At 43.7% G+C, this 245,897-nt stretch overlaps 7 protein-coding genes and 2 long non-coding RNA genes across 10 annotated transcripts; 4 read left to right on the top strand and 5 right to left on the bottom strand.

The window, feature by feature from the left end:
- Positions 1–13,689: 13,689 nt before the first annotated feature.
- LOC134289959 (uncharacterized) lies at positions 13,690–14,757 on the bottom strand. Its single transcript, XM_062856806.1, has one exon. The coding sequence runs from the start codon at positions 14,755–14,757 to the stop codon at positions 13,690–13,692; it is 1,068 nt and encodes a 355-aa protein (XP_062712790.1).
- Positions 14,758–20,870: 6,113 nt separating this feature from the next.
- On the top strand, positions 20,871–22,355 carry LOC134285310 (uncharacterized). The gene has a single exon (XM_062845871.1). It carries the CDS (start codon positions 20,871–20,873, stop codon positions 22,353–22,355), a length of 1,485 nt encoding a protein of 494 aa, XP_062701855.1.
- Positions 22,356–25,433: 3,078 nt separating this feature from the next.
- LOC109426538 (syntaxin-16) lies at positions 25,434–137,614 on the bottom strand. Of its 2 annotated transcripts, none has more exons than XM_062845874.1 (5): positions 137,394–137,572; positions 54,105–54,217; positions 53,943–54,030; positions 53,802–53,883; positions 25,434–26,107 (listed from the first exon to the last, which is right to left on the bottom strand). In XM_062845874.1, exons 1-5 carry the CDS (start codon positions 137,472–137,474, stop codon positions 25,473–25,475), a joined length of 999 nt encoding a protein of 332 aa, XP_062701858.1. In that variant the 5' UTR covers positions 137,475–137,572; the 3' UTR covers positions 25,434–25,472. The 2 variants fall into 2 exon arrangements, with proteins under 2 accessions (XP_062701858.1, XP_062701859.1); XM_062845875.1 differs by lacking the exon at positions 25,434–26,107 and adding an exon at positions 37,025–37,446 and having other exon boundaries at positions 137,394–137,614.
- Positions 26,116–36,882, bottom strand: LOC134285315 (uncharacterized). The gene is made up of 3 exons (XR_009996288.1): positions 36,499–36,882; positions 35,050–36,434; positions 26,116–30,426 (listed from the first exon to the last, which is right to left on the bottom strand). It is a non-coding gene; the product is annotated as an uncharacterized LOC134285315 (long non-coding RNA).
- Positions 130,044–135,907, top strand: LOC134285316 (uncharacterized). The gene is made up of 2 exons (XR_009996289.1): positions 130,044–130,177; positions 130,245–135,907. It is a non-coding gene; the product is annotated as an uncharacterized LOC134285316 (long non-coding RNA).
- Positions 137,615–137,766: 152 nt separating the features above from the next.
- Positions 137,767–159,607, top strand: LOC134285313 (uncharacterized). Its single transcript, XM_062845878.1, has 2 exons — positions 137,767–141,686; positions 141,751–159,607. Exon 2 carries the CDS (start codon positions 150,870–150,872, stop codon positions 151,860–151,862), a length of 993 nt encoding a protein of 330 aa, XP_062701862.1. The 5' UTR covers positions 137,767–141,686; positions 141,751–150,869; the 3' UTR covers positions 151,863–159,607.
- A 33,822-nt stretch (positions 159,608–193,429) lies between these two features.
- On the top strand, positions 193,430–194,128 carry LOC134289940 (uncharacterized). The gene has a single exon (XM_062856780.1). The coding sequence runs from the start codon at positions 193,430–193,432 to the stop codon at positions 194,126–194,128; it is 699 nt and encodes a 232-aa protein (XP_062712764.1).
- Positions 194,129–197,186: 3,058 nt separating this feature from the next.
- On the bottom strand, positions 197,187–205,042 carry LOC134285305 (uncharacterized). The gene is made up of 2 exons (XM_062845864.1): positions 198,747–205,042; positions 197,187–197,454 (listed from the first exon to the last, which is right to left on the bottom strand). Exon 1 carries the CDS (start codon positions 204,470–204,472, stop codon positions 201,302–201,304), a length of 3,171 nt encoding a protein of 1,056 aa, XP_062701848.1. The 5' UTR covers positions 204,473–205,042; the 3' UTR covers positions 197,187–197,454; positions 198,747–201,301.
- LOC134289938 (uncharacterized) lies at positions 199,139–200,122 on the bottom strand. Its single transcript, XM_062856777.1, has one exon. It carries the CDS (start codon positions 200,120–200,122, stop codon positions 199,139–199,141), a length of 984 nt encoding a protein of 327 aa, XP_062712761.1.
- Positions 205,043–245,897: the final 40,855 nt, after the last annotated feature.

Below are 245,897 nucleotides of genomic sequence, written 5' to 3'. Positions count from 1 at the left end.
TAATAATAATAATAATAATAATAATAATAATAATAATAATAATAATAATAATAATAATAATAATAATAATAATAATAATAATAATAATAATAATAATAATAATAATAATAATAATAATAATAATAATAATAATAATAATAATAATAATAATAATAATAATAATAATAATAATAATAATAATAATAATAATAATAATAATAATAATAATAATAATAATAATAATAATAATAATAATAATAATAATAATAATAATAATAATAATAATAATAATAATAATAATAATAATAATAATAATAATAATAATAATAATAATAATAATAATAATAATAATAATAATAATAATAATAATAATAATAATAATAATAATAATAATAATAATAATAATAATAATAATAATAATAATAATAATAATAATAATAATAATAATAATAATAATAATAATAATAATAATAATAATAATAATAATAATAATAATAATAATAATAATAATAATAATAATAATAATAATAATAATAATAATAATAATAATAATAATAATAATAATAATAATAATAATAATAATAATAATAATAATAATAATAATAATAATAATAATAATAATAATAATAATAATAATAATAATAATAATAATAATAATAATAATAATAATAATAATAATAATAATAATAATAATAATAATAATAATAATAATAATAATAATAATAATAATAATAATAATAATAATAATAATAATAATAATAATAATAATAATAATAATAATAATAATAATAATAATAATAATAATAATAATAATAATAATAATAATAATAATAATAATAATAATAATAATAATAATAATAATAATAATAATAATAATAATAATAATAATAATAATAATAATAATAATAATAATAATAATAATAATAATAATAATAATAATAATAATAATAATAATAATAATAATAATAATAATAATAATAATAATAATAATAATAATAATAATAATAATAATAATAATAATAATAATAATAATAATAATAATAATAATAATAATAATAATAATAATAATAATAATAATAATAATAATAATAATAATAATAATAATAATAATAATAATAATAATAATAATAATAATAATAATAATAATAATAATAATAATAATAATAATAATAATAATAATAATAATAATAATAATAATAATAATAATAATAATAATAATAATAATAATAATAATAATAATAATAATAATAATAATAATAATAATAATAATAATAATAATAATAATAATAATAATAATAATAATAATAATAATAATAATAATAATAATAATAATAATAATAATAATAATAATAATAATAATAATAATAATAATAATAATAATAATAATAATAATAATAATAATAATAATAATAATAATAATAATAATAATAATAATAATAATAATAATACAGGCGTACCTCGATAGTACGTACCCTCGATAGTGCGTACCCTCGATAGTACGTACCCTCGATAGTACGTACATTTTGCCTCGATAGTACGTACACCAAAATTTAGTTAAATTTTAATCTACAAAAATGAGTCCGAATTATTAGTAAACGTATAGCAGAGACTCCGGTACTATGAATTTGTGTTATGCAGACTCCTATAACACGGATTTTCATTCATCAGTTTTAAAATATAGCGAAATGGAAGGCATGAACTAATACGTTTCATGTAATGATTGCAGTATTCTTCGCTTTACAGAGATATTTGTGCTCATTCTGCGAATGGAGTGACGTGAGAAAAGTCGGAGTCGTATATCGAGATGAGGAATCCACTCTCGAATGAAGTGACTCGCCGTGTAAATCAAATGGAGAGTCACGTCATTCGAGTCGAGATTTCTCACCTCGATATACGACTCCGACTTTTCTCACGTCACTCCATTCGCAGAATGAGCACAATTTTCTGCCAGTTCTGGCGTTAAATCCCAACAGTTACTGGAGAGGACTGCTTCTCAGCTTAGCAACTCGCACGGTTGGCCACCACCGCCAGCACCACGCTAATGCTGAGTACAAAAAGCGAGATTTTTTCAACGTGTTGTACAAAATACAACAGCGCGACTGCTCCCGGGGGGAAACGTTTTCTTTACCAATAGATTGTTGTAGTAAAATAAAAAAAAGCACATGATAGTTCTAAATATGTTGTGTGGTAATAAACTAAATTTCTCGGCGAAGAATGCTCTCCAAATCCTAAATCAAACCCATCAAGTTACTTATCCAAACTATTGATTTCATTTCACTTACTTGTTATTTTTTTTTTGTTTCCCAACAAATAACGGTTTTTTTTGCTATACGTATAAAATATTTGACAGTTTTCCATGAGTTTTGAAATTTAAACAACTTTGAGTATCGTAGGACACTGCAAGCCGCGGTTGCTAAGGAAAATGTTCTTAGTTTTTGACGTTTCGTGGCTTTGTTGTTTACGATTCGGACTTTAAAAAATCGTCAGCTCTCGGTTTAAAAAAAATCGTCAGCTTATCATGAGAAGTTGGATTTAATTCAAAAAGGGGGGTATGTGTGCTTGTGTTGTTTAATAACTTGATGGTGGCATGGTGGCTCATCTCATGAAGTTCCTTCTGGGATTCCACAAGAATTCCATACGGGACTCCCCTCGTGATTTGTCCACAAATTTGTTCCAGAGCTTTCCTCTGGGATTCCGTAAGCTCTTAATGAGATTCTTCCGGAAGTTTATTTAGGATTCCTTCAGAAGTTCCCTCTGTGGTTTTCGAGAAGTTTTTTTTCTGAGATTCCTTAAGAGATTCCTTAAGAGGTTCCGTCTGGTGTTCCGTCAAAAGCTCTTGCCAGGATTGTTGCAGAAGTTCTCCGAGATTCTTGCAGAGATTCCTAGATTTCTGTAGAAATTAATTCCGAGATTCCTTCAGAATTACTCCTTCTAGAATTACCTTAGTATTTTTCCTGTAACTCTTCCAGGTATTCCTTCCGTGGTTTCTAGACAAACTTATTCTAGAACCCCTCTAGGATTTATGTGATTCTTCAGGGAGCTATAACTAAGTTGCTTTTTCCTGTGTTTATTCGAGGAAATACTACAGGAACTACATTAGGAATTCCATAAAAAAAAAATACTCCAAAAAGTTCATAATAAACTCCAGGAGGATTTCCATTACAAATATCTGAAAGAACTCCAGAAGGGTCTGCAGGAATTCCTGACGGAGCTCTTGGTAGACACCAAAAAAGAGTCCCTAGATGATTCCTGGAAAGAGTTCTCGAAGATATCCCGGAATCAGTTTCTGAAAGAATTCCTAGAAGAAGCTCTGGGCCCATATAGCCGAGGCGGTAAACGCACGGGTATTCAGCATGACCATGCTGAGGGTGACGGGTTCGATTCCCGGTCGGTCCAGGATCTTTTCGTAAAGGACATTTCCTTGACTTCCTTGGGCATAGAGTATCTTCGTGCCTGCCACACGATATACGCATGCAAAATGGTCATTGGCAGAGGAAGCTCTCAGTTAATAACTGTGGAAGTGCTCATAGAACACTAAGCTGAGAAGCAGGCTTTGTCCCAAAGAGGACGTTACGCCAAGAAGAGAGAGAGAGAGAGAGAAGAAGCTCTAAGAAGAATCCTGGAAGAAGTTTCTGAAAAGTAATTCCCCAGAAGAAATTCCCGGAGGAATCCCGGAAGGAATTTTCGAAGGAATCCTGGAAAAATCTCAGAAGGATTACCTGGTGAAATTATTGCAGGAATCTCAGAAGGAATACTTGAATCAGAAGTAACTACCGAAAAAAAACGGAAGAAGTTCCTGGAGAGTTCTCGGAGAAGCATTTAGAGGAACCCTGAATGAAGTTCTTGTCAGGGATCTTGTAGGATTTCTGGAAGGGTTTCAGAAGGAATTCCTGAAGAATTCCCAGAACATACTCCGGGAAGAATCTCGTATGAAATTCCAGGAATAAATCCTTACAGATTGCTGCAAGGAGTTTTTGAAGAAATCTCGGTAAGAATTTCTGATACCATTTCCGAAAGTACTCCTAGAGAAATTCTGAGTGAAGTTGCTAGAATTTCCAGGAATACTATCTGGAAGCCCAAAAAAAATCCAGAGACATCCTAAAATAAACTATTCGGAGAATCCCGGATGAAATTCCTGGAGGATTCCAGTGACTCCTTGAGAAATTCTGGAGGAAAGCTCTTGAAGTCCGAAACGTAAACAAGAAGGTCACAAAACGTCAAAAACTTTAGCAACCGCGGCTTGCATTACCATATAGCTTGTACCAATTCAATTGTTTCGCTTTCTCGCTTGCTTTAGGGATTTCTTCAAGTTTCAAGTTTCTTTCAGTTCCGAAATTCTTCTAGGTGTTGGTTCCGAGATTTCTCCAGGAGTTCTTTCTGGGACTCCTTAGAGATTCTTCCAGGAGTTTCTTCTGCGATTTCTAATGAGATTCCAGGGTCTCTTTCAGAGATTCCTTCCAAAACTTCACCAAGAATTTCTTCTGTAATACTTTCGGGACTTCCAAGATTTCTTCAAAAATTTCTTCCAGAATACCTCCAGGAATTTCGTTCCGGGATTTCTCCATGAATTCATTCCAAGATTCCTACAGGAATTCTTCCCAAGATTCATCAAGTAATTTTTCCTTCAATTCCTCCAAGAGTTCCATGATTCCTCCAAGAGCTCCGGGACACTTCTAGAAATTTTTTCTCGTAAAAAAATAAACTCTTGGAGGTGTCCTAGAAGGAGCATTTTGAAAGGAGAAGAAGAAGATTTTGAAAATATCACGACAATAAATATTGCAGGAGAAAATACATCTATAATGTTTCTATAACAAGATATAATTGATCTAGATCGATTTAATTATATCTAGACCAGTTTGGATGGTTCTAAAAGATAACTCAAATAAAATCAATATAAGTTCTCAGAGACGAGATGCCCATACGAAGCATCCCCAGAGCACATGAAGATTTTTCCAATGAAGATAGCATCCTAAACAAGCAAAATTACGTAATTAATAAACGAACCCTTAGGCCACATGTAATTTTTTGGCAATCCTGACGTTCTAGAGATAACATTCTTTGATTTGAAAATGAAATTTGAAATAAAAATTTGTGCTTCGATAGTACGTACGTTTCGATAGTACGTACACTAAACGAAGCGGTGGTGTACGTACTATCGAGGTATGCCTGTAATAATAATAATAATAATAATAATAATAATAATAATAATAATAATAATAATAATAATAATAATAATAATAATAATAATAATAATAATAATAATAATGTTTTGTTTGTTTGTTTATTATCGACACTTTACACAGTTGTGCATTCGTGTCGCTGATAGATATTTAAAAGTTACAATTCTATGCTTCTCATATTTACAATTCCGTATATAAACCTGTATCCTTCAAAAATTTCAATAGTTTCCTAATACAATCGTCATTATTGCCTAATACTTCTACTAGACTTGTCGTGCTCATATCGTTCTCCTGCCTTTCGTTATCGTATTTCCTACATTGCAGCAACAGATGTCGCACATCCAAAAGTGTTCCGCAACAATCGCAATTTGTTGGTTCTTCCTTCTTCAGCAAAAAAGAGTGTGTTAGCCGCGTGTGGCCAATTCTTAGTCGTGTGAGTACACGTTGATCAGTCGCGTTGTCGCAATCCTTCCATCTGTGCGTGTCCGGTTTCACTTCTCGTAGTTTTGCATCTCTGGTGTTGTACCATTGATACTCCCATCGGTGCCGTAGGGACTTTTTCACCGCTCGTAGAACGTCCTCTCCTGGGGTGGCAACATCAATAACGGGTTGACTTCTGGCCTCATTTGCTAGACGGTCGGCTTCAGTGTTTCCGCCAATGCCGGCATGACCCGGAATCCAGCAGAAGCGGACGGGTTTGTTTCGCGCAATTTTCTCAACCTCCTGGATCCATGGATGTTTGGATGTTCCGGATTCTATCGCCAATAGGCAGCTTGCCGAATCCGTAAGAATAACCATTTCATTTCTTATGTTCGGGATCGAAATCGCCATTTTTAAGGCATAGGCTTCTGCGGAGAAGACACTGTAGTCTTTCGGTAGACTGGCTGTTCCTGTAAGTCCGTTGGTATAGAAGGCAGCCCCAACTGTTTCTTCGCATTTTGAGCCGTCGGTGTATACTACAGTTGATCGATGGAAGCGGGTCGAGAGTAGTTGTTGGATAACAGGGCGGACTTTTTCTGGTGGATCACCGGCTCTTACACTTTTCTTCACATCCCACACTATTGATGGTCTCCGCACGTGCCATTCACGTACGCTCTGTCTTACAAGTGATCCAACCACGGGGAGTGCTGTATTCGTCAGCTCCACCAACCGGTCTGATACTCGGCGTACTAGGGGAAGAGTGTTGTTGTCACGATTTTTCGACAGCATTCGGATGGCCGTCCGTGCCGTTGACTGAACTGCCAGAAGTTCAAAGGGTAAGGTACCTGCCTCCGCCATGACCGCGTTGATTGGGCTGGTCACGAAAGCACCAGAGGCAAACCGAACCATCCTGTTGTACTGTGGGGCGAGAGTCTGCAAGGTTGCTGCTCCTCCTCGACTAACTATTCCTATGCCGTAGAATAACTTCGCAGTAACTAACGCCGATCCAACATGCAGCAAGGTTTTTCTGATACCTCGAGGAAGTCTAGAACCAATCATTTTCAGGATCCGAAGTCGAGGCTCACAGGCTTCTTTTACTGATTTACAGTGAGGCTTGAAGGTCAGCGTTCGATCTAGGGTGACGCCCAAAATCCGCAAGCGGTTGGTCTTCGGAATTGCCATTCGGTCGATTGTGATTTCGTTCGCCGGCTCCCTACGTGCATTTGGACTGCAGTAGAAGATGCACGATTTTGTTGCAGATATTAGAAATCCCACGCTTTTTGCCCACTGGTCGACAGCTTTTACGGCGGTTTGCAATTTGCGGTGCAATCCTTGCGCTTTCGGTCGTCGCACAACAAGGAGAATGTCATCTGCGTACAGTAATATGTCGACTCCCTTCGGTATTACTCTGAATATAGGCTGCATTGCGACAAGGAATAGTGTTACCGAAAGAACGGAGCCTTGTGGTACCCCATTCTCCAACGCATGCTCACGAGACAGCTTTCCTCCTACCGACACCTGGAATGTCCGCTCCGCGAGGAAGCTTTGCAACATATTCATCATTCGACCGCGGATTCGCCATGACTTTAAAGTACGCAAAATTCCGTGTCGCCAGGTGGTATCGTACGCCTTCGATAGATCCAGAGAAGCTATCAAGCAGTGCTCATCGATGCACGGTAGTGACTTCTCCAGCTCGGCAAAATAAGTGTCGGTGCCAAGTCCGGCACGAAAAGCATGCTGTCGGTTGTCTAGTCGTCCACTTTTTTCTAATTCGGTGATAAGACGACGATTGATGATCCTTTCAAGCAGCTTTGCCATACAGCTGGTGAGCGAAATGGGTCGAAAAGCATCGGGTCCAGATTCACGACAGTTTTGTTTAGGAATGGGTACAACAATGGCATTGCGCCAGGTTGCAGGGAACTCACCATTACGCCAGATTTTATTCAGCAGTTCAAGGAGCGTCATCTTCACGGACAGAGGGAGACGTTGCAGCAGAGGGTACCCTATCATATCGGCACCTGTAGAGGCACCTCGCCCTTTGTCGAGAGCCCACAGAAGCTCATTCAGGGTTAAGTCAATGTTATATACATCTCCTGTGTTTTGCGAGAAGATCATGGACTCACGTTCAGCTGCCGCTTTCGCTATCTGAAACGAGGGAGGGTAACTACAAGTCGCTGATCTCTCTCTATAAACTTTCGCTAATTCTTCCGCTGCTTCTTCAGGGTTGTCCGTGAATCCATTCGCTCGTTTGATTACAATCGGCCGCTGTTGTCGGTTCCCACGTAGAGTGTTCACCGTTCGCCAAAGTTCAGTAGTTGTGCTGCTAGGTGAGATTTTTGCTACGAAGTTTTCCCAAGACTGTTCCTTCGCTTGGTTTACTGCCTTTCTTGCTTCCGTTCTAGCTTCTTGGAATCTCGCCAAAGCTACGGGTTGGTCAGGATTGGATCGCTGCAAACGTCGGAGTAATCGAAGACACTTCTTCCTTCGACGAATTGCCGTCTTCACTTCTGGGCACCACCATGGTACCGCTTTGGGTCCAATTCGGCCACTGGTTCTCGGGATTGACTTCTTCGCTGCTTCTATGATTTTTTCAGTAAAACTGACAACGTCCCACTCGACATCTGGTCGGATGGAGTCAACTATAATGCGCTCGTATAATTCCCAATCAGCTTGGTCATAGAGCCATTTCTGTCGTGTCATTTGTTGATTTGACCACCCGGGAACAGAGACCGTTATCGGAAAATGGTCGCTGTTGTACGTGTCAGATAGGATACGCCAGATGAATTTGTGAGCCAGACTTTCGGAACAAATCGTCACATCGATTGCCGAGGTGTTTCCCGTAGCTGGGTCAATTCGGGTAGGTGAGCCGTCGTTCAGGATCACCAACTGCTTGTCCAAGGTTGTTTCAGCGATGAATCTACCGAGCGCGTTTGATTGGTGTGACCCCCATGCGAGGTGGTGTGCGTTGAAATCCCCAAGTAGTAGGACCGGACCTTCCAGTTGATCGAACAGTTCATTCAGTGCAGTTTGACACTGAGCTGAACTCGGCGGAATATAAATAGATACAACAGTTACCTGGAGTGGTGTGTGGATGCGTACAGCTATGAGTTGGAGAGTGGTGTCGACCTGTATACGCTCAAAAGGTATGCCTTCTCGAATAGCAAGGCCTACCCCATGTTGCCAATGGTGTACACTATTTGATTCCAATAGAAGCGTGTAATTCCTACCGACGAAGTCTGTTGAAACAATGTGTCGACCCACTTTGGTCTCCTGGAGTGCTACGACAATAGGTTCGAGGTCAGCGATGAGGAGTTTTAACTCGCTAATGTTAGCCCTAAGGCCACGCAGATTCCATTGGATGGCGAAGCAGCTATCAGAACGACAATCAGTAATTGATCTAGTAGTAGAGGACGACATCGATGCTCTACTTGAGAGTGGGCCAGCTGTGGAAGAAAATAATTCCACGGTAGTCTCTGACGATAGTGGTTGGGGGTTGTAACTTGCCTGTGGGACGTTTTGCCCCACAGTGCCGGCTGCTGTCGAAACCATTACACTAGTATCTCCAATGCCGAAAACAGCCGGCACTGGGGAAACGCTTTGTGTAATGTTCATCCGACTGATTCTTGGAGGAGCTTCTGCTGATGACGGTTCTATCACGGTTTGGTTCAGATCTGTAAAGTTACCGGACGCGGCAGTATCTGTATGTTTCAATAAAGGATGGGAACTGACCTGTGGGACGTCCTGCCCCACAGTGCCAGCCGTTGCCGAAACTACTACACTATTGCTTCTAGATCCACCGGCAACAGCCGGCACTGGGGAAAGACTTTGTGTAGTATCGGCGTTGCTCTCGTTCTCGATTATGGTATTGATGTACGTTGATGTTGCTGACTGATTGATTGTTGTTGTAGGGCGGCGGTCAGGTGATGTTGCTGACTGATTGATTGTTGTTGTAGGGCGGCGGTCAGGGCAAAGAAGGGCTACCCGTTCCCCCTGCCGTCTATCCCAAATTTCCGGAATCGCGGTGTTTTCTGTGGTTCCATCGGTTACGGAGATGAATTCATCATCAACGGGTTGGGGTAAGACTTCCCGGATGACTCCTTCAATCTGCCGTACTTGCGTCGGAAGAGGTACTACACATTCCCAACTTCCGAACCGATTCATCTCATTGTCCGTATACATGCCTTGGTCGTCATAGGTGTCCAAACGTTGTTGGTGAGTTGGGCTATCGAAGACGCTGATTGGAAGGTGCCTGCGATGCTTCCGACTCTTCCTCGGAGTACTCCATTTGGGTAAGGTCGTGTGTGACTACTTTGGTCTTTTTAGTTTTTGGGGGTGGGCTTGGATCTGGTGAGGTATTCGATTTGTTACAGCTTGTGAGGCGTCCACGTTTTACTTCTTGGAAGGCTGGAGAATTGTTTCTTGATCGAGTGACGGGGCCAGTGATCGGTACTACTACTACTTTTGGTTCTCTGCTGTGGTGCGGTTTTCCTTGGCTGAGGGATTGTTCACTCAAATGTTGTTGTTTTTCCTGAGTGGTTTGTTGTAGAGTAGTTTGCGATTGAGTGGTTTGTTGCTTAGCGGTAATTTGTGCAATGTGTGCCATCATCTTCTCGATTTTTTCATCTTTCCGTTTGCTTTCCTCTTGCAGACGGGCAATTTCTTCGTCCTTTTTCATCATGGCCATTTCCAGTTCCTTCAACTTATTCTCTATTGTGCTTTGTTGTGCTACTACCTGCGCGTAGCTACCGCCTGATTGTTGTTCGGCTCGTTTCCTCGCCTCTGGGAAGGATACGTTATCTCGGACTTTGATTTTCATCACCTCCAGTTCTTTTTTATATACCGGACACTGGCGGCTGGTTGGCCGATGATCACCCTTGCAATTCCAGCACAACGGTGATTCTCCGCACTCATCTCCGTGAAAGTTGTTCGAGCAATTGACGCAGCGTTGTGGTCCAGGGCAACGAACGCGGGTATGTCCGTAGCTGAAGCAACCATAGCAGAGCATGGGATTTGGGATGTATGGGCGAGTGGGTACACGTCTCAGGCCAACTTTCATGGTTTCCGGGAATGTCGTTGTACAAAAGGTAAGGATAAGCGCGGGTGTATTCACTTTCCTTCCATCTTGATTTCTGGTGATGCGTTGTACTCGGATGACTTTGTCCTTCTTCATTTCCGCCAAAATATCGTCCTCCTCCATTTGAATTAGGTCAAAGGTAGAGATAATACACCTACTGATATTTAAGTTCGGATGTGGAATAACTTCCACTTCAGTTCCGTCGATCAGCTTCGTCAGTTTCAGTAGTTTGGTGACTTGCGCGGGATTACGAACTTTCAAGGTGTACTTAGTTCCTTTGGCTTCCGTCTTTGCATCTTCGATTTCTCCACCAGCACAAGTCTCAACCGATTTTCCGATGACATATGGATTAGTCGGCAACGTTACACCATCTTTTCCAATCAGCTGGAGATACGTCAGTTCACCAAAACTGTTGGTTGGATCCATAAACGTTGGTAATCTACGTCCAACATATCCTCCTGGGTCGCCGCTGCTAGCGGCCGCCATGTTGTTTTACGTTGGTATTACCAAATCGGCAACGGTCACCCGTTACCAACCCCAAATGAACGAAAGAAAAATAGAGAACAAAAAATTCCTACCTTCTTTGTCCCTTCAACGTGAAAACAACGGTATCGTACAAATATGCTTGCACCTCACTGTGAGTAGCAGCTCGTGGAACTCACTGTACCACTTTTCGGATGTCGGTAGACCACTTCGATTTTTCCTCACTTTGAAACTTTTAGCACTTTTTCTATTCCCGATACGTCTTGCTTCTGGCACGCCGCGTTCTTCGTCGCCGAAACGGTGAATGAAATCGCCCGAGCAGCCGGCAGCCAGCCGCTTGTTTTGTAGTCCACCGTATGTCTCCCACACAAAAAATCACTTTTTTCAGCCGTTTTTTCACCGAATTTCGCCAAACCTTCACTGTACACTGTGCACAAAGCACTTCCCGCACCGACTGGTGTTCGTTACGACCGTTTTGATCGCGAAAACTACGAAAATCACGGTTTTGTTTCGATAGCACACGCTATTGCCACAAATCGCGACGGTGTGTCGGAACGAGGATGAATAATAATAATAATAATAATAATAATAATAATAATAATAATAATAATAATAATAATAATAATAATAATAATAATAATAATAATAATAATAATAATAATAATAATAATAATAATAATAATAATAATAATAATAATAATAATAATAATAATAATAATAATAATAATAATAATAATAATAATAATAATAATAATAATAATAATAATAATAATAATAATAATAATAATAATAATAATAATAATAATAATAATAATAATAATAATAATAATAATAATAATAATAATAATAATAATAATAATAATAATAATAATAATAATAATAATAATAATAATAATAATAATAATAATAATAATAATAATAATAATAATAATAATAATAATAATAATAATAATAATAATAATAATAATAATAATAATAATAATAATAATAATAATAATAATAATAATAATAATAATAATAATAATAATAATAATAATAATAATAATAATAATAATAATAATAATAATAATAATAATAATAATAATAATAATAATAATAATAATAATAATAATAATAATAATAATAATAATAATAATAATAATAATAATAATAATAATAATAATAATAATAATAATAATAATAATAATAATAATAATAATAATAATAATAATAATAATAATAATAATAATAATAATAATAATAATAATAATAATAATAATAATAATAATAATAATAATAATAATAATAATAATAATAATAATAATAATAATAATAATAATAATAATAATAATAATAATAATAATAATAATAATAATAATAATAATAATAATAATAATAATAATAATAATAATAATAATAATAATAATAATAATAATAATAATAATAATAATAATAATAATAATAATAATAATAATAATAATAATAATAATAATAATAATAATAATAATAATAATAATAATAATAATAATAATAATAATAATAATAATAATAATAATAATAATAATAATAATAATAATAATAATAATAATAATAATAATAATAATAATAATAATAATAATAATAATAATAATAATAATAATAATAATAATAATAATAATAATAATAATAATAATAATAATAATAATAATAATAATAATAATAATAATAATAATAATAATAATAATAATAATAATAATAATAATAATAATAATAATAATAATAATAATAATAATAATAATAATAATAATAATAATAATAATAATAATAATAATAATAATAATAATAATAATAATAATAATAATAATAATAATAATAATAATAATAATAATAATAATAATAATAATAATAATAATAATAATAATAATAATAATAATAATAATAATAATAATAATAATAATAATAATAATAATAATAATAATAATAATAATAATAATAATAATAATAATAATAATAATAATAATAATAATAATAATAATAATAATAATAATAATAATAATAATAATAATAATAATAATAATAATAATAATAATAATAATAATAATAATAATAATAATAATAATAATAATAATAATAATAATAATAATAATAATAATAATAATAATAATAATAATAATAATAATAATAATAATAATAATAATAATAATAATAATAATAATAATAATAATAATAATAATAATAATAATAATAATAATAATAATAATAATAATAATAATAATAATAATAATAATAATAATAATAATAATAATAATAATAATAATAATAATAATAATAATAATAATAATAATAATAATAATAATAATAATAATAATAATAATAATAATAATAATAATAATAATAATAATAATAATAATAATAATAATAATAATAATGTTTGTTTGTTTGTTTGTTTATTTCCGACATTTTACACCGGAAGGGTGCATTCATGTCGCACGGTCTAATTCACATTTTGATTACAATTTGTTATTCTATTACAATTGTTCGCAAATCTCGTATCGCAAAAAAAAAATCACTCATTTGCAATTTGTTATTCTAAGTCTACAGTTGCTTGTACAATCCCGAGTCGCGCAAAAATTTCAGAATCCTAGTTGTTTTTTCTTCCTCGTTTGATAAGGCGTCTCGTAAACTCGTCGTTCCAATATTATTCTCCTGTCGCTCCCTTTCATATTTTCTACAATTCAAAATCACGTGTCGCACGTCCAGTGTAGTTCCACAGCACTCGCATGTTGGTGGGGGTTCCTTCTTCAGAAGGAACGTGTGTGTCAGGCGTGTATGGCCTATCCGCAGGCGTGTAAGCACTCGCTGGTCGGCTGCATTGCCGTGATCTGTCCACCGGTACGTATCGTGTTTGATTTCTCTCAGCTTCGCCTCTCGTGTTTCGAACCAGTTGTTCTCCCATCGTTGTCGTATCGCTTGCTTTATCGTCCTTAACGCGTCTTCACCCGGAATCGGCACTTCAACGGCTGGATCTGTTCTTGTCTCATTCGCTAGTCGATCGGCTGCCTCGTTACCAGGAATGCCGGCGTGTCCGGGAATCCAACAGAATCGAACTGACTTATTTTGTGCAATGTTTTCAATCTCTTGGATCCACGGGTGTTTTGATGTTCCTGTCTCGAGAGCGGACAAACAGCTTGCTGAATCCGTGAGGATCACTACTTCTCGATTCACATTCGGTATGGAAACCGCTTTCAGTATAGCGTATGCCTCTGCCGAGAAAACGCTGCATTCCTTCGGAAGACTGAAGGTATTCGTAAACCCATTCGTATAAAAAGCGGCACCAACCATATCCAACAGCTTTGAACCATCAGTGTAGACGACAGTCGAACTATGGAAACGGGTGGACAGCAATTGTTGGACAATTGGACGTACTTTTCCCGGCGGGTCGCCAGCTCTAATGCTCCTTTTAACATCCCACACTATTGACGGTCTTCGTGCGTGCCACACACGGTCGCTCTGCCTCAGGATTTGTCCAACTGAGGGAAGTGTCGTGCCCGTCAGCTCGGTCAATCGGTCTGATGTTCGCTGAATGAGCGGGAGCGAGATGTTGGTTCGATCTATTGCTAGTATTCGAATGGCCGTCCGCGCTGTGGTCTGTACGGCCAACATTTCAAATGGAAGGACCCGGTTCTGGAAAATAGTTGCATAAAGCTGTACTGGGATCGCGAGATCATTACGGACGTCCTCATTCGTGCCAACCGGCCTGACATTGTGGTTTTCGACAAAAGGATGAAACGAGTAACTCTCATCGACATCGCTGTATCGTTAGACCATAATGTCCAATCAACGTTCTCCGGCAAGATAACCAAGTACCACGACCTAGCGGAGGAGTTGAAGCAGATGTGGCACCTGGAGGACGTCCGTATAGTTCCGGTTGTCCTCTCGGCAACCGGAGTTGTCCCTAAATCTCTCCTGAGGTCCCTAGACGAGCTGGAATTGAAGAAGGACCTGCACAGCATCCTGAAAGCGGTGATTCTTGGAACCTGTAGTATAGTTAGGCGGTTCCTGAATCATCACAACTGAAAGTACATCCAAAAGCAGACTCATTAGGATAAGCTAAAAAACCGGCTAATGAGATCCACAGAGCCTAATCCCCTTTGGCATTCCGATTGCCCGGGGTAGGTGAAAGTTTCCAGCAATTTTTGCTGAGAAGTGCCAAAACTCCATAATAATAATAATAATAATAATAATAATAATAATAATAATAATAATAATAATAATAATAATAATAATAATAATAATAATAATAATAATAATAATAATAATAATAATAATGATATTAATAATAATAATGATATTTTGCCACTTGGAAGCCGTACAGCACCTTGAGGATCTGCAGTTTACGGTGTATTCAGCTGCGGTGGCTGTTGTCAAGACGCCGAGACTGCGGACGCGCCCGCAAGGCGACGGTGAAGGTCGCACACGCCCCAGCACACAGAAACCCGCGTGGATGCGACGTTTGGAGAACCGGATCGCCACATTGCGGACCAAGATTGGTCGATTAACACAGTACAAGCAGGGGAATCGATCAACGAGGCTAGTTCGTTATGTTGCTGAAATTGTGAAGCCCGCAGAACTCCGAGATCTCACAGAAGTCAACATTACGGAGATCCTCGACACCCATGTACAGCGGTTGAGTGCTCTTGCGAAACGACTGCGGCGTTATGGAGAATGTTCGAAGCGGAAGGAACAAAACCGGATGTTCAACATTAACGAAAGAGAGTTCTACAACTGCATCCGAAACGACAAGCCTGACTATGGAGAAGGCCTTCCGGAGATTGGCGAAGTCACACAGTTCTGGGCCAATCTATGGGAGAACCCTGTCCAGCACAGCGACGATGGGATGTGGTTGGCAGAAGAAGAGCGACAGTGTAATGGAGTTGGAGACATGACCGCGGTCGTAGTAACCGCTCAGGATGTACGCGAGGCTACCCGGTATATCAGAAATTGGGCTGCACCAGGACCCGATTTCGTGCACAATTTTTGGTATAAAAAGCTCACGACGATCCACGGGCGGATGGCGGAATGCTTCAACATGGTGCTAGAAGACCCCACGCAGCTACCAGAGTTCATTACCAGGGGTATCACTTATCTTCTGCCGAAGGACCAAAACACAGCTGACCCAGCAAAGTACAGACCAATAACGTGTCTTTCGAGTCTGTACAAAGTGCTGTCGTCGGTGATAGCGAGGAAGATACAAACCCACTGCGATGCCAACAACGTGATGACCGAAGAACAAAAAGGGTGTCGCAAAAACACGCAAGGCTGCAAAGATCAGGTCATTATAGATGCAGTCATTGTGGGTCAAGCCACCGATAAGCAGAGGAACCTGAGCATGGCGTACATCGACTACAAGAAGGCGTACGACTCAGTGCCGCACTCGTACCTTCTTAAGGTGCTGCAATTGTACAAGGTAGACGGGAACGTCATCAGGCTGATGCAACTCGCGATGGGGATGTGGAGCACGTCCCTACAAATCACCGACGGAACAGCTGTGTTGCGGTCCAGAACTCTCAGCATCAGGAGGGGTATATTTCAAGGCGATACCTTCAGTCCGCTATGGTTCTGCCTTGCAATGAACCCCCTCAGCAGAGCACTCAACCAATGCAACTATGGCTACCAACTGAAAAGTGGGGGAAGGAGTACAAGAATAACCCACACCTTCTTTATGGACGACCTGAAGCTGTTTGCGGAATCAGTACAGAGGCTGCATCAACTGTTGCAGCTTGTGACGGTGTTCAGCAACGACATCCGGATGGAGTTTGGAATTGACAAATGTCGGTCAGTCCATCTTCGCCGGGGTCAAGTAGTGGACGCCAGCTGTTTCCGCGTCAACGAACAGGAGGAGATTCGGAATATGGTTGAAGGCGAAGTGTACAAGTACCTCGGCTTCCTGCAACTTAGAGGTATTCGCCACACAGCGATCAAGAAGGAAATGCAGGACAAGTTCTTGCATCGTGTCAACTGTGTTCTGAAGAGCTTTCTGTCAGCCGGCAACAAGGTGAAGGCGAGCAACACGTTTGCTGTGCCCCTATTGACCTACAGCTTTGGGGTGGTAAAGTGGACCAAGACTGACCTCGAGGCGTTAGAACGAGCAGTACGAGTGGCGTTCACCAAGCACCGCATGCGCCATCCAAAGTCGTCCATTGAGAGAGTCACCCTGCCACGCGCAGTAGGAGGAAGAGGCGTCACCGATATCCAGGCACTATGTGTCTCCCAGATCCAGCAGCTGCGGGCATATTTCGTAGAAAGCCAGAACCGTCACGAAATGTACCGCACTGTATGTGAACCTGACCACGGTTACAGCGCCCTGCATCTGGCGCAGGAGGATTATCAGCTGAACTGCGACATCAAGACCGTCGACGAGATGATCGTAACGTGGAAGCAAAAGGAGTTGCATGGGACGCACCCCCATCAACTGGAACTCGAGCACATCGATAAGGCGGCGTCAAACGCGTGGCTGGTGCGGGGTGACCTGTTCTCAGAAACAGAAGGTTTCATGGTAGCCATCCAGGACCGGGTAATTGCGACGAAGAACTATCGGCGGTACATATTGCACGAGGACGTGGAGGACCGTTGTAGGAAGTGTAATTCAGTAGGGGAAACGATCGAGCATGTCGTTGCAGGCTGTTCAGTGTTAGTTGGATCAGCTTACCTCGATCGTCACAACGAAGTTGCCAAGATTGTGCACCAACAGCTTGCTTTAAAGCACAACTTGGTCGACAGATTTGTACCCTACTACAAGTACCAGCCGGACCCGGTTCTGGAAAATAGTTGCATAAAGCTGTACTGGGATCGCGAGATCATTACGGACGTCCTCATTCGTGCCAACCGGCCTGACATTGTGGTTTTCGACAAAAGGATGAAGCGAGTAACTCTCATCGACATCGCTGTACCGTTAGACCATAATGTCCAATCAACGTTCTCCGGCAAGATAACCAAGTACCACGACCTAGCGGAGGAGTTGAAGCAGATGTGGCACCTGGAGGACGTCCGTATAGTTCCGGTTGTCCTCTCGGCAACCGGAGTTGTCCCTAAATCTCTCCTGAGGTCCCTAGACGAGCTGGAATTGAAGAAGGACCTGAACAGCATCCTGAAAGCGGTGATTCTTGGAACCTGTAGTATAGTTAGGCGGTTCCTGAATCATCACAACTGAAAATACATCCAAAAGCAGACTCATTAGGATAAGCTAAAAAACCGGCTAATGAGATCCACAGAGCCTAATCCCCTTTGGCATTCCGATTGCCCGGGGTAGGTGAAAGTTTCCAGCAATTTTTGCTGAGAAGTGCCAAAACTCTATAATATTCTGCTATTATCAACGCATCCCCTGGCTTTCGCCCATCTGCGTTGTCTTTTCACTAGGCAATACGTCTACCAATTGATGTTTATGGGCTTGCCGGACCAAGTCATGTAGCTAAGCCAAACACCCCACCTACAACTGTTGGGTAGGCACCATTGTCCCGCCCACTGGTCTTTTACAGCTAGTTGTAGGTGCATGTGTGCGTGTAAGTATTGGAGTGTGTGTGTGTCAGTGTTGGTGTATTGTAGGCGCCAACTCGTTCTAATCCACTCTGATAGCTAACACCCTATTGAACCATTACCCTTAAATTTGGCAATCTATGAAATAGAATGAGTTAAACGCCTGTAAAAAACAGTCAGTTAAATCAAACAAGGAATATTAGTATTAAAGCGAAGATACAACGAAGCATCGCCCCGAACCTCGAGAGCACAAATTCCAAGAACCAAATGACAGGCAGCGCCGATAAGTCGATCGACTGGCCACCATCAGTGAATAACCAATCGAGTAAACCCCCCAGCACAAACTGCCACCAGCTCTCCCGACCTGCGCCCAACAAATCCGAGGAACAGCCCAGCCTTAGCTTCACCTTAAAACCAAAATCTAGATTACAGAGCACAATACTTCCCAAGTAACCACGCAGCTCGAGCCGCAAATCACGCACAACACGGCACAAATAAGACAAACACTACCACACCCGTACAACCGAAACCGACCTAGAGTAGAGAAGGGTCTCTTTCCACTCCAACCCGGACTCAACTGCACCCACAGGGCAGCGCACCTCACCCACACCGCACTCATTCATGCATCACTGTCCGAGCCGCACGGTCACCTGGGTTGAGTCTATCTGCATGACCTCGCCCAACCCGTAACGCAGAGTTTAAATCCCTCTCTTGCATTACAAAGTACTCCCTCTTCCTAAAAATCTGTGCGTGGTATAAATGAGATCTTAAGGCTGAAGAAATCGTCACCAATACAACCGCCAACACTGAGCACTCAATGATGTCGGCCTTATCAACGACGACCCCCTCAGTCCCAAACCCAATTATCCCACACTACCCAACACGCAGAAAAAAGCATGGTAAAATCAAAAATATTCCAGGTAAACTCAAATAAATTGTCAATTTGTTCTGGCAACAAAAATAAAACTGTTTGAAGCAAATAGAACGTCACAATTGAAGCAAATTCAATCCATTTTTGAAACAAACATGTATCTTCTGACTGGTTATGTAAGAAACAAATGTAAATTTTTTTTGTTTTTTTTTTTTTTTGTGGCAGGTCGGCCCTACGGAAATATTTGTTTTCCAATTATATTTACAAAATTATTTCCTTCTCTAGGAAAATCCACTTCCCGCGTCCCGCGTGGCACTTTCAATGCCAACATCATGTAGATAACATACGCTCCCGAAATCAATGGGATTTCGTGGAAACTTTTGGTGAAACTTGCCTTTTTTGCAAGAGGAAAACTTGTTTGGTGATGCAGCTGGAACTTGAGAGTTTTGTTTATGTTCTCGACGGCGGATCGGGGGGCTCTTCAATGGGTATTGTAGAAATCAATATGTAATTGAGTTTGTTTTAAAAATTAATATTTTAGTTTTAAATATTTTATCAGTTTACTGAATAAACATGAATATTTTTGTTTCAAACGAACGAAATTTGTCTCCGTGTAAGTAACCACCCTGCTGAAGCCGTAAGCACCGCACGCACAAAGCACACACACACCGACACGCACCACCCCACACAAACCACCAAGGCCGAACAAAAGCGGAAAGCGGTGCCACCACTGCTGAATCACGACTTTTTCAGTATAATTCAGCAATCGTAGAACCATTCCTCGACCCTACTCAGCCCTAACGGTCCATAGCAATGCCTGTCAATATATGCGCCTCACACATGCAACCCCTACACCCTAACAGTATGGTCACTTGGGTATCCCTGGGTTTTGACATGATGGTCAGGGATCACAGCCATCAAAACGTTCCACACTTTATCAGGTCTTACGACCTGTAGACATGATGATTTCTCAATAGTTTCAAGCTCTTTCGGACCTTCCGGTATTGGAGACCATCATGGCTAGCGGTGTTAAGTGCCAAAACTCTATAATAATAATAATAATAATAATAATAATAATAATAATAATAATAATAATAATAATAATAATAATAATAATAATAATAATAATAATAATAATAATAATAATAATAATAATAATAATAATAATAATAATAACAAATAGGTGGGAGCTCAGGTAAAATAACTCCTGGGCGTCCATGAAAAACCACCATTTGAGGAGTGGGAGCTCAAGGTAAAATATCTCCTGGGCGACCATGAAAAACCACCCTCGGCGAGCCAAGCTATTTAGCACTGTACTTGGAGTAAATGCCAATGCAGAACCCGTAGCTTCCGGGAATGAAAGCACACCCATATGGAGACACGAGCTAGACGAAATAGAAGAATGCGATCGCCCGAGGAGGGAGCCCCTACTGGAGCTGGTCCTGGAACGGGGGACAGAGCGAGCGGCCAGCGGCTGGAAGAGGAAGTGGTGCAAGAGCGGCCTTCCAGTCAACGGGCACAGCCCGTACCACGAACGCAGAGCAGAAACGGCAGCAATAGCAATCACCAAGGCCATGCTGCGCCTGCCAATGTTGCTGTGGCTGATCGACGTCAGTCACTCACGTTAGCAGGCGGCCGACGGCAGCGGATCATGTGGACGAGGGAGATGAATATGTACGTGATTCGCTGCTATTTTGTCTGCACGAGGATGGAGACGGACATGTCCGGCAGATCAGGGATGCTGGAAATGTTCAACGAGAGATTCCCTCGCTTTGCGAACCAGCTTGACTTGAACAAGCTGTACACACGACAGCGAGCAATTATGTCTCATAATATGCTCACAGCTGCAGAAGTGGAGTGCACCAAGCTGGAAGCGCAGAGGGAATTGGGAGAGGAGATGACAAGATCGAGCGATACGTCGAGAAGGAGTTCTGATGGGCTGGATGCATCGAACGCGAGTGAGAGTCGTGATACGACTGCACCCACTGCTCCAGGACCAACAGCGGATATGCAACGACAGCAACTACGAGACGAACTAGCGCTCCACATGGCCACAGCAGTCACGCAGTTCCGTGGGACAGACCCCATGTCCCGGCACCGAATACCAAAGCTGCGGAATTCCTATCGGTTAACAAGTGCAGTAAGCATCCTAAACCAGGATATTTTGACACAGTACTTGGAGGCCGTACAGCACCTTGAGGATCTGCAGTTTACGGTGTATTCAGCTGCGGTGGCTGTTGTCAAGACGCTGGGACTGCGGACGCGCCCGCAAGGCGACGGTGAAGGTCGCACACGCCCCAGCACACAGAAACCCGCGTGGATGCGACGTTTGGAGAACCGGATCGCCACATTGCGGACCAAGATTGGTCGATTAACACAGTACAAGCAGGGGAATCGATCAACGAGGCTAGTTCGTTATGTTGCTGAAATTGTGAAGCCCGCAGAACTCCAAGATCTCACAGAAGTCAACATTACGGAGATCCTCGACACCCATGTACAGCGGTTGAGTGCTCTTGCGAAACGACTGCGGCGTTATGGAGAATGTTCGAAGCGGAAGGAACAAAACCGGATGTTCAACATTAACGAAAGAGAGTTCTACAACTGCATCCGAAACGACAAGCCTGACTATGGAGAAGGCCTTCCGGAGATTGGCGAAGTCACACAGTTCTGGGCCAATCTATGGGAGAACCCTGTCCAGCACAGCGACGATGGGATGTGGTTGGCAGAAGAAGAGCGACAGTGTAATGGAGTTGGAGACATGACCGCGGTCGTAGTAACCGCTCAGGATGTACGCGAGGCTACCCGGTATACCAGAAATTGGGCTGCACCAGGACCCGATTTCGTGCACAATTTTTAGTATAAAAAGCTCACGACGATCCACGGACGGATGGCGGAATGCTTCAACATGGTGCTAGAAGACCCCACGCAGCTACCAGAGTTCATTACCAGGGGTATCACTTATCTTCTGCCGAAGGACCAAAACACAGCTGACCCAGCAAAGTACAGACCAATAACGTGTCTTTCGAGTCTGTACAAAGTGCTGTCGTCAGTGATAGCGAGGAGGATACAAACCCACTGCGATGCCAACAACGTGATGACCGAAGAACAAAAAGGGTGTCGCAAAAACACGCAAGGCTGCAAAGATCAGGTCATTATAGATGCAGTCATTGTGGGTCAAGCCACCGATAAGCAGAGGAACCTGAGCATGGCGTACATCGACTACAAGAAGGCGTACGACTCAGTGCCGCACTCGTACCTTCTTAAGGTGCTGCAATTGTACAAGGTAGACGGGAACGTCATCAGGCTGATGCAACACGCGATGGGGATGTGGAGCACGTCCCTACAAATCACCGACGGAACAGCTGTGTTGCGGTCCAGAACTCTCAGCATCAGGAGGGGTATATTTCAAGGCGATACCTTCAGTCCGCTATGGTTCTGCCTTGCAATGAACCCCCTCAGCAGAGCACTCAACCAATGCAACTATGGCTACCAACTGAAAAGTGGGGGAAGGAGTACAAGAATAACCCACACCTTCTTTATGGACGACCTGAAGCTGTTTGCGGAATCAGTACAGAGGCTGCATCAACTGTTGCAGCTTGTGACGGTGTTCAGCAACGACATCCGGATGGAGTTTGGAATTGACAAATGTCGGTCAGTCCATCTTCGCCGGGGTCAAGTAGTGGACGCCAGCTGTTTCCGCGTCAACGAACAGGAGGAGATTCGGAATATGGTTGAAGGCGAAGTGTACAAGTACCTCGGCTTCCTGCAACTTAGAGGTATTCGCCACACAGCGATCAAGAAGGAAATGCAGGACAAGTTCTTGCATCGTGTCAACTGTGTTCTGAGGAGCTTTCTGTCAACCGGCAACAAGGTGAAGGCGATCAACACGTTTGCTGTGCCCCTGTTGACCTACAGCTTTGGGGTGGTAAAGTGGACCAAGACTGACCTCGAGGCGTTAGAACGAGCAGTACGAGTGGCGTTCACCAAGCACCGCATGCGCCATCCAAAGTCGTCCATTGAGAGAGTCACCCTGCCACGCGCAGTAGGAGGAAGAGGCGTCACCGATATCCAGGCACTATGTGTCTCCCAGATCCAGCAGCTGCGGGCATATTTCGTAGAAAGCCAGAACCGTCACGAAATGTACCGCACTGTATGTGAAGCTGACCACGGTTACAGTGCCCTGCATCTGGCGCAGGAGGATTATCAGCTGAACTGCGACATCAAGACCGTCGACGAGATGATCGTAACGTGGAAGCAAAAGGAGTTGCATGGGACGCACCCCCATCAACTGGAACTCGAGCACATCGATAAGGCGGCGTCAAACGCGTGGCTGGTGCGGGGTGACCTGTTCTCAGAAACAGAAGGTTTCATGGTAGCCATCCAGGACCGGGTAATTGCGACGAAGAACTATCGGCGGTACATATTGCACGAGGACGTGGAGGACCGTTGTAGGAAGTGTAATTCAGTAGGGGAAACGATCGAGCATGTCGTTGCAGGCTGTTCAGTGTTAGTTGGATCAGCTTACCTCGATCGTCACAACGAAGTTGCCAAGATTGTGCACCAACAGCTTGCTTTAAAGCAAAACTTGGTCGACAGATTTGTACCTTACTACAAGTACCAGCCGGACCCGGTTCTGGAAAATAGTTGCATAAAGCTGTACTGGGATCGCGAGATCATTACGGACGTCCTCATTCGTGCCAACCGGCCTGACATTGTGGTTTTCGACAAAAGGATGAAGCGAGTAACTCTCATCGACATCGCTGTACCGTTAGACCATAATGTCCAATCAACGTTCTCCGGCAAGATAACCAAGTACCACGACCTAGCGGAGGAGTTGAAGCAGATGTGGCACCTGGAGGACGTCCGTATAGTTCCGGTTGTCCTCTCGGCAACCGGAGTTGTCCCTAAATCTCTCCTGAGGTCCCTAGACGAGCTGGAATTGAAGAAGGACCTGAACAGCATCCTGAAAGCGGTGATTCTTGGAACCTGTAGTATAGTTAGGCGGTTCCTGAATCATCACAACTGAAAGTACATCCAAAAGCAGACTCATTAGGATAAGCTAAAAAACCGGCTAATGAGATCCACAGAGCCTAATCCCCTTTGGCATTCCGATTGCCCGGGGTAGGTGAAAGTTTCCAGCAATTTTTGCTGAGAAGTGCCAAAACTCTATAATAACAATAATAATAATAAAATAATTATTTTTAAGTTAAGGCCTCCTAAAGTGAGGTTAAGTTTTGTGAAATCCCATTTCGTATTTTTGTGATTGAGTCGTTTCAGATAAAATTTAATGTGGGATCGGGGTAGAAAAATTCATTTTATCGATAAATTTACCAAAAAAATAATGATTAAACTGATGGGTAACTGGTATTTCCCTTTCAAACTTCCAAATTTTCACGAATAACCTCTACTTTTAATCGCCAATTCTTTTTTACAAAACGGCTACTTTATAGGCTAGAGGCAAGACACTGTGCAAACGAGAGCAACTCTTTTATGGATGATCGACGAAATTTGTTGAAAGACTTCCCCAAAACTGCAATTTTCATTCAGCAAACGCAACATTTTGCAGTTTGATTTTGGTGCCGGACCACACTTTAGGTTCATTCAAATATTACATAACGACAAAATTGACCCTCTCCCTCCCCCACGTAATATTGAATGTATGAATTTGTATGAAAAATTTCGAATTTTTGTATGAATCGTAACACAGCGCTAGACCCCCTCCCTCCCTCCTTAGCGTTACGTAATATTTGAACGAACCCTTCGGTATAAATGAGAGAAAATCTGAGGAACTGTGAGGAATCACTGAACAACACTTCGAACACAGATTTTCTCTCGTTCTTCTATAGTTCGGAGGCCATACAGAAGTGACCGGTAGAATACAAGTAGCCGGTAAATCCACAATAGAAGCTTCTGGTAAAAATGACGGTAAAATAAATAAAATTAATTAGGATTTATATTTCAATTTTCATTTTGCTTACAATTTTGTTGATATAGTCAAAAAAAATATAAAAATAATTAAACTCGCTAAAATTAAAATACAATAAATTCGTTTGTTTTTTCTTTGATATTTATCTGCTTTTTGAAGTTGTTTATACCCCTCAAATATTTTGGTTTGAGTGCTTTCAATGTTGTAGTCAATCCTATCTAGGATTGTACCTTGTTCCTGTACTATTTGCGACATATCCTTGAAAACTACATTCAAATCATCTATTGAATTTACAATTTTTGATACTTCTTGCTCTCGATTTTTTATCATTTTAGTGTTTCCAGCTTCAATCAGCATTAACTGTTTTTGATTTATATTGAGCCCAGCGGCGGGGAGTTCAAAATATTCATCCAAATTTCCGGCTTCGTTGAAATGTAGAATGCTTGATGATGTAGACACATTTATATTCAAAAAATTATCGAAAGTTTCAACTGCATTGCAACCGGGCACCTGGGAATGGCTTGAAATACTCTCAAAAAACAGATTGGAATTCTGTTCCACACTATTCTGCTTCTCGGTGAAAGCTGCTTGGCTTTGTTGAAATTGTTCTGTAGTTGATTTCAATGTCATCAGCATTTTTTTCTCCACATTTTGTAGTAAAATAGTTTCTATGCGATTTTTGCCTGAAATGAAATTTAGTGGTATTTTAATTTTAATGTTATCTTAAAATTACAAAGGCTATACAAAGGGAGTAGGCAAGGGAGTAGGACATTTCACATAACGTTACTTGGCATAAATACATTTGACATAACGGTTATTTAACATAAAGGATATTTGCGCACGGAGACAAATTGCATTCGTTTGAAACAAAAATATTAATGTTTATTCGGTAAAATGATAAAATGTTTAAAACAAAAAAATAATTTTTAAAACTTTTACATATTGATTTTGACAATACACATTATAATGTGTATAAAGGCCTATAGGCCGTCCCTTATTTTGCAAAAATCGAATATGTTATAAGATCGTTGTAGGAAAATGATCGTTTTAGCTCGCTTTTTTTTCTTTTTTCTTTGTCTCACTTTTGACAACTTTCTCTCCAGAGACTTGGTACGATATTTCAAAGTTGGCCGTATATCAGCCGAATAATTCGCCAAAAGTGGCTTTTGAGCAGCTTTATAAGAGGATATAGAACCAATTAGCTCTGTTAGATAGGGTCTACATTCGACTATAGAGCCGACGTAATGCCATTTTTACGGCTTAATGGTTGCTTGGGTAAAATGTATTGATCATGACCGACTCTATCACACAGAAAAAAAAGCATGGTAAAATCAAAAATATTCCAGGTAAACTCAAATAAATTGTCAATTTGTTCTGGCAACAAAAATAAAACTGTTTGGAGCAAATCGAACGTCACATTTGAAGCAAATTCAATCCATTTTTGAAACAAACATGTATCTTCTGACTGGTTATGTTAGAAACAAATGTAAAAATTTTTGTTTTTTTTTGTGGCAGGTCGGCCCTACGGAAATATTTTTTTTCCAATTAAATTTACAAAATTATTTCCTTCTCTAGGAAAATCCACTTCCCGCGTGGCACTTTCAATGCCAACATCATGTAGATAACATATGCTCCCGAAATCAATGGGATTTCGTGGAAACTTTTGGTGAAACTTGCCTTTTCTGCAAGAGGAAAACTTGTTTGGTGATGCAGCTGGAACTTGAAAGTTTTGTTTATGTTCTCGACGGCGGAACGGGGGGCTCTTCAATGGGTATTGTAGAAATCAATATGTAATTGAGTTTGTTTTAAAAATTAATATTTTAGTTTTAAATATTTTATCAGTTTACTGAATAAACATGAATATTTTTGTTTCAAACGAACGAAATTTGTCTCCGTGTATGGTTGTCATTTTAGCCACCGGTGCAAAGGTTTCGCCATAATCCAATCCCGGACGCTGCGAACCACCTTTTGCAACAAGGCGAGCTTTGTATCGCGGTGAGTCATCTTCCATTGCCTTCCTCCCGTTAGGTATTTCTTCCACTATGGAAAAATATAACATTGAGTAAAATGTTCTTTATTGTGGAACTGAAGCGGTTTTCGTAAAACACACGGAGACAAATTTCGTTCGTTTGAAACAAAAATATTCATGTTTATTCAGTAAACTGATAAAATATTTAAAACTAAAATATTAATTTTTAAAACAAACTCAATTACATATTGATTTCTACAATACCCATTGAAGAGCCCCCCGATCCGCCGTCGAGAACATAAACAAAACTCTCAAGTTCCAGCTGCATCACCAAACAAGTTTTCCTCTTGCAAAAAAGGCAAGTTTCACCAAAAGTTTCCACGAAATCCCATTGATTTCGGGAGCGTATGTTATCTACATGATGTTGGCATTGAAAGTGCCACGCGGGACGCGGGAAGTGGATTTTCCTAGAGAAGGAAATAATTTTGTAAATATAATTGGAAAACAAATATTTCCGTAGGCCGACCTGCCACAAAAAAAAAACATACATTTGTTTCTAACATAACCAGTCAGAAGATACATGTTTGTTTCAAAAATGGATTGAATTTGCTTCAAATGTGACGTTCTATTTGCTTCAAACAGTTTTATTTTTGTTGCCAGAACAAATTGACAATTTATTTGAGTTTACCTGGAATATTTTTGATTTTACCATGCTTTTTTCTGCGTGCATCAATAAAAACCCATTTCTCAAAATTCGATATAACTTTCCACATATTTAACATGCACATTTTCGTGAAGTTTTCAATGTATTGCAATCTCATACTATTCTTCTTAAGGTAAGGCTCAATAGTTGGTCAGTAATAATGCACAAGGCAGCCTCCAGCTTGATATAGTGAGTTGCCTTGTTTTCATAGTAATTATTGAAAAAATATTTATTCAAGTCCTGTGTTGCAAAAGCACAACGGATTCGGCTGAAAATTTGTCCAGAGTAGTAGAATATTGCTTTCTGAATGATACAGAAGAAAAATTTACTTTAAATTGTATTCTTCACCAAAAATGTAATCCATAAAGATGGTCATAGTAAAAAACTGCATACTTTTTGCTCCATTGATGCAGTTTTTCGACTCTAGCGAATCTTGTTATTATTTATTTTCCATAAAGTTGGTCCTATGCTATTGTATGCCTTGTTTAATAATAATTAGATGTAAAGTTTTCATTTCTAACATCATTGTTATGCTAAATTTTGCATAAGGTTGCATTGTTATTTGGAAGAACCTTCAAAGAACGAAACTTTTTTGATTACTGTACCTGCAATGGCGCACAGTATCCAAACCAGCAATGCTATTAAAAAGCGCATTTGAAACCACATTATTCCTACTTTCGACTGAGTGCATAAAATAATTGTTTAGGGTGCGTGTACCAATTATGGCACTACCTAAGGAAAGCTATTTATATAAAAATAACGAGAAGACCAACGAATGTCATCAATAAGTTGAAAGACAGCTTAGTTTCCATACTTTACAGGAAAAATATAGAAATAGAGCCAAAACTACTTTTAGTATTGATTACAGCGTATGCCAGTGATAGGAACCCTGTACCAGTTATGGTTACATTTTTTAACTTCGGTTCCTTTTCGCACTATTTGCATGCATTCCTTATGGGGTTAGCCATAACTGGTACACTATGACGAAAAAGGATGCAAGGAAGCCGAAATTTTAAGGAAAATGATTTATTTACCACGATTTGAGGAAAATGTGGAAATTAAATGAGTGCGACTATGTTTTGTGAACGTGATCTGTTGTTCACATTTTTTTTCTTGTTGATTTTCATCGCTAAAGGGTGAAAATTAACTTTGGCGAATAATTGGCACAATGGCCATAACTGGTACACTTACCCTATTTAATATTTTCATGCCCTTTTTGCTTAACAATTGAATTTTATTCAAAAAATTGAATCTGACTTGAGACTTTGATATCTCAACAACTAATTTTCCAATTGAGTTTAAATTTCGCCAGAATGTTTATTACTCATGCTGCTGCAGCATGGCACTTAGTTTTCTGATATTAAAAACGATATACCATATGTGAACAGTAATTTTATTTATTTTTCAAATTTTCAGCAATAAAAAATTTCACCTCATTTTACATCTGGCCGATTTTCTATAAAATAAAACGTTTTTTATTCGATTCAAAAATTATTACCATAATGATAGATGATGTACTGAAAAACGAAACAAGGGTGGTTAAATTTGAACTAGGCGTCATTTTTTTATAGACTTGCAAAGTTGTCCGTTTTATAAATTGAACAGTCCTTAGGAACATTTCCTTCATGCATCATGGTTCTCACTTTATCCATTAATGTCCGATTCATCCTCTTATTCACCCCATTCTGCTGGGGAGTGTAGGGTACAGTCGGCAACATTTGGATTCCCTTTTCTTCACAGAAAGCTTTGAATTTTCTACTGAAATACTCTCCTCCATTATCTGATCGTAACCTAGAAATGTTCACAGAAAATTGGGCAGTGGCCAAAGCTTCAAAATGCTTGAATTTATCCAGGACTTCACTCTTGTACCTCATCAAGTACACAATAACAAAATGGGTGTAATCATCTATGAATGTCACGAAATACTCATGCCCATCATAGGTACACTCGGCCATCCGACCGCACACATCCGAGTGGACCGATTCCAGTGGTCTATCGGACCTTACCTTGAACGACTTGTCAAATGCTTCCCGAGTCTGTTTCCCCATGATACACGGCTCGCAAACAATTGGATCTTGGCCCTTAGCTGATGGTTCTAGATCCAACCTCTCAACCATACCCTGTTTAACCATCTTCCACAAACAAGCTTCATTCAAGTGTCCCATCCTACAGTGCCATAACCTTTGCTTTTAAAAAACCTTACCCAAGCACACGCTTTCGCTGTCCGGATACAGGTCCAGGTGATAGAGCCCATTGACTCTCCTCCATGTTACTAATACAAAGCCATCTCTGTCTCTGATCTCGACTCCACCATTGCCAAACAGAATCGACTAAGGCTGTGACCATAGTGGGTAAGGTGAGATGCGATCGGATGCGATAAGTTATGAGATGAGAAGAGGGATGTTTGATAGGCCATAGTGCATGAGGTTTTCAATGAGGGTGCGCATGTTGTTTTCACATCCTTTTTCGCCTATTTCGTGCGCATGAACGACTCGCGTGATTTGATCGATGAAGTCGCTTGTATGTTGAAGCGCTTCTTTGGATGTGGGTAGTGAAATGATCGTTTCATCTATAAGAGCGGAAAGATAAAATGCACTCGCTTTTTTGTTTTGCAGGGGCCGTTTTTTTTTGCTAAGTTTTGAACCTGTTGCAATAGCAAAAACCGACCAGTTCAAAAAATCTGGTGTAACTGTGCAAGATTGAGATTATTGAATTAATTATTTGAGAAAAGAATGTATAACATGTAATTATATCCGCGTGAGCGATGTCTTTATGTATACACATATTTTTACTTTCCGAACTGGGCTATCTGAGTGTTGATTTCAATTTAAATCAATATGAGACTGTTATACTGATTTTCGGCATTAAAACATTACTTGATTGTGCTGACCTCGGCAAAAAGAAACAAAAAATCGGCAAGTATGTACATATAGGTTTTTTTTATTACAAAATTTTCGGCGATACTCCGAGAAAAGATGTTTTCAATAAGTACACAATATTCATCATAAGGACGGTATCGTTAATTATGAGTACACCTTTGAGACTCTGTATTAAACAGACTAAGTCTTGTTTTGACAACTGCTGTGTATTTATGTGTTGCTAGTGTTGTAAACAAAAGATAATCTTCATTAAAAGTTCAGGTTTTTCCTCAAGTGGAGCAACGCAAGTGTTTACGGATGAGAAGCGAAAATCGATTGTGACCAGGTACTGCTATGAAAAATGATTATCGCTAAAAAATTAGCAAAAGTTGGAGGTGTTAGCGTTTTTTCTGTCCAAAATGCTGTCAAACGATTTGGTATGCATAACGCACTGATAGACTCACCCGGACGCGACAGAAAACCAGGTGCGTCCAAGTCAAATTTGGACAGCAAAATTTGCAAAATCTTCAAAAGAAAAAAAGAGGTACACTGAAAGACGGCTTGCGGTAATGACAAGCACACAAATGTTTTCAAATTTACTATGGCAACACATAATCATCAACCCACAAATGCTTCTTGTGTGCATTTTGTTTAATCTGTTGAATTGAAACGAAACGCAGTCTGCACAAATTTAGTGGCGTTGTGTATTTAAATTGACCCTCAGAATAATAATTTCAACCGCAAGCCGTCTATCAGTGTATTCATCATAAAGCCTGCGCACTTTAGAATCGGTACACTTTCAACCGGCTGCCGCTCAAAAACGGAGTAGATTGTAGGAAAAGTATAAAAATTGCTGTTTTTATATTTTTAGATGAACTATTGATCTGGATTCCTAAATAGTGCCAGTTTTTTCTGCATACTTTGAGCAAAACCCAATCATTGTCAGATTCAAGGTTTGTGTAGGAATATATAATTATCAAACCCACCAATTACACAGTATATAATAGTTCCTGGTATTATGATTGTTGATTAAGGGAGGTAAAATATTCCATGAGTGTTTTAAAATTTCCAATATAGCTATGGTAAGCCTTTGAAAGGTTTTATGGAAAATCAAAGACTTGCATAGATATTTAAGGTCAAAAAAGTTGTTTTAGCATAAGCTTTAGTTCGGCAAATACGCATACGGGAAGGATACTATACGATTTGTATTGGTATACAAGAAATCAATTATTTGATGCAGAACAATATAATTAATCGTGGCTCGAAAGCTGTATGGACTATTGCTGACGAAATTCAGTGGATGTGTTTTGATGGCGTGAAATATCTACCAATTTTTTTTAATAAAACTGAATCTACTCAGAAGTTTTTTATTTGTGATCATAGAATCATATCTAGAGTTCCATAATCAATATGGTTTTCAGTGTTTTATCCATGAAAACTATCTTATTTTAGGCTTATTATGAGGAGTTAGCCTTATGACTGTTAATTACCGACTACTGTGAGGGAAAACTGCTAATAATTCCAAAAATAATCCAGGTTTCGATATGAATTAAGTTGGGCCACTTGAATTGGGGAATTGTAGATCCAAAAAACGATCTCAGGAAATATTTTTTCATAAAAAATTAGTGTGAGTAAAATTATGTTTTGAATATAGCGTGAATGGCCAATAAGGCTATAAGTTTATTATGGTCTTGTGAACCATATTTGTCAAAAGTTTAATGTCGTAACTTGTTTTGAGCATATGTTTGATGAGTATAATTTTGTTTCTTGTGGAAATATCAGCCCGTAAGCTGTGAAATTGAAAATATTGACGATCATTGATTTGTGCAGAATAAAATGGCATGAATTTCACAATCAGGTCAAAAATTTATCTTGAACAAATAAAAACGGATTTTTTGATATTTTTCCTACAAAACACAATAAATAAGCTTCATTTGCTTCTTACAACATTTTGTTCTAGGTCAAACCGTTTTTGATCTGCAGCCGGTAGAAAGCGTACCGATTCTAAAGTGCGCAGGCTTTAGATTGCGCAAAAAAGTGTGGAACGACTATTGATATGGTTCAGCGCGCCAAGGAGCGTAATTCCCTGAAGACTTACTCAAAACAGAAATGTCCAAAAAAAACAGTCAAATTCTGGCGGATTATGTGAAAACTCGGGCTCAGAAACTGTACGAGGATGTTTTGAGCAAAAATTACATGTGCATAATCATGAATGATGAAACGTATGTCATATTGGGCAACAAGGCACTTCCAGGGGCACAGTTTTTTACTGTGAAGCGTGGCACTGATGTTCCGAATTCGGAAAAATCGATTTTTTGCGAAAAAGTTGGGAAAATGTATTATTTTGGCAAGCAATTTGTCAAAGTGGTATGAAATCGTCTCCTTTCTTCACTGTGCCAAGTATGAACGTCGAAATATACCGGAAGGAATGCCTCCAGAAACCAATTCTGCCACTCATCTGAAAGCACAAAGGTTCTACATTATTTTGATCAGATTTGGCATCCTGCTACTATGCGCGTCACACCTTTGACGTATGAAGAAAACAATGTCAAATTTGTGGAAAAGGCAATGAACCCTTCAAATTGCCCGCAAATTAGGCACATTAAGAAGTATTTGGCTTTGATGAAAGGGAAACTACGGCAAAAGGATAGAGGGGCAGAGGACGTCATCAAATTCAAGAAAAACTGAGCCAACCCAAGCAAAATCATCGACGGAACGGTTGTCCAAAACCTAAATGAAGAACACCAAGAAGAAGGTGCGAGAGCTGGCAAGATCCACGAAAAATTAAATATAAAATGATACCATGACCATCAGAAAATGGTCAATAAAAAATGTAATTGAATTTAATTTACAAAACAAATAAAACATTTTCAGATACAGCAATTTTCAGGTGTATGTACTCATAATTAACGATACAGTCTTTTTATTGGGTAAAAGAGTGTAGCATCTGCGCTCCACATGTCCCGCATAGCAACCATATTTTCTAGAAGGACCACACCAGTGGTACCTACCGTGAAAGTCTATCCGTTCCCATAGCATCGATCTGCTTAGGCGACAAATGCAATGTTCGCATATGCAGAACGATGACCACCAACCGTTTCGGTAATTCTGACGCAACAAAAATGTGTCATACTCATATTTCATTTTCCCATGCCAAAGGCATAAAGCTATCACCAAGCGCCTTTAGCCTTGAACCCGCCTTCTCCATATCGTAACTCTCTCTGGATCTTCCCTCTCTGTCTTTCGAATATCGATCGTCATCGATCGTTTACACAAATACAAGCAAATGACATCCAGCTACCTCCAGTAGGCTACATGTAACTAAAAATTGAAAAATACATCATTCTGATTTCAACCACCAACCGGACGAGTGATAAATCAATATCACATCCAAAGTTAAAATTAAGAAGTTCCCCTCAAGAGTATCAATCGAAATTGATGTCACTCTTTTCGTTAAGGGACCTGTTTTGCCTGACAACGAAAAAAGCAGAAATTTTCAATCAGAATCCTTTTAGCAATTAAATTGTATACCATTAAACCTTAAATTTTCTAACTTGCACATGAATAACATGCTCTGAACAAACGACCATATCAAACATTGATCACTTGATTCATATCCCAAACAGAGAAAATAAAATGTTTTCTTATGCACATATACTATACATATATGTACTCACAAAATTATGCTGTAAAAAAACTTAAACGATTTGATGGAATACTATCGATAGACAGTATGATAAATTTGTATTATGTCTGGTCCATCAAAATACATGTAATGTGAAAAAGCATTGAGTTATGTTTAAAAACAACAACATATTAACGCATTTTATATTACCTAGCATTCCCAACACATTAAATCCGCATCGCTTTACATACACAACGAGCGCAATCATAAAATCTATACCCGACAAGCATTGTCTTGCGTTCTCTTGCGATCACATGCGTCGAAGCAGCTCCATCGTATCTCCGCACTCATCGCAACTCATCTACTATGTGCGGTTCATGCGTTCTGCATATAGTTTCCACAGAGTGTGCTTCGACGCTTATCCGATCTCTTATCTCTTTGCATCGCACCTCAGCCACTATGTGCTCAACGTAACCTGCTTCTTCAATTTGAGACACAGAAAGGATATTTACATTCAAGTCAGAAATGAAAAGCACATCGTAAACTTCCAAACGCTGGCGTTTATTGTTTCTCAGTATGATATTTTCCATTTTGCAACACTTCAGCACTTCCCCATCTTTGGCTGTTCCTACCTGTAGCTCCGGGGCGTCCCAGAGGCGGTTAAACAGCTCAATGTCATGCGCCATATGACGTGATGCCCCTGAATCAAGTATGATCGGGAACGGAACTGGCATCTTGTCGAGGTCCATCTCGCGCACCCGTCGATCGCGAACGGCGTCAGCTGACTCTTCGGCCACTGCAGCCCCTGCGTCCTGCACAGGCAAAGGGATTTGCACCATAAAGGCCCCCTCTTGCCTTGCGAGCAGTGCTACCGCGTCCCTCTCGTTGGCGTTGTTCCGGTAACGTCCTTCAGCTTGATTACCAGCGCGTGCACCTGCTGCATTTGCGAGCAGAGCCATCCGGCGGTTGTTTCCGTTAGTTCCGTCCTTCGCCGTTGCCACCGCGTCCTCCCGCTCCTGCGGCACGTGGAGCTGGACCGCGGTTGTCCCTCAAGTTCACGGCTCCCATTCTGCGCTCCATCGCCAGGCGACGACGCCGGGCGAAGTAGTTGCGTTGCTTGTGGCCAGGCCGGTTGCATTCAAAGCAGACGGCCATCGTTGCGACTGGATGGCTTCCTCCTCGGTTCACACTTTTGTCCGATCACCTGACGGCTTGATTTGCGTTTTCTTCTGCGTCGAGAAAGATTCTCTGGAGCTGCTCCTTTGTCATCCGGTATACTTATTCTTCTTTCCTAATCACTGACAGTGCTCCCAACACGTGCTTGAACTTGTCTGGAATAGCCTCTAATAATGTGTCAACCACTTCTTTATGTGGTACGGCCTCTTCCATACTGCCCAACTGGCGAATCAGTTCAGAGTGGAGAGCGAACAGTTCCTTTAGTGATGCGGAGTTTTCCATGCGCAAAGTATATAAGCGAGCACGCACGCCCAGCATGGCTGTCGTGCCATGGCTCTGGTACAGCTCGACGAGGCGATCCATTATTTCTTTTGCGTACTGGCATTGGAAGACTTGCCCCATGGCATCATCGTCCAGTGCCATCCAAAATTCGTTCACGGCTGCGTCATCTTCTCTTAGGCGTTTTTCTAACTTAGCTTTGCGAGCAGTTTCTTGATCTGCTGTCTCGTTAGCAGCTGGCTGCGCAAAGTCTTCTTCCGCAGGGACTCTCTCCAGAGTGTGCAATAGTCCTTCGTATTTTAAGTGCTGTTCCATCCGTTTCCTCCAAAACGGAAAAGATTTTTCGTCCCCTTTAAATAGGGGTACAATTACCCCTTCAACCGTCCGTCCATAATATGTTCTGAAAAAAAAAATCAATTATTCAAAAACGGTTTTCCCAGCGAACCGTGTTCTGGGCCCATAACCTGTTGAGTTTTATACTCAGTGGGAACAATCACCACCTGAGGGCGGGTTAAGGATTAGCACTCAGTGGGAATATTCACCACCTGACGTCAAACTCCTTATTAAACTCAGTGGAAACTTTCCAACCTGAGGGCAGGTTCTACTGCATGAATGCAGTGGAAGTCGCTGGGGAAATCTTTCATATTAGGTTTGGTATGCACCTGGAACGGAAAGCAGTCAAGAAAAAAATCTTCATATTACCAAAGTAATTTTGACACTCGAGCTTGAGAGTCGAATTGAAGAAGAAGAAGCAGAAAAGTGTCGACGAAACAGTTTGTTTATAAACAACCATGTTTGTTTACCAACAATTATGCACTTCGGCATCAAACCGGAAACATGGGCCTCCGGCAGATTTAGCAAAATCTAGAAGCGCTCCAGTTCACACTGTTCCGCTATATTTGCGGTGCTGTTTTTATGCTCTCGGCGGTCACAAGCAAAGCGCAAAAGGATGTGAAGTTCCAGCAAACTTAGTCGAAAATCTCCGGCAGCTGTGGGAATCCAGAATGATTTGGAAGAGTGAGTATACATTTTATTACATTCAAATAACGTTTCATCATTGATAAATTTTCTTTATTTTAGGAACATCAATGGGTGCCTCAGTGCTATCGCAAACTATTTAATACGTCGAGGCGGAAGATGGTCATAGCACTTCTATGCCAACCACACTGGAACCATCTGTACAACTATAGTTACGAAACCATCATCCCGGCATCGACCAGTCAGTTGCTTCCGCCAGCAGGAAAAATTTGCTGAAGTACTCGTGCATCCTCACCTGAAACGCAGCTAAACTAGGAGAAGTGTCTAAGGTTTCCAGTTGGTGACCTAAGCCACCGTCCATGGTCGGATTACTTGGTCACACAATAAGCTCCATTTCGCTTCTGGGTCATGGTATGAGATGGTGCTTCTGTGAACTGAAAGGACTCGAGGCAGACTTGCTTAGTATTGGATTTGAGACTGCGGTAGTATTTGGAAGAAGGAAAGTGGATCTGTTTTTTTATCCATGAATAATGAAATACATTTTGTTTTTAATAGTTCTACTGCAATGTATACGAGAATATTTTACATATGAGAATTGATCTGTTTTAACAAAACATTTTTTGGGAGTTAGTAAATTACGAAGTTGGTTAGAACAATTTATTGCTTTTATGAATCATTATCGAAGTAATAATCGTCTTTCCTAAAATATACGTTTAGTTTCCCTGGAATTTCTTGAGCACTTCTTGTACTCCATCAGACATTCATTCTGAGTTCATCCAGAAATTCTGTCTGGTGTTCCTCTAGAAACTTTTTCAGCGATTTTTCCAGGGATCAACTTTGGGATTCCATTCAGGATTGGGTATTTGTTCAGGGAATCCTGCTGAGATTCATCTAGGCTTCCAGGTTTTCCTTTTAGGATTCACATAGGCCATCGGGATTCTTTCAGGATTGCTTCTAAAAGCCTCCAGAAATCGGATTCCTCCGGGAGTTCCTTCCAGGATTCCTCCGGGAGTTTGTTTTAGGATTCCTTCAGGGTTTCCTCCAGGAATAACCTCTGGGTTTCTTCCAGGAATTCGTTCAGAATTCTAGGTTTCATCCAGGGATTCTTTTATGATTTTTTCTTTATAATTCCTTCTAGGATTTCCTTTAGAAATTACCTTTGAGTTTCCTCCAGGGATTCTTCCAGAGATTCCTTCTAGGATTCCTGCAGGGATTCTCTCAAGAATTTCTTCTGAAATTCCTTCTGGGATTCATCCTGGAATTATATCTGAGATTCTTTCTTCTGGGAATTCTTTCGGGTATTTCTTCTGGAAACTTCTGAGATTCCTCCAGGAATTCTTTCTGGGATTCTTCCGGGATTTTTTCCTGGGATTCCTCTGGGAATTTATTCTGAGATTCCTTCGAGAATTCCTCCTGAGATTCCTTCGGAAATTTCTCCTGGAAATTCTTACGGGTATTTCTTCTGGATTTATTTGGGAATTTCTCCTGTGAATTCTTTCGGGTATATTTTCGATGATTTCCTTCTGAGATTCCTTCTGGGATTCCTCCAGGAATTTCTTCTGAGATTCCTTTGGGAAGTTTTTCTGGAATTCCTTTGGGAATTTCTTCTGGGAATTCCTTCTGAGACTCCTTCAGGAATTCTTTCTGGGATTTCCTCCAGGAATTTCTTCTCGGATTCCTCCGAGATTTTTTCCTGGGATTTCTTCGGGAATTTCTTTTGGGATTCCTCCAATTTTTTTTTTGAGATTCATTCAGCAACCTTCTAGGATTCCTCCAGGGAATCTTTCAAGAATTTCTTCTGGTATTCCTGTAGGAATTCCGTCTGGGTTTCCTCCTGGAATTCCTCCTGAGATTCGTTCAGGAATTCCTTTAGGGATTTCTGCAAGAATTACTTCTGGAATTCTTCCATGATTTTTTTTCTGGGATTCCCCCAAGAATTCCTTCTGGGATTCCTCGGTGTTTTTTTTTCTGGGATTTCTCCAGGAATTCCTTACAGGATCCCTGCAGAATTTACTTCTGGGATTCCTTCTAGAATTTCTCCAGGAATTCCTTCTGGGATTACTCCAGGGAAACTTTCAAGAATTTCTTCTGGAATTGCGTCTGGGTTTCCTCCTGGAATTCCTTCTGAGATTCCTTCTGGGATTCCTCCAAGAACTTCTTCTGGGATTCCCTTAGCAATTCCTTCTGGGATTTCTCAGGCATTCATTCTGGGATTACTCCAGGAACATCTTCTGGGATTACTCCAGAAATTCCTTCTGGGGTTCATCCAGGAATTTCATTTGGGATTCCTTCAGTAATATAAAAGGAGTTCCCCGAGATTTCCTGCAGGTGCTCCTCAATAATTTCTCCAGCAGCTTCACGGGAAATATTCAAGGAGTTCTTCGGAAAAAAAACTTCTAGGAGTTCCTCAGAAATTCCTCTAGTAGTTCTCCGGAAATAACTCCATGAGTTCCAGGGGGATTCAATCAGGATTTTTGAACAATTCTTTATGATTTTCTCGAAAAAGCTCTCCCTGGGGAATTCTCTAGGATTTCCTCCGTAATTCCTCCAGGATTTCCTCCGTTATTCCTCCAGGAGTTCCCCGGAAATAGCTCCATGAGTTCCACAGGAATTCAACCAGGATTTCCCCGGGTTCCCTGGGGAATCCTCCAGGATTTCCTCTGTAATCCCTCCAGTAATTCCACGGGAATTCCTTCAGACGTTCTCCGAGAAATCCTCCTGGATCTTAAAAGGAATACCTACATGAGGAATGCCTCAGAAGAAATTCCTGGAGGAATCCCAAAAAAATACCAGAAGGAATTCCAGAAGAAATCCCAGAAGGAATTTCTGAAGGAATTTCAAAAGGAATTCCCACAAGAAATTCCCGAAGAAATCCCAGGAAAAAATCTCAGAGGAATCTCAGAGGGAATCTCAGATGGAATCCCAGGAGAAATTCCTGAAAGAATCCCAGAAGAAATTCCAGGAGGAATTCCTGAAGGAATCTCAAGGAATTCCAGAAAAAAAATCCCAAAGGAATCTTAGAAGAAATTCCTGGTGGAATCCGAGAAGGAATTCTCGAAGGAATTTCAGAAGAAATTCATCGAAAAAAAATCCCGAAAGAATTCCCAGTCGAAACTCCCGAAGAAATCCCAGAAGAAATTTGCAGAAGAATCTCTGAAGGAATCTCAGATATAATTCCTGGAGGAATCCCAGAAGTTCCCCGGGAGCTCCTCCAGGAGTTCCCCGGGAGATCCTCCAGGAGTTCCCCGGGAGATCCTCCAGGAGTTCCCCGGGAGATCCTTCAGGAGTTCCCCGGGAGATCCTCCAGGAGTTCCCCGGGAGATCCTCCAGGAGTTCCCCGGGAGATCCTCCAGGAGTTCCCCGGGAGATCCTCCAGGAGTTCCCCGGGAGATCCTCCAGGAGTTCCCCGGGAGATCCTCCAGGAGTTCCCCGGGAGATCCTCCAGGAGTTCCCCGGGAGATCCTCCAGGAGTTCCCCGGGAGATCCTCCAGGAGTTCCCCGGGAGATCCTCCAGGAGTTCCCCGGGAGATCCTCCAGGAGTTCCCCGGGAGATCCTCCAGGAGTTCCCCGGGAGATCCTCCAGGAGTTCCCCGGGAGATCCTCCAGGAGTTCCCCGGGAGATCCTCCAGGAGTTCCCCGGGAGATCCTCCAGGAGTTCCCCGGGAGATCCTCCAGGAGTTCCCCGGGAGATCCTCCAGGAGTTCCCCGGGAGATCCTCCAGGAGTTCCCCGGGAGATCCTCTAGGAGTTTCCCGGGAGATCCTCTAGGAGTTTCCCGGGAGATCCTCCAGGAGTTCCCCGGGAGATCCTCCAGGAGTTCCCCGGGAGATCCTCCAGGAGTTCCCCGGGAGATCCTCCAGGAGTTCCCCGGGAGATCCTCCAGGAGTTCCCCGGGAGATCCTCCAGGAGTTCCCCGGGAGATCCTCCAGGAGTTCCCCGGGAGATCCTCCAGGAGTTCCCCGGGAGATCCTCCAGGAGTTCCCCGGGAGATCCTCCAGGAGTTCCCCGGGAGATCCTCCAGGAGTTCCCCGGGAGATCCTCCAGGAGTTCCCCGGGAGATCCTCCAGGAGTTCCCCGGGAGATCCTCCAGGAGTTCCCCGGGAGATCCTCCAGGAGTTCCCCGGGAGATCCTCCAGGAGTTCCCCGGGAGATCCTCCAGGAGTTCCCCGGGAGATCCTCCAGGAGTTCCCCGGGAGATCCTCCAGGAGTTCCCCGGGAGATCCTCCAGGAGTTCCCCGGGAGATCCTCCAGGAGTTCCCCGGGAGATCCTCCAGGAGTTCCCCGGGAGATCCTCCAGGAGTTCCCCGGGAGATCCTCCAGGAGTTCCCCGGGAGATCCTCCAGGAGTTCCCCGGGAGATCCTCCAGGAGTTCCCCGGGAGATCCTCCAGGAGTTCCCCGGGAGATCCTCCAGGAGTTCCCCGGGAGATCCTCCAGGAGTTCCCCGGGAGATCCTCCAGGAGTTCCCCGGGGATCCTCCAGGAGTTCCCCGGGAGATCCTCCAGGAGTTCCCCGGGAGATCCTCCAGGAGTTCCCCGGGAGATCCTCCAGGAGTTCCCCGGGAGATCCTCCAGGAGTTCCCCGGGAGATCCTCCAGGAGTTCCCCGGGAGATCCTCCAGGAGTTCCCCGGGAGATCCTCAGGAGTTCCCCGGGAGATCCTCCAGGAGTTCCCCGGGAGATCCTCCAGGAGTTCCCCGGGAGATCCTCCAGGAGTTTCCCGGGAGATCCTCCAGGAGTTCCTCGGGAATTCCTCCAGGAGTTCCTCGGGAATTCCTCCAGGAGTTCCTCGGGAATTCCTCCAGGAGTTCCTCGGGAATTCCTCCAGGAGTTCCTCGGGAATTCCTCCAGGAGTTCCTCGGGAATTCCTCCAGGAGTTCCTCGGGAATTCCTCCAGGAGTTCCTCGGGAATTCCTCCAGGAGTTCCTCGGGAATTCCTCCAGGAGTTCCTCGGGAATTCCTCCAGGAGTTCCTCGGGAATTCCTCCAGGAGTTCCTCGGGAATTCCTCCAGGAGTTCCTCGGGAATTCCTCCAGCAGTTCCTCGGGAATTCCTCCAGGAGTTCCTCGGGAATTCCTCCAGGAGTTCCTCGGGAATTCCTCCAGCAGTTCCTCGGGAATTCCTCCAAAAGTTTCTCGGGAATTCCTCCAGGAGTTCCTCGGGAATTCCTCCAGGAGTTCCTCGGGAATTCCTCCAGGAGTTCCTCGGGAATTCCTCCAGGAGTTCCTCGGGAATTCCTCCAGGAGTTCCTCGGGAATTCCTCCAGGAGTTCCTCGGGAATTCCTCCAGGAGTTCCTCGGGAATTCCTCCAGGAGTTCCTCGGGAATTCCTCCAGGAGTTCCTCGGGAATTCCTCCAGGAGTTCCTCGGGAATTCCTCCAGGAGTTCCTCGGGAATTCCTCCAGGAGTTCCTCGGGAATTCCTCCAGGAGTTCCTCGGGAATTCCTCCAGGAGTTCCTCGCGAATTCCTCCAGGAGTTCCTCGGGAATTCCTCCAGGAGTTCCTCGGGAATTCCTCCAGGAGTTCCTCGGGAATTTCTCCAGGAGTTCCTCGGGAATTCCTCCAGGAGTTCCTCGGGAATTCCTCCAGGAGTTCCTCGGGAATTCCTCCAGGAGTTCCTCGGGAATTCCTCCAGGAGTTCCACAGGAATTCCTCCAGGAGTTCCTCGGGAATTCCTCCAGGAGTTCCTCGGGAATTCCTCCAGGAGTTCCTCGGGAATTCCTCCAGGAGTTCCTCGGGAATTCCTCCAGGAGTTCCTCGGGAATTCCTCCAGGAGTTCCTCGGGAATTCCTCCAGGAGTTCCTCGGGAATTCCTCCAGGAGTTCCTCGGGAATTCCTCCAGGAGTTCCTCGGGAATTCCTCCAGGAGTTCCTCGGGAATTCCTCCAGGAGTTCCTCGGGAATTCCTCCAGGAGTTCCTCGGGAATTCCTCCAGGAGTTCCTCGGGAATTCCTCCAGGAGTTCCTCGGGAATTCCTCCAGGAGTTCCTCGGGAATTCCTCCAGGAGTTCCTCGGGAATTCCTCCAGGAGTTCCTCGGGAATTCCTCCAGGAGTTCCTCGGGAATTCCTCCAGGAGTTCCTCGGGAATTCCTCCAGGAGTTCCTCCTGGAGTTCCTCCTGGAGGAATTCCCGAGGAACTCCTGGAGGAATTCCCGAGGAACTCCTGGAGGAATTCCCGAGGAACTCCTGGAGGAATTCCCGAGGAACTCCTGGAGGAATTCCCGAGGAACTCCTGGAGGAATTCCCGAGGAACTCCTGGAGAAATTCTCGAGGAACTCCTGGAGGAATTCCCGAGGAACTCCTGGAGGAATTCCCGAGGAACTCCTGGAGGAATTCCCGAGGAACTCCTGGAGGAATTCCCGAGGAACTCCTGGAGGAATTCCCGAGGAACTCCTGGAGGAATTCCCGAGGAACTCCTGGAGGAATTCGCGAGGAACTTTTGGAAAAATTCCAGAGGAACTCCTGGAGGAATTCCCGAGGAACTCCTGAAGGAATTCCCGAGGAACTCCTGGAGGAATTCCCGAGGAACTCCTGGAGGAATTCCCGAGGAACTCCTGGAGGAATTCCCGAGGAACTCCTGGAGGAATTCCCGAGGAACTCCTGGAGGAATTCCCGAGGAACTCCTGGAGGAATTCCCGAGGAACTCCTGGAGGAATTCCCGAGGAACTCCTGGAGGAATTCCCGAGGAACTCCTGGAGGAATTCCCGAGGAACTCCTGGAGGAATTCCCGAGGAACTCCTGGGGGAATTCCCGAGGAACTCCTGGAGGAATTCCCGAGGAACTCCTGGAGGAAATTCTGAGGAATTCCTGGAGGAATTTCCGAGGAACTCCTGGAGGAATTTCCCAGGAACTCCTGGAGGAGATTCTGAGGAATTCCTGGAGGAATTTCCGAGGAACTCCTGAAGGAATTCCCGCAAAACTACTGATGGAAATTCTAAGGAACTTCTAGAGGATTTACGAGGAACTCCTGGAGGAATTCCCGAGGAACTCCTGGAGGAATTCCCGAGGAACTCCTGGAGGAATTCCCGAGGAACTCCTGGAGGAATTCCCGAGGAACTCCTGGAGGAATTCCCGAGGAACTCCTGGAGGAATTCCCGAGGAACTCCTGGAGGAATTCCCGAGGAACTCCTGGAGGAATTCCCGAGGAACTCCTGGAGGAATTCCCGAGGAACTCCTGGAGGAATTCCTGAGGAACTCCTGGAGGAATTCCCGAGGAACTCCTGGAGGAATTCCCGAGGAACTCCTGGAGGAATTCCCGAGGAACTCCTGGAGGAATTCCCGAGGAACTCCTGGAGGAATTCCCGAGGAACTCCTGGAGGAATTCCCGAGGAACTCCTGGAGGAATTCCCGAGGAACTCCTGGAGGAATTCCCGAGGAACTCCTGGAGGAATTCCCGAGGAACTCCTGGAGGAATTCCCGAGGAACTCCTGGAGGAATTCCCGAGGAACTCCTGGAGGAATTCCCGAGGAACTCCTGGAGGAATTCCCGAGGAACTCCTGGAGGAATTCCCGAGGAACTCCTGGAGGAATTCCCGAGGAACTCCTGGAGGAATTCCCGAGGAACTCCTGGAGGAATTCCCGAGGAACTCCTGGAGGAATTCCCGAGGAACTCCTGGAGGAATTCCCGAGGAACTGCTGGAGGAATTCCCGAGGAACTCCTGGAGGAATTCCCGAGGAACTGCTGGAGGAATTCCCGAGGAACTCCTGGAGGAATTCCCGAGGAACTCCTGGAGGAATTCCCGAGGAACTCCTGGAAGAATTCCCGAGGGACTCCTGGAGGAATTCCCGAGGAACTCCTGGGGGAATTCCCGAGGAACTCCTGGAGGAAATTCTGAGGAATTCCTGGAGGAATTTCCGAGGAACTCCTGGAGGAGATTCTGAGGAATTCCTGGAGGAATTTCCGAGGAACTCCTGAAGGAATTCCCGCAAAACTACTGATGGAAATTCTGAGGAACTTCTAGAGGATTTACGAGGAACTCCTGGAGAAATTCCCTGGGGAGCAATTCTCAGGGAACTCCTGGAAAAATTCTCGGGGAAGTCCTGAAGGAATTCCCGAGGAACTGTTGGTAGAGTTTCTGATGAACTTGAGAGGTGAACTCCTGGAGGAATTCTCGGGAAACGCCTGGGGAAATTATCGGGGAACTCCTGAAAGAATTCCCTAGGAACTCCCGGAGGAATTCTCGGTGAACTCCTGGATGAATTCCCGAGGAGCTCCTGGTGGTATTCTATGGCAATTCCTGAAGGAATTCACAGGGAAAATTGGCATGAATTTATGAGGAACTCTTGGAGGGATTCCTGGTGAACTCCTGGTGGAGTTTTTGTGAAATTCCCGGGGGAGCAATTCTCAGGGAACTCCTGGAGGAATTCCCGGGAACTCTTGAAGGAATTTCCGAGGAACTCCTGATGGATTTTCTGAGGAAATTCTGGAGAAATCCTCTAGGAGGAATTCCCAGGACCTCCAGAAGGCATTTCCCGGGTAACTTCAGGAAGAATTCCCGGGGCATTTCAGGAAGAATTTCCGGGGAATATTTGGATGAATTGCTGCGGAACTCCTGGAGGAATTCCTTGTGAACTCCTGGTGGAGCTTCTGAGGAATTCCCGGGGAACTCCTGGAGATGTTTCCGGAGAACTCCTTAAGGAATATACGCGGAACTCATGCACGAATTTCCGAAGAACTCCTGAAGGATTCTTGTGTATATCCTGGAAGAGATCCCAGTAATCTCCTGAAATAAATTTTGTGGAATTCCTGGAGGGAATTTCCGGATAAAGTTATTAAGGGATTTCCAAAGGAATTAAGGAGAAATTCCCAGGAAAATCCAGGAGGAATTCCACCATAAACAATGGATTAATTCTTATGGAACTTCTTAAGGAATTCCCGTGGAATTCCTGGTGAAGCCTTGGGGGATTCCCGGAAAATTCCTGGAGGACTTCCCGAGGAACTCCTGAACAAATTTCCGGGAAAGTCCTGGAAGTATTCCCAGGGTACTTCTGGAGAAATATCCAGGGTTATTCTAAACCAAATCCTGAGAAACTCTGGGGAATTCTCGGGGAACTCCCAGAGAAAATTTCACAAACAATTCTCAGAAGTATCCCAGAAGGTATTTTAGAATTCTAGGAGCAAATCCAGATTGAGCTCTTAAAGAAATCCGCCCTCTTTGAAGATCTGTTGTAGAAATCCTTAAAAATCCTTAGATCTGTTGTAGGATTCCTTGAATAATTAAAGAAGTTCCATGAGGAGCTGCCGGAGGAATCCCATAAAGTACTCCATAAGGAATCAAAAGAAAAGTGGAAGAACCACAGAAGTTTTCTAGGATGAATTTCATAAGAATGTCCTGGATAAATCTCAGAAGTAATACCAGAAAAATACTCCAAAAGGAACTCCTATAGGAGTATTAATAGCAATCATAGAAGGTACTCCTGGAAGAGTCCAGAAAAACTACCACCATGCATATTACAGCACCACAAAAAATAAAAACCCACCCCATCCAATGGATAGTTCAAAAGGATTCTCAGAAAGAATTCCTGGAGGAATTCTTGAAATAACACTTGGGAGAATCCCAGGAATAATTTTAGCAGGAATTTAAGAAGTAACTTCTGGAGGAATCCCAGAAGGCATTCCTGGAAGAATTCCCGAAGGAACTACTAGAGGATTTCAGAGAGAACTCCTGGAGAAAACCCCAAAATATTGAAGAAATACTCGAAGCAAATGTTGAGGAGTTCCATTTGCAATCCGTAAATTTTCAAAGGAACTCCTAGATGGATTCTTGCAGGAACTGACGTGACAGAAATCACGGAAGCAGCAGTGGGTGGATGGATTTCCGTAAGAACTTTTTAGCTGTTTCTCTGCTGCCATTGAATTTAGCGGGGATTTCATTTTGCCGTCGCAATCTGCCTTCCAAGCTCGCAATCATTCTCCTCGGTTGTTTATTTCGGAAACGGTTTAACTCGTCGCTTTGTCCAAATCCATGCTCCTCCTATCCGACAAATATCTAAACTGAAACGTTGGGTGTCGATTCCCGTAGGCCACAAAAGCACACTGCGAGTGCCCACTGTGAGTCTTCACGTTCTTCTCGAAAAAACAGACTTCTCGCTCCTTCGATGATCCAATCACCCGGAATCCAAGGCCCGGAAGTCATCCTCTTCGCTATTATTCGGGTGGACCGTCTCTACTGCATCGACGGAGTGGTACTTTTGTCGCCGACGAACTTTTGCTCCGCTAGCAGGACAAATCTGGTGCTGGCACGTCATATTAGATCCGGTCCGGAAAGCAGCCCTCCTGTACACGATGGGCCCCGAAGTAGCTCAAGCAGAAAATGTGTCGGAATCTGGTCAACGAAATGGATGTCTGGTTTCTGAAAATATTTCTGCGCACTACGGATCGGATGCGGCCAGGGTGGCCGTGGAGCCGGAGGCCATGGAAATGTTTCGAGTCGCAATGGTTTCTCTGGTACATCCGCAGCAAAAATCAATCGTGATTTAATGTCCCAGTCACTTCCTAGATTCATAAATAGATATAATTAAAAAGATTGTATTAGAAATTAATATCAAATCAGAAAAACTTACTTGGTGGCAAACGATAATATAAATACGCTGCGCTAAAAAATCTGATCGCACCGCTCTATCCTTCACAACAACAACCTGACAAGCAAAGTCACTTTACTTGCGGAATAATCGGTCAGGCTATTTTTCCGGAAAGTAAAAGTGACAGCTAGTTTGATCGACTCAATCATCACCATCATCAATGATCATCGATTATTCCGTTTCAGCTGCGTACTGCTCAAGTAATTTTGAGAGCGAAATCATTCCGTGACCATTTCTTGGCCTATCTTTTTCCACAGTACTTTTCAGGTCCGTACCGCCCATTAGCGTGATTCCAATGGATAAAGAGAAAGGAAAATGTCCTTCTCTCTTGTCTTCTCGGATACGCTGGTAAACCAAAACCAAAACAAGCAAGTTAATTCTAACACTGCTTTTATTCTGGATCTAAAACCACCTCCAGTATACACCGGAGTATTCCAAAGTGGTACAAGGAAGATCATTGATTACATTCGTGCTTACCACTACCCTACTATCTAACTCGTACATGGTTCATAATAGTGATGGGTACGCTGTCTAGACCTCGCGGCGCGCGTTATGTACTCTGAGGCTATATATATCATAATATGTACGTTCTTCTTTGGCTACCTGTCTCCGTCGGTGATCCCGCGCGCGCGAGTTGGATTTCGATGCTCGTCTGTCAAATGGGGATAGGGGAAGCTAGACCGAAATGCCCTACTGAAAACTTGAAAATTGCACATTCAACATGAACAACTTTAGTTTAATGGAAAAACATTAAATAATAGTATTTTTGATAGCTTTTTTGAGCAATACATAGCATGCGCAAAGTTAGGCACACCAAGCGCAAAGTTGAGTACAATCGAAGATTTTGTGCACAAAGTTAGGAACAAGGCAATGAAATAGTTTTATCTATTTTAAGTATTTTTTGGTTAATATTATGATTTTTTTTATATTGCAGACTCAAAGAAGGATCATTATAGTCTATCGTATGAGCATGTTATTCATGATATATTTTGTTCGCTTGTATTTTTTATAGCGACTTGAAATTTGATTATTCTTAACTGCGCAAAGTTTGGTGCTTACACGGTAGTCGACTATTGTTCACAACCGCTACCAAATATTTTTTCGAATCCAGATTCGACTGTGATAAATTCGCCTTCAGATCAGGTATCAGAATATTGGCTCAGGCGGCACGTTCTCCATCAAATGGGAGATTTGTGCCTCACACGTCATAACCGATCATCACTTACCTGAGGGAAAAGGGATTTTGGAGAAAGGAAGGGGAAGTGGGAAAGGGATGATTAAATTCATACAAGCACCCCCGAAGAGTTACTTGTTAGAATAAACAAGGATTCGAACACAACAATCAAAGTGAAAATCGCGTTTAATCCTTCCAGAAGGATTCACTTCTGCACCCCCGAAGGGATACTGAAAATGATTCATAAACAAATCCCAACACTCTATGATGACATCACATTATCTACCGCAGTAGAAGACGATGCGCCATTTCGAGTATTAGATTCTGTTTTATTCGATAAAACACGAACAAAAGCTTTCTGGAAACCATAGTTTACCAAAAAGTTTTGTTTTTTGAGAAGAACCAACGAATCATCACCAATGTTAAAAAAGAACAGGTGATGTCACTCGGTATGACTTTATTGATCCCCCAGAAGTTCGCCAGAATATTGGGATTCTGAAAAACTAAACGGTTTAATACATCGTTCCGTTTCAAATCTTCGGACGCATTCCAAGGAATGCGCAAGCAAATGCTGTTTCGGTGAAGATTCGTTCAATCGCGAACTTGAAATCAATCGCGAACTTGAAATCATCCACCGCCTTCTCATTGATCAACAACAAGCTCTGTTTCAGCCAGTCATAGCTTTCTTGATTTTCCGGAGAAAACCAGATTTTGCCGTATCTGAGCCCGGAACCGAGGAATGTTGGGATGAATGAATTAGGCGGCGTTTGATATAAAAGAGTGTTCAAACCCTTCATTAGTTCATCCTTCAGCGCATTCGTAAAATAGCCTTTTTCAAGCCTAATTTGCAAACGCAATGAAGGTTTAGAACTGTTTGCTTCCCCAGAGATAGAAGTTTTACCGATCAAAGCAGTTTTTCGGTTTTGCTTCTTTCTCTGGTTTGTCGCATAATTTTTGCCTTTCACTATCGCGGCAAAACCAGGATCACCACTTTTTGCGGTCGATGGCTCCGCACTCGGAAGTTTATGTCCAGCACATAGAGTTTCTTCTTCAGCACGTCCAGTAAATGCATACGAAGAATTCCCCGAATGCTGCACGAAACTACCAGAGGGCTTACCTGAAAGCTCAGCCATGTTTTCAAATAAAATCACCGCTTAGATAGAAATATCGAACCACAACGAATGACGTCCAGGATCAAAAGAATGATCAACTTCAGTCAAACCGCTCTGTAGGGATCCATATCAGTAGTTGGCTCACCAACACACTAACTTTTGGAGAGAATTTGAGCACCAAAAGCGAAAAAAAGGTCCATAAATACACCATTATGAACAATATGCAATACAGGGATATTTTTGGCGTACATATGCCATACGCCCATAAGATACCCCATGCACGCAAATTATCACACATTGTATAGAACCTTTACCCTATCATATTAAAATTGAAATAATTGACAATACAAGCAATCGATCGAACTCTCATATTGCAAACAAATGAGCAAACCTCCATTGTCATATGCTCTCCCATGAACACATGCCAAGACACATGCAATATAGGTTTATATGTATGAAGGAGAAATTCCAAATAGTGAACAATTTGAAAAATACAGGGATATTTCCTGATGCACATATTACATACACCCAGAAAAAAAAACCCATGCAAATCAAAGGTTCACAAAGGTATTTCACTCTTCCAAATAACGTGTCCGTGTTTTTCATATATATATTTAGATATATATAAATACGATAACATGATTTGCGATGCATTCGTATCACAGTTATACGTCATTCATCCACAAATATTAGTCACTATACTATTGGAAATGACCCATAATTGTAGATGACCCATAATTGCAAAACAACTGTACAATTGCTTGCACAGTTGTATTACAACACAATATCACCCTGATACGCGTTCCTCTGTAAGTAGGTACACACAGTAGAGGCGAATTGAAGAGCGCACGCGAAAACAACAGTGTACAGTCTCTCATTGTCTCATCACAGCCACAGACCACTATTGCAATATAATGCTGTAGCTGTTTACCTACAAATGGCTTTAACGGATACCCAAACTCGCAGAACGATAGCTGATATGGATACCACATTAAGTTCTCACCTCCTCTGTAAGCGACAACATTAGGAGAGATGAGACGACCCCACACACAGGAGGATTCTCATGGCTCCATACTACCTACATGCACCAAACAATGGAGTAAGTAATTGCACCACCTATTAAAGTAGCACTTCCCAGTAAAGAAATATTCTTTTCACTATATTTCTTTTTAGACGGGTCAGAAACATTTCACTTTTCTTAACCCGTTAGCACAGTGGTAATACTTTATTTAATTAATTGCCTGAAGGGAAATTAAAACGATAACACCAAACTAAAATTGCTTAAAGCGGGTCACCACAAAGGGCGTCCACTACCCAGCAGCACTACTCACAGATGTCCAATCCATCATTATAGTCTATCGTATGAGCATGTTATTCATGATATATTTTGTTTGCTTGTATTTTTTATAGCGACTAGAAATTTGATTATTCTTAACTGCGCAAAGTTTGGTGCTTACACGGTAGTCGACTATTGTTCACAACCGCTACCAAATATTTTTTCAAATCCAGATTCGACTGTGATAAATTCGCCTTCAGATGCTATCATACATTATTTTTACGATTTACTTTTTAGCTTTTTTCGCGCATAGAAGCTATAGCCAAACTATTTTGTTTTTCATGGTTTGAATACTAGTTTGATTACACCATTCCCATGGTGCATTGGTGGAGCAGATGAGAAAGGCAACGGACTTGGACTTGATCAGGAACCCGGAGGACAACAGCTAGAATCTGGATGAAGTAGCAAAAAAGCAACTTCAATGGAAGCGAAGAAAGTTAGAAAAGAACAAGAAATAAACAAAAAAAAATTTCTTTGTCTCACTTTTGACAACTTTCGCTCCAGAGACTTGATACGATATTTTAAAGTTGGCCGTATATCAGCCGAATAATTCGCCAAAAGTGGTTTTTTGAGCAGCTCTATAAGAGGATATAGAACCAATAAGCTCTGTTAGCCAGGTTCTACATTCGACTATAGAGGCAACTTAATGCCATTTTTACGGCTTAATGGTTACTTGGGTGGCCTTGCCGAGCCTTTCTAGATTGTGGCGCTCAAACGATCTTGCTTTCTACCTCTATGTTCGTAAAGTTAGGGTTTGATGATCTTCCTATAGTGCTACATCTCAGATGTCACATTGCCCGATGCGGAGAGTATAGGAAATCAGTCAACGCATTTAAATAATTCATTGATTAATCATTTAAACCAAAAACTATAAATCCCTTTGGATTATTAAATTATTTTCACCCGGGAGGATTTTCGGCGTGGCAGTCGCAATTGCAATCAAACGATCAGATATTCTCCTTCATCCGACGTTTCGATGTGTATTACATCTTCTTCAGGGAATTCTATGTTTGAGACAAGATAATTATACTATATATACTTAACATTAAACAATGGAAAAAGAGGCTTACAGGGGTGTTAATCGCTTTCGTTTTGAAAGGCTTTGTGGAAGCATAATCCGTCCGAAAAACTATTTAAAAAACGTTGGAATCGACTCTGAAATACACATAGAATCAGTAACATTCTTCAGCATATTTTTGAATTAATTAAGTACTCTTGAACACTAGTTATGTTTTTGCCGAATTCGGTTCGCACTTCTAACAACACTACTAACGGCCAATTTGTTTAAGCTAAGTGGTGAATGTGTGTGGAACCTAAGTGGGGACAACATGGTTGGATTCGTTTTGGTAGCTATTGGGTATTTCTGTTATTGTTGCTGTGTTCGTTACTTCAGATCGCTTTGTGTGGAGTGTATGGAAAATGCCTGCATACATTGAACTAAGACATTCGATGTCTGATCTCTTGTTGATGGTGTTTGGAGTGTTTAGAATATGACAAACCTCGAGAATAGGAAGAGCTGTTTGCCTTCTGTGTTGATCTAAGATCTGTGTTTTTTCTAAATTGAACCGATGTTGTTCGTCAATGCTATGTTGCAGAAGTGCCGTTTTTCTGCAACATAGCATTGACGAACAACATCGGTTCAATTTAGAAAAAACACAGATCTTAGATCAACACAGAAGGCAAACAGCTCTTCCTATTCTCGAGGTTTGTCATATTCTAAACACTCCAAACACCATCAACAAGAGATCAGACATCGAATGTCTTAGTTCAATGTATGCAGGCATTTTCCATACACTCCACACAAAGCGATCTGAAGTAACGAACACAGCAACAATAACAGAAATACCCAATAGCTACCAAAACGAATCCAACCATGTTGTCCCCACTTAGGTTCCACACATATTCACCACTTAGCTTAAACAAATTGGCCGTTAGTAGTGTTGTTAGAAGTGCGAACCGAATTCGGCAAAAACATAACTAGTGTTCAAGAGTACTTAATTAATTCAAAAATATGCTGAAGAATGTTACTGATTCTATGTGTATTTCAGAGTCGATTCCAACGTTTTTTAAATAGTTTTTCGGACGGATTATGCTTCCACAAAGCCTTTCAAAACGAAAGCGATTAACACCCCTGTAAGCCTCTTTTTCCATTGTTTAATGTTAAGTATATATAGTATAATTATCTTGTCTCAAACATAGAATTCCCTGAAGAAGATGTAATACACATCGAAACGTCGGATGAAGGAGAATATCTGATCGTTTGATTGCAATTGCGACTGCCACGCCGAAAATCCTCCCGGGTGTCCAGATACCTCAGTCGAAAGCTGCCTCCAAATAAATTATTTTCTGAATAGGGTCTTGTACCAGTTGGGCAGGTGTACCTATTTTAAGCACTTGCCTCTATGACTTAGTTAATTTTATAACTAATAATTCATTTAATTTTCGGCACACGGTGAGATACGTACAGTATCCAGCTCTATACAAAAAATCAAAACAATTGGTTTAAATTGACTTAGTTATAGAGTGCCCAAAATAGGAACACTTGCCCAAGCGGTACAAGACTCTATAATGCAAAGGTTTAGGTACTATACTTACTTCTGGCAAATGATTTAAGAGCTTTAATATTACTATGAACACTGGATATCATCCTAGAAACATCTCTGGCGTGTAGTTTTGCCTAAAAATCAAATCTAATATTTGAAAAAAAAAATTAACCTATGTCAGTGTTTAACATACTCTTTCCTTGCCATCGACGTTTTCACTGAGCACCAACCGAGAAGTACATCCATGAATTTCTACTAGATCTTCAGTCTTGATTCTAATTCTAAAAAGAGAAAAATGTAAACAACCCACTTTTATGTCCCATACCCACATATTTTTTATATGTATAACACTCACTTGTTGAATAAATATGTAGCGTCTTCATAATATTTCATCCAGGATGGTTGTTCTGAGCAGCTAGCGAGTTCGTCCAATCCTCGGTCAAGTAGCGCAATATTGTCAGAATTGTTCTGAAACATAAAAAAATCAATAATTTTGACCAGGGAGAATATACTTCTATTGCTGTTAACCGAGCAGAGGTTAGACGCGGTTAAAGTCGGATATTGTCGGTTTTCTCCCTTATCGAATGCGAAGATTTGAACCCGTTGTAAGTGAAACCATCGCAAGAGTCGTCGCCAGCCAATCAGCAAGTTGACAGAAAACAGATGACACAGCACTTGGGGCAGCAGGGATGAAAGTCCTGGGGCCTGACGCACCACCTCCCCCCCCCCCTCCGCTTGCGAGTCAGCCGCGTAGTCGCCGGCTAAGAATAGGACAACTAACCCCAATTCAAGGTGTCAAGCGACCCGTGCTGAGGAATGAGTGATCGAGGGGGTGAAAAAGATGCTCGATATTTAACGGAGCCTGTGGGGTACCGGGCACCCCCCACAGTAAGCTGTCCCTTACCGCGTTAATGCAGGGCTCTGGCGTGGTGGACCTTATTTCCCGTGCGACTCGTGGGATGAAAAAATTAGCAAAAATTCAAGAAATCAAAATTTAGGTGGAAGTAGTGATGCGATCAACCCATTCGCAAGAAGCGGGTTGATGAGATCTCCGACAAGGAGAAGTGAGGAGATAGGCGCTGGGAGTACGCAGCTCAAGCGTGGGTGTTCCAGTCCACTTCCCGGCAAGCCAGCCGGTGGAGGTTATGGACGGAGCGTGGTTGTTGAGGGCCGTCAACCGGGAATCCAAAGGACGGTCCACAATAGAGATGGCTGAGCAGCAGCTTGGCAAAATCATCGACTTTGCGTCCACTAAGTCGAACATAAGCAAGGACCTGAAAACGGCCTTGCTTCGACTTAGGGCGTCGATCGACGATGCCAAGCAGGAGCACGCAGCACTCGCGTTGCTGAGTGCTGCAGCAGCGGAGCCTGCAAATGAGAAAGTGCCGAAGTTTACCCAAACGGAGGCCTTCTCCTTCGCAGGAAGTCCGAATAAGGCGGAAGCGATTGCTCGCGACAAACGGGGCAAGCAATCGCAGAAGCGGGCGAGGCAACCGTCAGGCGAGGAGCTGTCTGGTGGTGCCCGCAAGGCCAGGCGAATCATTACCCCGAAAGTCGGTAATAATGCCGGAAGGTCGGACCCCAGCCAGGGTTCCCGGAAAGCTGGGAAGGGTGGGCCTGAAAAGGCTGGACCGTTCCGGAACGATGAGAACAAGGGGTTGCGACCGCTGGTGGGCCCTCAACAGCCACAGAGTAGGGCGACCCCCCTTGGACGAAGGTAGAGCGGAAGAAGAAGAAGGCGAATCCGCAGGTAGTAGCGCAGGACGCCAAGCCAAGGCGTAGGAGGGCAGGTGCCAAACGCGAGAAAGGCGACGCGATCGTCATCAAGACGGAACAGTCCAAGTACTCGGACGTCTTGAAGATGATGCGAAGCGACGCCAAGCTTGAGGGTCTTGGAGCCGACGTACGCACCCAGGTAACCACTAAGCACTGTTCTGAGCATTAAAACGGCCATTAAACAGCTTTTCAATGCTAAATAGCTTTATATAAGCATTCCTAATGCTTATAGGCACTATAACCAGTAAGAACTAAAATAAGCCCTGTAAGCCTATATAAAGCCTACAAGCTGTAAAGAAGTTTATCAGTGCTGTCACAGGGCTTGGAGCACATGACGTTTATATCAATCAAAATAGATTTCGACCAAAACAGAATCGAGTCGGTCATGATCTGTACGAATTTGCCCTGTCTTGCTCACTCCCACAGAACACTTGAAAACAGCGCGCACAGTAAAAGTAAAATTTGACTTTTACTGTGCGCGCTGTTTTCTAATTTTCAGTGGGAGTGAGCAGTAGGCCAGATTCGTGCAAAGGCTCATACATTTTAAACATCCATGTCGGACGGGATTGGCGGAACGGGATTATTTTTGTTGTTGGAATGTTTATCGGAATGGTGTTGTTAAATAGATAATGGAATCTGGTTATGTTGTTTATTCCATTTTTTTTTTCAATCAAGACACTCCAGCTCGTTTCCCTCTTCTTCTGAAACGTTTCCCGACCATTTATATAAACATTGCTTCTCCTGCATCAATTCCTGCGTTCATCAGCACCAAGCTTACCACTGAGGATCTATGACATTTGGTCGAAAGACATTTAGTCGAATGTCGTATGGTCGAATGACATTTGGTCGAAAGTACATTTGGTCGAACGGACATTTGGTCGAATGGACATTTGGTCGAAAGCCATTTTTTGGAAAAAGAAGCATATGACATTTGGTCGAATGGACAATTCGTCGAATGGACATCTTGTCGAAAGGCACTAACTGGTGAAAAGAGATGTGAGTGGAAAATAATATTATGGATTTCGGTATCATAATTATTTATATGTTATTGAACAAGCAAGCCTCGTTGAATAAATGTACGACTCGTGCTGAAAAAAATCATCATTTTGCAACTTGTTGCATAAACAACCATTTTGGCTCGCGTTCAGTTCATATGCAACACTACGTCAAAGAATAGCCTATGTTTAAGGACAAATGTCTTGAATTCCCACTTCAACAGTGCATCAGAACTGCAGATGCACAATTCTCTAGAAGCAAGCTTCAAACAACAGTGCATTTTATAATGCTGTTTTTGCTCACTTATAATAAGCTTGAAACAAGAAGATCATGTGCGCTGGTTTTGTTTACGAAGAGATTTGTACGCTCGAAGTCGCGAGTGAGTGCCAAAGTCGGCCATTGTGGGATCCTAACCAATCTGTCCTTAAAAGAAGGAAAAATATCCGATGAAAAAGTCTGCAGCTATAACATCCAAATATCAAACGGAAGAACTGCTTGTATTCAAAAGGAGAAATTGCTTCTGAAACATTCAGTAGTTGGTACAGGAAAACGCAATGAAATAAATAAACGTGAAAGAATAGCCTACGTTTCAAAGAAGGAAAAATTCATGATAAAAAGACAGCAGCTATAATATTCAAACATAGTACAAATACGAATTTGGAAAGAATTGCCTATGTTCAAAAGAAGGAAAAATCATAGATGAAAAAATCACAACCATAATATCCCCTCTTCACTCTCAGCACAAATAATTCACTTGAAAGAACAGCATATGTTGAAAAGAAGGAAAAATATTTGATGGAAAAGCCAGTATGTTCTACACAAAAACGCAATGAAATGGTGAAACTGGAAAGAAGAGCCGAAACTTACACTGCACTACAATGTTTGCTTTTTTATGTTTGATATAATTAAACACGATTAAATTTTTATATGACTTAACGTCCATTCGACCAAACGTACTTTCAACCGAATGAGTTCAGTAGCATATAAATTATGATACCGAAATCTATAAAATTATTTTCCATTCAAAACTCTTCATCAGTTAGTGCCTTTCGACCAAATGTCAATTCGACGAATTGTCCATTCGACTAAATGTCATATGCTTATTCTTCCAAAAAATGGGTTTCGACCAAATGTACTTTCGACCAAATGTCATTCGACCAAACGTCATTCGACCAAATGTCATTCGACCAAATGTCATTCGACCAAATGCCCTAAAGCCTACCACTGAATCATCCTCATCCCATATCATTTTCAACCTTCGAAATGCCCAAACTATTTTGTTTTTCATGGTTTAAATCCCAAGTAACCATTAAACCGTAAAAATGGCATTAAGTCGGCTCTATAGTCGAATGTAGAACCTGGCTAACAGAGCTAATTGGTTCTATATCCTCTTATAGAGCTGCTCAAAAGCCACTTTTGGCGAATTATTCGGCTGATATACGGCCAACTTTAAAATATCGTACCAAGTCTCTGGAGCGAAAGTTGTCAAAAGTGAGACAAAGAAAAAAGAAAAAAAAACTGTTTAAATTCTGTTCTTTTATAACTTTCTTCGCTTCCATTGAAGTTGCTTTTTCGCTACTTCATCCAGATTCTAGCTGTTGTCCTCCGAGTTCCTGATCAAGTCCAAATCCGTTGCCTTTCTCATCTGCTCCACCAATGCACCATGGGAATGGTGTGATCAAACTAGTATTTAAACCATGAAAAACAAAATAGTTTGGGCATTTCGAGGGTTGAAAATGATATGGGATGAGGATGATTCAGTGGTAAGGTTGGTGGTGACGAACACATGAATTGATGCAGGAGAAGCAATGTTTATATAAATGGTCGGGAAACGTTTCACAAGAAGAGGGAAACGAGCTGGAGTTTGTCTTGATTGAAAAAAAAAATGGAATAATCAAGATTACCAGATTCTATTATCTATTCAACAACGCCATTCCGATAAACATTCCAACAACAAAAATAATCCCGTTACACCAAACCCGTCCGACATGGATGTTTAAAATGTATTGATCATGACCGACTCGGGTCTGTTTTGGTCGAAATCTATTTTGATTGATATAAACGTCATGTGCTCCAAGCCCTGTGACAGCACTGACAAACTTCTTTACAGCTTGTAGGCTTTATATAGGCCTACAGGGCTTATTTTAGTTCTTACTGGTTATAGTGCCCATAAGCATTAGGAATGCTTCTATAGAGCTATTTAGCACTGAAAAGCTGTTTAATGGCTGTTATAATGCTCAGAACAGTGCTTAGTGGTTACCTGGGTAGGTTCGTCCTCAATTTCAGAACGTCAGGGTGACAAATGAATGACACTCCCAACAAACTGTACACACACGTACTTTACACACAACAGATCGAATTGTCGCGGTTCGAGATGCCACCAATAGGCATTCAATCATCGTTGCCGCCATTGTCACCTCTTGGTGGACCGACGGCCGAGCAGATTGCAGCTCGGCACGTTGTGCCAAAGGATTTGCCGGCGTTTTCTGGTGTTCCAACGGAGTGGCCACTCTTCGCCAGCAGTAACTACAACTCCACGATCATGTGTGGCTATTCGGACGGCGAAAATTTGATGAGACTACAGGGCAGCCTTAAAGGGAACGCCAGGGAAGCGGTTCATTGCCATCTCCTGCACCCTGCGTCGGTTCCGCAAGTCATGATGACGCTTCAAACTCTCTCCGGACGTCCGGAGCTCATCGTTGCTTGTTGAACAAGGTTCAGTCAACACCAGCACCGAAGGCAGACAAGCTGGAAACCTTAATTAGTTTCGGACTTGCCGTTCAAAATCTGTGCAGCCACCTGCAGTCAATGGGAATGGAGGCGCACCTGTCGAATCCCACTCTTCTTCAGGAACTGGTAGATAAGCTGCCTACCAACTTGAAACTGGATTGGACCGTCAACTGCCAACCGTAGACCTGAGCTCGTTCGGCAACTACATGTCAACGATCGTCTTTGCTGCTTCAAAGGTTTCTGTTTGATCAGAACCAGTGAAAAGGTTTGAAAAGCAAAAGGGGAAGGAGAAAGACTTTCTGAATGCTCATTCTACTGAAGAAGTGGGCAACAACGACCGAGAAGAGCGAAAGGGAAGCAGCGCAGAGCAGACGAGGACTCCATATACCCCTAAGCCGTGTCCGGTTTGTAAGAAAGAACCGCACAAGGTGAAGGACTGCCGCGGTTTCCTGAAAGCAACTATCGACGTCCGCTGAAAATTAGTTCACCAGGCGAACCTGTGCAGGCGCTGCTTGATTGGTCATGGCAAATGGCCATGTAAAGCAACAGTGTGCGGGATGGACGGATGTGAGCTACGTCATCATAGGCTGTTGCATCCGGGAAGACCAGAATCATCGTCGAGCGCCAAGGATCAGCCCAAAGTAACTGGTACTGTAGGTGTTCACCGTCTTCAGTCTCGTCCCACACTTTTCCGAATCATTCCGGTCACCGTTCATGCGAATGGAACATCCATTCGTACGCTAGCGTTCCTCGACGACGACTCTTCCTACACGTTGCTAGAGCAGGACCTCGCGGATGAACTTCACGCAGAAAAAAAGCATGGTAAAATCAAAAATATTTCAGGTAAACTCAAATAAACTGTCAATTTGTTCTGGCAACAAATATAACACATTTGAAGCAAATTCAATCCATTTTTGAAACAAACATGTATCTTCTGACTGGTTATGTTAGAAACAAATGTAAAAATTTTTGTTTTTTTTGTGGCAGGTCGGCCCTACGGAAATATTTGTTTTCCAATTAAATTTACAAAATTATTTCCTTCTCTAGGAAAATCCACTTCCCGCGTGGCACTTTCAATGCCAACATCATGTAGATAACTACGCTCCCGAAATCAATGGGATTTCGTGGAAACTTTTGGTGAAACTTGCCTTTTTTGCAAGAGGAAAACTTGTTTGGTAATGCAGCTGGAACTTGAGAGTTTTGTTTATGTTTTCGACGGTGGAACGGGGGGCTCTTCAATGGGTATTGTAGAAATCAATATGTAATTGAGTTTGTTTTAAAAATTAATATTTTAGTTTTAAATATTTTATCAGTTTACCGAATATACATGAATATTTTTGTTTCAAACGAACGAAATTTGTCTCCGTGTTGGCGTTACTGGCGAGCTGGAACCATTGTGCCTACAATGGACAAGTGGAATAACAAGGACGGAGGCGAACTCTCGACTGCTGCAGATTGAGGTATCAGGTGTCGACGCCAACCAGAAGCACATCTTGGAGGATGTACGAACAGGGGAGAAACTCGATCTTCCTCCGCAATCGTTGCGATACATGGAGCTAGCGGACAAGTACGAGTACCTGCGGGGTCTCCCGGTGCAAGCTACGACAGCACGGTGCCGCGTATTCTAATTGGAGTAGACAACGCCAATTTACTGGTGACGCTCAAGAAAAGGGAAAGGAAGAAGTTCGAGCCAGTTGCCACCAAAACTAGGCTTCGATGGACGATCTACGGGAACGTGGAAGGGTTTGGCGAGCCATCCCATCGACTTCTACACATTTGCGCCCAGTCAGCTGACGAAGATCTTCACGAAACGGTCAAGGAGTTCTTCTCGATCGAAAGTGTCGGCGTCGCAGTTGCAACGAGAATAGAAGCAGAAGACGACCGACGGGCCCGTGCGATTATGGAGAAAACTACCATTCGCATGCCATCTGGAAGATTCCAGACTGGTCCCCTATGGAGGAATGACTACTTCGAGTTTCCGGACAGCCGGACTATGGCAGAACATCGTCTCAAATGTTTGGAGCGGCGACTTGGTAGGAACCCTGAGCTGTATAACAACGTAAAGCAGCAAATCAAGGATTACCAACGCAAGGGATATGCGCACGAGTTAACCGAAGAGGAGGCGAACAACAGTGATCCTCGGCGGGTGTGGCATTTGCCCTTAGGTGTTGTGACAAACCCGAACAAGCCAGGCAAAGTACGGGTAGTTTGGAATGCCGCAGCTAAAATTGAAGGAATCTCGTTCAACTCCATGTTGATGAAGGGTCCAGACTTGACTGTGTCGCTCACAACAGTGCTATTTCGTTTCCGGCAACGAGAAATCGCCATCGCAGGTGACATCAGGGAAATGTTTCACCAGATCCAAATTCGTCCACAAGATCGTCAATCACAATCGCTGAAGAGTGGAGCGAGCAATACCCGAAGGCAGCGGGAGCCATCATAGAGTGTCATTACGTGGATGACTATCTGGACAGTTTGGATAGTGAGGAAGAAGCTGTTCAATTGGCGTTCGATGTGAAGACCGTTCATGCTAAGGCCGGGTTTGATATCCGGAATTGGCTGTCAAATTCAGAGCTGGTCATTCAACGGGTCGGGGATCCGGGCCAGCAGAATACGAAGAGTTTCATAGTCGGCAAAGTATCGGAGACTGAAAGGGTGCTGGGAATGAGTTGGACACCGAAGGAGGACACTTTCACTTTCGCTGTGAATTTTCGGAGCGACATTCAATCGTTGATCAGTGGAACGTGCGTGCCAACCAAAAGGCAAGTTCTACGGGTCGTCATGAGTGTTTTCGACTCTCTGGGATTAGTCGCGGTATTCGTGATCCACGGAAAGTGCATGGTTCAAGACATTTGGCGGACCAAAATTGGTTGGGATGATCCCATTCCCGAGAAACTCCACGAAACTTGGCGTCGATGGATTCAAGTTCTTCAACAGCTACCTCAACTCGAACTATCACGATGCTACTTCCAAAATACAGTGTCGGTAGTCTTCGGAGTCTACAGCTTCATGTGTTTGTGGATGCCAGCGAGACGGCCTACTCTTGCGTCGTTTACTTCCGGGTTGAAGATCAGGAAAGGGGATTTCGATGCGTGCTTGTTTCGTCGAAGACAAAGGTACCCAGGTAACCACTAAGCACTGTTCTGAGCATTATAACAGCCATTAAACAGCTTTTCAGTGCTAAATAGCTCTATAGAAGCATTCCTAATGCTTATGGGCACTATAACCAGTAAGAACTAAAATAAGCCCTGTAAGCCTATATAAAGCCTACAAGCTGTAAAGAAGTTTGTCAGTGCTGTCACAGGGCTTGGAGCACATGACGTTTATATCAATCAAAATAGATTTCGACCAAAACAGACCCGAGTCGGTCATGATCAATACATTTTAAACATCCATGTCGGACGGGTTTGGTGTAACGGGATTATTTTTGTTGTTGGAATGTTTATCGGAATGGCGTTGTTGAATAGATAATAGAATCTGGTAATCTTGATTATTCCATTTTTTTCCAATCAAGACAAACTCCAGCTCGTTTCCCTCTTCTTGTGAAACGTTTCCTGACCATTTATATAAACATTGCTTCTCCTGCATCAATTCATGTGTTCGTCACCACCAACCTTACCACTGAATCATCCTCATCCCATATCATTTTCAACCCTCGAAATGCCCAAACTATTTTGTTTTTCATGGTTTAAATACTAGTTTGATCACACCATTCCCATGGTGCATTGGTGGAGCAGATGAGAAAGGCAACGGATTTGAACTTGTTCAGGAACTCGGAGGACAACAGCTAGGATCTGGATGAAGTAGCAAAAAAGCAACTTTAATGGAAGCAAAGGAAGTTAGAAAAGAACAGAAGATAAACAATTTTTTTTTCTTTTTTCTTTGTCTCACTTTTGACAACTTTCGCTCCAGAGACTTGGTACGATATTTCAAAGTTGGCCGTATATCAGCCGAATAATTCGCCAAAAGTGGCTTTTGAGCAGCTCTATAAGAGGATATAGAACCAATTAGCTCTGTTAGCCAGGTTCTACATTCGACTATAGAGCCGACTTAATGCCATTTTTACGGCTTAATGGTTACTTGGGCTGTGTTCGTCACCACCAAGCTTACCTCTGAATCATCCTCATCCCTTGTCATTTTCAACCTTCGAGGTTGTTTTTCATGGTTTAAATACTAGTTTGATCACATCATTCCCATGGTGCATTGGTGGAGCAGATGAGAAAGACAACGGACTTGGACTTGATCAGGAACCCGGAGGACAACAGCTAGAATCTGGATGATGTAGCAAAAAAGCAACTTGAATGGAAGCGAAGGAAGTTAGAAAAGAACAGAAGATAAACAAAATAATGTTTTTCTCTTTTCTTTGTCTCACTTTTGACAACTTTCGCTCCAGAGACTTGGTACGATATTTTAAAGTTGGCCGTATATCAGCCGAATAATTCGCCAGAGGTGGCTTTTGAGCAGCTCTATAAGAGGATTTAGAACCAATTAGCTCTGTTAGCCCGGTTCCACATTCGACTATAGAGCCGACGTAATGCCATTTTTACGGCTTAATGGTTACTTGGGTAGCTCCGTTCAAGCCACAGTCAATACCGCGTTTGGAGCTCCAGGCGGCGGTCATCGGTACACGATTGATGAAGTCCACCCAGCAGAGTCACACGCTGCCTGTCTGCCGACGGGTTATTTGGAGCGATTCAAGGACCGTCCTGTCATGGCTCCAATTAGATCAACGCAATTCCCGGCAGTTTGTTGCGTTTCGGATAAGCGAAATCTTAGACGAGACCAAATTGGAAGAATGGAGATGGATTCCATCGCGCCTCAACGTTGCTGACGAAGCGACAAAATGGGGAAACGGGCCAAACCTACGCGAGAACAGCCGATGGTTCTGTGGGCCAGAGTTCCTCTGCAAAGAAGAATCGGAGTGGCCGAAACAGGAGCTCCCGGAAGCCGATACAGCGGAAGAACAACGACCAGTACACGCGCACCACAGAGCGGCAGAGGAACCAATTGTCGACTTCAAACGCTTGGTAAGAACCGTTGCTTAGACCAAGCCCACTCATGGGCTCAATCAAGCGTTTTAACGTTAAGTAGAGCCCCGAACAAAGAAGCGAACCGCACCGGTCGCTGCTAAGTAGCGCTCGAAAGCGTAAAGTTTACGTACGGTTCGTAGCAGGGTTTAGAATATAGAGACACGCAAAGTACGGTCTCTATCCGTAGGCTCGTGCGGTCTCTCGCGTTTAGCTCTCTGGGTAGCGTAAAGAGGAGACGAAAGAATAAGAGTATGGATTTGTTGCCAGGTATATAGTTTCTAGAGAATGATTTTCTTGTTTTGTATAGGTAGGAATTTATTTTAGTTTGCATCAAATATTTAAAATTTTTATATTTTTACTTGCATTGAAATTTTCAACCAAATCATATCATAGATCGTTACACGAATAACACAACAAATTGTCTGACATACAATTTTGATAGAGTGACAATACAAACGAAGAAAAATAATATGTTTAAATTGACAAGCTTTGCTTAAGTATGTTATGAATAAAGTTTTCGCTTCTTCGCCAATTTTAGGATCATGCATATCGAAAATGTATTGATTTTCTCTTAAAAATAGTTACGATTGCTCATAATCGCACCTTTAGTTTTTGATTCGGTCGATCGTTACGAAACTAATATTTGAAGAAATGTATAGTGATTCAGTGAGTTTTGCTGTTTTAACACGTACATGTTTGAGCCGGGTTTTCTAGGCAGCAAGTAAAGCTTAGTTTCGCACATTTACAGTCGAACCTCCATGAGTCGATGTTCCTTGACTCGATATCGACTCATGGAGGTAAATTTTTCCATACTGAAATTTTTTTTCTGGGTTACTATGATGGTCCCCCAAAAAGCTTCCCGAAGGATTTTTGTTCCACTACTCGATATTTCCTTGAGTCGATGGTCCCTTCAATATCGACTCATGGAGGTTTTACTGTAGAAAAATGTCCAAATAAATAACTCGCGAAGTTCGTTCCGACAAATTTCAAAATTATCGTCATCCGACGCAGATTCCGGTGAGAAGATGTGCGTATTTTCTAACCCGAAAAGAAACTATTTGACGGTAATAAGTGACCACAAGGTTTTCTTTCTTCACTTTCCGGGCTGAGATCCTCCGCTTTGAAAGAGCTGTGCCTCGCGTTTCGTTTTGTCGTGTATATTTCAAAAAGGCAAAAGAGTTTTGGTTTGATTGCTGTTTTTGAAAATGGTGGTCGTCAGTGGGTGGTTTATTAAATATAAATATAAAAATATAAATTAAATAAACGAGACATTAGGAAGAAAGCGTGCGAAATGGGTAACTTCACCGTCCACGCATCCTTCACTTCATTCGAGAGGTACCTTGCCGAAATAAAATATTCTGTACTCCAAGTATTTCGAAGAATCATCTTTGCGCGTAAATACAACGCAGTAGACCAGGCCGCTTTGATGCATGTGTCATATCTCTGATATGCTACAAGCATCAGTATTGACAAGAAAAGTAACACGATTGCTTTCCAGGGTGATTCCGCGTATGTATGAGATTAGATAAGAGTAGTTACGATTTTTCAAAGATGCATTTACTGTACCTAACTCAACTCAGATATCATAGAAACACTACAGTTATTTCTTTTTGTAAAAACTAAATCATACCGATAAAAATCTTAAAAAATGTAGTCGAGCTGCCAAGTTTCACCAATTAAAATAGGCGGTGTGCAGGACTGCCATATTGTAGGTTCCTCGTTATAGAAAAAGCAAGGCGTTGGATGTTAAAATACAACAATTGTTGTATGAAGTGCCAAAAAGGAGAGTGGGCTCATTATGTACTTTGACAAATACGCGGTCTACTTCAAGCGCATAAAATCTGCTTCCAACAAAATATTCATATACCAGCATCCAAAAGATCGCAATATATATTAAGATTTGCGAGTGATGCTTTGTAACTAAAAGGTTGTGACTGAGTATAGAATTAGCTGATGTTAAAATACACGTTAATGAAAAAAGGTTGCGCTAACTTATCGCAGACTGTTAGAAGACAGCTTCTACTATGACCAGGATTCAAGAATCTTGACCTACGCGAAGTTGTAAAGGAGACAACTACGTTATAAATGTGTTGGAAATGCAAGGGATGTAATTATTCAATAAACCTAATTATTAAAAAAAGATGCTCATAATCTCAAATTCAGATAAATTTCTTGCGAGAAAGGCAGCATGAATATTGAAGAGATGGATATTATTTTAGATAAAAATTCAACCTACAAGAAGAGATGGATATTATTTTAGATAAAAATTCAACCTACAAGTAAGCAACAAACATATAATTTAAAAAAAGATTGCTTGAATTCCGGGATTAAATACAATCATAAATCATTGAGAAAATGATATCTTTAAACGCACCAAAACTGGTACAAATCTCCAAGGGAATTTTTTATTTGAATTCAATTTTTACTAACAGTTTTCAGTCTTATCCAAAACCCCATCTTTCATAATATGAGCACAAATTATTATACTGAATAAGATTTGCAATAACACCATAGAAATACACAAAATATTGCGATGATTTACAGAAGTGCAAAAAAACCGATGGTACGAAGAGAATAGAGACCACCGGTGCGCAAAGGCGACCGATCATTATTTTACTCACATGGAAACGAACGACCGGTGCGAAAATGGGTTGATAACGAAATTAAGAATCGTTAACGACGTGCTGTTGCGTGTGTAGTATTAAGCCCACGGGTGGGCTTGGTCTTACGTGCGCCGATTGTGCGATATTTGCCAGAAAACCATTTGCCAGAATGCCATTAGCCAGAAAGACATTTGCCAGAAAGTACTATTTCCCAGAAAACCGTTTGCCAGAAAGAACCATTTCCCAGAAAACCATTTGCCAGAATGTACCATTCCCCAGAAAGTACCATTTCCCAGAAATTTCCAAAGTTCTCAATCCAGAAGTGTTCCCAAACTAATGATAATTTAAAACATTCTTATTGAAAAGTAAATCATGTTTTTTTATTTGTTTGGGATCGATTAGCCCACGATAACGATCGTAAAAATGTAAATTTATTTTTGCAATTTCTCATCGTAATAGGCTGTTTTACCTCACGAAAATCTGACAGGAAAAGGCCTACTTTCCCACACCAAGATTTGCGTTGCGTAATGAACCATTACTGCACTATTTTCAGTTTTGGTCAACTTCTTGATGATTTCTAGACGCAGTTTTGAAAAATTGTGACAACTGCACAGTATAATCTGTTATGTTCAGGTTTTCTTAAACATGGCTATGGACATCAGTGTGCAGTTTGATGAAAAAGTTTTGTTAAAAACTATCCTCAAGGGTAATTTATGAAATTGCAAAAAACGTTGTACGCAACTCGGTGCAGAACTCGATTTTTTCAGCACTCGTCGTAATTATCCAACTCGACAAGCCTCGTTGGATAAATGTACGACTCGTGCTGTAAAAATCGTCATTCTGCACCTTGTTGCGTAAACTACTAAGTTTTGTTCAGATTTATATGCGAAAGTTAAATAAATTATTGGAACTGATGTAAGTGCAAACAAGACATGGTTTTAGAGTAACTTTGAAAGAAAAGCCTGTAGTTTGAAGAATAGAAAATCATTCTGAAACAAAAAAATGATGTGAACCACGATGTGAACTCAATCCTTTCAAACTTTACAATACATTAAATCTTTTATGTTATTTTATTATTTTATTGCGCACAACAGCTTATTTTTTTAATTAGAAAAATTCCACAAATTTGTCTTGTGGACAAGTTGATCATGATGTGGATCCAATTGATCAAATATTATTTTGACGGAATTTGATCAATACTCATCAAAGATTTTCCTTTCTTCAACACATAGGATGTGCTTTCCAGCTTTTACTGATATGAAATTTTAGGCTTAACTTATATTTTTCAAAGATTCTTTTCTTCCAATTGAAAGTAATTATTTATATAAGCTTATTTTTGACAATAACATGATCACTTTAAATAATAACTTTTGCGCCAAACAGCAAAATTACCTGGAAAAACTTAAGTGGATCGAATACCATAAACAAAAACCTTTTGGAGCAACGAGTACAATACACAGAAATAATAACTTAAGTGACGGTTTTACCTATACCTACCATTAGGCTGACTGTCACTGCCCGAATATCAGTACCCCCAATATCACAAGCTTGAATGTACCATTAGGCCGAATATCACTTGATCAAATGTTATAAAAAGCTTGTTCTTGAGGAAAATAATTTTAATAATTCCATCAGCGTTTTTTCCTTCTTTTAATCATCTGCTGTTCTTTCTAGATGTTTATTTGCGCCATTTCTAACCAATGTATTCTCTTATCAAGGTGATTATAACATGTGAACTTAACATATTTGGGCTTATGGTATTACAGCTAATGGCACTCCGGCAACTGTTGTAGAATCTTAAGGACAAGGTATGTGAAGTACATTGCTCAAAATTTCTAGAGAACCTTTTTTAGAACCGTTGAACGGATTTGGATTAAAATACATCACGCTGTTGACAACCACTGAACAATAAGCGTGATGCATTTTAATCCAAATCCGTTCAACGGTTCTAAAAAATGGTGCTCTAAATTTTGAGCTATGTACTCCAAATACCTTGTCCTTAATATTAATGGTGTTAGGGCATTCGACTGAAGGCCGTTGGGTCGAATGTCATTAGGTCGAAGTTCATTAGGTCAAAAAGTTATTTTGCCGAATGGGAATATTTTTTTCGTTTTCTCCTTTTATGCTGTTAAAATAATTGTTGAAGTTGGAGCTACTGTATTTTACCCATGAATCTTTCCTTCTTTTAACCTTCCGTAACTCGCGCGGTTTGCTACCTGCGTCAGCACCACGCTTATGCTGAGTACGAGAAGCGAGAATTTTTCAACGTGTTGTACAAAATACAACAGCGCGATCGCTCGAGGGTTAAATATAGGAACAATATACGGGTTTAAGATCTGGTATTTTTTTTTCAATAATTAAACTATTAGTTCCGCTATATCAATATTGTTTCATAGTTCTAACATAATCATCAATTTATGCCAAAAACTAGTCTTGCAATGAAACTAGAAAGAACAGTCTGTGTTTAGAAGAAGGAAAAATTCACTATTTGAACTAGAGAGAATAGCTTTGTTGTATAAAAATAGTTTTTTGCACCGAAACCGATGATCTTCAACTAGTGAATTTTGCCTTCTTTTAATCATTGGCTGTTCTTCTTAATTAGTAAGACTAGATTTTGACATTAATTGTTGTATAACAATAAGGCAATTTTAATATTATAGAAGCATCAGCTAATTTTTGGAGAACCGAACAAACTTAAGAAACCGTTCCGATTCCTGTTCCATAATCACTGAATTGCGATTCGTGGTCATCATTCTACCCATTGAATATTCGGCCTAATGGACTTCAGTCAGCAGTATTTTCACCATACGTAATGCATACCAGATGTTTGTAGACCTATGCACTTCTAGCCTAGTTACATCGAAGTCTCGCGCTTAGTATCATACAGGCGTATCTGCAATGATCGATTTCTCTTCATCGATTTTTCCTTTTCTCAATAACTACCGGTGAATCATTTCCAGTTGTTTTCGTTGTTCTAGCCCTAGTCGTCCTTTATAGAAATAAACCAAGAGATCATCCTAGCAGTGAACATATTGAATTATTGTAAAAGATTGAAACTGACGACATTTTTTATGTTAATGGACTGAAATATATCCACCAAATTCTCAAAACCACATCTTCAGTTTCAATTAATTCTTAGAAAATGGAGAAAATGTCTATTTGCACGAAAGTACCATTTGCCAGAATGTACCAAACCCCAGAATTTAATATTTAATATTAAATTATTTAATATTAAATTCTGGGGATTGGTACATTCTGGCAAATGGTACTTTCGGGCAAATAGTATTCTGGCAAATGGTACATTCTGGCAAATGGTTTTCTAGCGTTTGTCATTCTGGCGAATAGTTTTCTGGCGAACGGTTTTCTGGCAAATATCGCACAATCCGTGCGCCATTTTATCGCTGTTTCTAGAAGTAGATTCGTAGCTGAAGTTCCTGCGTCTGCGATATTGTCTCGTCAAGAGATTCAGGAAGCGGAGTTTACACTATGGCGTTGGGTTCAAGCAGAAGTCTACTCTGATGAACTGCATACACTTCGTGCCAATCAGCAGCTAGAAGCCCATGAACGTAGAAAATTTGGGAAAACCAGTCCACTACGAAAACTATGTTGCTTCATCGACGAGGCTGGAGTTATTCGGTTGGATGGACGATTACGAAACGCTCCACATGCATCGTATGCGGCGAAATTCCCGGTAATTCTGCCTAAAAACCATTCTTTTACCGGATTGCTCGTCTTATCGTTCCATCAGCGATTCGCACACGGAAATGGCCAAGCAGTTCTCAACGAAATACGCCAAAGATTCCACATCTCTAGCCTTCGGATCATGGTTCGACAGGTTGCAAAACAGTGTGCATGGTGCACTGTCTACAAATCCAGCCCACGATTTCTCAAAATGGCTCCACTTCCAGAAGTAACATTTGCAATATTTTTTTTCCTTCTGAGGAATCAGTCTGCGGCGTTTGCCTGATCTTAAAAATCCTGCATCGTTTTGGGGTGACTCAACCTGCACTTCAATAATCTCATTTGTGTTCAAGCTGACTGTATCCAATTGATTCGACCCTCGTTTATTCGAATTTTTCAAGGCGGGCAGTCCGGCAGAAGCACGAGCTACGCAAGCATACGAAACATTTGAAGATTGGACATTTGGTGAACGAGTAGCAGCGGATGTTTTTTCTGCATCAATCACAGCTAACAAACGGGGCAGCAGGCGGTCTTCGATTTTTCGACAGAAATTGTTTTCAAAATTTACGAAAGCAGCTTCATGTTTTGAGACGAGATCAGCAATTGTGTTCATGCGGTATATCAATTCGGTACAATTCTTTTGCACATCATTAATGCTGGTCAGCTGTTTACGACACCCAAAGCACAGATACTTCACGGCGATATTTTCTCTTACAGTGGTGGCAGCTGTGGGTCTGAGCAGCGAACGTGGAGAATTTGCTCACAGCCTCCAAAGCAGTACACTCGATCACTCTCATTAGCAATTATCTGGGCACAAGCGTTGCACGTTACCGACGTCATTATTTAGACGCGGAACCCCCGCCCGGTTCCCTACACCGCACCGTACAGCGAAGCTTTTGTTTATGCAGTTGTTGGTAATATTCAGTGCACGTTGTAACAAATTAATAGTGATATCGTGATATATAACACACTATCAAACAAACTAACTAACAGTTCCGCACGACAATTTGTTCAGTTTAACACTGATGTAACATACACAACAATTAATACAGTTTAACACGTTAAAAATACGAAAAACTAATAACCGGCGTCAAGCTTAACGTATGCGACAACATGCGATTCAAAGTCAAAAGTGAGACAAAGAAAAAAGAAAAAAAATGTTTATCTTCTGTTCTTTTCTAACTTCCTTTGCTTCCTAAAAACTTTAATAAGTTGCTTTTTTGCTACTTCATCCAGATTCTAGCTGTTATCCTCCGAGTTCCTGATCAAGTCCAAATCCGTTGCCTTTCTCATCTGCTCCACCAATGCACCATGGGAATGGTGTGATCAAACTAGTATTTAAACCATGAAAAACAAAATAGTTTGGGCATTTCGAGGGTTGAAAATGATATGGGATGAGGATGATTCAGTGGTAAGGTTGGTGGTGACGAACACAGGAATTGATGCAGGAGAAGCAATGTTTATATAAATGGTCGGGAAACGTTTCACAAGAAGAGGGAAACGAGCTGGAGTTTGTCTTGATTGAAAAAAAATGGAATAATCAAGATAACCAAATTCCATTATCTATTTAACAACACCATTCCGATAAACATGCCAACAACAAAACTAATCCCGTTTCGTCAATCCCGTCCGACATGGATGTTTAAAATGTATTGATCATGACCGACTCGAGTCTGTTTTGGTCGAAATCTATTTTGATTGATATAAACGTCATGTGCTCCAAGCCCTGTGACAGCACTGACAAACTTTTTTACAGCTTTATATAGGCTTACAGGGCTTAATTTAGTTCTTGCTGGTTATAGTGCCTATAAGCATTAGGAATGCTTATATAGAGCTACTTAGCACTGAAAAGCTGTTTAATGGCCGTTATAATGCTCAGAACAGTACTTAGTGGTTACCTGGGATCTATTGTCAACTCCCGCCCGTTAATTGAAGTGCCGTTAGAATACGAAGAACCCGTAGCTTCCGGGAAGGTAAGCCCAGCTCCCTGGGTTAGTGGGTTGGTGTCAGGCCCGGCGAGCTAGCCGTAAAAAAGACTAGCACCGGAAAATCAACAAGAGAAGAATGTGAACCGAAACCAATGGCGACGACCACACCGACGAAAAGGGACTTGCGATTGGAAGCTCGGTACGTGGAACTGCAGATCTCTCAACTTCATCGGGAGCACCCGCATACTCGCCGATATACTGAAGGACCGCGAGTTCGGAATCATAGCGCTGCAGGAGGTGTGTTGGACAGGATCTATGGTGCGAACGTTTAGAGGTAATCATACCATCTACCAGAGTTGCGGCAACACACGTGAGCTGGGAACAGCTTTTATAGTGATGGGCGGCATGCAGAGGCGCGTGATCGGTTGGTGGCCGATCGACGAAAGAATGTGCAGGTTGAGGATCAAGGGCCGATTCTTCAACATTAGCATAATAAACGTGCACAGCCCTCACTCCGGAAGCACTGATGATGGCAAAGACGCATTTTACGCGCAGCTCGAACGCGAGTACGACCGCTGCCCAAACCACGACGTCAAGATCATCATAGGGGACCTAAACGCTCAGGTAGGCCAGGAGGAGGAATTCAGACCGACGATTGGAAAGTTCAGCGCCCACCAGCTGACGAACGAAAATGGCCTACGCCTCATCGATTTCGCCGCCTCCAAGAACATGGCCATTCGTAGCACCTTCTTCCAGCACAGCCTCCCGTATCGTTACACCTGGAGATCACCACAACAAACGGAATCGCAAATCGACCACGTTCTGATTGATGGACGGCACTTCTCCGACATTATCGACGTCAGGACCTATCGTGGCGCTAATATCGACTCTGATCACTACCTGGTGATGGTTAAACTGCGCCCAAAACTCTCCGTTATTAACAACGTACATTACCGGCGGCCGCCCCGGTACGATCTAGAGCGACTGAAGCAACCGGATGTCGCCACCGTATACGCGCAGAATCTCGAGGCAGCGTTGCCGGACGAGGGTGTGCTCGATGTGGCCCCTCTAGAGGACTACTGGAGTACAGTCAAAGCAGCCATCAACAACGCAGCCGAGAGCACTATCGGGTACGTAGAACGGAGTCGACGAAACGATTGGTTCGACGAGGAGTGCAGAGTGGTTCTGGAGGAGAAGGATGCAGCGCGGGCGGTAATGCTGCAGCATGGAACCCGACAGAATGTGGAGCGATATAGACAGAAGCGGAAGCAGCAGACCCGTCTCTTCCGGGAGAAAAAGCGCCGCCTGGAAGAAGCGGAGTGCGAGGAAATGGAACTGCTGTGCCGTTCACAGGAAACACGCAAGTTCTACCAGAAGCTCAACGCATCCCGCAAAGGCTACGTGCCGCAAGCCGAAATCTGCAGGGATAAGGACGGGAGCCTCCTGACGGACAAACGTGAGGTGATCGAAAGGTGGAAGCAGCACTTCGACGAGCACCTGAATGGCGAGGAGAATGTAGGCACGGAGGACCAAGGCAGCGGAGGAAATGACTATGTTGGTGCAGCAGTGGACGGGAACGAACCAACTCCCACGCTGAGGGAAGTAAAGGATGCCATCCACCAGCTCAAAACCAATAAAGCGGCTGGTAAGGACGGTATCGCAGCAGAACTCATCAAGATGGGCCCGGAAAAGTTGGTCACCTGTCTCCACCAGTTAGTAGTCAAGATCTGGGAAACCGAACAGCTACCGGAGGAGTGGAAAGAAGGGATAATCTGTCCCATCCACAAGAAAGGCGACAAGTTAATGTGCGATCACCATTTTTAATGCCGCCTACAAAGTGCTATCCCAGATCATCTTCCGTCGTCTTTCACCTAAAGTAAATGAGTTCGTGGGAAGTTACCAAGCCGGTTTCATCGACTGCCGGTCGACAACGGACCAGATCTTCACCGTAGGGCAAATCCTCCAGAAATGCCGTGAATACCAGGTCCCAACGCATCACCTGTTCATCGACTTCAAAGCGGCATACGACAGTATCGACCGCACAGAGCTATGGAAAATTATGGACGAAAACAGCTTTCCCGGGAAGCTGACTAGACTGATAAGAGCAACGATGGACGGTGTGCAGAACAGCGTAAGGATTTCGGGTGAACTATCCAGTTCATTTGAATCTCGACGGGGACTACGACAAGGTGATGGTCTTTCCTGCCTACTATTCAACATCGCCCTGAAAGGTGTTATGCGACGAGCCGGGCTCAACAGCCGGGGTACGATCTTCACGAAATCCAGCCAATTTGTCTGTTTTGCGCATGACATGGATATTATTGCTAGAGCATTTGGAACGCTGGCAGAACAGTACACCCGCCTGAAACGTGAAGCAGCAAAGGTCGGACTGGTGGTGAGTGCGGCTAAGACAAAGTACATGCTGATAGGTGGGACTGAGCGAGACAGGACAAGCCTTGGCAGCAATGTTACGATAGACGGGGATATTTTCGAGGTGGTAGAAGAATTCGTCTACCTCGGTTCCTTGCTGACGGCTGACAATAACGTGAGCCGTGAAATACGAAGGCGCATCATCAGTGGAAATCGTGCCTACTATGGGCTCCAGAAGAAACAACAGTCAAAAAAGATTCACACCCGCACCAAATGTACCATGTACAAGACGTTAATAAGACCGGTGGTTCTCTACGGACACGAGACATGGACGATGCTCGAGGAGGACCTGCAAGCACTCGGAGTTTTCGAGCGACGGGTGCTAAGGACGATCTTTGGCGGCGTGCAGGAGAACGGTGTGTGGCGGAGAAGGATGAACCACGAGCTCGCTGCACTCTACGGCGAACCCAGCATCCAGAAAGTGGCTAAAGCTGGACGGATACGGTGGGCAGGGCATGTTGCAAGAATGCCGGACAACAACCCTGCACAGTTGGTGTTTGCTAACCATCCGGTTGGTACAAGAAGGCGTGGAGCGCAGAGAGCACGATGGGTGGACCAGGTGGAGCGTGATTTGGCGAGCGTTGGGCGTGACCGACGTTGGAGAGCTGCAGCTGCAAATCGAGTATTATGGCGGCAAATTGTTGATTCAGTATTATCATGAATTTGATGTTAACTAAATAAATGAAATAGAATACGAAGATGCTGATGCGATTACATCAAATCACTTCTTGTTATTGAACTCCAGTGGAGTGGTACAACCGCCTCAGCTTCCAATAGTCAACGGCGCAGCCATAAGGACGAATTGGAATCAAATCCAACACCTTTTGGATCTGTTTTGGGCCAAGTGGATAAAAGAGTATCTGCCTATCATTAACTGTCGGTCGAAGTGTTTGACGAACGCCAAACCTGTACAACCTGGAGATCTGGTTATGGTAGTAGACGCAGGATCACGGAACAGCTGAAAACGCGGTAAAATAGTAAAAATATACAAAGGAGCAGATGGCGTTGCTCGACGGGTTGATGTCCAGACTGTCAACGGATTGCTGCAGAGGTCTGTTACTGGTTTGGTGGTGCTCGAGATGATGAAGGACGTTACAGCTGGAGAACGTTGCCAGCAATACAGGTCGGGAAATGTTACAGAAACCGATCACTCGGCAGCACTGCCACCAGTCGGTAAACTACCCTGATAAAAAATATCATAAAAATATGATAAATTTTACTGTTACAACACCATTTTTTCGAAAATTATTCACCATTAAGCGTATTGTAATTTACACGGCACACTCATCATCACCCCTATTGTTCTATACCATTAGGCGAATGGTAAATGGCACTTTTACAATACAAAATGGTGGTCGTTATGTACAGGGGATGGCCAAAATGTTTGGGATAGGCAACTTTTTTTCTCCCACAAAAAAATTCAACATGCTGTAACTTTTCATAGAGTGCATAAAAAAATCTCAAATTTTGACTGTTTGTCAACCTGTTATATGTGCATCATTGGTACAAATTTGGGCTCGATTGATTATTTTTTGGCGAAGTTAGAACCGTTCAGGTAAAACACTATTATTTAGACAACTAATTTTTGAACTGTCATATCTCGGAAACCAGTGAACCGAATTGAATGAGTTTTTTTAACGTTTATCAACAATATATTGATACTTAATACGACGTTATAAAATGTAATATTTCCTCACGGCCATTGGCGTAGCTAGGGGGGGTTCCAGGGGTGCCTGGCACCCTCTAGAACAAATTTGGCACCCCCTAGAATTTTTCCTTGATAGTTACCTAAAATTTCAAACTTCACACATTAATTCCATTATTTACATTCGAATAAAATATAAGCACACCCGTAATTGCTTATATACCTGTTGTACGTTTTGGCGTTTTGAATATCGGTAAGAAAAATCAACAGACTTCTCCATGGATTCCTCCAGAAATACCTCTATCTATTCATACAGTGATATCTCTTGGCTTCCTTTATGGATTCTTCCCGATATTTCTTCAATAAACTTCCCCTAGGATTTTCCAGGCAGTTCGTCCTGATGGGGTTGTACATACTAGAAATTTCTGCAGAGATTGATCCAACAATTTCTCCTAGGATTTCTTTCGAAATTCTTACTGTGATACTTCTCGGAATTATTCTAGGAATTTCTCTGAAATTTTCTCTTGGGATTCCTTGAGGAATTCCCGGTGGGATTATTCTAGACAATCTGCCTGGGATTCTTCCAGAAGTTCCTCAGGCGATTCCTTTTATTTTATTCATATTTAATTCAGAGATTCTTCCAGAAATTTCTCATGAAATTTCACCAGCTTTCATTAGCCTTCTTCCGGAAATTGTGGCTAGGATTCCTCAAGCAATTCCTGCTGCGAATCTCTTAGAACTCTTCCAAAAACTCTCACTGTGGTACCTTCAGGAATTCTACTAGGGAAGATCTTCCAGCAATTCCGGCAATTCCGGCAACAATTTCTCCTAGGATTTCTTTCGAAATTCTTACTGTGATACTTCTCGGAATTATTCTAGGAATTCCTCTGAAATTTTCTCTTGGGATTCCTTGAGGAATTCCCGGTGGGATTATTCTAGACAATCTTCCTGGGATTCTTCCAGAAGTTCCTCAGGCGATTCCTTTTATTTTATTCATATTTAATTCAGAGATTCTTCCAGAAATTTCTCATGAAATTTCACCAGCTTTCATTGGCCTTCTTCCGGAAATTGTGGCTAGGATTCCTCAAGCAATTCCTGCTGCGAATCTCTTAGAACTCTTCCAAAAACTCTCACTGTGGTACCTTCAGGAATTCTACTAGGGAAGATCTTCCGGCAATTCTTCCGGAAAATCTACCTGGATATTTTTTAAAAAATCCCTTCGGTGATTATTCCAGAGATTTATTAAGGGATTTAACCAGGACTTCCTCCAAAGGTACTTTCAGAATTGCCACAGTGGATATATCCAAGAACTTCTATTGCCCTTCCTTCATGAATTCCAGCTGGAAATCTTCAAGCAATGCCCATTAGGACTCCTTCAGAATTATATTCAGAGTAATTAGGACTCCTGGCATACTGTATACACTTTCGGGATATCTTACTGAGATTCCTCTAAAAATTCCCCCTGCGATTCCATCAGGGATTCCTCCAGTATACTTCTACCGATTCTTTCAAAGAGTACTGTATGTATTCCTCTAGGCATATATTAGAGGAACTTCTCTTAGTATACCCCCGGCATTCCTTATTCTAGGATTCCTCCAGAAATTACTTCTATTTAAACCTCCCTGAATTCTAGGAATTCCTTCAGATATTTCTGCTGGGATTCCTCAAACAATTCCTGCGGTTCTTCCAGCTATTATTCCTCCAGAAATTCTAACTGTGGTACTTTAGAAATTATGCTACGGTTTATTTTAGAGCTCACTCCTGTATATTTGCAGGGATCTTTCCAGGCAGTCTTTCTGGGATTCTTGCAGAAATTGTTCTACAAGGGATTTCTCCAAGGACTCATCCAGAAATTCCTCCATAGATTTTATCCAAAGATTCCTCCACAAATTCTTATGGAATTCCTGCAGAAAATCCATTTGGCCCTCCACCAAGAATACCTCAAACAACTTCTCCTGCGGTTCGTCCAGCAATTCCTTCAGAAATTTTTACTATGATACGTCTAGAAATTCTTCTAGTGATTCCTACACGAATTTGTTCTAGCATAAGGGCTGCTATTCGGCCGGGAAATCGTCCTGGGATTTCTTCAGAAAATCCACCTGCGATTCCTTCAGGGCCTTCCCAATTGATTTTTCCAGAATATATGTACCGGTCCTTCCGGGGAATTCTCTAGGTATTCCATGATTTTTTCTTTTGGATTCCCCCAGGCATTCCTGATGGGGTTCTCTAAAAATTCTTGTATAGTTTCCTCCAGCAATTCCTCCTAAGATTTCTTCAATGATACACCGCAGAATCTTTCTTAGAATACTTCCTGAGAGTTTTCCTATGATTTCTTCAGACGATCTCCGGTGATTCCTCTAGGAATTTTTATCCGATATTGTTTATCCAAGGACTCTCTCATAAAATTCTCATGGGATTCTTCGAGGAACTCCTCTTGTCCTTCCTCCAAAAATTTCCAGCAATTCCTCCTCGCACTCCTCCAGAAATTCTTACTGTTATACCTCCCGAAATTCTTCTAAGAATTTCTCCAGGGATTCTCCAATAAACTTGCTAGAATTATTCAAGGCAATCTTTCTATGAGCCTTGCAGAAGTACCTTCGATGTTTCTCCTGGAAATACTATTTTTTTTTCAGGGATTTCTCCAAATACTTTGATTTTTCTAAGAATCCCGCTTGACTTTCATCCAAGAACTCCTCCTGCGATTACATAAGCGATTCTTGCTACTTCTAATGTTTCAGGAATGCCTCTTAGGTCTCCTCCAGAAATTCTTACTATGATACTTTAGGAATCCCTCTAGGGATTTCTCCTGACATTCTTGCTAGGATTCTTCTAGGCAGTTTTTCTAGGATACTTTCAGAAATTCCTTTGGGGAGGTGGCTCGCTGCGGCCAGTTCCAGTCAAGTTTTGTGTCGTCGTGTCGTCGAGCGGGAAAAACAGTTCGGTTCGGTCGGGTGCCGTAGTGATTAGACGCTGGAGGTGGCTCGCTGCGGCAAGTTCCAGTCAAGTTTTGTGTCGTCGCGTCGTTGAGCGGGAAAAACAGTTCGGTTCGGATGCTGTAGTGTTAGCCGAGGCAGTGTGAATTGCTGTGGCGATGCCAGTCGGTGGCCATATGCTGCTTTTAGCCCCGTCGATTAGCAGCATATAATCGCTGGACACTTGGATTGACAGCTATCGGTGAGCTCGTTCCATATTATTCAAATAACTAACAGTATACGATATAAACATTGAACAAATTTCTCGTTTATCCGCCCAACAAATATTGAAGAGTTCGAGTGTTTGATAGGATTTCGTCCGGTTGCCGGTGTCGCGCGCTTTTGCCTCGGTCGTTCGATTTTTCTTTTTCCCTATTCGGTAGTGAACATTTCGACGGTGGCGGACCCAGCGTGCATCAGTGTGTGATGGGATTTCGTCCGGGTGCCGGTGTCGCGCGCTTTTGCTTCGGTCGTTCGATTTTTCTTTTTCCCTATTCGGAAAAGAGCATTTCGCGCCTTTTGTAGCAACACTAAACGATCACCTGACGTGGGTGATCAGTTGTTTGCTTCTCATATGAAGTGAACAATAGTGCGTCAGCTTGCATCGTGTGCAGTTCGTGTCACTTGCAGTTAAATATTTGGCGACTAGCTTCCGCGGTTCGATTCGAAATATTAAGTGACCACCTGACGTGGGTGATCGATTGTTTGCTTTCCGCGTGAAGCAAACAATAGCGCGGCAACCAGCATGACTCGAAGGTCATATTACTTATCAAAGTGAATCCAGACCCAACGATACCTTTCCTACTAACAAACACTCCTTCCTGCAGCCTTTGGTGGAGTCGCAGCGGTAAACGCGGGCCTTCACTTAACAAAGGTTGTTACTAATATTCCCTCCCTCTTCCAACCTGACTGCAAGGACGTGGCCGGCGCCGTTATTGTACCGTTAAAGAGAGTCTCTGAAGCGTGCACAGTGAGAATATTGACCACTCCCAGTCAATTATTCAGTTGATTCATTGTGCAACTGTCATTGGTTCGGGTCAATCACGGAATAGCAACCATAGATGTGTGCAGTCAGTCTAAGCTAAGCTAAGCTAAGCTAAGATACTTTCAGAAATTCCTTTGATTCTTCCAGGCATTTTTTCAAAGACTCATCCAGGAATATCTCTAGAGTTTTTTTTTTTCATGGATTACTCTAGAAATCCTGGAATTCCTCTTGGCCTTCTTCAAGGAATTTCAGCTGAAGTAATCCTGTTACAAATCTCTAGAGGCATCCCTAAACGAATTTCGGGATTAGTTGAAATTTCCAGAGAAATCTTAAAAGGTATTACTAGGGAAATCTGTAGTGCAATCCTATAGGATTGTACTGAAAAAAAAAAACTGTATACACTTTCGGGATATCTTACTGAGATTCCTCTAAAAATTCCCCCTGCGATTCCATCAGGGATTCCTCCAGTATACTTCTACCGATTCTTTCAAAGAGTACTGTATGTATTCCTCTAGGCATATATTAGAGGAACTTCTCTTAGTATACCCCCGGCATTCCTTATTCTAGGATTCCTCCAGAAATTACTTCTATTTAAACCTCCCTGAATTCTAGGAATTCCTTCAGATATTTCTGCTGGGATTCCTCAAACAATTCCTGCGGTTCTTCCAGCTATTATTCCTCCAGAAATTCTAACTGTGGTACTTTAGAAATTATGCTACGGTTTATTTTAGAGCTCACTCCTGTATATTTGCAGGGATCTTTCCAGGCAGTCTTTCTGGGATTCTTGCAGAAATTGTTCTACAAGGGATTTCTCCAAGGACTCATCCAGAAATTCCTCCATAGATTTTATCCAAAGATTCCTCCACAAATTCTTATGGAATTCCTGCGGAAAATCCATTTGGCCCTCCACCAAGAATACCTCAAACAACTTCTCCTGCGGTTCGTCCAGCAATTCCTTCAGAAATTTTTACTATGATACGTCTAGAAATTCTTCTAGTGATTCCTACACGAATTTGTTCTAGCATAAGGGCTGCTATTCGGCCGGGAAATCGTCCTGGGATTTCTTCAGAAAATCCACCTGCGATTCCTTCAGGGCCTTCCCAATTGATTTTTCCAGAATATATGTACCGGTCCTTCCGGGGAATTCTCTAGGTATTCCATGATTTTTTCTTTTGGATTCCCCCAGGCATTCCTGATGGGGTTCTCTAAAAATTCTTGTATAGTTTCCTCCAGCAATTCCTCCTAAGATTTCTTCAATGATACACCGCAGAATCTTTCTTAGAATACTTCCTGAGAGTTTTCCTATGATTTCTTCAGACGATCTCCGGTGATTCCTCTAGGAATTTTTATCCGATATTGTTTATCCAAGGACTCTCTCATAAAATTCTCATGGGATTCTTCGAGGAACTCCTCTTGTCCTTCCTCCAAAAATTTCCAGCAATTCCTCCTCGCACTCCTCCAGAAATTCTTACTGTTATACCTCCCGAAATTCTTCTAAGAATTTCTCCAGGGATTCTCCAATAAACTTGCTAGAATTATTCAAGGCAATCTTTCTATGAGCCTTGCAGAAGTACCTTCGATGTTTCTCCTGGAAATACTATTTTTTTTCAGGGATTTCTCCAAATACTTTGATTTTTCTAAGAATCCCGCTTGACTTTCATCCAAGAACTCCTCCTGCGATTACATAAGCGATTCTTGCTACTTCTAATGTTTCAGGAATGCCTCTTAGGTCTCCTCCAGAAATTCTTACTATGATACTTTAGGAATCCCTCTAGGGATTTCTCCTGACATTCTTGCTAGGATTCTTCTAGGCAGTTTTTCTAGGATACTTTCAGAAATTCCTTTGGGGAGGTGGCTCGCTGCGGCCAGTTCCAGTCAAGTTTTGTGTCGTCGTGTCGTCGAGCGGGAAAAACAGTTCGGTTCGGTCGGGTGCCGTAGTGATTAGACGCTGGAGGTGGCTCGCTGCGGCAAGTTCCAGTCAAGTTTTGTGTCGTCGCGTCGTTGAGCGGGAAAAACAGTTCGGTTCGGATGCTGTAGTGTTAGCCGAGGCAGTGTGAATTGCTGTGGCGATGCCAGTCGGTGGCCATATGCTGCTTTTAGCCCCGTCGATTAGCAGCATATAATCGCTGGACACTTGGATTGACAGCTATCGGTGAGCTCGTTCCATATTATTCAAATAACTAACAGTATACGATATAAACATTGAACAAATTTCTCGTTTATCCGCCCAACAAATATTGAAGAGTTCGAGTGTTTGATAGGATTTCGTCCGGTTGCCGGTGTCGCGCGCTTTTGCCTCGGTCGTTCGATTTTTCTTTTTCCCTATTCGGTAGTGAACATTTCGACGGTGGCGGACCCAGCGTGCATCAGTGTGTGATGGGATTTCGTCCGGGTGCCGGTGTCGCGCGCTTTTGCTTCGGTCGTTCGATTTTTCTTTTTCCCTATTCGGAAAAGAGCATTTCGCGTCTTTTGTAGCAACACTAAACGATCACCTGACGTGGGTGATCAGTTGTTTGCTTCTCATATGAAGTGAACAATAGTGCGTCAGCTTGCATCGTGTGCAGTTCGTGTCACTTGCAGTTAAATATTTGGCGACTAGCTTCCGCGGTTCGATTCGAAATATTAAGTGACCACCTGACGTGGGTGATCGATTGTTTGCTTTCCGCGTGAAGCAAACAATAGCGCGGCAACCAGCATGACTCGAAGGTCATATTACTTATCAAAGTGAATCCAGACCCAACGATACCTTTCCTACTAACAAACACTCCTTCCTGCAGCCTTTGGTGGAGTCGCAGCGGTAAACGCGGGCCTTCACTTAACAAAGGTTGTTACTAATATTCCCTCCCTCTTCCAACCTGACTGCAAGGACGTGGCCGGCGCCGTTATTGTACCGTTAAAGAGAGTCTCTGAAGCGTGCACAGTGAGAATATTGACCACTCCCAGTCAATTATTCAGTTGATTCATTGTGCAACTGTCATTGGTTCGGGTCAATCACGGAATAGCAACCATAGATGTGTGCAGTCAGTCTAAGCTAAGCTAAGCTAAGCTAAGATACTTTCAGAAATTCCTTTGATTCTTCCAGGCATTTTTTCAAAGACTCATCCAGGAATATCTCTAGAGTTTTTTTTTTCATGGATTACTCTAGAAATCCTGGAATTCCTCTTGGCCTTCTTCAAGGAATTTCAGCTGAAGTAATCCTGTTACAAATCTCTAGAGGCATCCCTAAACGAATTTCGGGATTAGTTGAAATTTCCAGAGAAATCTTAAAAGGTATTACTAGGGAAATCTGTAGTGCAATCCTATAGGATTGTACTGAAAAAAAAAACTTGTAATTAATAAGAAGGCACTGAATTTTGCTAATTGACAAATTGAGAGATGAATTTTCGAAAAAAACGAGTTTTGGTGTGATTCGAACCCACGACTCCGTATTCGCTATACCGTAGTGTGGCTAATTCTTTGAGGATTGCTTCGGCATAGTTGTTTTTTTTTTTAATTTCTTAGATATGTAGTTTCAATGGCATTTAATCAACAAATTCTTTGGATATTTTCTTATAACTGCTATGGCAATTCCTCTGAAATTATTCCAGCAATTTCTTTTTCAGTTATTTTGCAAATTTCTCAGGCAATTTTACTTTAGCATGATTATTTTTATTAATTCTTTATGATTTAGTTGTATTTATATTATTTGCTTCCGGGAACTGCTGAATTGGAAATTCACAAATTCTCAACAGGGCTTGCTCAAAGAAAATCCTATGAAACTTACGAAAAACTTCCTGACAAATTCTCAAAGAAATTGTCGGAAAAAAACATCAAAATTACCTTAAAACTTTCAAAGTATTTGCCAAAAGAATTCATATAAGAATTACCAGAGGAATTCCTGAAGAAAATATTAAGCCTTTTTAAAGAAATTGACCAAATCCAATCTCAAAATAAATTGCCGACATATATTCTACAAAAATTTCCACAAACATTCACAAAAAAACTTTCGAAGAAATTCTCGAAGAATTTTCCGAAGACATCGAAGGAATTTCTGAAGAAAATTTAGAAAGAACTTCAAAAGTAATTTTCGTAGAATCACCGTGACAGAATTAAAAAAAAAATCAAATAAATCCCCGAAGGAAATTTGATTTCCGAAATCAATTTCCAAAGGAATTACCGAACAAGTTTCCAACGTAATAATCGTGCTTCCAAAATTTCCAAAGGAATTGTTGATGAAATTCCCAAATAAATTTTCACTGCAAGTAGGGTAGCGAACCACTTGGGCAGCGGCCGGTATTTTGGGCACTCTTCGCTATAACTTAGTCAATTCCAAACCAATTGACTTGAAATTTTGTACATGGCTAGATACTATACGTATCTCATCGCGTTCCAAAAGTTGTGTCAATTGGTTCAGAATTGGCTGAGCTATAGCAGAAAAGTGCCCAAAATAGGACCCCTGCCGAGATGGTTCCACTTCCCTATTATCGAAATTGCCGAAGGTATTCCGATATCATCTACTGTAGGAATTCCTTACATAATTACTGAAGAAATTTAGAAGAAAGTGTTTGAAGAATTTTCAATAAAATTATAGAAGCGATTTATGGAAAAAATTCCGATGAAGAATACAGAATAGCATAGATAATGAAAGTCTAAAAAAACGACGAAAATCCCAAAAAAAAAAGTAGAATGACTTGCCGAAGAATTTCCAGAAAAATTGTGAGGATGTTCCCAAAGTCATTGTCGAATGGATTACCAAAGGCTTCACTAAAAGAATTCTCAAAGGAATTGCCTGAAAAGTAACTTAGAGAATTTTAAAAATATCAATAGAATTGTTGACATTAACAAAACAATGCTTGAAAGCCTACTAAAAATTGGTGAAGGAACTCCCGAGAAAACATTTCAAAGGATTTGCCGATGAAATAAAAAAAAAACTCCTAATGGAATTGCCGATGAAATTTACAAAGGATGCGTGAAAAGTATTAAGTATCAAATTTCCAAAATACTACCAAATAAATTCTTAAAGAAAGATCCAAAGATATTTCTGAAGAAATTTGTCAAATCCAAAGGAATTACTGAGAGATTTCCAAAAAAAGTATTAATTGAAATAAATTGCAAAACAATTCCCAAATAAATTACCGGGAATATGTCCTGAGGAATTACCGAAATAATGTTTTGCCGAAAACATACATTTCTTGTATACACGTACAAACCAGACTCGAGTATCTTAAATGTAATTTCCCTGTAAAAGTATTCTCATATACACGTGGTAGTGTTCAACTAATAAAACAAAAACACTATCGCCATTAATGATGTGGTCAAACCAAAAATGCAAATATGTATCCTGATTTTGCAATTTTAAGTATTTATAACTTTAACAATTGTTCTTGAAAACTATTTTTATAAGGGTTGTTATCATGCAATAAAAAAGAGGATGTCATGATGAATACAAGTTACACGCAAATTTGTGTATATTTTATAGTTTCCGAGATTTACACTTCTACTAATTGCCCTTGAAAATGTATTGTGTTTAATTCACACAAAAAAGGGGTTGTCGCGATGATTGTTAAGTTCAAAGTGAAAATACAAATTCCATGTATTATACGCAATCAATTTATCAAGTTTTCATACCTCCATGGCAAGTAAAGTGTTAAATCAGTACAACGGATCGAATTTCCCAAAAAAGCTATTCTCTAAAATATAGTGCGTTTAAATTTGTGGGCTCATTTTTCCTGCGACTGAGAATTTTTTTTCTTTATTAAAGTGGTTTTTCGCCCGAAGCGAGTTCGGCACTACTGGCCTGAGAAATTGAGGGTGGATTGGTATTTCCTTTAACAAAAAAAAAACAACAACCTGGAAGCCACTGAAACTGGCACCCCCTAGGCACCCCCTAGGAAAAAATCCTAGATACGCCAATGCTCACGGCGAATTAAGTTATACCGGATTGAAATTTTTACCCATATAGAGGAAAATAAGTCAAATTTGACGAATCTCGCACCAACTCGTCTTCGGGGTTGGCAGCACCCCCTCAGAATGTTATGAAATTTTGTAGGTTTCAAGACTTTACCTTTTCAAGCAACTTTGCGTATTTTGTTTTTTTTCAAAATTAACCTAGACTAACATTTAAAAAGAGTCAAAGTTCTTTAACCGTTTTTTTCACAAAAAATAACTCGAATATGATGAGATGTACAAAAAAGTGATGTATGGGTGACATTTAGAGAATTGTCCAAGCTTTCATGAAAAAATATTTTAAAAATTCTCAATACATTTTTACACGCTAAAAAATATATTTTTAAAATTAAAAGTCAATTTACAGAAAATGCCCACTTTTTTATGTTTTGAAATTTTTTTCCAAGAAAGTCAATATTGTTGCCTAACTTTCCTCCATACATCACAAGATGGGCACTTGTAAGGAAAAAAATTTTTCTAACAAAAACTTTTCCATGATAGTTTTTTTAGCGTGTTGCGCATTAGCCGTTTTTTCACAAAAAATATAACTCGAATATGACAAGTTGTACAAAAAAGTGATGTATGGGGGACTTTTAGGAAATTGTCCAAGCTTTCAAGAAAACATATTTAAAAAATATAAAAAAATGTTTTACACGCTAAAAAATATCTTTTCAAAATTAAAAGTCAATTTACAGAAAAGCCCACTTTTTTATGTTTTGAATTTTTTTTCCCAAGAAATACAATATAGTTGCCTAACTTTCCTCCATACATCACAAGATGGGCAATGTATCAATACACAAGCGTTTTCATTGATATAAAACCCTAATAGCAAATTTGTCGAGCCCTTTCCAATATCAAGCACGTTTTCAATGTCAAGCACGTTAAGATATTAAAAAAGTAGTTGAGCCCATTAAGTTTTAATGGATTGTCATTTGGATTTTGGATACATTACTGTACGAGTTAATGCACAACACGTGTTGGAGCCAATGCCGAAGTGACGCCCAGACTTGGTCCTTTTCAGGACAAATCAAGAGTTATCCGGATCCACAAGACAGCCACCACCCGCTCTCGCGAGAGCAACTAAAGAGTTATCCAAAGCGCACGGTTTCGAGGTTGGACAGTTGTGCGATTCCCCCTGGAGCCGGGCTAGCGCTTTAACAACACGCAAAAAAAATAAAATGAAAAAGTTCTTTTAAGAAATTTTTTTTTCCTCAAAAGTGCCCATCTTGTGATGTATGGAGGAAAGTTAGGCAACTATATTGTTTTTCTTGGGAAAAAAAAATTCAAAACATAAAAAAGTGGGCTTTTTCTGTAAATTGACTTTTAATTTTGAAAAGATATTTTTTAGCGTGTAAAACATTTTTTTATATTGTTTAAATATGTTTTCTTGAAAGCTTGGACAATTCCCTAAAAGTCCCCCATACATCACTTTTTTGTACAACTTATCATATTCGAGTTATATTTTTTGTGAAAAAAACGGCTAATGCGCAACACGCTAAAAAAACTGACATGAAAAAGTTTTTGTTAGAAAAACTTTTTTTCCTTAAAAGTGCCCATCTTGTGATGTATGGAGGAAAGTTAGGCAACAATATTGACATTCTTGGAAAAAAATTTCAAAACATAAAAAAGTGGGCATTTTCTGTAAATTGACTTTTAATTTTAAAAATATATTTTTTAGCGTGTAAAAATGTATTTAGAATTTTAAAAATATTTTTTCATGAAAGCTTGGACAATTCTCTAAAAGTCCCCCATACAACACTTTTCTATAGGTCTTGTCATTTTTGAGTTACATCGATTTTAAAAAATTCTTCGAAAAAAAGTTAGGCCCTCTTCAAATGTTACTCTTGAAAATTTTCGAAAATTTAAGTATGCAAAGTTGCTTATAAAAACCTAGTCTTTATGCCCACCAAGTTTCATTCGATTCTGAGAGGGTGTTGCCAACCACTGGTCGAGTTGGCGCGAAATTCGTCATTTACAATACCACACAAAAATTACTCAATGTGTTCTTCCTTCAATCTAAATAGCCTCTTTTTTTTCTAAACCATAGGGGGATAATCTGCTCAACAGACACCCTAACAGAAGGTAAGGGTAGTGTAGGTCTGACAGGCCGTCTTCTACAACAAAAGTAAAATCCAGGACTACTCTCTCCTCGTACCCACTAAACCATTCCTATGGTCGCCAAACCCTACGTCTCTCCGGAACCACCAAGAAGGTATTGCTTCAGAGAGGGGTTCAGAGTCACGCATTGTGCGAAAACGCGGGCACACGAACAAAACGTGTTCCGCCGTTTCCTCTAAACCATTGCACACTGGGCATTCGGGAGAATCCGCATGCCCGAAACGGTGTAGATACTGTCGGAAGCAACCATGACCTGTAAGGACCTGTGTCAGGTGGAATGTGACTTCCCCATGGCGCCTATTAATCCAACTATCTACCCTCGGTATCAACCTATAGGTCCACCTTCCTTTGGTGGAACTGTCCCACGCGCGCTGCCATTTGACCATAGAGGCCATCCTGACAGTCCTGCGTATGCCTCTTGTGCCGCGCATTTCGAAGCACTCCATGTCCTCACTGATAAGAATGCTGATAGGCACCATACCAGTAATGACGCAGAGAGCGTCGTGTGACACGGTACGGTACGCGCTCGCAACCCTCAGACACATAAGCCTGTAAGTACTTTCCAGCTTCCGTCGGTAGCATTTAGTACTTAGCGCGGTGCCCCACGCCGGGCCGCCATACCTAAGTATGGATGTAGCAACACTAGCCAGAAGCTTGCGCTTACTGGCGTACACCGCAGAGCTATTGGACATCATCCGGGACAGTGCCGCAATAGCTGTGGAGGCTCTTTTACAGGCATAATCGACGTGGCTACCGAAGGTAAGCTTATCGTCGATCATCACGCCCAAGTGTTTGACGGAGCGCTTTGACAGGATAGTACAGTCTCCTACACTGATCTCCGTCTGCTGCTCCGACTTCAGGTTGTTAACAACCGTCACCTCTGTCTTGTGGTGAGCCAGCTCCAGTTTCCTGGACCGCATCCACGCCCCCACAACCTTGATCAAGTGGTTGGTAGTCAACTTTACCTCCTCGATCGTTTCACCGTAGACTTCGAGCGTAATGTCGTCGGCAAATCCGACAATCACCACTCCCACTGGATACTCTAACCTCAACACCTCGTCGTACATGACATTCCATAACACCGGACCCAGGATGGAACCTTGCGGGACTCCTGAGGTTATGTGAAAGCACTTCCGACCCACCTCCGTGTCGTAGACTAGTACACGATTCTGAAAGTAACTTCCGAGAATCTTGTACAGGTACTCCGGTATCCCCAGACGCAAGAGCGCATCGGCAATAGCAGACCAGCTGGCGCTATTAAACGCATTCCTTACATCCAGAGTCACTACCGCGCAAAAGCGAATTCCCCTCCTCTTAGGCTCGAGTGCTTTCTCGGCGGTTTTTGTAACCGACAAGATAGCGTCTACGGTGGACCTCCCCTTCCGGAAGCCGTACTGGTTACTCGAAAGACCATTTTCGCCCTCGGTGAACCGCAACATTCTATTGAGGATGATCTTTTCGAGCACCTTCCCCGCCGTGTCAATCAAGCATATTGGTCGATATGCCGACGGGTCTCCGGGTGGCTTCCCCGCCTTTGGCAATAGTACCAGGCTCTGCCTCTTCCAAGCTTCTGGGAAAACTCCCTCGTCCAGGCATTTCTGCATAGCAGACCTGAACATCTCGGGAGCCTCTGCAATAGCTACTTTTAAGGCCAGGTTCGGGACTCCGTCCGGACCTGGGGCCTTACCTACGCTAAGGGACTTAGCTATCCCCGCAAGTTCCACATCGGTGACCCTCTCCTCATCGCCAGCCCCAGTCCCCGGCTGTCCTACGAAAGGAGGCCAAGGACTAGGATCATGACGCGGAAAAAGTCCTCCAATGATCCCCTCCAACATCTCTGGAGATTGCTCTGTAGGAGCCATCACACCTCTCGTCTTGGCCATAACGATCCTGTAGGCGTCACCCCACGGGTTCGTATTGGCACTCTGACAGAGACCCTCAAAGCAGGCCTTTTTGCTTGCTCTTATCTCGGTCTTGAGCGCGGCTTTTGCATCGGCGAACACCACCCGCCGTTCGTTTCGCTCTTCCTCTGATCGTGCTCGCTGCATCCGCCGCCTAGCCCGTAGGCAGGCGCGGCGCAGGTCCGCAATCGCGTCGGTCCACCAGTAAGCCGGTGGCCTCCCATTTCTAGGGTGGACTCGCCTAGGCATGGTCGCATCACACGCACGTGAGAGCACCGCTACCAGCTCGTCGCCGTCTAAACCGATTAAGTTTCGCTCACGGCGGAGCGCCTCCCTAAATACCCCTTCGTCGAAGTATGATGTCTTCCACCTGCGAGGGCTTGGCCTTGGCCTAGCCGCCTCTTCTTCTATCCACTGTCTGCTGTTATTGTAGTCGATACTGTAGCGAACCGCCAGGTGGTCGCTGTGAGTGTAGCCATCATCTACTCTCCAGTTCGAACTACTTGTTAGGCCAGGACTACAAAAGGTCACGTCAATAATTGACTCCGCTCCGTTTCGACTAAAGGTACTCTTGGTACCGACATTAGCCAAGTCGACATCTAAGATGGCCAGTGTTTCTAGCAGGATCTGACCCCGCTGGTTCGTGAAACGGCTTCCCCATTCCACGGCCCAGGCATTAAAGTCGCCCGCTATTACCACCGGCCTTCGCCCTGTTAGCACGGTCGTTAAGCGGTCCAGCATTTGCGTGAACTGCTCGATCGGCCACCGTGGAGGCGCATAACAGCTACAGAAGAAGACCCCGTTTACTTTGGCGACCACGAAGCCCTCATAGGTAGTAGACACCAACTCCTGAACGGGGTATTTACCCGTCGTCCATATCGCCGCCATTTTTCTGGTCCCATCCACGACCCAGTTGCCGTTGCCGGCGGGTACTCGGTATGGGTCCGTCTCCCACTCAGAAACTGCCTGACAAAGCAGTTGCTGAGCCGCATCACAGTGGTTCAGGTTCAGCTGCGTTACCTGCACTGTGATTTGTTGTTCACTGCGGCTTTCTTGAAGGCCGGGCACCTTGGGCCACCCATCGGATGTCTGTTGTTCGAGGATTTCCCGGTACAGATCATGCAGATGGGCGGACTCGTGCAGCTTTGGGCCTTATGACCTTCAGCGCCGCATCGCCTGCACAGTTTGCGCCTGTCGGGGCCTTTGCAGTCCCACGACTTGTGTCCTGGTTCCAGACACCTGGAGCAAACCTCTGGTGGCTCGTGGAATGTCAGGTGACATACACACCAACCCACCTTTATGCTCCCTACTTTAACGGACTTTTTGACGTCCGCCACAGGTAGCTGAACCAAAGCTATCTGTGTCCCTGCTGGCCCTTTCCGTAGCTTAACGGCTGCGGCGGCCACCTGAACATCGCACTGTTGCCGCAGTGCCGTGACGAGCTCTTCCACTTCGGTGATCTCATCGATGTCCTTGACCTTCAGAGTCGCCTCATGTGTCAGAGCCCTCACCTGCACACCCTCACCAAGGACCTCTTCTGCCAGCCTCTTATAGGCGGCGCCCTTGTGCTCCTTCTGGCGCTTCAGCTCCAGGATCATCTCGCCCGTACGAATACGTCTAATACTGCGTACGTCGGCTCCAAGACCCTCAAGCTTGGCTTCGCTTCGCATCATCTTCAAGACGTCCGAGTACTTGGACTGTTCCGTCTTGATTACGATAGCGTCGCCTTTCTCGCGCTTGGCACCTGCTCTCCTACGCCTTGGCTTGGCGTCCTGCGCTACTACCTGCGGATTCGCCTTCTTCTTCCTCTTCCGCTCTACCTTCGTCCAAGGGGGGTCCTCCCCTTGGATCGCCCTACTCTGTGGCTGTTGAGGGCCCACTAGCGGTCGCAACCCCTTGTTCCCATCGTTCCGGGACGGGCCAGCCTTTTCAGGCCCACCCTTCCCAGCTTTCCGGGAACCCTGGCTGGGGTCCGACCTTCCGGCATTATTACCGACTTTCGGGGTAATGATTCGCCTGGCCTTGCGGGCGCCGCCAGACAGCTCCTCGCCTGACGGTTGCCTCGCCCGCTTCTGCGATTGCTTGCCCCGTTTGTCGCGAGCAGTCGCTTCCGCCTTATTCGGACTTCCTGCGAAGGAGAAGGCCTCCGTTTGGGTAAACTTCGGCACTTTCTCATTTGCAGGCTCCGCTGCTGCAGCAGTCAGCAACGCGAGTGCCGCGTGCTCCTGCTTGGCATCGTCGATCGACGCCCTAAGTCGAAGCAAGGCCGTTTTCAGGTCCTTGCTTCTGTTCGACTTAGTGGACGCAAAGTCGATGATTTTGCCAAGCTGCTGCTCAGCCACCTCTATTGCGGACCGTCCTTTGGATCCTCGGTTGACGGCCCTCAACAACCACGCTCCGTCCATAACCTCCACCGGCTGGCTTGCCGGGAAGTGGACTGGAGCACCCACGCTTGAGCTGCGTACGCAACTCCCAGCGCCTATCTCCTCACTTCTCCTTGTCGGAGATCTCATCAACCCGCTTCTTGCGAAGGGGTTGATCCCACCACTATTTCCACCTAGATTCTGATTTTTATTTGACTTCATGATTAAATCCCACGAGTAGCACGGGAAAGAATGTCCACCACGCCAGAGCCCTGCATTAACGCGGTAAGGGACAGCTTACTGTGGGGGGTGCCCAGGTACCCCACAGGCTCCGTTAAAGATCGAGCATCTTTTTCACCCCCTCGATCACTCATTCCTCAGCACGGGTCGCTTGACACCTTTAATTGGGGTTAGTAGTCCTATTCTTAGCCGGCGACTACGCGGCTGACTCGCAAGCGGGAGGTGCGTCAGGCCCCAGGACTTAAGTCCCTGCTGCCCCAAAAAAGCCTCTAATATATCTGATTAGAGATAACTTGAAAACAGAAGTGAAAAATCTTTGGATATCAACACTAAATTTCATTGACATTTATGTAAAAAATTGCATTTTTTCGAGAAAAATCCAAAAAGTGTCAATCCATGATAACTTTTTTCAACGTTTAAAAAGTACATGTGTTTCAATAATTTGTGAAGCATTTATATATGGTTAGTGTACGTTCAAAATTTCATTTAATTCAGTTCACTGGTTTCCGAGATATGGCACCTCAAAAATGAGTTGTCTGAAAAATAGTGTTTTACCCGATTGGTTCTAACTTTGCGAAACATTAATCAATCGAGCCCAAATTTGTACCAATGATGCACATATAATAGGTTGACAAACAGTCAAAATTTGAGATTTTTTGATGCGCTCTATGAAAAGTTATAGCTTGTTGAACTTTTTTGTGAGAGAAAAAAAAGTTGCCTATCCCAAACATTTTGGCCATCCCCTGTATCTTAACCATAAAATTTTGAGAAAATTTTCATACACTTTTTCGCGAAAAACAATAGAATGTGTTGTGTTTTTATGAGACATTTTTAGGGCAATTTTCAAAAGAAAACAATATATCTTAATGTTTTTAATTGTTCTTACAATACAAATACAATTTAATTGAATGGCGTCAAATGAATCGTTGTTACAATAAAAATACAATAATATTGTTGTTATTTGTAAGCAGTTTTCGCTTTTGAAAATCCATAGAATTTATATTTCCCGCAAACATTTACATACAGCATTTACGGGCACTAACGGCCGCCAGAATGATATGCACATTTTAAGATAAGAATCAAACACTCTGATGTCTGTTTGGTATGCATTGCTTGGCAGCTGTGGATAAAATCTATCATCAATCTTTTCAAATAACTGCCAAATATCACAAGTCAGACCTCAGGTCGTATGATCCATACCATAAATCGTTCACAATTCATGTGGCTATTAGTCTGTAAATGCTGGAGAAAAATGTTACCGAGAAATATGAATATGAAAGAAATATGAATTTTCAAACGCGAAATCTGTTTACATAACAACAAATATTATTGCATATTTATTTTAACATCGGTTCAATTCGCCCCATTAAACTAATTGCATTTGTATTGTTATCAATGGTAGTTTACTATTTACTAGATTCCTTTATTTTTTTGGAAAACATAAGAAAAATCAGTGTTCATATTTTTCTTGTCGTAACGTCCTCACTTGGCTAAAACTTGCTTTTTAGCTAGTTTTCTATAAGTACTTCCTTAGGTATTCATTGAGAGCTTCCTCTGCCAACACAGATTGACGTCTGTCAGTCGTTGAAGTTTTAGCGAATAACATTCGATAACCGAAACATCTACTGTACTCAAATTTAAAACAAAAACTATAAAAAATAAGTCAAGTGATTTTGTATTTAATTATACAAACATGATCCAAGCAGCAATAATATATATTGTTATTTATTTGTTACGAATTGTTTTTAAGTGTAATTGCAAAGCAAAGCAAAGATAACCGTACACATCGTAGTTGCTACTCCGTGATTGACCAGAACAATCGAAGTTGCACAGAGAGCCAATGAATGTGAAAGCTTGGGACTAGCTAACCATTCTCAATGTGCACAATTCGAGAGTTCAGTTATTTAAAGTCAATAACGGCACTGGCCACGTCCTTACGGTCATCAGGAAAGGGAAGGAATGTTAGTTCGACAACCGTTGCTACTAGAAACCGTGGAATCCACAGCATCCCCACAGTTGTCACGGGAAGGAATGGTGGTTAGTAGGGTAGGGTAAGGTGTGGATCTAGGAGCCACCTCTGTTAGGTGATATGATCCACTAGTTATATGGAAATACACGTCGATGAAGACCGCTTCATCACGATTATGATTTATTTGATCACGATGACCACTGATCCCGGATTTCGTGCTCGCGTTTCCATCGCCCTACCGTGGAAACCGACTGATCTACGATTATTGTAGCGCGATTCTGAACTCGGATTTTTCACTCGCACTTCCATCGCCCTACCGAGAAAACCGACTGACCAACGAATATTGTAGCGCGATTCTGAACCCGGATTTTTCACTCGCACTTCCATCGCCCTACCGTGGAAACCGACTGACCAACGAATATTGTATCGCGATTCTGATCCCGGATTTTTCACTCGCACTTCCATCGCCCTATCGAGAAAACCGACTGACCAACGAATATTGTAGCGCGATTCTGAACCCGGATTTTTCACTCACACTTCCATCGCCCTACCGAGAAAACCGACTGACCAACGAATATTGTAGCGCGATTCTGATCCCGGATTTTTCACTCGCACTTCCATCGCCCTATCGAGAAAACCGACTGACCAACGAATATTGTAGCGCGATTCTGAACCCGGATTTTTCACTAGCACTTCCATCGCCCTACCGAGAAAACCGACTGACCAACGAATATTGTAGCGCGATTCTGAACCCGGATTTTTCACTAGCACTTCCATCGCCCTACCGAGAAAACCGACTGACCAACGAATATTGTAGCGCGATTCTGATCCCGGATTTTTCACTCGCACTTCCATCGCCCTACCGAGAAAACCGACTGACCAACGAATATTGTAGCGCGATTCTGATCCCGGATTTTTCACTCGCACTTCCATCGCCCTATCGAGAAAACCGACTGACCAACGAATATTGTAGCGCGATTCTGAACCCGGATTTTTCACTCGCACTTCCATCGCCCTATCGAGAAAACCGACTCCGAATTGTTTTTAAGTGTAATTGAGAAATAAACTCTTATTTAATAAAAAGTCCATGAGAACTTTGCAGGTACTTTTGTAACTATATAAAAACAACTTAAATTAATTTTTACTGATAGTAACTTTAAATTATTATAGGACTATTGAAAAACAATCGAATCAATTAGTCACTAATAAAGCTAATGTTCACTCATTGTACGAACTATATGGGCTTGATTTCTATTGTAAAAAGTAACAATATATCTACTATGTGTTTTATTGTGAACAATAAAACCAGTCATATGTTAATAATATTTACCATGTAATGAATGGTAATTTTTTATCCGGGGAGGTTCGTCCTCAATTTCAGAACGTCAGGGTGACAAATGAATGACACTCCTGACAAACTGTACACACACGTACTTTACACGCAACAGATCGGATTGTCAAACGAAAACACGGACAAATAAATAACGGAAAGGACTAGAACTTGTAAGTAGACATGGACAAACATTAAGACTGTTACATTACATTAATTACACTGAATTACAGCTTAAAGCATACTCCACTGCAATTCCGAGTTTGCTAAATAGAGGGTCCGAAAATCCGTGCCTAGGACTGGCCACAACGCAATTATTGACGTGACCTTTTGTAGTCCTGGCCTAACAAGTAGTTCGAACTGGAGAGTAGATGATGGCTACACTCACAGCGACCACCTGGCGGTTCGCTACAGTATCGACTACAACAACAGCAGACAGCGGATAGAAGAAGAGGCGGCTAGGCCAAGGCCAAGCCCTCGCAGGTGGAAGACATCATACTTCGACGAAGGGGTATTTAGGGAGGCGCTCCGCCGAGAGCGAAACTTAATCGGTTTAGACGGCGACGAGCTGGTAGCGGTGCTCTCACGTGCGTGTGATGCGAGTCTACCCCTGCGAGTGCGTGCCTAGGCGAGTCTACCCTAGAAATGGGAGGCCACCGGCTTACTGGTGGACCGACGCGATTGCGGACCTGCGCCGCGCCTGCCTACGGGCTAGGCGGCAGATGCAGCGAGCACGATCAGAGGAAGAGCGAAACGAACGGTGGGTGGTATTCGCCGCTGCAAAAGCCTCGCTTAAGACCGAGATAAGAGCAAGCAAAAAGGCCTGCTTTGAGGGTCTCTGTCAGAGTGCCAATACGAACGCGTGGGGTGACGCCTACAGGATCGTTATGGCCAAGACGAGAGGTGTGATGGCTCCTACAGAGCAATCTCCAGAGATGTTGGAGGGGATCATTGGAGGACTTTTTCCGCGTCATGATCCCAGTCCTTAGCCTCCTTTCGTAGGACAGCCGGGGACTGAGGCTGGTGATGAGGAGAGGACCACCGATGTGCAACTTGCGGGGATAGCTAAGTCCCTTCGCGTAGGTAAGGCCCCAGGTCCGGACGGAGTTCCGAACCTGGCCTTAAAAGTAGCTATTGCAGAGGCTCCCGAGATGTTCAGGTCTGCTATGCAGAAATGCCTGGACGAGGGAGTTTTCCCAGAAGCTTGGAAGAGGCAGAGCCTGGTACTATTGCCAAAGGCGGGGAAACAACCCGGAGACCCGTCGGCATATAGACCAATACGCTTGATTGACACGGCGGGGAAGGTGCTCGAAAAGATCATCCTCAATAGAATGTTGCAGTTCACCGAGGGCGAAAATGGTCTTTCGAGTAACCAGTACGGCTTCCGGAAAGGGAGGTCCACCGTAGACGCTATCTTGTCGGTTACAAAAACCGCCGAGCCTAAGAGGAGGGGAATTCGCTTTTGCGCGGTAGTGACTCTGGATGTAAGGAATGCGTTTAATAGCGCCAGCTGGTCTGCTATTGCCGATGCGCTCTTGCGTCTGGGGATACCGGAGTACCTGTACAAGATTCTTGGAAGTTACTTTCAGAATCGTGTACTAGTCTACGACACGGAGGTGGGTCGGAAGTGCTACCACATAACATCAGGAGTCCCGCAAGGTTCCATCCTGGGTCCGGTGTTATGGAATGTCATGTACGACGAGGTGTTGAGGTTAGAGTACGCAGTGGGAGTGGTGATTGTCGGATTTGCCGACGACATTACGCTCGAAGTCTACGGTGAAACGATCGAGGAGGTAAAGTTGACTACTCGATCAAGATTGTGGAGGCGTGGATGCGGTTCAGGAAACTGGAGCTGGCTCACCACAAGACAGAGGTGACGGTTGTTAACAACCTGAAGTCGGAGCAGCAGACGGAGATCAATGTAGGAGAGTGCACTATCCTGTCAAAGCGCTCCGTCAAACACTTGGGCATGATGATCGACGATAAGCTTACCTTCGGTAGCCACGTCGATTATGCCTGTAAAAGAGCCTCCACAGCTATTGCGGCACTGTCCTGGATGATGTCCAATAGCTCTGCGGTGTACGCTAGTAAGCGCAAGCTTCTGGCTAGTGTTGCTACGTCCATACTTAGGTATGGCGGCCCGGCGTGGGGCACCGCACTAAGTACTGAATGCTACCGACGGAAGCTGGAAAGTACTTACAGGCTTATGTGCCTGAGGGTTGCGAGCGCGTACCGTGCCGTGTCACACGACGCTCTCTGCGTCATTACTGGTATGGTGCCTATCAGCAATCTTATCAGTGAGGACATGGAGTGCTTCGAAATGCGCGGCACAAGAGGCATACGCAGGACTGCCAGGATGGCTTCTATGGTCAAATGGCAGCGCGCGTGGGACAGTTCCACCAAAGGAAGGTGGACCCATAGGGTGATACCGAGGGTAGATAGTTGGATTATCAGGCGCCATGGGGAAGTTTCAATCCTGGCACAGGTCCTTACAGGTCATGGTTGCTTCCGACAGTATCTACACCGTTTCGGGCATGCGGATTCTCCCGAATGCCCAGTGTGCAATGGTTTAGAGGAAACGGTGGAACACGGTTTGTTCGTGTGCCCGCGTTTTCGCACAATGCGTGACCGCATGCTTGCCACATGCGGGGAGGACACAAACCCGGACAACTTGGTCCAGAGGATGTGTAGGGATGAGTTTGGCTGGGATGCCGTTTCAACGGCTATCACCCATATCGTCTGGGAGCTACAGAGGAGGTGGCACGTGGACTCGGAGAATGGCTAGTCCAGATGCAGTACAAGAGGTGGTCCAGGGGTTCGGAGTCGGATTCGAAGGTCATACCGGTGCCCTGCGGTCGAGATCGACCCTTACAGCGATTAAGTGGCCGCGGAGAGGAAGTCCCGGTAGCGGTACTGTCGTGGCGTCGGTCTACTGGGTTGGATCCGAGCCCGCGGTTGGAAAGAGGTCCCCGGCAAGGGTCGGGGCAGGTGGAGACCCTGCTGTCAGCCACCTTCTGGTGCACCTGATAGGGCCTGAAGGGTAGTGATACCCTTGCCTTCAGCAGGTCAGATCGGGTTGCACGTGGGCATCAGTTCTTGATGTCTGCAAAGCAGTTGGGCGCGGGCGGGGTTGACCCTGCACGTCTTCCGAGGACAAAGGGAGTGACGAGGACCACTCAGGAAACTGGCTAAGCGCCAGCATGCTACCGTGATGGACTCTCCAAAGCGAGTCATCGATGTTCGTTGCTGCAGGCTACGCAGCTAACCTTGAGGGTGCGATGTGCACTAGCCCCTCTCTGAAGCAATGCCTTCTTGGTGGTTCCGAGGAGACGAAGGGTTTGGCGACCATAGGAATGTGTTTTAGTGGGTCGAGGATAGAGTAGTCCTGACTTTTAATATTGTTGTAGAAGACGGCCTAAACCCCACACTACCCTAACCTTCCTGTTAGGGTGTTTGTTGAGCAGATTTTTCCCCCTATGGTTTAGAAGGAAAAAAATCCCTGTAGGGGATGCGAACAAGGCGATTGCAGTCGGCAAGATCAAGGTAGCTTGGTCAGTATGCCCGCTCTGCATATACGAGCCGCCAGTGGCGTGCTTTAAGTGCTTTGAGCAAGGGCATAAGTCTTGGGCATGCAAAGGCCCAGACAGGAGTAAGCTCTGCAGGAAGTGCGGAGTAGAAGGCCATATCGCCAGGGAATGCAACTCTGCGCCAAAATGCCTGGTTTGCACGGCGAACAAGGGCCACACGACGGGCGGGCCTAAATGTCCAGGCACGCGAGGAGGTCGAAGTTCCAAACGATAATGCAGGTTATACAATTAAACCTGAACCACTGTGCAGCCGCACAACAGTTGCTGTGGCATGTGGCAGTCAGTCTCGGAGTCAAGTACAGACATCGCACTACTATCGGACCCATACCGCATCCCTCCCGATAACGGAAACTGGGTAGCGGATAAGGCCAAGCTAGTGGCGATCTGTACAACCGGTCGTTTTCCGGTCCAGGAAATAGTTTCCACGTCGCACGAGGGCTTCGCAATAGCGGGGTATACTACTGCAGTTGTTATGCCCCTCCCAGGTGGACGATAGACCAGTTCTCATCTATGCTGGAATCGTTAACAAGCGCAATAGTGGGATTGAGTCCCGTAGTCATCGATGGAGACTTCAACGCCTGGGCGATTGAGTGGGGTAGCCGCTTGACTAACGCGAGAGGTTGGGCCTTACCCGAAGCTATGGCTAGACTGAACGTGGATGTCGTGAACGTGGGCGACAAAAAAAAACCAATAGTACAGTAGGAATGGTGCAGAGTCCATCATTGATGTGACCTTATGGAGCCCGGGTCTAAACCCTAGCTCGGACTGGAGGGTCGACGATGGATACACGCATAGCGGGTTACGTACAAAAGGCTGAATCACATAAGGCTGAATGATTAAAAGGCTGAAACACATAAGGCTGAATGATCAAAAGGCTGAAAGGTATCAAAAGGCTGAAAGATATCAAAAGGCTGGAAAGTTTTGAAAGCTGTAGGGAATCGAATGAAATGACATTTTAAACATTAATGGTTAATCTATTGATCTTTGAAAAACATTCGACTCGACTTGAATTGATCTTAGGAAATAAAAGAATATTTGGAAATTTGGTCGAACGGACATTTGGTTAAATGAACATTCGGTCAAAACCTATTTTACGGAAGAGGAAGTATATGACATTTAGTCGATTGGACTATTTATCGAATGGACATCTGGTCACGTGAGCTAAGGCTCTAACTGATGAAAAGATATTCAAGTGGATCATAATATTATAGATTTCGTTATCATAATGTTTATGTTAATGTACTTTATTCAGTATCATATCGGCTAATACTCCACAAATACTAAACTCAAATTGACAAAAAAAATTCGCCAACATTTCATTTCCACTCGTTTGAAGTATTTTGTATAACTCGGAAACTTGGTTGAATGAGTCTTAGATGCAAACAATTGTAACTATTGCTAAAAAATGTTTGAACTTTGTTCAGTTCAAAATTACGTACGAGCTCCAAATTGAACGCCAGAAGGGTACCGTGGGATCCGCGAAACTGAAATGGCTATTACTCCACCATGTTCCACAGATTTCAAACATTTGGAGCTCATTAGATTCAGAAACTCTTCCGCTATTGGAATCATTTCTGAGCGTACCAGTCCGGTCAACATGGGTTTTGGAAAATCCAGATTTCCAATCATATAATTTAATACAATACATCAACGGAGATAGCGGCAAGAACCATCGAAAATCATAAAATTGCCTAAACGAATAGAGTCTGGTCGTCAGTCCATCAGTTGGCCATTCCTGATTAAGTTTCTCAAGGAACCATGACAGGAAATAAAAACTTTCTTATACTTCACCCCTCTTCAGCCCAATAATGTATTAACGTAGGAGATTTTCGGGTTTTCCAGAACTCCGGGACTATACCGCTTTATTCGCGTCGACAGAATTCCCATATATGTCAAGCAATGTTATGCGCATAGGAGTTCAGAACTGAATTGCAGCACCACAGTGTGAACGCAATCAATTTGCGTTGAAATTCATACTCGGCACACTGCGATCAAATATATTTGAACATGCAAATTGAACGCGGCATAAACTAATGGAAAGAACTGCACCCTGAACTGCAGTCAGTCAGTCAGAACTGCATGCTGACTAACATCTTCTTCTTCTTCTTGGCGTAACGTCCTCACTGGGACAAAGCCTGCTTCTCAGCTTAGTGTTCTATGAGCACTTCCACAGTTATTAACTGAGAGCTTCCTCTGCCAATGACCATTTTGCATGTGTATATCGTGTGGCAGGCACGAAGATACTCTATGCCCAAGGAAGTCAAGGAAATTTCCTTTACGAAAAGATCCTGGACCGACCGGGAATCGAACCCGTCACCCTCAGCATGGTCATGCTGAATACCCGTGCGTTTACCGCCTCGGCTATATGGGCCCTGCTGACTAACATGTTACCCTGGTATCTGTGAAACTAAAATGGTCATATTTGCGCCATTTTTTTCGTCAATTTTAGCAATCTTTTGAATTAATTCGATTAAGAATCTTCTTCCATTGAGAGAGTGAACAAGCCCGACTATCGTGTCGAAAAATCGAAAAATCCGAATACCTAGAGCTGTATTTCAATATCCAAGACCACAATGTCGTACCAATGTGTCAGCACCCCCAGAACGCTCCCCAGAGATGCTGCAGAAGATCGTGGAATGCTGTTCCTGCGCCACGACACAAGACCATGGGCCCCCGTTCCCTATAGCCAAACCGGCCGTAGCGAGGTAGCCCCGGTGACGAGCGACGAACTCACTGCAAAACTTAAATATTAATTTTTGCTATTGAGACAATAGCAAACGCGATCGATTATGCTGCCATACTCACCCCTACAGGAGCGATGCATGCACAGTAGGGTGGCTCAAGCTTGTATGGCAAAACCACATGTCAAAAAGTTCGATGGGCCCCCTTCTCATTTCGTTCCATATGACGCCACGATGCTCTGGTCAAATTTTCAGCTAAATCCGTTAACATTAGAGCGGTGCTAAACTCGTTTGAAGTTTGTATGGGAGTTTATATGGGAAAACATCGTTTTATGCAATTTTCTTCTGAGGGGTTCTAATTTTCCTTAAAACACGTAATCGATCCTATAGAAATATAGCCTGGGATATGCCGAAAAACTTTGCCGAAGACCGCAACATAATCAGACACTTGCGAAAAATGATATAGCCTAGACAGTACGGGCCCATTCAATGAGATTTTATTGCTATTGTTATTCCTTTGCATGTTAAATGTTAAGCACCATCAGATGGTCTGCGTGTAATATCTTTTCTTACAAGCTTCGGATGACTTTGCGGTCTTCGACAAAGTTTTTCAACACATGTGAGACTATAGTTCTATACAATCGGTTATGTGTTTTAAGTAAATATAGTGCCTCTCATGGGAAAAATGCTAAAAACGATGTTTTCCCATATAAACTCCCATACAAACTTCAAATGAGTTTAGCACCACCCTAATGTTAACGGATTTGGCTGAAAATTTGACCAGAGCATCGTGCCGTCATATAGAATGAAATGAGAAGGGGGCCCATCGAACTTTTTGACATGTGGTATTTTGAGCCACGCTAGTGCACAGCAAAGAACAACACAATACTGAACACTTAACACCCGCGCATCTACTGTTTTGATTTTCACTCGAGACAATAGCAAACGCGATCGATTATGCTGCTATACTCACCCCTTACAGGAGCGATGCATGCACAGCAAAGAACAACACAATACTGAATACTAAACACCCGCGCATCTATTGTTTTGATTTTCACTCGTCTCATCTCGTTTTTGTTACCAGAACAAATTGACAATTTATTTGAGTTTACCTGAAATATTTTTGATTTTACCATGCTTTTTTTTCTGCATGATGGCGCCTAGCTTGTTGAGCAGGGACGCCTGAATACGCAAAGTTTGCGAAGGAACACTCCAAAGTGCAAAAAGATCAAATGGAGAGTCCTCATCTGACACATGCCAATCAGCCAACCAACTGACAAATTCTGCTCATGCAGAGTAGGGTTAGGTGCAATTCTATGTTAAGTTAACCATGAACTGTGGGGGCAGCAGGGACTAAAGTCCTGGGGCCTGACGCACCCCCCCGCTTGCGAGTCAGCCGCGTAGTCGCCGGCTAAGAATAGGACTACTAACCCCAATTCAAGGTGTCAAGCGACCCGTGCTGAGGAATAAGTGATCGAGGGGGTGAAAAAGATGCTCGATCTTTAACGGAGCCTGTGGGGTACCTGGGCACCCCCCACAGTAAGCTGTCCCTTACCGCGTTAATGCAGGGCTCTGGCGTGGTGGACATTCTTTCCCGTGCTACTCGTGGGATTTAATCATGAAGTCAAATAAAAATCAGAATCTAGGTGGAAATAGTGGTGGAATCAACCCCTTCGCAAGAAGCGGGTTGATGAGATCTCCGACAAGGAGAAGTGAGGAGATAGGCGCTGGGAGTTGCGTACGCAGCTCAAGCGTGGGTGCTCCAGTCCACTTCCCGGCAAGCCAGCCGGTGGAGGTTATGGACGGAGCGTGGTTGTTGATGGCCGTCAACCGAGGATCCAAAGGACGGTCCGCAATAGAGGTGGCTGAGCAGCAGCTTGGCAAAATCATCGACTTTGCGTCCACTAAGTCGAACATAAGCAAGGACCTGAAAACGGCCTTGCTTCGACTTAGGGCGTCGATCGACGATGCCAAGCAGGAGCACGCGGCACTCGCGTTGCTGACTGCTGCAGCAGCGGAGCCTGCAAATGAGAAAGTGCCGAAGTTTACCCAAACGGAGGCCTTCTCCTTCGCAGGAAGTCCGAATAAGGCGGAAGCGACTGCTCGCGACAAACGGGGCAAGCAATCGCAGAAGCGGGCGAGGCAACCGTCAGGCGAGGAGCTGTCTGGCGGTGCCCACAAGGCCAGGCGAATCATTACCCCGAAAGTCGGTAATAATGCCGGAAGGTCGGACCCCAGCTAGGGTTCCCGGAAAGCTGGGGAGGGTGGGCCTGAAAAGGCTGGCCCGTCCCGGAACGATGGGAACAAGGGGTTGCGACCGCTAGTGGGCCCTCAACAGCCACAGAGTAGGGCGATCCAAGGGGAGGACCCCCCTTGGACGAAGGTAGAGCGGAAGAGGAAGAAGAAGGCGAATCCGCAGGTAGTAGCGCAGGACGCCAAGCCAAGGCGTAGGAGAGCAGGTGCCAAGCGCGAGAAAGGCGACGCTATCGTCATCAAGACGGAACAGTCCAAGTACTCGGACGTCTTGAAGATGATGCGAAGCGAAGCCAAGCTTGAGGGTCTTGGAGCCGACGTACGCAGTATTAGACGTACTCGTACGGGCGAGATGATCCTGGAGCTGAAGCGCCAGAAGGAGCACAAGGGCGCCGCCTATAAGAGGCTGGCAGAAGAGGTCCTTGGTGAGGGTGTGCGGGTGAGGGCTCTGACACATGAGGCGACTCTGAAGGTCAAGGACATCGATGAGATCACCGAAGTGGAAGAGCTCGTCACGGCACTGCGGCAACAGTGCGATGTGCAGGTGGCCGCCGCAGCCGTTAAGCTACGGAAAGGGCCAGCAGGGACACAGATAGCTTTGGTTCAGCTACCTGTGGCGGACGTCAAAAAGTCCGTTCAAGTAGGAAGCATAAAGGTGGGTTGGTGTGTATGTCACCTGACATTCAACGAGCCACCAGAGGTTTGCTTCAGGTGTCTGGAACCAGGACACAAGTCGTGGGACTGCAAAGGCCCCGACAGGCGCAAACTGTGCAGGCGATGCGGCGCTGAAGGTCATAAGGCCCAAAGCTGCACGAGTCCGCCCATCTGCATGATCTGTACCGGGAAATCCTCGAACAGCAGACATCCGATGGGTGGCCCAAGGTGCCCGGCCTTCAAGAAAGCCGCAGTGAACAACAAATCACAGTGCAGGTAACGCAGCTGAACCTGAACCACTGTGATGCGGCTCAGCAACTGCTTTGTCAGGCAGTTTCTGAGTGGGAGACGGATATCGCCATCATATCGGACCCATACCGAGTACCCGCCGGCAACGGCAACTGGGTCGCGGATGGGACCAGAAAAATGGCGGCGATATGGACGACGGGTAAATACCCCGTGCAGGAGTTGGTGTCTACTACCTATGAGGGCTTCGTGGTCGCCAAAGTAAACGGGGTCTTCTTCTGTAGCTGTTATGCGCCTCCACGGTGGCCGATCGAGCAGTTCACGCAAATGCTGGACCGCTTAACGACCGTGCTAACAGGGCGAAGGCCGGTGGTAATAGCAGGCGACTTTAATGCCTGGGCCGTGGAATGGGGAAGCCGTTTCACGAACCAGCGGGGTCAGATCCTGCTAGAAACACTGGCCATCTTAGATGTCGACTTGGCTAATGTCGGTACCAAGAGTACCTTTAGTCGAAACGGAGCGGAGTCAATTATTGACGTGACCTTTTGTAGTCCTGGCCTAACAAGTAGTTCGAACTGGAGAGTAGATGATGGCTACACTCACAGCGACCACCTGGCGGTTCGCTACAGTATCGACTACAATAACAGCAGACAGCGGATAGAAGAAGAGGCGGCTAGGCCAAGGCCAAGCCCTCGCAGGTGGAAGACATCATACTTCGACGAAGGGGTATTTAGGGAGGCGCTCCGCCGTGAGCGAAACTTAATCGGTTTAGACGGCGACGAGCTGGTAGCGGTGCTCTCACGTGCGTGTGATGCGACCATGCCTAGGCGAGTCCACCCTAGAAATGGGAGGCCACCGGCTTACTGGTGGACCGACGCGATTGCGGACCTGCGCCGCGCCTGTCTACGGGCTAGGCGGCGGATGCAGCGAGCACGATCAGAGGAAGAGCGAAACGAACGGCGGGTGGTGTTCGCCGCTGCAAAAGCCGCGCTTAAGACCGAGATAAGAGCAAGCAAAAAGGCCTGCTTTGAGGGTCTCTGTCAGAGTGCCAATACGAACCCGTGGGGTGACGCCTACAGGATCGTTATGGCCAAGACGAGAGGTGTGATGGCTCCTACAGAGCAATCTCCAGAGACGTTGGAGGGGATCATTGGAGGACTTTTTCCGCGTCATGATCCTAGTCCTTGGCCTCCTTTCGTAGGACAGCCGGGGGCTGGGGCTGGTGATGAGGAGAGGGTCACCGATGTGGAACTTGCGGGGATAGCTAAGTCCCTTAGCGTAGGTAAGGCCCCAGGTCCAGACGGAGTTCCGAACCTAGCCTTAAAAGTAGCTATTGCAGAGGCTCCCGAGATGTTCAGGTCTGCTATGCAGAAATGCCTGGACGAGGGAGTTTTCCCAGAAGCTTGGAAGAGGCAGAGCCTGGTACTATTGCCAAAGGCGGGGAAACCACCCGGAGACCCGTCGGCATATAGACCAATATGCTTGATTGACACGGCGGGGAAGGTGCTCGAAAAGATCATCCTCAATAGAATGTTGCGGTTCACCGAGGGCGAAAATGATCTTTCGAGTAACCAGTACGGCTTCCGGAAGGGGAGGTCCACCGTAGACGCTATCTTGTCGGTTACAAAAACCGCCGAGAAAGCACTCGAGCCTAAGAGGAGGGGAATTCGCTTTTGCGCGGTAGTGACTCTGGATGTAAGGAATGCGTTTAATAGCGCCAGCTGGTCTGCTATTGCCGATGCGCTCTTGCGTCTGGGGATACCGGAGTACCTGTACAAGATTCTCGGAAGTTACTTTCAGAATCGTGTACTAGTCTACGACACGGAGGTGGGTCGGAAGTGCTTTCACATAGCCTCAGGAGTCCCGCAAGGTTCCATCCTGGGTCCGGTGTTATGGAATGTCATGTACGACGAGGTGTTGAGGTTAGAGTATCCAGTGGGAGTGGTGATTGTCGGATTTGCCGACGACATTACGCTCGAAGTCTACGGTGAAACGATCGAGGAGGTAAAGTTGACTACCAACCAGTCGATCAAGGTTGTGGAGGCGTGGATGCGGTCCAGGAAACTGGAGCTGGCTCACCACAAGACAGAGGTGACGGTTGTTAACAACCTGAAGTCGGAGCAGCAGACGGAGATCAGTGTAGGATACTGTACTATCCTGTCAAAGCGCTCCGTCAAACACTTGGGCGTGATGATCGACGATAAGCTTACCTTCGGTAGCCACGTCGATTATGCCTGTAAAAGAGCCTCCACAGCTATTGCGGCACTGTCACGGATGATGTCCAATAGCTCTGCGGTGTACGCCAGTAAGCGCAAGCTTCTGGCTAGTGTTGCTACATCCATACTTAGGTATGGCGGCCCGGCGTGGGGCACCGCGCTAAGTACTAAATGCTACCGACGGAAGCTGGAAAGTACTTACAGGCTTATGTGCCTGAGGGTTGCGAGCGCGTACCCTACCGTGTCACACGACGCTCTCTGCGTCATTACTGGTTTGGTGCCTATCAGCATTCTTATCAGTGAGGACATGGAGTGCTTCGAAATGCGCGGCACAAGAGGCATACGCAGGACTGTCAGGATGGCCTCTATGGTCAAATGGCAGCGCGCGTGGGACAGTTCCACCAAAGGAAGGTGGACCTATAGGTTGATACCGAGGGTAGATAGTTGGATTAATAGGCGCCATGGGGAAGTCACATTCCACCTGACACAGGTCCTTACAGGTCATGGTTGCTTCCGACAGTATCTACACCGTTTCGGGCATGCGGATTCTCCCGAATGCCCAGTGTGCAATGGTTTAGAGGAAACGGCGGAACACGTTTTGTTCGTGTGCCCGCGTTTTCGCACAATGCGTGACCGCATGCTTGCCACATGCGGGGAGGACACAACTCCGGACAACTTGGTCCAGAGGATGTGTAGGGATGAGTTTGGCTGGAACGCCGTTTCAACGGCTATTACCCACATCGTCTGGGAGCTACAGAGGAGGTGGCGCGTGGACTCGGAGAATGGCTAGTCCAGATGCAGTACAAGAGGTGGTCCAGGGGTTCGGAGTCGGCTTCGTAGGTCATACCGGTGCCCTGCGGTCGAGATCGACCCTTACAACGATTAAGTGGCAGCGGAGAGGAATTCCCGGTAGTGGTGCTGTCGTGGCGTCGGTCTACTGGGTTGGATCCGAGCCTGCGGTTGGAAAGGGGCCCCCGGCAAGGGTCGGGGTAGGTGAGATCCTGCTGTCTGCAACCTACGGGTGCATCTGATAGGGCCTGAAGGGTAGTGATACCCTTCCTTACGGGCAGGTCAGATCGGGTTGCACGTGGGCATCAGTTCTTGATGTCCGCTCAGCAGTAGGGCGCGGGCGGGGTTGACCCTGCCCGCCTTCCGAGGACAAAGGGAGTGGCGAGGACCACTCGGGAAACTGGCTAAGCGCCAGCATGCTACCGTGATGGACTCTCCAAAGCGAGTCATCGATGTTCGTTGCTGCAGGCTACGCAGCTAACCATGTGGGTGCGATGTGCACTAGCCCCTCTCTGAAGCAATACCTTCTTGGTGGTTCCGGAGAGACGTAGGGTTTGGCGACCATAGGAATGGTTTAGTGGGTACGAGGAGAGAGTAGTCCTGGATTTTACTTTTGTTGTAGAAGACGGCCTGTCAGACCTACACTACCCTAACCTTCTGTTAGGGTGTCTGTTGAGCAGATTATCCCCCTATGGTTTAGAAGGAAAAAAAAACCATGAACTGTACTACCTAAGTATTCCATCAAAGTGAAGCATCTCAAATCAATGTTTGAGCTACTTCAGATGCCAAATATCAGCGAAAAGATGCTGAAAACAAGAGCTTACTTGAAGGCATCCATAAGGAAAGGTTGAAACATACTGTTAACGTTATTCTAAAATATAGCATGCTCGAGGCACGACAGTTCATCTATAATGAAAAAAGCAAAGCTGGGTTCACAAGGTAACCTATACAGAAGTTACCCTACGAAATTGAACTTTTTGAAGTAGATCCACTTGGGCTACATACGCTTTTTACGCTGAAAATTGATCTGAGGTTTCCTTGTCGTAGCCACTACCCAAACTAGACAGGATTACACTCTTCACAATCACAGCACAAAAAGGAAACATCAACGACCAACCAAATCGGTGTTAATTGAAAAACGCCAATGGCGAAAACGCATTAAGCGAACCCATATAGGTGGTAATGTAAGCTAATTAACAACATTTGAATAACTCCGCCCTTAATTAGCCTCAAATTTGAGACTTAAGAAGGGCAACTGATTATCTCAGAGAAACGCAAGGTCCACTGCACCATTGCTCCGGTTAGCGCAGTAAGGGCGTAATACTGTGGAGGACGCCCTAATTCTCCACAGGCTCCGTTTGTGATTAGGTTTTTATTAGACCCCCCTAACCATTCATTCTTTGGCACGGTAAGCATAAAGCCGCATAACACCATGATTTAGGGGTCACCTGTTTAGTGGACTCTTACCACTGGATCAGGCGGTCCGTAGTGTTATTCTTAGCCGATTGAGATAACCGCTACCGACACTACACAGCTATCTAGGCTGATCGGGAAAAGAAGTTAACATTGATGGTCAACTTCCAAACGAACCCAAACAGCCGGCAAAACGCGGGCACACGAACAAACCGTGTTCCGCCGTATCCTCTAAACCATTGCACACTGGGCATTCGGGAGAATCCGCATGCCCGAAACGGTGTAGATGCTGTCGGAAGCAACCATGACCTGTAAGGACCTGTGTCAGGTGGAATGTAACTTCCCCATGGCGCCTATTAATCCACTCGGTATCAACCAATCCGGTCGTCAAGGATGAAAGAATGCCCCCGTCACGGGCACTCACACAACATACAACCGAAGGAGAACATCAATGGTTAACCTCCTGCAACAGTCGAGGCGCCGTCCAACCGGAAGTCGGAAGGGGACCGGCATGGACGGGCCGACCTCGGCGTTGTAGGGAAGAAACCGGCGATACGGAGCATACCCTCCGGCAGTCGGGGCGCCGTCCAACCGGAAGCCGGCATTGGACCGGCATGGACGGGTCGACCTCGGCGCCGGCAGGACGATGGAAGCAGTAGAAACCGAAATCCAAAAACTACCGGGAACGGTGGGGACCTCGGACCTCTCGGGTTCCCGGGATCCGAGCGGTAAGTCCCATCCCCACTCAACCTCAAGGCCTACCCCAACGAACCTCGAACCAGAACCCCCGGTGGGCCCCCTGGGCCCCTCGGGCTTTCCTGGGACCCAAGTGACAAGTCGTACCACAAAACGATCCTCCAAACCACCACGAACCACCGGCGGGCAGAGCCCCACCACCACGGAACCACCAAACCACAAAACTATCAATACCCCGGACCCCCCGGCCTCGCCGGGACCACATCGGCCCTCAAGGTCGGAAATTGTAGTGGAAGGAGATCGGCAGAAATCAAAGGCCATAACGACCCCCAAGGTCGGGCATCTATAACCGAAGGAGAATATCAATGGTTAACCTCCTGCAACAGTCGGGATGCCGTCCAACCGGAAGCCGGAAGAGGACCGGCATGGACGGGCCGACCTCGGCGTTGTAGGGAAGAAACCGGCGATACGGAGCATACCCTCCGGCAGTCGGGGGCGCCGTCCAACCGGAAGCCGGCAGGGGACCGGCATGGACGGGTCGACCTCGGCGCCGGCAGGACAATGGAAGCAGCAGAAACCGAAACCCGAAAACTACGGAGGGCACCTCGGACCCCTCGGGCCACCGATATCCGAGCGGAAAGCCCCCGCCCCCCACCCCCACACCAAGCAACCACCAAAAACCACGACCAAGCCCGGTCGAACCCCCAAAGAAACCAGCTCTGGACTTTGGATCCCCACGTTCAACCCGGTCGTGGGCACCTCGGGCCTCTCGGAATTCCGGGACCCGAGCAGTAAGACCTACCCCAAGCGACCACCCACCAACATGAGACCCACCAACACCCCTCACAACCTTGACCAGCCCGGTCGAAAGAAGCTCAGCTTCGGACCACCTGACACTGGATCTCTACATTCAACCCGGTCGTGGGCACCTCTGCCCTCTCGGATTCCCCGGGACCCGAGTGGTAAGCCCCACCCCAAGCGACCCTCACCAACACGCCCACAACCACGACCAGCCTGGTCGGAAGAGCCCGATGCAGCCCGACCCCAGGACCCGAGCAGCTAGCCCGTAACCCTCGAAGAGCATCCTCTACCAATCACCAGCCGGCACCTCGGACCCCCGTTTCCGGAAACTGAGCGGTAAGCCGCACCCCCCTCCAAACAAGCGATCACGGAGACAAATTTCGTTCGTTTGAAACAAAAATATTCATGTTTATTCAGTAAACTGATAAAATATTTAAAACTAAAATATTGATTTTTAAAACAAACTCAATTACATATTGATTTCTACAATACCCATTGAAGAGCCCCCCGTTCCGCCGTCGAGAACATAAACAAAACTCTCAAGTTCCAGCTGCATCACCAAACAAAGTTTTCCTCTTGCAAAAAAAAAAAAAGGCAAGTTGCACCAAAAGTTTCCACGAAATCCCATTGATTTCGGGAGCGTATGTTATCTACATGATGTTGGCTAGGGGTCGCAGTACCGACCACTTTTGATGAGTACCGGTATTTCGGTACTGGAACTTACAGTACCGGTAGTACCGGTAAAGTACCGGTACTGGGATTTTTTTTTTCACCTAAATGAAGAATGAGCTATTATTGCACTCCATGGAAATGTACATTTTACAGTTGAATTCCGGTTTTCAGGGATGCCATATAAGCTAACCAGAAAATACTAAATTGAACAAAAATATAGATAGACAAAAAAGATAGAAAGAAATGAGCTATATGAAACTGTTTTAAGAGCTATTCTTAAGCTTCTGCGCAGTTTCACAGGCAGTATCTTGATCAGTCTAAAATGAAACAGGAACAACTTTACATGTACTCAAATCTAGCTGCAAGGTGAAGACAGAAAAAGTTTTAACTGATTTTTCCTTGATGATGCTATCAACGGATTCTAAACAATGAAGGAATATCAAGAACTCCTAATCTAACAAGTTTAATTCTAAGCTAGTTAGTTCATTCCCAAAATTCAAGGATCATTGAACCAATCAATACTAAGATATCCTGGATTTGCAGAAAGGTTGCATATAGGTATGACATGATTGTTTGTCAGTAGTTGGATTTAAATGTTTTCGTATATTTCCATTGCATATTGGCTATAATAATGACCGGGTTTCAGAGATTTGCCGGTACCGAAAGTACCGGTACCAAGGATCAGTCAGTACCGGTATTTCGGTAACAAAAAATTGTCGGTAATACCGATATTTTCGGTACCGGTACTACCGGTACTACATCCCTAATTGAAAGTGCCACGCGGGAAGTGGATTTTCCTAGAGAAGGAAATAATTTTGTAAATATAATTGGAAAACAAATATTTCCGTAGGGCCGACCTGCCACAAAAAAAAAACAAAAAAAATTACATTTGTTTCTAACATAACCAGTCAGAAAATGTTTCAAAAATGGATTGAATTTGCTTCAAATGTGACGTTCGATTTGCTCCAAACAGTTTTATTTTTGTTGCCAGAACAAATTGACAATTTATTTGAGTTTACCTGGAATATTTTTGATTTTACCATGCTTTTTTCTGCGTGATGGAACAGACCCCCTGCGACCAACCCGACCGACAAGACGAGGCACGAAAAGAGCCGCAGGCCCCTGGACCCCGGACCCGAAAATTTAAAACAAATTTCCAAAAAAAAAAAAGAAAATGAAATGTAAAAATTGACAGCCATTGACAGATATTGTATCGTATATTGTATTTTCCCGGGTGAGCCCTTCTGGCTCACCTCTTGTTTAGGATAGAGACGAACCAGCCAAGGGCTGAAAGTCTCTTTAATAAAGACAAATCAATCAAATCAATGAGCATGGATGGCACAAATTTCCCGAATGGAGGAGAACGTGCCTCTAGAGCCGACCTACTGATACCTGATGGTGGTGTAGGGTGACCAGTTTGTCGAATTAAAAGTTTACCCCGGTTATACGACAACAGTCGATGTCGTATTTGCGGGGTAATACGGTAGCACTTGAGTGCCTTTTTAATGCATTGAATAGTCATGTTTGGCAATGATCGGGTTTCTAACTAAAATGTGTTTCAAATAATGGGTTAACAACGAGCTAATGCATCCGGTAAGCGTAAAATTACTTCCATTTCATTTTTCCATTTCAATTTAAGAAAACAATGAAACAACAAAGAAAACTATTAACGGAGAATGGTTACTACTCAGCATAATATTTGAAATTATACCCGACGAAAAAAAATTGCATACGAATTTTTATCGTCTTTAACTTAATTTTACATCAAACAATTTCTTGTATGGAATGTTGAACGCAAGCTTGATACTGAGAGCAAGCTGTAAATTTATAAACTGATGGAAAAATGTGTGCGATACGACGAGGTCCTTTTGTTACAGGTTAAATGATATAATATTTTTAACTGTGTAAGTAACAAAAATGCATAGTTGTGTAGTTTTTGTTTTTATTAGAATTATTTCGCTTCGTTCAGAAATAACGAAAGCATTCTAAAAATTTTCAAAAGACATAGTTAAGGATCCAATATTGACCCATAAAGCTTCGTAAATGGACAGGATGTGAATGAAAATGGGGACGTTAGAGGATGTTTTGAAATTTAACATTTACTTGACATCTTAGAGCATTAAATAATTTTAGACAATATTTTGATCATTCGAACCGTGCACCGATTTATTGGTTGATTTGAATGTATTATGGCGGTGATACCCAAAGTGGGCGAAATCGCCCCCCAGGGGGTGAAAATCAGGCCGAAGGGGGCGAAAATTTGAAAATCCAGAATTGGGGGGCGAAAATACTAAATAGGGGGAAAATAGGGGGCGATTTTTCCAATGATTGAGAAATATCAATTGATTGATTGATTTATCTTTATTATAGAGACTTTCAGCTCTTGGCTGGCAGAAATATCAAAAGTATTGAAATGTATCGTATTAAATGTCAAAAGAACCATTAAAACTCCCTGGCATTTCAAGATTTTTGTTTCTAGGATTATTGAAAAATTGATTGATTGATTGATTTATCTTTATTTGAGAGACTTTCAGCCCTTGGCTGGTTCGTCTCTTTATTGAAAAATGTCTGCTTCCAGATATGTATGTATGTTGCAACAGGTGAACGGCCGCTGTTGTAGATGGCTTCCTATGAAAATATAGCGACTGGCATTTGGTTTTTGGCTATATCTTTGAAACGGTAAAAGATTCCATTTTGGCGCCAAATAACGAAAGGAAAAACATTAGTTTTTGCGCTAGGAAAAAATTTGTTCAAAATAATCTATGATACAGACGGTACTTTTATCAGCATTTTTAGACGCTTTTTCTCTATGGTAAAATTTTTTTCTGAGAAACTTATTTCTCACTGTACTTTTATTGGATTGGATTGGATTGCTGAGGTAATTTGGCGTCGATTTCACTAGAAAAAGTTTGTTCTACGATGCATAGTTTTTGAGATATGATTTTTTAAAGTTTGGGGTATTTTACAAAATTTTGAAAAATCGTGAAATTTCATCTAGCGTTTTACGGAAAAATAGTACACTATGATTTTTTTCAAATTCCAAATATGATCATATATCCACGACCTCTAGCTCTGGTGAAATTTTCATTGAAATCGGAGACCCTTCGGCCCAAACCTGTTCGGTAATAAAAAAAATCCCCCTGCAGACTTTTTAATCAGAGATTTTTCCTTCTTTTAAACATAGGCTGTTCTTCGACGCAGTGTTGCATTTGAACTGAACGCGAGCCAGAAATGATTTAAACGCGTTCAGTTTTTTTTCCAACAAGAACGTAGCCATCGAAGCCATTGAGTGTCAGTGTTTTTGCTGATCAAGAAGGCTCTTCAGATCCCAATGCGACTCTGAACTCTTATGTGCTTTTTCTTTTGATATGTGATGTGAATAACCGGTCCGATCACCCAGTATGCATAAGTAGTGGTGTATAAGCAGTTTTTTTTCTTTATTTCCTCACCTTCCCTGTACAGTTAATTTTGTCCCTTGTTTTTTTTTTTTTATTATTTCGTCCCCGTGATAAGTGTTAGTTTAAGATTTTTGAGTGCCCCGTGGAGGTAGTTAGCTGCCTCAATGGGCGATGATGATGATGGTGGGAGTACGTCGTACCGCATCAGCGAAGCTTTGTTATTGGCACTGGATTGCTAGAGCCAACAAGACGATATAAATGCTAACCCCTTTGTCTTCCTTCACCCTGCTTCTCCAATGGACACCAACAGCAAATCTGTTTCCACGTCCCCCCGCCTCAAGGCCTACCCTCCCGACTTTAGCGGGCCATATGTTGTTTTCTTCCGACACAAAGGCAAACGTTTGAACACCGTTCAAATCAGCAAGGATCTGACTAAGCGGTATTCTTCCGTTATCTCCATTGACATTGTTCGCAATAGCGAAGGTTCGTAGCAGATCACCCGTATCGCCACCGCATAACCGAGTCGCATGTTTTCAACGTGCACGCCAAACACGTCCGATCCCGTCCATCACGAGCTTTGCCAGCCAGCAGAGAAAAACGAAGCCAACCGCCGCCTTGCATCACCGCATCACCGTGTGGATCGACCGACCAATCAGGAGCAAGCTCGAAACGGAGGGGAAATTCAAAATATGTTACTGCTATAAAAGGGATACCAACCCACGCAGTGGGATTCAGTATTGTAACGAATTTCAAACAATAAACATCTAGTTTAAGTGAAGTGAAAGTGTTTTTCGTAATTAGTGAGAACCCAGCCCAGCTAGGAAAGCAGATTACGTAGTGCGACCGATTCAGCCTGTGTCCAGCCAGTTCAGCTTGGTGCCAGCGTGCCGTTCCACTTGAGCCGTGGCTTTCTTTCACCCAGTGCTAGCTCGCTACTTTTCCAGCTCTTTTCAGAGCTACCACTTGAGAGTTATTCAAGTAGTCGATGCTCCCCGCGAGGTGAAATGAAAGCCACATTTTCCTGGACCAAGCGTAGTTTCGTCGGAGGATTGTGCTCGTCCACCATTCGCCGTCGGTCACGGGCCTGCGGCCTAGCCTTTCGTGTGTATGCGTGTGGTAGTAGTGGATTACCACAGCGCCAAGCACAACTGTCGACCATCCAGCGTCGGTAGTCCTCAGCTTCGACAGTGTGTCGAAAGCGTCATCGTGTGTGCACGCGCTGACAGTGTGCCTTCGCGTCGTCATTGTCGTCGGCAGTGAGCCGACTACAGTGGAGTGTGTGTGAGTGGCTAGCAGAGGTCGGCACAGGGCCGATTCTGCCGGCACGAAATCATCGTCATCGCCGTTAGCAATGAGCCAAGCGGCATCGCATCCTCGTCGTAGTCATCGTCGTCGGCAGTGAGCCGACTGTGGTGAAGTGTGTGCAGCTAGCAGGTGTTGGCACAGGGCTGACTCTGCTGGCTTGAATCCTACGTATGCATGTTGGCAATGAGCCAACATATTGTGGTCCATCGGATAAAAATACAGTCCATTGGAAACGTGATTGAACTGAACGTTGAAGAAACAAACGTGAACTAAAAGTGAAGAACTAAAACGAAACCGAACTTTGAGGTGAAAAAGTGAACTCGACAAACCAAGTAAAAAGTGAGTGATTACTCTATCCGTAGAGTATCCAATGTCTCTACAACATTCACCAGTGCGAAGCAACCAGTAGTCAACCATGGAGGAAGCGAAGGCCTAGGTTTTTTTTTTTTTTTGGGATTTGAACCACTGCGACCATTATTGTGATCTATTGTGGTATACCCCTGTCTAATTTTGCATTCATACAGATGACGAGTCACCATTTAGGGTAACCGTCGTTTGCTGAGGATGCAAAGTTGCCCAATCCAGTATAATTCTAAGAATGAACTCTACAACTAAATTGGGATTTTCCAGCCAAATTTCAAAAGGACTTACGACTTCCTTGTTGAAATATTGTCTTCTGCGCACAGTTAATACTGGACAGTCACATAATAAATGTTTTGAGGTCTCAATTTCACAGTTACAAAAACGACAGATATCAGTTTGACACCGGTTAATCTTTTTCAAATGATATCTGGCCGGGCAATGTCCTGTGAAGAGCCCAATGATTATGCTCAGAGATTTTTTATTTAGATTTAGTAATGTTTCTGTAATTTTACTATTTGGCTTTATAAACAGTTTTGACTGCCTTGCATTTTTCGTTGCAATCCAATTCGACTGTATCATTTGATGTTCCCATTTTTTTTATTTCCAACTGTATTTCACATTTAGAAACGCCACATAAAGGTTCAGGCCCCATGAATTGAACACCTGAACCTTCTCTAGCAAGTGAATCAGCTTTTTCATTACCATCTATTCCACAATGACCTGGAACCCAGTACAGATTAACCTGGTTCATAGCGGACAACTTTTTCAACAGTCCTATACATTCCCACACCAGTTTGGACTGGCATATGAATGACTTTAGCGCATTCAAAGCCGCTTGACTATCTGAGAATATGCATATTCGTGTATGCCTGTATCCTCGTTTTAGACATACAGATGCACATTCTAAAATAGCATATATTTCTGCAAGGAAAACAGTTGTCCATTTCCCCATTGGTATTGAAATATTAAGCCCTGGGCCTGTAATTCCAGCTCCAGTGCCTTCATTCATTTTTGATCCATCTGTATAGAATATAACCGATCCTGGTGAGATATTTGGCCCCCCTGATTCCCATACTTGGCGGTCAGTATCAACCACTTCGAACGGTATATCTAAGTTCAGCTTTTTATCCATCCAGTCTTCGTTCATCACTAGTAATGGATTGATTGGAAAATCTTTCAGTATACTCAGATGCCCGAAAAGATTACCTTCTAATAAGATAGTAGTTCTCCTTATCCTAAGTGCACTCTTTCCAGCTTCCATTTTAACATATTGATGCAGTGGAAGCTTATTAAGAGCCGCCTCCAAGGCTTTTGACGGTGTATTATGCATTGCTCCTGTTATAGCTATACAAACCAAACGTTGTAATTTCTCAAGCTTTTTTTGTGCAGTAAGCTGTTTAGTTTTCGGCCACCATACAAATGACGCATAAACTATCCTAGGTCTGACTATAACTGCATAAATCCAATGTATCATTTTTGGTTTAAGTCCCCATTTTCTTCCAAAAGTTTTCTTACTTATCCACAGAGCAGCTGTGGCTTTGTTAATTACCTTCTCTAAGTATAAGTTCCAATTTAGTTTGTCATCTAGAATTACTCCTAGAAATTTTACATTCGACGAATATTGTAAGACAGTTCCGTTTATTGTTAAAGCTTTCATAGTGATTTTTCTTTTGCGAGTGAACGGTATCAAAACTGTTTTTGAAGGGTTGTGATAAGGCCTACGTTCATCAGCGCGGACAGGTAAAGGGTAAGGTCACCGCAATCTTCAATAGTCTGGAGAGAGCGGAGGACGACCCCTCTCAGGTGAGTGTCCCTTTGTTAAAAGTTTATTCGAAAAAGTTGGAAACACATTATGCGGAATACTCCGCTTTGCACAAGGAAGTGTTGAGGCTCGTTCCTCCAAGTAAATTCGACGAACAAGATGAGAAGTTGAACGAGTTTGACCGTCTTCATACAGAAACGATTGTTCGTCCACCTTCCTTTGGTGGAACTGTCCCACGCGCGCTGCCATTTGACCATAGAGGCCATCCTGGCAGTCCTGCGTATGCCTCTTGTGCCGCGCATTTCGAAGCACTCCATGCCCTCACTGATAAGAATGCTGATGGGCACCATACCATTAATGACGGAGAGAGCGTCGTGTGACACGGTACGGTACGCGCTCGCAATCACGGAGACAAATTTCGTTCGTTTGAAACAAAAATATTCATGTTTATTCAGTAAACTGATAAAATATTTAAAACTAAAATATTAATTTTTAAAACAAACTCAATTACATATTGATTTCTACAATACCCATTGAAGAGCCCCCCGATCCGCCGTCGAGAACATAAACAAAACTCTCAAGTTCCAGCTGCATCACCAAACAAGTTTTCCTCTTGCAAAAAAGGCAAGTTTCACCAAAAGTTTCCACGAAATCCCATTGATTTCGGGAGCGTATGTTATCTACATGATGTTGGCATTGAAAGTGCCACGCGGGACGCGGGAAGTGGATTTTCCTAGAGAAGGAAATAATTTTGTAAATATAATTGGAAAACAAATATTTCCGTAGGCCGACCTGCCACAAAAAAAAAAACAAAAAAAAATTACATTTGTTTCTAACATAACCAGTCAGAAGATACATGTTTGTTTCAAAAATGGATTGAATTTGCTTCAAATGTGACGTTCTATTTGCTTCAAACAGTTTTATTTTTGTTGCCAGAACAAATTGACAATTTATTTGAGTTTACCTGGAATATTTTTGATTTTACCATGCTTTTTTCTGCGTGATCCTCAGGCACATAAGCCTGTAAGTACTTTCCAGCTTCCGTCGGTAGCATTTGGTACTTAGCGCGGTGCCCCACGCAAGGCCCAGACGCAAGAGCGCATCGGCAATAGCAGACCAGCTGGCGCTATTAAATGCATTCCTTACATCCAGAGTCACTACCGCGCAAAAGCGAATTCCCCTCCTATTAGGCTCGAGTGCTTTCTCGGTGGTTTTTGTAACCGACAAGATAGCGTCTACGGTGGACCTCCCCTTCCGGAAGCCGTACTGGCTGCTCGAAAGACCATTTTCGCCCTCGGTGAACCTCAACATTCTATTGAGGATGATCTTTTCGAGCACCTTCCCCGCCGTGTCTATCAAGCATATTGGTCTATATGCCGACGGGTCTCCGGGTGGTTTCCCCGCCTTTGGCAATAGTACCAGGCTCTGCCTCTTCCAAGCTTCTGGGAAAACTCCCTCGTCCAGGCATTTCCGCATAGCAGATCTGAACATCTCGGGAGCCTCTGCAATAGCTACTTTTAAGGCCAGGTTCGGAACTCCGTCCGGACCTGGGGCCTTACCTACGCTAAGGGACTTAGCTATCCCCGCCAGCAAGCTTGCTATTTGATGAAAACATTCGCGAAATGATGCGATTTGCTTTCGACAACGAATACGTTTTCACCCATCCTCGCTTTATTCAATCAACCTCCCATACGAGTAGCACACGAACGGACTCAAGACTGACAGCATAGTTGACTCTTCCTTTTCGCCGTTGAGCCGTTGCGTTCTAGCCAAGCATCTCTTTTCCTCGCTTTCGATGCTTTTCGACAGCTTATCGCGAAGCATCGTTGGCTGGAAGCTTTATTAGTATGGTATCGGTACATGCGAATGTTGCTTCTGTGTGCGTGTCGAGCGTTCGTGCCGTAGCTTCGCAAACCAACCTATTCGGTATGGTTCGGCTGTTCGGACGAGCGTGTGACGGCCCAGTCAGATGTGTGCAAAATCGTTTGTGATTTACATCATGTTCGTTTTGCCACCTCTTTGCTGCTGGTCATCGGTGATCAGTGCACAGTTCAATCGCACGCGATAAATATACAGTTGATGAGTTGTGATGAGCACTAGTGTGGTGATCATTTGCATCATTGCCCGCCAGTTCCACATCGGTGACCCTCTCCTCATCGCCAGCCCCAGTCCCCGGCTGTCCTACGAAAGGAGGCCAAGGACTAGGATCATGATGCGGAAAAAGTCTTCCAATGAACCCCTCCAACATCTCTGGAGATTGCTCTGTAGGAGCCATCACACCTCTCGACTTGGCCATAATGATCCTGTAGGCGTCACCTCACGGGTTCGTATTGGCACTCTGACAGAGACCCTCAAAGCAGGCCTTTTTGCTTGCTTTTATCTCGGTCTTAAGCGCGGCTTTTGCAGCGGCGAACACCACCCGCCGTTCGTTTCGCTCTTCCTCTTCCTCGCGGTATGTGTGCTAGCGGACATGATGCCCATAGCTTTAGTGGTGGCAGAAGATGAAGAATGTTACGAGCGACGCGGCATAAGAGGCGCGAGGTGTATCGCCAGAACCTCGTCTATGCTGAAGTGGCAGAGGGAATGGGATTCCTCCAGCAAGGGTAGGTGGACACACAGGCTCATACCGAACGTGTCCAAATGGACGAGCAGGCCCCATGGCGAGATAAATTTTCACTTGACTCAATTTCTGTCAGGCCATGGGTGCTTTAGGTGGTATCTGCACAGATTCGGACATGCAGGCTCCCCCGCATGTTCGGAGTGTGCAGACTGCGACGAGACCGCGGAGCATGTGCTCTTCGAATGTCCACGTTTCGTGGAGCAAAGGTCGGATTCCACCGGAAAAAAGGTATTTTATTACGTCTATTTATAGGACAGATGCCCTGAACGCCCAGCGTCCTATAAATAGGACAGTCCTTTTGATGTGAATATCTCCAGCATTATGCAAAATTTTAGAATGCTGTCTTCAGAGAAGATGTTCTCCACACCCATACCTTGCTCATAGTGGACAATATAGTTTGCGACTGGTTCACTAGGTGGCGTAAACGATGCTGCAAAGAATGCATATTGTCACGATCTGTGAGCTTAATTTCCAATGCGAAAAAAAAATATTTCCCTGAAATCTTGACAATGGTTAATAATTTACAGTTCATTTCTTCGGCAGCAGAGTTGTTAATCAATACATACAAAAGTCGATTTTTGTATGATTGTATGTTTATAAGCTTGTATGTTTATATGTTTGTATGTTTGTCTATTTGTATGTTTATATGTATGTACGTATGTATGCCGGAACATAAACAAAACTCTGAAATGCGTCAAGAAATTTCAATCAAATTGGGTATACACTTTCCTTAGCATGTGGAGGTGGTAATAGGGATATTGAAATTCAAGATGGCGGCTTAGGTTCCAAGATGGCGGTCAAAACTCCAGAATATAAGCTTTTTAACGGCATTGCTGCTTCGGATACTATGCAATATGGGTATCTATGGATCGGGCTTCACAAGTAGAACTCAAAAATGAACATCCGACGCCATTTTGAAATCCAAGATGGCGAACCATATCCAATATGGCGGCCATGGAATGATAGTTTGATCTACAATACCATGCAATATGGGTTTCTATCCATCGGACTTCATGAGTAGAAGTCAAAAATCGACATTTGACCCTATTTCGAAAACCAAGATGGGTTTCTATCGATCGGGCTTTATGAGTAGAAGTCAAAATCGATATTTGACCCTATTTCGAAATCAAAGATGGCGGCCATGGAATGGTAGTTTGATCTATGATACCATGCAATATAGCCCAGGTAACCATTAAGCACTGTTATAAGCATTATATAGGACATTGAGTAGCTTTTCAGTGCCAACAAGCTCTGTAAAAGATGTCTTAATGCTTATAGGCCCTGTCAATCGTAAGCACAAAAATAAGCCGTGTGGTAACGAGTGTCTTATCCGTTCACCTATATACAGTGCGGTGCAATCGTGTACATACATGCAGCTGAGCAGAGCGCACGGTCGGCTCATGCTCGGCTGCGCAGCAGCCGAATAGTTAGTTCGTTATACACTCTTGTGCTTATCACACGCGGCTACCACAAGTGGCGACGAGGATTAAAAAAACAGAAAAGTTGAATGATTTGCGAATAAAGAAGAAAATGTGAAGTGAATTTGATTTCGATCGAAAATAACCAGTCAATGAGTGAAATAAGAATTTAATTGTTTTCTTTATATTGTGTGTTTTATTCAATGGATGCGGCTTAGAAAAAAAATATGCTGATGGGAAGAATACTGAGCCCGTGTTAACGCGTTAGTGTTTTTTCTTGATTATTGATTATATTGAAAAAAAAATGTGAATAGAACAAGAGAGAAAAGTTCGAAGGCACAGAATATTTGATTTAATTAACAGTGAACGGGGGGAAAAATAAAGAAAGCGGTGATGCGACGACGCTCCATAGCGAGCGCTTTGTGCGAAGCCAAGGTCACCGGTTCATTGTTCCGGGTGCGGGGCCGAAAAAAAAGCATCATAGCGATTGTGGGGCGGTGAGCGGAGAAAAGCCGGATGTCTTTTATGTGCGGATTGCAGGTAATTGCAAAGTGATGTAGATATGCTGATGTGGCAATGCGAAAAAAAAGGTGAAAATAGTATCATTACATTGATGTTTCTGTGGTAATTGGCGAAAAGTCGATTGTATTGAAAGCTGTACTAAAAGGTGCGTATGCAAAACCATTTAACCATATTGATTGGTTTAACAACTATAACTGCTGGGTTTCCAGAGTAATCACCAAGATTTGTTTTAAATGCATTCGATATTTTTTTCCGAAAGAAAAATTTTAGAAATAAGAGAAGCTGACATTTATTTAGTTTGGGCAATGATCTTTTGTATTATGAGAGAAATGCAGGGAACTAATCATGGCAATATGATGCATTTTATGCAAAGCTTCGTGATTGAATTCACTTGAAAAAAAAAAACTGTGAAGTATTGTGATTGAATTCACTGATAAAAACAAACTTGTGATTTGATTAGCTGGAGACTAGTCTTACGATAAATGCTACTCGCACTCCCTTCGAATGTTTACAAGGAATTGTATCCTAGCAGTGTCGATATTCATCGGATGCTGTGTCCATCCATACAACTCAGCTTAGCGACAGCGACCGTTGGTCAAGAGCATGGTATTTGGATGCAATATGAACTTAAACCCACTTTTGAATCGCTGTTTCGTCCGAAGGTCATACTTGATTCATACAAACCGCTAAAAATACTGTTACATTGGACAGCTTCCATCGATGTTCGAGATGCCAATCAGTTGGGGTAAACAGTTAAAACTACCCAAACGCTTATCATTTTGTTTAGTTGTGGTAATGTATCCATAGTTGCTCCTTTAAATCTTGTTAGCTGCCTGGGAAAGCCAGTTGCTTCTAGTTTTTTAATAAACCTTCTAGTTCAATATCGAGTAATTCCATTAATAAGAAGGATGCGTTGAGATATGATGTTCAAGGAATTTTGGAATCGTTCTTCTAAGCAGATCTTTTGTGCTGTGCTGTTATTTTATGTACCGATTTTGGGAAAGCCTTAAATTATAGCTCTCATATCTTTACCGGCTCGCTAACCGAAATTATGTTCGCTTTTAAATATTCCCGTGTTGATTGTAAAATTACTCACGACGGGCTACCGAATTCTTGCTGAGCTATATTGGTGGATCTGTCGTGAGGTATAACTGCCAAAACATATATGCTGATGCACTTCTTTCATCTCGCTGCAGGTAAGACATCATTTCTTAAGCAGCACCTCCTGCCAAGTAACTACGCATCCCTTAGCTGGCAACTATTTGTGAAGGCTTGCTCGAAGTAGGGACTAATAAAGACTTATTACTGTCGACTTCCATTTTTCAGAATTGAACTCTATATAGCATTGGTTTAGTTAGTGATTATGATAAACTTCGAAACATCAACGGTGCATAGAATGGGTTTTATTTTAACTGTGATTAAATTCACTACTCGCGAAGACTGTTGTGAGATAGACCGAAAGCACTTGAAGAGGGTTGTGATTACCCAAGCAGCACCTGCAATTCACGCAGAAAAAAGCATGGTAAAATCAAAAATATTCCAGGTAAACTCAAATAAATTGTCAATTTGTTCTGGCAACAAAAATAAAACTGTTTGAAGCAAATAGAACGTCATATTTGAAGCAAATTCAATCCATTTTTGAAACAAACATGTATCTTCTGACTGGTTATGTTAGAAACAAATGTAATTTTTTTTTGTTTTTTTTTTTTGTGGCAGGTCGGCCTACGGAAATATTTGTTTTCCAATTATATTTACAAAATTATTTCCTTCTCTAGGAAAATCCACTTCCCGCGTCCCGCGTGGCACTTTCAATGCCAACATCATGTAGATAACATACGCTCCCGAAATCAATGGGATTTCGTGGAAACTTTTGGTGAAACTTGCCTTTTTTGCAAGAGGAAAACTTGTTTGGTGATGCAGCTGGAACTTGAGAGTTTTGTTTATGTTCTCGACGGCGGATCGGGGGGCTCTTCAATGGGTATTGTAGAAATCAATATGTAATTGAGTTTGTTTTAAAAATTAATATTTTAGTTTTAAATATTTTATCAGTTTACTGAATAAACATGAATATTTTTGTTTCAAACGAACGAAATTTGTCTCCGTGTATATTTTTTTTCTATTCCACAGAGTTTCAAGGCTTGCGTTGATATCAATCACAACTCTTGCGAAATGCACGAAAAAGACTAATCCTGTTAAAATTGGATGAAACATGTGATGCAGGTTTTAATTTAATTAAGTAAAAAAAAAATAAGGTTCAAAGCCTGGTATAACATTCAAAAGCTTGGTATTCAGCAGCTCTTTTATCCGTCACGAGTTCAGAGTAATTCTTTTTCTGAAGGTACATAAGAACTTTGAATATTCTTATGGTATCTCCAGTTAGCCTAGTGGTGGAGCTTTCGGATTTGGAGACGCAGGCATCGATTCCCGATTCAGTTGGGACTCTAAACTTGGACATAGCGTGTTATTGTGCTTACCATACAATATGCACATTCTTGCAATGACAGGCAAAGGTATTCCTTGAATTAATACCTGATTAAGCACTTAAAGAACACAAAGATGATAAGAGTTAAGCCAGGTTCCGGTGAGGGGGTAGAAACTTTCAGAAGAAGGAGATGTATTGATTCGTGCAGTGTATTGATGAGTTGTGATTAAATTCACTGACTGAGTATAAACTATACAGAAAGCATACAGGAGGTGCTGTAATTGATCGACAGCTGAGAACAAAATGAAATTGTCACAAACATTGTATTATTGTTCAAATCAAAACTTGGGTTATGTAGACAATATATAAAGAAATCATCACTGCAGACTGAGTTGTTAGATTGATTGCACTAGAGCGGCTCCAGAATAAACAATATAGGATCGGTTCTTGCAAACAGGATGGTTCTTTGGAGTTGAAAAGGATTACAGTGCTCTCAAACTTCCAGACGATTGAAAATAGTATACAAACATGCGGTTTAAACATGGAAAATTATAACATGTCAAAAATAAGAGTTCGAAAACTGAGATGTGTACGAATAGTAAGTGTGCAATACGTGATCACGTGAATAATCTGTGAATAATAAGCGTGTGTTGACAATACAGGAATGTAAATTTTCCATGACTAGTGGTTCCTAATGATCATGCGTGGAAGAAAGCCAGGTAGATGCCGTATTGAGAAAATGCCTGTTTTAAGTAATCCGATTTGAATTAACTAAAAATCCCTTCATCTATCCGGGAAGTTGTGATCTATCGAATAGTGCACTCCACTTATCGTACCAAACAGTAAGCCTATGAGGAGTTAGCTGACTATGACGATGGAGGAGTGCTTCCATAACTATAACGACTGTTTATAGTTGTAAAATCATATCGTGGCACGGAATGTCAAGTAAGATAGATAATCCCTAAAATGGAAATGCATTTGGGGTAAGAGTCTACCAGAATGTACTATATTTATTACAATAGGTAGAAATATACTGAGATGCAGATCAGTGAAGAGAAGATTAAATGAATACCCATTCCTAACTGTACAAATTCAGTTAACACAACGAGGAAAAGTCAAACGAATTCATTGATGAATAACCTTTCTAACCAGATAGGGTATTGGCTCCCTTATTAAGCAAGTGGCTCCCATTTTCATCCCACGAAAAACAAAGGATTGAAACGCTGTTTGTTTTGTTTCTTATTTTTGTATTTTTTGTTAGAAGTGAGCACCCATGAAAACAAAAAGAACGGAGTCAATCCGTTACGTAATCGCTTGTTTTCGAATAGGATGAAAATGGGAGCATGAGATTACTGATGGCACACGTACCCTAATATGAAGATTTTTTTGGTGAAATATGAAGGAGGAGATGAAGCAGACGAGAAGTAGTAGAAGGGTTGCCTCAGCAACAGCATAAGTGAATGAATGCTCAACAATTCCAGTTAAGTACAATATAATGCGGAATAGTGCAATCATTAGATATTCATACACTGCAAAACATCTATTGTAGCAATACTGCGTTGAATCATTCTATTTAGTTATTGATTAGTCTCCATAACGTATTGTTATTCAGAGACGTGGTCAGATCACTTAACTAGAGTACAGCTTTTAAAATATATTTGCACTTAAATATAGTTTGAACTATAACTGACAAATTTAGAATAAAGAACGTAACGAGTGTCTTATCCGTTCACCTATATACAGTGCGGTGCAATCGTGTACATACATGCAGCTGAGCAGAGCGCACGGTCGGCTCATGCTCGGCTGCGCAGCAGCCGAATAGTTAGTTCGTTATACACTCTTGTGCTTAACACACGCGGCTACCACAAGCCATATATGGGTATATAACGCTAACTTTTAGTGCTTGCTGGCCCTGTGCCTTTAGGCCGAATAAGATGATTGTCGGTGCTGTTGCTCGGCTTGAGTTGTATGACATTCGTGTCAATCAAAATTGAATTCAACCAAAACAATACTGAGACCAATGAAAGTGAATGGAGTTCAGTGGAAAGATTCGCGAGAATGAATAAATTTGATCAGCGTGCAACAGCACATTTAATCGACGTTTAAACACGCAGGCAGCCGTTTCCATAAGGATTATGTTTTAAACTGGAATCGTGATCAATCTCCTACATCTATCTGACAAATTCCACATCAATTACCCCTTATTTCTTGCCTTATCTTTATGCTACCGATTTGCACTTCCCTATATCAAACCCCACTAGAACTCCAACTTTATCATGTTCGTCCTCCGGCATGGTCTCTGGACTAAGTGACGATCGCAACCTCTTAAATACCAACAGCTTCTTACTCGTGTGAGATCTTTCCCTCGACCGCTTCTACTAAATGGAATCAAATTTTTCCAACTTTTATTTACTTTAAATATGGTTCTAAGAAAGCGAACTCCATGGTGCATTGATGGAGCAGATGGGAAGTTTGACGACGAGTGTCGACTCAAGAGGAATCTCGAGGACTACGACTGAACCCTGAAGCGAGCAGCAAAAAAGTTCGATAGAAACACTAGACGCAAGAAAAAGACAAAATATAAACAAGTTATATTTTTCTCTTTTTTCTTTTTCCAATTTTTGACAGCTCTTTTTCCAGAGACTCGGTACGAATGGTTTCAGCAGGCCGTATATCAGCCGAATAATTCGCCAAAAATGGCTTTTGAGCAGCTCTATTAGAGGATATAGAACTTATTAGCTCTGTTAACTATGTTCTATATTCGACTATAGAGCCGAATTAATGCCACTTTTACGGCATAATGGTTACTTGGGTGAGCTAAACTGGAACAGCTCAAAAAATGAGTAAATTGCATTTCCAGCGATAGCGCTGGCCCAAGTACAAAAACCCAAACAGTTTAAGCCGTATAATATTCTTCACATCAGCAAGAATATTATACAACTTAAACAAATGAGATTTTTGCACTTGGGCCAGTGGTATCGCTGGAAATAAAATTTACTCATTTTTGAGTTGTCCCACTTTAGCTCCAAAATGAGTGAATTTTCTGACCGTGTGCACGGAAAAAAAAACACATTACCTAAAAAATACGTTAAAAGAACGCAAAAATAAGTAAACCGCTTGAGCTTTTTACCCAAAAGTGGGTTGTTTTCTCGCTCTCCCGCTCGCAATGTTGTCAAAAACAAAGCGAGAAGCAGTCACCTAGCCGATAATGTCCGTGCGAGAAGCCAAATTTGAGTTTTTTGCCGTTTACCCAAAAGTGGGTTTATTTCAACCCACTACACGGAGAGACGAAACTACCCAAAAGTGAGTTCTTTCCACCCAACTTCGGGGTTGCGTGCGTCAAGCCAATTTTGAGTTGATGGAATCGATGTTTTTGTTGGGTTGTTCCCTCTTGCTTCCATGTGAAAAAAATACCCAATTTTAAGTTTTTTCCACCCAACCGAAATTTTGACTAGGTTGTATTCACTCAAATTTGAGTACTGTGCTAGAAACTCAATTTTGGCTTGACGCACGGAACTGCAAAAGTTGGGCTGTTTCTCTCTTCACTCTCTGACAACAACAGAAAGAGCGCATGAAAAGGGAGATGAAAAAGAACTCAAAATTGAGTTTAAAAGTACCTAATTTTGAGTTTTTCAGTTTCTCCGTGTAGGGTACTTCGAAAGTCAACGCTACACTGCGAAACCGGCATTACCCTTTAAGGAGTTAAAAGTACCCTTTTTTTTGCTTGTATATGGAGCTGTCAAAATAAAGGATACTTCTGGTGTTCGATTTGAATAGGTCGAATCTGCATAGGAATCACAGCAAACATACGACCTATTCAAATCGAACACCAGACTTGTCAATTTCTTGAAATGGGTAAATTTTGCCCTACTCATAGATCCGACCGTGTACTCTTCAATGGGTGAAAAATGTATTGAACAGTTTCATGGCGCATCCAGTCGCACAAGACTGATGTTTGTGATTCTGCTAAGTTTGACGATTTTTTCGGGTAAGTGCAACGAAATTAAATTATGTCTGAAAGTGACGAATTGATTAACGATTTTTCATTTTATTAGGATTTTCGTGGTTCTGGACCGGCTCAGCCTTGGGCTCAGCGATCAAATTTGGAGCCAACATTTTATCGACTGAAGACCAGATGCCGAATGTATGACCATAGTCATTAAGAATTAAAGATTAATTTATTAATGAATAAATATTGCACATTTACAAAATATAATTAGTGTTGTTTTTTATTTCTGGAGCTCGATTTGAATAGGTCGTATGTGATTTCGTCGATATAAAATTCGATCAGTTGGATTCGCTTCTTATGGCGGAAACTGTTAAAATTTAACAAAATTAATACATACAAGCGATTCCTTACAAAACAGGCTTTCGGTTTTATCATTAAAAGCCACTGAAATATCATCCATATTTCTACTATTACTAAAATAAACTGATCGAATTTTATATCTACGAAAGCACATACGACCTATTCAAATCGAGCTCCAGATTTGATTGATAATTTTAAAATTCAAAAATTTCTAAGTCCGCATAAAATGATAAAAAAGGGTAAATTCTGGAGCTCGATTTGAATAGGTCGTATGTGATTTCGTCGATATAAAATTCGATCAGTTGGATTCGCTTCTTATGGCGAAAACTGTTAAAATTTAACAAAATTAATACATACAAGCGATTCCTTACACAACAGGCTTTCGGTTTTATCATTAAAAGCCACTGAAATATCATCCATATTTCTTACTACAATAAACTGATCGAATTTTATATCGACGAAAGCACATACGACCTATTCAAATCGAGCTCCAGAAATGTACTCTTTTCAAATTTCAAATCGTTCTAGAAAAAGGGTAAAATTCACTCGTTGATTTGACGTACAAGCGGTTTACCCTTTTAAGAGTAAATGCCGTTTACTCTTTTTATGAGTTCACCTAGTTACTCTCGAAATGGGTGAAAAAGTACTCTTTAAAGAGTACTTCAGAGTACTTCAGAGTACTTTTATGCCGGGATCAAACGGAAACTACCCACTCAGAGCTTTGACGCGATGTAGCCAAATTTGGGTTCTCGCACGCAAGAGCCGGTATGAGTGAAAAGAACTTATAATTGGGTTGATTTATGGTTCCGTGTGCACGAACAATACACTCTAAAAAATTTACACGTCGGAGTGATGTGTTTTACACATAGATTTGCGCAAATTGTATTGTCGGGCCGCCACCAAACCGGACTTCGCACAATCAAGTCGCGACGCGACCCAACTCGCGACGTTTTTTAGTCCTGTCAAAAGTAGTGCGCATCCTTCCCGTTATTGTCAGCAACACAGCGCACTAGATGCGAAACAGTTGCGACACTTCTGTGGGCCAAGAAATTGGCAATTTTTGATTGAATGTCGGTCTTGATTCCAACCGGATAGATAATAAAACCAGTGAATGTCACGTGTGAATCATACACGCAGAAAAATGGCGCTTGTTTAAAACAATAAAACGCATGGTTGATTTTCAAACACGCAGAAAAATAAATTGTAAACATAATTAAATTCTAGTTCAAATCAACCGACTTTTCAGTTTACTATTTATAGCGACAAACTGATTTCTAGTTTAAACTGAACTGTTGCAACTGTTTGATAATACAAATGTTTTAATTTGACGAAATTTTTGACAGTTTGTCAGAACAAACAGAGATTTGGTAGTTTCAACATAAAATAACATATTGTTTTAAACGACTGCACTTTTGTGACTAACAAAGCCGGAATGTGATTGTGTTGGTGACGGCAGCTCCTGCGGCAGCTCGGAAATCAATTTTTAGACCGTCGGTGAGCGGATTGGGAGGAGAACGACTAAAAAAAGACAAAAAAGGCGAAGCCGATCAACTTTTTGTGGATGCTGTCGAGAGTACCTGCGCGTTATCCATCACGACCAAAGCTGCACTTGGAAGTTGGCGTGATGGATTTGCTGCACCTTCTTCGTTGTGGCGATGTTGGGGTAAGCATTTTATAGGTGTGTGAGTGCTTTCGGACCAAGTTTCGGACCATGTTTATGGTTTTTATTTTGTTGAAACAAATGAAATTTTTGACATTATATGAAATGATGGTAATCGGTTGTTTTTATCGATAAACCCTAAATGAAAACAATTAAATATAACTTTGGAATAAGTAAATTCTCAGTTTGAAAATCAACCATGCGTTTTATTGTTTTAAACAAGCGCCATTTTTCTGCGTGAACTGAGAATTTACTTATTCCAAAGTTATATTTAATTGTTTTCATTTAGGGTTTATCGATAAAAACAACCGATTACCATCATTTCATATAATGTCAAAAATTTCATTTGTTTCAACAAAATAAAAACCATAAACATGGTCCGAAACTTGGTCCGAAAGCACTCACACACCTATAAAATGCTTACCCCAACATCGCCACAACGAAGAAGGTGCAGCAAATCCATCACGCCAACTTCCAAGTGCAGCTTTGGTCGTGATGGATAACGCGCAGGTACTCTCGACAGCATCCACAAAAAGTTGATCGGCTTCGCCTTTTTTGTCTTTTTTAGTCGTTCTCCTCCCCATCCGCTCACCGACGGTCTAAAAATTGATTTCCGAGCTGCCGCAGGAGCTGCCGTCACCAACACAATCACATTCCGGCTTTGTTAGTCACAAAAGTGCAGTCGTTTAAAACAATATGTTATTTTATGTTGAAACTACCAAATCTCTGTTTGTTCTGACAAACTGTCAAAAATTTCGTCAAATGAAAACATTTGTATTATCAAACAGTTGCAACAGTTCAGTTTAAACTAGAAATCAGTTTGTCGCTATAGTAAACTGAAAAATCGGTTGATTTGAACTAGAATTTAATTATGTTTACAATTTATTTTTCTGCGTGTATGGAATCACTAACATTATTTTTTCTCCAATCTTCAAACAATCCACACGACTCTTATGTGTACCTCACATGGAATTCAAATTGAATACATTTGGATTCTGATGGACTTGCCAATGAATGTATATTTTCAATGTAGTTGAATTTGACTTGTAAATACATGCAATCTTATTGGGCGGTTCATACATTGGGCGGTTCATGAATTTCATGTTATGATGCCGTGCCGATGTAGTTCTCCAGGCAAAATGCAATGAGAAAGCTCTTATTTCACACGAGCTCATAGTTTTACAATTACGATTTTAATTTTGAATTTCGAATGTGTTCAAAAAAAATAATAATTTCAGTACACACCTTCTGCTTTTCAAATTAAAATCGTAAATGAAAAACCAAGAGCTCGCATGAAATATGAACACTTTACTTTAAAGACGACTTTGATGCTCTGTATTATTTAAAACTCCAAGTTTGAAATTTTATAATCATTTTATTTAGGTACAATAGTTTAGAAACATTTACAAAGATTTGCCTAAGATATAAAAAACTACATACTTATTCATTTATTTGATCAATAAAACTCACCGTCGATATCCCAAGTAACAACAAGCATTATATCATAACATTAATTCCATCGTATTATAATTTAGCTAATGCAACATAACTTTTATTTTACATCTGTCAAGTAATGAAGCGTTTAATCTACATTATGAAAGCATTGAAGCATTACGAGATTTTGACGGTTCTGTATAGTTCTATAGAGCCGTTGTTAAATGCTTCATTGCATTACCATGTTAAAAGCTTTATAGCAATCAATAATGCAAGCATTTATTACTTTATATGTGCCTTTACTAAAGCTTCCATCGTTGTAAACAGAAAAATATCGCTCAGTTCGAAAAAAAAACTGTGAAACACTTTTAGAAACAGAACCATTTAAAACAAACCAAAATTTTCATGGATTGCTGCGGAGCACTTAGATTATCACGCTCTGATGTGGTCGGCGTTCAGTCAGAGTGGACTACGCGATTTTTCTGGCAGTTAAAGATAAGCTGAGGAATTCGTTAAACCTGTACTTTTCGACGTTATTTTGATGCAGATGTGTCATTACATACAAGAATAATAGTATTTCTAAAAATAATGCCAGAGGTTTGAAATTTCAAGTGCTTGCAGGACATTTTCTCGAAATTATTGAAAAACAGATGGTTAAGTCAGACCTAACGCCGACCATGTTGCTGTGTGAAAATTTATATTATGTATGTTTTTTTGGGTTTCTGGTTGGGACATGAAAATAATCAGATGCTGAGGGAACAAAAATTATGTGGGGTATCGGTTTCCTTGTTTAACCGGATTTCATAAAAGGAAGAATTGAAGCGCTGTTTGTATTGTTTCTTATTTATTGTATTTTAGGTAGAAGTGAGCACATATGAAAACAAAAAAACAGAATCAACACAGACGAATTTATATTCGAGAGTAACATAACTGATGGCATTCAGACCCCGGCACATTTTTTAGAGTTGCTGAAAACACAACTCAATAAGGCACTAGCTAAGTATACTTCACTTTATGTTGCACATTTTTCCAGGTGCAAAATACATGGTCGTAGCACACAGCATTAGCGCGTCCGAGTTTCATCGTGGTCAGTTTCAGCAGTCTAGGTTCAATTCCCGAAATACAATAAAAAACATCAAAGTGAGAGTATCGGAAGATAAAAATAGATAGAAAAATGATAAACATACTTTTTTTCATTTTTGACATGATGCATTAAGTGTGCATTCCATGCGATTTGATTGCATTAGCTATTGTCGGGCCGCCACCAAACCGGACTTCGCACAATCAAGTCGCGACGCGACCCAACTCGCGACGTTTTTTAATCATGTCAAATGTAGTGCGCATCCTTCCCGTTGTTGTCAGCAACACAGCGCACTAGATGCGAAACAGTTGCGACGCTTGTGGACCAAGAAAATGGCAATTTTTGATTGAATGTCGGTCTTGATTCCAACCGGATAGACAATATAAGGTACAAGCATTTTATATGCTTTAGCAATCACCACAGTAAAGCTTGCTGTAAATCAACAATAGTAGCGCCACACACTTAGAAAATAGAACCGAACTCGGTTCAATTTCAACCGAGTTTTTATCTGCTGAACGCTCGGTTCCTCGCTCGGTTCAAAACTTTACAACCGAGTTTTCGGTAGACGTTCTTTGTCATAGAAACGTCAAACTTACCGAAAAAACTCGGTCGAAAAGTCTGATTCAACCGAACATTCAGTACAATTTATTATTACCGAGAGCTGTCAAACCAAACGAATTTCGGTTCTTTTTATTAGTCCTGCATTTCATTCATAGTAATTTCCAAGGTAATTTCAGCATAAAGAATAAAAACAAATTCATAATTGGAGAAAACAATGATTTATTACTTGCTCCCAATGTTTAAAACACACCTATTTTTAAATACAATTTTGCACATATTTTGTTTGTTCGTACATGCCGCAGATTGGATGAGCAACCAACGGGTAAAGCTTCATCTGGTGAAAAAACTTACATGCCATTTCCTATGCGGTTTCTAAAAAAGCTTGGGAATTACGTTGTTGCTGGTTCGTCTGTGGCCTTTTTCTGGAGATTGTTCGTGAGCTGAAAACACACGTCTTCAATCAATATAGATGTTATAAAAATATAATAAAAACAAATTTTCTCACCTATTTCCTCTGCGATTGTAATTTACGATCCGAATGCAAGGACCTTCACTTCAGAAACAAACATGGCCGATTGGTTTGCGTAGTCAAACCAAGTGCGCAACCGACTTTTCGGTTGAAGTATCCGACGTGAAGTTCACCGCATTTGACGTTTGAACAATGCTTGGTGTTTTGTTTTGCCTCGATTTACCGAGTTTTCTCGGTATGTGCTACCGAACTCGTACCTTTTGCTGCTTCACCGATGGTTTCGGTTCAACTGACAATCAAATAGATGAAAGTATACCGAAAATCTGTTGCCTTTCAAAACATCAGGAGCAAAACGACATTTTGAAGCGATCTTTTCGGTTCCCCATTATAAACCGATGCTGGTCGGTAGAAAAATGAACCGAGTTCGGTAATATTTTTTAAGTGTGCACTTTCGACTTTAAACCTACTTTAATGGTGCCTATATGCAGGGCCGGATCTAAGGGGGGGCCGGGGGGGCCCGGGCCCCCACATTTTGGGGGCCCCCACAAACACCTTTTTTCGTTGCTAACATTAGCTTTATTTTTCATATTACTCAAGTACTGTTCGAAAATAAGGAAAAAGATTGTTGGTCATCTCTCCTAGGGGCCTCCACATCCGCTCGGGCCCCGGGCCCCCACAATCCTTAATCCGGGCCTGCCTATATGACAAAACAACTTTATATCGCATGTCATATAATACACTATAAACCGAAAATAATGCTCTATATAAAGCGTCATGGTTACTTGGGATTCCATCATTTGACGACATGTTGTAATGAAGATACGGACTGCACCTGGAGGCCAACCGGAACCGCAGCCGTTTTGTTACCGATGGATGCAGTACGGAACTCTCCATAACGAAAGATGCTCCCAAAGAGCCCTCCGAGCCCTTGTCGGAGCCTTGCTTGGGACATGATTGTGCTACAATCGTTACGGGATCGTCTTCTTGGTGCCAGTGGAACTTTAGATTATGCTACCTAGATTCAAAATTCAGACAAATTAAAATCAAAATCAACACAAAACAAAACACAAAAACTCACCCTTTTTATATTTCTCACGGTTCCAGTCCATATACGCGTTATTTTGCAAAAAAAAAAGAAGCTTATTCCGGAGACAACATGTCACGACCACGTTCCGGCCATGATGGAAAACGTTTGGTTCACGGATGGGTCATGTGTCTCCAGTTATGAAATGCATTTGGAAAAACTAGTAACGCAAATTCGATTGAAAAATTATTTCATTTTCAATTATATTACATACGATATTGTTATGTTTTGGCTACTGGATTCAGTTAAAGATAGATCTATTTGAACAGCAAGTGTAGCACATATTATATTGCAGTGAATTACAGTTGATTCAATGATGTAAGCTTTGCAGCCAAATCAATGTTATGAATCGGATTTATCTAATGTGTAGAAAACATTCAAAACATTGGAAAAACACATCAGACTAGCGTTGACGTTTTTGTATCAGCTCATAAGTCAAAACCAGGGTCAAAACACATGGATCGATCGTGTCAATTTTTTTCAGTGTAGTAAAGAATTGATGCATTTTAGCATTTTCCAATCTCTCCGTGCACAACACAAACTTACTGCATTTCGGATTATCGAGGGTCACCACAAAAAATTATCTATAATCGAGTCTATACTTACCGTATCCGAATACACATTTCTGCTGTACAACAAATTATTTCTCAACATAAAAAACAAATCTGTCATGTTTCGCTGCGCCATTATTACAAGGCAAAGTTTCAAACAGTCCAGCGTGAATGTGTCACTGTGATATCATACACGCTCGTTAAAAACTACTCTATAGTGAGTAGTTTTCGACTCACTTCAATTTGCTAAAACTGTCAAAAGTGAGTAACATTCTGTTTAATTATCTGGAGTAAATATTTAGCTTTCTACGTTTGAAATAAATAAACTTTTACGGACAAACATATTATTATGTCGTTTTCGTTTTTGTGGCGGTGCTACACCGCTTCGTGCTACACTTTTCACTACAAAAACGAACATTTTCGGTGCAGTTGCATTGGTGTGTGTGAATTAAAACCAAAATATTTACAACTTTGCAAACGTTGATTGGTGGACACGGTGTACACCCGCTACACTCTCGAATTTTTGAGTGCTGCACTATCTTGAGCGGTGCAGAAAAAGTGCTACACCGGTGCAGCACGAAAATCAAAAACGAACACTTTCGGTGCAAAAGTGCTACACCGGTGTAGCTCCACCGCAAAAACGAAAACGACATTAAACAAATTTTGTTTTATTTTTGTTAGGAAACATAAATAAAAAGAAAACTAAACAAAATTCAGCCTAGTAGAGATCTACTAGACAGCTACTCGATTTCTAGTACCCTTGTCTAGTAGATTTCTATGAGATATCGACTAGAAAGCGGGCGAAATTGTTTTCGCCCGATTTCCCAGTGCCGAATATATCGACGAAAAATCAAACCGTCAAGCTTCGATCATTTTGACGTTTGCCTTTGCGCCGTGTGAGAGAAAGAGAACTTCATCTCACCTCTCACTCATTCAAAATTCGAACTAGGTTTGACAGTTCGATTTCATTGTTCCTTTTTGTTTGTTTGTCGTGGTCGTCCCGTCGGCTGTGCCCGTCGCTGCTACCAAAGAAGGAAAACAAAAACAAATTTTTTTTTTTTCTTTGAACTTGTCTTGACGACTGGCTAAGACCACTGGTTGGTCCATCTTGCCAACAAAAACAAAATGTTTGGGCCACGCGCAGTGCGTAATTAAATATAAGTGCAATAATTAAAGTGCCTCCGCGAATAAACGGGTGAAAAATAGTGGAAAATAGAAATCCCGTTTGGTTGCAGTGCGTTAGCAGAGAGTGATGAACGTTAAGGGGGGTGTATTGTGGCAAGAATCTGGCCCTCAAGTTGGAAGTGCTGATCACTGGACCGTTCCACGGTGGGACGAATGGCCAAAAACGTGAACTTTTTTCAGTAGCGTCTTTAAACGTGATTTTATCGGCATGGTGTCTTCGGATGAAAACTTTATAAAAATAGGGCGCGTCGAATGGCGTTTAATTTTTGTTCGCAACTTTGCCACAGGCGGCGCTGTAAAATCCAACTTTTTTGTTTGACGTTTTTTCAATATGGTGTCTTCGGCAAAGTTGTAGATATGCTCAATACAAATATCTTTGCCGAAGACACCAACCCTCTATCTCTACATTGCTTCAAGATACAGACGTATGTTATGAATGACCCCCCAAAAATCGTTTTATTCATATATTTCGAAAACGCGCAGTTTTAGAAAGTTGCAATGTTCTACAAAGTTGTGTAAAATGTCAAAAGAAACAGCTTTGTAGAAGTGAATAGGGTTCTAAAATGGCAATAGGGTTAGTTATGGCTTTTTTTAATTAAAAATAGCCGTTTTTCAAGGCTTAATAACTATCTTGGATGCAAATGGATGCAAATCAAACCCCACTAGGTTCAATATGTATTACTATTAGTTGAATATCCTGATGTTTTCGGTTGTATCCTCGAGTATCCTTAGCAGGGGTTCTTAATCTTACTAGAGCCTATTTTTGACGCTAAAACAATAATATCAGTTTTTGTATGTCATTTAGAACCCCATTATTTTCTGTGAAGTGATAAATATTAAGTATTCGCATAATTGTATGCTTTATTGCACCTATAAAAATCAATTATTATCGAATTATTATCATATTATTTTAAAAACACTGCATAGAAGTGAGCTAAACCAGTCGGTCATATGTATCCAAGTAATCTCACCAGCAAGCAAATACACATATTATTTTCAGCACGTATAATAACCGAACAAGCAGAAAGTCAACTCATATTAAATCACTACGTTTCTTATGTCGAATACCCAATTACTAATTTTCTAATTCACTTAAAGGCGTCAACAGGCATGAGATTTTTTCGATCGCTGTGAGAATGATCTAAATAAATCCTGCATGAATGCAAATAAGCTTTTGTATACAAAATGTTTTAATGATTTCTAGTTATCAAAAAAGTTGTGGATATGCACAACATCTTTGATGAAAAGTAAAGGTTCCTCTAATCAAAAATCATAAAAGTTGTTTTGGGTATGTGTTGGAATATTAGAACTAATTTAGAGAAGCTGTTTCACCCTTTTACTGGCTTAATCGAGAGTTACTTGTGCCATGTGTCCATTGACCTTCCAGTATAAATACACACACTCTCCCGCTTGTTCGGCATCTGTCAAATTCATGTTGTTTCCGATAGTTGAAAATGCACCTTTTCATTTCCACAAATCAATTTGTAGCTATGTGTGAAAGTTGGGAAAATAGATACGCAAATGATTTCAGGTTTTCTAGACTTGCTGTTTGTTCGGCTACTATACGTGCTGAAAAAGAATATGTATATTTCTGGCGTTCGTTTTGAATAGGTCGTATGTTGACTGTGGTTCCTACCCTGATTCGACCTATTCAAATTGAAAGCCAGATTTCCATTTATGTTTTGAACACACGAATAAAATTTGCTTGCTGGTGAGATCACTTGGATACATATGACCGTCTGGTTTAGCTCTCTTCTATTCAGTGTTTTATGAATAATATGACAATAACTCGATAATTATTGATTTTTGTAGGCGCAATAAAGCAAACAATTATGCGAATAGTTAATATTTATCACTTCACAGAAGATAATGGGGTTCTAAATGACATACAAAAACTGATATTATTTTTTTAGCGTCAAAAATAGGCTCTAGAAAGATTAAGAACCCCTGCTAAGGATACTCGAGGATACAACCGAAAACATCAGGATATTCAACTAATAGTAATACATATTGAACCTAGTGGGGTTTGATTTGCATCCATTTGCATCCAAGATAGTTATTAAGCCTTGAAAAACGGCTATTTTTAACTAAAAAATAGCCATAACTAACCCTATTGCCATTTTAGAACCCTATTCACTTCTACAAAGTTGTTTCTTTTGACATTTTACACAACTTTGTAGAACATTGCAACTTTCTAAAACTGCGCGTTTTCGAAATATATGAATAAAACGATTTTTGGGGGGTCATTCATAAAATACGTCTGTATCTTGAAGCAATGTAGAGATAGAGGGTTGGTGTCTTCGGCAAAGATATTTGTATTGAGCATATCTACAACTTTGCCGAAGACACCATATTGAAAAAACGTCAAACAAAAAAGTTGGATTTTACAGCGCCGCCTGTGGCAAAGTTGCGAACAAAAATTAAACGCCATTCGACGCGCCCTATTTTTATAAAATTTTCATCCGAAGACACCATGCCGATAAAATCACGTTTAAAGACGCTACTGAAAAAAGTTCACGTTTTGGGTCATTCGTCCCACTGTGCGTTCGCCATGAACAGCTTAGTTTAGTTTTGTTTCCTTGCCCTGATATAAAGTATATGTATACTGACAGGATACCGTATTCAATAAAATTACAATTACAAAAAAAAAACAGCTGCTATATTCATCATTCGTTGCCGAAGGACATCAACAACACATACTTCCGTAGTAGTATGCCCAAGAATGACTCCCGGATTGCTGGAGGCTCGAGGAACTCAACGGTTATCATCGATCTGTTCCCGCTCAGATTCCCGCAAAGAAGAGCGGTCATGATGGAGCGGGTCAAACACTAGAATAACGTGATCTCCGGCAAAGTTTGGTCAATTATGATCACCAGCGGAAGCAGTCTACACTGCAAGCAGTGACAGCGACAGCAATAGCACAACAACACTTCGCAGGAACAACACCAACAGCCTCCAACCAACCAATGATTCTCCGGATGGACGGACTTACAAGATCCGGGAGCAGCTCGGAGAAAAAAATGCAGCAGCAAAAATTGTGCCCGTCGTCTTCGGTCTTGTTTTGCGAGCCTGCTGATGTTGGCTCCGGGGGCTCCGAAGCAAATCCGGAAACACTCTGGAAATACCGAATTCAACAAACAGTTTTCAGCTGTTTTCACTAGAGGTTAGTATTTTATAATCTATACAATTTCCGATCATTACAATTCTTTCCCACAATCTCGCTGCAGGATCGTCCGAATCTGGTGCCACGTGATCGTTCATATTCTCGGCATCAAAAATTATCTCATGGGAATGCAACCACGCCCGAAAGACGATGAAGTTCCACCGCGTCAGCAGCCCGGGTTTTGGCCTGGACTGGCTACCGCCCGTCGGCTATCATGCAACGTGATGTCTCGGTCGGGTTGCAGCCTTACGATCGACCACCATTCTTTGCGATTCATTTGCTGCTGGCGCTGATGTGTAGCAGTTTGATGATAGGTTTGCTTACGACACTGATGGTTCCAGTCCAGTGTGAATTGTCACGGAATGGATCTGTTACCGATGGGCTCGTGGACAACTCCGCCGAATACGACGGTCGAAAACAGGGCGAAAAAGAAATTGGTCGGGAAGCCATCACCAGCGGAAGCAGCAGCAGCGGCAGCAATAGCCCAACAAGAAGCCCTTCAGGAACAACACCTACAGCCTCCGATAAATGATCCTCCGGATGAGCGGGACTTACCAGATCCGGGAGCAGCAGCCGTTGCGATGTGCAAGCCGTTCAGAAGGTAGACCCGATACGACGATCACATGCTGGTTTTGATTGTCTACATTATCCGTATCAGTTTTGACTACTTTTTCTACTTTCTTGTTAGGGTATGTCCATCAATTACGTAGACTCTTAGGTGGGACGGGGGGAGGGGTCTTGCCAAAGTCTACGCTTCATACAAATTTCGAAAATTTTGTACGGAGTCTACGAGGAAGGAGGGGGTTTTCTGAGATGGCCAATAGGAAGTCTAAGTAGTTTATCGACAGCGCCTTAAGCCTGGAACACATAGCGTCCATTCCGTCGAGGTTTGCGTTTTTTTTGACAGTTTTCCCATGGGAAATGTGTCAAACTACTGTCACGCAAACGCAAACGTATGCATTGTGTGGGGCACTTTATACTTTGCCTCCCTCTCTTCAACCATGATCTTTGTGTATATTGTGACGCAAGCACAATATTGCACTGCCCAAGAAGTTGATCAAATTTCCCAACCGAAGCGGGATTCGAACCCGCGGTCTCCGGATAGGCGGTCTACATCCTCATACGCTAGACTTATTGGAGACCCTATTAGTTTTGAATGAGATTCAAAAACTTCAAAATTTTAAGTTCAGGGTAATATTATTAATAAGAAGATTTTTGGCCCGAGACTGGTTCGCCTCCGGTAACTAGTATGAATTGCAACATTGATTTTTAAAAACTTATTCTTCTTTCTGACGTTACAACCTAACTGAGACGGAGTCCGAATCTCACCTTCCTAGTTATTATTAAGTTAGGGATTTGTAGGAATTATTCAAATCTGTTTCGAGATGCTACCGACTTTCACAAACGATTGAGAATATTTTTTTAAGTTAGTAGAATATATCCCAGATGACCTTTGTATTTCTGAGAATCCTTAGGGATTTTTAGGAATTATTCAAATATTTTCCGGGATGCTACTGACATTCACCAATGATTGAGATTATTTTTTTTTAATTCAACGAATATATCCCAGATGGCTGAGAATTTCTGTGAATCCTTAGGGATTATCAGGAATTATTTAAATATTTTCCGGGACGCTTTTAGCTCACACAAACGATTGAGAATATTTTCTTAAATTCGTAGGATACATCCAAGATGACTGTGAATTTCTGAGAATCCTTTGAGATTTTCGGGAATTATTTAAATATTTTCCGGCATGCTTTTGACTGACACAAATGATTGAGAATATTTTCTGAAATTTGTAGAATACATCCCAGATGACTGGGAATTTCTGAGAATCCTTAGGGATTTTCGCGAATTATTTAAATATTTTCCGGGATGCTTTTGACTCACACAAATAATTTAGAATATTTTCTTAAATTTGTAGAATACATCCCAGATGACTGGGAATTTCTGAGAATCCTTAGGGATTTTCGGGAATTATTTAAATATTTTCCGGGATGCTACTGACTTTCACCAATGATTGAGATTATTTTTTTTTAAATTCAACGAATATATCCCAGATGGCTGAGAATTTCTGTGAATCCTTAGGGATTATCAGGAATTATTTAAATATTTTCCGGGACGCTTTTAGCTCACACAAACGATGGAGAATATTTTCTTAAATTCGTAGAATACATCCAAGATGACTGTGAATTTCTGAGAATCCTTAGGGATTTTCGGGAATTGGGTTTTTAAATTAAGAAAAATGTATCGATATTTTGATTTTATACGAAAGAGCACCTTTTTCTGAGCCACTATGATTTTTTTCAGATTTTTAGAACTTTGTTTTGTTACCTAAAATCAATGCCAAAGAGATTTTTTGAAATCACCTTTTGACAGCTGGGTAACTGTTTGACAGCTCCACCCAGTACAAAATGCGACGAGGGGTGATCCGAAAAATCGTTCCCATACAAACTTCAAATTGATTTTTAAATAGGTTCCCGGGCATCAAAATTCATGAAAATTTGGATTTCGACTCAGTTTTGCATGCAGATTCAGAATATGAAATTATCTCAACACCACTAAAGAAGCCAATAATCTAAATATTTTCCGGGATGCTTTTGACTGACACAAATGATTGAGAATATTTTCTGAAATTTGTAGAATACATCCCAGATGACTGGGAATTTCTGAGAATCCTTAGGGATTTTCGGGAATTATTTAAATATTTTCCGGGATGCTTTTGACTGACACAAATGATTGAGAATATTTTCTGAAAATTGTAGAATTCATCCCAGATGACTGAGAACTTCTTAGAGTCCTTAGGGATTATCAGGTATTATTTAAATATTTTACGGGACGCTTTTGACTCGAACAAATGATTGAGAATATTTTCTGAAATTTGTAGAATACATCCCAGATGACTGGGAATTTCTGAGAATCCTTAGGGATTTTCGGGAATTATTTAAATATTTTCCGGGATGCTTTTGACTGACACAAATGATTGAGAATATTTTCTGAAATTTGTAGAATACATCCCAGATGACTGGGAATTTCTGAGAATCCTTAGGGATTTTCGGGAATTATTGAAATATTTTCCGGGATGCTTTTGACTCACACAAATGATTGAGAATATTTTCTGAAATTTGTAGAATACATCCCAGATGACTGGGAATTTCTGAGAATCCTTAGGGATTTTCGGGAATTATCTAAATATTTTCCGGGATGCTTTTGACTGACACAAATGATTGAGAATATTTTCTGAAATTTGTAGAATACATCCCAGATGACTGGGAATTTCTGAGAATCCTTAGGGATTTTCGGGAATTATTTAAATATTTTCCGGGATGCTTTTGACTGACACAAATGATTGAGAATATTTTCTGAAATTTGTAGAATACATCCCAGATAACTGAGAACTTCTGAGAGTCCTTAGGGATTATCAGGTATTATTTAAATATTTTACGGGACGCTTTTGACTCGAACAAATGATTGAGAATATTTTCTGAAATTTGTAGAATACATCCCAGATAACTGGGAATTTCTGAGAATCCTTAGGGATTTTCGGGAATCATCTAAATATTTTCCGGGATGCTTTTGACTGACACAAATGATTGAGAATATTTTCTGAAATTTGTAGAATACACTCCAGATGACTGGGAATTTCTGAGAATCCTTAGGGATTTTCGGGAATTATTTAAATATTTTCCGGGATGCTTTTGACTGACACAAATGATTGAGAATATTTTCTGAAATTTGTAGAATACATCCCAGATGACTGAGAACTTCTGAGAGTCCTTAGGGATTATCAGGTATTATTTAAATATTTTACGGGACGCTTTTGACTCGAACAAATGATTGAGAATATTTTCTGAAATTTGTAGAATACATCCCAGATAACTAGGAATTTCTGAGAATCCTTAGGGATTTTCGGGAATTATCTAAATATTTTCCGGGATGCTTTTGACTGACACAAATGACTGAGAATATTTTCTGAAATTTGTAGAATACACTCCAGATGACTGGGAATTTCTGAGAATCCTTAGGGATTTTCGGGAATTATTTAAATATTTTTCGGGATGCTTTTGACTCACACAAATAATTTAGAATATTTTCTTAAATTCGTAGGATACATCCCAGATGACTGGGAATTTCTGAGAATCCTTAGGGATTTTCGGGAACTATTTAAATATTTTCCGGGATGCTTTTGACTCACACAAATGATTGAGAATATTTTCTGAAATTTGTAGAATACATCCCAGATGACTGGGAATTTCTGAGAATCCTTAGGGATATTCGGGAATTATTTAAATATTTTCCGGGATGCTTTTGACTCACACAAATGATTGAGAATATTTTCTTAAATTCGTAAGATACATCCCAGATGACTGGGATCTTCTGAGAGTCCTTAGGGATTATCAGGTATTATTTAAATATTTTACGGGACGCTTTTGACTCGAACAAATGATTGAGAATATTTTCTTAAATTTGTAGAATACATCGCAGATAACTGGGAAATTCTGAGAGTCCTTAGGGATTATCAGGTATTATTTAAATATTTTCCGGGACGCTTTTAGCTCACACAAACGATTGAGAATATTTTCTTAAATTCGTAGGATACATCCCAGATTACTGGGAATTTCTGAGAATCCTTGGAGATTTCAGGAATTATTTAAATATTTTCCGGGATGCTTTTGACTCACACAAATGATTGAGAATATTTTCTTAAATTCGTAAGATACATCCCAGATGACTGGGAACTTCTGAGAGTCCTTAGGGATTATCAGGAATTATTTAAATATTTTACGGGAAGCTTTGACTCACACAAATGATTGAGAATATTTTCTGAAATTTGTAGAATACATCCCAGATGGCTAGGAATTTCCGAGAATCCTTAGGGATTTTCTAGAATTGTCTCAATATTTTCCGAGAAAAAATACTCGAGGAACTCCTTAAAGAATTTCCGAGGAACTTCTGGAAGAATGCCCGATTAACTTTTGGAGGAATACTCCAGGAGCTTTTGGAAGAATTCCCGAGGAACTTCTAGAAGAATTCCTAAGACACTTCTGGAAGAATCTCCGAGGAACTTCTGGAAGAATTTCCGAGAAACATCTGGAAGAATTCCAGAGGAACTTGTGGAAGAACTCCCGAGGAACTCCTGGAAAAAATCCTGAGCAACTTCTGGAAGAATTACTTAGGAACTTGTGGAAGATTATGTGGAAGAACTTGTGAAGGAATACCCAAGGAACTTCTGGAAGAATTCTCGAGGAGCTTTTGGAAGAATTCCCCGGGAACTCCTGAAAGAATTTATTTATTTATTTATTCAGTTTCGTCAAACAACGTAGACTAGTATATATACATACAGTTTTTGTTTCATTTCTTAAAGCTATAGTACATGTTGTTAAGAAAATACATATAAGAAAATATATAAATAGTGTATGCTGGTGGATGTGTGTATAATTTGTGCTTTTTAAATATTTTAAGTACTACTACTGATGTTATTTCTTATAGTGTTAAAATATTTCTTTAAATTATGCCGCGACATAGTTAAGTCAATAGTTTCACAGTGTTGATTATAAATGTTCATGATTTGATTCAAAGGTTCATTTTTGGCATAGTTTGTGCGACTATGGGTAGTTTTAAACAAGTGTCGATTACGCAATTGCCGTGAGGGTATGTAAAAGTTTAATTTTGATAAGATTTCAGTTGAATCAATTCGCTGCGAAACGATGTCGTTAACAAATAAAACCATTGCAGTTTCACGACGCTGTTTCAGTGTTTGAATATTGATAAGCCTACAGCGCGCTTCATAAGATGGAAGAGGAAATGTGGTCCAACCTAATTTTCGAAGAGCATATAATAGAAATTGCTTTTGTACTGATTCTGGTTAGATTCCTGAGGAATTTCTGGAAGAATTCCCGAGGAACTTCTGGAAGAATTCCCGAGGAACTTCTGGAAGAATTCCCGAGAAACATCTTGAAGAGTTCCTAAGGAGTTTTTGAAATAATTCCCGAGAAACTTCATTAAGAAATCCGGAAGAAAATCTGAAAGAATTTCCGAGGAACTTCTGCAAAAATTCCTGATAAACAACTGGAAGAATTTCCTAGGAACGTCTGAAAGAATTTCCGAGGAACTTCTGGAAGAATTCCCAAGAAACTTCTGGAAAAATTCCCGAGGAACTTCTGGAAGAATTTCTGATGAACTTCTGGAAGGATTCCCGAGGAACTTCTGGAAGAATTCCCGAGGTACTTCTGGAAAAATTCCCGAGAAACTTCTGGGAGGATTCCGGTGGAATATAACGAAGAATTCTGGAGGAACTTCTGGAAGAATTCCCGAGGAACTTCTGGAATAATTGCAGAGGAACTTCTGGAAGAATTCCCAACGAACTTCTGGAAGAATTCCCGAGGAAATTGTGGAAAAATCCTGAGGAACTTCTGGAAGAATTCCCGAGGAACTTCTGGAAGAATTCCCGAGGAACTTCTGGAAGCATTCCCGAGGAACTTCGGGAAGAATTTCCGAGGAACTTCTGGAAGTATTCCCAACAAACATCTGGAAGAATTCCCGATGAACTTCGGGAAGAATACCCGAGGAACTTCTGGAAGAATTCCCGAGGAACTTTTAGAAGAATTCCTGAGGAACTTCTAGAAGAATTCCTTTGGAACTTTTGAAAGAATTCCCGAGAAATTTCTGTAAGAATTCTCGACGAACTTCTGGAAGAATTCCCGAGGAGCTTTTGAAATAATTCTCGAGAAACTTCAGGAAGAAATCCGGAAGAAAATCTTGAAGAATTCCCGAGGAACTTCTGAAAGAATTCCTGATTAACAACTGGAAGAATTCCCGATGAACTTCGGGAAGAATACCCGAGGAACTTTTAGAAGAATTCCTGAGGAACTGCTAGAAGAATTCTTGAGGAACTTTTGAAAGAATTTCCGAGAAACTTCTGGAAGAATTTTCGAGGAACTTCTGGAAGAACTCCCGAGGAGCTTTTGAAATAATTCTCGAGAAAATTCTGGAAGTATTCCGGAGGAATATCTGGAAGAATTCCTGAGGAACTTGTGGAAGAATTCCCGAGGAAATTCTGGAAGAATTCCAGAGGAACGTCTGGAAGAATTCCCGAGGAATAGCTGGAAGAATTCCGGATAAACTTCTGGAAGAATTCCCGATTAACTTCTGGAAGAATTACCGAGAAACTTCTGGAAGCATTCCCGATGAGCTTCTGGAAGAATGTCCGAGGAACTTTTGGAAGAATTCCCCAGGAACTTTTAGAAGAATTTCTGAGGAACTTCTAGAAGAATTCCCGAGGAACTTTTGAAAGTATTCCCGAAAAACTTCTGGAAGAATTCTCGAGGAACTTCTGGAAGAATTCCCGAGGAACTTCTGGAAGAATTCCCGAGGAACTTCTGGAAGAATTCCCGAGGAACTTCTGCAAGAATTTCCGAGGAACTTTTGGAAGAATTCCCGAGGAACTTCTGGAAGAATTTCCGAGGAACTTCTGGAAGAATTTCCGAGGAACTTCTGGAAGAATTCCCGAGGAACTTTTAGAAGAATTTCCGAGGAACTTCTGGAAGAACTTCCGAGAAATTTCTGGAAGAACTTCCGAGGAACTTCTGGAAGAACTTCCGAGGAACTTCTGGAAGAACTTCCGAGGAACTTCTGGAAGAACTTCCGAGGAACTTCTGGAAGAATTTCCGAGGTACTTTGGAAGAATTCCCGAGGAACTTTTGGAAGAATTCCCGAGGTACTTCTGGAAGAATACCCGAGGAACTTCTGGAAGAATTCTCGTGGAACTTCTGAAAGAATTTCCGAGGTACTTCTGGAAGAATTCTCGAGGAACTTCTGGGAGAATTCCGTTGGAATATGAGAAATAATTCCCGAGGAACTTCTGGAAGAATTCCCGAGGAACTTCTGGAAGAATGCCCGAGGAACTTCTGGAAGGATTCCCGAGGTACTTCTGGAAGAATTCCCGAGGAACTTATGGAAAAATTGCGGAGGAATATGAGGAAGAATTCACAAGGAACTTCTTGGAGAATTCCGGAGGAATTTCTGAAAGAATTCCCGGGTAACATCTGGAAGAATTCCGGAGGAATATCTGGAAGAATTCACGAGGAACTTCTGGAAGAATTCCCGAGGAACTTCTGGAAGAATTCCCGAGGAACTTCTGGAAGAATTCCCGAGGAATTTCTGAATAAATTCCCGAGTTACTTTTGAAAGAATTCCCGGCCGGGAACAAACGTATTTTGCTTTTCCTAAGAATGGCAAGCTTTTTTTTTCTGGAATCCTAAGAATCATTTTGGTATACCCAAGAATCATATTCTGTCGAAATGCTCAGATATAAAAAGATTCTTTTTAATAATACCAGATCTCCAGTTTATTCGTGAAATCTTTATGTACATTTCCCCCTGTATCTCAAAGAATTACCAACTCTTCTCTCGAGACCCTCACGAAATGTTAAGATACTTTTAAGATACTCTTAATTCACCCAATATATTATTTTAAATAAATAAATAAATAATTAAAATAAAGTTTCTTGCAGGTTTTTTGCTTTTTTAATCATTGAGCACCAACATTTCAAAAGCTCGTAACCGTTTTTGTAAACAAGAGCAATCGCGCTATTGTTTACAAAAACAGTTACGTGCTTTTGAATTGTTGGTGCTGAAATCTCAAAATCAATACAAAAAAGAAGAAGAAACCCCGTTAAAACAGCTTGACAAGGGTTCGACGTTCTAGCTTGACATCAGGCTTACGTCAGTCTGATTCGTCGAACTTCAGCTCGCGTGTTCGAAGCCCGACAGCTTGACGCAAACGGTGCAGAATCGTTTGACATCAGACTGACCGTCAGTCTTACATCAGTCTGATGTCAAGCTCTGTAAGACTGACCGTAAGACTGATGTCAGACTTACGTCAGGCTTACGAAATGCACTGGGTTGAGGTAGACAAAAATGTTGCACTGGAGGATGATTTCTATGCGACTGGTAGTACATATCTGCTTAAGAACAAACGTCATGAAATCTCGCTTCAACATTGCATCAAAACTTCAAACGCACAAATCTCAAGAAACAAGCTTCATACAACAATGCATTTTGCGGTTTCTTTTTTCTGCCAGCTTACGCTGTGCGCGCGTTTTGTTTCTCGGTCGTTCACTTTTGCTACACTTCTCGCCGGTGCTATCTGTGCAGTTGGAATAGCATCAAATCGATACGCGAAATGACTGTTAATGTGATCAATACCGTCCAGTTTCGTTTTCCGCCGGGTAGTCCACCACCGACATGGGCGGAAATTGCAACGTTCTTGCAGCAGCTGGACATGGATTTAATGATGGTGGAATCCACCTACAAGACAGCCCAGGATCGATCGCTGTTTGTTAAATTTAAGTCCCTGGAGGCAATGAACGAGTCGTTGCATAAAAACGCGGAGCCCCGGCAATTCGCATATGCAAATGGAAAGTCAGTAGAAGTAAGAATGTCGATCGCGGGCGCTAACATTCAGTACGTCCGTGTGTTCGACCTACCACCGGAACTGCTGGATGATAGTTTGTCTTCGATACTCGGAGAGTTCGGAAGAGTGGAAAATGTGGTACGTGAAAAATTTCCGGCAGGCCTGGGCCTCGATCACGTTTACTCCGGAGTAAGAGGGGTATACATGGACGTGGCAAAGAAGATTCCACCATCGATAAGTGTCGACGGTAGAACTGGACGAATTTTTTACGAAGCTTTGAAGGACACTTGCTTTCTGTGTCAGGAATTGGGGCACCGGAGAAACTCATGCCCCCAGCGGCAGAGTCGGAACAAGAAGAAGAGTAAATCGCAAGTAACCTCTGGGCCCAGCTCGTATGCTGACATCGTCTCAGGAAAGGAAACGGTTGCAGAGAAACAGACGAACTTGGAAGTACTGGATGAGGATATCATTGAAGTTCTGGAGGAAGACGAAGACGAGGAATATATCGATCAGACGACGGAGGTGCCAGCAGTGGCGCAGGTGAAGCAAACCGTGGATGGTGTACGTGAGGAATCTGAAAAAGAACAGCGGCGTAAGAAAGGATTGGAAACATTGGAGGAGGTGGCCAAGGCTATCCATGAAGCGGTGCTGAACTCACAAGCCAGCCAACGGCGAGCCCAATTCGCGGCTTCAGGCTCTGGTTCAGGTTCCAGTTCTGGTTCCGGACCAAGAATGAAAGTGCCGCGTAGGACTCGCTATTGATTATGTTTCTATAGCTTTTAGAATAACAAATTTATATTGTTGACCAAGATTTGCGGCTCTGTAGAGTTTTTTAGTAAACAATCGAGCCTATACAAATAAACAAATTGAATAAAAAAAAAAAAAACAATGCATTTTATTATTCTGTTCTTGCTCACTTGTAATTCAAGAGCAAATTTTCAATACGTCCACACTTAGAAAATAGAACCGAACTCGGTTCAATTTCAACCGAGTTTTTATCTGCTGAACGCTCGGTTCCTCGCTCGGTTCAAAACTTTACAACCGAGTTTTCGGTAGACGTTCTTTGTCATAGAAACGTCAAACTTACCGAAAAAACTCGGTCGAAAAGTCTGATTCAACCGAACATTCAGTACAATTTATTATTACCGAGAGCTGTCAAACCAAACGAATTTCGGTTCTTTTTATTAGTCCTGCATTTCATTCATAGTAATTTCCAAGGTAATTTCAGCATAAAGAATAAAAACAAATTCATAATTGGAGAAAACAATGATTTATTACTTGCTCCCAATGTTTAAAACACACCTATTTTTAAATACAATTTTGCACATATTTTGTTTGTTCGTACATGCCGCAGATTGGATGAGCAACCAACGGGTAAAGCTTCATCTGGTGAAAAAACTTACATGCCATTTCCTATGCGGTTTCTAAAAAAGCTTGGGAATTACGTTGTTGCTGGTTCGTCTGTGGCCTTTTTCTGGAGATTGTTCGTGAGCTGAAAACACACGTCTTCAATCAATATAGATGTTATAAAAATATAATAAAAACAAATTTTCTCACCTATTTCCTCTGCGATTGTAATTTACGATCCGAATGCAAGGACCTTCACTTCAGAAACAAACATGGCCGATTGGTTTGCGTAGTCAAACCAAGTGCGCAACCGACTTTTCGGTTGAAGTATCCGACGTGAAGTTCACCGCATTTGACGTTTGAACAATGCTTGGTGTTTTGTTTTGCCTCGATTTACCGAGTTTTCTCGGTATGTTCTACCGAACTCGTACCTTTTGCTGCTTCACCGATGGTTTCGGTTCAACTGACAATCAAATAGATGAAAGTATACCGAAAATCTGTTGCCTTTCAAAACATCAGGAGCAAAACGACATTTTGAAGCGATCTTTTCGGTTCCCCATTATAAACCGATGCTGGTCGGTAGAAAAATGAACCGAGTTCGGTAATATTTTTTAAGTGTGTCCTAAGTAACATTTTGGTTTTATCGAGAAAATCGATATCAAAGTTTTGGTTTTCATTTTCAATTCCAATTTAACAACCAAACCGAAATCAATATAATGAATACTCGCAAACGACATCAGATAACAGCATTTATTGCTTCTCAATGCGAGATATGGATAAAGTTCAAAGAAACATTAGTTTTTTGCATTAAAACAATTCTACGTCGTTTAGTGCCAGAAAACATAAATAGGACATTTTGTTAAGTCCTTCTGAAACATCTCGGTTACTTTCGTCGGGTGCGTTACGTTGCGTTACGCGAATTTATGTTGCTTTCGTCGGTGTGTTTACGTCATGTTGCCAGCTGTCATGTTGGTTAAGTCATGTTACTTACGTCGTTGTGTTACTTACGTCGTCCGGAAGCATTCATGAATAAGCTCCTGAAGGAATTGCTGGAGAAATCTAAGAAGGAATCCTCGAAAGAATTCCTGGAAAAATTCCCGAAGAAATTCCTGGAACAATCCTCGAAAGAATTCCTGGAGGAATCCCTGGAGAATTTCCTGGAGGAATCCCTGGAGGATTTCCTGGAGCAATCCCTGGAGGAATTCCTGGAGGAATTCCTGGTGGAATTCCTGGAGAAATCCTTGGAGGAGTTCCTAAGGAATTGCTGGAGGAATCCCTAGAGAAATTCCTGGAGGAATCCCTAGAGGAATTCCTAAAGGAATCCCTAGAGGTGTAACAATCCGTTCCGTTTCGCCAAGATAACGGCTTAAGCGCCACCTTCAAAACGAAGGACCGTTACCTCTGATAATATCCCGGCATGAGAACTCCTGCTCAGGGCAGGCCTCACAGTTCAGTAGGAACCTCTTCTTACCAATGCGATCCCAAACGACGCGACTCAAACAAACCAAATCAATCCAAAATTCTGAAAAATGAAATTAAAATGTTGTTGCTAATTTATTTGGAAGCTCTCAAATACTGAGCGGTAGTGAAAGGGTTAATTCGGAGCTCTATCCAATTCGGTGATGATCTGCAAATAACGGCCACGGTCTGGTAGAATGTTTTTATTATGAATTCAATTGGAAATCAAAAAACTTTTTTTGAGAAAAATATTTTTGCTAATTTTGAGTTGTTCTGCTATTCTGCTATTCTGCTATTATCAACGCATCCCCTGGCTTTCGCCCATCTGCGTTGTCTTTTCACTAGGCAATACGTCTACTAATTGATGCTTATGGGCTTGCCGGACCAAGTCATGTAGCTAAGCCAAACACCCCACCTACAACTGTTGGATAGGCACCATTGTCCCGCCCACTGGTCTTTTACAGCTAGTTGTAGATGCATGTGTGCGTGTAAGTATTGGTGTATGTGTGTTAGTGTTGGTGTATTGTAGGCGCCAACTCGTTCTAATCCACTCTGATTGCTATCGCCCTATTGAACCATTACCCTTAAATCTGGTAATCTATGAAATAGAATGAGTTAAGCGCCTGTACATAATAGTCAATTAATCAAACAAGGAATATTAGTATTAAAGTGCAGATACAATGAAGCAACGCCCCGGACCTCGAGAGCACAAACCCCAAGAACCAAATGACAGGCTGCGCGAACAGTCGATCGACTAGCCATCACCAGTGAATAACCAATCGAGCAAACCCTCCAGCACAAACCACCACCAGCTCTTCCGACCTGCGCCCAACAGATCCGAGGCACAGCCCAGCCATAGCTTCACCTTAAAACCAAAATGTAGATTGCAGAGCAAATACTTCCCAAATAACCACGCAGCTCGGGCCGCAAATCACGCACAACACGTCACACATAAGACAAACACTACCCCGCCCGTACAACCGAAACCGATCTAGGGTAGAGAAGGGTCTCTTTCCACTCCAACCCGGACTCAACTGCATCCACAGGGTAGCGCACCCCACACACACTGCACTCATGCATCCACCACGACCCGAGCCGCACGGTCACCTGGGTTGCTTCTATCTGCATGACCTCACCCAACCCGTAACGCAGAGTTTAAATCCCTCTCTTGCATTACAAAGCAGTCCCTCTTCCCAAAGTTTGTGCGTGGTATAAATGAGATTATAAAGCTGAAGAAATCGTCACCAACACAACCGCCAACAATGACCACTCAATGGTGTCGGCAGAATCAATGACGACCCCCTCAGTCCCAAACCCAATTATCCTACACTACCCAAGTAACCACTCTGTTGAAGCCGTAAGCACCGCACGCACAAAGCACACACACACCGACACGCACCGCCTAAACAAACCACCTAGGCCGAACACAAGCGAAAAGCGGCGCCACCACTGTTGAACCACGACTATACCAGTAGGTATAATCGCAATTCAGCAATCGTAGATCCATTCCCCACTCCTACTCAGCCCTGACGATCCATAGCAATGCTTGTCAATATATACACCCCACACACGCAACCCCAACAACCCGACAGTATGGTCACTTGAGTATCCCTGGGATTTTGATTACATGATGGTCAGGGATCACAGCCATCAAAACGTTCCACACTTTGCCAGGGCTTGCGACCTGTAACCATGTTGATTTCCGCTATGGGAAACCATGATGGCTAGCGGTGTTATTTTTGCTAATTTTGAGTTGTTTACAACATACATCGGAAGTGACGTATATGATAATGCATCATTGAACGCACACAGCGCACCCCACCCGGTACTGAAAAAAAGTGTCGCTAGTCGAAAAGTGTCGCTAGTCAAAACGTCGCTATTCGGTTTGGTGCTGGCGCCATAATACTAAGCTCGAAGTAATCAAAATTTTATTTAAAAACCAAGAAAACGAAAAAAAAACTATTAAAAAGGCAAATTTAATGAGTTTTACAAGTTCTCATTTCAGTCAGTTTCGATTCCATAGAACGATTCTGAATCAAATACAACTGGCTACTGACCGTGTGACGTCACATTCGAGCTCATTCAATTCTCATCAAAAAACTCTTCTTTATACGTTGCGCAATCGTATCTTACAGCTAGGTCTGACCTTGAATTTTCCGTCGATACGCTGCTCCACGTCGTTCGCAGTCGAGCAGTCTCTCGAAGCCGAGCCACAATATGACGAACCAGCCAGTAATGGAAAACAGTGAGAAATGCAGCTGAGCAGACACAAACGCAAAGCTAACTTACTCGTGAACAACAGAAGCCTGAATATATTCGCACTTCCTTCACTCGCGAGCTAACGAAGCTGGTCGCACTCGTGATTGATTCGCGAAGCAGCTCTGAACATTTTTCATTTTTGTGAAAAAAAATCGGAATTACACGGCCGACACCTTTACTTTTCAGGAACAATGAAGCACAAAACACTACTATCTGATGGATAATTACTTGTTTTGCTATTAAAATCGCACTAAAATACAATTCCTGCATCTCCACTTGTTCTTCGCGAATAAAAGTTCATGAGTGTTTTTGTTTTTGTTTTGCTTCATATTCATGAATCAAGCGGGTGCGAATAAACTCACACAAGGCTTACTCTCGGCACCGTGAGTAAACCGTTTGTTGGTTTTCCACTCGCGAGTTGATTCACGATGAGAGTGTTTCCATCTCTGCCTCCAACGTAGTCCGATGAGCCAACTCGTGCGTGGGTAGGGGTGAGGTAGAGGTGTCCTCACGCTTGGTGGAGATTCGAGCAGGTTCTGCGAAGCTCGGTACCACACGTCTTGGCGCGACGAGTTCGGGTTTCTCGGCTCACCGTATTCACCACACTCGAGCGCGAAGTGGTCGACTATCAAACGGAAGCTCGCAGTACCACAGGTGGTTCCGGTCTCGGCTGCACTCGGGAAAAATCCAGCTAGGATAAGCCCTAGATAAACCGCCCACGTTAGATGGGCAAGGCCTGTTTAACGTGGTCACAATTATTTCTCACTCGCTTTTGGGTCAAATGGCTCACCAGCTTACCTGATTCTAACCCTTAACTTTCACAAATTTCAGGCTTTCTCAACGATTTTGCTAACCAACTCACTAAATTTACTAAATGTTAAAAATAACTTCAAATTATTTGGAACTATTACATAAAATCCGCGCACTTACTTCGAATTTAGCACTGTATGCACCAACTTTAATTATTTTTCCAACTTTTTTTTCAAAAACTCGGTTGCCTTTAACACTCCACCAGAAAAGATAAATTGATCGCGCGACGAGTTGGATCGAGCTATTTATTAACTCGCAGTAACTACCTTTTTCTATAGTGCCTTTGTGTTCTTTTGAGATCAGTCGTAGAGAGTAATTTTCCACTGGTTTTTTTAATCTACGCATCAGGGAATTTTCCTATATGGAAATTTCCATCACTTACCGTTTTTGAATTTATTTGGTTCATTCGCCTTAATGTAGGCTATTTTATTTACATTCACGCAGAAAAAAGCATGGTAAAATCAAAAATATTCCAGGTAAACTCAAATAAATTGTCAATTTGTTCTGGCAACAAAAATAAAACTGTTTGAAGCAAATAGAACGTCACATTTGAAGCAAATTCAATCCATTTTTGAAACAAACATGTATCTTCTGACTGGTTATGTTAGAAACAAATGTAAATTTTTTTTGTTTTTTTTTGTGGCAGGTCGGCCTACGGAAATATTTGTTTTCCAATTATATTTACAAAATTAATTCCTTCTCTAGGAAAATCCACTTCCCGCGTCCCGCGTGGCACTTTCAATGCCAACATCATGTAGATAACATACGCTCCCGAAATCAATGGGATTTCGTGGAAACTTTTGGTGAAACTTGCCTTTTTTGCAAGAGGAAAACTTGTTTGGTGATGCAGCTGGAACTTGAGAGTTTTGTTTATGTTCTCGACGGCGGATCGGGGGGCTCTTCAATGGGTATTGTAGAAATCAATATGTAATTGAGTTTGTTTTAAAAATTAATATTTTAGTTTTAAATATTTTATCAGTTTACTGAATAAACATGAATATTTTTGTTTCAAACGAACGAAATTTGTCTCCGTGTTACTCGAAACGCGATATCAAGCTAGAGTCCCTATAATTAGAGTCTGGCGGACTGTCACTTTCGACCAGAGCCAATCGAGCATGACGTCATAGTGTCCTCACCGATAAATGCTACACCGTGACGTCATGCTCGATTGGCTCCGATCGAAATCTTCTAAAACGTAGGTGCTTGTTCCTATTCTTTCCTTTACCCGAGCCTTAGAGAATTTGTTGCCGAATTTACCCACGTAGTCCTTAGCCTTATCTGACAGGTGAGTATTTTTACGATAGACGATGTCTCCCTGATTAAACTGATGTCGCGCATTAGAACGAAGATTGTATGGACGGGAATATCGTTCGTATGCTCGATGCAGATTCATTCGGACGACCTCGTAAAGTTTCTTTATGTCTTCACTCACCCTTGTAGGGTCGTATTCTACATCTGGAGCCAGTTTCCTGAGGTGATCGTACTCGCTGCCATTGCTCACCATGTGACGACCAAAATTGATGAAATAAGGGCTGAATCCAGTGCTCTCATGTACGCTTGTCCTTATTGCCATGGCGATATTAGGGATCGAATCATCCCAATTTTTGTGAGAGAGCTGTTTGTTAAGAGCACACCTTATGGCCGTGACGATCACGCGCGGTTAACGCGCTCCGTGGGATTTGGAGCGGGATGGTAGACGGGCAATAACCAATGGGTTACCTTGTACTTTCCAAGCAGTTTGAGGAATTGGTTCGATTTGAATACTTGCGCGTTATCCGATATCAGTGTAGAGGGTGCACCGAACAATGTAAACACCATAGTTTCAAGGAATAAGCATACTGCGGGAGCGGTTGCGTTTCTCATACACTGTGTGAGAACAAACTTTGAAAAAAAATCGCTCACAACTAAGACCCACACGTTTCCGTGCTTTGTCCTCGGATAAGGACCAAGGAAGTCCACCGAAATTACTTCCCACGGCCTTGAACACTCCTTAGGCTTTCCGCATGGGGGCCGAACGTTTATATTAGGTGTCTTCGACTCTCGGCAAACCTCACAAGCGTGGCAAAATCTTTTGATGTCACTGGACATTCTGGGCCAATAGAAACGTTCGCGGACTTTACAGAGCGTTTTTAGGTATCCAAAGTGTGCTTCCTCATGAATATCCTTCACAACCTTTTGCCGTTCGCATAGAGGAACGACATATTTCCAGCGAAACACGGGATCTTCGGCTACAGTCCCGTTTGTGATAAACTTGTAGACTTTATCCTCTATGATCTTGAAATCTTTATATTTTTCCGGACACCGTTCAATCTGCGACTTAAGTCCATCCACGTAGGGATCCCATCCTAAAACATCTACTATTTCAACTCCTCGAGAAAGGGCATCGGCTGGTATGTTTTCAGCACCCTACTTGTATTCCAACGTAAGGTCATATTTCGCGAGCTTCAGTGCCCACCGAGCAATACGAGGCGACTTTGACTCGATAGACATAGTGCGTAAGAACGTCAAGCTCATCGCATCCGTTTGTTTAACAAACCTGGTGCCTTCAACAAAATGTTTAAAATTCTCTATGCTGAGTAAGACGGCCAGGCACTCGCGCTCAGTTGCACTGTACCGACGCTGAGTGCTTGAGAGCTTTTTCGAAAAGTATGCTATCGTTCGCCGTTCTCCTCCTTGAATTTGCACTAATACTGCTCCAATTGCTATGTCCGAACTATCAGTCTCGATAATAAAGGGCACCCCAAAATCGGGATTAGCCAAAACTTGTGCGGAGATGAGGGCTTCCTTCAACTTCCGAAACGCTGCATCGGCTTCTTTTGTCCAAACGAACTGTTTGCGACCCTTTTTCAGCAGATTGGTAATCGGTGTAGTTATTTCGGAATAATTCCGAATAAATTTCTGGTAAAAACCAGCAAGACCTAAAAGGCGTCGTATATCTTTAACTGTTTTGGGTTGTGCGTAATCAACAACTGGTTGTATTTTAGATGCATCCATCGAAAGTCCGCCCTCTGATAGAACATATCCTAAGTACCGAATTTGCTGTTGGCAGAACTTCGATTTCTGAAGAATTATTGTAAGCCCTGCTTGTTTAAGGCGCTGGGCAACAATTCAAATCAGCTGGCAATGATGCTCGAACGACCTAGACGTGATTATTATATCATTCAGATATACATACACGAATGGTTCGAGATCGCTCCCTAGGACTTTCCTCATGAGACGTGCCATTGTCGCTGGAGCGTTTGTTAACCCAAACGGCATTACGACGAACTTGTACAACCCTTTATTAGTCCGAAAGGCCGTTTTATCTGTCGAATCTCTCTCTAGTCCCACCTGATAGTAGGACTCGAACAGGTCTATCACAGAGAAATAGGTAGATCGCTGGATTCTTTGGAGGATTCCGACCATATTTGGAAACGGGAAATCGTCTCGCTTTGTGCACGAGTTTAACCGCCGTGAATCGAGACAAATTCTCCACTTGCCATTCGCCTTTTTAACTGGCAATAGGGGATTCAGGAAATCCACCGGTCCGGTACATTCTTCAACCACACCAAGCCGAAGCATACGATCCACTTCTTCGTCTATTACCTTTTCGACTATCGGTGACCATCTATAGGAGGCCATCTTTTTAGGCTTCGCTCCAGGCAGCAGCTCTATCGAATGTTCTAAAACATGGGTGCGTCCTACCCAACTAACATTTTTGCTCTATAAGAGCTTAAACGGGCTTTCTTCCAAAGCGTTTGCTCCATAAGCTTTTATGCAGCTACTTTTGTTAGTAGGGTAATTTGCCGTTGGCAGTTGCTGGAAGTTCCTGAACAGCTTCGAACAACTCTCGCCTTTCAGAATTAGTGAGGTGGTGTTCTGTTTCTATATCTCCGGGCGTCTTGTACGGATTTTGCGGTACTTCAATAGTTGGCATGTCTAGGGTAGCGTCGACTTCTGTTGGTTCCTTTATGATTTCTTCGTTGGCTTCCGGCTGAATTTGGAAACAGATGGTAGTGTTGTCGTCACCAAAATAATTCTCGACAAACATAATCTCAACCAAGTCGCAATCTCCAGTAATTTCACTCCTTTCTTTGTCGTACTGCTCAGGTTCTCGCGGAATCATCAAACGAAAATTAAACGCTTCTAGAAAATCAACTCCTAAAATAAGCACTTTTGAAATTTCCGGGACAATAATCGTAGGAACTATTCGCGTTTTTGAGAGATATGTGAAAGGTATATTCACATATCCTAAGCATGAATATTCTGTACTATCAGCGGTTTTTATTTTAACGTGACATTTTTTAATTGGCAACCCAAGCTTCTTAATCAATTCTACCGAACTTATTATTGACACTCCGGCACCTGTATCGGCAAGCCCTTCAATTTCTTCATCTAAAATCTTGACTACCAGATGGGGACATCTTCGAAAACAAGTATTTATACTATAATTCTGAGAAAAGTATTTGAAATTCAAAGTGGGAACTCCTGACTGCTCCTCGGTAGTTTGGTTCCCGGAAACTACCGTATTTATTCGTTTTTTGAGTCTACCGAATCGCGTGGTTTGAGATTATGCTTTTGAGGACATTGGTAGGCCGTCGTGTTTCCATGACCACAAATATGACAGAAAAGAGTTTTGCGTTGCGTACAGTCTCTCCACATATGACCAAGATTTCTGCAGTTCCAGCACAAGGGTTGATCAGCTCCTTGGTTATCCTTGGATTCCACGGGTTTGCTAGCGATTTTCGGTGTTATCTTCGGTCGTACAGCCATTACTGCGGTGTCTTCCTCCTCTGAGACTTCTTCATACTCCCCCAATTCTTCCTCCGCCAAGATTTGATTGAGTCCAGCAGGTTTTGCAGTCGGTTTGGTGAGGAACATATTAGATTCGAGAGAGTCGAACTGATAACACAGCTGAGCTAAATGATCGAGAGACTGAATTGGCTGTAGAGCTAATCGTCTTCTGTATGACATCTTCATGTTCTCCACCACCAAATCGAATTTTTCCTCAGCTGACATCTTACGAATCAACCTTTGTGACATGGCCTCAATATCAGTTAAAAAGGCACTGAACAATTCGTTCGGCTTTTGTTTTCGGTTCCGCATGTCGTCTCGAATCGCTCTATCCCTATTTTGATTATCATACCGCATCTTCAACATGGTTGTCAGCGAGGCCCACGAATCCAACTTGTCGTCGTAAGCGGTAAACCAAACATAGGCATCACCTTTAAACAGCATGTGAGCATGCATTCTTAGCTCATCTGGGGATACCTGGTACGAGCGACTAAGGATCTCAATTTGCCGCAGGAAATCCACTACAGGAACAGCGTTGCCATCGCCCGAGAACTTCGGCCACTTTTCAATGATGTTGCAAGTCTGGTGAGGTAAACGCTGACGCAAAAATTAGTTTTGATTAAAATTGTTGCTCAACGGATTTCCAGCTCCCAATGGTTGACCCATGAACGTAGAGTGATTCGTTGGTTGAGGTATTGATTGGTTCAGAGAAATGTCTTGTTTACGATACGGATTCGGAAATGGCTCCGGAGTCATTATCGGCTGTACCGGAGGTACCATAGAACTCGAAGATACATTTTGAAATTATGGTAACCATCCGGTTGGCGTGATCCCAAATTTTTGACTGACATACTGTGATCCCCCTGGTGGCATCCGGGTTGAATCCGGCGGTGCTGGTCGAACGAACGGCAATTTTGCAGTTCCTCCTCTTTCATTTGGTTCTCCTGACCAAACACGCGGAATTTCGGACACCTCTGGCTCCTTGAACCCGATAGTATTAAAACGATCCGCCAAGTTATCAACGACATCTCGAGTCAGAATTTGACTGATGCAGCTTTTAATGTAGGTTTCTATCTCGGAAACATGGACATACTCATTCAACGTTATTTTCTTCCCAGTTTGGTCTTGTGGCTGCAACGCTGGACTATCTCGGGATCCACATACCGATGAACCATCTCGTAACTCGGGCGAACTATGCTCGATTCGATTGGACGGTTGGTTGCTGGCTTGGGTCGGATTTACACCGATATTCGATCCATGTGCGAATGGATTTACATCGAAAGCATTCATCGGCATCGGAGCGGACACAGGAACGGATGGTCGACGACTCAACTGCACCTGAATCGAACTTTTAAACTGTGGCGTGTCCGGATTCACATTCGCCTCCTCTATTTTCGGTGTATTGGACTGATGGGATTGTGGTATCAATATCGGTGGTAATGGATCTGACCTCGGATTTTGGGTCCCGGTCACAGGAAACGTGTGCCGTCTAAAATCCACATTCGATCCGTCGACCGGCATTGGAGAAAACAGAATCAAATCCTCCTGCATCGACTGCTGCTTCAAAGGCTCGCCCTGTCGGTTTCATCCTGACACATGACCGTCTGGTACCGAAGGACCCCCATTCGTCTCCTGCGGCCCCGTAACCAAGGTCATAACAGGTACTGCTTGTCCAAGAACGTCGAGATTCACACCGAAGTAGGTAAGCGCCATTTGCGACACAGCGTTCAACAGCATTTTCTGCTTCTCTCGTTCGTCGTAGCTGATCACATGATATCTACGAACTCGTTTGTGTAGATGTACCAGTCGCGACAAACAGCCAGCCCCAACTCGATTCCTGATTGCTAACTCGATTTGCTGTAGTTTCATCGGAATGCCCACATACTCGTCTTCAATGGAATACCAAGTCTGCTTCACCTCAACACTCTCACTTTCTCGCAACAAACGACGCAATGCTCTACGTCGTGTTTCTAACGAGCCATCTATCGAATACGCAACTCATAATTCACTTCATCTTCTTCTAAACACTGTTCGTTAATGAGATAGTAGTTCATTTTGAATTCAAATTATAATCAGAAACACAAATATTAATAAACAAAATTTCACTATAAACAAAAAAAAAAAGAAAAAAAATCACCAGAACACCGTACCGTAAATTCACCCTTATTGCTTTCAATTCACTACCGATTAATACGGGAAAAAATAAAGAGAGAAAAAAAAATATGACAATTGACTGAGACTGAATATAAAATAGAGTTAATAAACTATAGAGGACGAATGTCGCTGCTGTTCCCTTTGTTCTCGTTCGCAATTATCTCGGGTATCTATCTGTAAACTGCATACTTTTTCGCTTTGACACTTATATCCCTGCCTATCTTCGCCAGCAAGAGATGTTGCGGCGGCGACGCCAGCGACATTCTCCCTCTATAGTTTATTACCTCTATTGAATATAATTATTACCTAATGTTTATGAAAAAGAAAAAAAAACTTATGATGGGCAACAAAAATTCAAACTCAAAATTCAAAAGGAAAGTTGTCAGCACAATACCAAACCCAGATTCCAATACCTAATCCTAAACTAAGAAAAGCGACTAAAAAAAACAAACTCAATAAAAACTTAACTAAGGAAGTCCAACTTATCCTAACTAAACCCAAAATGTATTCAAAATCAAGTATGAATCGTGCTTCAACCAAGTCCAATTTGAAATTCTACTATAAAACTTTCTCGGACAAAGTCCAATAAAAAAAATCTACTAACTGTTTTTCGGGCCCCACGTTGGGCGCCAAATTGTAACAATCCGTTCCGTTTCGCCAAGATAACGGCTTAAGCGCCACCTTCAAAACGAAGGACCGTTACCTCTGATAATATCCCGGCATGAGAACTCCTGCTCAGGGCAGGCCTCACAGTTCAGTAGGAACCTCTTCTTACCAATTCGATCCCAAACGACGCGACTCAAACAAACCAAATCAATCCAAAATTCTGAAAAATGAAATTAAAATGTTGTTGCTAATTTATTTGGAAGCTCTCTAATCCTGAGCGGTAGTGAAAGGGTTAATTCGGAGCTCTATCCAATTCGGTGATGATCTGCAAATAACGGCCACGGTCTGGTAGAATGTTTTTACTAAGCTCGAAGTAATTAAAATTTTATTTAAAAACCAAGAAAACGAAAAAAAAACTATTAAAAAGGCAAATTTAATGAGTTTTACAAGTTCTCATTTCAGTCAGTTTCGATTCCATAGAACGATTCTGAATCAAATACAACTGGCTACTGACCGTGTGACGTCACATTCGAGCTCATTCAATTCTCATCAAAAAACTCTTCTTTATACGTTGCGCAATCGTATCTTACAGCTAGGTCTGACCTTGAATTTTCCGTCGATACGCTGCTCCACGTCGTTCGCAGTCGAGCAGTCTCTCGAAGCCAAGCCACAATATGACGAACCAGCCGACCGAACGATTTGCTTCCTCCAACGTAGTCCGATGAGCCAACTCGTGCGTGGGTAGGGGTGAGGTAGAGGCGTCCTCACGCTTGGTGGAGATTCGAGCAGGTTCTGCGAAGCTCGGTACCACACGTCTTGGCGCGACGAGTTCGGGTTTCTCGGCTCACCGTATTCACCACACTCGAGCGCGAAGTGGTCGACTATCAAACGGAAGCTCGCAGTACCACAGGTGGTTCCGGTCTCGGCTGCACTCGGGAAAAATCCAGCTAGGATAAGCCCTAGATAAACCGCCCACGTTAGATGGGCAAGGCCTGTTTAACGTGGTCACAATTATTTCTCACTCGCTTTTGGGTCAAATGGCTCACCAGCTTACCTGATTCTAACCCTTAACTTTCACAAATTTCAGGCTTTCTCGACGATTTTGCTAACCAACTCACTAAATTTACTAAAAGTTAAAAATAACTTCAAATTATTTGGAACTATTACATAAAATCCGCGCACTTACTTCGAATTTAGCACTGTATGCACCAACTTTAATTATTTTTCCAACTTTTTTTCAAAAACTCGGTTGTCTTTAACACTCCACCAGAAAAGATAAATTGATCGCGCGACGAGTTGGATCGAGCTATTTATTAACTCGCAGTAACTACCTTTTTCTATAGTGCCTTTGTGTTCTTTTAAGATCAGTCGTAGAGAGTGATTTTCCACTGGTTTTTTTAATCTACGCATCAGGGAATTTTCCTATATGGAAATTTCCATCACTTACCGTTTTTGAATTTATTTGGTTCATTCGCCTTAATGTAGGCTATTTTATTTACATTACTCGAAACGCGATATCAATCAAAGCTTCTCATGCCGAAATATTTCGAAGTTAACGGTTTCTACACATGGTGGCTTACCGTCGCAAAGAAGTGCTTTGATTACACACAAAATAAATAAACATGGAAACGGAGAAAAACATTTAGGTTACAGAGGAATTCCTGAAGGAATCCCTAGAGGAATTCCTGGAAGAATCCCTGGAGGAATTCCAAAAGGAATTACTGGAGGAATCCTTAGAGGAATTCCTGGAGGAATCCCTAGAGGAATTCCTGGAAGAATCCCTAGAGGAATTCCTGGAGGAATTCCTGGAAGAATCCTCTAGGGATTCCTCCAGAAATTCCTCTAGGAACTCCTCCAAGGATTCCTCCAGGAATTCCACCAGGAATTCCTCCAGGGATTCCTCCAGGGATTGCTCCAGGAAATCCTCCAGGGATTCCTCCAGGAAATTCCCCAGGAATTCTTTCGAGGATTGTTCCAGGAATTTCTTCGGGAATTTTTCCAGGAATTCTTTCGAGGATTCCTTCTGAGATTTCTCCAGCAATTCTTTCAGGAGCTTATTCATGAATGCTTCCGGAATATCTTTAGGAATGCCTTTCGTAATTTCTATGAGAATTTTTCCAGAAATCTCCCCCGGGATGTCCGCAGGAATTTTTCCAAAATTTCTCCAGAAATTCCATCCAGTATTTATTTATTTATTTGCCGTCAATCAATTGTAGACCGTTTAAAATACATCGTCAACTTAACATATACATTAATATTTTTAGTGAAAATCTTTTTATAATAATATGTTATTGTTCTTCCATCTATTCCTTTTTAATAATCATTTCACAAATAATGGTAATATATAGAAAAATATCCCTATATTCCAGTATATCTACAGGTTTTCCTACTGGGATTCCCTCTGGACTGCTCCGGAAATTCTTTAAGAATTCCTTCCGGGATTTCTTCAGTGATATCTAACGAAACATCTCCAGAAATTCCTTCAGGTATTTTTCCAGGAATTCCTGAAGGAATTCTTCCAGGAATTCCTCCAGGAATTCGTTCGGTTGTTAATACAGCAATTCCTTTGGGGATTTCTCCAGAAATTCCTAGAGGGATACCTAGAGACATCGAGGAAGATACTTCTTTAAAAGTCCAGGGGGAATTTCTGGAGGAATTCCTTGAAGAATTCCTGGAGGAATTCCTGGAGGAATTCCGGAAGGAATTTCCGGAAGAATTCCTGGAGAGATTTCTGGAAGAATTCCTGGAGGAATTCCTGGAAGAGTTCCTGGAGGAAGACCTGGAAAAATTCCTGAAGGAATCCATGGAAGAATACCTGGAGGAATTCCTAGAAGAATACCTGGAGGAATTCCTGGATGAATTCCTGGAGGAATTAACGGAAGAATTCCTGGAGGAATTCCTGGAAGAATTCCTGGAAAAATTCTTGGAGTAATTCCTGGAGGAATTCCTGGAAGAATTCCTAGAGGAATTCCTGGAAGAATTCCTGGAGGTATTCCTGAAAGAATTCCTTGTAGAATTCATGGAGGAATTGCGAGAGGAATTTTCGGGAGGAATTGGGGGAGGAATTTTCGGAAGAATTCCTGGAGGAATTTCCGGAAGAATTCCTGGAAGAATTCCTGGAGGAATTTCCGGAAGAATTCCTGGAGGAATTTCTGGAGAATTTCCTGGAAGAATTCCTGAAAGAATTCTTGGAGGAATTCCTGAAAGAGTTCCTGGAGCAAGACCTGGAAGAATTCCTGAAGGAATTCCTGGAAGTATTCCTGTAGGAATTCATGAAAGAGTTCCTGGAGGAAGACCTGGAAGAATTCCAGGAGGAATTGATGAAAGAATTGCTGGAGGAATTCCTTAACGAATTACTGGCGGTATTCCTGGAATAATTCTTGGAGGAATTCCTGAAAGAGTTCCTGGAGGAAGACCTGGAAGAATTTCTGAATTCCTGGAAAAATTCCAGGAGGAATTCCTGAAAGAGTTCCTGGAGGAAGACCTGGAAGAAATCCTGGAGGAATTGCTGGAAGAATTGCTGGAGGAATTCCTTAACGAATTATTGGAGGTATCCCTGGAAGAATTCCTGGAAAAATTCCTTGAAGAATTCCTGGAGGAATTCCTTGAAGAATTCCTGGAGGAATTCCTTGAAGAATTCCTGGAGGAATATCCGGAAGAATTCCTGGAGAGATTTCTGGAAGAATTCCTGGAAGAGTTCCTGGAGAAAGACCTGGAAGAATTCCTGAAGGAATGCCTGAAGGAATACCTGGAGGACTTCCTGGAAGAATTCCTGGAGAAATTAATGGAAGAATTCCTGGAGGAATTCCTGGAAGATTTACTGGAAGAATTCCGGGAGGAATTCTGGGAGGAATTCGTGGAGGAATTTCTGGAAGAATTCCTGGAGGAATTCCTGGAAGAATTCTTGGAGGAATTCCTGGAGGAATTCCTTGAAGAATTCCTGGAAGAATTCCGGGAGGAATTCCTGGAAGAATTCCTAGAGGAATTCCTGGAGGAATTTCTGGAGGAATTCCTGGAGAAATTTCTGGAGATATCCCTGGAGGAATTCCTGAAGGAATTCCTGGAAGAACTCCTGGAGGAATTTCTGGAGGAATTCCTGGAGGAATTTCTGGAGGAATTACTGGAGGAATTTCTGGAAGAATCCCTGGAGAATTTCCTGGAAGAATTCCTGGAGGAATTCCTGGGAGAATTCCTTGAGAATTCCCTGGAAGAATTCTTGGAGGAATTCCTGAAAGATTTCCTGGAGGAAGACCTGGAAAAATTCCCGAAGGAATTCCTGAAAGAACTCCTTGAGGAATTCTTGGAAGAGTTCCTGGAGGAATATCTGGAAGAATTCCTTGAGGAATTGCTGGAAGAATTGCTGAAGGAATTCCTTAACGAATTACTAGAGGTATCCCTGGAGGAATTCTTGAAGGAATTCCTGGAAGAATTCGTGGAGCAATTCCTGGAGGAATCCCTAGAGGAATTCCTGGAAGAATCCCTAGAGGAATTCCTGGAGGAATCTCTGGAGGAATTCCTGGAAGAATCCCTGGAGGAATTCCTGGAGGAATCCCTGGAGAAATTCCTGGAAGAATCCCTGGAGGAATTCCTGGAGGAATCCCTGGAGGAATTCCTGGAAGAATCCCTGGTGAAATTCCTGGAGGAATCCCTGGAGGAATTCCTGGAGGAATTCCTGGAGGAATCCCTAGAGGAATTCCTGGAGAAATCCCTGGAGGAATCCCTGGAGGAATTCCTGGAGGAAACCTTGGAGGAACTCCTGGAGGAAACCCTGGAGGAATTCCTGGAGGAATTCCTGGAGGAATCCCTGGGGGAATCCCTGGAGGAATTCCTGGAGGAATTCCTGGGGGAATCCCTGGAGGAATTCCTGAAAGAGTTCCTGGAGGAAGACCTGGAAGAATTCCTGGAGGAATTCCTGGAAGAATTGCTGGAGGAATTCCTTAACGAATTCCTGGAAGAATTCCTGGAGGAATTCCGGGATGAATTCCTGGAAGAATTCGTGGAGGAATTTCTGGAGGAATTTCTAGAGGAATTCCTGGAAGAATTCCTGGTGGAATTCATGGAAAAATTCCTGGAAGAATTCTTGGAGGAATTCCTGGAAGATTTCCTGGAGGAATTCCTTGAAGAATTCCTGGAGGAATTCCTGGAGGAATCCCTGGAGAAATTCCTGGAAGAATCCCTAGAGGAATTCCTGGAGGAAACCCTGGAGGAATTCCTGGAGGAATCCCTGGAGGAATTCCTGGAGGAATTCCTAAAGGAATTACTGGAGGAATCCTTAGAGGAATTCCTGGAGGAATCCCTAGAGGAATTCCTGGAAGAATCCCTAGAGGAATTCCTGGAGGAATCTCTGGAGGAATTCCTGGAAGAATCCCTGGAGGAATTCCTGGAGGAATCCCTGGAGAAATTCCTGGAAGAATCCCTGGAGGAATTCCTGGAGGAATCCCTGGAGGAATTCCTGGAAGAATCCCTGGTGAAATTCCTGGAGGAATCCCTGGAGGAATTCCTGGAGGAATTCCTGGAGGAATCCCTAGAGGAATTCCTGGAGAAATCCCTGGAGGAATCCCTGGAGGAATTCCTGGAGGAAACCTTGGAGGAACTCCTGGAGGAAACCCTGGAGGAATTCCTGGAGGAATTCCTGGAGGAATCCCTGGGGGAATCCCTGGAGGAATTCCTGGAGGAATTCCTGGGGGAATCCCTGGAGGAATTCCTGGAGGAATTCCTGGGGGAATCCCTGGAGGAATTCCTGGAGAAATCCCCGCAGGAATTTCTGGAGGAATCCCTGCAGGAATTCCTGGAAGAATCCCTGGATTCCTGGAATTTCTGGAGAAATTTTGGAAAAATTCCTGCGGACATCCCGGGGGAGATTTTAGGAAAAATTCTCGAAGAAATTCCTTAAGGTATTCCTAAAGATATTCCGGAAGCATTCATGAATAAGCTCCTGAAGGAATTGCTGGAGAAATCTCAGAAGGAATCCCCGAAAGAATTCCTGGAAAAATTCCCGAAGAAATTCCTGGAAGAATCCTTGGAGAATTTCCTGGAGGAATCCCTGGAGGATTTCCTGGAGGAATCCCTGGAGGAATCCCTGGAGGAATTCCTGGTGGAATTCCTGGAGGAATCCTTGGAGGAGTTCCTAAGGAAATCCTGGAGGAATCCCTAGAGGAATTCCTGGAGGAATCCCTGGAGGAATTCCTGGAGGAATCCCTAGAGGAATTCCTGGAGGAATCTCTGGAGGAATTCCTAAAGGAATTCCTGGAGGAATCCTTAGAGGAATTCCTGGAGGAATCCCTAGAGGAATTCCTGGAGGAATTCCTAGAGGAATTCCTGGAAGAATCCATGGAGGAATTCCTGGAAGAATCCCTGGAGGAATTCCTAGAGGAATTCCTGGAGAAATCCCTGGAGGAATCCCTGGAGGAATTCCTGGAGGAATCCCTGGAGGAATTTCTGGAGGAATCCCTGGAGGAATTTCTGGAGGAATTCCTGGAGGAATCCCTGGAGGAATTCCTGGAGGAATCCCTGGAGGAATTCCTGGAGGAATCCCTGGAGGAATTCCTGGAAGAATCCCTGAAGGAATTCCTGGAGGAATCCCTGGAGGAATTCCTGGAGGAATCCCTGGAGGAATTCCTGGAGGAATCCCTGGAGGAATTCCTGGAGGAATCCCTGGAGGAATTCCTGGAGGAATCCCTGGAGGAATTCCTGGAGGAATCCCTGGAGGAATTCCTGGAGGAACCCCTGGAGGAATCCCTGGAGGAATTCCTGGAGGAATCTCTGGAGGAATTCCTGGAGGAATCTCTGGAGGAATTCCTGGAGAAATCCCTGGAGGAATCCCTGGAGGAATTCCTGGAGGAATCCCTGGAGGAATCCCTGGAGAAATTCCTGGAGGAATCCCTGGAGGAATTCCTGGAGGAATCCTTGGAGGAATTCCTGGAGGAATCCCTGGAGGATTTCCTCGAGGAATCCCTGGAGGATTTCCTGGAGGAATCCCTGAAGGAATTCCTGGTGGAATTCCTGGAGGAATCCTTGGAGGAGTTCCTGGAGGAATCCCTAGAGGAATTCCTGGAGGAATCCCTAGAGGAATTCCTGGAGGAATCCCTAGAGGAATTCCTGGAGGAATCCCTAGAGGAATTCCTGGAGGAATCCCTAGAGGAATTCCTGGAGGAATCCCTAGAGGAATTCCTGGAGGAATCCCTAGAGGAATTCCTGGAGGAATCCCTAGAGGAATTCCTGTAGGAATCCCTAGAGGAATTCCTGGAGGAATCCCTAGAGGAATTCCTGGAGGAATCCCTAGAGGAATTCCTGGAGGAATCCCTAGAGGAATTCCTGGAGGAATCCCTAGAGGAATTCCTGGAGGAATCCCTAGAGGAATTCCTGGAGGAATCCCTAGAGGAATTCCTGGAGGAATCCCTAGAGGAATTCCAGGAGGAATCCCTAGAGGAATTCCTGGAGGAATCCCTAGAGGAATTCCTGGAGGAATCCCTTGAGGAATTCCTGGAGAAATCCCTAGAGGAATTCCTGGAGGAATTCCTAGAGGAATTCCTGGAGGAATTCCTAGAGGAATTGCTGGAGGAATCCCTAGAGAAATTCCTGGAGGAATCCCTGGAGGAATCCCTGGAGGAATCCCTGGAGGAATCCCTGGAGGAATCCCTGGAGGAATTCCTAAAGGAATTCCTGGAGGAATCCTTACAGGAATTCCTGGAGGAATCCTTAGAAGAATTCCTGGAGGAATCCATAGAGGAATTCCTGGAAGAATCCCTAGAGGAATTCCTGGAGGAATCCCTGGAGGAATTCCTGGAAAAATCCCTGGAGGAATACCTGGAAAAATCCCTGGAGGAATTCCTGGAGGAATCCCTGAAGGAATTCCTGGAGGAATCCCTGGAGGAATTCCTGGAGGAATCCCTGGAGGAATTCCTGGAGGAATCCCTGGAGGAATTCCTGGAGGAATCCCTGGAGGAATTCCTGGAGGAATTCCTGGAGGAATCCCTGGAGGAATTCCTGGAGGAATCCTTGGAGGAATTCCTGGAGGAATCCCTGGAGGAATTCCTGGAGGAATCCCTGGAGGAATTCCTGGAGGAATCCCTGGAGGATTTCCTGGAGGAATTCCCGGAGGAATCCCTGGAGGAGTCCCTGGAGGAATCCCTGGAGGAATTCCTGGTGGAATTCCTGGAGGAATCCTTGAAGGAGTTCCTGGAGGAATCCCTAGAGTAATTCCTGGAGGAATCCCTAAAGGAATTCCTGGAGGAATCCCTAGAGGAATTCCTGGAGGAATTCCTAGAGGAATTCCTGGAGGAATCCCTAGAGGAATTCCTGGAGGAATTCCTAAAGGAATTCCTGGAGGAATCCTTAGAGGAATTCCTGAAGGAATCCTTAGAGGAATTCCTGGAGGAGTCCCTAGGGGAATTTCTGGAGGAATCCCTGAAGGAATTCCTGGAGGAATCCCTGAAGGAATTCCTGGAGGAATCCCTGGAGGAATTCCTGGAAAAATCCCTGGAGGAATTCCTGGAGGAATCCCTGGAGGAATTCCTGGAGGAATCCCTGGAGGAATTCCTGGAGGAATCCCTGGAGGAATTCCTGGAGGAATTCCTGGAGGAATCCCTGGAGGAATTCCCGGAGGAATCCCTGGAGGAATTCCCGGAAGAATCCCTGGAGGAATTCCTGGAGGAATCCCCGGAGGAATTCCTGGAGGAATCCGCGGAGGAATTTCTGGAGGAATCCCCGGAGGAATTCCTGGAGGAATCCCTGGAGGAATTCCTGGAGGAATCCCTGGAGGAATTCCTGGAGGAATCCCTGGAGGAATTCCTGGAGGAATTCCTGGAGGAATCCCTGGAGGAATTTCTGGAGGTTTTCCTGGGGTATTCCCTGGAGGAATTCCTGGGGGAATCCCTGGAGGAATCCTCGATGGAATTCCTGTGAGTATCCGCGAAGAAATTCCTGGTGGAATCCAGGAAGGAATTCCTGGAGGAATCCCCGAAGGAATTTCTGAAGGAATCCCCGAAAGAATTCCTGGAGGAGTCCCTAGAGGAATTTCCGAAGGAATCCCTGAAGGAATTCCTGGAGGAATCCCTGGAGGAATTCCTGGAGGAATCCGTGGAGCGATTCCTGGAGGAATTCCTGGAGGAATCCCTGGAGGAATCCCCGAAGGAATTCCTGGAGGAATCACCCTCGGAATCACCGAAGGAATTCCTGGATGAATCCCCGAAGGAATTCCTGGAGGAATCCCCGAAGAAATTCCAGGAGGAATCCTCGAAGGAATTCCTGTAAGTATCCGCGAAGAAATTCCTGGTGGAATCCAGGAAGGAATTCCTGGAGGAATCCCCGAAGGAATTTCTGAAGGAATCCCCGAAAGAATTCCTGGAAGAATCCCGAAAGAATCAATGAAGGAATTCCCGAAACAATCCCTAAAGGAATTCCTGAAGGAATCCCTGAAGGAATTCCTGGAGGAATCCCCGAAGGAATTTTCGGAGGAATCCTCGAAGGAATTCCTTGTGAATCCTCGAAGGAATCTCCGAAAGAATTCCTGGAGGAATCCCCGAAGGAATTAATGGAGGAATCCCCGAAGGAATTCTTGGAGGAATCCCAGAATGATTTTTTGGAGGAATCCCCGAAGGAATTCCTGATAGAATTTTGAAGGAATCCTAGGAGGGATTCCCGGAAGAACTTCTGGAGGAATTCTGAAGGACTTTAAAGATGAATCTCCGGAGGAAATCCTTGAGTTATTGTTGGAGCTATCACACAGCGGAACTACACAACAGCGGGACGAGAAAGGAACTTTTCGTACCGGAGTAAAAGCAAAACACTTGCGTACAGTGTGACGATCACGAACGAATGATTTTATTGACTATTTACATTAGTGCCATTTACACTTATCAATAAATTGATTCAACCAAGAGGTTCAATCCTTCCTTCAACTTCATCAAGAAACACAAATTGATAGAAATATTGCTAAATGTATTGCTTGCATTTTTATTGCGAAGAAGATGGATGATAATGTTGAATCTTGATATAAATACTGACCAACCTGCAAGAGCGAGATTGAGGTTGGTGTTTATATCTTCAATAATTTCCCCTCCGAAAGATTGATCCAACCACCGCTATCATCCAGTTTGACCAAACCATCAAGATCATCCAAGTCCGTCAAACTTTCCCCTTGAGTTGTTTTTTCGATCAATCCAGCAGGGTAAAAGAGTCAGCAGATTGAGCGAAGACCATCCCATCAGTGAGGAAGAGATTGCAATTCACCAACATTCAGCGCGTGGTTCACGGCGTTCATGGTGGCCAGCTCAATTGAATTTTATGGAATGCTTTGAAAGCAAATTTTTAGAAATAAAGTGTCACGTTTTTGCATTGTAAATAAAATAAAGACTTGATCATTAGAAAAGTGCAAATTTCTATATTTCACTTGCTTATTCAATTCCATTAATGATTATGAAAAAAAAATAATGTTTTAATAATTCTGGTGATTTACCACGCCATATTCGATTTTTTGTAAGCATTCATAAACTCTTATTTATTGAACCCAATCTCTCGGATGAGTATGATGAATTGGTAAATAGTGGATCTATTTATTAATTCATCATGCTATTTTTCCTAATGTCTTGAGAAGGTTAATGTTTTTTTTTTTTTAATTTCTAACACAAGTTATGAACTTCTACCGGTGAACCAAAATATTTCATACAAAATGGAGCTTAAACAATAAGTATGAACAATTAGGATCGAACTTCAACATGTAAATTTGGAAATCACTCTAAGGGGCTTTTCCCTCTTACAAAATTTAAAGTTAAAAATAAATAAATAATTAAATTATAGTTAGGTTCGAACAAGTTTTGATTTTTGCTAATGTCATAGTCATAGTTATTATGTAAAGCAGTAGAGGTTTGGAAAACAAAGGCTGATATGAGGTTATTGCCATATTGATTTGGTTGTATCGGCTATAATTGAAAATGTTTGCTTTATCCGTTATTAACAGGTTTATCTATAGCTAGATTGATTACTGAACGATGATTAAATTATATGCCTTGAGAGTGACTTTGAGTATTATTGGCAGTGTTTCTCTCTTTGCCATAAGAGTTTTTTGTCGTCCAAATCAGGAGACCCGCAAGCGGCAAGGTAGGCCTACCGCTGATCTTTTGCAAGTGTGTTAGTGTCGACTGGCAACGCGACCTGAAGCCTGGTCGAATCCTGCTTGGATATCGCTTTGTTTTGCCGATGGGGGTGGCCCGCGAAATCGCAGTGTGTTGTTTGGGAAGGCCCGCTCGATGCATGTTAGGTAGGCGTAGTTTGTTCGAGTTTGACGTGCCTGCACCCTCCCTGGTCCAAATAGCTTGAAACTTAGTTGTAAACAGTTTGATTGGCAAAATGTGACGCCAACTTTCAGTTTATCAGACTTTAGATAACACCCCATGACGAAGAGAACAAAGCTGTCGAAAATATACTGAGTTTTGTAGCATTTTATACTAAAGGCACTAGAAAATCGCATATGCGTTAGTGGAAATTAAAGATGTGATATAAAACATGATGAACCAATGTTAAATATTAAACATTATTCCTAAATAATCTAATGAAAATTTACGATGCGCAACATGTGCTTGAAAATGTTTATTTGGCAGCGCTTTCTTGTTTCCTTTATTCCACCATTCCATCAAGTATTTCTTTCTCAAGGATTATTGATGAAATCACGAGGATCAAACCAAGTATCAAACCAATATCTTTCACGAGAGATAGATCAAGCCGAGGCTCGAGCAGAGAGAAAATCTCCCGGCAGTATGAGAGAAGTTAATGCATAAAGAGAAAAAAAAAACAAGTGTCCGTGCATGCTTATCATACGTGCACAGCTAGCAAAGAAAAGCCTTTTAATGGAATCAATGCGTCGTCGGTGGGTGTGCGGTTGATTTTCAGTCCTACCGATCCCAATGCCCAATGTATACAATGCATTTCTGTCACATTTTTATTTATGTTTTTAATGAATTTTCTATTCACATTAATTCTTCTAAGCTTTACCATTTTTACATATGTAATCAAACATTTTACATATTTTTTTATTACGAAAAGTTTTTGGACAGCCCATGGGATGGGACTCGAAACACCATCAGTGCCGTCTTGCTGAATTACCTTTATATTTCGACATTACACAAAATTACTACAGAAGGGTGTTCTTTGTCAGAAGGGGGTATTTCTAATTTATAGGCAACGCAGCTAAGCATGTTACCACCCTAATGTGCAAATTATTAATTAACTGGTGTTAGAAACCGCCAGTGCACCAGTAATTTTTAGCAAAGTTCGGTGGGACACCAACCGAGTTATAAGATTACACAAAAAATGTTGTGAACTGTTTATTGCTGACTGCACCCCAAGTTGGACTGACACAATAGTGTGCACACACCTTCAAAGTGTGATTGCAGCGCAGGGATACGTCGGATCGAATTGAGGTCTTCGGTGCACTTATTCCTTGTAAATGGAGGAATAAGTGCACCGAAGACGTCGAGACGATCCGAGGCAAATGTGCACTTTTATCACACTTTTTAGGCGTACCAAAAAAAGTGTGATAGTCCAATTTGAGATGTAGTCTGCAATATTATCACTAATGCATTGTAATCGTTGGGTTCATTACATTTACCTCTGCATAAACTTATATAAACTTTGCATAAATTTACTACATTACTTCTGCATAAATTGTTTTTTTTTTGTTCGATGATTTATTACATCTGAATTCAGTTTTTTTGTATAGTATATTTAGCTATTGAAATTTATTTAAATTTAAATTTAAATTTAAATTTTATATGTAAAAAAAATACGGCAACACGGCAGAATGCACTGCAATGATGACGCTCTCGTTCACGCGCTGCTGCATTGAAAGAATGATAGGTTGATCTGGAGGGAAAATATTGAACCAATCAATTGATCCATGGAATAATTTGACCCATGGTTTGAACAATCTTCGAGAGGATTGATGTAACAATTTTGAAGGTGGGGAAATATTGTAGAGAAAATTGAAGAAAAATGCGCTATGGAGGGGAAATATTGCTGTGTGGTTGATCAAACGGAAGATAGGGGAAAAGTTGAATGATTGATGTCAATCTATTTTTGAACAATATTATACATTCAATGTTTCCATAAAACGGCCAACTATTGATCAATATATGCACCGTGTGACTGGCGCTATTCTCAAATATAAACAATAACATTATCTGACAATACACAACATGATCATGGTGTATCCATGAACATAAAAGTTGTCTTCTTCACGAGGGGTGCTCGAATGCACAAAATACATATCTCAGGTCGACAACCCAACTTTACAAACAAATGTCACAGATCCTATCATCAATAGTCCAAATCAACATACATTTCCTATGTCAGATCGCCAAATTTGGCTCTTCAAAATTCACACACAAATACAACATCAATTCTCTCTCATAATAAACGTCCAATACAGTCCAATTTCACAAACATCAATCGTCAAAAACATGGTCATAACACTTAAAACAGTTTTTTTTGTCTAACTAGGCAACCTCGTTACCTACACAATTCATATCGTCGTCCACGATACTTTCTTGATACTATTTCTTCTACTTCTTCTTTTCGTTCTTAATCGCTTTCCTGCTTTGCTCTGCACTTCATTTTCTTCTAATTCTCGCGACTTCATCACATTCTTCCCGTTCAGCGCCATCTTCGGGTTCTCCGCATCACGTCGCCTGCGTTCACACCAAACATCCAACTCGTACAGTTTTCCTGTATGGTGCCCGACAGCCACTACTTCTTCTCTCTTTACAATTTTCACTCTGTCGCCGGCAAAGTGGACCTGCAACCCGGATCTCGCCACACGATTCACCGAAAACAAATTGCTCCGTAATCAGGGGAGGTACAACACTTCCTTCGCTTCACATTTCTTCATCTTTCCGCCGACGTCAGCAAGCAACACTACATCGCCACAGAATTCCGCCATCATCTTCTCGCCGTTCGCCACAAGCACTGGCACCGGCTGCTCCAATCGTCGCATCACTTTAAACAAACTGGGATCGTTCACCATGTGGTCCGTCGCACCAGAGTCTAGGAACCACTGCATTTTCACCAGCTCTTCTTTGTCTTCCTGCGACGCCATGAAGCAAACGTCCGCACGATCCGAGGTACGTTTTTCTTCAATCACTATGTCTGATTTACTGTTTCGACGTTTCACAACTTCGTACTCACTCGGATTCACTGGCAAACGCACGCGACAGTTAGCTTGTTTATGTCCAATTTTGCCGCACCGAAAGCACTTCAACGTTCTCCACACATGCCTGCTCGTCATGGCAACACCCTCACTTTCTCGTTCATTTTCGGCCGCAGGGGCTAACATGTTTTTCTTCAGGTTCACATCAAGCAACCGCTTCTTGACAAACGCCAGTGTCACACCACCGGGAAGCGTCTCGATGGCCGTCACCACCGAATCGAACGACGCAGGCATTGTCAGCAACAAATGGCAAATTGCATCAGCCTCTTCCACTGCCGCACCACTCTCCTTCAACTCGCGAATCAAACGATCAAATTTTAACAAATGTTCCGGCAAATCACTTTCAGCCCCCTCTTCATATTTTAACCGGAGGAGCTGTTTCCGAATAAATAACTGGCCGGCAACACCACAACGCTCGAACACCGCCTTCAGCGTGTCCCAAATTTGCTTCGGATTCGCACAGTCCTTCACAAGTTCAAGCTGATTATCGGCGATGGCCGAAACGATAATCGCATTGCACTTTTTATCCGCGGCACTTCGCTCAGCCATTTGCCTTTTCTTCTCGGTTTTCACTTGCGCGGAATCGTCGGCCATCTCACGCAACTCTTCGATCTCGACGATCTCCCAGTGGACACAATCCAATAAACCGTGCATGTCGAGGACGGTCTCCATCCGGAACTTCCAGTTATGGAATCCGGACCCGTCGAACGCGGCGACTTTCGCTTTCTCGTCCATACCTGGACCCATAGCCTGTTGGAGCTATCACACAGCGGAACCACACAACAGCGGGACGAGAAAGGAACTTTTCGTACCGGAGTAAAAGCAAAACACTTGCGTACAGTGTGACGATCACGAACGAATGATTTTATTGACTATTTACATTCTCAAATATAAACAATAACATTATCTGACAATACACAACATGATCATGGTGTTCCATGAACATAAAAGTTGTCTTCTTCACGAGGGGTGCTCGAATGCACAAAATACATATTCCCAACAGTTATTTCTGCACAAATTGCTGGAGGAATCACCGAAGAAATTTCTGGAGGAATCCTCGACGGAATTCCTGGAGGAACTCCCTAGGAATCCTTGGAGGAAGCGCCGGTGGATTTCCCGAATACTCGAAGCATTTCCTTTTCAAAATCGAAATTATACCATTTTCCAGCAGCTAGATGTTTTCAAAAACTTATCGTGTCCTTCTTCTTCTTTTTCTTTTTTTCTGGCCAACTAGCACCGTTCGGCGGTGTTTTACGTCGGCTGGGTCTAGGAGCTAAACCTTAAATTCCGACGCCTCAGGGAGACAGCCACCACACCTGAGGACCCTACATATCGAACCCATCAACACATGGGCCGGGAGCTACGGCTTTACTTCCTATCCGAGGGAAGACGTGATCACGGATTTTATGTCTCAGAAAATCCCATCGGCGTCGACGGGAATTGAACCCCGACCGACTGGGGTGAGAGGCAACCACGCTTACCACTACACCACCGACGCCGACATATCGTGTCCGGTTGCAGCAAACAGCTAGTTGGCCCGCTCAGATTATCACCGGTCAAATAGAGCTGGAGCGCCTCGGATTGCTGGTCAATCTTCCAGTTTACTGCGGTCCAGATCAGTAGATTCATGCCTGCTCCTGGTAGGGAAGTTCGCTTGTTCTTGCCGATTGTCCCGGTTTCATTCCAAGTCAGTCAGATTGGTAAACAAAGAGTTTCGTTGATTTTTTTTTCTTTTTTCTCTCTCAAGATCGACTGTCAAAATTACTTTGGTAAAAATGCACTTTTTTCCTTGACCTCATTTCTTGCCATCTGAGTACTAGGCTTGAAACGGAAAAATCGACGAACTTGATGATCAACTATGATGGTGACAAGCGTGGTGATGATTGTGTCGATCAAGCCAGCTGTCAATTTTTCTTTTGGGAAAAATACCCTGACCAATTATTCTGCAAGGAAAAGTGACGTTTCTCGCGCTGTTCGGATTTTGTGCGAGGTGCGAGATGTAAACAACATAGAGCGGCTGCTGGGGCTGGTGTGAATTTAGATGATGTTCCTGGCGGATTCTAATGTCTACATTTCTATGGAACCATCACCGGAACACTGCGGTTAGCTGTTGCTAGAATGGACCACTGGATGAGACGCCGGAACTTGTTACAAATCATACAAATCTAGATTGAGTTTAAATAAGGGCGAAAGTAACATGAGTGAGTTCTCTTCATCGACTCTCTCTTCTTCAAATTAAAGTGACAAGATGCAAGTATTATTGCACTTTATGGTCATAAATCGCTAGGTTGCGATGCAATCTAGCGTCTAAGTGTAAAAAAGTTCGATTGCATTCGCATCTTGTCACTTTAATTTGCAGAAGGGAGAGTCGATGAAGAGAAATCGATCATGTTACTTTCGCCCTTATTTAAACTCAATTTAGAAATTGAGTGTGGGGAGCAACTATTTTCAAAATGAAGTGGTGTTGTTTAGTGATTTGTGTCAGCTATAAAGTGGGGGCGACGTTTATAGTAACGCCGTCACTGCACCGCCAATCTGGCAACACAAGTGAGAGAAAGATAATCGTAACGAACATTCAGTCTGTAACCGATACGAACAAATAAAGACGTGTACAAAAGTAGTCGGTCCCGCGTGTTAAGTTTTTTTCTTGTATCACGGATACGCATTGTCCGGAGGATTCCGGTATTCCGCTGGCCTGTTGGGAGTCCGTGTCTGTCGGTCGGTCCACTCTGTTGTCCCACAGGTTATGGGCCCAGAGATTGTGTGCAGGAAAAAGTGTTTTGCGGGACGAAAAGTGCTTTTGGGAGCCATTAAGGCGCGAAAAGTTTTCGGCGCGGCGGCGGCGTTGGTTTCGTTCGGCACAGTTCATTCGGCGGTGGCATTTGACTCGAGCTGCGGAGCAGCGTACGGTTGCGATAGTGTGCGTGTGTTTGGGGGTGACTCGAGGGCGCGTTTCGATTGCTGGTGTGTTCGGGGCCGGGAGAAATTTCTAGCGAAGCAGGTGGAAAGGGCCTGAGTGTTTTCGTTCTCGTCGCGAGTGTAGATCGGAGAAGAAAATGAGTGAGAAATTTCTGTTCGCTCGGTTAAACAACCACAATTTTGCCGTGTGGAAAACGCGCATGGAAATGTACTTAAAGCGCGAAGAACTGTGGAAAGTGATTAGAGACGCAGCACCAGTGCCAGTCACCGATGACTGGACGAAGAGCGATGAAAAGGCGCTGGCGATGATTGTTCTCGCCGTCGAGGACAGCCAGCTGAATCTAGTGCGCGGTGCGACGTCGGCAGAAGAAGCGTGGAACAAACTGCGAGTTTTCCACGAGAAATCATCGATGACGTCACGGGTAGCCTTGCTTCGTCGCATATGCAGCTTGAATATGGCCGAAGGGGGTGATATCGAGAAGCATTTATACGAGCTGGAGGAGCTTTTCGATAAGCTGGCCTGTGCCGGTCAGCAAATGGAGATGCCGCTCAAAATCGCCATGATCTACCGCAGCTTGCCAGAGTCTTACGGCAGTCTGGTTACCGCTCTGGAGGGCAGACCGGATGCCGATCAGACAATGGAGCTGGTAAAGCAGAAGTTGATAGATGAGCATCAGCGGCGTCAAGAGCGTTCGGGCGACACCAGTGAAAACGCGATGAAAATGAACAACAAGAAGAAGAAGAGTGAGCGCGTGTGTTTTCAGTGCGGCAAACCGGGACATTTTCGCCGAAATTGTCCACAGCAGCCGCAGAGCGGACCGAGCGGTAGTGATGTGAAGCGCGATGTGAAATCAAAGTTCGGTGGTGCGAAGGCGAAGCAGGCCGAAGAAAGTGATTCGGCTATTTGTTTTGTGGCTGGAACGAGTTGTAGTGGACCTTGGATTGTCGATAGTGGTTGTTCCAGTCACATGACGAACGATAAGTCGTTCTTCGATAAACTTGACACGAGTGTGAAAGTGAAAGTCGTCCTTGCTGACGGGTCGGAGACGATGTCCGCTGGAATTGGAGAAGGCACAGTGAAATGTGTGAACGGTGAGAACTGTATGGTGGACATTCCGTTCAAGGACGTTCTATACGTGCCCTCACTGGACAGTGGACTCATATCAGTGAGAAAACTCGTGAAGAGAGGACTAAAAGTGGAATTCAGTGGTTCGCGGTGTAACATCTTGTCAGCTCAAGGTAAAGTGGTGGCTGTTGCGGAACCCCGCGGCAATCTGTTCGCGTTGAAGGTTGCAGAGGAAGCTCGGCTGGGCAAGGAGGCTCGGCACCTGCGGAATTGGCCATCGGGACCCGGCGGCTTTGGATGAGATCCAGAGGAAGGAGCTGTCCAAGGACTTCAAGGTTCAGGATTGCGGGATCCGGCAGGTTTGTCAACCTTGCCTTGAAGGTAAATCATGTAGAATTCCATTTCCTAAAATCGCGGCCAATCGGACCCAACGTGTTCTCGACGTTATACATACGGATGTATGCGGCCCAATGGCACACGTGACGCCAGGAGGTGCCCGCTATTTAATGACAATCATTGATGATTATAGCAGATATACTGTCTTGTGTCTGTTAAAGCGAAAGAGCGATGTAGCTGATTGTATTAAGAGATATGTCGCGCACGTCAAGAACATGTTTGGTCGGGCTCCATGTGTAATTAGATCTGATGGCGGGAGTGAGTACACCGGTCATGAACTGAAGCGGTATTATGAGCAGGAGGGTATTCAGGCCCAGTTCACCACGGCCTACTCCCCCCAGCAAAACGGAGTGGCCGAGCGTAAGAATCGCTCGCTCCAAGAAATGACCACCTGCATGCTTCTTGATGCAGGTCTTGACAAGAAATACTGGGGGGAGGTGGTGGCCACGGCAGCGTACCTGCAAAATAGATTGCCATCCCGCGCCGTGGATAGCACGCCTTACGAAAGGTGGTTCAGCAGGAAACCGTCGCTGTCACACCTAAAGATTTACGGTTGCCCTGCATTTGTTCACATCCCCGATGTTAAACGGTCGAAGCTGGATAGCAAAGCGAAGAAGTTGCTTTTCGTTGGTTATTGCAGCGATAGGAAAGCGTACAGGTTCTTGAACACGGACACAAACGAGATCACCATAAGTCGCGATGCTCGGTTTGTTGAGCTTCAGGAGGAGATACCTGCGCCGGTCGGTCAGCAAGCGACTGAAGATCAGCATTTCGTTGAGGTAGATGGCTCATCCAGGAAATCGAAGGAGCATGCAGAAGCAGGTAATCCAGGGCAGCCCCAGGACCAGGAAGATTCTGAGGAAGAAGCTTACTTCGACTGGGATGATGAACAGGACCAGCCCGACCAAACGAAAGCGACAGGACCAGATCAGAAGCGGAGCACCCGAGGCGTGTTGCCAAAGCGATTGGAGGACTACGTCGTCAACGCGGCGATGCTGGCACAGGAGGAGCCAGCGACCTACGAGGAAGCAGTGTCCGGATCCGAACAGAGCTTGTGGAAAGAGGCGATGACGGAGGAATATCAGTCGCTGATGAAAAACCGAACGTGGAAGCTTGTGGAACTACCCGCTGGACGTACACCAATCAGCTGTAAGTGGGTGTATAAGAAGAAGCACGACAGCGCCGGCAATATTTCCAGATTCAAAGCCCGGCTAGTCGCAAGGGGCTTTTCTCAGAGGTTCGGAGTAGATTATGATGCCGTTTTCGCTCCGGTGGCGACTCAGACAACTTTGAGGATTCTCTTGACGGTCACCGGTCAAAGGAAGATGCATGTGCACCACCTCGACGTAAAGAGTGCTTACCTCCACGGGAAGCTTAAGGAGGAGGTGTATATGCAACAGCCAAAAGGATTCGTCGTTCGTGGAAGGGAGAGGTTCGTGTGCCGGCTCGAGCGGAGCCTGTACGGCCTCAAGCAGGCCGCACGCGTGTGGAACGAGACGATCAGTACAATGCTACAAGAACTCGGTTTCACTCAATCGGTAGCAGATCCATGCCTTTATGTGAAGAAGTTGGCCAACGGTGGTGTCATCTACCTTCTCATTTACGTCGATGACATGATTGTGGCGAATACGGCTCCGGGGGAGATTCAGAATGTCGAAGGAGAGCTGCGGAAGAAGATTTCATTGACGTCACTTGGTGAAGTTAACCAATTTCTAGGTGTGAGAGTGACACGAGACGAAGAAGGATGTTTCAGCCTGGATCAGAACGTGTTCATCAAGGTTGTTGCGCAACGGTTCGGCTTACAGGACGCCAAAGGTTCGAGTATCCCTCTCGATCCTGGATATTACCGCAGCCGGGAGAACAGCCAGCCTCTGGAATCGAACGAGCTCTACCACAGCCTGGTGGGAGCCCTTCTTTATATAGCGGTGAATACACGGCCGGACATAGCCGCAAGCGTGTCCATCTTAAGCAGGCAGATCAGCAGTCCCACAGAGATCGACTGGGTCGAACTCAAACGGGTCGTACGATATTTGTTGAAGACCGCTAACTACAAGTTGAAGTTGTCGCCCGCGAAAGATGAGCAGCTAAATCTTGTCGGGTATTGCGACGCGGATTGGAGTGGGGACCCGTTGGACCGGAGATCGAATTCCGGCTTTCTATTTCAACTGGGGAAGGCTACAGTTTGCTGGGCGAGCCGGAAACAAACCAGAGTCTCCTTGTCCAGCATGGAGGCCGAATATATGGCTCTATCGGAAGCGTGCCGTGAATTGGTCTGGCTGAGACAATTACTGGACGAAGTAGGCGAGCGGCAGATGAAGCCAACTACCATTCTAGAAGACAACCGTGGTTGCATCGAGTTCGTGGAGACCGATCGGAAGTCAAGAAGGTCGAAACATATCGACACTAGGATGCACTACACCAAAGACCTGGTCGAGAAAGGCGTGGTGGTTCTCCAATATTGCCCGTCGGAGGATATGACCGCGGACATCTTAACAAAACCGTTAGGCGCGGTAAAGCAGCAGCGATTCGTGGAAGCGATCGGGCTGGTCAGCACCGATGGCCGGGCTGAACCGGTTCCGTGACGTTGAGGAGGAGTGTCAGCTATAAAGTGGGGGCGACGTTTATAGTAACGCCGTCACTGCACCGCCAATCTGGCAACACAAGTGAGAGAAAGATAATCGTAACGAACATTCAGTCTGTAACCGATACGAACAAATGAAGACGTGTACAAAAGTAGTCGGTCCCGCGTGTTAAGTTTTTTTCTTGTATCACGGATACGCATTGTCCGGAGGATTCCGGTATTCCGCTGGCCTGTTGGGAGTCCGTGTCTGTCGGTCGGTCCACTCTGTTGTCCCACAATTTGTACGGAAATTTCTCCGGGAGCTCTTTCTGGCAAACCTCCAAGAGTTCCTCCGGAGTTTCTTTCTGGGATTCTTCCTATTTTTTTTCTGGAAGCTGTTGTGAATTCTTAGCAATTCCTTCAAATATTTCCAGCAGTTTTGGAATTCGATTAAAAGTTCTTTCTGAGATTTCGTCCTAAGTTTTCGTCTAGGATTTTAAAACCAGTATTTGAGTTTGTGATTTTCCCAAGATTTCTATCTGTGATTCCCCCCAAAAAAAAAACAGGGAATTCCTCCTGCAATTCGATTTCACCACGAATTCTTGAGATTCTTCCAGGAATTCCTCCAGGAATTCCTCCAGAAATTCCTCCAGGAATTCATCCGAGGATTCCTCCAAAAATTCATCCTGGAATTCCTCCGGGCATTCTTCCAGGAATGCCTCCGGAGATTCTTTCTGGAATTCCTCCACGAACTCCGCCAGAGATTGCTTCAGGAATTCCTTCAGGGATTCCACCAGGAATTCCTCCAGGGATTCACCCAAGAATTTCTCCAGGGATTTATTCAGGGATTCCTCCAGGGGTTCCTCCGGAAATTCCTCCGGGAATTCCTCCGGGAATTCCTCCAGGAATTCATCCGGGAATTCCTCCAGGAATTCATCCATAGATTCTTCCAGGAATTCATCCATAGATTCCTCCAGGAATTCCTCTGAAAATTCTTCCAAGAATTTCTCCGGGCATTCTTCCAATAATTTCTCCTGGGATTTCTCCGGGCATTCTTCCGAAAATTCCTCCGGGGAATTCCTCGGGGATTCCTACTGAAATTCCTTCAGGGATATCTCCAGGAATTCCTTTCGGGGATTCCTGCAGAAGTTCCCATTTGGGTTTCTCCAGGAAATCCTTCGGGGATTCCTCCAGGAATTTCTTCGGGGATTCCTCCAGGAATTCCTTCGGGGATTCCTCCAGGAATTCCTTGGGGGATTCCTCCAGGAATTCCTCCGGGGATTCCTCCAGGAATTCCTTCGGGGATGCCTCCAGGAATTCCTTCGGAGATTCCTCCAGGAATTCCTTCGGGGATTCCTCCAGGAATTCCTTCGGGGATTCCTCCAGGAATTCCTTCGGGGATTTCTCCAGGAATTCCTCCAGGAATTCCTTCGGGGATTCCTCCAGGAATTCCTTCGGGGATTCCTCCAGGAATTCCTTCGGGGATTCCTCCAGGAATTCCTTCGGGGATTCCTCCAGGAATTCCTTCGGGGATTCCTCCAGGAATTCCTTCGGGGATTCCTCCAGGAATTCCTTCGAGGATTCCTCCAGGAATTCCTTCGGGGATTCCTCCAGGAATTCCTTCGGGGATTCCTCCAGGAATTGTTGGAAGCTAGTCCACCATGGCCACGCAGGCCATAGCGAGGCTAGCTCCGTCGATGCCTGTTTCTAAATTACAATGAAAATAAAACGCTAGACATCTTCCATCAAACTAGACGGCTGCCGACTGATACCTCAATCAACAACCGCCACACTCTTTATTCATTCCAGGTATATACAATATGACAATCTTCTTTAATAACAACATACCTACGCCAACAAATCTACCTCGCTCCAACACTTCAAACTCGTACCTGAAGGTTCGACGCTACCCGAGCGTTCAACGCTACCTAACTTCCAACACTCCTCCTTAGCGTCGCAACCTTCGAAACCACGATCACCTCCTCCTGGCTCGAAGCTCCTCCTCACTCCAACGCTTGGCAAGTGGACCAACTCCGACGCTTGCACCAGCTCCACACCAGGTCCGAGCTCCGACCAGGTCCATTTCCGAGCTCCACCTTCATGTTGTCTTCCGGATCACTCCTCCTCTCGCCAACCTCTTCGTCCAGGTACGACCACCGAGCTGCATCCGATCCAACTCAACAATCCTCGAGCTCCGTCCGGTGACCAGCCAGCAGTCATCCAGTTGACCCGTATCGCCAACATTCCCATGGATCCTGTCCTCCGTTGCAGCCAATCCATCCGCCCAAGGATCCCGTGCTGCGACTCCGCGGCTTATGCGGCCGATCCTTCTCCCGGTCGATACGTGCTGTGGAACACGTTCCTGGGCCCATAACCTGTTGGAAGCTAGTCCACCATGGCCACGCAGGCCATAGCGAGGCTAGCTCCGTCGATGCCTGTTTCTAAATAACAATGAAAATAAAACGCTAGACATCTTCCATCAAACTAGACGGCTGCCGACTGATACCTCAATCAACAACCGGCACATTCCAGGTATATACAATATGACAATCTTCTTTAATAACAACATACCTACGCCAACAAATCTACCTCGCTCCAACACTTCAAACTCGTACCTGAAGGTTCGACGCTACCCGAGCGTTCAACGCTACCTAACTTCCAACAGGAATTCCTTCGGGGATTCCTCCAGGAATTCCTTCGGGGATTCCTCCAGGAATTCCTTCGGGGATTCCTCCAGGAATTCCTTCGGGGATTCCTCCAGGAATTTCTTCGGGGATTCCTCCAGGATTTTCTTCGGGGATTCCTCCAGGAATTTCTTCGGGGATTCCTCCAGGAATTCCTTCGGGTATTCCTCCAGGAATTCCTTCGGGGATTCCTCCAGGAATTCCTTCGGGGATTCCTCCAGGAATTCCTTCGGGGATTCCTCCAGGAATTCCTTCGGGGATTCCTCCAGGAATTCCTTCGGGGATTCCTCCAGGAATTCCTTCGGGGATTCCTCCAGGAATTCCTTCGGGGATTCCTCCAGGAATTCCTTCGGGGATTCCTCCAGGAATTCCTTCGGGGATTCCTCCAGGAATTCCTTCGGGGATTCCTCCAGGAATTCCTTCGGGGATTCCTCCAGGAATTCCTTCGGGGATTCCTCCAGGAATTCCTTCGGGGATTCCTCCAGGAATTCCTTCGGGGATTCCTCCAGGAATTCCTTCGGGGATTCCTCCAGGAATTCCTTCGGGGATTCCTCCAGGAATTCCTTCGGGGATTCCTCCAGGAATTCCTTCGGGGATTCCTCCAGGAATTCCTTCGGAGATTCCTCCAGGAATTCCTTCGGAGATTCCTCCAGGAATTCCTTCGGAGATTTCTCCAGGAATTCCTTCGGAGATTCCTCCAGGAATTCCTTCGGAGATTCCTCCAGGAATTCCTTCGGGGATTCCTTCAGGAATTCCTTCGGGGATTCCTCCAGGAATTCCTTCGGGGATTCCTCCAGGAATTCCTTCGGGGATTCCTCCAGGAATTCCTGGAGGATTCCTCCAGGAATTCCTTCGGGGGTTCCTCCAGGAATTCCTTCGGGGATTCCTCCAGGAATTCCTTCGGGGATTCCTCCAGGAATTCCTTCGGGGATTCCTCCAGGAATTCCTTCGGGGATTCCTCCAGGAATTCCTTCGGGGATTCCTCCTGGAATTCCTTCGGGGATTCCTCCAGGAATTCCTTCGGGGATTCCTCCAGGAATTCCTTCGGGGATTCCTCCAGGAATTCCTTCGGGGATTCCTCCAGGAATTCCTTCGGGGATTCCTCCAGGAATTCCTTCGGGGATTCCTCCAGGAATTCCTTCGGGGATTCCTCCAGGAATTCCTTCGGGGATTCCTCCAGGAATTCCTTCGGGGATTCCTCCAGGAATTCCTTCGGGGATTCCTCCAGGAATTCCTTCGGGGATTCCTCCAGGAATTCCTTCGGGGATTCCTCCAGGAATTCCTTCGGGGATTCCTCCAGGAATTCCTTCGGGGATTCCTCCAGGAATTCCTTCGGGGATTCCTCCAGGAATTCCTTCGGGGATTCCTCCAGGAATTCCTTCGGGGATTCCTCCAGGAATTCCTCCGGGGATTCCTCCAGGAATTCCTTCGGGGATTCCTCCAGGAATTCCTTCGGGGATTCCTCCAGGAATTCCTTCGGGGATTCCTTCAGGAATTCCTTCGGAGATTACTCCAGGAATTCCTTCGGGGATTCCTCCAGGAATTCCTTCGGGGATTCCTCCAGGAATTCCTTCGGGGATTCCTCCAGGAATTCCTTCGGGGATTCCTCCAGGAATTCCTTCGGGGATTCCTCCAGGAATTCCTTCGGGGATTCCTCCAGGAATTCCTTCGGGGATTCCTCCAGGAATTCCTTCGGGGATTCCTCCAGGAATTCCTTCGGGGATTCCTCCAGGAATTCCTTCGGGGATTCCTCCAGGAATTCCTTCGGGGATTCCTCCAGGAATTCCTTCGGGGATTCCTCCAGGAATTCCTTCGGGGATTCCTCCAGGAATTCCTTCGAGGGTTCCTTCAGGAATTCCTTCGGGGTTTTCTTCAGGAATTCCTTCGGGGATTCCTCCAGGGATACCACCGGGAATTCGTTCAGGATTTCTTCCAGCAATTCCTCCAGGATGCCTCCCAGATTCGAGGGTTCCTTCAGGAATTCCTTCGGGGATTCCTGCGGGGATTTCTCCAGGAATTCCTTCGGGGATTACTCCAGGAATTCTTTTGGGGATTCCTCCAGGAATTCTTTCGGGGATTCCTCAGCCCCGGATTAAGGATTGTGGGGGTCAGGGGCCAAAGCGGATGTGGAGGCCCGGATGCTGGGCCCGGCCCCCCCTTAGATCCAGCTCTGAGGAATCCCAAGAGAAATACCAGGATAAATTCCTGAAGGAATTTATAGATGATTCCCTTGAGGAATTTCTGGAGAATTCCCTGGAGAACTTCCCGAGAGAATCCCATTAAGGATTCTTTAAGGAATCTCTGGAGGAATATTCCTGGAAAAATCCTTGGAGGTATTCCCTTAAGAATCCACGGAGATATTCCTAAGGAATCCCTGGAGGAATTGAGGGAGGAATCCCCGAAGGAATTCCGGGAGGAATCCCTTGAGGACTTCCTGAAAGAATCCCATGAGGAATTTCTTATGGAATACCTGGAGGAATCTCTTGAAGAATCCCTAGAGGAATTCCTTGACGAATCCCTGGAAGAATTAAGGTAGGATTTGTTGGAGAGTAGGCGCTTGATGAACAAGAAAGTCATGATATTTTGTACTTTGACATACAATAAAATGATTCAGTTAGTTAGTTCCCAACCTTTGAACCTAACAGTTGTTCTAATTCAATTATCCGATCTACGGCAGATCCCAATAGGTTATGGGCCGTTTTTAACTAGAAGATTCTGGAAGATTTTTTCAAAAGAAGAAATGGACGGAAGCAAGTTTTTTATTGAGAAGCTACGGAGCGGAGGCTACGAAAGTTGGAGATTCAAGGTCGAGATGCTGCTCATCCGCGAAAATCTATGGAAGCATGTCACGGAGGCCGCCCAAACCCCCTGACGGAAGCCTGGAAGGATGGAGATGCAAAAGCTCGTGCCACGGTTGCTCTACTTGTCGACGACAGCCAGCACCCTCTCATCAGAAACTGCAAGACGTCAGGTGAGACATGGAAAGCTCTGGAAGGCCATCATCAGAAAACCACGATGTGCACCAGGGTTTCCGTGCTGAAAAAGCCTGCAAGGCGGAGTATCAGGACGATGGAGACATGGAAGGCCACCTCTTCCGGATGGACGAACTCTTCGCAAGCCTAGCCAACGCTGGACAGGAGCTGGAATCAAGCATCAAAGTTGCGATGGTGTTGAAGAGCATGCCGGACACCTTCGACACGCTAACGACGGCACTGGAGAGCCGGTCCGACGAAGAACTGACGATGGAACTTGTGAAGCGGAAGCTGCTCGACGAGGCTCAGAAGCGAGCGGAGAAGTCCCATACCGGAGAAGCCATTTTGCGAGCGGGTGGTGAAAAACGAAGCGTTATCTGTCACCGGTGCAGCAAACCCGGCCACGTGAAGCGAGAATGTCCCCTAGCGAAGTCCGAGAAGGAAGCCGTCAGTCAACCGAGCGGCGGGAGAAAACCGAAGCCTGCAGCAAAAGGTAAAAGTGCGAAAATCGGCAAAGTGTCATCATTCGCGTTCATGGCCAACTGCGGTGAAAAACCAACCAAAGCGTGGGTGGTGGATTCTGGCGCGACATCCCACATGTGCGCAGACCGAACGTTTTTCGATGAGCTGAGGAGTAGTCCAGGGACATCCATCACCCTGGCCGACGGAAACGAGACGCACGTGAAGGGGATCGGTTCCAGAAAACTGCTTTGCTGTGACGACCAAGGCGAAGAACATGAAGTAACCCTGTCGGATGTGTACTACGTTCCGGAACTGGAATCCAACTTGATTTCGGTAAGCAGATTGGTAACGAAGGGCGCAGATGTGCATTTCTCGAAGTCCCATGGATGCGTGATCAGGAGCAGAGGTGAAGTCGCTGCAGTTGCACAGAAGGTCGGTGGTTTGTTTTACCTGAAGATCGCCAAGGAGCAAGGAATGCAAGCGGCGGCAGCGATTCATCCGAAGGATTGTGTCCACGTGTGGCACCGAAGGCTCGGGCATCGAGATCCTGAAGCGATCCAGCGAGTGGTGAGAGAAGACATGGCTACCGGCGTGGCCATACGTAAATGCAACATCAAACGTCCCTGCGAGTGCTGTGCGGCTGGTAAGTTACCACGACAACCGTTTCCCAAGAAGGCAGCTCGACAGTCATCGGCGGTCCTGGATCTCGTTCATACGGACATTTGCGGTCCAATGAACACGACGTCGCCAGGTGGATCAAGATACTTTCTCACGATGATCGATGACTACAGTCGATACACCGTGGTATATTTCCTCAAGCGGAAGTCAGAGGCCGTTGAGAAAATCGAGGATTACGTCAACATGGTGCGGAATCGTTTTGGAAGGAATCCCCTGATCATTCGCTCAGACCAGGGGGCGAGTATAAAGCGAAGCGCTTGGGCCAGTTCTACAGGGAGAATGGAATCGTCCCACAATACACTGCAAGCTACACACCGCAGCAGAATGGAGTTGCAGAGCGCAAAAACCGGACGATTGTGGAAATGGCACGCTGCATGCTACTCGATGCGAAAATGGACTACCGTTTCTGGGCAGAGGCAGTCAACACGGCTATACATTTGCAGAACATGCTGCCGTCTCGATCGGTAGAGAAGACTCCTCATGAACTCTGGTTCGGCAAGAAACCAGACTACGGAAATCTCCGGAGGTTCGGATGTGCAGCGTTTGTCCATGTGCCCAAAGTCAAGCGGACGAAGCTGGAACCGAAAGCAATCAAGCTATCGTTTGTCGGTTACTCGGATCACCACAAAGCCTTCCGTTTCATCGATCAAGCTACAAACGACATCGTGATCAGCCGAGATGCACTTTTCGTCGAAGAAGAAGAAGCAGCAGCTACAAGGCGAGGTCAACCATCTCCGACATCCGTGGAGTACGAGTCGGTGATATCGCAGAAGACACTCGTTGAAGCCGAAGAACTTGAAGATGAAAGCGATGATGAAGGCACATTTGAGGATGAGGCTACGCCAGCGGATTCCGATTCAAGCATGTATGATTCAACCTGTGAAGTAGAAGAAGAAGAGGTGAATGATGATGAAGTGATGGATGAAGCGAAGCCTTCGAAGTACCCCTGGATCCCGGCCACCTAAAACAGAAGGAGGAGAAAGAAATGCTACCCAACAACCACCAATACGCCAGTTTAATAGGAGGTCTGTTATACGTGGCCGTCAATACTCGACCGGACATCGCTGCATCCGTATCAATACTTGGACGTTCGGTAAGTTCACCATCCCAAGCCGACTGGACGGAAGCTAAGCGTGTCCTGCGCTACCTAAAGTCAACCATGGACCACAAACTTACGCTGAAGGTCGAGGAACTCGGTTTAGAAGTTTACGTGGACGCAGACTGGGCCAGCGATGCAGCCAGTCGCAAATCAAATTCCGGATACGTGTTCCTCTTCGGTGGAGGTCTGATATTCTGGGGATCGCGCAAGCAAACCTGCGTTGCGCTTAGCAGTACCGAAGCAGAATTTGTGGCACTTGCCGAGTGCTGTCAGGAACTCACGTGGATCGTCCGGATGCTTCAAGATTTCTCCGTTGATGTCCCGACCCCTGTTCTGGTACACGAAGACAACCAATCGTGCATCAAGCAACTGAAGTCAACAAAGATCAACAACCGCTCAAAGCATGTGGATATAAAATACCATTTTGTCCGCAAGCTATACGAAGACAACCTTATTGATGTTCGCTACTGTCCCACCGATCAAATGGTAGCGGATATGCTCACCAAGCCGCTGGCACCACAAAGGCTGGCAAGATTCCGAGAAGCAGTAGGTGTTCACCAATCGAGGAGGAGTGTTGGAGAGTAGGCGCTTGATGAACAAGAAGGCCATGATATTTTGTACTTTGACATACAATAAAATGATTCAGTTAGTTAGTTCCCAACCTTTGAACCTAACAGTTGTTCTAATTCAATTATCCGATCTACGGCAGATCCCAATAGGATTCCCTGGAGAAATTCCGGAAGCAATTTCTGGAAGACTTCCTCCGGGGAGTCCTCCAGGAGTTCCTCCAGAAATTTCTCCGGGAATTCCTCCAGTGATTTCCCCCAGAATTCCTCCCGGAATTCCTCCAGAGATTCTTCCAAGAATTCCTCCAAGTATTCCTCCAGGAATTTCACCATGGATTTTTCAAGGATTTCCTTTAAAGATTTCTCTAGGAATTCTTTTAGGGATTTCTTCAGGAATTCCTGGAGAAATCTCTAGAGGAAATCCTGAAGAAATCCCTAGAAGAATTCCTGGAGATATCCCAAAAGAAAATCCTGGAGAAATCTCTAGGTGAATTCCTGGAGAAATCCGTAGAGGAATTCCTGGAGAAATCTCTAGAAGAATTCCTGGAGAAATCACTAGAGGAACTCCTGGAGAAATCCCTATAAGAATTCCTAGAGAAATCTCTAAAGGATATTCTGGAAAAATCCCTGGTGAAATTCCTGGAGGAATACTTGGAGGAATTCTTGGAAGAATCTCTGGAGGAATTTGGGAAGGAATTCTGAGGGAAATCCCTGGAGGAATTTCTGGAGAAATTTCTGGAGAAACTCCTGGAAGAATCTCTGGAGGAATCCCTGGAGAAATTCTCGAAAGAATTCCTGGAGAAATTCCCGAAAAAAATCCTGGTGAAATTCCCGAATGAATTCATGGAGAAATTACTTAATGAATTCCTGGAGGAATCCCCGAAGAAATGGGAGAAACCCTGCAGGAATTCATGGAGGGATCCCTGGAGGAATTCTCGAAGGAATTCCTGGAGAAAATACCAGAAAAAAATCGTGATGAAATTCCTGAAGGAATTCATGGAGGAAATACCTAAGGAATCCTTAGAGGAATCCCTGGAGGAATTCCTGAAGAAATCCCTGGAGGAATTCCTGGAAGAATTCCTGAAGGAACTCCTGGAAGAATTCTTGGAGGAATTCCTGGATGAATTCCTGGAGCAATTGCTGTAAGGATTCCAGGAGCAATTCCTGGAAGAATTCCTGGAAGAATTCCTGGAGGAATTCCTGGAAGAATTCTTGGAGGAATTCCTGGAAGAATCCCTGGAGGAAATCCTGGAAGAATTCCAGAAGGAAATCCTGGAAGAATTCCTGAAGGAATTCCTGGAAGAATTCCTGAAGGAATTCCTGGAAGAATTCTTGGATGAATTCCTGGAAGAACTCCTGGAAGAATTCCTGGAGGAATTCCTGGAAGGTTTCCAGGAGCAATTCCTGGAAGAATTCCTGGAGGAATTCCTGGAGGAATTCCTGGAAGAATTCCTGGAGGAATTCCTGGAAGAATTCCTGGAGGAATTCCTGGAAGAATTCCTGGAGGAATTCCTGGAAGAATTCCTGAAGGAATTCCTGGAATAATTCCTGGAGGAATTCCTGGAAGAATTCCTGGAAGAATTCCTGGAGGAATTCCTGGAAGAATTCCTGGAGGAATTCCTGGAAGAATTCCTGGAGGAATTCCTGGAAGAATTCCTGGAGGAATTCCTGGAAGAATTCCTGGAGGAATTCCTGGAAGAATTCCTGGAGGAATTCCTGGAAGAATTCCTGGAGGAATTCCTGGAGGAATTCCTGAAAGAATTCCTGGAGGAATTCCTGGAAGAATTCCTGGAGGAATTCCTGGAAGAATTCCTGGAGGAATTCCTGGAAGAATTCCTGGAGGAATTCCTGGAAGAATTCCTGAAAGAATTCCTGGAGAAATTCCTGGAAGAATTCCTGGAGAAATTCCTGGAAGAATTCCTGGAGGAGTTCCTGGAAAAATTCCTGGAGGAATTCCCGGAAGAATTCCTGGCAGAATTCCTGAAGTAATTCCAGGAAGAATTCCTGGTGGAAATCCTGGAAGATTCCTTGTGGAGTTCCTGGAAAAATTCTGGAGGAATTTCTGGAGGAATTCCTGGAGGTATTCCTGGAAGAATTCCTTGAGGAATTCCTGGAAGAATTCCTGGAGGAATTGCTGGAAGAATTCCTGGAGAAATTCCTGGAAGAATTCCTGGAAAAATTCCTGAAAGAATTCCTCGAGAAATTCCTGGAAGAATTCCTGGAGGAATTCCTGGGGGAACCCCCGGAGAAATTCCTGGGGGAATCCCCAGAGAATTTCCTGGAGGAATCCCCGGAAAAATTCCTGGGGGAATCCCCAGAGATTTTCCTGGAGGAATCCCCATTGGAATCTCCGGAGGAATTCCTGGAGGAATAGCCGGAGGAATACCTGGAGGAATCCCCGGAGGAATTCCTGGAGGAATCCCTGGAGGAATTCCTCGAGGAATCCCCGGAGGAATTCCTGGAGGAATCCCCGGAGGAATTCCTGGAGGAATCCCCGGAGGAATTCCTGGAGGAATCCCCGGAGGAATTCCTGGAGGAATCCCCGGAGGAATTCCTGGAGGAATCCCCGGAGGAATTCCTGGAGGAATCCCCGGAGGAATTCCTGGAGGAATCCCCGGAGGAATTCCTGGAGGAATCCCCGGAGGAATTCCTGGAGGAATCCCCGGAGGAATTCCTGGAGGAATCCCCGGAGCAATTCCTGGAGGAATCCCGGGAAGAATTCCTGGAGGAATCCCCGGAGGAATTCCTGGAGGAATCCCCGGAGGAATTCCTGGAGGAATCCCCGGAGGAATTCCTGGAGGAATCCCCGGAGGAATTCCTGGAGGAATCCCCGGAGGAATTCCTGGAGGAATCCCCGGAGGAATTCCTGGAGGAATCCCCGGAGGAATTCCTGGAGGAATCCCCGGAGGAATTCCTGGAGGAATCCCCGGAGGAATTCCTGGAGGAATCCCCGGAGGAATTCCTGGAGGAATCCCCGGAGGAATTCCTGGAGGAATCCCCGGAGGAATTCCTGGAGGAATCCCCGGAGGAATTCCTGGAGGAATCCCCGGAGGAATTCCTGGAGGAATCCCCGGAGCTGGTTCTCCGGACTTGTGGAGACACTCGCGACGAAGTTGTGGTCTTCGGAGGTGGTTTAATTACGGAACAAAAACGCGACAAGGTTAGGCTACGAAACACGTGATACGCGCGACTGGCACACGTTGCTTTATTGCAGCTAGCGAAAACGATGTGTATAGCGCAAAGGTCGATTCGGTTCTAATTACAATGGTATTATCTGCTATGGCAATAGGTGGAGAGAGTGTGGTTATTCTCTGCTTCTCTGCTTTGGGCAGTGAGAAGAGAGACCTATACAGTTCTGTCGCTGCTGTGGTTCAACACGGACGCACGTAAAATCCATCCCGGGTAATAATTGATTGCCTTCAGCCCGTGCTGTTTAGGTAGTGATACTACACGCGCGCTTTGCTTTGTTCGTCGGTCGTTCACTTTCATCGCTGGTCGGCGGTGCATACTGTGTCCCATCAGAATCAGCAACAATTTGTTGAAATGAGCGAGGTGATGAATACCGTACAGTTTCGGTTCCCGCCAGGTAGCCCAAGACCCTCTTGGGATGAAATAGCCAAGTTTTTGAAGGAGCTAGACACGGATGTAATGCATATGGAAGCTGCTTATAAGACGGCACATAATCGGTCGCTCTTTATTAAGTTTATCTCGTTGGACGCTATGAAAGAGTCGTTGGCAAAGAATGTGGAACCAAGAGAATTTGTGTATTCCAGCGGAAAATCTGTCGAAGTTCGGATGTTAACCGCGGGCACCGATATGCGGTACGTCCGCGTATTTGATCTGCCACCCGAAATAAGTGATGGCAACTTGTCGATCGCGCTGCAAGATTTCGGGAAGGTTGAACGCATAGTCAGAGAGAAGTTTCCAGCGGAATCTGGTCTTGGACACCTACTCACGGGCGTGCGTGGTGTCTATATGGAAGTGAAGAAAAATATACCTCCATCAGTTGATGTGTCCGGTTGGAGAGGAAATGTATTCTATGACGGTCTTAAGGATACTTGCTTCTTATGTCAAGCCATAGGACATCGAAAAGACTCGTGCCCGCAAAGAAAAGATCGGAATAGGACAGAAAAGAAAAAGGAGAAGACGCTTTCGTATGCTGGAGTTGTGGCTGGTGTTGCAGTGGAGCCAGTTGATCAGGAATCGATAGAAGCTTTCGAGGACGACATCATCGAAGTCCTGGAAGAAAGTTTCGACAAACCGACGGATACCACGGATCTGGCCCAGGCTCCGGCTGTAGCTAGCGAAGATACGGACAAAACGGATAAGGACATGGATAAGGAAGAGCGTAGAAAGCAAGGTATAGCAGCATTGGAGGAAGTGGGTCAGGCAATTCTGGAAGCAATGGCCAATCCTGCGGCGAAACAGCGACGAGCTCAATTTGCTGCCTCAGGATCAGGCTCCAGCTCTGGTTCGGGTACGGCCCCGAGAAAAAAATGTGCGCGAAAAATGTATTATTGACATTGTATTGTAACTCTTAAAAAAATTGTTAAGCTCCTCGGCTCTGTAGAGTTTTTGATTAAACATCGAGCCTAATAAATAAACCTATTGGATAAAAAAAAAAAAAAAAGAGAGACCTATTCGTGTAGGGTAAATATAATAAATATAGACGGTTCCTAACATTCCGCCCACCATTGAAATATACATTTCAATACTAACTCCTATCCTGACTGAGCTTAATGAACTACTAACACTATGTATTACAAATTCAACAGATATTTTCGTTGGTTGTTGGTCGACGGGTTGAGGCTCGGTGAACTCCGGTCGGTCAATGAATGTCGATGCACCAGGTCTAGTCCTCTCCGTCGTTACGATGGTCATAGTCCAGGGTGCCTGCCAATACGATTGGTTTTAGGTCGGAGAAAACAAGGTTCAGGAAATGAAAACTAGATACTTATTTTGGGAGGAGACCATAGGGCCTCCTCCAATCCGACAACGCTTGTGTTGCTGGGACCGCGAACTACTGGAACTACGCTGCTTCCTGGTCCTCGGGTAGGTTGTCGGGAATCGGTAGAACGCACACGCGTGTGATGGCTCTCTTGAAGATGCCGTCCTTGGTTCGGATGTTGACGACCCGGATGAGTCCGTCGTTTCCAGGGAATGTTTCAATAACGCGCCCGAAACGCCACTTTTGCGGCGGCAGATTGTCATCGCGAACTAGAACCATAGTTCCTACGCGAATGTTGTTTCGCTCGTGTGTCCATCGGGTTCGCTGTTGCAGCCCCGATAGGTATTCGGTGGACCATTGCTTCCACAAGCGGCGGACGAACTCCTGTGTCATCTGCCATTGAGAAAGTCGGTTGCAAGGAACTTCTTCGTATGAGGGCTCCGGGATTGCAGTCAGCGGTCGGTGTACTAGAAAGTGACCTGGCGTGAGGACGTCCAAGTCTTCTGGGGAATTGCTGAGCTGCGTTAACGGTCGAGAGTTTAGCAGTGCCTCGGTCTGCGTAAGCACTGTGTGGAACTGCTCGGGTGTCACCATTGCGTTTGCAAGAGTGCGACGGAGATGGGTCTTAAGGGATTTAACCGCTGCTTCCCAGATTCCCCCGAAGTGCGGCGATCTCGGAGGAATAAACGAGAACTGAATGCCCTCAGCGGAGCATTGTCGTTCGAGATCCAATCGATTCTGCTGGGTCCGAAACAGATTCAGAAACTCATTCAGTATTCGGCGAGCGCCGACAAAGTTTGTCGCATTGTCGCAGTAAATGGTCTGCGGAACTCCTCGGCGTGCAGCAAACCTCTTCAGGGAAGCGATAAACGAGTCGGCTGACAAATTGCCTACCAACTCTAGGTGTACTGCCTTGGTTGATAGACAAACGAAGACAGCTACAAAAGATTTCACCGGCGCAGCTTTCCTTGTCGGAGGTCGGAGATAGAAAGGTCCGCAGAAATCCACCCCAGCGTTCAGGAACGGCAACGCTGGCGATACCCGAACTGGTGGCAAGTCTGCCATTATTTGTTCTGTGAAGCTTGGCCGATTTCAAAAACAGGTAACGCACTCGTGCGTAACCTTTCGCACGACATCACGTAACCGGAGAGGCCAGAACTTCGCACGAACGCTTGCTATCAGAAGCGTCGGTCCAGCATGTAGTTGACGAAGGTGGTAGTGACGAACGACTAACAGCGTGAACGGATGCTTGTTGTCCAAGATTATAGGTTGCTTCTGAGCGTACGGGACAGCTGCATTGTTGAGACGTCCTCTAGTGCGAAGAATACCATTGACGAGAACTGGAGACAGAGTTTTCAGCTTCGACGTTGACTTCACTTGACCAATGGTGCGGATAGAGTGCAGGTCTTCCGGAAACGATTCCTGTTGAGCAAGTTTGGCCAAACTACACAACGCTTCGTCCAACTCTGCTGTGGTTAAGGCTCCGGATCTGCGGCTAGACACATTACGTATCTTCGAATTGTAGCAGAATCTCTGTATGTAGGCTACCAATCTGACGAGACTGGAGAGAGACGATTTCAGGGCGAATATTGAACTTTGGACGACTGTAGGCAGCGAAACCGTGGGTTTATCCTGGAGTTGCTCTGAACTGAAGTGATCGTCGGAGGTTTTGACTAACGCGGGCCAGAACCTGTTGGGTTGCTGCAACCATTGTGGTCCCTGCCATCACAGCATATTGTCTACAAGCTCCGTTGCAGACATTCCCCGGGATCTGACATCTGCTGGGTTATCGGTGCCTGGAACGTGTCTCCAGCTTCCAGCAGCGGTGATTTGCTGAATTTCAGCCACCCGGTTGCCAACAAAAGTTTTCCAACGAGACGGTGAAGCGGACAACCAGTGGACGACAATAGTTGAATCCGTCCAGAAGAAAGGACGGGCTTGGATACGAAGACTGGTTTCCACTTTTTCGAACAAATGGCTGAGTAGGAGAGCACCACAGAGTTCTAAACGCGGTAAGCGAATAGTAGAACCAAATTTCTCAGTTCCCGTCGGAGCCACTTTTGACTTAGCTGTAAGCAGATGAACCGAGACGTTTCCGCTGGACGAAACTGTGCAGAGGTAGATGCACGCGCCGTATGCGCGTTCGGAGGCGTCACTGAACCCATGCAGCTCTACGTAGACTGGATCGTTACAGGATGCCGCCCACCGTGGAACGGTAAACTCGTCGAGAATTTCGAGATCATTTCAGAAGGATTTCCAGAATTGCTGTTGACGATCGTTGAGCGGATTGTCCCAGGAAACCTTCGCTTTCCATAACTCCTGCATGAAAAGTTTCGAGCGTAGTACCACTGGCCCCAACAGGCCGAGAGGGTCGAATAAGCGTGCTGCCTCAGAAAGCACCAATCGTTTGGTTATAGCAGCGTCCTGGGTCCAAGTGGGTATTTTGAAGCGGAAGACGTCTTCGTTTGGCTGCCAGAGCAGCCCCAAGGTTTTCACAGGCGAGGATGACGAATCGAGCTCCACCAGACTTCGATCTTCTCGAAACTCCGCTGGAATATGCTGTAGAATAGCCGAACTGTTGGATGCCCATTTGTGCAACTTAAATCCAGCCGACTGCAAGAGATCAATCAGCTCTCGGCAAAGTTCAACACCTTCTTCTTCCAATGCTACTCCCGTAAGCAGATCGTCAATGTAGAAGTCTTTTGACACCACCTCTGCGGCCTTTGGGTGAGTCGATTCGCCGTCAGAGGCGAGTTGCTGAAGACAACGTGTCGCCAGGTACGGAGCTGCCGCCGTACCATAAGTAACCGTCAGCAATTCGAAGGTTTGAAGAGGTTCCGATGGTGACGATCGAAACAGAAGACGTTGCAAGGGCCGATCAGACGGTGATACCAACACTTGCCGGTACATTTTCTGCAAATCGGCGACGATGACGAAGCGAGGAAGTCTGAATCGTAGGATGATGCTGTACAGGTCGTCCTGGACAACTGGACCCACCATCAGTGCGTCGTTCAACGAGACACCAGTATCAGTGGGGCACGACGCATCAAAGACGACGCGGAGTTTCGTCGTGACACTCTCCGGTCGAACGATGCAATGGTGAGGCATATAATAGGACTTCTGCCCCGGAATCACAATTTCTGCGCTAGTATCGATTGGTGCCATGTGTCCTAGATGAACATACTCCTGTATGAAATCGGTGTACGCCTCCAACAGTGAAGGATTCGCCTGAAGTCGTCGTTCCAGGGACAAAAAGCGTCGAGTTGCAATGGAACGAGAGTCTCCCAACCTATCCAGAACATCGGGTTTCTTCGGTAATGACACCACAAATATTCCAGTGGAGTCTCGAATAGTGGTGGCGGCAAAATGAGTTTCGCATTTCCGTTCTTCCGTGGAGAAGGTCTCATTCGTATTGCACGACTCAACTTCCCAGAAGCGAGCAAGCTGATTTTCCAACTCAGCGTTGCTGCAGACTAGCGTGGTGGCAGACAGGCTCGAGTCCACCGTATTCACTTCTCCGGATACTATCCACCCAAAAACCGTTTCCTTCAACTGGGGTAGTTCCGGTCCGAGGTCGACGAAACCTTCTAGCAGTAGACGATAGTACACTTCGGCTCCGATGATAGCATCGATGCGATTCGGCTCAAAGAAGCGAGGATCAGCAAGTTGTATGGATGGAGGAATCTTCCAGGAGGCTGCCGACAACCGGTTCGACGGTAAAATCGGCTTGAACTCCGGCAAAATGTGGAACTTGAGGTCAACAGCAAAATCTGTACAACGCGATCGTACGTTTGCTGTCGTCGATTGCTTCGACACAGCAGCACTGGGACCCACACCTTGGAGAGACAGCGAGTCATTCTGCCGACGTAGATCCAATTTCTGCGCCAAATGTTCACTCATCAGATTTCGTTCGGAGCAGCAATCAAGGAGGGCGCGAGCGAACTGGACATTCCCGTTGTAGTCAGCTATCTTGACGACAGCAGTCGAGAGAAGAATCACGCTACTATCGGCAGTAGTAGTGGCAGGAAGAGCGACTGGACGAGAGGTGGATGGGCCAGCGGAGGGTGCGATGGTAACTGTTTGCGATTGCGAAGCGGAGGAATTGTTCAAAGGTGCGATTGCGGGCTGACTTTGTGGAATAGCGGGTTTCGTGGGTTGCGATTGCGAGTGATCTTGTCCGTTGCTTGCTGGGCGCAAATGCAGCATCGTATGGTGCTTTTGACCGCAGGCACGACAAGCTGAGCTAGGACAAGCCCTGACCAAGTGGGAAGAGGAAAGACAATTTAGGCACAAACCAGCTTTCCTGACTGATTCTAGCCTTTGGGAAGGATTCATACTGATAAAGGATTCGCATTTGAAAGGAGAGTGAGAGGATTTTTGACAGTGTGGACAAACTTTTTTCGGAGTCGTAGTAGTTGTGAGAGTCGAACCGACCTTGGACTTGGCCGTCGATTTCCCATGATCTAGATGAGAGTCCGAACCCCGGGATTTCATGGATGCCAGGGGTTGTAGGGTTGCGAGGTGATCCCGAAGAAACTGCAACAAGTCCTCGTACTTTGGTGCTTCACGAGAGTTGTGAGCACGCTCCCAATGCCGTTGCGTGTCAACATCGAGACGTGTATACAGAATATGCGCGAGCAAATGAGTCCACCCGTCTGTCTTCAGTCCAATTTTACGCAGCTGTAGAAGATTTCGCTCGTACGAGTCGATGAGACCAACTAGAGCGTCGTACGATTCCCGCTTGATGGGCTCGGCATTCAGGAAACTGTCCATCAGTGCTCGAGCGATGATCTTTTTGTTTTCGAACCGTTGTTCGAGCATCTGCCACGCGACATCGAAGTTGGCCGCCGTCACTTCAATGGATTCCACCAACGTCCGGGCTTCTTTGGTGAGCACGGAGAGAAGATAATGGAACTTATCGACCGGCGAAAGCGAAGCATCTTTACCGATCATGCTCTGGAAAGCGTCACGAAAACTCAACCAATCTTTAACACAGCCGTCAAAGGAAGGAATTTTGAAAACAGGGAGATGGATTCGGGAGTTAGGAATTTGGCAGGGCGGAGCGGAAGAAGCTACAGCTGTCGGATTGCCTCGGTGCGACGTTAGGAAATCTTTCGCATCGAAGTACCTGTCCTCAAAATCCAGGCGAGTTTTTCTGTTGCCAGCTTCGACGTCCTTCTTCAGCTGCTCCTCCTTGCCTTCCTCAGCGGACAATTTCAAATCTTGCTCCTGTCTCACTTCAATTTTCGCACGGTTATCACGAAACTCTTTGAAAAGCGTTTCCGAATGCTCCAAGCGTGAAGCAATCCTGACCGTGTCACGTGGTGCATTGAAATTTTCAACGAAAGCCTCCACGTTGGCCATGGAGTCCATGTACCCCCGCTCGATCTTGCACAATTCGCGCAAAGATGCCATTTTCAGATATTTTTCCAAATCGCAAACCCAATCAAATTCCAAAAAACGTAGCGTGGTCAATTGCCCAAAAAAATCAATCAAATCGCGAACAAATTCCTTATTTGCTACAGTAAAACTCGCATGCAACTTTATTTGTATAAAAGAATAGCCGTACCTTGATGCGTGTGTGTACTCACGCTAACCTCTTTGTTCACTGACTCAAGCCACGCTGGATTCGCCAGGTTCTGGAGGAAGGTGTCGAAATGCGCCTCGAAAACGCCGAAATGCTCCGTCTCCGTGGTATCCGCGCCTTGGGGACAGGCCGTAGTAGAAATCCGGTTGCTCTGCCGGATCCGCAATCGTCGAATCGGGATTCGACGCCAAAATTGCCGCTCGCAATGCAGCACACTTGAGGCAGTGTTGACTGTGACACTATCACCACACACAAATGATCACTTTTTTCGCCAGTTTTTGGCCACTAAAACGCACAAATCCGGCTCGAAGGACCATTAATGTTCGGAGCTGGTTCTCCGGACTTGTGGGGACACTCGCGACGAAGTAGTGGTCTTCGGAGGTGGTTTAATTACGGAACAAAAACGCGACAAGGTTAGGCTACGAAACACGTGATATTATCTGCTATGGCAATAGGTGGAGAGAGTGTGGTTATTCTCTGCTTCTCTGCTTTGGGCAGTGAGAAGAGAGCCCTATTCGTGTAGGGTAAATATAATAAATATAGACGGTTCCTAACAGAATTCCTGGAGGAATCCCCGGAGGAAATCCTGGAGGAATCCCCGGAGGAATTCCTGGAGGAATCCCCGGAGGAATTCCTGGAGGAATCCCCGGAGGAATTCCTGGAGGAATCCCCGGAGGAATTCCTGGAGGAATCCCCGGAGGCATTCCTGGAGGAATCCCCGGAGGAATTCCTGGAGGAATCCCCGGAGGAATTCCTGGAGGAATCCCCGGAGGAATTCCTGGAGGAATCCCCGGAGGAATTCCTGGAGGAATCCCCGGAGGAATTCCTGGAGGAATCCCCGGAGGAATTCCTGGAGGAATCCCCGGAGGAATTCCTGGAGGAATCCCCGGAGGAATTCCTGGAGGAATCCCCGGAGGAATTCCTGGAGGAATCCCAGGAGGAATTCCTGGAGGAATCCCCGGAGGAATTCCTGGAGGAATCCCCGGAGGAATTCCTGGAGGAATCCCCGGAGGAATTCCTGGAGGAATCCCCGGAGGAATTCCTGGAGGAATCCCCGGAGGAATTCCTGGAGGAATCCCCGGAGGAATTCCTGGAGGAATCCCCGGAGGAATTCCTGGAGGAATCCCCGGAGGAATTCCTGGAGGAATCCCCGGAGGAATTCCTGGAGGAATCCCCGGAGGAATTCCTGGAGGAATCCCCGGAGGAATTCCTGGAGGAATCCCCGGAGGAATTCCTGGAGGAATCCCCGGAGGAATTCCTGGAGGAATCCCCGGAGGAATTCCTGGAGGAATCCCCGGAGGAATTCCTGGATGAATCCCCGGAGGAATTCCTGGAGGAATCCCCGGAGGAATTCCTGGAGGAATCCCCGGAGGAATTCCTGGAGGAATCCCCGGAGGAATTCCTGGAGGAATCCCCGGAGGAATTCCTGGAGGAATCCCCGGAGGAATTCCTGGAGGAGTCCCCGGAGGAATTCCTGGAGGAATCCCCGGAGGAATTCCTGGAGGAATCCCCGGAGGAATTCCTGGAGGAATCCCCGGAGGAATTCCTGGAGGAATCCCCGGAGGAATTCCTGGAGGAATCCCCGGAGCAATTCCTGGAGGAATCCCCGGAGGAATTCCTGGAGGAATCCCCGGAGCAATTCCTGGAGGAATCCCCGGAGCAATTCCTGGAGGAATCCCCGGAGCAATTCCTGGAGGAATCCCCGGAGGAATTCCTGGAGGAATCCCCGGAGGAATTCCGGGAGGAATCCCCGGAGGAATTCCTGGAGGAATCCCCGGAGGAATTCCTGAAGGAATCCCCGGAGGAATTCCTGGAGGAATCCCCGGAGGAATTCCTGGAGGAATCCCCGGAGGAGTTCCTGGAGGAATCCCCGGAGGAATTCCTGGAGGAATCCCCGGAGGAATTCCTGGAGGAATCCCCGGAGGAATTCCTGGAGGAATCCCCGGAGGAATTCCTGGAGGAATCCCCGGAGGAATTTCTGGAGGAATCCCCGGAGGAATTCCTGGAGGAATCCCCGGAGTAATACCTGGAGGAATCCCCGGAGGAATTCCCGGAGGAATCCCCGGAGGAATTCCTGGAGGAATCCCCGGAGGAATTCCTGGAGGAATCCCCGGAGGAATTCCTGGAGGAATCCCCGGAGGAATTCCTGGAGGAATTCCTGAAGGTATCCCCCTTGGAATTCCTGGAGGAATTTCTGGAGGAATCCCCGGAGGAATTCCTGGAGGAATCCCCGGAGGAATTCCTGGAGGAATCCAAGGAGGAGTTCCTGGAGGAATCCCCGGAGGAATTCCTGGAGGAATCCCCGGAGGAATTTCTGGAGGAATCCCCGGAGGAATTCCTGGAGGAATCCCCGGAGGAATACCTGGAGGAATCCCCGGAGGAATTCCCGGAGGAATCCCCGGAGGAATCCCCGGAGGAATTCCTGGAGGAATCCCCGGAGGAATTCCTGGAGGAATTTCCGGAGGAATTCCTGGAGGAATTTCCGGAGGAATTCCTGGAGGAATTTCCGGAGGAATTCCTGGAGGAATTTCCGGAGGAATTCCTGGAGGAAATTCCTGGAGGAATTCCTCCGGAAATTCCTCCAGGAATTCCTGGAGGAATTTCCGGAGGAATTCCTGGAGGAATTTCCGGAGGAATTCCTGGAGGAATTTCCGGAGGAATTCCTGGAGGAATTTCCGGAGGAATTCCTGGAGGAATTTCCGGAGGAATTCCTGGAGGAATTTCCGGAGGAATTCCTGGAGGAATTTCCGGAGGAATTCCTGGAGGAATTTCCGGAGGAATTCCTGGAGGAATTTCCGGAGGAATTCCTGGAGGAATTTCCGGAGGAATTCCTGGAGGAATTTCCGGAGGAATTCCTGGAGGAATTTCCGGAGGAATTCCTGGAGGAATTTCCGGAGGAATTCCTGGAGGAATTTCCGGAGGAATTCCTGGAGGAATTTCTCAAGGAATTCCTGGAGGAATTTCCGGAGGAATTCCTGGAGGAATTTCCGGAGGAATTCCTGGAGGAATTTCCGGAGGAATTCCTGGAGGAATTTCCGGAGGAATTCCTGGAGGAATTTCCGGAGGAATTCCTGGAGGAATTTCCGGAGGAATTCCTGGAGGAATTTCCGGAGGAATTCCTGGAGGAATTTCCGGAGGAATTCCTGGAGGAATTTCCGGAGGAATTCCTGGAGGAATTTCCGGAGGAATTCCTGGAGGAATTTCCGGAGGAATTCCTGGAGGAATTTCCGGAGGAATTCCTGGAGGAATTTCCGGAGGAATTCCTGGAGGAATTTCCGGAGGAATTCCTGGAGGAATTTCCGGAGGAATTCCTGGAGGAATTTCCGGAGGAATTCCTGGAGGAATTTCCGGAGGAATTCCTGGAGGAATTTCCGGAGGAATTCCTGGAGGAATTTCCGGAGGAATTCCTGGAGGAATTTCCGGAGGAATTCCTGGAGGAATTTCCGGAGGAATTCCTGGAGGAATTTCCGGAGGAATTCCTGGAGGAATTTCCGGAGGAATTCCTGGAGGAATTTCCGGAGGAATTCCTGGAGGAATTTCCGGAGGAATTCCTGGAGGAATTTCCGGAGGAATTCCTGGAGGAATTTCCGGAGGAATTCCTGGAGGAATTTCCGGAGGAATTCCTGGAGGAATTTCCGGAGGAATTCCTGGAGGAATTTCCGGAGGAATTCCTGGAGGAATTTCCGGAGGAATTCCTGGAGGAATTTACGGAGGAATTCCTGGAGGAATTTCCGGAGGAATTCCTGGAGGAATTTCCGGAGGAATTCCTGGAGGAATTTCCGGAGGAATTCCTGGAGGAATTTCCGGAGGAATTTCCGGAGGAATTTCCGGAGGAATTCCTGGAGGAATTTCCGGAGGAATTCCTGGAGGAATTTCCGGAGGAATTCCTGGAGAAATTTCCGGAGGAATTCCTGAGGAATCCCCGGAGGAATTCCTGGAGGAATTCCTGGAGGAATTCCTGGAGGAATTCCTGGAGGAATTTCCGGAGGAATTCCTGGAGGAATTTCCGGAGGAATTCCTGGAGGAATTTCCGGAGGAATTCCTGGAGGAATTTCCGGAGGAATTCCTGGAGGAATCCCCGGAGGAATTCCTGGAGGAATTTCCGGAGGAATTCCTGGAGGAATTTCCGGAGGAATTCCTGGAGGAATTTCCGGAGGAATTCCTGGAGGAATTTCCGGAGGAATTCCTGGAGGAATTTCCGGAGGAATTCCTGGAGGAATTTCCGGAGGAATTCCTGGAGGAATTTCCGGAGGAATTCCTGGAGGAATTTCCGGAGGAATTCCTGGAGGAATTTCCGGAGGAATTCCTGGAGGAATTTCCGGAGGAATTCCTGGAGGAATTTCCGGAGGAATTCCTGGAGGAATTTCCGGAGGAATTCCTGGAGGAATTTCCGGAGGAATTCCTGGAGGAATTTCCGGAGGAATTCCTGGAGGAATCTCCGGAGGAATTCCAAGAGGAATCCCCGGAGGAGTTCCTGGAGGAATCCCCGGAGGAATTCCTGGAGGAATCCCCGGAGGAATTCCTGGAGGAATCCCCGGAGGAATTCCTGGAGGAATCCCCGGAGGAATTCCTGGAGGAATCCCCGGAGGAATTCCTGGAGGAATCCCCGGAGGAATTCCTGGAGGAATCCCCGGAGGAATTCCTGGAGGAATCCCCGGAGGAATTCCTGGAGGAATCCCCGGAGGAATTCCTGGAGGAATCCCCGGAGGAATTCCTGGAGGAATCCCCGGAGGAATTCCTGGAGGAATCCCCGGAGGAATTCCTGGAGGAATCCCCGGAGGAATTCCTGGAGGAATCCCCGGAGGAATTCCTGGAGGAATCCCCGGAGGAATTCCTGGAGGAATCCCCGGAGGAATTCCTGGAGGAATCCCCGGAGGAATACCTGGAGGAATCCCCGGAGGAATTCCTGGAGGAATCCCCGGAGGAATTCCTGGAGGAATCCCCGGAGGAATTCCTGGAGGAATCCCCGGAGGAATTCCTGGAGGAATCCCCGGAGGAATTCCTGGAGGAATCCCCGGAGGAATTCCTGGAGGAATCCCTGGAGGAATTCCTGGAGGAATCCCCGGAGGAATTCCTGGAGGAATCCCCGGAGGAATTCCTGGAGGAATCCCCGGAGGAATTTCTGGAGGAATCCCCGGAGGAATTCCTGGAGGAATCCCCGGAGGAATTCCTTTTGGAATTCCTGAAGGTATCCCCCTTGGAATTCCTGGAGGAATTTCTGGAGGAATTCCTGGAGGAATTCCTGGAGGAATTTCCGGAGGAATTCCTGGAGGAATTTCCGGAGGAATTCCTGGAGGAATTTCCGGAGGAATTCCTGGAGGCATTTCCGGAGGAATTCCTGGAGGAATTTCCGGAGGAATTCCTGGAGGAATTTCCGGAGGAATTCCTGGAGGAATTTCCGGAGGAATTCCTGGAGGAATTTCCGGAGGAATTCCTGGAGGAATTTCCGGAGGAATTCCTGGAGGAATTTCCGGAGGAATTCCTGGAGGAATTTCCGGAGGAATTCCTGGAGGAATTTCCGGAGGAATTCCTGGAGGAATTTCCGGAGGAATTCCTGGAGGAATTTCCGGAGGAATTCCTGGAGGAATTTCCGGAGGAATTCCTGGAGGAATTTCCGGAGGAATTCCTGGAGGAATTTCCGGAGGAATTCCTGGAGGAATTTCCGGAGGAATTCCTGGAGGAATTTCCGGAGGAATTCCTGGAGGAATTTCCGGAGGAATTCCTGGAGGAATTTCCGGAGGAATTCCTGGAGGAATTTCCGGAGGAATTCCTGGAGGAATTTCCGGAGGAATTCCTGGAGGAATTTCCGGAGGAATTCCTGGAGGAATTTCCGGAGGAATTCCTGGAGGAATTTCCGGAGGAATTCCTGGAGGAATTTCCGGAGGAATTCCTGGAGGAATTTCCGGAGGAATTCCTGGAGGAATTTCCGGAGGAATTCCTGGAGGAATTTCCGGAGGAATTCCTGGAGGAATTTCCGGAGGAATTCCTGGAGGAATTTCCGGAGGAATTCCTGGAGGAATTTCCGGAGGAATTCCTGGAGGAATTTCCGGAGGAATTCCTGGAGGAATTTCCGGAGGAATTCCTGGAGGAATCCCCGGAGGAATTCCTGGAGGAATCCCCGGAGGAATTCCTGGAGGAATCCCCGGAGGAATTCCTGGAGGAATCCCCGGAGGAATTCCTGGAGGAATCCCCGGAGGAATTCCTGGAGGAATCCCCGGAGGAATTCCTGGAGGAATTTCCGGAGGAAATCCTGGAGGAATTTCCGGAGGAAATCCTGGAGGAATTTCCGGAGGAAATCCTGGAGGAATTTCCGGAGGAATTCCTGGAGGAATTTCTTGAGGAATCCCTGGAGGAATTTCCGGAGGAATTCCTGGAGGAATTTCCGGAGGAATTCCAGGAGGAATTGCCGGAGGAAATCCAGGAATTCTCCGGAAATTCCTCCAGGAATTCCTCCGGAAATTCCTCAAGGAATTCCTCCGGAAATTCCTCCAGGAATTCCTCCGGAAATTCCTCCAGGAATTCCTCCGGAAATTCCTCCAGGAATTCCTCCGGAAATTCCTCCAGGAATTCCTCCGAAAATTCCTCCAGGAATTCCTCCGGAAATTCCTCCAGGAATTCCTCCGGAAATTCCTCCAGGAATTCCTCCGGAAATTCCTCCAGGAATTCCTCCGGAAATTCCTCCAGGAATTCCTCCGGAAATTCCTCCAGGAATTCCTCCGGAAATTCCTCCAGGAATTCCTCCGGAAATTCCTCCAGGAATTCCTCCGGAAATTCCTCCAGGAATTCCTCCGGAAATTCCTCCAGGAATTCCTCCGGAAATTCCTCCAGGAATTCCTCCGGAAATTCCTCCAGGAATTCCTCCGGAAATTCCTCCAGGAATTCCTCCGGAAATTCCTCCAGGAATTCCTCCGGAAATTCCTCCAGGAATTCCTCCGGAAATTCCTCCAGGAATTCCTCCGGAAATTCCTCCAGGAATTCCTCCGGAAATTCCTCCAGGAATTCCTCCGGAAATTCCTCCAGGAATTCCTCCGGAAATTCCTCCAGGAATTCCTCCGGAAATTCCTCCAGGAATTCCTCCGGAAATTCCTCCAGGAATTCCTCCGGAAATTCCTCCAGGGATTCCTCCGGAAATTCCTCCAGGAATTCCTCCGGAAATTCCTCCAGGAATTCCTCCGGAAATTCCTCCAGAAATTCCTCCAGGAATTCCTCCGGAAATTCCTCCAGGAATTCCTCCGGAAATTCCTCCAGGAATTCCTCCGGAAATTCCTCCAGGAATTCCTCCGGAAATTCCTCCAGGAATTCCTCCGGAAATTCCTCCAGGAATTCCTCCGGATATTCCTCCAGGAATTCCTCCGGAAATTCCTCCAGGAATTCCTCCGGGGATTCCTCCAGGAATTCCTCCAGGAATTCCTCCGGAAGTTCCTCCAGGAATTCCTCCAGGAATTCCTCCGGAAATTCCTCCTGGAATTCCTCCGGGAATTCCTCCGGAAATTCCTCCAGGAATTCCTCCGGAAATTCCTCCAGGAATTCCTCCGGAAATTCCTCCAGGAATTCCTCCGGAAATTCCTCCAGGAATTCCTCAAGGAATTCCTCCAGAAATCCCTCCAGGAATTCCATGGGGGATACCTTCAGGAATTCCAAAAGGAATTCCTCCTGGGATTCCTCCAGGAATTCCTCCGGGGATTCCTCCAGGAATTCCTCCGGGGATTCCTCCAGGAATTCCTCCGGGGATTCCTCCAGGAATTCCTCCGGGGATTCCTCCAGGAATTCCTCCGGGGATTCCTCCAGGAATTCCTCCGGGGATTCCTCCAGGAATTCCTCCGGGGATTCCTCCAGGAATTCCTCCGGGGATTCCTCCAGGAATTCCTCCGGGGATTCCTCCAGGAATTCCTCCGGGGATTCCTCCAGGAATTCCTCCGGGGATTCCTCCGGGGATTCCTCCAGGAATTCCTCCGGGGATTCCTCCAGGTATTCCTCCGGGGATTCCTCCAGGAATTGCTCCGGGGATTCCTCCAGAAATTCCTCCGGGGATTCCTCCAGGAATTCCTCCGGGGATTCCTCCAGGAATTCCTCCGGGGATTCCTCCAGGAATTCCTCCGGGGATTCCTCCAGGAATTCCTCCGGGGATTCCTCCAGGAATTCCTTCGGGGATTCCTCCAGGAATTCCTCCGGGGATTCCTCCAGGAATTCCTCCGGGGATTCCTCCAGGAATTCCTCCGGGGATTCCTCCAGGAATTCCTCCGGGGATTCCTCCAGGAATTCCTCCGGGGATTCCTCCAGGAATTCCTCCGGGGATTCCTCCAGGAATTCCTCCGGGGATTCCTCCAGGAATTCCTCCGGGGATTCCTCCAGGAATTCCTCCGGGGATTCCTCCAGGAATTCCTCCGGGGATTCCTCCAGGAATTCCTCCGGGGATTCCTCCAGGAATTCCTCCGGGGATTCCTCCAGGAATTCCTCCGGGGATTCCTCCAGGAATTCCTCCGGGGATTCCTCCAGGAATTCCTCCGGGGATTCCTCCAGGAATTCCTCCGGGGATTCCTCCAGGAATTCCTCCGGGGATTCCTCCAGGAATTCCTCCGGGGATTCCTCCAGGAATTCCTCCGGGGATTCCTCCAGGAATTCCTCCGGGGATTCCTCCAGGAATTCCTCCGGGGATTCCTCCAGGAATTCCTCCGGGGATTCCTCCAGGAATTCCTCCGGGGATTCCTCCAGGAATTCCTCCGGGGATTCCTCCAGGAATTCCTCCGGGGATTCCTCCAGGAATTCCTCCGGGAATTCCTCCAGGAATTCCTCCGGGGATTCCTCCAGGAATTCCTCCGGGGATTCCTCCAGGAATTCCTCCGGGGATTCCTCCAGGAATTCCTTCGGGGATTCCTCCAGGAATTCCTTCGGGGATTCCTCCAGGAATTCCTCCGGGGATTCCTGCAGGAATTCCTCCGGGGATTCCTGCAGGAATTCCTCCGGGGATTCCTCCAGGAATTCCTCCGGGGATTCCTCCAGGAATTGCTCCGGGGATTCCTCCAGGAATTCCTCCCAGGATTCCTCCAGGAATTCCTCCCGGGATTCCTCCAGGAATTCCTCCCGGGATTCCTCCAGGAATTCCTCCCGAGATTCCTCCAGGAATTCCTCCCGAGATTCCTCCAGGAATTCCTCCCGGGATTCCTCCAGAAATTCCTCCGGGGATTCCTCCAGGAATTCCTCCGGGGATTCCTCCAGGAATTCCTCCGGGGATTCCTCCAGGAATTCCTCCGGGGATTCCTCCAGGAATTCCTCCGGGGATTCCTCCAGGAATTCCTCCGGGGATTCCTCCAGGAATTCCTCCGGGGATTCCTCCAGGAATTCCTCCGGGGATTCCTCCAGGAATTCCTCCGGGGATTCCTCCAGGAATTCCTCCGGGGATTCCTCCAGGAATTCCTCCGGGGATTCCTCCAGGAATTCCTCCGGGGATTCCTCCAGGAATTCCTCCGGGGATTCCTCCAGGAATTCCTCCGGGGATTCCCCCAGGAATTCCTCCAGGGATTCCTCCAGGAATTCCTCCGGGGATTCCTCCAGGAATTCCTCCGGGGATTCCTCCAGGAATTGCTCCGGGGATTCCTCCAGGAATTCCTCCGGGGATTCCTCCAGGAATTCCTCCGGGGATTCCTCCAGGAATTCCTCCGGGGATTCCTCCAGGAATTCCTCCGGGGATTCCTCCGGGGATTCCTCCAGGAATTCCTCCGGGGATTCCTCCAGGAATTCCTCCGGGGATTCCTCCAGGAATTCCTCCGGGGATTCCTCCAGGAATTCCTCCGGGGATTCCTCCAGGAATTCCTCCGGGGATTCCTCCAGGAATTCCTCCGGGGATTCCTCCAGGAATTCCTCCGGGGATTCCTCCAGGAATTCCTCCGGGGATTCCTCCAGGAATTCCTCCGGGGATTCCTCCAGGAATTCCTCCGGGGATTCCTCCAGGAATTCCTCCGGGGATTCCTCCAGGAATTCCTCCGGGGATTCCTCCAGGAATTCCTCCGGGGATTCCTCCAGGAATTCCTCCGGGGATTCCTCCAGGAATTCCTCCGGGGATTCCTCCAGGAATTCCTCCGGGGATTCCTCCAGGAATTCCTCCGGGGATGCCTCCAGGAATTCCTCCGGGGATTCCTCCAGAAATTTATCCAGAAATTCCTCCAGGAATTCCTCCGGGGATTCCTGCAGGAATTCCTCCGGGGATTCCTGCAGGAATTCTTTCGGGGATTCCTCCAGGAATTCCTCCGGGGATTCCTTCAGGAATTCCTCCGGGTATTCCTCCAGGAATTCCTCCGGGTATTCCTCCAGGAATTCCTCCGGGTATTCCTCCAGGAATTCCTCCGGGTATTCCTCCAGGAATTCCTCCGGGTATTCCTCCAGGAATTCCTCCGTGGATTCCTCCAGGAATTCCTCCGGGGATTCCTCCAGGAATTCCTCCGGGGATTCCTCCAGGAATTCCTCCGGGGATTCCTCCAGGAATTCCTCCGGGGATTTCTCCAGGAATTCCTCCGGGTATTCCTCCAGGAATTCCTCCGGGGATTCCTCCAGGAATTCCTCCGGGGATTCCTCCAGGAATTTTTTATTTTTATTTTTTTTTTTTTTTATTTATTTTGGAGCAGGGAAAAGCCCCTGGGAGTGAAGTTCTTCATGTTCCTCTCCTCCCAAAGGCATAAAACCTACTCTTCTTTTCAAAACATTTTACAATCAATATGCACTTCCAGTGAGGACAAATTCTCTTTTAAGGAAGTGCAACCAGTAACTACCAATTATATCAGCTTAAAATCTAAGTTACTTATAATAATTCTGGGATGATAGTAATTATTCCTTGGTGCCTGGTATCAAACACGCAAGACTAGTGTTGTTCCTTGGGTGCTGACAGGGAGACTGGCGCTGCTTCTGACCAGACGATGATTAGGTGGGTTACCGGTGGTTTTGGGTCCAGCTGACGATTACTTTGTTCAAGACTCCCGAAACGATCCATGATTGCTGACCAAGCGTCCATTGAGGAGGCTAATCTGCAACGGTTATAATCTCCGTTACGGGCGTAGTATCATTGACTTCGGCCAGACATATACCCGGCCTTTCTTACCTGACAAGAAAATTGGTGTAGCTTCCGACCGAGTGATGGGTACGTGGCTTGTGGGTTGCGGTTATCTGACAAGGAAGCTGGCGTGGCTTCTGTCCGAACGATGAATACGTGGGTTGTGAGTTTGCAACGACGGGAGGCTTAGATGTATTTCTCCAGACTGACAGGGGAGATGAGGCTGATAGAGGGGGTAGTGTGGCTTCCGACCGAGTGATGGGTACGTGGCTTGTGGGTTGTAGATATCTGCAACGGTTTTGACCTCCGTTACGGGTGTGGCATCATTTGCTTCGGACAGACATATACCCAGTCTTACCTGACAAGGAAGCTGGCGTGGCTTCTGTCCAAACGATGAATACGTGGGTTGTGAGTTTGCAACGACGGGAGGCTTAGATGTATTTCTCCAGACTGACAGGGGAGATGAGGCTGATAGAGGGGCTAGTGTGGCTTCCGACCGAGTGATGGGTACGTGGCTTGTGGGTTGCGGTTATCTGCAACGGTTTTGACCTCCGTTACGGGTGTGGCATCATTTGCTTCGGACAGACATATACCCAGTCTTACCTGACAAGGAAGCTGGCGTGGCTTCCGTCCGAGCGATGAATACGTGGGTTGTGAATTTGCAACGACGGTAGGCTTAGATGTCCAGTTGACGGATGTATTCCTCCAGACTGACAGGGGAGATGAGGCTGATAAAGAGGCTCGCGTAGCTTCCGACCGAGTGATGGATACGTGGCTTGTGGGTTGTAGATATCTGCAACGGTTTTGACCTCCGTTACGGGTGTGGCATCATTTGCTTCGGACAGACATATACCCAGTCTTACCTGACAAGGAAGCTGGCGTGGCTTCTGTCCGAACGATGAATACGTGGGTTGTGAGTTTGCAACGACGGGAGGCTTAGATGTATTTCTCCAGACTGACAGGGGAGATGAGGCTGATAGAGGGGGTAGTGTGGCTTCCGACCGAGTGATGGGTACGTGGCTTGTGGGTTGTAGATATCTGCAACGGTTTTGACCTCCGTTACGGGTGTGGCATCATTTGCTTCGGACAGACATATACCCAGTCTTACCTGACAAGGAAGCTGGCGTGGCTTCTGTCCGAACGATGAATACGTGGGTTGTGAGTTTGCAACGACGGGAGGCTTAGATGTATTTCTCCAGACTGACAGGGGAGATGAGGCTGATAGAGGGGGTAGTGTGGCTTCCGACCGAGTGATGGGTACGTGGCTTGTGGGTTGTAGATATCTGCAACGGTTTTGACCTCCGTTACGGGTGTGGCATCATTTGCTTCGGACAGACATATACCCAGTCTTACCTGACAAGGAAGCTGGCGTGGCTTCTGTCCGAACGATGAATACGTGGGTTGTGAGTTTGCAACGACGGGAGGCTTAGATGTATTTCTCCAGACTGACAGGGGAGATGAGGCTGATAGAGGGGCTAGTGTGGCTTCCGACCGAGTGATGGGTACGTGGCTTGTGGGTTGCGGTTATCTGCAACGGTTTTGACCTCCGTTACGGGTGTGACATCATTTGCTTCGGACAGACATATACCCAGTCTTACCTGACAAGGAAGCTGGCGTGGCTTCCGTCCGAGCGATGAATACGTGGGTTGTGAATTTGCAACGACGGTAGGCTTAGATGTCCAGTTGACGGATGTATTCCTCCAGACTGACAGGGGAGATGAGGCTGATAAAGAGGCTCGCGTAGCTTCCGACCGAGTGATGGATACGTGGCTTGTGGGTTGTAGATATCTGCAACGGTTTTGACCTCCGTTACGGGTGTGGCATCATTTGCTTCGGACAGACATATACCCAGTCTTACCTGACAAGGAAGCTGGCGTGGCTTCTGTCCGAACGATGAATACGTGGGTTGTGAGTTTGCAACGACGGGAGGTTTAGATGTATTTCTCCAGACTGACAGGGGAGATGAGGCTGATAGAGGGGCTAGTGTGGCTTCCGACCGAGTGATGGGTACGTGGCTTGTGGGTTGCGGTTATCTGCAACGGTTTTGACCTCCGTTACGGGTGTGGCATCATTTGCTTCGGACAGACATATACCCAGTCTTACCTGACAAGGAAGCTGGCGTGGCTTCTGTCCGAACGATGCATGCGTGGGTTGTGAGTTTGCAACTACGGGAAGCTTAGATGTCCAGTTGACAAATGCATTTCTCCAGCCTGACAAGGAAGCTGGCGTGGCTTCTGTCCGAACGATGAATACGTGGGTTGTGGATATCTGCAACGGTTTTGACCTCCGTTACGGGTGTGGCATCATTTGCTTCGGGCAGACATATACCCAGTCTTACCTGACAAGGAAACTGGTGTGGCCTCTGTCCGAGCGATAGATACGTGGGTTGTTAGTTGCAAAGAGGTTCAAATAAGATATTGGCTTAGATTGATTCTTATCAATCGTGTAGCTGCTGCTTTAAATCTCACAAGATTTATTTCTCTTTTCAGTGTTTCTGGTAAAGCATTGTGCCGAAGCATCCCATAGTAGGAAAAAGCTTTCTTTCCAGCTTCCGTATTGCGACGAGTTATGTATAAGTTATCTCTACTTCTAGTCCTATGCAAGTGTTGAGATCGCCGTATGATATAGTTGTGATGAACCAATGGATTATGGAGAAGATTTTGCATAGTTACTACAGTTTGAAGCTCCCGTAGGGCCAATATGGGATTGATGGAATTCGCGGCGGTTTTATAAAGCTGCAATGCTGGATACAGACGATGCTTGCCGTAGATGGTTCTTAGGCATCGATTTTGCGCAGTTTGTAATGGCTTCAACACATTTTTTGATGCAGCCCCCCAAATGGATACTAGGTATTGCAATTTGGACTGCACAAACGCTTGATACATGGTAATTAATTGTTTTAAAGGAAGTAACTTTGAGATTCTCCAGAAGAGCCCGCAGAATGAGCTGATTCGCTTCTAAGCTTGTCAACATGGGAGGTCCAGCTCAAGGTAGAATCAAATATCAATCCAAGATATTTATAGACCTCGACTTTCTCAACTACCGTTCCACCCACTATCAGGTCTGCATGACGATCAACTTTTTTTTGCCTCGAGTGGAAAATCATGTAGTTTGTCTTTTGAAGATTCAAGGACAAAAGATTTTCGGCGAAGAACTCTTGTAGCTTATACATATCTTCCTTCATGAGTATTATCAGGCGAGCAGGATCGGTTGTAAGGTACGTTACAGATGTATCGTCCGCAAATAATCGTGGTTTTCCATGCAAATGTAGTTTTGCCAGATCATTAATATAAAGCAAAAAGAGTAACGGCCCTAAATTGCTCCCCTGTGGAACTCCAACAGTGATTGCTCTCTTTGAACTTGCGACGCCATTGACTGAGACAAATTGGGTTCTCCCGGTTAGATAACTTCTGAATAGGGCATTTGCAACACCACGAATCCCATAGTACTCCAATTTTCTCATTAGTATATCGTGGTCTATGGTATCGAAGGCTTTCTTTAAGTCCAAAAACAGAACTCCTGCAACGTTACTGGTGTCCATAGCCATATAGATATCATCTACGAGTTCGCTGGCAGCTGTCCATGTACTGGAACCAGATCGAAATCCAAATTGGTGGTCGTAAATAACTTTTCTGTCATTCAGGAAGGTGGAAACTCTATCGGCTAAGAGTTGCTCGAATAGTTTACTCAAGACCGAAAGAATAGATATTGGTCGATAGTTATTCACTTCCGTTTTATTGCCTGATTTGTGAACTGGAACTACGCGTGCAACTTTCAGTTTCTCTGGGTAGCTACCCGATGCAATAGATTCATTGAAGATATCTGCTACCAGTGGTGCAAATATGTCATGGTGTGTCTTTACGAAGAACGCTGGAATTCCGTCATAACCGGGTGTTTTGTTGATGTTTAATTTGTTGATCTTAAGGATGACTTCTTGTACAGTAGCAGGTCGGAGAAATATTGACTGATTGACTCTTGTTAATGTTCCAAACTTATTGATGTCGCGGTTACTAGAGATAGAGGAGGCTAGCTGGGGTCCAATCGCACAGAAGAATTCATTGAACTTATCGGCAACCGCTGGTCCATGAGTCGTCAGTTGGCCGTCAATAGTCAATTTTATACAGTCATCCCTTTCCGGTTTGCGCCCAAGGACATGATCAATATTACGCCAAACAGTTTTTTGATCAGCGTTTTCAAACAATTTGGAGTAGTAGGTCCTTTTAGCACGCAGTTTTTCCTGTTGGACTTTTCGTGAGATATGTGTCAATAGTTGCTTTAATCTTTCATCATTTGGTCGCCTTCGTGCACTTTTTAGTATGTTGCTCTTCATTCGCATAAGGTGCCATAGGTCAAAACTCATCCATGGACATTGAGATTTTACTCGTGCCGATACTGATATCGTTTTAGAGAAACGTTGCTTTAGAGTATTGTATGTGTCTATGACATGATTCAATTTTTCTTGGGATGGAACATCAATTGCATTTTGCATGACTGCTATGAATGCCTCGTTCAGCCTTGTATGGTTTACGATGATTTTTTGTAGTTGCACAAGTTGTATTGGTTTGTTGAGCCGGAATGTTGAAAGAACAAAACAAAGGTCGCTTACTTCCGATGGCATTGTTTCATTCATTACGCAGTCTCTTAAGGACAAGGTATTTGGAGTACATAGCTCAAAATTACTAGAGCACCGTTTTTTAAAACCGTTGAACGAATTTGGATGAAAATGCATCACACTAATTGTTCAGTGGTTGTCAACAGTGTGATGCATTTTAATCCAAACCCGTTCAATGGTTCTAAAAAACGGTGCTCTAGAAGTTTTGAGCAATGTACTCCAAATACCTTGTCCTTAATGCCTCCGAACAAACAACGTGGTCCAGGATATTGACACTGGCTGGTCTAGTCGCAATTGTGTCCGTTACTGAGAAGTTATAAGAGTTCAACAAGTCCAGATATTCTCGAACAACTCTGGACTCACATTGGTTGACTGGTATATTCATATCCCCGACAATAACACTGGATCCGTTGGGTTTGAAATTCGAGCATATTGATTCCATCTTATCATAAAACAATGACTGGTGGTAGCTAGGTGGTCTGTAGACAGCATGTACATCGAATTCCGAGTCCTTAAGCTTTAAACACACATGGATATAATGGAAGCCTAGTTCGTGCATGTTGCTCATTTCTACAAAGCTGATGCCTTTCCGGACGTACACCACCAATCCACCTCCAGCGGAATCATTACGACAAGAAAAAGTAGCATTGTATCCTTCTAGCCCAAACAATTGAATCCGATCCGACTTCAGCCACGTTTCACCAATTACAAGCACATCAACACACCCATTATATGAATCCAAAAGTACCTTCACTGCATCAATTTTCTCAAACGTATTCATGCCTCGTATATTAAGTTGCAAGATTCTCAAGGAAAAATGATTACTTATTCGACTAAAGTTTTTATTTAAAAGTTCAACATTTTCAACAAAAAAATTCTCCATTTCAATAATAAATTCAGGTACATTTGATTACAATTCAATTTTAACGTGTACGCTTTGTTGGCTGATGGATCTGCGGTGACGTCCGAGGTGAAATCATCGTTGAAGAGTCTCCACAACCAACTGAAACATCTAGAGGGCGCTTTGCAGAGTTGCATGTTAATTGTTCTAGTTCTAGCTTCGTTCCAATTTTTTCTACTTTGCCTCCCTCGTGACGTCTGATGAGAACCTTCCCGTTTCGTCCTGGCCAAACGTATTTGAAGCCTAGTGTAGTTTGTGCCTCTTTGGTGTAGCGCAGCAGATCGCGTCCGAAGGCAGTCATTTCATCTCGAACTGATACACGGTTAGCCGAATCACTAAACACTTCCGAGACGGTGGAGGCTTCCAGTACTCCATGTTTCCGCATATGCTCAAAGAAATCTTCCTTGCATTTTTCTTCTCTGAATGACACCAGAATTGGCACACCTGTTTTGTTCGCAGTTTTTCCAGACATCCGTCTAGCAGAGGTGATGTCTGAATCCTTTGGTGAATAACCAACAGCGCGGCATATTTCATGGACAAGCTTGATGGTATTCTCGCATTCGGTTAGAGGTAGGCTCAGAACAATAGCATTCTTCGCTAATAGTTGGCGGTTGGCCTTATCCAGTTCAAACTCCAGGGAGTCTACCTTAGCTGACTGATCCTGATGCTTCGTTTGCCATCCCGCAACTTCACTGCGAATTTTGCAATTCTCCGTCTTCAATGCAGCCATATCATCCTTGAATTGTCGAAAATCGGTTTGAAGCTTATCGAATTGGTTCGACAAAAACTGTTGAGATTCCTCTATTTTGCCACTAGTTTTCACCAACGATGCGAGCTGAAGTCGTGATTGCTCCATAATGTACCGCAACTGAGATGCCTCCTTTCTCGAATCGTTCATACCTTCATTCAGAGCGTGTAGCTCAGCAACCACAGCATCTAGACTCACATTCTTTTGATTGCTATGTGAGCTCATCTCCGAACACTCGACCGAACATAGGTATGGTTTTTTCTTAACCTTTGTAATGACATTTCCAAACAGCTTTTTGCATCGGAAATGGGCAAACCTTCCACAATAAGCGCAAGTAACGAGTCGAGACAAATTTGGCTCCACTTTCTCGCAAACATAACAAACCGCATCATTATCGAGATCAGACATGACCGGTTTCAACGTACAGAGTAATGAAGCAATGTTTTGATTGACAAAATCACCTCAAACACAATAGCTGTGACGACCGTTAGCACCAATCGATTCAGCAATTTATAGCACAAGAAACAATGTACGATAAATCGGCGGGGTACATTAGTATGACAGCTATTCTCACTTCTTTAAAATACGTATAAATTAAATTATACTTATATTTCTGATGCGATTTCCTTGTGGACCCCAGCGCACTTAGTTGCCATCCAATATGCCACCAAAATCAGCTATTCTACTTTGTTTTTCCGATCACAGAACGATTTTTAAAAACAGGAGCTAAAACACCGTGTTTTGGCTGATACAGTGCTGCCAGATCGATGAATTCCTCCGGGGATTCCTCCAGGAATTCCTCCAGGGATTCCTCCAGGAATTCCTCCGGGGATTCCTCCAGGAATTCCTCCGGGGATTCCTCCAGGTATTCCTCCGGCTATTCCTCCAGGAATTCCTCCGGAGATTCCAACGGGGATTCCTCCAGGAAAATCTCTGGGGATTCCCCCAGGAATTTTTCCGGGGATTCCTCCAGGAAATTCTCTGGGGATTCCCCCAGGAATTTCTCCGGGGGTTCCCCCAGGAATTCCTCCAGGAATTCTTCCAGGAATTTCTCGAGGAATTCTTTCAGGAATTTCTCCAGGAATTCTTCCAGGAATTTCTCCAGGAATTCTTCCAGCAATTCCTCCAGGAATTCTTCCAGGAATTCCTCAAGGAATTCTTCCAGGAATACCTCCAGGAATTCCTCCAGAAATTCCTCCAGGAATTCTTCCAGAAATTCCTCCAGGATTTTTTCCAGGAACTCCACCAGGAATCTTCCAGGAATTCCACCAGGAATTCTTCCTGGAATTACTTCAGGAATTCTTCCAGGAATTCCTCCAGGAATTCTTCCGGGAATTCCTCCAGGAATTTTTCCAGGAAATCCTCCAGGAATTCTTCCAGGAATTTCTCCAGGAATTCTTCCAGGAATTCTTCCAGGAATTCCTCCAGGAATTCTTTCAGGAATTCTTCCAGTAATTCCTCCAGGAATTCTTCCAGGAATTCCTCCAGGAATTCTTCCAGGAATTCCTCCAGGAATGCTTCCAGGAATTCCTCCAGGAATTCTTCCAGGAATTCCTCCAGGAATTCTTCCAGGAATTCCTCCAGGAATTCTTCCAGGAATTCCTCCAGGAATTCTTCCAGGAATTCCTCCAGGAATTCTTCCAGGAATTTTTCCAGGAATTCCTCCAGGAATTACTCCAGGAATTCCTTCAGGAATTCTTCCAGGAATTCCTTAAGGAATTCTTCCAGGAATTCCTCCAGGAATTCCCCCAGGAATTCTTCCAGGAATTGCTCCTGGAAACCTTCCAGGAATTCCTCCAGGAATTCTTCCAGGAGTTCTTCCAGGAATTCCTCCAAGAATTCTTCCAGGAATTCCTTCAGGAATTCTTCCAGGATTTCCTCCAGGGATTCTTCCAGGAATTCCTCCAAGAATTCTTCCAGGAATTCCTCCAGGAATTCTTCCAGGAATTTCTCCTGGAATCCTTACAAGAATTGCTCCAGGAATTCATCCAGGAATTCCTCCAAGAATTCTTCCAGGAGTTCGTTCAGGAATTCTTCCAGGAATTCCTCCAGGAATTCCTCCAGGGATTCCTCTAAGGATTCCTTAGGTATTTCCCCCATGAATTCCTTCAGGAATTTCATCACGATTTTTTTCCGGTAATTTCTCCAGGAATTCCTTCTCCAGGAATTCTTCTAGAGATTTCTCCAGGAATTCCTCTACGGATTTCTCCAGGAATTCACCTAGAGATTTCTCCAGGATTTTCTTTTGGGATATCTCCAGGAATTCTTCTAGGGATTTCTTCAGGATTTCCTCTAGAGATTTCTCCAGGAATTCCTGAAGAAATCCCTAGAAGAATTCCTAGAGAAATCTCTAAAGGAAATCCTTGAAAAATCCATGGTGAAATTCCTGGAGGAATACTTGGAGGAATTCTTGGAAGAATCTCTGGAGGAATTCCGGGAGGAATTCTGGGGGAAATCACTGGAGGAATTCCCGGAGAAATTTCTGGAGGAACTCCTGGAGGACTCCCCGGAGGAAGTCTTCCAGAAATTGCTTCCGGAATTTCTCCAGGGAATCCTATTGGGATCTGCCGTAGATCGGATAATTGAATTAGAACAACTGTTAGGTTCAAAGGTTGGGAACTAACTAACTGAATCATTTTATTGTATGTCAAAGTACAAAATATCATGGCCTTCTTGTTCATCAAGCGCCTACTCTCCAACACTCCTCCTCGATTGGTGAACACCTACTGCTTCTCGGAATCTTGCCAGCTTTTGTGGTGCCAGCGGCTTGGTGAGCATATCCGCTACCATTTGATCGGTGGGACAGTAGCGAACATCAATAAGGTTGTCTTCGTATAGCTTGCGGACAAAATGGTATTTTGTATCCACATGCTTTGAGCGGTTGTTGATCTTTGTTGACTTCAGTTGCTTGATGCACGATTGGTTGTCTTCGTGTACCAGAACAGGGGTCGGGACATCAACGGAGAAATCTTGAAGCATCCGGACGATCCACGTGAGTTCCTGACAGCACTCGGCAAGTGCCACAAATTCTGCTTCGGTACTGCTAAGCGCAACGCAGGTTTGCTTGCGCGATCCCCAGAATATCGGACCTCCACCGAACAGGAACACGTATCCGGAATTTGATTTGCGACTGGCTGCATCGCTGGCCCAGTCTGCGTCCACGTAAACTTCTAAACCGAGTTCCTCGACCTTCAGCGTAAGTTTGTGGTCCATGGTTGACTTTAGGTAGCGCAGGACACGCTTAGCTTCCGTCCAGTCGGCTTGGGATGGTGAACTTACCGAACGTCCAAGTATTGATACGGATGCAGCGATGTCCGGTCGAGTATTGACGGCCACGTATAACAGACCTCCTATTAAACTGGCGTATTGGTGGTTGTTGGGTAGCATTTCTTTCTCCTCCTTCTGTTTTAGGTGGCCGGGATCCAGGGGGTACTTCGAAGGCTTCGCTTCATCCATCGCGAATCTCAGCAACAGCTTCTGGATGTAAGTTTTCTGGTTAAGTGTGAAAGACTTACCATTACGCTCCACTTGGATACCGAGAAAATGCTTAATATTGCCCAAAGAAGTTACGGTGAAGTGCCTGTTGAGGTCCCGCATGAGGTCCGCGTACTCCTGGAATTCCTGGAGGAATTTCCGGAGGAATTCCTGGAGGAATTTCCGGAGGATTTCCTGGAGGAATTTCCGGAGGAATTCCTGGAGGAATTTCCGGAGGAATTCCTGGAGGAATTTCCGGAGGAATTCCTGGAGGAATTTCCGGAGGAATTCCTGGAGGAATTTCCTGGAGGAATTTCTGAAGGAGTCGCCAGATAAATTTCTGAAGGAATCCTAGGAGGAATTCCCGGAATAACCCCTGGAGGAATTGTAGAAGGATTTTAAGGATGAATCCCCGGAGGAATTCCTGGAGTTATATCTGCTCAAATTGCTGGAGGAATCACCGAAGGAATGTCTGGAGGAATCCTGGACGGAATTCCTGGAGGAATCTCCGGTGGATTTTTCGAATACCCGAAGCAATTCCTTTTCGAAATCACATTTTTCCAGTTGCGCGATATTTTCAAAAACAAATCGTGTTTGGTTGCAGCAAACAGCCAGTTGGCCCGCTCAGAATATCACCGGTCAAATAGAGCTGGAGCGCTTCGAATTGCTGGTCAATCTTACAGTTTGCTGTGGTCCAGATCATCAGTAGATTCATGCCTGCTCCTGGGAGGGGAGTTCGCTTGTTCTTGCCGATTGTCGCGGTTCCATTCCAAGTCAGTCAGATTGGTAAACAAAGAGTTTCGTCGATTGTTTTTTTCTTTTTTCTCTCTCAAGATCGACTGTCAAAATTACTTTGGTAAAAATACACTTTTTTCCTTGACCTAATTTTTTGCCATCTGAGTACTAGGCTTATAGCTGTAATTCTTCCTTTCTGTGGTGCCGAGTACGGCCCTGACGATGAACGAGTTGACTACTATCGTTCGGGCCGGGCCTGACTGAAGACTGGTGAGCAAACGCGTGTGAAACGGAGTGTTGTTATCGGAGAGAATAATAATTCAATAAATGTTTGTTAAGTATTATTTGTAACTTCGTACCTTTATTATATTGATGATCAATTCTGACTATACATGTCAATGGTTGCTCCTCCGTGATTGATCTGAACTGGTACCAATTGCACTGAGATCCAACTGAATAAGGGGCTGGGACATTCCACTTATTCTCAAAGTGTAATTTTAGCAGCTCATGCATATTTGATCAATAACGGCGCCGGCCAAGTCCTTATAGTCAGCTGGGAAGGGAAAGGAATGTTAGAGTGTACTGGTTGTTGCTACTAGAGACCGAGAGCACTCTGCGTCCCCACAACCCGCACGGACTGGGGTATTTGTTAGACGGAAAGGATGGGAGATCTGGGAGTCACCGTTGGGTCGGTGATGTGATCCATGGATAGGGGTTTTTATAGTGTTCGTGATAGATTGTGTGGTGAATAAGGTCAAGCGGCACAGTACGCTTTGGTTGCATAACTTATAGGCGTAATATATACACTGTGCTGTGAGTGGAAGTTGGAAGGGAGGGAAACGACTTTTTTCAATTCGTTTCTGGTTCTAGCGATGAACATATGAATACACACCAAAATTTTTGAAATGCTTCCAGCACGCCAAAAATCAGCAAAAGAAATTGCTGAATTTCAGCAACATTTTTGCTGAAATTCAGCACAACTTTGCTGATCAACTGTCAAAATTGCTGGATGGTTCAGCAAGTTGAAAAATAATTGCTGGTTCTCAGTAATTTGTATTGCTGAATGCAATCAGCACGCCAAAAATCAGCAAAGTTTGCTGATTACCAGCAAAAATATTTTGCAGTGTATACATGAGTTGTATATGTAGAGAAGAGAGAGCGAAAGAAAGTGGATAGAAAGATACAAAGTAGGATGAAAAGGACGAGCCAGGGATTGAACCCATGACCTTCTGCATACGAATCAGAAGCGGTAGCCACTAGACCACCAAGCCCGTTTGTAACTTCGTACCTTTATTATATTGTCACGAAACCTCGGTTATCACATTGGCGACGAGGTGCAACTGGACAGGTAAGAATTAATCGAAAAACATCAAAATACGCAAGTGAAAACATTATTGTTTACATGAGTTTGACTCCCGCGAGGAGGAAAATTAGAGGTTATGCTCACATTGTTGTTTATTAAAGGTGCCCTCGGTTTGTTTATTTGGAACGTGTGTCAGCTGCCAGAGAGCAGTGGATAAATTGTTGCTGGAAGCGATAGGCTACAAGGTAGCGGCTGCTAAAATTGCAGTGGATTAAATTTCGTCGCTGGAAGCGATAAGCTACAGAGTAGCGGCTGTGACAGCGGATAATCGTCACCGGGTGTGATAGGCTACAAACTCGTAGCGGCTGTACAGCGGACCGCCCAGGTAACCACTAAGCACTGTTCTGAGCATTATAACGACCATGTAACAGCTTTTCAGTGCTAAATAGCTCTATATAAGCATTCCTAATGCTTATGGGCACCATAACCAGTAAGAACTAAATTAAGCCCTGTAAGCCTATATAAAGCCTACAAGCTGTAAAGAAGTTTGTCAGTGCTGTCACAGGGCTTGGAGCACATGACATTTATATCAATCAAAATAGATTTCGACCAAAACAGAGTCGGTCATGATCAATACATTTTACATCCATGTCGGACGGGATTGACGGAACGGGATTATTTATGTTGTTGGCATGTTTATCGGAATGGTGTTGTTAAATAGATAATGGAATCTGGTTATCTTGATTATTCCATTTTTTTTTTTTTTCAATCAAGACAAACTTCAGCTCGTTTCCCTTTTCTTGTGAAACGTTTCCCGACCATTTATATGAACAGGAGATAAACAAAATATTTCTCTTCTTTTTTCTTTGTCTCACTTTTGACAACTTTCGCTCCAGAGACTTGGTACGATATTTTAAAGTTGGCCGTATATCAGCCGAATAATTCGCCAAAAGTGGCTTTTGAGCAGCTCTATAAGAGGATATAGAACCTCTGTTAGATAGGTTCTACATTCGACTATAGAGCCGACTTAAGGGGAAGCTTACCGGGCGGGCCGGTAAAACCCGACTTCGGCGCACGTTTCGATTTTTTTAAAATTAACGAAAAGAGATATCGAAATATAAAACAAATCACGCTGTAGCTGAGATGTTGGGCTTCATTTTCATAAAAAAATATTTGATTTTACTCAAAATTTGAAAAAGTTGGACTCTCGAGAACACCAAAATTTTTGGTAGGAAAACCGCTCCCATGCCGCAAATTTTTGTGTTTGCACAACGATTTCTCCCGTAAAAAGGTGTTTTATCATATAACTATGTACGGTCATTTTGCTCAGAAACTAATAACGAGTCGAATGGTATATAAATATTAGGGGGTTTCATACAAAAATCTACATTGAGAGGCATTTGTATGAAAACATTTCCAAAATTATTGCGCGCCACCGCGATCGAACAGCAGCTAACGGTTTCTTGGCTGGCCTGCGGTGGGCACCCGTGCGGATGACAAGCAACAAAGCAGCAGATTTGCCTCACTGACGTTGATCCGGTAAAATAGTTGGACACAAATTGATTTCAGAAAAAATATGTAATTGATTGCATGTTTGTTAATGCACGTGCAGTACACGGATGATTTTGTAATAGGAATAATGCATCTAGACAAATAAACAATGGTTACTCAAATATAGTGTTTCAGGAATGGTACTCGTATTTATATTGCAGTACAATATTGAAAAAAAAAACATTTTTATTATTGAGTAGGCTGAGAAAGGAATGCGCGGTATTTCTGATGAAAAAAAAAAACGCGATATCTCGCGTAATTCGTGATAAGGGCCTAAAAGCCATTGGCAACCAAGTGTGTAGCACGATGCTACCGAGTAGATAAATGAATAAACAAAAATTTAAACGCCAGCTTGATCAAGAGGAGACTGTCCTCTATGTGCCAATAGGTTAAATTTTCATGTTTACCTGCTATTCTGCACAGAAACAACGAGCTACACACATGGTTACCAATAGTTTTTAGGGCGAGATCATAAGTTACACGAGTTATGATGAAAAGTTCAGCTGAGGATCATTTTGGGGAATATATAATGGGATAACCGGACAATTCGGATAAAGATCGATAACTCGCAAGTTATAACAAACGCGTCTTTATTAATCGAGTAACTTTTACAGAGTGAACAATGGGTGTATGAGTGTCGAGTCTCTGGAGAGATCTCGGATAGAAACTGTGGAGAGTACACTGTTAAATGGTATTACCTGAATTATACCTTATTACCCCTCCTTAATTCATGGAATCCCGCAATCCTATGGCAGCTCGAAGACGCTTGAATTGGCCGGCCGCCAAACCTTTCGTTAGGATGTCCGCTTCTTGTCTCTCCGTGGGTATATATTTCAGCACGACGCTTCCTTCCTGGACCAGATTTCGCACGAAACAATCCTTCACATCAATGTGCTTGAGTCTGCTACGATCACGAGGTTCTTCGATAATCCTTATGGTAGACTGATTGTCCTCATGATATGGTACTGGAGTGTTACTTCTGTAGCCGACTTCTTCGAGTAAACGTACCAGCCACGTCCCATCGCAGGTTGCTTCGCAGAGCGCACACAGCTCGGCCTCAGTGGACGATAAGGACACGGTCCGCTGTTTACGAGTGGCCCATACCACCGTACAGTCGAAAACTTTGAAAAGATATCCGGTGATCGACCGTCTGTCACTGATATCATTCGCCCAGTCAGCGTCGCAAAAAGCCGTTATCAAATCCGCTTCATCACGTCCAGTGTAGTGGAGTCCCAAATCCAAGGTTCCCTTTATGTAGCGCAAGATACGTTTCAGGTGCGTCCAGTGGATGTCTGTTGGGCAAGACTGGAATTGGCTGTAGTAGTTTACTGCGGCCAGCAGATCCGGACGACTAGTCAGGGCCACATACATGAGACAGCCTACTAGTTCTTTATATGGCTTTTTCGTTCGGTTCTCCTCAACGCCCTTGTCCAATCGAAGACGACACTCCATCGGTATAGAGCTTGCCTTACAGTCAGTCATGTTGAAACGATCGAGTAGGGCTTCCAGATATCTGCGTTGGCTTATTCGCATCATTCGGCCTTGCAGATTCCGTTCCACCTTCATCCCAAGAAAACTGGAAATTTCTCCTCCATCTGTCATGTCGAAACCTGTGGCTAGACTCCTTTTGACAGCTTCGATTTCATTTGTGTCATGCCCAATGACAAGAATGTCATCGACATACAGAATCAAGAAAATCTTCTTCTTGCCAGTGCCGCGCCTATACAAGCATTGATCGCTCTTCGATCGTCGAAATCCCAGTTTAGTCACAAAGTCATGAAACTTGTCATTCCATGCTTTGGAAGCCTGTTTGAGGCCATAAATGGACTTATTTAGTTTACAAACCAGGCCATTTTCTTGGTGCATACCCTCGGGCTGGGTCATGTAAATATCCTCAGAGAGTACACCATTCAAAAATGCTGTGCGCACGTCCATTTGATGGACAGACATACGCTCCTGATTGGCTATCGCCAGCATGACCCTCAGTGTATCTAATTTGGCGACTGGCGAGTACGTTTCGGTAAAGTCAAACCCCTTCTTCTGGGAAAAACCTCTGGCTACTAACCTTGCTTTAAAACGATCCGGTTGTCCATCGTCACCAGGCTTGATGCGGAAGATCCACTTACATGTTATTGGCTTTCGCCCCTCCGGAAGCTTGCACAGGGTCCACGTCCCATTTCGCTGTAGTGAGTCCAGCTCTTCTTGAACGGCCAACTTCCAGGATGGCCAGTCAGCTCGCGTTCTCAACTCAGCAATCGTATCCGGCAGGTTGTTCACGTAATCCATGGCACCAAGCGCCACGCCAGCGAAGGTCATGTCATAATCCTTATGCCATGACGGCGGCTTTCGCTGCCGGCGGGCATTACCTTGCTCAGCTCTTGGTTCAGCAGCAATATCTTCTCCGTCACTGTCATCACAAGTGTCAAAAGCCTCAGAGTCATTCAATCGTCCGCACTCTTCTATTTGTGCTTCTGCATCGTCATCTTCTTTTTCATGTCCACTGTTTTCTTCAGCGTAGTCCCACACGCTCACATCACTCACATCTTCTTTCTTCGCTTTCGCATTGGACATTCTCGCGTTCTCGTCGATGATTATATCGCGCACCGCAACGATTTGCCGCGTTTCGGGGTTCCACACGCGATACCCATTCGCACAATATCCGACAAACACCCCTTTCCACGTCTTCTCATCAAGCTTCCTCCGACGTTCCTTCGGGATGTGGCAGTAAGCCGGCGACCCAAAGACGCGCAGCTTCGAAACATCCGGTTTCGTACCCTCCCACACTTCACTCGGCGTCAAGTTCGAATCGAGAACACTACACGGGCTTCTGTTCGTCAAATACGCGGCGGTTTGTATTGCTTCACCCCAAAATTCACGATCAACGGCAGAATCGAATAACATCGACCGTGCTTTCTCAACGAGCGTTCTGTTCATTCGTTCACAGATCCCGTTTTGTTCGGGAGTGTAGGGCACAGTGAACTCCATCCGTATTCCCTTGCTGGCACAGAACGAACGCATCGCCTTACTGGTGTATTCACCACCATTGTCCGACCGAAAACGCGAGATTTTCACTCCAAACTTTGCCGTTACCTGTGCTTCGTAATGCTTGAAGCAATTCACTACTTCGTCCTTTGATCGCATCAGGTATACTACGGTAAAACGCGACCAATCGTCCACAAAACTCACAAAGTAACGCACATTGTTCCATCCGACGGGGGTCACTGGACCGCAGACGTCAGAGTGAATGATCTCCAACACTCGGCTCGAACGACGCTCTTCACTCAGCGTGAACGGATTTCTTGTTTGTTTCGCGGACACACACGGCTCACAGATTATTGTGGCACCACCAGCGGCTTTCGACGGAATCCCCTTCACAATCCCGTTCTTCATCAGCGACGACAGGTTACGTTCACCTAAATGTCCGTACCGCCGATGCCACAACTCACTTTCCTTGCTGATTTGTCCCGAAAAACACAACATGTCACTACTACGACGACGCGAGAAAAAGTTCAGCTCGTACAGTTTATTCCGCCTTTCACCGGTGGCTACTACCCCCGACCCACGAAATATTTCCAGCCGACCACCCGCGATCACCACTTTCATGCCGGCCGACTCAACTTTGCTTATCGAAAACAAATTGCAGCGCGCCTCCGGTATGAATAACACTCGGCTCACGGTGGACTCGATCACTTTTTCTCCGACGACTGACACCACAGGCACATCACCAACGTACTTCGCTGTAACCCACTCGCCGTTCTTCGCCACGGCAATTTTCATCGGCTTTTCGAGCAGCGAGAGTTTTGAAAACAAACTTTTGTCATTGCATATGTGTTCGGTGGCGCCCGAGTCCACGAACCACTGCACTCGGTTGATCGGCGGCGTCGACGGCGTCGGCGGCTTGATTTTGCATTCATCTGCCAAAAACACTACACCACCACCACCATCGCTTGGCTCTGCGCTCGGCTCGGCACTGAAAGCCGACGACGATTTCACCGTTTTCTTTTCACTTTTTGCTTTGTCGGGGCAGTTCGCAATCTTGTGCCCCTCTTTCTGGCAGCCGAAGCACTTCCACACTCTCTTCTGTTTCGGCTTCGAGATGTGGCGGGCGGCGGCTTTACCACTACTACTGAAGGCAGCGGACTCGTTCTGGTCTCCACACACATCACTCGCGGCCATCGATTTTCGCTTAATCTCTTCGTCGAGAAGTCTACACTTAACGAATTCCATCGTTATTTGTTCTTCCGGTTGACTCTCGATCGACGTCACGACGGCATCGTACTCCGAGCCTAACGACAATAGCAAGCGGCACACGACGTCGACATCATCGATTTTTCCACCAGCATTCCGAAACAAGCGAATGAGCCGATCGTACTTCACAAAATAATCTTGTAACGGACCGCCCGAGTGACGTAGCTCGAACAACTCGCGATTCAGCTGCATACGTTTTGCGACACTTTTTCTCTCAAAAATACGCACTAACGTGTCCCACATCTGTTTCGCCGAGCTCTTCCCGTGAAGTAACTCTAACTGGTCATCGTGGATTCGCGACACGATGACGGATTTGCACTTTTTGTCCTTCTTCTGGCGCTCCGCGTAGGCCTTTTGTTTTTGCTGTATCACTACCGCCGAATCGTCATCTTCCACTTTTAACTCGTCTACGTCCTCTATTTCGACCTCAATACACTCGACCAAGTCATGTTCCTCTAACAAGGTCATCATTCGAAATTTCCACGAGACGAAGTTGTGGCCATCAAACATGGCGACTCGACGAATCTCGTCCCTTCCGGAATCCTCCATGATGCACACAAAAACTCTCAACTCCGCGATTTTTCACAGCACCAGAACTCGAACTACTTCCGCGACGCAATCCGGAACCGGTCCTGGGCCCATAACCTAATGGGATAACCGGACAATTCGGATAAAGATCGATAACTCGCAAGTTATAACAAACGCGTCTTTATTAATCGAGTAACTTTTACAGAGTGAACAATGGGTGTATGAGTGTCGAGTCTCTGGAGAGATCTCGGATAGAAACTGTGGAGAGTACACTGTTAAATGGTATTACCTGAATTATACCTTATTAATATAAATAGGATTGAAGAAATCTCGCAGCGGTAAACGCGCGGTTAACCAATATTTAGAAGGACCATGCTGAAAGTACTGGATTCGATTTCCGAACGGTCCAGGATCTTTTTTGTGATTATTTGTGATTATTTAGGAATTCTAATGAATATTTGAGCCTGCTGAGCTTATTCGAGGATTCTTGAAGAATGTTAGAAGTTTTCCTCGATTTCACGATAATTGAAAAATTCAAATGAATATTTGAGTACACTGAGCTTGCTCGAGGATTCTTGAAGAGTTTAAGAGTATTCCTCGATTTTTTGTGATTATTTAGGAATACTAATGAATATTTGAGTACACTGAGCTTTCTCGAGAATTCTTGAAGAATTTGAGAGTATTCCTCGACTTTTTGTGATTATTTAGGAATACTAATGAATATTTGAGCCTGCTGAGCTTATTCGGGGATTCTTGAAGAATGTTAGGAATTTTACGACAGCTGAGAAATTCAAATGAATATTTGAGTTCACTGAGCTTGCTCGAGGATTCTTGAAGAGTTTAAGAGTATTCCTCGATTTTTTGTGATTATTTAGGAATACTAATGAATATTTGAGTACACTGAGCTTGCTCGAGAATTCTTTTTTTTTTGTAATTTGTTGTTTTATTGTAAACGATAACCTTTTAGTTGTTACTTTACATGAGGTCAAGGATTCTTGAAGAATTTGAGAATATTCCTCGACTTTTTGTGATTATTTAGGAATACTAATGAATATTTGAGCCTGCTGAGCTTATTCGAGGATTCTTGAAGAATGTTAGGAGTTTTCCTCGATTTTACGATAACTGAAAAATTCAGATGAATATTTGAGTTCACTGAGCTTGCTCGAGGATTCTTGAAGAATTTGAGAATATTCCTCGACTTTTTGTGATTATTTAAGAATTCTAATGAATATTTGAGCCTGCTGAGCTTATTCGAGGATTCTTGAAGAATGTTAGAAGTTTTTCTCGATTTCACGATAATTGAAAAATTCAGATGAATATTTGAGTACACTGAGCTTGCTCGAGGATTCTTGAAGAGTTTAAGAGTATTCCTCGATTTTTTGTGATTATTTAGGAATTCTAATGAATATTTGAGTACACTGAGCTTTCTCGAGAATTCTTGAAGAATTTGAGAGTATTCCTCGACTTTTTGTGATTATTTAGGAATACTAATGAATATTTGAGCCTGCTGAGCTTATTCGGGGATTCTTGAAGAATGTTAGGAATTTTCCTCGATTTTACGACAGCTGAGAAATTCAAATGAATATTTGAGTTCACTGAGCTTGCTCGAGGATTCTTGGAGAGTTTAAGAGTATTCCTCGATTTTTTGTGATTATTTATTAATTCTAATGAATATTTGAGTACACTGAGCTTGCTCGAGAATTCTTGAAGAATTTGAGAATATTTAACATTTAACATTTATTTATTTGTCAACAGGTAAAAATACAGACCCAAATGACACAGCTATTCTAACATAACTTAATTAACTAACATAAAATTTGTTTAAATCTATGCTTAATCACTACACGAGAAACATTGAAATCAAAAACAGCAAAACAACTATTAAAAACACGGCACATACTCTGCATCGGCTCATTTATAATGTAATTGGCTCGGGCATGGCGAATGGATAGAAAAGAATAGGAACGAAGAGACCGACTTGGAATGTGGATTCCAATCTGACCAAGCAACGAAGAGCAGTCGATCTGATTTTGAAGAAGGTCGGATATGAAGCAGGCTTTAGCAACGTTCCTTCTATCATGCAGGAGCTCCAAGTTTATGAGTTTGCAACGACTTGGATAACTTGGCAGATTCAAGGGATTTTGCCAAGCGAGAAAACGCAAAGCAAAGCGAATAAACTTTCGTTGCACCGCCTCGATACGCTGTATTTCGTTTTGATAAAACGGAGCCCAAACTACAGAGCAATACTCGAGCAACGGTCTAACAAGTGCGCAATACAACGACTTTAGGCAATAAACATCTTTGAAGTTTTTAGCAAAACGGAATATAAAACCTAATTGTGAAGACGCCTTGGAAACCAAATAGGCAACATGGTCCTTGAAAGTCAACTGAGAATCCATCAAGACACCCAGATCTTTGACGGTAGACTCTCGTTTTAGATGAGTGTGATTTAGACAATAATCGTAATGAATTAGAGATTTTTTCCGACCAAATGAAATTATCGAGCATTTGGACCCATTTAGGACCATGCGATTGACATGGCACCAGTTAGCGAATGTTGCGAGTTGCCGCTGCAAGAAAACTGCATCATGTTGGCCCTTGATAATGTGGTACAGTTTTAGGTCATCCGCGTATGACAGTTTGAAGCAGTCTAGTACATAATTCACGTCGTTCATGTACAAAAGGAATAAAAAGGGTCCAAGATGGCTGCCTTGAGGGACACCTGAGGTAACTGCAAACGGAGATGAAGCGTGATTTCCAATTTTGACAGACATTGTGCGACCAGTGAGGTATAAGTGTAACCAAGACAGCAAACTATTACCGATACCCAACTTACGGAATTTGGCGAGAGCGACATCGTGGTTCATCTTATCGAATGCTGCTGAGAGATCTGTGTAAATTGCATCTACTTGGTGACCTTTCTCCATTTCGCGTATAATGAAAGAAGTAAACGTTGTCAAATTAGTGGTTGTTGATCGCTTAGACATAAATCCGTGCTGTTCTGGAGCTATGTAAGAGCCGCAGGTCTGAACCAGATGCTCAAGAACAATGCTTTCAAACAGCTTGGAGGTAGCACTCAGGGCAGCGATTCCTCGGTAGTTAGAAACTGTTCGTCTGCATCCTTTTTTATGAACCGGAAACACAAAAGAATCCTTCCAGCAACAGGGAAATACGCCGGTAGTCAAGGAAAGATTGAATACAGTTGAAAGCGGTATGGCCAACGAATTCGCACACTGTTTGAGTACCAGTGACGGTATGCAGTCAGGACCATATCCACTTGAAGATTTCAAATCCTTAAGCCCTGAAACAACCATATCAGGGCTTACAATAAGTCCCAGTCCAGTGTAGGAAACGAGAGGTACATGTTGAGTAGCAGAAGCAATGTCCGAATCATCTAAAGCTTCGTCGGTAAAAACACTGCTGAATTGTGACCGAAACATTTCAGCGATTTCTGTTGTTGAATTGGCCTCAAGTTCACCATTCGTCATGGACGTTGGTAAACCGGTTTGCTTGCGCTGGTCATTAACGTAATGCCAGAAACTCTTGGGATCGGATCTAAGGCGACTTTGAATTTGAACAAGGTGGGAAAGATACAGCTGCTTGTTAAGTCTTGAATATTGCTCGTTGATGGTCGAATAAGCGATCCTTGTTGCGTCTGTGTGGTACCTGCTATGCCTCCTAAGCGCTGCCCTTTTTGCTCTCTTCAAATGACGAAGGTGAGAGCTCGACCAAGGAGGTTTCACAGGCTGTCGGTAAATTTTTACTGGTACGAATTGATCAATGGCGTAAAGCAGGATGTTTGAAATAGTAGATGCGGCATCATTTGCATCCTTGTCGCGAAGAGCATCGGTCCAGTCTACGTTATGTAGGAAGTCGTTCATGCCATCATAGTTAGCTCTACCGAAGTCGTATGAAATGGTATCAGGTGTCTCGATGAATTGTGGAAGAGGCGCAATATTCAAGGTTGTAAGCAAGGGTGGATGATGCCTACAGTCTTTCACTAACGGTGATGGGGCACGATGAGTGGAACAGCTCCAGCACAAATCTTCACTGACAAAGCAAAGATCAAGTATGCGATTGTTGTCGTTTTGAACTGCGTTGAGCTGCCTTAGCCCGGCAGTGCAATATGCGTCCAAAAGAGACAGTGACACCGAGGATATCGCAGAGTGTGAGTTGTCAGGAAAGTAAGTCCCGTTGGAATCGGGAATCCACGTAATTTCGCGAAGGTTAAAATCACCCACGATTACAATATTATCGTTAGCACCCATTTGAGCTGTAACCCATTCAAGTGACAGAATATGCTTTTCGATTACAGAGCTGTCATTGACAAGATCTGGAGGGAAGTAAACTACACAGAGATAGATGGTGGTATCGCGCGTATCAATTGCCACCCAAAGTTGCTCAACTGACTGATTCTCTGGAGGACAAAGCAAACGTGATTTATAACACGACCGTACAGCTAGAAGAACACCGCCCCCAGAACTTTTCTTGCTATTTGAAGATGAGCGATCCTGCCGGTAAACGGTGAAGGTGGTGTCGAACAATTGATTGGACGTGGTATTATCGTTAAGCCAAGTTTCGGTGAAAGCATATACATCATAGCAAGCGTCGCTGCAAGCCAACTTGTAGTCAGCTAGAGAGCTATTCATCCCACCTAAATTCTGATAATATACTAGCGCATGTGGAGAATTGGTATTGCTGATCATCTTTGCGGGAGTCGATCCATCAATTGAGTGCGCATTAAATTGAAGTTGGTCAAAACTACTAGAACTACTAGAAGATGCAGCGCTCGGTTGGGCATTAGGACAAACTGGACTAGAACTATTCGAGCCAGCCGCCGCTAGTTGCTACTTACGTCTTAGCGTGAATGGTACAATGCTAACAAAATCTGGCCAAAAGGACTGATTACTAATAACATTGGTAAAGCTAGGGTTGTCGATAGTCGCTACCCTGAATGAGACAAAGGTTCTGCGTCGACTACTTGATTTTGAATCCGAAGCTAAACGATGACAAGAAAAATCAGTTAGATTCCATCCTGTTTTGTAGTGAATATAGCTTGTGATGTCATCGACGGTGGTGGTAGGGTCAAATGGTTTCACGTAAAACTGTTTTAGGGCCGGTGCCTGTGGAGGTAGCAGCACGGGAGCAGCGGTTCGCGTCGATGTTGTACCGTTTGACGAAATTGTATTGATACGAGTAACTGCTTGAGAGGCGCCGAATGAGGTGACTCCGAGTGATTCTTGTGGTATATACCAATACGGGGCGATGTATCCATTTGAAGCTTGGGCAGGAGGTCGGATTGCTGGGTGCGCATACGCCTGACGGAAGACGCCGGGCAGCTTTGCCATTCGAGGAGCGGAGTAGACGCCTTGTATCGGTTGGCCTTGTATATGGTTGGTTCCGTTGGCAGGAAGGGTGACGGTTTGAGGTTTTGCGTATCTGGATCTCGAGGAGGTGTTTATTAGAGGTGCAGTATTCATTCTTGCTTCGGAAGGACATATACTATTGTAAGCATTACCTGTGACAACGATGGAATCAGCGGGCACAGGTTGCATCTGTCGATTAGTCTGTCGCAAGAAAACTGGGTTTTGCATGTTGGGTTGCGATGTATGACAGTCGGTACCAATTGGGATGATGCCCCGAGTAGCAGTCGCAGTAGGTGGTCTGACAAAATTAGCATTGGTTGCAGGATGATGTGACGACTCTATGGTGGAGGGCAGCGCCGCTTGTAAAGAATTATCCACAGTCGTTGAACCACAAGGGACGGTTTGCTCAACGATATTGGATGATGATGATAAATCGATTAGAGGTGCAGAATCAAGTCCTGCCACGGCAGGACATATATCATTTTTATCATTACCTGTGACAGAAAGCAGGGTGGCGGCCACAGGATATGATGAAACGATGGCTTGGTGACTCGGCATAGTAGTAGCAACATATGGAGCCATTGTTGTATTGGTGGTAGCTGACAAAGTGGAAGAGACATCAATCGACGGCGCAGTATCCTGTCCTGCTTCGGTAGGACATATACCATAAGTAATATTACCTGGGAACCCGGTATCTTCGTCTCGCCCAGGGTTAAGGACCACCGCTTGGGAAGAAATGCACGTATCCGTCTCACTGTCTGTTATTTTGGATCGTTTGTTGCTAGCGGAGGCGTCTTCAATTAATTTGCGTTTTCCAGATACAGCATCGAAGGATGGTTCTTCAAGCTCGTCCGAAAACATTACATTCGTAGATAAATCTAGTGCAGTAATTTCGTTGTTGTCCTGATTGGAGTCCGAAGCTGTCATCGAAACCGTTTGTTGCACATGTGGTGTGGTATTGACCTCGCTGTATGATTTGGCGAGCAGCTGTTCATTTGCAGAAGAGTAATTCGCCTTAGCGAGATTAAAAATCATATCGAAACAATTCGACAGTTTAGATTCCAGATTCTGTTCCATCCGGCGGGCTTCCTGGCGGACTGTTTCCACCAGCAGTAGCAAAGAATCAACCTTTGTATGCAAATAGAAGTTCGAATTGGCCTTGCACTCTTCGCAAAACCAATATAAGCCAGATATATCCCTGCATGCAGTGGCGATAGTCGCATTTAGGTTGACGCATTTCCAATGAAACCATCTTTCACAACCGCCAAAGCATTGAACGAATTTGTTGTCGTTCCTTGCGCCGGAGTTGCTGCAACCGACGATCGCACAAGCTTTAATGGGCGGCATTGGAAATGGTTGAGTTGAGCTTTGCTGAATTGGATCGGCTATATGCAGCCGGTCGGAGAGCGCACAACCAGCAAACAATGATGAAATCGTGGGAGCAGTTACTTATGAAAATCAAAATTGATTTTGTAGGCACTACAATTATGAAAATTGTCAATCTACTACGTGAAGTCACTCCACAGCGATTTAACTTTAGGTTCGGCAAAATTATGAGCTTTAACGTTAAGCAATACGCGGCGAATTCGATATAAAAATATAGCCAAAAAAGTATCACAACTAATATCGAGCAGAGTTGCCAGATTTTTCCCAGAATACCAGAATTACCAGAATATTCCTCGACTTTTTGTGATTATTTAGGAATACTAATAAATATTTGAGCCTGCTGAGCTTATTCGGGGATTCTTGAAGAGTTTGAGAATATTCCTCGACTTTTTGTGATTATTTAGGAATACTAATGAATATTTGAGCCTGCTGAGCTTATTCGGGGATTCTTGAAGAATGTTAGGAATTTTCCTCGATTTTACGACAGCTGAGAAATTCAAATGAATATTTGAGTTCACTGAGCTTGCTCGAGGATTCTTGGAGAGTTTAAGAGTATTCCTCGATTTTTTGTGATTATTTATTAATTCTAATGAATATTTGAGTACACTGAGCTTGCTCGAGAAATCTTGAAGAATTTGAGAATATTCCTCGACTTTTTGTGATTATTTAGGAATACTAATAAATCTGGTGTTCGATATGAATAGGTCGTATGTTTGCTGTGATTCCTATGCAGATTCGACCTATTCAAATCGAACACCAGAAATATTTGAGCCTGCTGAGCTTATTCGGGGATTCTTGAAGAGTTTGAGAATATTCCTCGACTTTTTGTGATTATTTAGGAATACTAATGAATATTTGAGCCTGCTGAGCTTATTCGAGGATTCTTGAAGAATATTAGGAGTTTTCCTCGATTTTACGATAACTGAAAAATTCAGACGAATATTTGAGTTCACTGAGCTTGCTCGAGGATTCTTGAAGAATTTGAGAATATTCCTCGACTTTTTGTGATTATTTAAGAATTCTAATGAATATTTGAGCCTGCTGAGCTTATTCGAGGATTCTTGAAGAATGTTAGAAGTTTTCCTCGATTTCACGATAATTGAAAAATTCAGATGTATATTTGAGTACACTGAGCTTGCTCGAGGATTCTTGAAGAGTTTAAGAGTATTCCTCGATTTTTTGTGATTATTTAGGAATTCTAATGAATATTTGAGTACACTGAGCTTTCTCGAGAATTCTTGAAAAATTTGAGAGTATTCCTCGACTTTTTGTGATTATTTAGGAATACTAATGAATATTTGAGCCTGCTAAGCTTATTCGGGGATTCTTGAAGAATGTTAGGAATTTTCCTCGATTTTACGACAGCTGAGAAATTCAAATGAATATTTGAGTTCACTGAGCTTGCTCGAGGATTCTTGGAGAGTTTAAGAGTATTCCTCGATTTTTTGTGATTATTTATTAGTTCTAATGAATATTTGAGTACACTGAGCTTGCTCGAGAATTCTTGAAGAATTTGAGAATATTCCTCGACTTTTTGTGATTATTTAGGAATACTAATAAATATTTGAGCCTGCTGAGCTTATTCGGGGATTCTTGAAGAATGTTAGGAATTTTCCTCGATTTTACGACAGCTGAGAAATTCAGATGAATATTTGAGTACACTGAGCTTGCTCTAGGATTTTTGAAGAGTTTAAGAGTATTCCTCGTTTTTTTTGTGATTATTTATTAATTCTAATGAATATTTGAGTACACTGAGCTTGCTCGAGGATTCTTGTAGAATTTGAGAATATTCCTCGACTTTTTGTGATTATTTAGGAGTACTAATGAATATTTGAGCCTGCTGAGCTTATTCGAGGATTCTTGAAGAGTTTGAGAATATTCCTCGACTTTTTGTGATTATTTAGGAACTCTAATGAATATTTGAGTACACTGAGCTTTCTCGAGAATTCTTGAAGAATTTGTGAGTATTCCTCGACTTTTTGTGATTATTTAGGAATACTAATGAATATTTGAGCCTGCTGAGCTTATTCGGGGATTCTTGAAGAATGTTAGGAGTTTTCCTCGATTTTACGATAACTGAAAAATTCAAATGAATATTTGGGTTCACTGAGCTTGCTCGAGGATTCTTGAAGAATTTGAGAATATTCCTCGACTTTTTGTGATTATTTAGGAATACTAATGAATATTTGAGCCTGCTGAGCTTATTGGAGGATTCTTGAAGAGTTTGAGAATATTCCTCGACTTTTTGTGATTATTTAGGAACTCTAATGAATATTTCAGTACACTGAGCTTTCTCGAGAATTCTTGAAGAATTTGAGAGTATTTCTCGACTTTTTGTGATTATTTAGGAATACTAATAAATATTTGAGCCTGCTGAGCTTATTCGGGGATTCTTGAAGAATGTTAGGAATTTTCCTCGATTTTACGACAGCTGAGAAATTCAGATGAATATTTGAGTACACTGAGCTTGCTCTAGGATTTTTGAAGAGTTTAAGAGTATTCCTCGATTTTTTGTGATTATTTATTAATTCTAATGAATATTTGAGTACACTGAGCTTTCTCGAGAATTCTTGAAGAATTTGAGAGTATTCCTCGACTTTTTGTGATTATTTAGGAACTCTAATGAATATTTGAGTACACTGAGCTTTCTCGAGAATTCTTGAAGAATTTGAGAGTATTCCTCGACTTTTTGTGATTATTTAGGAATACTAATGAATATTTGAGCCTGCTGAGCTTATTCGAGGATTCTTGAAGAATGTTAGAAGTTTTCCTCGATTTCACGATAATTGAAAAATTCAGATGAATATTTAAGTACACTGAGCTTGCTCGAGAATTCTTGAAGAATTTGAGAATATTCCTCGACTTTTTGTGATTATTTAGGAATACTATTAAATATTTGAGCCTGCTGAGCTTATTCGGGGATTCTTGAAGAATGTTAGGAGTTTTCCTCGATTTTACGACAGCTGAGAAATTCAGATGAATATTTGAGTTCACTGAGCTTGCTCGAGGATTCTTGAAGAGTTTAAGGGGCGATTTCTCCACCCTGGCTTAAGCGTTAAGCCAGGTTTAACTGTATGGGTAAGCCTGGCTTACCGGTTAAGCCGAGGTGAAGAAATCGGCCCTAAGAGTATTCCTCGATTTTTTGTGATTATTTATTAATTCTAATGAATATTTGAGTACACTGAGCTTGCTCGAGAATTCTTGAAGAATTTGAGAATATTCCTCGACATTTTGTGATTATTTAGGAATACTAATAAATATTTGAGCCTGCTGAGCTTATTCGGGGATTCTTGAAGAATGTTAGGAGTTTTCCTCGATTTTACGACAGCTGAGAAATTCAGATGAATATTTGAGTACACTGAGCTTGCTCGAGGATTCTTGAAGAGTTTAAGAGTATTCCTCGATTTTTTGTGATTATTTAGGAATTCTAATGAATATTTGAGTACACTGAGCTTTCTCGAGAATTCTTGAAGAATTTGAGAGTATTCCTCGACTTTTTGTGATTATTTAGGAATACTAATGAATATTTGAGCCTGCTGAGCTTATTCGGGGATTCTTGAAGAATGTTAGGAATTTTTCTCGATTTTACGACAGCTGAGAAATTCAAATGAATATTTGAGTTCACTGAGCTTGCTCGAGGATTCTTGGAGAGTTTAAGAGTATTCCTCGATTTTTTGTGATTATTTATTAATTCTAATGAATATTTGAGTACACTGAGCTTGCTCGAGAATTCTTGAAGAATTTGAGAATATTCCTCGACTTTTTGTGATTATTTAGGAATACTAATAAATATTTGAGCCTGCTGAGCTTATTCGGGGATTCTTGAAGAGTTTGAGAATATTCCTCGACTTTTTGTGATTATTTAGGAATACTAATGAATATTTGAGCCTGCTGAGCTTATTCGGGGATTCTTGAAGAATGTTAGGAATTTTCCTCGATTTTACGACAGCTGAGAAATTCAAATGAATATTTGAGTTCACTGAGCTTGCTCGAGGATTCTTGGAGAGTTTAAGAGTATTCCTCGATTTTTTGTGATTATTTATTAATTCTAATGAATATTTGAGTACACTGAGCTTGCTCGAGAATTCTTTTTTTTTTTTTGTAATTTGTTGTTTTATTGTAAACGATAACCTTTTAGTTGTTACTTTACATGAGGTCAAGGATTCTTGAAGAATTTGAGAATATTCCTCGACTTTTTGTGATTATTTAGGAATACTAATGAATATTTGAGCCTGCTGAGCTTATTCGGGGATTCTTGAAAAATGTTAGGAATTTTCCTCGATTTTACGACAGCTGAGAAATTCAGATGAATATTTAAGTACACTGAGCTTGCTCGAGGATCCTTGAAGAGTTTAAGAGTATTCTTCGATTTTTTGTGATTATTTAGGAATTCTAATGAATATTTGAGTACACTGAGCTTGCTCGAGAATTCTTGAAGAATTTGAGAATATTCCTCGACTTTTTGTGACTATTTAGGAATTCTAATGAATATTTGAGCCTGCTGAGCTTATTCGAGGATTCTTGATGAATGTTAGAAGTTTTCCTCGATTTCACGATAATTGAAAAATTCAGATGAATATTTGAGTACATTGAGCTTGCTCGAGAATTCTAGAAGAATTTGAGAATATTCCTCGACTTTTTGTGATTATTTAGGAATACTAATGAATATTTGAGCCTGCTAAGCTTATTCGAGGATTCTTGAAGAATGTTAGGAGTTTTCCTCGATTTTACGATAACTGAGAAATTCAGATGAATATTTGAGTTCACTGAGCTTGCTCGAGGATTCTTGAAGAGTTTAAGAGTATTCCTCGATTTTTTGTGATTATTTAGGAATTCTTATAAATATTTGAGTACACTGAGCTTGCTCGAGACTTCTTGAAGAATTTGAGAATATTCCTCGACTTTTTGTGACTATTTAGGAATTCTAATGAATATTTGAGTACACTGAGCTTTCTCGAGAGTTCTTGAAGAATTTGAGAGTATTCCTCGACTTTTTGTGATTATTTAGGAATACTAATGAATATTTGAGCCTGCTGAGCTTATTCGAGGATTCTTGAAGAATGTTAGGAATTTTCCTCGATTTTACGACAGCTGAGAAATTCAGATGAATATTTGAGTTCACTGAGCTTGCTCGAGGATTCTTGGAGAGTTTAAGAGTATTCCTCGATTTTTTGTGATTATTTATTAATTCTAATGAATATTTGAGTACACTGAGCTTGCTCGAGAATTCTTGAAGAATTTGAGAATATTCCTCGACTTTTTGTGATTATTTAGGAATACTATTAAATATTTGAGCCTGCTGAGCTTATTCGGGGATTCTTGAAGAATGTTAGGAGTTTTTCTCGATTTTACGACAGCTG

Source organism: Aedes albopictus, chromosome 1 (assembly GCF_035046485.1).
Source record: "Aedes albopictus strain Foshan chromosome 1, AalbF5, whole genome shotgun sequence".
NCBI lineage: Eukaryota > Metazoa > Arthropoda > Insecta > Diptera > Culicidae > Aedes > Aedes albopictus.
Note: the sequence above shows the minus strand (reverse complement) of the source record. Positions and strands in the feature narration are given on the sequence as shown.

What these genes read in the sequence shown, in the direction of transcription:
- LOC134289959 (XM_062856806.1), bottom strand. Translation starts at nt 14,757, where the DNA reads ATGTTGGCCGTACAGACCACAGCGCGGACGGCCATTCGAATACTAGCA.
- LOC134285310 (XM_062845871.1), top strand. Translation starts at nt 20,871, where the DNA reads ATGGAGACACGAGCTAGACGAAATAGAAGAATGCGATCGCCCGAGGAG.
- LOC109426538 (XM_062845874.1), bottom strand. Translation starts at nt 137,474, where the DNA reads ATGGCGCAGCGAAACATGACAGATTTGTTTTTTATGTTGAGAAATAAT. An exon ending in GAAATGTGTATTCGGATACG is followed by an intron (nt 54,218 to 137,393) that starts GTAAGTATAGAC and finishes TTTATGTTTCAG; the next exon opens with AACAATTCTGACAATATTGC. An exon ending in ACGTCGATGGCAAGGAAAGA is followed by an intron (nt 53,884 to 53,942) that starts GTATGTTAAACA and finishes TTTGATTTTTAG; the next exon opens with GCAAAACTACACGCCAGAGA.
- LOC134285313 (XM_062845878.1), top strand. Translation starts at nt 150,870, where the DNA reads ATGACTGTTAATGTGATCAATACCGTCCAGTTTCGTTTTCCGCCGGGT.
- LOC134289940 (XM_062856780.1), top strand. Translation starts at nt 193,430, where the DNA reads ATGCTACCCAACAACCACCAATACGCCAGTTTAATAGGAGGTCTGTTA.
- LOC134289938 (XM_062856777.1), bottom strand. Translation starts at nt 200,122, where the DNA reads ATGGCAGACTTGCCACCAGTTCGGGTATCGCCAGCGTTGCCGTTCCTG.
- LOC134285305 (XM_062845864.1), bottom strand. Translation starts at nt 204,472, where the DNA reads ATGGCATCTTTGCGCGAATTGTGCAAGATCGAGCGGGGGTACATGGAC.